Consider the following 265,290-nt stretch of genomic DNA (forward strand, 5'->3'; position numbering starts at 1 on the left):
AAAATAAAATCGTAGGGTAAGGTTAAAGTATTAAGGTTAAGGTATTTTGCTTAAATAGTACTTTTCTCGAAATATTCGCGAAAATACACGTCTTTATCATAAATTATAGATTCCTGTTTTAAATATAAGCCCAAAGATATCTGTCTGGTGCTAAAAATCTGTAAATTTCCTTAAAACTCGATTTCAATTTTCGTGGAAAGGTTCAGTGCCCAAAATTAATGGGTAAGGTTCAGTGCATTACAAACACATCATTGTAGGGATTCATAATTTCACATTTCAGGAGGTAACTGGAATTTACGATTCGAATCCTGTCACCAACATTCCGAGAAAACTACAACAGCTTTTGCTTATCAACAAAGACTGGTGTTAACTGTTTATTGCAGAAGTAATAATATTTTAACTTAAATTTTTTTATTATACTACGTGTTTTCTTGTTATCAATTAGTCCTTTCGCACAATTGTAAAAGAAACTTTCTACACCGTGACGTATAACAACTTTTAAGAGACAAATAAATGAAAAAATACAAAACTGATCAATGTAAGCTAGGATGAAGGAATGGTTATAAGAAAGAAAATATAGCTTAGAAGCTTATTAAATGTGAAATTATCAGCAAACTCCACTAAGGTTAGAAATACAATTGGCAGTACAGCTAGACTATTCAAAATATATTATTTCACCATTAAAATTCAGATCAAAATGTTAGAAAACTCAAAAATGAACTTTGCACAAAGTGACTGCGAAGAACCAAGCATATTATAGTATAGATGAAGACTGTAGACTTATCTTATATGCTGATGACAGCACAATCTTGTTTAGTCATAAAGATCCCGATTTTATATCTGTCAAACTTGGTCAAGTACTGGAAAATTGCTCAGACTGGTTAGTAGACAATAAGTTATCCCTGCACCTAGGTAAAACATAATACATTCTATTTGGTCCAAAGCTAAGTAAGCTTGGCTCAGCGTCTGTAAACTGCAATGGTCATAGTATAAATAGTTCTGGACAGGTTGAATACCTAGGATTATCAATAGACAGTTTTTTTTATCAGTGACTCAATTGCATACAACACAATATTATATCAAAGGTCAATGGAAAACTTAAATGCTTATATAGACAAAATAGATGTCTGGATTTTAACACAAGGAAACTTTTATGTTTTGCACTATTACGATGTCATTTTAATTATTTTTGTTCTTCCTGGTATGAAGGTCTGACCTTAAACGTCAATAAATAAATAAATAAATAAATAGATAAATAAATAAATAAATAAATAAATAAATAAATAAATAAATAAATAAATAAATAAATAAATAAATAAATAAATAAATAAATATGTGTTCACCACCTGACAATAAAGTAAGAGTCTCTTTATATTTTCTCAACAAAAATTAGCATCTCGGTTCAATATACGACATGCTTAATCTGTGTTTATCGTATGAAAAATAGGTAAATGATATAACCTATGGTTGTGTAATATACACAGATGCAGATCTACATCTTTCACCCAACCGTCGATTTCCGACTATCACTGGGCGTTTTCTTATTTTGCTGAAGTAATTGTTGTCATCAGATGTAAAACATTAAAACATTTAGAGTGGTCCGCATTTTAGACTTATTCGGAATACTTGATGCATGGTCCCGTTTCGTACATTTCGTCGCGTTTCGCATATTACAAAGCATTTGTTCCCAATAGTTTAGCGAGACTAGACTAACGGAGAAAACCGACGCCATTGAGAACGCAACGTTGCGAAATTTTATTGTCAAATTTTATTTAGTAAAAACTTCATAATGCCACCAACAGACAATAGAATATATGTTGGTAATCTTCCTCCAGACATTAGAGCCCGTGATATTGAAGACTTGTTTTATAAATTTGGCAAAATCACTTTTGTTGACCTCAAAACTCGCAGGGGGCCGCCTTTTGCATTTGTTGAATTTGAAGATCATAGGTAAGCCACCACACTGTGTTCATGTGAATTTATAGTATGATTATATTGGATATTTGAAGCAAATCCGTTAAGCATTCCATCCACCGTACATTGGTTAGGTGTTGTTTTTTTACCTATCCCCAGCACATTTTACTTCCCAAGGACAGATAACTGTTGACAGGGCGCCAGATAAGCATCGTTTTATCGTTGAAATGAAATTTTTATCATCAAAAACGAATTAAATTCCAAAACCAGTCTTTCAAAAACGAATTATAATTTTCAATTTCAGTCGTTCCAAAAACCCTTGAAATCGACTAAAATGCCAAGAAACCATCTGCCGAATGTTATGATTTACACTGATATATTTTGTATATATAAGCCCGCCCGCTTAGCTCGGTAGGTAGAGCGTTGGTCTACGGACCGCGGGGTCGTGAGTTCGATCCTCGGGCGGAGCATATGTTCTCCGTGACTATTTGATAAACGACATTGTGTCTGAAACCATTAGTCTTCCACCTCTGATTCATGTGGGGAAGTTGGCAGTTACTTGCGGAGAACAGGCTTGTACTGGTACATAGGGTTGGATATCGTTAAGGACGAAGCGGTCCGATACCGATACCAACGAAACGATACGGTATTTTTAACGATACCGATACCGATACCAAGCTTTGAAGTACATCACGTAAGCAATGATTTGGTTAGTATTAAATACACCGTTTTAAGTAGTTATACAGGAAAATTTGCTTTGATATATAAACATTTTAAGTCTGTTAATTTGATGTTGTACTAAAATTATGAAAGAGTAAACAGGGCTAGACACTAACTTTTTTCCAGTGGTGGTCCGAAGGACCAGCAGCTTTTGCAAACTGATGGTCCGACAGAATTTCAGGTGGTCCTACCTAGATGGATGTTTTTTTTAAGTTCACGCAATCAGTAACTTATGAGACCCCCTCATCTTTCATGGAGTACTTTTTACAAACACTGCAAAACATGTGATTTTTATATTATTATTTTGATAAACATCTGCCATTTAATTATTGAAAATAATTTTGAAAATCAAATTTAAAGTAAAGATGTCAATAAAGATGATTTTTTCAGCAATTCATATTTTAAGTGGGTGGGGTTTGGTGTCTCTTCTCGAAAAATGCTTCAATATAAGAGCTTTTTTTTTGCAACAGCTGTCATTTTTTCTTAAATACAGACTTTTTATTGACTTTTCATTAAGATTGCACTAGAAAATCTCATTAAAAATGTCCGAAAATCACGGCCGTGAAAATGGGTGACAAATATAGAAAACAAAAGTAACATTACATTCTTGATAAAATTCGTGTTATATTTTTTTTTCATTATACCTATTGAATACTTATAATTTCTGCTTATTAAAAGCATTTTTATTTGTTTTTGCCCAAACTAAGCCTCGGTAATGATAATAAATTAAATAAAATGCTATAGATCGTAACGGCCGATCGGCTTATATAAACGTGTCAAGCACATAAAATAAATGAATTTCGTTATCCAATTTGTTGTTCAGTAATAATCGGCAATACAGCAGAAGCTGTATACCGCTAATTAACAAGTTGTACAAATGCTTTTCGCATTGTTTATCAATTATCTTCTAACTTTTTGATCAATAAACACTTTTGATAATGACGGGCACTTAATACAAACCGCGAGATGACAACGTGTCAGTCGGCGCGTGGCGTAATTGACATATGTCAGTAGCTAATTAATATACGACGCTCCGCCTACTGCCATACTTCCGCTTATGGCGGCAAACAATATTTAAATTCACTGGGATTTTGATTGGCACAGGGGCAGAACTTTCGAACTCGAGACGAATCAAAGAAAATTTCTGCGGGTCACGCCGACGCATGGGGCATTATCTGTGCGAGTCAGAATCGAGTTTTTCTCGATTTTCGCGAGTGAAGATCCGGAACCTCGGGTCTACCGGACGCTAGATACTGTACTGATACCTCAGTAGTTCGTAAATGAATACTTCAAGCAGATAGATAAGTTACCGTGTTCCGTTCCCGGGTTTTAGTACCAGCGTTACATCCGGGCATTCCAAATTTGAAGAAAAAACCAAATTCTATTTTTAAACTGCAGTACCGTGAACAATTCAATGTTTATTAATTTATTTTAAATATGACTTGCTTGTAATTTTCGGTGGTCCGTCGGACCACACAGGTTCGAGAAGTTAGTGGTCCTCCCTGAAATCCACTGGTCTCGGACCAGCGGACCAGCGTTAGTGTCGAGCCCTGGTAAATAAAATAAACATATTTTACAAACTAGAGTTTTCCAAAATAAAAAAAAAGAGTAGATACGTCGCTCACTGTGCAATTTAAATCTAGGACTCGCTGACTGTGTTAATGCTTGCTCTGCACTGACGAGAACTGTGAAATTCAACACTTACTAGCTTTCAAATTAACCCATTTAACAAGTCAGACTCGTTGTCTCTCATGATAAATCTTCAACCAGGTTAACTAGTAATGTATTTAAATTGCAACATTTTTTCCAACACAATTTTCATTGAAAAATAACCCTCAAAACGCTTGAAACAACCAGCAATAACGTATTTCTATTAGTTCGCGAAAACCGATGACTTGTTTACGTAGGTTACAGCTTAGTTTCGTAACTTTTTATTAAAATAATTTTTTTTTCATTTGTTTTGATAGAATATGACAAAGAGCAAAAAAATGTCGTATATTTTGCAATTAAGTATGATTCACGTAGTTTAAAACGACGGGAAAAGAAGTTTTTTTATAATAATATTTAGCATACGAAATTATTCGCAAGGCCAGCTCTCCATGTTACTCGGAGCGGTGTCACAGTAAACAATGTCGATCGCGTTATAACTGTGTTTCAAATACTATTTGCTTATTTTCTGCTTTCTTTTGCCGCGGATTTGGTAATTATTTTGTTTATTTACTTTTATGGAAATACCGGAATCGGAACCGGTTCTTTACGAAACGGTATATACCGGTACTTTACGAAGTGATTATTCGGTACGGTACCGATACCGGGAACCGGTATCCAACCCTACTGGTACAGAATCCAGGAACACTGGTTAGGTTAACTGCCCGCCGTTACATGACTGAAATACTGTTGAAAAACGGCGTTAATCCCAAAACAAACAAACAAAATATTTTGTCAGGGTGTTAAATTACGATTAGACTGCTAATGCAAGTCGGCGATAAAATCCGAATTGTGCCGTTGGCATGCCAGAATGACCTCCCCTTCTAAGGAATTGCGAACATGGCGTCGGCAGTAAGAAAGCGAGGATGAGCAAAAACTTGCAAACTGACAGCGCATTTCCTTTTATGATTAATTTTGTGACAAGAACGGAAAAATCTAATTAAGAAATCACACATGGAATTGTGTCGGAGATCATAAAAAATATCGTCGTTTCTGGTCGGAAAAAGCCAGTGAAACATAGTGGACTAAATGTAATACTAATAGAAAAATTACTTCAGTCATGGAAAACGGCATGTTGGTAAATCAAGCTTTACTGAATGAACGATAAACATGCTCCCTCCAGTAACCAGGTTTAACTTTTTGCAATGAAAAACTAATTGAAAATTTAAAATAAACTAGTTGAATTTAAAATTTGGTAGTGAAAAAACTAATTGCGAAAAAAATCAAGAAGTGAAAAACTAATTGCATGAAAAATTATCTGGAGCCCTGTGTTGATCTTTGTTTCTTGCATGATTGTCCTAAGTTTGAAGAAATTCGAAAAATTTCGCCCATCACATATTCAGACTTGCGTACGCCTTTGGAAACTGGCTGATTCGGACCATGGCTGATTCTGACCAAAGATTTTGGCTGATTAGGATCACATACTTTGATTAAAAGTAGATAATGACCATATAGTTTAGCTGATTTGGACCACAAACTTTTATTTAAGAGGCAATAATGACCATATATTTTGGATGATTAAGCAATGTTCAGGAAATAATGTTGATTATAGGCATTTAACTTGAAGTAACGCCATAAAATAAACACCGTACAAGCAGGTAATAAGTTTTGACAAGCTAAAATGCATCATTTATGATTTTTAAATCGGCGCTTTAATTACTCTTTGCATCAGAAATTAAACTTGGAAGCCATCCAGCTGGCTTACGGAAGGTCGGTGGTTCTACCCAGGTGCCCGCTCAGGATGAAATAATGCACGGAGGGGCACGTGGCGTCTTCCTCCACCATCAAGTGAGTGAGTTTGGTTTTACAGCGAATCAACACAAAATGGTCATATATCGCAGAGTCCTCCACCATCAAAGCTGGAAAGTAGCCATATGACCTATAATTGTGCCGTGCGACGTTAAACCCAACAAAAAAAAAAACAACTTAATACTCATAAATGTTATTTTTACTCTGGATATTAGTGGTGAGAAAATTTAAACAATTTGGGCCAATTATAGCCAAGTCAGGGTTGTCATTAGGAGGCGGACGGCTGCTGATTTAACCGCTTTGTCAAAGGTGTTAAATCGGCCGAATTTATTCAGGATGTTTGTGCAAGTCGTTAATAAACTGACAATGTAGTCCAACTAATTTGACGCGATCCTATGAAATATTGAGATATTTTTTTCATATGGACAATGGTGTAGACAACAAAGTTGTGAAATGCAGTGTCCACCGAGTAAGATGATTGGTTTATGGATCATTATTAGCGGCATCTCCGATCGTGTTTATTACAATCTGCGGGATTGAAAGCATTTTTCAGCAAATTCATATTCAAATAAACGGAACAGAATGTAGATTCTATGCAAAAACACGGAAAATTGTAATAGGAATTTTAAAGGGATTGATTTGTGCATATACCCAAATAAACAGAATATTCTAATAATGAGTGGAATTGACTAGTAGTATATATCGAGTTGTATGCTTAGTATAAGTTCAAATCTTTGTCCACCACATTTGTTGCATAATTTTGTTACAACTATCGTTGAATTATTTTTCATATTATCTTGAATTCACAGGGATGCAGTTGATGCTGTTAGAGACAGAGACGGATACAACTATGATGGTTACACCCTTAGAGTAGAGTTTCCGCGTGGCTCCGGCCCAGGAGGTCCAGGTGGAGATCGTGACTATGGTGGCGGCGGCGGTGGTGGTGGTGGTGGTGGTGGATTCAGAGGAGGACGAGGTGGATATGGTGGTGGAGGCTTTGGTGGTAGAGGTGGAGGCGGTGGCAGAGGTGGTCCGCCGTCACGTAGATCAGAGTATAGAGTGCTAGTTTCAGGTAAGAACTGTTATAACCTCTGTGAATTAGAAATGTAGTGTAAGTATTTTTGTGAATTTATGGAATCAAGCAGGGAAAAGACGAAAAGATAACAGTTCAAAATGCACAAACATACCAGTGGGAATTATGATTTTAACTGCCTCTGTAGCCTAGTGGTAGAGTGTCAGCTTCGAGTGCGAGAGGTCGTGGGTTCGATCCCCGGCCGCGTCATACCGAAGACGTAAAAATGTTACTAGCAGCTTCCTCGCTTGGCGCTCAGCATTAAGGGGATAGTGCTAGGACTGGTCAGCCCAGTGTCAGTATAATGTGACTGGGTGGGGTATTATGCCACGTGTCTACGGCGTGATATTTCAGTGAGGCATCACTATAAAGTTGGGCATTGTGCTCACTGCTACAAGTAGACACCGTTGTTTATATGACTGAAAAAATGTTGAAAAAGACGTTCAACCCGAACACACACAGAGGTAGAAATTCACTCAGTTTATATGATGAATATATTTAGTCTTGCATCAGAATCCACTTCTAAGGAAGGACAGATTTAAACTATCCCTCTGTTTTCCTTTTCATATGTATACACTATTACCTGTAATTTGATTTAAAGAATGTGAACAATCATTAATTTCATAGAAATGCTTTAATCGTTACTTGTAACCAGAGTTGAATACTATTGTAGCATGAATGATCCAGACTCTTTCAATTTGTTTTCTGTAAATCAGACATACTCACATTGTTACCAAAACCATTTTGAAATTGAGTATTTGAAATTATAATACTAGCTGGCATGATCATATTTCAGGTTTACCTCCTACTGGTAGTTGGCAGGACTTGAAGGATCACATGCGTGAGGCAGGAGATGTTTGTTATGCTGATGTTTATAAAGATGGCACTGGTGTTTGTGAGTTCCTGCGCAAAGACGACATGAAGTATGCATGCAGAAAACTTGATGATTCAAAATTTAGATCACACGAGGTATACACAATTAACAAAGTTAATTTTAAACAATGTAGTGTGTTTACTGAATGTACATACATTGTAACACTCCTGGGATTTATAAAAGTAGGATTCTACCATTAAATTTGAAAGTTCATAAATAATGGAAGTTTTGATCTAGGTGATTGATGCCATGATATCATTACATTAAAGTCTATCATTAATAGGAGAGATCGTGTTTGTATACAAATTCTATTTTTAGAACTGATAAGACAGTGATCGGGTGGGCAGAAGCCGACCGTCCATGTTTTTTGTAAACAGTGATGTTTTTCTAACGGTCTAAACTTTCTTAAAACACAAATTACATAAATAATTTTTTGATCAATGTAAAGGTTATAAAACAAGCAATTTATTGATTACTTTTAATTGTTATTTCGAAATAAAATGGATTAATTATGAACGCTTAACTTACACTGTTTTTCTAAAGGTTGTGAAAATCACTACGCCGCTTTTAAAATTATATGTCATTTAAAATGGTTATTCATTGAAAAAAGATACTTGGAAACAACAATATGAAGATTGTTAGTATTTCAAATCTTTCTGAATTTTGAAAATCCATAAATGAGCAAAAAAGTTATTAAAAATTCTGATTCAATACGCAAACGGTGTTAAAATCATTTGTTTTGCCAACCAACAGATAAACAGATGTTAACGCGTGACGTCACGGCGATCTCTCCTATAGAAATGGTGATTTATGATACAGAAAACATGCTAGGAAACTCATGAAAACCTCATGTCACCTTTACTAGGAATCTGTTGACCATATCTTGACCTTTAGCCAGCTAACCGCAAGTGATTTTGCCTTTGTGACCAGTGCAGACCAAGATCAGCCTGCACTGTTCACTATTTGGTCAGTAAATTTTCAGTGAACACCCCTTTGAATAATAAATAGTACTGCCCAAATTAATGATGGACAAGTCCATTTTAGAAATTTAGCAGGGTAAAGGTTATTGGAATTCTATTGTTTGATATGTTCAGTTAGCGTTTTTATCAAACTCTGTAAACAGAAATTACATCAGTATTGATCTGATTTTATGCTTCTCTTAAAAAAGATTTTTTAAAGCTGAAAGCAATCAGGGTTTATAGAGAAATTTTTGACTGCTTGAACATTTACTAGTCTCTCTCATGACGGATTCAAGTGCTGTCCACAGGGGAATAGAACAATGACTGTTTTACCTGATGCATTCATTACTTGGTACCCAGCAAACATCGAAGTGCAACTTTGGACACACTAGTGTATTTATTCCATAAATTTGCGAAGGATTTGCTACAATGCATCAAAACAAGTTATTCAAATGAAATGTATATTTTATTTGCTACATAAAATGTATCGATTGCTGATCTGTCTGTGTTTAATTTTACAGGGTGAAACATCATATATCAGGGTAAAAGAAGACTCTGGGGGTCGTTACAGTTACCAGTCAAGGTCACGAAGCAGAAGCATGTCTCCTCCGAGAAGATCGCGGGGCTCACCACGATACTCGCCTATGAGATCCCGCTCACGATCGCCATACTAATTCTTTAATCAAAACATAACATCCTCATTACACATTTCATACAGTTTTGAAATATACATATTTTCATTCATTCATGGACACAATTTTTTTCTCATAATGACATTATAATTCGACATGGCATCTTACCAATTAACAGTGTCTAGTTTGACCCTTTGAAAAAGGAATGATCTTTTCTCACAAGACTTAAATACTTCTGTTTCTGTCAGGAAACGTAATAAATGAATCTTAGAAATCAGATTAAGAGTTTTATGTAAACTCTCCATTGCAAATTTCAACATTACATTTGGGACACATTTTGACGAGAAAGATGCCATGGTGTAACATATTTACATGTGAAGTGACAATTAAGAAATAACATAATTTTCATTTTCCTCCATTTTCAGAGGATCTGATTAAAGAGTTAGTGTGAGCTATATATAGGTCAAAGGGCAGATAGAGCTTCAATGAGATGTGAACTGAAATAGACCGGAGTGAATTTATCGGTAATAACATCGTTTGTTGCCCAAACTGTTGATTGCTATACATGTTTGAACATTTATGCTGGTTGTATTACTGCATGTGTAGATGTTTACAAAATTTGCTCATACAGTTAGTTAATTACTTAAAAAACAGAACTGATACCTGGTGATCGGAAAGTGAAGATTTTTATCCTATATTGTACATACTGTGCTATTATCTGATTAAATTGATTAAAGTTGGGTGATTCCATTGACATAAAAATGCAAGTAATGCTGTTGCGGGGTAAAAGACCAGTAACAGAATACGAAAATTCTCTGTTCTTGTTTAGAAATCACTCGAGGTAATTTTATGTAAGATAAACTTTGATAGTTGCTTTACATTTTCTTTTTCTTCAAGTGTTTTCTGAACGTTAAAGGAATCACACAGCTTCACATGTTTAAATGAAATGAAATGAATTTTGTACATGTATAATGTAGTACTGTCTTATTTTAATAACCATGCACTGTTGTTTATATTAAAGGGCTCTTGGATTCAGGATAAGGATCCGTTCAGGAGCCAGCTCACTAGGAAAGGAGCTAATAGGAATTAGGGAGCTAAGGTTCGGCCTGCTTTAGGAAGGATAGAGGGAGCTAGGATCCATCTGGATTAGGATTATTTTTCAATGATTTTTCTCCCCTTCCCGTAAGGCCTGGATTAGAGATTTTTGCAGTCCTCTAAGGAGCCGAGCCTTTGGATTTGGAATATTCTTACGTTTATCTTGAAAATTCAATTTGCTGATTTGAAAGTAATTCTTCTGAAATAACTTCAGTAGTTTTAAGTTTGTTTACATTTGAAAAAAATCAAAATTTTATTTAGTCATGATTAGAAAGGTAAGTATCAGAGAAAGGTAGTTATTTTTTTAGGAATTTTTTTTTCAAAAATCAGTACTGCTGAAGTTAATCGCCAGTGGCTGAAGGAAAATTTAGACATAATTGTAACATAATCTGGAAAGGAAATGGAAAGGAATTTCACTGCCCTTGAGAATTTGGCGTCCCTTGAAATCTTCCGGAGGAGTCCCCATTTCAGGTCTGGATAAAAGTCATGGAAAAGAATCTGGATAAGGAATTTTTTGTTCGAATGGAAAGTTTCTGGAAAAAAGGAATAAAAGTATTGTTTCTGTCTGATTCCGGTCTTGGAACACTGCATCTATATTGGATAAAGGTGTTCTGTATGGAGGGATATTTTTGTAAATTCTATGGAGGGAATGTATTGGATTAAGGATAAAAACATAGTAAGTATGAGTCCAATGTAAATGCATAGGATGACGATTATTGGCCTGAGTATGAAGTCTGGTTTTGCATCTAAATTTGAGAAAATAATTGACTTATTTAATAAGAGAACAATAGGGATTTAATTGGTAAGTCCAATTTTTGAACCCAAGGAAGTATTTTTGTCAAGCGGGTCTTATTATTGAAGCCTAGTGAAATTTCAATGTTTTTTTGTAACAAAGAAAAATATTTTACAAGGCCTTGTGTATATTACAGTAGTCCATCGTTAACAACTGTTGGTGTTTTTGAAAATTGCGAATTGCATAATTTTTGGTAATGATCCAGTCCTCTTGTGCACTACAAAATGATTTTATTGAAATGTATATAGACAGATTTATAGTAAACTTACACCTTTTATTTTCAGCAGTGTAAATGACCTATTGTAATTAAATTCATGAACAGTATTTGCAGTCTTTGTCTTTCTGCATTTAAGGTTGTATAGTCCAAGAAATACAAGGATGTAACTTGATACCTTTTATGACCTTCACATTTTCAGAAACTGTATTGAAAGGAATTAACCTGAACATAAATTTATAATTGTGTGACTGTTTATTGAACCCCCCAAAAAAATTTCAGTAATAAAAAGGTCGCACATGTTACTACCCATTTGGTCAGTTTTAGAAATCTCGACAAGAAAAATGGATGTGTCCGACACATTTTTTACTTTTCGAAGAAAAGGGGAGCTATCGTACTCACCCCGGCGTCGGCATGAGCTTTTTTGGTTAAAATTTCCCAGCAACCTTTGTTTTTATGCCCCCGAAGGGAGGTATATAGTTTTTGAACCGTCGGTCTGGTCGGTCTGTCCGCATTTTTCGTGTCCGGTCCACATCTTTGTCATTTATGGATGGATTTTCAAATAACTTGGCATGATTGTGCACCATAGTAAGACGACATGTCGCGCGCAAGACCCAGGTCCATAGCTCAAAGGTCAAGGTCACACTTGGACATTAAGGGATAGTGCATTGATGGGCGTGTCCGGTCCATATTTTTGTCATCGATGGATGGATTTTCAAATAACTTGTACAGTGTCTGACAAATTTATAATTTCACTGGTAGCCCACTGGGCTACCAGATTTTTTTTCTGGTAGCCCAGCATTTTCTTATAGTTGCCCAGAAAATTAACCATGAAAGTACTAACTTGCTCTATCCGTACCCGGCTTACTGAGATGTGAGAATAAGATGGGTCTTTAACAATATTTTGTTAATAACAGAAATCTAAAAACACAAAGATAAACATTTCATTCTCTTTAATCATAATATAGAAGTACAAGTTGAAGTTAATACAACATCTTATTAAAGAAACATTTTTACACAAGTTTCTCTTAGTTTACAACTTAAAAGTCTTAAAATATTAAAATTGTAAATTTCTGTCAGTATTGAGATCAACTTGAGTACTTATACTTTCTATACCGGTAATCACAAATAATTTGTATTAGATGTTCACAAAATGTATTTAAATTGCAAGTCACTGTCAATCTTCACAGGTGGCAGTATCATTGATTGGTCACCCCTTCCCCACCCTAAGACCCCTGATACCACCCTGAAAAAAATTCTGACATTCTCAGGTGTTACTTAATATCCCCACCCTACAAGACCCCTGATACAATCATGAAAAAAAAATTCAACTATCAAAACAGTAGTTTGATAGTTGAAAAAAAAATTTCAGGGTTGTATCAGGGGTCTTGTAGGGTGGGGATATTAAGGAACACCTGAGAATGTCAGAATTTTTTTCAGGGTGGTATCAGGGGTCTTAGGGTGGGGAAGGGGTGACCAATCTGATTGGTGATTGGCAATCAATGATACTGCCACCTGTGTCAATATTGAGATCAACTTGAGTACTTGTACATTCTATAAACATTCTATAATCTCTAGTTAAATGTTCACATAATCATGAAACTTGGCATGAATGTGCATCACAGTAAAACGACGTGTCGCGCGCATGACCCAGGTCCGTACCTCAAAGGTCAAGGTCACACTTAGACATTAAGGGATAGTGCATTGATGGGCGAGTCCGGTCCATATCTTTGTCATCGATGGATGGATTTTTAAATAACTTGGCATGAATGTGTACCACAGTAAGACTACGTGTCCCGCGCAAGACCCAGGTCCGTAGCTCAAAGGTCAAGGTCACACTTAGACGTTGAAGGTCATTTATCATGAAAGTGCATTGATGGGCGTGTCCGGTCCATATCTTTGTCATTCATGCATGGATTTAAAAATAACTATGCATAAATGTGTGACACAGTAAGACGACGTGTCGCGCGCAAGACCCAGCTTCGTAGCTCAAAGGTCCTAAACTCTAACATTGGCCATAACCATTCATTTAAAGTGCCATTGGGGGCATGTGTCATCCTATGGAGACAGCTCTTGTTCTGTCATATCTTTGTTACTATTGCTTATACCTTGCTGTAATTTCACATAAACATTGTCCAGCATACAAACAAAGTATACATGTGCAGGGGCTGGGTCCATTTTACCCAAGGTCAAGCTCACCAAGTTGTTATACTTGGAATTATTTTCATGTTAAATTTTTTCGAAAGCTTCGTTTATAGACATATCTTTGGTACTTCTAAAGGTAATGACTTGAAATTAAAAATATTTCTTTGTTATCATCATCTGCATGTGTGGTTACAATCCCCATAACTTACGGACAGCTCTTGTTTGAAGCTGCATATTGTTTCTGGAAAAGTACATTTGTATAGGAAAGGTGTCGAAATTAGCAGATACAAACTCATTTAGACATTTACATTCAACTTCAGATGAGTACTGTTGGTATTTAAAAAAGCACATTAAGGTTAGGAACAGTTTCAGTGAGAAATCTGTATATCAGGATAAAGTTTAATGCTCACAGTCAGCTCACCTGAACACAAAAAGTGATCAAGGTGAGCAACTGAGACCAGCCTGTGTTGGTCCTCCGGCCTGGTGCCTCGTCAACAGTTGCCTTTTAACACTAGAGGTTACAGTTTTAACCCAATCTTAATGAAATTTGGTTAGAATATTTCAGCAAAATCTGTGAGTTTGTTGCCGGGTCAGCTGGGGTAAGAAAACTAGGTCAGTTAGAAGGAAAACCTTTACATTTTAGAGGCCACATTTTTTATCTCGCTTTTATGAAACTTTGTCTCTAGAAAATTTAGGTCAATCTTAAAACTGGATTACCTGAGGTAAAAGAACTAGGTGAAATTTGTCTAATACTTAAGATTGTTTGTCTCTATGAAATCTAGGTCAAGGTCAAAACTTGATTACCAGATGTTAAAAACCAGGACACTAGGTTTTTAAGTCGTAGAAAAACCTTTTCAACACACATTTTCTGGGGTACCCGAGGTCAAAAACTATGTCACTGTCAAAATCAATGAAAGATCTACCTGATTTACATTTAACATGGTAAAATGTTTGTCTATGAAATCTGGACGAGATTAGATACTAGGTTATCTGGGATAAGAACTACACGATACAGGGGTCATAAAGGCCATGAGCATGTGTTAAATATTTTGTATATGATTGAATTCCCCCCCAAATAAACATAAACTTTAGTTTAACAGTTTCAGCACCCAGAAGGATGCATTAAGAAATTGCCATGCCCAGTCCTTCATATGACGGGCAAAGTTCTGTAAGCCATCATTAGGCTTTACCCAGCTAAATGTCTATAATGGACATGTCCATCATTCAATTTGGGCAATAGTGCTTGCCATTTATTGCACTAGGCTGAAATCCTTGTAGATCGGGTAGAAAACGTGATAAGTACTAGGTTATCTGGGGGTAAGAACTAGGTCAGTTGAGCAATACTTAATTCAGAGAATTGTAAAACTATTCACAAAGTTTGTAATCGTGAATTATGCATTACCATACCTCTGGGTAATCTTGTATTATGTAGACTGCACTGCTTCTACAACCTTTGTAACAGTAAGAAGCTAGACTAGTACTATTGCCCAGCAATAAAAGTGATTACCCTACCATTAGGAGCATTTGTTAGATTTTCTGCCATACAAACCACATTTTAGCGGGTCTCCCTTTTAGCTATCCGCAACTGTACATATCTGGCTATCTGTGACATGGTAATACTAACCCTAACTTTTAGTAGTATGTTCTACATACTATACACGGATAGCTAGATATGTACGGTCACTGAAAGCTGAAAGGGAGATTTTATTTTAGCTGGACTGTTAAAAAACGGTGTGTTATTGTATTTGCCCTACCTTTTTAAACTACGGCGCCTCTGGCATGGAAAGGTCTTTGTAAAGGGCATACCTCTGAGCCCAATTCTGTAGTACTGTAGGTTAAATTTAATGATACACTCATATCCATCCCGAAAAAATGCAAATTTACATTCCTCACACTAACTTTGGTTTCGTATTGTTTCTTAGATTCCTTTGTACATCCAATGACCTTTCCCATAACATTTCTCTTACAAGCTTGTAATTTTCATCCTGCACAGTTGTTGTTGGCATGAATAGTTAAGGGCAAGGACGACAGCTTTTTTGCAGATTGAAACTAATTATAGAATCTGCATATTCTCCATTTTTAACCGGTATTCTTCTAATATCCTATATTCTAGGCTGTGTAACTAAAAATACAAACTTCAGGTAGGAACTATCTATTTTAGATATATGTGTAGTTAACTGCGTCAAAGTACGTAGACTGAAAAGAGTATTAAAATATCATTTTCTGAAAAAGAGTTATTTGAGCGGAAAAATGATCCCGGGTTAAATATTTGAAAACCAGAGGGCCATGAAGGCCCTGTATCGCTCACCTGACCTATTGACCTAAAGATCATCAAGATAGTTTCATTAAGATATGGTCATAAATGTGGCCACTAGAGTGTTAACAAGCTTTTCCTTTGATTTGACCTGGTGACATAGTTTTTGACCCCACATGACCCAGATTCGAACTTGCCCTAAAGATCATCAAGATTAACAATCTGACTAAGTTTCATGAAGATAGTCATAAATGTGGCATCTAGAGTGTTAACAAGCTTTTCCTTTGATTTGACCCGGTGACCTAGTTTTTGATCCCACCTTACCCAGATGAGAACATCACCATCAAGATTAACATTCTGACCCAAGTTTCATTAAGATATGGTCATAAATGTGGCCTCTAGAGTGTTGACTAGCTTTTCCTTTGATTTGACCTGGTGACCTATTTTTTGACCCTACATGACCCAGATTCAAACTGGACTTTGAGATCATCATGAGTAACAATCTGGCCAAGTTTCATGAAGATACAGTCATAAATGTGGCCTCTACAGTGTTAACAAGCTTTTCCTTTGATTAGATCTGGTGACCTAGTTTTTGATCCCAGATGACCCAATATCTAATTCATCCAAGATTTTATTGAGGGTAACATTCTGACCAAGTTTAATTAAGACTGGGCCAAAATTATGACCTCTAGAATGTTAACAAGTTTTTGCTTTGATTTGACCTGGTGACCTAGTTTTTAACCCCAGATGACCTAATATCGAAATTACCCAAGATTTTATTGAGAGTAACATTCTGACCAAGTTCCATTAAGATTGGGTCAAAATTGTGACCTCTAGAGTGTTAACAAGCTTTTCCCCTTGATTTGACCTGGTGACCTAGTTTCTGACCCCAGATGACCCAATATCGAACTCATCCAAGATTTTATTGAGGGTAACATTCTGACCAAGTTTCATTAAGATTGGGCCAAAATTGTGACCTCTAGAGTGTTTACAAGCTTTTCCTTTGATTTGACCTGGTGACCTAGTTTTTGAACTCGTCCAAGATTTTATTGAGGGTAACATTCTGACCAAGTTTCATTAAGATTAGGCCAAAATTGTGACCTCTAAGGTGTTAACAGTCAAATTGTTGACCACGGACACGGGGCGATCACAAAAGCTCACCTTTAGCACTTCGTGCTCAGGTGAGCTAAAAATGGAGACAACTCCACTAAGACTTTATGGTAGGCTTAGGTGGCCATTGAGGTAGAACCTCGTGCAAACTATGCACATTTTATCTCGAGGCAGGAAAAAAGCATGCATAATTGCCACATGGATTAGCAATCTGAATAGAAAACTATGTGAACATCAAATCAGTTAATGCTCTGGGGAAAGTGTGGCATTTTTAGCTCACCTGTCACATAGTGACAAGGTGAGCTTTTGTGATCACCCTTCGTCCGTCGTGTGTCTGTGCGTCCGTCCGTAAACAATTTCTTGTCTGCACGATAGTGGTTTCATTTATGATTTTATTTTAACCAAACTTGCACACAACTTGTATCACCATAAGATCTCGGTTCCTTTCTTGAACTGGCCAGATCCCATTATGGGTTCCAGAGTTATGGCCCCTGAAAGGGCCAAAATCAGCTATTTTGACCTTGTCTGCACAATAGCAGCTTTATTTATGATTTGATTTTTACCAAACTGGCACACAACTTGTATCACCATAAGATCTTGGTTCCTTTCTCGAACTGGCCAGATTCCATTATGGGTTCCAGAGTTATGGCCCCTGAAAGGACCAGAATTAGCTATTTTGCCCTTGTCTGCACAATAGCAGCTTCATTTATGATTTGAATTGAATCAAACTTGCACAAAACTTGTGTTGCCATAAGATCTTAGTTTCTTTGCTGAACCGGGCAGATCCCCTAATGGGTTCCGAGTTATGGCCCCTGAAAGCTCCAAAATTAGCTATTTTGACCTTGTCTTCACAATAGCAACTTCATTTATGATCTGATTTTAACCAAACTTGCACACAACTTGTATCACCAAAGATCTTGGTTCCTTTCTTAAACTGGCCAGATTCCATCGTGGGTTCCAGAGTTATGGCCCCTTAAATGTCCAAAATTGGTTATTTTGGCTTTTAGAGACACCATTTATGGTTTTATTTGATACAAACTTCCAAAATATTTTCAACAACAATAAATCTTGGATTCCATGACAAATCAGATCCAATCGTAGTTTCCAGAGTTATTTTATATCTGATTACCTCCCCTGATTGTAGTCAAAATGGATTTATATCAGTAAGTACTTACAGGACTTATTTGAAATTTCATTATTGTCATTAGTTGGACCGAGCCAATCAGGGTAGATAACCATGGACTACTTTTATGTCAAATTACCTCCCTTTATTTCAAATTAAAATGGGTATATCTCCGTAACTAATGAAGATACTGATCTGAAATTTCATTTATGTCAACAGATTTATTTGGCAGATCCTTCTTTTGTTAACTTACAATAATTTTCTTTTGAATTACTTCCCTTTTACTTTACTATAAATAGGCTATTTTTATTAACTTTTTTATTATTGGTCGTAGGGAAAAACCGAGACCACTTTTCTGTGGTACAAAATGGATGGTACCTCCAATTTTTAGGTGTATTTTGACATATCTGTACCTTGTAAGAATTTTGTTTTTCTTTTTGGTTAAATTTCTTTCCTTTGTTGTTCTTGTCCTTTGGACTTAGATATTTTTTCTGAGGACCTTCTTGTCCTCGAGTGCAATGATAACAGGTGAGCGATATAGAGCCATCATGGCCCTCTTGTCTGTGGTGAAATTTGTCGAGAGACAATTTTTTGAAAACAGAATTTCACAAGGTGAAATATGTTGAAAAGGCTACTGTTGGAAAGAGAACAATCTCTACTACCCATATATAAGCGTCAAAGTATGGGGAAAATATCTAGAAATATGAGAAAATCAAAGAAATCAATTTCAGGACTGTGAGATGCATGACTGTGTTATTATGCATAGCATTTAACATAGATAGGTTACTTTTCCTTTGCACTGATAGAGCAAGGACAGGATTAGGATTAACAAACGGTGTTCACTCGACAGTTTCACTATATAAACAGATTTTTCCCTTGTGTAAAGAAGGCTTAGGGTAAGTCTCTATATATTCTGTAACTCTTGTTCTTCGAAAGTTGAAAACGGGATCTTTAATCACTGACGATGGAAAGTCTGTATATTCCAAGTATTTGCTTTCTATGTCCAATGTTTCATGAAAAAATCTGCAAAAAAAGTTTGAAATGACGTGCCAATTGTTTTAAATCTATTAAAGTTCATGAAGAAATCTCTTGTACTTTTTGTCCTTGCAAAATCCACATTTTTGTCATTTAACTATATGTGACCACAACAATGTAAGAGGTCGTGCATGTTCTCCATACTGCCATATATCCGTATATCAATATTAATAACGTATTTTTTTTATAGGACCAGTTTTGATGACGGACGTACGGACACACGAAGGGAAATCGCAAGTCCCTCCTTCGAAAAATAGTAGGGATAACAAGCCTTCCTCATTTTTTGGAATGTTACCACCATTGTGCCCGTTTTAAGTCCATGAAGCTAGGTCTGAAACTTTAAAGATCTTGAGTCATACATTGTATAAAATCTGTCAGATTAACAGCTACAGCTAGCATTGCGAAATTTCATCAGTTAAAATTAGCTATAAAAGTTACGGCTGATTGATTATTTACCTATATTGAGCCTTTAGATTTGAGTCATCGGGTCATCATGTGAAGAAGCCAACCAGCTGGGCGGTGGTTCTATCCCGTGTCTAGTCCAACTAATTTACGCCGGTCGCGATAATTTTTATTTGGCACAGGTCAATATCTTTCCTCCACAGAGCAAACGTACAGTAAATGTCAGTCTGTAAAATCGGTCTGCCTTGCAGTCGAAAAATTTGAGACTACCCTGTGTCTGAAATACTGTCTGGCTGGGAAATCGCGGTATGCGTGTTTTTGAGACCACAGAACAAAATGTGTAGTTTGAGCACAGGCGCTGGAAACTCTATCAATAAATATATGCATTACCATATCCCGCCCACCTAATATACTATGAAATAGTACAGATCTATTATCTCTTCAAGAGATCTAACTTGCACATGTATACTTATCCATATAGGTATACCAGAAACGAACATATTTTTATCTTTTTCTAATCTCAAAATTTCATCCTAGTTAAAAAGGGATATCTGACCATCATACTCTCCATATGGACAACGCAAGACCATCTTTCCTTGTACTCTGATTCAAATCGTTCAAAATGCGACGCATAGAAAGATTGTGTACTTGGTCAGATTGCTTCGGAAGCATAAGATTAAGTACTCGCAATTCTGCAGCAAAAAATATCACTCGTCAATGAGAGCACATCGACCCAGTACAAAACAAATGAAACTGAAAATATACTGGTATACATAATCCAAAGATATGTTTACTGCAGAAAAAGAAACACCTTCAGTAACTCGAAATAAAGTAAAAAAAATGTGCGATGGACTTGTTATGAAAACCAAGTTCCTACAAAGTAAACAAAACATCGCGGACAAAGCTAATAAAGCAATGTTTTCTTTGTTGAGAAAAATAAAAGCCATTTCTCTGTCTTAAGAAAAAACAACACTGTGGGGCACCAACCACGACAAACAAACCGACACACAAGCAGGAAAAACAACAGTTGCGCACCGCCTAAGGACGGCCGGCGGACAAGTTTACGATGGGCACTATAACTTACTTATGGTAAAATGAGAGAGAGGCAGCAAATGCAAGGAAAGGGATGGGATAGGGTGGCGAGGGGGTAATAGGGGTAGTGAGGAAAAGAGGAAAGAAACGCTAACAACAAAGAAGACAACATACACAACAAGTTGAAAATAGGGACACCGCCTTTAGACTCTTCCACGCGTTTCTACTACCTAAATTTATTATTATTAACGACTGTTGTAACCCAAGAACTATGACACGCCAGGTATAAAATTTGTGAAAGATAGTAATCGCTGATTTGCTGAGTGTATATATCGATGTAAACGTCACGCAGAGCTTTTTATTTTAGATTTTTTTTTTCGTCGGCTGCTATAGCTAGGAGTAGTATGCGATGGAATTCACAAAAACATTAGAGATTTCTGTAAAAAAAAGTATGCATTGTTTTACATTAATAAAAAAAGAAACACAAGGTACAGTTTCCTTGAACCAAAACAAGTTGAATGTGTTAGAAAAATAATTGATGGAGATACAATATATAATTTTACCCACTGGAAAGTCATCAATTTATAGAGTTGTGCAGGCGATTTCAATTAGTTATACTTAATTACAGTGCTATTATATCAATACAAGATACCTGCGTAGATTAAGAATGATTTATATTAAGTTACCAGTAGATTGCTTATTGACCTTTATAGTTGTAGGTTCAACATGTTACGTTTCTTAAGGATGTACGAGCGGTTTGTTTTTTTCAGGATATCCGCCATTTTGAAAAATGTTTCATCGAATATTGCTTTCTAACAAAAGTTTTGCCAAAAATCAATGCTAAATAATTAAAATATGGCTAATAATGTACCGTTTAACCAAATATATTCTACTTTTTGCGAAAAAAAATTTTTACCCTTATTTTTGGCTGGCATTTGCCTAAAATTGACGTAAGATTTATAATGGGGTAGGGGTAGGTAATTTCAAATACCTATTAAAGTAGATCAGGTTTGGTTTTGATATTTTCATGACTGATACATATAATGATAAGCTATAATTGAAATAAAAGTTTTCAAGATAGCACTTTATATTATCTAGAAAATATATATTAAAACAAAAAGAACAAAAAATATCAATATTCACCAGTTTTTAACAGTTTTTTCTTAATAAATCTCTTAGATGCACGGTGATCCCAACTTTTTCTTCTTTCCATTTTGAATCATTTTTGTGTGTCAAAGCTGCAAAATATTTTGAAAATCCTAACGTTAGAATTTTTTTAGATCTCAATACGTTTTTTCCATTGAAAATAAAGTGGGTGGGGTAATTATGTCAACATGTAAAAATGAAATAGATTTGTTAGTGACATTTATGCTTATATAATACTGTGATCATCTTACATTATATTAACCTGTAAGACCTGAAATCCCTATAACATTATGTGGGATATTATATGTTTGATAAAGTATCACCATTTTTTTCAATTTTACAAAATTTCAGAAATGCGTAAACAGTGGGTGAAGAAAATGCCTCATAAAATTAAAACGAGTTCGGTGACCTGTGTTGTTTCTTCTCTTGTTTGTCTTGGAGACTAATGTTCTTCAAGCTCACAGATTATGAAAAAAATCTTAGCGTTAGAAAAAAAAATCGTTTAATTGACGATACGCAAGTTAAAATTCTTTACCTTTGAGGATTAATACAATTTTATTTAAGCATTAAATACCAAGGTTTATATTATGCTACATTTCACTTAGGGAAAGCCTGACTATTTTTAGATTAGCATTCGCGCGGTGGAGTAGGCTATTGATACAGAAATCTATATGCTTGTAAGTTGGCTTGTTACTGACTCTGTATTGCTAGACAGATCAGTGCAAAGAAGTATAAAATATTTTTATAGCTCTTTGATCAGTGTAACAGACTACACCGCCTTGGAACAGTCAGTAACCTATAAAAAAGGAAAGTGGGGGTTTAAACGCGTTTAGGGCATGCCAACTAGCTTTTAGAAGATTGACCTTATAAGTACAATGTGCTTTCGTCAATATTCTTTGCATGCAAAATGGTTACTGTACTATTGTTATTTATGAAATTCATGCAATAAATATGTTTAAACTAACTAGCTTGCACTTATCCTATTTTCAACAAGTTAGACAAGACAGTGTAAATGAAATCACTCCGCGCTGAGAAAGGCTCTAGTTTATACCCTGCGTTTTGTGCAATCCGTTTCGTAAATATCTGTCCGTTTCGCGAAACGGAAAGCTTTAAAAAAAAAAAAATAGTTTCGTGATACCATAACAGCATCTTTGTACTTCCGGTTCCGGTATCTGCAATATTAGGCAAAATAATAAAAAAATATCTAGATACCGCTGTTTCAAGCATATCGCAATGGCAAGTGTTTTACGACAGCCAGTGTTGGCACTCACATCTAAATTCTTACAAATATCCCCAAAGACTGTTGTAGTGCCAGTTTTTAAAGCATTGACTGCACCTCAAATTGCCGCACGTGGTTTGAGTCAAACTTTGACATTGAACAGACACCTTTGGTGTGCAACATCCACAAGCAGTATATTCAACAAAACCACACATGCAAACAAGCAAGGAAAGCTATGCAGTTGCTGTTCACTACACACAGAAGGTAAACAGGTGTAAGACTTCATATGGAGTGAGAGACATTTGGTGGATCTTAGCCTTATTTTTTCGGTTAAGGCATACAGACTGGCACAAAAAAAATAGTAGTCGCATAATGGCAGATTCAAATAGTCGTCAGTTTTGCTCTGTAGAGCTTTTTTTCCTTATCTTTGCATTTTTTTTGCTGAAATAAGACAGATAGATCTAAGCTAGTCAGAGGTCTTTGATGATGAAATGAGCAGACATCCAAACTTTTTCTGAATGCCAAGTGGGAGTTTTTGCTTTCCAAAGTGGGAGATTGAGGTGTTCAAGTGGGAGATTTTATACCGCGGTAATTATGTTCATGATCAGTGTACGAAATTCAGATTTGAATCCAATAGCCCGTTCGGGCTACCAGATTAAAAAATTTCCAAGCCCGGCACCAATTTCACTAGCCCAAACTTTAACACCTTAACATACATAATTTTTGCACCATATAACATTTTGTTTTACAGACATCTCTATATGCATGTTTGAAGTAATAAAAAAGACATACAGCCAGTACATGTTTGCCATGTTTTTGAAAAATTTTAACTCGAAATACTCCAGTCCAGATCAGCATCGTCAGAGTCCAAAAGCATCGGACATGACACTCCTTGCCAAAACAAAATCTAAACTGTTATGCCCGATTTTTTAGGACCCGCACTCGCCAATTACTGCAACTCGGACTGTTGACAATTTTAAAGATGTAATACCGAGTGCTGAATACACATTACACACACGCTGATAGCATAATTTAAGCTCCACCTACTGCAGGTACTTGTGAGATTTTCGCGAGAAGTGTGAAAGCTAATCAAATTATCCGTTACGCTAGAGATGATTGTATTCAGCCAATTAGCGCTGCGGTTACGTCTTTGACACTGTGTTTGATTGTCAACCGCAAGAGTGCAAAAACCAATAATTCCATAAGCGTTTCTCAGTCTGGAAAATCACGATGCAGTACTCGTTTAATTAGCATGTTTTTTTTTAAACAAATGAGAAAAATTCGGTAGCCCAGTCGGGCTTGTACCTGTGGAAAATCGGTAGCCCGAGCTGAAATTTGGTAGCCACGGGCTGTCGGACTACCGTGAATTTCGAACACTGCATGATAACGAAGCTTTTGATAAATCTAATGATAATATAAACTTATTTGCCCTTATAAAATCACTAGTCTTAAAAAAATTCACTTGTCTATATCTTAATATGAAATTAGGCGCTGCCTATCTGACGGGAAAACCTAGTGATAGTGATATGGATTCTTTCTCTTTCTGCATTAAATTGTTCTTTTACTGACGATAAAATAGAGAAAAGTGGAAACTTCACATGTCGCTCAACACGACAAAAACGAAACTGTTGCATAAACCCGGACAGATAACGAGGGATTTTTTACCTGTCACTTTCTTATTTCTGCAAATTGTTATCATTTATTGTTATCAAAATAATGCTTTTACTGAAAACTTTACATAATTCAAATTTATATTGAGTAAGCTAATTTTAACTCGCACGAAGTGAGCACCGGAAAGGGATATGTAAAATGGGGGCTGTACGAACATTGATAAATTCGAACACTTTGTCATTTACAAAATTTTCCTCATAGTATTAAATATGGTGCAACAGTCATTCAGAAGTGACCCAGTATCAGGCCTTTATGTGTTGTCAGTGAGCATGCGTAAAACACACTCTTCCTCAGTAGTTTTGGAGAAATATTTTAATGCAAGTCATTTAATATTACCATTTTTGTTTCTGTTTACAACGATCATGCCTTTGCTACCAATTTGTTTCTCTGATAAAAATTTCTGAATCCGGGAATGCACATATTCTTTTCAGTTTAATTGTTACAAACAAATAAGTTTCTAAAAACGACAACAAAACAATCCAAAAAATAAAACAAAACAATTTACACATTATGCCAGCCCCTGTGTAACATCACATTCAATATCATTTTGTTCTGATATTCTTTTGTAGTATAGATACCGGAACTTACATAATCCTGCTATTCTAAACACGGACTATTTTAATTCTTTTAAATGCCATTATTGTCAAATGACACTCTTTTAGGACAAATTGTGTCCCACTAATACAGCTATGGTAAAACTCGTGTATGTGAGAATGACAAACAACCATTTACTTGTAAAATTCTTATTTCAAATTCATTGTAAAAAGTTCTTGACCAGAATTTTATATATAACACAAACACTCTTGGCCAAAATTCAATTTAATTTACCTAACTGCTAACAGTCTGGGACCTTTTTTTGAATATGATTAAGGTTAATTTCTTAGCTTGATAGGGATCGTAATGAGCCTCTCAAGTTTATAGCCAACATTCTTTTCCAAGTGTAATTTTACTAAAACTCTAGTCAATGAATTGACTTTTAGAAAGTAGTTGCAATGTATGTGAAAGATTGTGGAAGGGACGGTAGATAAGCAATATGGATATAATTATGCTTTTCCATGCCTTCGAATATTTTGTTCAAAATTTACAGACAGAACATTGGTTAACTACAGACAGAACATTGGTTAACTATACTTATTATTGATTTGTGTTCCAGTAATTAAAAAAAGTGTGATAAATATCAGGAAAAAAAATCAAATTGGGCCTTAGCTAAAAAAAAAAAATTCAAGGAATCTACGAGATTCGAACGCGGACCTCGCGCATGGAAAATATGTGCGCTAACCACTGAACCACAGAGACTTTTGACATAAACAGGCGATAAAATTACGTATATAAATAAATTTTGTTAGGACAGCGTGTCTATATTCGTTTTACATTGACCTTTTTGATATTATTATCCTTTCTACAATCAAAGAAATAAATAAACAACGGTTTTGTTATTCAAACAGTGCAGTAATGTAGCTTACACCATAATTCATTATTGGAAACAAAAAGCAGGCCGCTTGAATCATCCATAAAATCGTTTCATGAAGAAACCCGAGTAACACCGATTTCTATTGATACCGCGAATTTTCAACTCAATAGAATTATTGTTTTAATAATGCGGCGTCCGATAGTTTATAAGAAATTTTATTTTATCAAATGTCGTCCTGAAAATTATTTATTGCGCAAGCACGGCAGCAGGTCCGGTAGAATTATGGGAGAACAACAACAACAAAACCGGTGAAGGAATAGAACTTATTCCCAAGTTGAACGGTATATAGGTTTACTTTGACGTATATACACGTACACATTATCTTCGGTTTTCCCGTATTATTTATGCATTTTTAATGTTTTGGAACAATAATACATGAAGCCTTCTGTGCAAAATTAAATAGTTATGGCACTTTAAGCACTATGTCTAAATTCAAAACACCACTGAGAATTAAACCTGCACATTTTATTTCTTTTGTTGGAAAGAAGACCCCAGGTGAATTTTACATGACAAACAGTCAGCTGTTAGAGCTGTAAAAACAAAATGTATATAGCTAAAAGAATAGAAGTTCAAGCAATAGAAAATTTACTGTTTGATTTTCATCCCTGTCAACCAGTATTTAAAACCCCTAGCACAAATACTTTTACTGATCAAAATCCTGTTATCCAAAATTGAATGTCTGGGTATTGTTACACTTTCATAGACATTTGCCTAAATCTCCAGTTAAAAGGATGTGTTTGACAAATTGTGATGATGCAAAGACAGTTTAACAGCATTTGATAGTAAGTGATATTAAAATTTACCATGACATTTCCTCTTATCAAAATGATTTTAAGAGAAATGTTTTTTAAAACCTAGCAGGTTGACTCGGCGACCATCTACTTCCGATTTCAAAAAGTTACAGAAAAAGGTAAAGCCAGTATAATTTCTAATCTAAATTTGATTGAATTTAATTAAATATCTAATGTCTGGATTTTAATTTCAATTGTGACACATTAATCAACACCTGGCTTTTGTTAAATCATGTAATAAACAATAATCAGCAAGGGTAAAATAAGGTGCGAAAATATCCGAAAGCTGTTGTTTACAGACTTGTCAGTAGTGATACAGTATCAGATAGGTGCCAAGAAGTGGATTATTTCATAATTTTTGTTTTTTTGTTGTTTATGTTGTTTTTTTTTTTGTTTTTTTTGGGGGGAGATTGAGACTTCTGATCGGGGTGGTCGGGTTTTACAACGAGAATCGGGAGAAACCCGATCGGATCGGGAGAGTTGGGATGTCTGAATGAGCATTACATACATCGTCCTTGGTGGTTTGCAAAACTATCCCCACGACATACATTTTCGACGGTCAGTATGTCCGGTTAATTTGCATGTCAGGTGGTGATCACGTAGTATTTTGTAGAATAAACAAAGTTCTACACTTGTCCTCATTTCAAATAAGAGACATAAATCTATGAAAATATGATGTGACAGGTGCGAGGAGATATCTACCTTGACACTGGTTTCAAGAACAGCAGAGTGCCGATATGACACTAAATTACAGAAATAAAACAAAATATGCATTCATAAAATGTCAGCGAGGCAAGTTTATGCTTTAATGTCAACATAAATTCATAATCAGAGATGTAACCATTACAAATACTTTGTACATCAGAAAACGTTCCCAATGAATTTTAATTGGGGATTTCCTAACAGAAATATGCAGAATAAGTTTGGACGTGACGGAGACAGCGACAGTCAAAAGTTATCACACTGTCCTGAAATGTCCTATTATGTGGACTAATGAAAATGTTTCTGATAAATGTTTTTGTACTTGATACATTGCAGGTGATGAAAAATTAGCAACATTTCTGGAGAAGGAGATTAAAGATGAACAAAGAACTGTACAGACTGCCACAACAGTTGAAGGCTGGGATGTGAAGACAGATGGAACTGGTGTTATACTTACAAAAAAATTTAATGACGAGATGTAAGTATGAGTGAAGTCTGTTTAGAGTGTAAGATCAAAAGTAAGTACAAGATGTTGACAAAACAGAATGCAAGACATTGTGTTAAAAGTCTTGAAGACAATACTACAAATATTTGAATGGTGGGTTAGCTGTGTGCAGCCGAACAGAGCAGATAGCATGACACCCCCACACACCATACTTTATTTTAAGAAAAGTACCAACAATTTTGGTCAGGATGTATCAGCCAACACTATCAGGTATGCTTTCCTTTGTAGAACCTGAGATTTGAAAGTTCACATTTATAACTTGTTTTGTAATATGTGTTCTTGTTTCAGAATCAAGGTAGAGTTTGATGTAAATGATAGTGTAGATAGTGAGCAACCTATTTATGAAGAAGAACAAGCGGAAGTCCCAGAAGTAAGTACATTTTTTTCTGTATTATAAATTTATTGAAATAATGTATGTTACATCTCAGTGTAAAAGTGTGTGGATTACTGTAGGGGCCTCCATGACTAAGTGGTTTAAAGTTTGCTGATTTTGAATATCTTGTCCCTCACCGCTGTAGGTTGAGGACCTGGCTTGGGGTGTAGAAATCTTCATGTGATCTAGCTAGCCTTTGGAAGGTCAGTGGTTCTGCCTCATGCTTGAAATAACACCTTGGGTCTTCCTCCACAATGAAAGCTTGAAAGTTGCCCTAAATTATGTCATGTAGTGACATTAAACCATCACCACTGCCCCTCCCTGCTCCAGTAAAAGAGCTTGTGGAACCTTTGCATATTGATTGAAGCATATTTTGCTATTTTGGTGCAGATTGAAGAAATTCTGCCTTTTGCAGATTTATTATGCCCCCTTCAAAGGAATTTTGGGTATATTGTTTTGCAGATGTTGGTCGGTCCGTAGACTAATCCGATTCCAGATGATTACTCAAGAATGCTTAGGCGTAGGATCTGTCATCATGAAAGTTAATAGGGAGGTTGGTCATGACTAGCAGATGACCCCTATTGATTTTGAGGTCAGTATGTCAAAGGTCAAGGTCACAGTGACCCGGAACAGTTAAGCATTTTCCGGTTGATAACTCAATGCTTTGGTCTAGAATAATGAAGGTTGATAGGGATGTTGGTCATGACCAGCAGATGACCCCTATCGATTTTAAGGTCAGAAGGTCACAGTGACCTGGAACAGTTTAACGGTTTCCGGATAATAACTCAAGAACGCTTGGGTCTAGGATCATGAAGGTTGGTCATGACCAGCAGAGAACTCCTATTGATTTTGAGGTCAGTAGATCAAAGGTCAAGGTTAAAGTGACTCTGAACAGTAAAATAGTTTCCGTACAACAACTTGATAACATTTGGACCTAGGATCATGAAACTTAATAGGGAAGTTGGTCATGACCAGCAGATGACCCGTATTGATATTGAGTCAGTAGGTCAAAGGTCAGAGTCACAGTGGATTCTTCCCAGACTCCCAAATACATGTACTGTGAAACTTTCACATTCTACTTCAGTAATTAGTGAAATCCTTGACTTAAAAGAGTTGTTAAGGAAAGTGAGAAACTTGTTCATTGCTGGTAAAAGATTTTGAAAAATTTCCTACCTAATAAAACTAAACATCTTCCCTAAGTATTTAAGGTTTCGATGGAGGCTTTGAGAAACAAAAATCAAACAACACCAAATCATAGAAAGAAAGAGTTGTTTGACATGAAAATTGAACAGCATGTAAAACATGTATATTACTTTACGAAACAAGTGTCAGTATACTAATATAAACATTGAATTCCGGAAAAGGGCTGCCTAAAGGGACTCCACTTCCGGACAGTTAAACGCCTTTAAAAACTCACCATTTTCAAAGAACTGTTACACATGTTTGTTTTGATGCATTTGCAATAGCGTGCGAGTGGTGAAATTTCACGTAACAAGGTGGAACATAGTTTTCAGCAATTGTTTATCTTTTTTTCTTTACAAATGGCATTCATTTTCAAAGGGAGACAACTTTTTCTCAAAGATTACTTAAAATAATCGAAAAAAGTTGTTTCCCTTTGAAAATGAATGCCATTTGTACTTAAAATAATCGGGAACAGTTGTCTCCCTTTGAAAATGAATTCCATATGTAAAGAAATAATGATAAACAATTGCTGAAAACTGTGTTCCAGGTTGTTATGCGAAATTTCACCACTCGCACGCTATTGCAAATGCATCAAAATGAACATGTGTAACTGTTCTTTGAAAATGGTGAGTTTTTAAAGCCGTTTAACTGTCCGGAAGTGGAGCCCCTTTAGGCAGCCCTTTTCCGGAATTCAATGTTTATATCAGTATACTGACACTTGTTTCGTAAAGTAATATACATGTTTTACATGCTGTTCAATTTTCATGTCAAACAACTCTTTCTTTCTATGATTTGGTGATGTTTGATTTTTGTTTCTCAAGGCCTCCATCGAAACCTTAACAATCTTTTCAGAGCTAAGTCACCTTGTATACATAGCTCCTGTGTAGGTTTTTTTAGTCATTAGTAGTCTGGTTGGTTACCTTGTCGACAAAGTGCTGAATATGAATGCAGTTTCACCTTTACCTTTCTATTTCAGCTTGTATCAAAGCCACAATTTGAAGTTGAGATAGAAAAGAAATCTGGGAGAAAACTGAGATTTTTCTGTCAGTTTTCATCACCAGAACCTCAGTTTGCTGATGACCAGGGAACTGCTCCACAGGAAAATATTGGTAAATGTTTCTTTTAGGGAGAAAAAAGTAATTGTTTGTTGCGGTAACGTGACCCAAGGATTTTTTGTGTGGGTAGGTAGGTAGGGATTTTTTTTTTGCATAAATCATATAAGGAAATAAAAATTCATCATTTCACTGGTAGGTTGTGTTACCACAAACAAATGTTTTTTTAATGACAACCTAACTTGTAACTTTTACACATATTTTGATCACGTAGATACAGTTATCATGGCAGTACTGTCATAATTTGATCACCTCAGAAATTCAAGTTTGTTGCTGAAAGAAAAATCCATTTCAAACTGGCCTAATTTAATAGGTGCAATGTTGTTGGCCACATGTAATGCAAGATGTGGAGAATGTTTATTTGGTTAGAATGGAGGATTTTAGGTTGGTGCTGTTGATAATATGTAAATTCCCAAGCTTACACCGGCTTAGATTATTTCAGAAAGTTTCAAAGTGCTAAAATATCCTTTGGGTATTAAAAGAAATTAACATTCAGCATTGTATTGAAATTATATGAAAAGTTAATGATAGTACTATTATCGATAGAATAGCTACACCGATTCCACTCTCCACCGCAGTTGTTGAATTTATTACCAGTGTCAATGTAAAATCTACTTACGTTTTCAGTTTACCTTTCATGAAATGGTAGCAAAGGCTCTGTTGGTTGGTTATAGCACAGCCTTACCTTGTTTGTTTTTTCCCTGTCTCTGAATGTTTTCATGATAATGTATTGTGTGTAAAATATGTTTCAGAGGATCAGTTCAGCATAGTTGAAGTGCGGCTTGGAGATGATGTCAAATCAGGAGACGTTGACAAATTTTATGCCCACAGTGCTGATGTCATGGATGGGGTAAAGAATTTTATGTATAAAATTTATAGAGTAAAAGTACAAATATTTCTGATCTGATTAGATTTTATACAAAACTTGTACAGATTAAACATAGAAATTTTAGTAATGAACATTTTGTTAAGTTTGACCTTTTGGTCTGACAAATAATTCGGACATACTGTAAAAAGTAGCGCCAAAGCGATAAGAAACACTGTTATTAAGAATTTTCCAGTGGTTTTCAACTGTTGTGTCCCCTTTTGGAAGATGAGGGAGTATGTTGTTTTGCTTTATGTCATTCGGTTGACACATTGTTTCCAATCACTGACGGTGAATACTTTGGACTACAGCGATCAGTCTTCAAAGTATGATTTTTTGTGGTCAGTACATCACCGAGGTAATTTTGGGTGTCAGTAAGTGAATGGTCAAGGTCACAGTGACTTTAAGACTGAAAACTGTTTTCATTTAACTGGATTTGGCTTGGGACAGGATGATTACATGTGGTCCCTAGATAACTGTTAAAGCTGTTTGAGGTTGGTAGATCAACAGGACTCTTATAAGTTGTTTGAAAGCAAGTACCGGTAGTCCTGCTACAGCATAGAATTTTTAACAGTCAATTACTACTTGTACAATATTAGTGGACAAGTGGAAGAACGTTTTGGCCTAGGTCTTTTCAAGTTTTGTAGGATTGCCCGTGATCAATAGGTGACCGCTGCAGCTGTTTTTTTGGTCAGAATGTTAAGGGTCAGGGTCCGGGTCACACTGATATTTAAACTAAAAATGATTTCTGTTCACCAACTGGTGAATACTTGGTCGCATGCTCATCAAGCTTCTTTTTCTATGGTCAGTAGATTTCCTCAGTGTTTTCATCAGGTCAAATGTCAGTTCCATATAGAGTGGTTTAGACATTTTCAACTTGAGAATGCATTGGCCTTTGGCCATCAAAAACCGCTAAATTCAGTAAATGACCCATATTGGTTTTGGAGTCAAGGTCACATCATACATTTATGCAAGTACATGTATAATTTGTTAAGTTTACTTTTTGAAATTATTTTTCCTTTTTCAGACACTGTACGACTTGTTGATGGATATGCTAGATGAACGTGGTGTTGACGACGATTTTATCAACAACATGGTCGCTTTTGCTACAGCCTACGAGTACAAGCTCTACCTTAAATTCCTTGAAGATTTGAAATCGGTCATCAGCGAAAAATAAAGCATTTTTTCTCTAGAGACATGCTGTTAAAACTAAGTTTAGATTATGTGAAGTTATTCCTAGCATCACGGAGGTCAGAGACTCTATGACACTTCAGAAACAGGAACAAAGGAATTCCAGTTTGGTTCAGAGAGTCGACTCAGTTTATAGAGGAGTATAAAAACTTGAATGTCTGATTGGTTGTTTCTGATAAAAAAAATTGTAACTGACCAATAGCATGGTCTTCGAACTACATTTATAATTTTGTATCCCAAAGTTGAAGTATATCTATAGAAAGTGTGTATTACCGGTAATAGAATTTTTAATGAAACAATCTTTTAATTTTCAGGTAAACTGTTTCTGAAAGAAAATGTTAGTTTATAAATGTCTGAGAAAACAGTTTATCTGATGTTCTTTGCTACAGGTCATGGTGTATATATTATGTACCTTAAATCTGCAGAAATGTGAAGTTTTGCTGGATGATGGAAATGTTTAATTTTCTATGGAAACCCAGTCATGTAAAAAAATAGCTGTCTTTGTGCACGAGATCTGACTTGCAATGGTGATCATTACATTTAATGTAAGATGCATTTACTATAGTAATATACACCATGCTTCAAATATGTATCAATGGTTTCATTATTATTTTCTGTAGTATGAGGCATTAAATGTTCCCTTAATTAACTTCCGTTAAATGTATTATTAGGGGAAATGCACTGACAGTGTCCTGTCCATCTGTATGTCGCAAAATCTATGTCTCATTCCACAACTGCTGGCCAGATTTTGATAAAACTTCACACCTTTGATTGGTATGAAGTGTAGGGTTGTATATTGTCAGCATGTTCTACACTGATGAATGTGAACTTCTTCAGATTTATGGGCACAAGATTTCTTGGTTTTGCATGGAGATGAAATTTCACAAAATTCAGTGTTATAAAATAAAACAGATTGGGATTGATGTCGTCACAAATATTAGTCCCCTTCAAATACTAGTGATTTCAGTTTTGGCCCCTTATATGTCATTTTAATGCTGCCAGTCTGCTTTGCAAATGTCGGATTGTTGATCAGTATGTCGATGTCTGCCGGTAGAGTGAACAAGTTCAGCTTAATAACTTGAGAACCACTTGATCCTGAACATTTAAACTTTAAAGCATGCTTGGGCTCATGAAGTAGAGGACTCGTATTGTTTTGGGGATCACGAAGTCAAAGGTCAAGGTCCAGTTTTAAAATAATTTTACTCAAATGTTTCTTTGATGATCGTTTACAGATTGTTGAAATCATTCCGATATCTCAATGAACATAGACCTCGGGGGGCATGGTCACTTTTCCCCCATTTGTAATTGGTTAGAAACTTTAATCTGTGCACATCATAAGGCAACAAGTTCATGCCATATATATTTATAAACCCCATTACCGGATGAATTATGGTCTTGACTATCTCTGTGACCTTGACTATTTGGACTTTATGCGCAACGTAGCTATGTTATTGATATTAATTGCCGTTGACTGGCAATATAACCCTTTTTATACACCCAAAGGGACGTTTTATGTTATACCACAGGTGGCCGTCTGTTAGCAATCCCTTGAAAGATTTCGAGGAAACTTGACACAAATGCTCACCACATCGAGACAACATGCAGAGCACATGTTCTGGATGGCCTGCGTCAAGGTCACACTGTCTTAGGGGTCCGCTCTGTAACTCTAACTGCTTTAAGGATTTTAAAGAAACTTGGCACAAATGTTCACCACATCAAGACGACGAGTAGAGCGCATTTTTTGATTGCGCGCATCAACGTCACACTTGGGGGTCAAATGTCATACCTGAATCCCTTGAAGGATTTCGAAGAAACTTAACACAAATGTTCACCACATCAAGACAACATGCAGAGTGCATGTTCTGTTTGGCTCACTTCAAGGTCAATGTCACACTTAGGGGTTAAAGATCATATGACTATTTTGTGTCTGCTCTGTAACTCTTGAACTTCTTTAAGATTAAAAAAAAACAACTTTGCGCATGAGACGACGTGCAGAGCGCATGTTCTGGATGGCTCGCTTCAAGGTCAAGGTCACACTTTTGGTCAAAGGTCATGACTGTTTTGTGTCTGCTCTGTAACTCTTGAACTGCTTTAAGATTTAAAAAAAAAAAAAAACTGCACACGAGACGACGTGCAGAGCGCATGTTCTGGATGGCTCGCTTCAAGGTCAAGGTCACACTAACGGGTGAAACGTCATACCTTCGAGCGTATATTGCTTTGCATTGCAGTGCTTTTGTTTTAACATTTTTCAGAACACAAACTTGAGATTCTACATTAAAAAAAAGAGTACAAAAAAACTAGAATTTAGGTAAATATATATTTAATCAAGATATACATTGTTGATCAAAAACAAGCAATGCATACATGTTCTGAACCAAAACAGGACATTACGTACTCTATGAACACATTGTCAAACAGTGCAGTAACTTGGCATTAACCTGCAATTGTATCCCTTCTGACAAAACTATAATATAGACACACTCATGAAAGCAGTGTGGTAACATGTAAACAAACTCATGAACACATTTTGGCAACTGGTAAACTCATGAACACTTTGTGGTAGTTACTCGGGAACACATTGTGATAGTTGGTAAACAAACTCGTGAACACATTGAGGTAGCTGGTAATCAAGCTCATGAACATGCTGGTAGCTGGTAAATAAATTTATGAACACAGTTTCGTAATGGGCAAACAAACTCCTTAACACATTGTGGTAGCTCGTTGACAAACTCATGAATACATTGTGTAAACAAACACCTGAACACATTGTGATAGTTGGTAAACAAACTTGTGAATGAATACATTGTGGCAGCTGGTCTACAAACTGTCAAGACTAGTCTTACACATTTATGTGTACAGGGTGGTTATCAATTTTCAATGAAAAAAAACAGAAGGTTAAAGTACATTTTCCAGAAGCACAGAGCATCCCAAACACAGCCAGAGCCATGCATCACAAAGTAGGCCCACAACAAAAAGAATGTAGTGGAAAGATGTTCAGACAGGTTACTTAACAAGAGCTGTCACAGGAGACTGCAATTATTTCGATGCTGGATAGTGAAACTGGGCACATATGAGGAAACGAGCTGTCACTGGTGTGTTTAATAACTCCAATGGTGGATGAAGATATTGCACAACAGCTTGAGTCCGTGTCAAAAATATTAAGTAATATGAGAGATAAAGATAAAGTGTATCAAAACACTATATAAGTATAATTCTAAGCAAAAAGGGGGCATAATTCATAAAATATTGGTGCAAGAGTAATGCACCTTGTGTCATATGATGTGGAACAACTACTTCAAGTTTGAATCAAATGCATTTTGTAATAACTGCAATATTGTGAAAATGCATCAAAATTAACCTTAAATTCTAAGTAAAAAGGGGCATAATTCATGAATTATTGGTGCCAGAGTTATGCACCTTCTGTCATATGATGTGGGTGATAAGATGGAACAACTATTTGAAGTTTGAACCAAATCCATTTAGTAATAACTGAGATAGAGTGAAAGTGTATCAAAACTTTAACCTGAAATTCTAATTGAAAAGGGGGGATAATTCATGAAATATTGGTGCAAGAGTTATGGCCCTTGTGTCACATGATGTGGGAGATGATGTGGAACAACTACTTTCAGTTGGAATTAAAGCCATTTAGGAATAACTGAGATAGAGTGAAAGTGCATAAAAACTTTAACCTGAAATTCTAAGTAAAAGGGGGAATAATTCATTAAATATTGGTACCAGAGTTATGGGCCTTGTGTCATATGATGTGGAACAACTACTTTCAGTTTTCATTTAGGAATAATTGAGATAGAGTGAAAGTGCATAAAAAACTTTAACCCGAAATTTTAAGAAAGAAGAGTCAAGATTTGAACAAATTTTGTAGAGGTCCACTATGTCAAATATGTAAACTCTAGGCCTTCTGGGTTTTTTTTTTTTTTTTTTTTTTTTTTTTTTTTATAGAAAATTTTGAAGATTTTTCTGTGTACAATCAAGTAACCCCATGGGGCGGAGCCAATTTTACCCCGGGGGTCATGATTTGAACAAATTTTGTAGAAGTCTACTAGGCAATGCTACATGTCAAATATCTAAGATCTAGGCCTTCTGGTTTATTTTTAGAAAAATTTTGAAGATTTTCATACATAAAATCAAGTGACCCCTGGGACGGGGTCAATTTTGACCCCGGGGGTCATGATTTGAACAAATGTTGTAGAGGTCCACTAGGCCATGCTACATGTAAAATATCTAAGCTCTAGGCCTTCTGATTTATTTTTAGAAATTTTTTGAAGATTTTCATATGTAAAATCAAGTGACCCCGGCGGCAGGGCCAATTTTGACCCCGAGGGTCATGATTTAAACAAATTTTGTAGAGGTCCAATAGGCAATGCTTCATGTGAAATATCTAAGCCCTAGGCCTTCTGGTTTATTTTTAGAAATTTTTTGAAGACTTTCATAAAGTAAAATCAAGTGACCCCTGGGGCGGGGTCAATTTTGACCCCGGGGTCATGATTTGAACAATTTTAGTAGAGGTCCACTAGGCAATGCTCCAGGGCTTGTGCTTTTTGAGAAGATTTTCCTATGAAAAATCAAGTAACCCCTGGGGCAGGGTCAATTTTGACCCCGGGGTCATGATTTGAACAAACTTGGTAGAGGTCCACTAGGCAATGCTTCACACCATATATCTAAGCTCTAGGTCTTCTGGTTTTTGAGAAGAAGATTTTTAAGATTTTCCTATGTAAAATCAAGTGATTCCTGGGGCGGGGTCAATTTTGACCCCTGGGGTCATGATTTAAACAAATTTTGTAGAGGTCCACTAGGCAATGCTACATGTCAAATATCTAAGCTCTAGGCCTTCTGGTTTATTTTTAGAATTTTTTTGAAGATTTTCATATGTAAAATCAATTGACCCCTGGGTGGGGTCAATTTTGACCCGGAGGTCATGATTTGAACAACTTTAGTAGAGGTCCACTAGGCTATGCTACATGTCAAACATCTAAGCTCTAGGGCTTCTGCTTTTTGAGAAGAAGATTTTTTAAGATTTTCCTATGTAAAATCAAGTGACCCCTTGGGCGGGGTCAATTTTGACCCTGGGGTCATGATTTGAACAAATTTGGTAGAGGTCAACTAGGCATTCCTTGACACCAAATATCTAAGCTCTAGGGCTTCTGGTTCTTGAGAAGAAGATTTTTAAAGTTTTTCCTTTCGGTTGCCATGGCAACCAGAGTTCTCCATGGAATTCAATTCTTTGAACAATTCTGAAAGGGGGCCACCCAAGGATCATTCCTGTGAAGTTTGGTGTAGTTCTGCCCAGTGGTTTTCAAGAAGATTTTTTTTTACAAATTGTTGACGCACGACGGACATCAAGCGGTCACAAAAGCTCACCTTGTCACTTCGTGACAGGTGAGCTAAAAAGGGGGGATAATTCATGAAATAATGGTGTGAAAGTTATGGCCCTTGTGCCATATGATGGGGGTGATGATGAGGAATAACTATTTTAAGTTTAAAGCAAATCCATCAAGTAATTACAGAGATAAGGAAAAAAAAGAAAGTGTTAAAAAAAAACAACTTTAACCAAGATGGGGACACAAAAGACGCAGACGCCGATGCCCCTGAGTGAGTAGGATAGCTCTCCATATACTTCATATAGTCAAGTTAAAAATCCAACAACAAGTACATATCAATTATATGCAAAATACAACAAACTGTCTGATGACAGCAAGCTTGATTATTTGAAGCCCTTCCACATACTAGCTTACATACAAAAGCTTTTAACAACATTTTCTAAGTTGCAAAAGATGTGTGGAACTTGTCATATGAGGTCAAATCAAGATGTCAAAGATGCCTGTAGAATCATAAAACATTTGCTCAAGTAATTCATGAGGAACGTGCTTACATCCAAAAACTGTCCCAAAATATCTATGTTAAAAAGGGGCATAATTTTGAAATAATGAAAGTTGAGAGTTATGAACCTCGAAACATGTGACCATCTCATGATGCCAAAGTCTTGTGAAGTTTAAAAGCATTTGTCATAGTAGTTTTTGCAAAACCTGCTTACATGCACAACTTTTACCTGAAATTCTTTAGTTAAAATTGACAAAATATACACTAGAGTTCTAACTTGTCCAATGAGGTCATCTCGTGATGCCAAAGATATATGTGAAGTTTAAAAGCATTTGGCCCGGAAGTTTCCGAGAAACCTGCATGCGTGCAAAAACTTTAATCTGAAATTCCAAGTTAAAAAGAGTAACGGAACTTGTCTTTGGAGGTAACTCATGATGACAAAGAAACAAATGAAGTTTGAAAACATTTGGCCTAGTAGTTTCTGAGAAACCTGCTTATACGCCAAACTTTAAACTGTACTTTTGTGATGCAGACAAATGGGTGATTACAAAGTACTACTATCTGAAAAATTTCAAATAGTCAAACTTAAAATGGATAATGGGTAGATAAAGGAATGGGGTGTTGGGGGGAAGTGGAAAAAGCATTGATGAAAATTCAACATGGAAAACCAAGCTTTAAAACACAGTCTCCTTACATGGCAAATTACAGCCGCGCAAACACAGCCGTGCAAGAGACAAACACATGCACATACAAAGCAAACAGAAAAGCAGAAACAAGAGGGACATAGTATCCCAAGTCGCTCACCTAACCTGGACTTATGACACACTGAATCATGAATGGTAATATCTGTGTTTGATATCATAAAAACACATCAGGTGCCCCCATTCTAACAAATTTGTGGAAGGACATTAAAATGATTCTATATACTTACTTTGATGGAAATCCATCAACTGGTTCATAAGAAGCTGTTGTTGGTAGGTTATTATATTTTTAGCTCTAATGGCTAGTGCCCCCATTTGAACAAAATTCAGAGAGGACCTTACAATGATGCAACAGACCAAATATGATGAGGATCCTTCTAGCAGTTCATGAGAAGTTGTTAAAAGGCTTTTCTAAATATAACTTTTAGGGGCCGCTAACTACCCCTATTTATACAAAATTGGGAGAGGACCTTAAAGGGTAAGGAAAGCCTGAAGATAAGTTAATTTTATATGAAAGCCATCATCAAACCTTTCATAACACTAGAAGAATTTTTAAAATCGGAAAACTATTGAAAAAGATATGGCAGTTTGAAATTTAAGAAAATGGCTGATAATAGAGGCAGCTATTTTAGTGTGTTTATGATGTCATTTACACACTGCTGAATACTTTATTTAGCAAATAACCTTTTAAAAAACTAATTTTCAGATGTTTCTTAAGTGTAAGGTGTAAAATATGAAAATTTCTTTCATTATAGCTGGAAAAAGTAGAAAAACAATTTTACAGTAATAAGTAAATGCAGTTCAAATGTGTATCTAAAAATTTGATAAATCTGCCATTTTGTTTTTTGTTGCCATGAAAACAAAATGGCCACCAATTTGACCAAATATTTAAATGCTCATAACTTTCTCATTTTTACTCTGATTTTGAAAATTCTTTCACTTCTTTAAATGATTTAAGAAATCCCAGCTGACAAAATTAACGTTTGAACAACGTTGCCTTTCCCTTTAAAGAATCTACAGACCAGGTTTGAAGAAGATCCAGCAAGCCATTCATGAGCAGAAGTTGTCTAAAGGTATACTTATTTTTAGCTCTAGTGGTCCCTGAAATGGGTCAAGCACTCTCATTTGAAATTTTTTTTTGAGAGGAACATTCCAAAACTGATAGAGATCCATCAAGCAATTTGTGAGGAAGTCATTTAAAGGTTTTTTCTATTTACAACTCAAGCGGCTCTAAAAGAAGCCAAGTGCCCTCATTTGAATAAAATTGTGAGAGGAATTTACTATGTTTTTACAAAACAAGTTTAATGAAGACCTTGCACTTACGATATTTTCAACAAGTTAGGCAAGACAGTGTCACTAACATAACTCCCTGCTGAGGAAGGGTCTAACATTAGTGACAAAATACCAGATTATGTAAAGTCAAACATATAATTAGGGTCAATCTGAGGTATAATTACACTAGTGTACTCAACAAATTGAAGTCAGAGCACCAAGAGCCTAACTTTTAAGAGCATGACTAAGAAAGCTGTGAGACAAAATTCCACTCCCCTGTCCTTTGCAAAAGTTGTCATAAAACAAGTAAAAAAAATTTTTGTCTGAACACATTTTTATCTTGCACATAAACACACAAATAGACAAATTATTTTGCTATCAAAATCTTTATAAAGAGTTGGTCAGAGCAAGCCGGGAATACTCCTTTCATACAGTCATGAGCAAAACGCAGTTTTTTTGGAACAAAAAGGGGTTTTTAATTTTGTATTGTTACAAAGAGTGGTAAACAAGTTTTTCATTCGATAAATGTTATTTCTGACATAGTGGTGCATGATCTGCATTTTTTGAATGTATTGTTGAATTATGTTGATATTTCTTTCCTTTTCCCAGTTTTTGGTCTCTCCTTTGCTTAAGTTTGCGCGAACCCCATCGATGGTTTTGCGTTCGGGTGGCAAATATCTCCAATGTTTGCAGTACACACGCTTCCCTTTTTCAAAAAGCTTTTTTGACAGTAGATTCTAAAAAAAGCAGAAATTTACATCAAAAATTTTTGCATTCTATTTTTCTTTTTTTAGATCTAAAATATTACTAAAGCAAGTCATCAAATCTTGTTTTCGAAATTTGTTGAAAGCACTTTTTTGTAATCTCCAATAACCTTTTTTAAAAACACCCCGGGAATCGTTAAACAGAAGCACTCCAGGTACACACCTGTAAGCTTTCCCCGGAATAAGTGAACGTAAGCACTCCTGGTAATACCTGTAAGGCATTCCCCTGGAATCATTGAACGTAAGCTACCCATGGTCACTACTGAAAGCTTTCCCTGGAATACAGTTAAACATAAGTACCCAATGGTACATCCCTTTTAACTTCCCCTGGAATACAGTTGAACAGTAAGGTACCCCCATGGTCGATCCCTGTAAAAGTTTCCCCTGGAATACTTTAAAACATAAGGTCTCCGGTACATCCCGTAAAGCATCCTGGAATAAGTTAAACGAAAGGTCTCCATGGAAACTACTTGTAAGGCTTTCCCTGGAATACTTTTGAACATAAGTACTCCATGGACTCCCTGTAAAGCATTCCCGGGAAATACAGAAAAAAAGTAATTCCCTGGAATCAGTAAACGAAAAGGACTCCGGGTTTACACACCTGTAAGGCACTCCCTGGAGTACAGTTGAACAGTAAGTACTCTACCTGTAAAGCATTCCCTGGAATACAGTTAAACAGTAAGCTACTCCATGGTACACTACCTGTAAAGCATTCCCTGGAATACAGTTAAACAGTAAGCTACCCTGGCCCCTTAAAGCATTCCCGGGAAACTTTAAAAAAATAGCTACTCCAGGTACACACCTGTAAAGTTTCCCGGGAATCAGAAAAACCGGCTACCCATGTACATATGAAAAAGCATTCCGGGAAAATACAGTTAACAGTAAGTTTTCCATGGTAATACCGAAAAGCATTCCGGAATACATAAAAGTAAGCTACCCATGGTACACTCGAAGGTTTCCCGGGGAATCAGTAAACGAAAGCTACCCCATAAAAATACCTGTAAGGCTCCCGGGAAATACAGAAAACAGAAAGGACTCCGGTCATATTGTAAAGCTTTCCCTGGAATAAAAAATAAACATAAGGTACCCCATGTACACTACGTAAAGATTCCCTGGAATACAGAAAAACGTAAGCTACTCCTGGCACTATGTAAGGATTCCCTGGAATACATTAAACAGAAAGGACTCCATGGTAATACCTGTAAGGCATTCACGGAAACGTTAAACAGAAAGGTACCCCCAGGGGACACTACTGAAAGCACCCCGGATACTTTAAAAAAGAAAGGTACTCCTGGTCCTCCCTGTAAACCCCCGGGAATACGTTGAACTAAGGTACTCCAGGTACACTACCTTAAGGGGTTCCCTGGAAAACTTTTTAAACCAGTAGCACTCCGGTACTTAGTAAGGCATTCCGGAATACAGTTGAACAGAATTTTTACTCCATGGTCCTCCCTGAAAAGGCTTTCCCCTGGAAACGTTAAACAGTAAGGGGACCCCTTGTCACATGTAAGGCATTCCGGGAAAATCGTTGAAATTGGTACTCCTTGGTACCTCCCTGAAAGGGCCCCCCGGAATACGTTGAACAGAAAGGTACTCCATGGTACACAAATGTAAAGCACCCCCGGAAAAAGTTGAACAGAAAACTCCATGGTACATACCGTAAGCCTCCGGGAAATACGTTGAACGTAAGGTTCCCCAGGTACACTCGGAAATTCATTTAAAACAGTAAGGCCCCACGGTAACTACCTGTAAGGCCCCCCTGGAATCAGTTGAACAGTAAGGTACTCCAGTACATCCCTGTAAGGCACTCCCTGGAATACAGTTGAACAGAAGGTACTCCCGGGACACTCGAAGGCATTCCCTGGAAACAGTTGCGAAGGTTCATGGACACTACCGTAAGGCACCCCGGAATACATTTAAACAGAAAGGTATCCCGTAACTACCTGTAAGGCCTCCCGGGAATCTTTTTTTAAACAGAAAGGGTCTCCAGGTACACTACTGAAAGGGCCTCCCTGGAAATGTTGAACAAAAAAGGTACTCCCGGTACACTACGTAAGGCATTCCCGGGAATCGTTGAACAGAAAGGTTCCGGGGGTCCCCTCCCTGTAAGGCCTCCCTAATAATTTAAAAAAGTGAGCTACTCCAAGGGGTACAAACCGTAAGGCACTCCCTGGAATACAGTTGAACAGTAAGGTACTCCAGGGGACACTACTTAAGGCATTCCGGAAATACAGAAAAACAGTAAGGTACTCCATGGTACATACCTGTAAGGCACCCCGGAAATCGTTAAAAGGGGGGTACTCATGGACACCCCTGTAAGGCACCCCTGGAATACGTTAAACAGTGAGCACTCCTGTACATACCTGTAAGGCACCCCTGGTTTCATTTAAACATGAGTAACCCCATGGTACCTACCTGAAAGGGCATCCCGGAATCATTTTTAAAAACAGAAGCTACTCCATGGTACACTACCTGAAAAGGTTTTTCCCGGGAATACAGTTAAACGAAGCACTCCATGGAAACTACGAAGGGCTTTCCCCGGGAAATACTTTAAACAAAAGCTATCAAGGTACTCTACTGTAAAGATTCCGGAATACAGTTAAACGAAAAAGTTCCAGGTACTCCCTTAAAAGCTTCCCTGGAATACAGTTAAACAGTAAGTATCCATGGTTATTTACCTGTAAAGATCCCGGAATACATTAACAGAAAGTATTCTAGGTACACTCCTGAAAGCATTCCCGGAATACAGTTAAACAGTAAGGACTGCATGGTCCCTTCCTGTAAACATTCCTGGAAACGTTAAACATAAGGTCTGCAGGGTACTTCCCTGAAAAGCTTTCCCGGAATCATTTAAACAAAAAGCTACTCCTGGCTACCCCATGGTACACTAATGTAAAGATTCCCGGAATACAGTTAAAACAGTAAGGTACCCATGGACTCTCTGTAAGTTCCCTGGAATCGTTAAAACAGTAAAGCTACGCATGGTCTCTCCCCAAAAAGGTTCCCGGAATCATTTTAAAAACAGTAAGCTCTCCTGGTCTCTACCGTAAAGCGTCCCTGGAATACAGTTGAACAAAGTTACTCCATGGCCCCTTTACCTGTAAAGCATTCCGGATACAGTTGAACAGTAAGGTACGCATGGTACACACCTGTAAAGCATTCCGGGAATACAGTGAACGAAAGCAACCCAGGAAAACTCTACCTGTAAAGCTTTCCCCGGGAATACAGTTAAACATAATACTCCATGGTACACTACCTGAAAGCATTCCTGGAATACAGTTGAACGTAAGCTACTCCAGGGTACTCTACCTGTAAGCTTCCCTGGAATACGTTAACATGCACCCAGGTACTCACCCTCATGGTCACTACGTAAAGCTTTCCCGGAATACATTTAAACAGTAAGCTACTCCTGTACTCTCCCTGTAAGCGTTCCCTGGAATACAGTTAAACAGTAAACTACTCCATGGTACTCTACCTGTAAAGCGTTCCCTGGAATACAGTTAAACAGTAAGCTACTCCATGGTACTCCCTGTAAAGCTTTCCCCGGAATACATTTTAAACAGTAAGCTACTCCTTGGTCTTACTGAAAAGCTTTCCCTGGAATCTTTTAAAACAGTAAGTACCCCATGGTAATACCTAAAAAGCTTTCCCCTGGAATACATTTAAAACAGAAGCTACTCCATGGTACCTCCCTTTTGGGTTCCCCGGGAAAAATTTAAAAACAGTAACCCTCCATGGTACTCTCCTGAAAAAGCTTTCCCCTGGAATACAGTTAAACAGTAGCATCCGGTACACTCCGTAAAGCATTGCCGGAATACATTTAAACTTTAAAACTACCATGGTACTCACCTTAAAGCATTGCCTGGAATCAGTTAAACATTTAAGCTACTCCATGTACTCTACCGAAAGCACCCCGGGAATACATTAAAACAGTAAGCACCCGGACATACAAAAAGATTCCTGGAAAACTTTTAAAACGTAAGGTACTCCAGGACCTACCTGAAAAAATTTCCCCTGGAATCTTTGACATTTAAGGTCTCATGGTACACTTCTGTAAGCTTCCCGGAATCATTTTAACGTAAGGTACTCCTGGTAAAACACCTGAAAAGCATTCCCGGGAAAAAACAGTTGACATTTAAGCTACTCCATGGTACACTCCCTTAAAAGCATCCCTTTGATACAGTTAAACAGTAAGGATCCATGTACACTACTGTAAAGCACCCCTGGAATACAGTTAAACAGAAAGCTATCCGGGTAAACTATGAAACTTTCCCCGGAAATACTTTTTAAACAGAAGCTACCCAGGGTTAAACTACCGAAACGATTCCCGGGAAATTTTAAATTTAAAAAGAAAGCTACCCCTGGTCATTCCTGTAGGCACCCATGGAATACAGTTAAACAGTAAGCTCCCCCAGGGTTTCATACTGTAAAGCTTTCCCTGAATACATTTAAAACAGTAAGCTACTAAGGGTACACTACTTAAAGCCCCCCTTTAATTTAAAAGAAGGCCCCATGGTTACTGTAAGGCACCCCCGACTACTGTAAAAAGAGATAAGATGGAAAAACCTATCAGAATTAAAACCACCCAGAGGCCTAGATTGACCAGCAAAAGAAAGCGGGCACACAACTAGGGAAAATTTTTGGGCTTAATGTTTTTAAAAATCCTTTAGAGTGTTTTTAAGATAAAATCTGACAACAAAGGATGACGGCTTAAAAAACAAACTCTCCCCTCCCCAAAAAAAATCGGGAAAAGAAAAAAACAAATTTTTTTAGTTAAGAAATCTGCATGGCAACACAAAATTTGTACATACTGTACAAAAAGGCCATAGAATTCAAAATTACATCCATTTTGGAAACTATGTAAGCAAAAACTAAAAAAGCCAGAGAAGATGCATTAGGCCTATTTTGGGTTTCCTGATCTACTTAGTTAAAACCCTCCCCTATTTGCCCAGCTCTCCACCCCTCCCCCACACCCAGACCAGGTAGCAAAATTTGAAGTTAAAAAAAGGGATTTTTAAAGGGGAACAAGGAGCTGCATTCAATAAACGTTTGAGCCCCCGTGGCCCCTTTTGTGATACAAAGCAACCTAAGTAAAAAACGAGGCAGGTAAATGAGGTCAAGTGATGTTTGAAGATGGGGAATGGTCACGGGTTTTAATCTTTTTTAGTATCAATTCATTCTTGAAAGTGGATTAATGCTAGAAAAAACGGCCCATTTGGTTAACAAGGATGGGTCATATAAAGAAACCTAAGTCCAAAATGAGGTCAAGGTAAACAGAGGTCAGGATGTTGAAGAGGGGAAATGGTCACAGGTTATATCTGTTTTTGTATAAATTCATTCTTGTAATGGTATTAATGCTAGCGAAAGGGTCCCATTTGGTTAAACCGAGATCCCCCATAAACAACCCAAGCCCAAAAGAGGTCAAGGCAGGTCAAACGAGGTCGGTGTTGTTTGAGATGAGGAAGGGTCAAGGTTATTCTGATTAGTACAATTTTTCTTGAAGGGTACTGGCTAAACGAAACGGTCCCTTTTGGGGAACCAAGAATGGCCCCAAAAAAAGCAACCTAAGCCCAAAAAATGGGTCTGGTAAGGAAAAACTGGGTCAGGTGATGTCTAAAAAGATGGGAAGGGTCAAGGTTACATTGCATATAAAAGTCATTCTAGTAAGGGTTTATTGATGCTAGATGAAAGGGTCCCTTTGGTTAACCCGTACGGACAGACGGGACGATCCATATCCCTCCCGATCATAGAGCCGGGCAAATAAAAGTTAATGGACACTTGTGTGTCTTACCAATCTTTTTGACCTTTTTAACAATGACTTTCCCTTTAGAAACCCAAAAATTTTGGGAATGCAACTAAAAAGGGGCAACGGGGGAAAGGCAAAAGGGAAAGTAAAAAAATTGTCCTTTAAGTCACATTTTAACGAAAAAACTTAACATTTTCAGTAAGGGTGTACTTTTCAATTAAAAAAAACGCAGTTTATAACCCATTTTTGAGTTATTGCTTAACTTAAAAACGTTTCATTTTATATAAAATATTACAAAAACCCTCCGTCCAAAACCATTTTGAATGAGACTATTCAATTATTTCCTGAAACCTTTTTACCTTTTTCTTTTCAGCTTGCAGAAAGATTTTTACGCAAGGCGATAAAATTTTGCGCAAAGGTTTTAAAGAAAAAAATCTTACATCCCCTTATGTTATCAGGTCATGATCAGGCTAAAAGAGAATTTTATTTTCTACAGTTGCTACTAATTTCACTTTAAAAGGGCCTGTGAGAACACAAAAAAACTTTTTTTGAATAATTACCCGAGTTAAATAATTTTTTTTAACTAATAAGGTTATAAAATTTGAAAAAAGTACTGAAATGGTTTCATAACTAAAACATTACACCCTGACTGTTTTTTAAAACCCTAAACTTCCACAATGGATGAAATGTAAAAACTCCAAGCATACCTGCCAGCTTCGACCAATTCATTGTATCTGATCTGCTCAGTCTCTGGTAAACTTTCAAACCCTGAAGAGAGATAATCAGATTATACATGTCATGGGCTAAGACAAGGAAATAAACTTAGATACAAGACATCATACAATCATGACACTTCATATACTGCTCTTTTTATATGCCTATTTCTCTTCGATTCATACCATCTTTTTTCTTACCAAATGTAGAAAATTTGGGGAGCACATTATTTTTTCAGAAAACATATGCATCAGCTGGGTCAAGAATACCCCCGTACACCCAAATTGCCAGTTTTATGAAGTTTCAGTTGGGCTTGTTGATCTCACATCAATTCAGTACACTGTGGGACATGCCAAATGGTCTGATCGAAACATGGTGCATTTTGGTGTACCAATCACGTGATCGGGACAGCCCAGTTTTGTACGAATCAAGCCCACCATTTTATATCAAACAGTGTCCTTTAAGCAAAAAAGTACGAGTAGCGAAACAATCAGGGGAGGGGTGAAAAGTTGTCTGCTTTAATCAAATCAGGAAAAGAATGGTGGAAAAAAAAAATTTTTTTTTATTTCTTAACAGATGACCACGGGGATTTTGTCATGTGTTGTTCTACATAAGCAATGGCTTTTAAGCCCGGAAAAAATTTAGTGGTTACAAACTTTTTACAAAAAAATGTACTTTCCAGAGGGTCTAAAAGGTCAGGGGAAAAAACCGACCAATCAGAAGGGACAAAAAGATGAGAAAGACCAAACAACTTTTATAAACATTTTATGTAAACTTTGCACATACATGTTTAGGGGTTTTGAATGTTTTTTTCAGTAAAGTTGAGAGTTACTGTGTCAGTAACTGACAAAAATTCAATGAATAAATTCTGCTGATTGATCATGTGCCAATTTAACCATAAATCCACAAGATAGCATCATACACATCTGTATCTGTATATAAGTTGGAACCTATCATGTTTTCCAAATTAATAGAATGCCTGACAAAACATTTTTTTAAGTTTTATGGGTAAAAGCTGTAACATGTCCTCCAATTTAAGAAAAGAAAAAAGGGGAAATTTTTTTCCTAGTGACCCCCAAAAAAAGAGGTCATTGCTGAAAAATGACAATCAGGGCCAAACTTTGTGGCCCCTTGGCCCCGGGTTCCCGCTATTTGTTGAAACCAGTTTTTGTCAAAAAAAAGATTAGGCCTTGACCTACTTCCCCATCATCTGTAACCACAGGCAACCCTCCCCTGAAGTTTTAGACTGCACATTAAGCATTTTTCCAGTTTTGTTTTGAAAACATTTTCATGACCTTTTGTTTATTTAAATATTTTCAACTGCTTTATGAATTTTCAGGGCAGAGGCCCAAGTATTCCCATTTTAAATATTAAAGGTTTTAACTTTGACCTCAAAATAGAAAAATTGTCTTTGACCCTTCCTAAAAAATTAACAAGATTCTCCAGACAGTTCTCTATGTCAAGTCAATGAGCCTTTAACTTTTGACATTCCCAAACCCCCAAATAGTATGGGTCATTACAGACAAGACAATCATTTATGGTATGGGCCACCTTAGGGCCAAACCTTGTCCAGTTATCTTAGAACAATTTCAACCAGAATTCACCTGACATTCTAAACGTAGGGTTCATTGCTGAACAATGTCAACAGCCCGATTAAGTTGACGTTGTAAACGAGTTTTCTGGAAAGACAAAAAAAGTTTCCAAAATTTTGGGCCGAAGAAAAAATTTTCCCGGAAAAAACACTTCATTTTTATGCCACCCCGAGGGAAACCCATTTAGAACAGAGTTTGATCCACAATTAGTTTAATGTTTGATGTGAGGACAAATTGCAAATAGGTCAAGTAATCCCCCAAATTTAGACCATGTTTGGAAACGAGTTCTTGCAGAACTGAAATGAAACCCGGAACACTGGGAAGGTAAATACACTATTACAAAAATTAATTCTTTGAAAAAAAAAAGGCTAAACCACATAAAACAAATTATTGATAGTTTTACCTTCAACTTCCTCCTTTCTTCTCTTTTATAAAACTTTTATCATTTTAACATCATCCCCCCCTTCTTATCACCCTCATCAATGACCATCACAGGGCACCCTCCTTAGTAAAACACCATTTTTTTCATCAAATCATCATTTTCATACTTCCCCTTTCAGGGTTTATAGATTTCTCTTATTTTTGCCGTCAAAAATTTTCCTTTTTAACCCTAAATGATTCTTTTTAACATCATATCTTTAGACATTTTCTCTCATCCCCTTCATTTTCAGCATAAAGGGTTTTTTCATGATTATCATTACACATTCCCGTGTCTGCAAGATTGCCCCCTCGGCCGTACCTTCCTCCTCATTCTCAGAAAGTCTATGTTTTCCCTTTTTGTCTGTGTCACCCCCAGCATTTTTATAAGATGTTCCAGTTTTGATTTATGGGCTCTCAAAGAAAACCCTATCGGTAAACTGTTATTTTTATCCCTATCATTTTTTATCATTACTTGTCTTAAGGGGGCTTTTTTAAAACACTTTTTTCGAAAAATGTAGACTTCCTTTCGATTTTTTACCCAGGACTTCCGTCAAAATTTACTACAGGTTACACAAACTTTTCTGCAAAAATTTTTAATTCAGTACTGAAATTACAGGTTCTATGTTTTCTTTTTCTTCACCTTCTGACATCAACAGAATCGTAATTTTCACAGCATCGTCGCAGTTTCCTCCAAATTTACGAATTGGCATCATTTTTCTGAAGCTTATTTTTCAGAAACGTCTAGTTTACCCGAGTGGAAAAAGAGTATCAGGAGAATCGCCCCGGGCTTGAAATGGTTTCTGAAGGGGAATTCGGGAGACATTTTTCGTGAACACGGGGGTGTTCCAGAGCTGTTTTTGAATTTCCCTTGATGGGTTTTTGATATCTGGGCTGTCAACAGCTCAAATTGGGCGAGTTAAATTTGGTTGAAAGTGCTTGCATTTACTAAACTGGCCAGGCTAAGTTTGGGGGTACTAGGGGTCGTGTTTGATCAATGGTTTAAAAAGCATGGTGATTAAAAAATCTCTTCATGTATAATACTTTTATCTGTTTTTAAGACTTTTTTGTGGCTTGAAAATTTACTTTTGGGGTACCCGCCTTTTTTGGGGTAGTATTTTTATCGACAATCTCCTTGGTTGCTTTAGCTTTCAATTTATGGCAGTGAGCAGTACGTTTTGGTGTTCCATTTCCATGGTCATTTTCTAATTTGCAAATGGGGGGGGAAAAGCAAACTTTTTCCTGGAGAAATCATTCCGTGTCCTTGGGTCCTCTTTAAAGATCTGTTCTATTTTGGAGTTCTTGTCAAATCCCTTTTATTAATCCACTACAAAAAAAAGGAGAAGAAAAAAATAGGGGGCCCAAATATACATCAATGAGTTTATATCAAAGGTTTTGGGGCCAATTGTCATTTGAAAAGTTTTATATGCAGAGGCACAAGTATTTTTTTTTTGTTGTTTTTTTACCTGACACATTTAAACAGAAACCTTACCCAAAATTTCCACAATTAATGTCAATTTTTTTTTAACTGACAAAGCATTTCTTTAAGCCTGTAATGTTACAAAAAAAAAAAGAACTTTTCGAAAACATTTAAACCTTTTAGTTTTAACTGGGGGAAAAAAGGAAGCAAATAGGAATTGTTATTTGTCAAAAGTCAAAAAAGTTTCAAAAATGTGTTGACCCTTTTAAAACAACCATTATTGCAAATGTAAATTCAAGGGTCTATAAACTTGACCTCGAAATGTAAACCCGACTTTCAGATCTACATTTTGTTTTTCTTGGTGCATTTGTCAAATTCAAAAAACCCTTTTTTCTGACTGAATAGGCCAAAAAAGGTAAATAAAATTTTGGGGAGACACCTTTGGGTACGGGGGAAAACTTCGTGAAAAATATTTTGGGCTTTTAGTAAAATTTGTGCAAATCTACTAAAAATGCCCGGGGGATAACAGCATGACCACTCTTGAAGGCTCCAGGAACTACAGACACTGTAGCCAAGACATTTCTAATTACACTGATCAACAATGAGACCATGTTGACTCAAAAACCATTGACCTCTTAACGTGACCTTTATACAAGCAAGCTCAACAAAAACACTTAGGCTGTAAATTAATATAGGACAAAAACCCCTCTGCTCAATTTAACGGAAGTGGACAAAATCCCCCTATGATTTGTTGAATAAAAAAAAATAGCCTAAGACACCAAATCGCTATTGAATTATTGTCCCCAAAACAGAAAAAAAATTTCCCTAAAGTTTAAAATACTACAGAAATTTTTAACCATATTTGCATTATTTTTGGGAAAAGTAACTTGCATGCAAAAACTTTAACCAGAAGGTTTTAAGTCAAAAGGGGGCATAATTTTTACCAAAAAGTAGGTCAGAGTTTTGGGGTTTTATGCAATCAACTGTTTTAAACCCTGATGGCCATGTGGAGTTTCAGTTAATATCTGCATCGCAAAAATTTAAACCAGAATTTTCTAAAATCCAAAAGGGGGGCATAATTTGCCCCAAAAACAGTCAGGTATGGGACTTGACCCCCGTGAAGTTTGGGAATTGATCTAAAAAAAAAAAAAATAAATTTCAATCTATACGCTTTAAATAATAGCGGCTTGCATGCAAACTTTAACCAGGATTTTTAAGTCCCAAAAAGGGGCAAATTTGGCCAAAAGGGACTGCTGGGTTATAGCCTAACTAAACTAAAAACCCGCGTGGGACCATCTGGTCTAGTCCGGGAATGGCTTTCCCGGTATTTTAACACTAATTTTTCACTTTGGCAGGCAACGAGGGCTAAATTTTAGGCTGTTTTTTTTTAAATTTATTTGTTGGGGTTTTGGGACTTTTTTGGGAGGAAAAATGGAAAAGCAGGTTGTATTTGGTGAAGTCAAATCAATTTTATATGAGTAGTATTCCGGTCCGCTTGTGTTTTTTATTAGTTACATAAGTAAAGGATCAGAGTATCTCTTTAGAAGAAATGACCCCACTTTTTTCTATTTTTATCAGTTTACATAACTCTTACAATGAGAAGGGGTTGTTCTCTGAAAGGGTCGTTTGTTTGGTGCTCTTTGAAAAAGGCATTTTACATAAATATATAAGGAAAAAATTTTTGGGTTTGTGACCTATAATCAACTGTTTTATAAACCCCAAAAAACACAGACGGAAGATTCAATTCAATATTCTTTAGTTTTGGGGATAGTAACTTGCTGTCAAAAATTAAACAGGATTTCCAAGCCCCAAAAGGGGGAAAAAATTGCCCCAAAGGACGTCTTTGGATGGGACTTGACCAGTGAGGTTGGTTTAATTTACCAGGAAAAAAAAAAAATAAGTTTCAAACTATATGCCTTTAAGGCACCATTTTGTACTTTTCAGCAAACTTTTAAAGTGTAGAATAGCTAGATATTCTTAGAAGGGGTTTTTAAATTTACAAGTTAATTTTTACTTTTTTCATTTCTTAGGGGGCCATTTTTTTTGTTTTTTTTTTCACTTCATAAATCGGTCTGAAAAGTCAAAAATCTGTCCAAAACTGACAAACCTGCTAATTTCAGGAGCCCTGTTCTTTTACATATTTATTGATGTATATCTATTGGCATACTTTAAAAGGCATGAAATGTATGACGATACAGGCATAATAACAGAACAGTCATTTACTGTGAAATTGTTTTTATTCGCGAAGGACTAATTTTCGCGTATTTCGCCCTAGGACCAATGCGAGAATTTAAGACCGTGCTATTATTATTTTTTTCATTTTATTCCTTCGTTTCTAAAATTTAAAATGCACGAATTAAAGCCCCAGGAAACAGTCCTTTTTCACGTTTGTGCAAAATTTCATGCCAGCGAACTTAAGTGATTTCACAGTAATTTCATTGCCACAAAATTTTAATGTTATAGGAAGACCATAAACCTAGTGGCTTCTTTGTTCCCTTAAAACAGTGCTACATTGTAACATGTACAAACCATTTTATCATGTTTAACATCCTGTATAACAACAGGTGAGGTAAGATCTATAGTCTCAGTTTCTGCACGCAGGTCAACTCGTATATTTCTCTTTGGTGACTCAGTGATGTGTGCTGTCTCACTATGTTCTAAAGATTTATTGCTATCCTCCTCATGTTCTTCCTCTTCTGAAATATCATCGTAAAATTGATTACAGCTATCAATTAAAACTTCTACTTTTGTTTTCAGTTTACCTCGAAATGACCAAAAACGTTTTTGCCAGGATTTCGGGCTTAAACTGGGGATTTGCATTATACATGGGTGCGCATTGTACAAAGGTATCTACAGTAGACAAAAATTACTCAACTTCAGTGCATACCGCCGGCAGGATCATATTTGCAATTAAAGTGAAAAACAGCCTGTTTGAGAAAAGATAGCTCAAGCACCGTGGCTAACTAAAGCAATTCACATGATCCCGATCCATTCTATGTTGGAACTACTCAAAATCCTGGAAAACTCGAGCATATTGATCATCCACTAGCAACTCCCAGTGATCAGTTTTTTACTGTCATTCATTTTCACAAATATTTGCAATCGATGTGACTCAAAAATGAGAAATGGGTGAAATATTTTTGAAGACATATGCAAAACAAACTTTTAAGCACCGAGTTTATTTTTCACTAAATCAAGGGCCAGAAGTCTGGTCAATCTTGATGAAATCCCAGCGCACCTGGTGCACAACTTCACATGCTACATAACAATCCTACAATGTTTTATGATTCTTAAGTCAAATACGTTTTGTGATAAAATCGACACAAACTTGTATGCTATTTTTGCATATTTTTGACTGACTATAGGGCCATAAATCTCATCTGACAGACAGAAATCCCCAGGTACACAACTTCACGTGCTGAATAATACTATTATCTTTTATGACCCTCGGTCAAGTATGTTTTAAGACATGTGTGACACAAACTTTTATGAATTTTTATGCATATCTTTTACTAAGTCAAGAGCTCTTGTCTGCTTGAATAAAATCTCTTACAAAACACAAGGTGCATAACTTCACAACTGAATAACATTCCTGTAATGTTTCATAATCCTGGGTCAAACACTTTTTGAGATACGTGCACAACCTATGCCTTTTTGTGCATATTTTTGACTGAGTCAAGGGTTATAACTCTGGTATGGTTGTGTGAGATCCCAATTCGAACACCAGGTGTACAACTTCACATGCTGAACAACAAACATGTGAGGTTTGATGACTCTGGGACAAACACAACAAATTCAGATGGACTGACAAGGCAGACAAGTGCAACTCTAGGTGTACTCCTACCCCATCCCGATATTTCCTTTCTGTAAAATTACCTTCAACATTTTAAAACATTCTCCCATCTACAACATTTCAAATATGATTAAGAATGAAGGTAAATAAGGTCAGTGGAGCATATAAGATCCATGAGGAGCATTTATACTTGTATAATACCTAGACTTTCCTCCTCCTGTGAGGCACCAGGTTTTGGGAAGTCCCAGTTTGTGAACTGGTTCCTGATCCAACTGCCACCGCTACCCCCCTCACCACTACCAGATGGCTGAGTTGACTTGCCAAGCCTCTCTTCAAGTGTACTTGGCTGGCTCGATTCCATTTCAATAATTTCGCGCGCTTTCTGTACCTGAAAATAGTCAAGACTTAGAGAATGGTGTCAATAACAAAGCATACAAATGCTAGATTCAGTGTCAAAAAGCTTATCAGATTTTTTGTTTAAAATTTCTGTTTGCTAAAATTGTTAAAGAATCACTCATCCAATATGTGACAACATAATGATTTCAAATTTCTGACTTTTTTGATTATCATATAGTAATACACTGTATATTGAATTAAATGCTTCAAAACTTATTTCTCAAACAAGCAACACAATGATCCTGCATACAAGTTAGTGACAAATTGTTATCTTTAATGAAAGAATTGCTTGTAGATTATTTAATACAAACCAGCATACAAATATTTTTCATCTTTAAATTTTAAATTCACTATTTATGTCCTTAAAAGAATAATAATTAAATTATAGTCATTTCCAGGTTCTGCTACATTGTGACCTAGATACATACCCTATGCAGGATATAGTCATTTTCAGGATCTGCTACATTGTGACCTAGATACTTACCATATGCAGGATATAGTCATTTTCAGGATCTGCTACATTGTGACCTAGATACATACCCTATGCAGGATATAGTCATTTTCAGGATCTGCTACATTGTGACCTAGATACTTACCATATGCAGGATATAGTCATTTTCAGGGTCTGCTAAATTGTGACCTAAATACCTACCCTATGCAGGATATAGTAATTTTAAAGATCTGCTCCACTGTGACCCAGATGCATGGAACAGTAATTTTCAGGGTCTGTTCCATTCTGACCTTGATACCTACCCTGTGCAGGATAAAGTAATTTTCAGGGTCTCCTCCATAGTGACCTAGATACCTACCCTATGCAGGATAAAGTAATTTTAAGGGTCTGCTCCATAGTGACCTAGATACATACCCTATGCAGGATATAGTTATTTTCAGGGTCTGCTACATTGTGACCTAGATACCTACCTTATGCAGGCTAAAGTCAATTTCAGGGTCTGCTTCATTGTGACCCAGATACCTACCCTGTGCAGGATATAGTCATTTTCATGGTCTGCTCCATAGTGACCTAGATACGTACCCTATTCAGGATAAAGTAATTTTCAGGGTGTGCTCCACAGTGACCTAGATACATAGCCTATGCAGGATATAGTCATTTTCAGGGCCTCCTCCATTGTGACCAAGATACCTACCCTATGCAGGATAAAGTCAATTTTAGGGTCTGCTCCATTGTGACCCAGATACCTACCCTGTGCAGGATATAGTCATTTTCAGGGTCTGCTTCATTGTGACCTAGATACCTACCCTGTGCAGGATAAAGTCAATTTCAGGGTCTGCTCCACTGTGACCCAGATATCTACCCTGTGCAGGATAAAATCATTTTCAGGGTCTGCTCCATTGTGACATAGATACCTACCCTGTGCAGGATATAGTCATTTTCAGGGTCTGCTTCATTGTGACCTAGATACCTACCCTGTGCAGGATATAGTCATTTTCAGGGTCTCCTCCATTGTGACCTAGATACCTACCCTGTGCAGGATATAGTCATTTTCAGGGTCTGCTCCATTGTGACCTAGATTGTAAGATATAGTCATTTTCAGGGTCTGCTCAGTTCTGACCTAGATACCTACCCTGTACAGGATATAGTCATTTTCAGGGTCTGCTCCACTGTGACCTAGATACCTACCCTGTGCAGGATATAGTCATTTTCAGGGTCTGCTCCACTGTGACCCAGATACCTACCCTATGCATGAGATTGTCATTTTCAGGGTCTGCTCCATGGTGACCCAGATACCTACCCTGTGCAGGATATAGTCATTTTCAGGGTCTGCTCCATGGTGACCTAGATACCTACCCTATGCAGGATATAGTCATTTTCAGGGTCTTCTCCATTTTCATCATCCTGCTCATCTCCAGCTTCATCGCCATGGGAGAACATCAGGTCATGGTCACTCAAGCCAAACATATCTGAAAGCCGCAAAACAGAAACTTAGAACTTTGATTTTGTTTCTGTTGGATTTAATGCCAAACCGACACAGTTATTGGTCATATGGCAATTTTCCAGCCTTTTATGGTTGATAAAGACCCCAGGTGCCCCTCCGGGCATTATTTCATCACTGGCAGGCAACTGGGTAGAACCATCGACCTTCTGCAAGCCAGCCAGATGGTTTTCTATTAAAACAAGGAATAGGTAAAACCAACTGATGCTCCCTGTTGCATGTGCTTGTCCCATTGAACATGGGGAATATCGTATTAGAAACCAAAACAAATAGTGACAAGAAATGCGGCAATGCCACGAAACCAGGTTTTCAACACTTTTCATAAGAATAAACAAGAGTGCCAGAATGTCACAATATACGCTCGTCACAGCAAATTTCTTTACTCTAGCACCTGTATTTGCAGATGTAATTTTAATTTTGTGGTTGTTTAGTAATCACTGTAATTCTTTTGTTTTTCTAAGTCCACAAAAAAAACTCCTTACCAGGTAGAGATAACTTAAAATACACCTAAAATTAGAAAGTAACAACTATGTTGTACCACATAAAAGTGGTCTTGGTTTTTCCCTACGGTCAATTATAAAAAAGTTACAATATAAGTTATTTATAGTAACAACTAAGGGAAGTTAATCTTAAAAAAAAAAAAAAAAAAAAAAATACAAAAAAAAATTGTAAGTCCACACAGAAATCCTTGCCAGGTAGAGATTGGTCAAAGTACACCTCAAAATTGGATGTAACATGCATGTTGTACTACAGAAAAGTGGTCTCGATTTTTCCCTACGTCTAGTAATGAAAAAGTTACAATATAAGCTATTTATAGTAACAAAAAAGGGAAGTAATTCTAAAGAAGGGAACTGCGCAAGACACTTCATCTCATGATGGTGTATAATTGTGCCAAGTTACATCAAAATCCCTCCATGCATGAAGAAGATCTGCTCCGGACAAAGTTTTCATTCTTATATCCTTTGACCTCTAAGTGTGACCTTGACCTTAGACCTAGGGACCTGGTTCTTGTGCATGACATTCCGTCTCATGATGGTGAACAATTGTGCCAACTTTCATCAAAATCCCTCCATGCATGTAGAAGATATGCTAACCCTAACCCTAACCTAACCCTAACCCTATTTTTAGTAACAATGACCTTGACCTTGATCCCAGAAACCCCAAAATCAATCCCAAGCTACAACTTTATATGAGTTTTCTATACACCAAGTTTCATCATGATAGCTCATTCCTAAGTTAAGTTATTGACCGGAAACCCTTTTTCTATTTTAAGTAACAGTGACCTTGACCTTGACCCCAGAGACCCCAAAATCAATCCCTGCCTTTGTCTTGATATAAGCTACATACATACCAAGTTTTATTCAAATATCTTTACCGAAACAAAAGTTATTGACCGGAAACCCTTTTTCTATTTTAAGTAACAGTGACCTTGACCTTGACCCCAGAAACCCCAAAATCAATCCCAGCCTTTGTCTTGATATAAGCTACATACATACCAAGTTTTATTCAAATATCTTTACCGAAACAAAAGTTATTGACCGTAAACACCAGTTTGAAGCTGCCGCCACCCGCCCGCCCGACCATCTACCCCAATCTCATAACTCATTAAAAGAGGAAAATTCAATAAAGGGAGATAGTTCAAAAACTAGTTTTGGTAGAATTATGGTTCTTTCTTTGACACTGCAGTTCCTGTCAATGGCCTCTTATCATTTTGTGATGTTTCAATGAAATGCCATTAGTACTTTTCAAGTAATGCTCCGGACAAGCCTTATTTTGTATAATAAAGGGAGATAATTCGAAAACTAGGTAGAGTTATGGTTCTTTGACACTGCACTTCCTGTCAATGGCCTCTATCATTTTGTGAAGTTTCAATGAATTTGTTTATTTGGGTATTACTTTGTCTCAATGGCCTCTATGATTATGTGAAGTTTCAATCAAATGCCATCAATACTTTAAAAGTTATACCCCGGACAAGCCTTATTTTGTATAATAAAGGGAGATAAAGGGAGATAATTCAACAACTAGGTAAGGTAGATATTATTTTTTAACACTGCACTTTGTCTCAATGGCCTCTATGATTGAGTGAAGTTTCAATCAAATGCCATCAATACTTTTCAAGTTATACTCCGGACAAGCCTTATTTTGTATAACAGAAGGAGATAATTCAAAACTAGGTAGAGTTATGCTTCTTAAACACTGCACTTCCATTCAATGGCCTTTATCATTTTGTGAAGTTTGAATGAAATGCAATTAACATTTTCAAGTAATGCTCCAAACAAGCCTTAGTTTGTATAATAAAGGGAGATAATTCAACAACTAGGTAAGGTAGATATTATTCTTTTACACTGCACTTTGTCTCAATGGCCTCTATGATCGAGTGAAGTTTCAATCAAATGTCATCAATACTTGTCAAGTTATACTCTGGACAAGCCTTTTCTTGCATACCAGACGGGGATTTCCAGTATTTTTATCGGTGATGGAAAAATCCATTTTACACCCCGGGGTGTAAGATGACTCGTGCTGTAAATGACGTATTACGAACTACATAATTATATGTAGCAATTTACATTTTATTTCATACAATGGAGTAAAAATCCGATACCTTGACAGTTCCTCTTGTTTCCTGATAGCATATTTCTCGATTCAAAAAACCTTATTTTATCAAAAATTCATAACATTATGCTGCAACTGATAAAACAAAACCGGAACTAAACATTGTTATTTGTCTCTGAAACGTCATGACATCTTTCCTGTTTATAGTTGTTGGTTTTCCTGCGCTTTGTTTAAATACGCTGCTAGAAGAAATAGTTCTAACTAGAACTGTCACAGGAGTGACTCATACCCCCACCATACAGTCTTGTCACAGAAGAATGGCAACCATAAGAAATCTTAAAAATACTTAGTCTTTGGAGTACTTCATCCTGGGCTTCCACATGTAAGTAATACTAGTATAATACTAGCATAGTAATACTAGTAAATAAATTAAATCTCTAATATTAGAGATACACTAAAAGTGAATACAAAAAATTGTCTTACCGACCCATGTTACCACAGAAAAATGTATTTACTTTTTACATAGGACTTATAATAAAAAAGTTAGAAAAATACCTAAAATATTGAAAATCTAAAAATAGGATTTCTAAAAATAGACTAATTCCTGGAATTTAAGGTGAAGAAACTCCATACAAAAGTTCAAAAAAGGTTACTTCCCTTTGGCTCTAAGCCAATCAGAATGAGATATAGTGAAAATACATCAAAATTAACCTTAAATTCTAGGTAAAAGGGGACACAATTCAAGAAAAATTGGTGTCAGAGTTATGCACCTTGTGTCACATGATGTGGGTGATGAGGTGGAACATCTATTTTAAGTTTGAATCAAATCCATTTTGTAATAACTGAGATATAGTGAAAATACATCAAAATCAACCTTAAATTTAAAGTAAAAGGGGACATAATTCATAAAAAATTTATGTCAGAGTTGAGCACCTTATGTCACATGATGTAGGTGGTGAGGTGGAACAACTATTTAAGTTTGAATCAAATCCATTTAGTAATAACTGAGATATAGTGAAAATACAACAAAATTAACCTTAAATTCTAAGTAAAAGGGACATAATTCATGAAAACTTGGTGTCAGAGTTATGCACCTTGTGTCACATGATGTGGGCACATGATGTGGGTGATGAGGTGGAACATCTATTTTAAGTTTGAATCAAATCCATTCAGTAGTAACTGAGATATAGTGAAAATACATCAAAATCAACCTTAAATTCTAAGTAAAAAGGGGCATAATTCATAAAAAAATTGGTGTCATAGTTATGCACCTTGTGTCACATGATGTGGGTGATGAGGTGGAACATCTATTTTAAGTTTGAATCAAATCCATTTAGTAATAACTGAGATAGAGTGAAAATACAGCAAAATTAACCCTAAATTCTAAGTAAAAGGGGACATAATTCATGAAAACTTGGTGTCAAGAGTTATGCACCTTGTGTCACATGATGTGGGTGATAAGGTGGAACATGTATTTTAAGTTTGAATCAAATCCATTTGGTAATAACTGAGATAATAGATTTCGGGACGGGACGGACGCGACAAAACTGACTCCTATATACCCCCCTCAAACATGTTTGGTGGGGGTATAAAAAGAAAACCGTTCTATTGATTTTATTTGTATTTTTATTTCTTTAATATGGTATGCAAGAAAAAGATTCTGTCACTGGTTGTAGGTGCAGATGGGAATATCCGGCTCTCGGGTAACTGTTTACACGTTTACTCGGCTGGAGCATCGTAACCGCCTAAACAGTTACCCTCGAGGCCGGAAATTCCCATCTGCACCTACAACCAATGAAAGAATCTTATAATTTTGTATACTAAAAGGAGATAATTCAAAAACTAGGTACAGTTATGGTTCTTTAACACTGCACTTCTTGTCAATGGCCTCTATCATTTTGTGAAGTTTCAATGAAATGCAGTTAATAGTTTTCACGTAATGCTCCCGACAAGCCTTATTTGATAAAGGGAGACAATTAAAAAACTAGATGAGGTGAAGTTATGATTTTTTGACACTGCACTTTGTCTCAATGGCTTCTATCATTATGTGAAGTTTCAATCAAATCCCATTAATACTTTTCAAGTTATACTCCGGAAAAAAGTGTGACGGACGGAAGGACGGACAAAAAGGCAACTATATGCTCCCTGAAGGTGTTTAAATCTAATGAAGATTGACAAGAAATGCAGAACCTGAAATACTAAGTGCATAAACAAGAGGGCCATGATGGCCCTATATCGCTCACCTGTTATCATTGCACTTGAGGACAAGAAGGTCCTCAGAAAAAATATCTAAGTCCAAAGGACAGGAACAACAAAGGGAAGAAATTTAACCAAAAAGAAAAAACAATTCTTACAAGGTACACATATACCAAAATGCACCTAAAAATTGGAGGTACCATCCATGTTGTACCACAGAAAAGTGGTCTTGGTTTTTCCCTACGGCCAATAATAAAAAAGTTACTAAAAATAAGCTATTTATAGTAACGTAAAAGGGAAGTAATTAAAAAAATATATTGTAAGTGAACAAAAGAAGGCTCTGCCAAATAAATCTGTTGACATAAATGAAATTTCAGATCAGTATCTTCATTAGTTACAAAGATATACCCATTTTAATTTGAAATAAAGGGAGGTAATTTGACATAAAATCAGTCCATAGTTATTTACCCTGATTGTCTCAGTCCAACTAATGACAATAATGAAATTTCAAATAAGTCCTATAAGTACTTACTGATATAAATCCATTTTGATTACAATCAGGGGAGGTAATCAGATATAAAATAACTCTGGAACCTACAATTGGATCTAATTTGTCATGGAATCTAAGATTTATTGTTGTTGAAGATATTTTGGAAGTTTGTATCAAATAAAACCATAAATGAAGTCTCTATATGGCTGCAAAAGCCAAAATAGCCAATTTTGGACCTTTAAGGGGCCATACCTCTGGAACCCATGACGGAATTTGGCCAGTTCAAGAAAGGAATCAAGACCTTGTGGTGATACAAGTTGTGTGCAAGTTTGGTTAAAATCAAATTATAAATGAAGCTGCTATTGTGCAGACAAGGTCAAAATAGCTAATTTTGGCCCTTTCAGGGGCCATAACTCTGGAACCCATTATGGGATCTAGCCGGTTCAAGAAAGGAACTGAGATCTTATGGTGACACAAGTTTTGTGCAAGTTTGATTAAATTCAAATCATAAATGAAGCTGCTATTGTGCAGACAAGGTCAAAATAGCTAATTTTGGCCCTTTCAGGGCCCATAACTCTAGAATCCATAAAGGAATCTCGCCAGTTCAAGAAAGGAACCAAGATCTTATGGTGATACAAGTTGTGTGCAAGTTTGGTTAAAATAAAATCATAAATGAAGCTGCTATTGTGCAGACAAGGTCAAAATAGCTAATTCTGGCCCTTTCAGGGGCCATAACTCTGGAACCCATAACGGAATCTGGCCAGTTCAAGAATGGAACCAAGATCTTATGGTGATACAAGTTGTGTGCCAGTTTGGTAAAAATCAAATCATAAATAAAGCTGCTTTTGCGCAGACAAGGTCAAAATAGCTAATTTTGGCCCTTTCAGGGGCCATAACTTTGAAACCCATAATGGGATCTGGCCAGTTCAAGAAAGGAACCCAGATCTTATGGTGATACAAGTTGTGTGCAAGTTTGGTTAAAAAAAATCAAAAATGAAACCACTATCGTGCAGACAAGAAATTGTTGACGGACGGACGCACAAACGGCGGACGACGGACGAAGGGTGATCACAAAAGCTCACCTTGTCACTATGTGACAGGTGAGCTAAAAACAGTACTTTAACACATTCAAGGGCAACAACTCTGGTGCTATCACAGCAAGCGAACTTTCCTAATATGGTACTTTGAGATCATAATGTACATTCTGGGTTTGTTTCATGAACTGTGTCCTCTTTTGTTTAATGTGTAATAAAACAATTTTGACAATGTCAATGGTCTGTAACTCTGACATTATTGAAGCATTCTATGCTTTGTTTTTTGTTGAGTTTAATGTCACATCAACACAATTATAGGTCATATGGTGGCTTTCCAGCTTTTGATGATGGAGTAAGACCCCAGGTGTCCCTCCATGAATTATTTCATCATAAGTGGGCACATGGGTAGAACCACTAACCTCCCATAAGCCAACTGAATGGCTTTCTCACATAAAGAATTCAATGCCGCAAGCGATGCTCAAACCCACATCAGTGAGGGGTAAGTAATTAGAAGCCAATGACCTTCACCACTCGGCGACGTAGGCCCCTGTGTTTATAATGTGCATAGAACATTTTTTACTATGTAAATGGCCAACAAACTGGTTTTCCTAGAGAAAATTTGCCCATTACTTAGCTTGCCCAGGATCTTTAAGCTATACAAATTATTTATAAGTTCCATGAAGATCCCTTAAGAAATGTTAATGACCTTCAGAATGTAACAGGCAAGTAACCTATGTGTAAAATACAACCAGGATGTAATTGTTGGTGTGGTCTTCATTTCCAGTAAGTTTTATTAGGTATATCAACTCTGGAAAAATTCTGCCTCTGATTTTGTTAATTATCTAGATTATGTCCATAGGGCACTGGTGCCCAAACTTCAATTCAAAATCATATGCTGAGTAATATTCCTACATGGTTTAATGACTCTAGGTGCTCATTTTCACATGATGCATAATACTTTGTTAAATACTTTTTGAGATATGCATGACACAAATTCAGACAGATGGACCTGGGTAAATTGAAGTGCTCCCTCATCCCCTTCCCATCTCCCCACCTCCAAGTTCTGAGATACATGCAAAATAAATTTTCATGCCATTTATGCATATTTCTTACTAAGTCAAAGTCTGACTGAGTAAAATCGCAAACAAAAAATCAGGTGCAAAAATTCACATGCTGTTAAATAATTCCCTAATGTTTCATGATTCTTGTTCATCTACTTTCTGCAATACATGTGACACAAAATGAATTTTTAATTAAGTAATGGGCCGTAACTCTGGTCTTACTGTGTGAAATTCCAAACAAAACCCCACATGCACAACTTTACATGCTGAAATTTGATGAATCTAAGCCAAATATATATGCATGACACAATCTTATACAGACTGCAAATCTAAGTGCACCCTTGCACTCTCCCCCCCCCCCCTCAAAACCAACACAACGTTTGCTGGCAGACAATCGTAAAATATATAATGTATAACCATATCAATGACCCTTGTATAACTAATCACCATAAAATAAACATTTATTTTACAATTCATGGCAACATTTTTTATTTCAAATTTTGATTTTTAACAAATGCTGATTTTGAGAAAAAGACATTTTATTGAAACACAGCCTTATTTCTTCTGCAGAAGAAGTCTGTAACACAGCATGAAATCTGGTAGTTTCCTAATCAGTTGTAGGACACTTGCCCCCAATGAAAAAATGGACTGCTTGACATTTGCCCCCGCCCACGCCTTTCTACCATTTCTGGTAGATAAGACATTAAATGACCCCTGCTGCTTATTTTTGGAAAGGACATTTGCCCCCTAATGTTTTTGTCCTATAGGAGAGATCGTGTTTGTATACAAATTCTATTTTTAGAACTGATAAGACAATGATCGGGTGGGCAGAAGCCGACCGTCCATGTTTTTTTGTAAACAGTGATGTTTTTCTAACGGTCTAAACTTTCTTAAAACACAAATTACATAAATAATTTTTTGATCAATGGAAAGGTTATAAAACAAGCAATTTATTGATTACTTTTAATTGTTATTTCGAAATAAAATGGATTAATTATGAACGCTTAACTTACACTGTTTTTCTAAAGGTTGTGAAAATCACTACGCCGCTTTTAAAATTATATGTCATTTAAAACGGTTATTCATTGAAAAAAGATATTTGGATACAAAAATATGAAGATTGTTAGTATTTCAAATCTTTTTGAATTTTGAAAATCCATAAATGAGCAAAAAAGTTATTAAAAATTAAAAATTCTGATTCAATACGCAAACGGTGTTAAAATCATTTGTTTTGCCAACCACCAGATAAACAGATGTTAACGCGTGACGTCACGGCGATCTCTCCTATATGCCAGTAGCTATATCCGTGTTCTTTGTTGTCTAATTACCAAAATTACTCTAAAAGGCATTTTTCAGTCTAAAAAAATCTGTTTTTAAATTATTGATAAAAAATTGATAATATGCAAATATCCAGGTCATTTCATTAATCATGAATAAGCTCATCACTTCCTAATTTGTGAAACATTACTGCCAAATTACAATTAAATAGGAAATGGCCTAACCCTTACCATGCTGGACACGATTGAATCTGCCTTTGCGACAAGTGTAGATCATGATCAGCCGACACATCTGTGCAGTCTGATCACAATTTGCACTGTTTGATATTAATATTAAGTTTGTATCTTTTAAGTCAGCAGCCCTTTAAACATTTAATGGTACTGTCAAAACTGGAAGATAGACAAAAATCCATTATAGAAATGTAATAATAATAATAATAATAATAATAACGACTTTATTTATAGTGGATAACATATTTGGCTAAGTCAATTTACAATATGGTCCACATACACATGGCTATATACAAACATGAATAAAATTATGACAAAATAAAACACACAAAGTTATATGTTATCAGAAAAATAATATGAGAATGAAAGATTATATACAATACAGGACACTAAATTTAATAATTGGAGTAACTATTAACAATGAAAATGGAGAGAGATGGTAGAGACAGTATTTCCAGACATTTAATTGCAATTATGACTTATTGTACTGTCAGAGTATTGCCACCGAAGGTACGATCTTTTAAATTTCTCCAGGGTGTCTGAAGAACGTATGTGTTTAGGTATATTATTCCAGATAACTGTTCCAGAGTAGTGCAAAGATTTGCGAAAAAATTCCTTTTTTGGCATAGGTACTACTAGTTCATCATTTTCTCTAGATCTAAGTTCACAATCGGATGTTTGCTTTTGAGCAGAATAAGGGTTAATATAAGGATGAAAAGCCTTGCTGTATTGTGATAATTACTGCATTTATGCATCATGCTTTTATTAAACTATTAAATTAGGTCACATACTTTAACGCTTCAACTATCCTCTTAATAAGTAAAATTTGGGCACCTGTCACATAATTGACATATCTTTAAGAACTCCTTTGGTACATTTCAGGAATTTTGCTGTTTTTATTTTCAAATAACTTATGTACACAAACCTGTTTTTTTCTATAGATCTTGACATTTTTGGCATAGTTATGACATGTACATGTGACTTGATAGTGACTCTGCATGTATACACGATAGATTCCAATAAAAACAACATGTTTTATCTGATAATCTTACACAGAAGCCCCAAAATCTCCACTAATCCTATATCCTTGATTATGTGAGAGGGTTGTTTAATTGATAAAATGCTGGATTATCTCCCTGAGAAGGGATTAGTGGATTAACTAATCCAAGCATCACAGAGCTACTGTTGTTACAGAAATACGTTGTTAAAACCAGCTTGGATTAACAGGTCTTACCTAAAGCAGAATTATACAAGTTGCAACTGATAATTGTTAAGAATTATTTCTCTAAATTACTGTATCAGCAATGCTATTATAATGGTCAATTTTTCTCCAACAATTTCTCCCTCTCGGCTGTTGTAATTCTTAAACTGAGTTCGTTTTCTTGGACAGCTTGGTGCTGCTTTAGTTATTTTACCATGATAATTTCTATTAAGAACTTGTCTATCTTCCAATTTTGACTGTACCATTAATTGTTATAAGAGGTGTTTACAAAAAAGATACTGGCTGAACAGCAAACAGTGCAGATCATGATCAGACTGCATGGGTGTGCAGACTGATCATAATCTACAGTCGCAAATGCAAAACCAATTGTGTCCAGCATTGTAAGGGTTAAACTGACTTCCCCATAACAATAAATCCTAGTGCCTTATTCATTAACATTTTAACTTTTAGCATGCTAGATAAATTGTCGACTGCTGGAAATGTCGTCTGCTAAAATTGTAAAGTTCATTCAATTTGCTCCAAAATTGGAAGAAATATTGTCAGAGTGGCAAACAGCTTGGAACCTGATCAGACGCCGATTTAATCGGCGTCTGATCTGGTTCCAAGCTGTTTGCAAAGGCTGTTAAATTCGCCTGCAGCAGGCTAAGGGTTAAGTCTGAAATAAGACTGTTTTAACCTTTTTCACCATCACTGTTAATTTAGCAAAGAGTATAATGAAACTTTGTATGAATGTACCTCCTCCAGCCAAAGACAGTTTTGCAAAACTTCAGCAGTATAATTTTACTGTATACTAAGCGATTGCAAATTGAATATTGAGTATTCTTCAATCAGAACTCTATTTAGAATTAAATGTAAATGAAGAAGGACCCAAGATTGGCTATCACAAATATGAGGCAAGATTGTGACCACACTGAAGTTCAAATCCTAAGTCTGGGTCGAGTGGGTGACATTTAAATGATTTTTATACTTGTTTGCTTTCCCTTAACTAAATTTTTGTGTGTAAGTCCAACAAATGTTAAACATAAAGGAATAAAAATTATTTTTTCAAGTTTTACCTAATGAGTATAGATATGCGATATGTTCGTCAAGAGACGGATCTGTCAATCTTTTCCCACTATACATCTGTTCCAGCAGTTGCTGAGTCGTTGACGAATGTGGATCATCTAATATAAACAACTCACGCAGTTCGTATCTACTGAAGTACCTAGAAAAGAAAATGCGAAATTACACAATACGTACTAATCAATTTAAAATTTGGTGTGGATGGGGGGCGAATATTAACAATATCAAAGAGTGCCATCTCTTGTCTGTAAGTGCTGGACAATATGTAAGAAAAGAGTTATAGTTCAGATTTTCTAAGTACAAAAAGGGTCATAATTCTGACAAAATGCAGGTTAGTTATGGTTCTTCAACTACATAGTCCCTATTGATGACAAACTAGTATGCAAAGTTTCACAGCTGTAGCTCTAATGGTTTTTGAAAAAAAAGGTGGACATAAACAAAAATTTTAACCAACGCTGACAATCAAGTCACGACAATACCTCGTACAATTTTTTTCAAAAATCAGACGAGTTAAATATAACTATTTTCAGGTGATAATTAAACATTTGCGGACAGAATGAATTGAAAATTACAATATAACTGAAAAAATCACAGGGGAACTTTGTCTGCTTTGTTCAAACTCTGTTTTCCATTTTTAGAGGACATACTGTAATTATTGCAAAAAGAAAATAAAAGAAAAATGACACAGAAATTTTACCATCTTCTTTGTAGGCCACAATCTTCTATCAATAAAGCACATTTAACTGCCTAAAAACTGCAAGATGTTATTAGTCTCAATGCAACCATTTCAACTGGTAAGGGTAGAGGGTAGACTGTCTAAGTCTGGATCCCGAGTGACCTTTACGAGAATGTTGGACAAAATCTCTTTCCATCTTTCACAATATGACCAAGATGGACAAACAACTCCCACTGATTTAATTAAATAAATAACAATCTAATAAATATTAACATATATTGAAAATAAACCCCTTTTAAGGTGATGACTATCATTTTATAATAGCAGGAATTAAAAATTATATTAAAACTGGAAAAAAAATCAAACATGGGATTTGTCACCCTGGTCAAGTTTAGCGGGATACAAGATATACACTCGTTTTTCTTTTATGTTAAATCTGTATAATAGATAGACACAAATATTCTTTATTTCAAACAAATTCAGATATAAAACCAGAGCAGACCACCTCATGAGCAATATACATGTCACAGTGTGACACAAGTCACTGACAGTCTACATAATCCAATTAACAGACCACCAGATACTAATTAACATGCCATGTTTCCCTTACTGGTATAGGGGGGAGATAAATCTGTTGCTAAGATAAAATCAGTAAAATGCTAGATTCTATATAAAGCTTTAGGAAGAAATATTTCTGTGAAGTTTTTATGGATTTCTTATGTATATGTTATTATTCTTTTACAAGCTTGTGACAACTTTGGTATATCTATAGTCTAAATAACATTTATGACTGAATTTGTTTTTGTCTATTCCTTTATTTTGTGTGTTTAGGGGGTTTAGAAAAGTATAGTTTAATTTTGACGATTGAGAGTTCAATTTATAGACTCATTTGCCGATTAAGGAAATTGACATGACTTTACTTTTACTTCGCCTTATTTAGGTAAGAACCACCGTTGTACCGATAACATTTACCTTAAAACAGATCATTCCATTATTAAATGTGGCAAAATTATAAACAGTAGCAAACTGGATAATTGTTTATAATAAATGACATTTTATTTTGTTTATCACAGAGAGTTCTGTCCAAATAATACATATCATATTTACTTCATGTACCAATCATCTAAGTCATACCATGGCCATACCCAATAGAGCGTGAAAAGCAAACAGACAACATAATTGCTTCTAGGGAATGTCATTCTCAAAAGAAAGTCAACAATAACAACAAATAGTGTGAAAAATTCTTTACATACTTTCTTTTTAAGTAAGAAGTGGTATTCACCAAGGCAACCAACTGCTACCTGTGTTGTTCATAATACATTGTTTACATTCTGATTCTCTTTGATAAAAGTAAGCATATTTTAAATCCCTTCAGGGCTACAAGTCTGAATGTTTATACTTTTTTATTGTAAACACAACAAAAGCAGTTCCTACAACATTTTTTATATCCTGCAAACAACTAAAATATATCATCATCTCCATTTATGATCACCTCTCCCAGAAAAAGTATTCTGACCATTGCACTTAAAAAAAAAATTCTGGGCATTCTAAAAAAAATCAGATAATATTAATGCAGTAATCTATTAAAGATCTCTTTTGCATACAGATGAGATCTTGTTTGTATACAAATCCATTGTACTTTCTGATAAGACAGGGATCGGGTGGGCAGTTGTGGAACATCCATGTTTTTTTTCTAAACAGTGATGTTTCTCTAACGGCCTAAACTTTCAAATTTTTTTATCAATGGAAAGGTTATAAAACAAGCAATTTATTAATTACTTTTAATCATTATTTCGAAACAAAAATAGATTAATTATGAACGCTTAACTTACAGTGTTTTTCTAAAAGTTTTGAACATCACTAAGCCGCTATTTAAATTATATGTCATTTAAAACTGTTATTCATATAAAAAAGATATTTGAATATGAAAATATGAAAATTGTAAATATTTCAAAACTTTTTGAATTCTGAAAATCCATCAATGAGTGAAAAGTTATTAGACATTAAAAATTCCGACCCATATACAAACAATGTAAAATCATTTGTTTTGCCCTCCACCAGATAAACAAATGATAATGCGTGACGTCATGGCGATCTCTCCTATTCTTATAGAAATAACTGAGAAGCTTGAAATTAATTCTGGGTTATTAATTGAAATACATTTTAAAATCTGAAGTAGAATATTTCTGTCAATTTTTATGACTAAAAAAGTAATGTCTCTTTAGTTAGTTGCACTGACTGAAAAGCATGGAGATGGTGAATCTTAGTGAATGATAATTTTAGGTGATCAGTTGCTGAAAAGTGTTAAAGGCCTAGATTTCGGCAGTGGGCCAAGGGATTTTTGTCTTCACCAGCACAGTTGGGGGCTAATGACCATCACAGTATGACTCCAATAAACAAGGGTCATTGTTTATTGGAGAGTCAGTCTACCTTACAAGTGTATCTATTAGTGAGAATGGGAAAAGATGTAATTTATTTTAAATTAATGAATAATTGATTACTTTTAAAGTTATACTAGATTTTTTTGGCATTCTATGTAAAGAAAAATATTTGTTGATCAAACACAATAATAAAATAATCAGAAACTTATTTTCACAATAATGAAATAATGAGAAACTTACTTAAAGAAACATGCAAGTTTTATTTTTTCAAATTCTGTCTGGAGAATTGTGATATTTCTGAAAAATGTGACTTTCACTCATCTAAAGCTTGCAGAATACTGTAAATAACATTTGAATAAATTGAAAACAGAATGTGAATTTCAAAGTTGCAAAGCAAAGCATGATAAAAGTCCCTTTAGGCAACATACTGAAAATGAAATTTGAGTATAGATGGAACACAATTTTATATTCAAATAATATTGATTACATGAATACATGAAAATCAATTTCCAAATCGAAAAATATTGTTTGTCAGCACAAAGAACTCAGGAAGTTTTCACCGTACTTGTGTTTTATTATCATTATTATTTTCAATATTATTACTGTATCTTTTATCATCCTATATGTAATATGATAATAATAATAATAATATACTAATGATAATATAATAATAATAATTATTATTATTATGATTATGATTATTTCTATTATTATTATTTTCATTATTATAACATTAAAGTGATAGTTATTATCATCTACAAAATATCAAAATAATAATTATTATAATTATTATGAAGAAAAATTAACTTCTTTCAACTCCACTGCACACATCTTCATGGTCTAGTTAGGGTCCCTGCTGTGCTAATTGCCCTCTAATCAGTTGCTATTACATAATCGCTGATAAGCAGCAGATAAGATGGGAGTTGTATATTGGATTTGGGGGGGGGACACTTATATAGTAGTGAATCTAGGCCTTTATGGCCATGCAAGGATGTTCTTAACATGAAGTATAACATACATTAACAATAAAGGACTAAAAGCAAATTACAAGAAAGGCAACTCAAATTATTTACACATGATTTTCTTTTCAATAACATGTCATACCTAATATTTTGTTTTATTTTTCTTTAATATATTTTGTTTACATAGCATTTTCCCTATAAGATATGATAAACAAAAATATTTATGGCATTTGCATCTGTCACATATGGCTTTCGAATTTGTCCAATCAAATTGCCTGTCACTATGGCAACAAGATCACATGATCACCACCCTGCTAATCAGATTACAGTGGGTGTCAACCTGTGACACTAATACTTATCTCCCATTGGTCAATTTTGCCCAAGGGTAACTATGATATGGCTTTGATCATTTTCTGATTATTTGATACTTGATAGAAGAAGAATGAAAACAATACATGTTTTTCAGAAAAGGTCAATCAATTATGAAATAATGGCTTTTCATTTAAATTCTATGACTTCAAAAAAAGTTGCTTAAGATCAAAGTGACTTGGAAAAAGTTGTGATTTACACCTGAGAGTTGGCTCACAGGAAGTGGCATTTGGAGAATGGATAGGGCAGGGACAGGAAGTACTTCAATGGTGAGTGTTACTTAATTAATAATAAATATTACATAAAATTACTTAGTTTAATTTACTTAAAAAATGCACTATTTTTTTTGTTCAAATTAATAATGTGAGTCCAGAATAAAGTTTTATATGAAATATCTAAAGCACTGAATGAACTTTCAGACAGCATTCTTCAAAAATAGAAAACTTATTTCTTCAACATGTTTAATATTTTTCTTGAAATAAAAATCTTGTATATTCTCAAATGTTTCTAAAAGGAAAATAATTGTCTCCTACATTCTTAACTTATATAAATGTATTATGATTTCGGTGTATATATATTGTTTAAATTGCATGTTATAATTATTTTACAATAATAATTTATACACATTTACTTATGATTCGACTTTGGGGTACTTCTGCATGTTCATATGTACAAGGTAGAATTTCAGTACATCATGACTTATAAAAGCATGAGAATAACTAAGAACATTCAGCTGAAAAATGTACAAGGTTTTGTTGGGGTTTTATTTTTGCTACATTTTTTGAAAATTCTAGACCTCAAATTTAAAGGGGTGGGAACATGAAACTTTTGATGATAATTTTGCTTACTAAAACATCTAACATGTTCTCACAGCCCTGGCCACATATGGTTTAACTATTTCGGTTGAAGAAAATTTATTGATCCTTTATTTGTGGGACAGTTACCCGTGTTTAAAAAGGTCCGTTAATTTCGAGCACTTTTCATGACAAAATTAGGATCTTTTTTTCATGAGTTCTGCTTATATCTAATTTTAAGAAAATTGGAAACGTTGCTTTTAATAATTAACACAAACATTTCCGTTTATTTGTGGTTTGATTTATTTTTCTGTATGTTGCATCCAATCCAGATTTTATTCTTTATTTCATGGATAAATGTTGCAATAAAAATCATAGGTCACCGGTATTGAAAAAGAGTTATCTGCACTTGAAAACGTCATTTTTGGGGGAAATGCCGTTTTCAAGGGCAGATAGCTCTTTTTCGATACGGGTGACCTATGATTTTTATTGCATTTTTTTGTTTCTTAGATAATTGTCCTTCAATATCCAAAGTTTGAAGAAATTCTGTTATTGGGAAAATTTTCGCACCAAATTCTAGCATACGTCCTTAAAATAGAAATGCATTTAATTACAGAGAAAACAATATATTTCAGAAGGTAGTAATAGGGATTTTGTTCAAGGGGATTTGATATACACTTGTAACCCATTGCAATTCGTTTCAAATAATGCAGAAATTTACATTCTTTTGGCATTTTTACCAATAATATATCTAACTTTTTCATTGTCATATAAACATTCAATACAAAACTCGGTGGAAACAAACATGCTGTAAAAATTTAACACAAAATATGGGATTTAATATAAATTTTTTATTTTGTTCAATTTTATAATTATGGCTGTAAGAAAATTTTCATGGACTTGAAACAATTCGCAAGCCTGCATGTTCATTTCATCAGTATATTTTACCAGGATCAGTATAAATCAGGCGTGTATAAACTTAGATACTTTTTTTACAAAAATATAAAAAGAGAAATGGGGTGGTGGGCGCAAGTGTCCAGATCCCCTTTAAAAATACACATGTTTTGCTACATATGGCATCTATCTATGTTTATATTTATGAAAGCTGTTTTTGGAAACCCTGTAAGGTGAACTGATTACATAATATTGACAAAGCCACTAAGCAAAAGCTGTCCTAAGGCTATTGACTGGTGCAGAATGTTAATAACATTTACCTGCTATTAGTAATTAGCACTTATTGTAGTGTGCACCTTTGAAGTGCATTTCATCAATAGGTTATATTATGCAACACTAATCTGCAGGAATTTAGCAGCTTTTTATAGTCATTCATGTTTATGTACATAAGCTCCCATACCTAAAGAGTTCTACTATGACTTAATATTAAAAACACTCAAACTTGTAGATCATGATGTAATACCCCTTACCCTGCTAAATTTCTATAATGAACTTATCCATCTTTCAGTTTGGACAGTACCATAAACTGTTGAAAGGGGTGCATTCCAAAAATATACTGACTGAATGGCGGACATTGTACATCTGTGCAGTGCAGGTCATGATCAGACTGTACAGATGTGCAGGCTGATCATGATCTGCACTAGTCGCCAAGGCAGAATCAATCATGTTCAGCATGATAACGGATAATATATTTTTTCTTGTGATAAAAAATGTGTAGTCAGAGAAATATATGTAATTTGCCATAAATAGAAAATGTTAAAATCAGGGGTACCCTGGCCTAATAATGATCTTTTTTTCCTGAATAATAAAGTTTGCTAGTCTATATAAACATAAGTTTTGTGCAATACTTTCAAGTTCATTACAGAAGACTGTCTAATTTCAAGCAAATTTACAGTAAATTGTCTTTACCAGCACTTTAGTAAATATATACATGTCAGATTATATCATGCATGTAACAACAGTCTAGATGCATTGTAGATCCTTCATCTACCAAAATGTGCCTTCTTTGAAAACAATTCAACTGATCTTAGGGAAATATCATCTAAGAAGAAATTATCATTTCATTTATAAAGCATCCATTTCTATTTCTTGCTTAGAAAAAAATTCATTCTGACATACGAATGCAAGAGATCTTAGAATACATTTATCTTTCTTTCTAACTTTATACTTCAAAGATGCTAATTTAAATGTACACAATAAACAAATGAAAAGGATGTATTTTTCTACAAAAGTCTAGAAATTTTAGTTTTCTTATTATATTTAGCTTATCAGTATATGCCATATTACTACAACAAGAGTAAGAATAGAAATTATCAATACAAAATCAGACATAAGAAAAAATCTTCTTTTTTTTATGTTTCAGGGGAGACAAAAACCCGCTGGAGAGGAAGAGTTACTGGACCTGGATATATCATATACTGGTTGCCTGGATCGTCTTGTGTGCTGGGAAGGACATCCACCTGCACCAAAATGATGCCAGGTGATCATTATATGTTTCATCAACCCCACATTCACTGGATAACATTCATACATCTTGTATGAAATCAGGAAAACACAAATGTACCAGGTCAAAATATGTACACACTCATTATAAAAAGAGACAAGCAATTCATCCTTTGTTTTGACAATTTATTCAAAACCTTATTTATTATTAAGTTCACTACTGGGAAAATAAGCTTCTAGGTATTTTTTTTAAATATGAGTTAAATATCCATTGAAAAAATCTGATTTAATTGGGGTTGTTCCTTTTAAAAATGCTCATCAAAATCTCATTTCTAAGAAATTTTCTTTTGCAAATCACTGAATTTGAAAGATACATTTATATAATGGAGTCATATTGAAAAATTATCACTCTTTTTGTAAAATTCTTTGACTCTTTTCTAAGATTATTTTGATCTGAAATCAATATTTTTTAACTGAAAACTTGTCCAAAATTTGTCATTAAATGCAAAATTGTACCAAAAAGAACAATATCATTTCAATATTTAAAACAGTACTTTTAAAAATTAATTTTTTTCTAAGCAAATACTAGCACTATTTTCTAGAAATCATTCTTCTTTTTTGACATGTTATAACAATACACAAGCACAATGACACTTTGTGGCATTTTGTCTTTGACACTTTCAGTGTTTATTCTATGCCAAGAAATTTTAATTGAGACATCATATTTGACATTCCTCTGTCATGTTTATTGTTTTGACAACATGTAATATTTTGATTGACAGGTATGCAAATTAGGCTTGATAATAATCTGAAATTTTTATGATTAGATCATTAGACAAAAACATCTGCATGCCTGAAGGTGGTAATTTTATTTCTTTATATATTTATTTCATTTTTTTGGAAGATGAAATTGATTGTAAATTATATTTTGAGAAATCTTCCAGCTATTAGAGAACATGAATTTGAAATACTAACTTGATTTTTTAGTTCTAATGAGATAAGCATATATTAAAATACAAATGCACAATATTTATCTATTTATAATGTACATATATATTTTTGTTTTAACTGTCAGTTTATTTATTATTTATTCATTATTTCATATATAATTTAAAAATGGAATTCAATTTAATAACTTTAAAAATTAAATTAAATTAAATTAAATTAAATTAAATTAAATTAAATTAAATTAAATTGTTACTGATTTTTATTGCTTGTTATATCTTTATTTAAAAGTGTAAATGAGTTAATAATAAAAAAATATGCCATTTAAAATGAAGATGGTAGATAAATAAATATAATACATTTGAATTTTAGAATCTGCTTATTTTTTCTAAAGGGACAAATATTTGCAGGCAAAACTTAGATGGGCTTAGTTTTGTATCCTGTCATTAAATCTAGTGCAGGTAGAAATATTTCTTGCACCAATTTAATGCCAGGTGTACAATTCTAACACTGATCAGCAGAGGGAAAAAAATGGACACAGATCAGGGACACGGAAAAATAGGAATATACAGATAACCTTCCCTCGTATTTTTAATGTGCTCGCATGGTAACTGAGCAAGCACTTATAAATGCTGGGGGGAGGTAACTGATGTTACTTTTAGAGGAGTTGTAACCATCTTACTGATGCAAGAAAAGGGAGATAACTGATCAAACTGCTACAGGATACGGAAATACCTAAATAATGCAAGGAAAGGGAGGTAACTTATCAAAGTGCTACAGGATATGGAAATACCTAAGTGATGCAAGGAAAGGGAGATAACTGATCAGGCTGCATCAGGATATGGAACCACCTCAATGATGATATGAGACTTTGCTTTAATATCCACAGCAAGATTAACCTATAGGACTGATGTGTATGAAGCGGATAGATGAACATGCGGCAAGTCGACAATGTAACAACAGGAATATTTTACTATAGACTTAATAATTTATAAAGCTGAAGATATGTCCTTGTATTTCCAATGTGCTTGCCTGACTAGCGCTGCTAGCACTTAGAAATGCTAGGGGCACACCTTTATGCTGTCACTAACCTTGACAAAACAGAATGATGGAGAAATCCAACATCCAACTTTTATACTAATCTACAGTTCCCCTGTATTTTCAAGTGCAAGTGTGAAATGATAACTAGCACTTCAAAATGCTGGGGGGATATATAGATTTTTTTCTATGATGATTTTATAAAAGAATACAATCAAGGTGGCTATCATGTTTGTACAGCTGTTCAATTTGTCAAATGTTTGATGTGACAAGTATTTTTGAGAAGTTTTACATGATGGCAACTAAAATGAGGAATAGAACCAGTGAAATAGGAAACTTTTGTAAGAAATTAAAGAAGTTAAATTTAGACAATGACAGCACAGTGAGTGGTTGTTGTTTCTCTCAGTATTCAAAAGTGCCAGTGATAACTGACAACTAGCACTTATGTATGCTGGGGGAAAATGTATACCAATTCAGCATATCATACATATGAAGAAAGTGGATTGAAATGAAAACTTTTTTATCAAAGGCTATAATTGTGTTTGTCATCTCCTGGTATTCACAAGTGCAGGTGTATAAACTTGACTAGCACTTATGTATGCTGGGGGAGGTACAAACACCTCACGTCAAAAGAAGACATAGTATGGACAAGGAGTTGTTAAAAGAAGACATTGCACATAGCAGACTCTGAAGTATGTAAGCTAATCTCATTTACTGCGACAAGGATCACACTTGGAACTTTGCACAACAACCTACATAGAAATCACAATACTCTGGATACAGACACCTCTGTTGGTCTAGGTCTCCTCGTATTTCCGAGTGCATGTATTCACAATAGACAAGCACTTGTAAATGCTGGGGGGACTTTTCAACATGAAACATCTTAACCCTTAGCCTGCTGCAGGCGAATTTAACAGCCTTTGCAAACAGCTTGGAACCAGATCAGACGCCGATTAAATCGGCGTCTGATCAGGTTCCAAGCTGTTTGCTACTCTGACAATATTTCTTCCAGTTTTGGAGCAAATTGAATGAACTTTACAATTTTAGCAGACGACATTTCCAGCAGACGACAATTTATCTAGCATCCTAAAGGTTAAGGAATGGAACATCAAAACGGATGTTTGTACAGTTGCCAGGGATGTTATGTTCCAGATCAAATGGTTTGAAAGACACATTTTTGTGAAATTCAAATGAGGTTTTCAAGGAGGCAAGGGTTCTCCCTACTATGTCTTCAAGAAAGTTCCTGCAGTTTCCTGGTATTTCTAAGTGCATGTGTCCTGATTTAACAAGCACTTACGAATGCTGGGGGAGTGACAAGGGAAAATATCTGCTTAATAGATCATTAGTATCTACTATCTAGAAGTCATCTACTAAACTCGACAAGACCAGCTTAATATGGAAAAATTGTGAAGATCAAAAACTCATGCATTGAAATTCACTAGGTAAAAACAGACTTATTCTTCTTTCTCCTAGTATTTTCAAGTGCAAGTCTCTTATTGTTCACTAGCACTTATGAATGCTGGGGGAAATAGGGAATATCACCAGCTCCAAGTTTTACCATTTAATCATGATTTTAAACAGAGATTTTGATGGAAACTTGAATATTGATGGAGACCAATCAACTGGAGACAGCAACATTTCTGAAGACAAAAATATTGATGGAGACAGTAATATGAATGTACACAGCAATATGAACAAAGATGGAAAAGTATTTTTCCTGTGTCATCTCCTGGTATTCATAAGTGCAGGTGTATAAATTCTAACTAGCACTTATGTATGCCGGGGGAAGGAACAGGATTCAAACAACAAAATATGGACACACAAGAAATTACAACCATAACTGCAATGACATTTACATCTGACAAACTCCCAATGTTTTCCTAGTATTTTCAAGTGCAAGCGTTACATCTTGGCTAGCACTTATGAATGCTGGGTGAGTTAATGGGATAGATCAACTATTTGCCACAGGTTCCAATTTATATTTTTGAACACAAGTGTTATTCTGCTAAACATCAATCACCAGATGACAGACCTGCATAATAACACAATGAATTACAGAAAGCATTTTTTCAAAGGCACATACTGTATTTTTGTTCCAGGTATGAACATAAAACTTAGTATCATTGCTTCATTTCTAATACTCCAACAAATTATAAAAGGATTAGATGTTCATTAAAAGCTCCCTTCCAAGGTCTGTTTTTGTGTTACTATTCAAATATATTATGAGCTTTTTTCTGTCAGCATAAATTTGAAAATCTTTCTTTTTGGAAATACGAAAATCAAGAACAGGCCTTTAACATTACCTGTAAGGATTTTTTGCATTGCCAGTGGTCTGTCGTGTAATGGAGTCCTTGAAGATTTGTCGTCTATAGATTTTTTCCTCTACAGTACCACAAGTAATGAGGCGATATATAACCACATTCTTGTCCTGTCCTATACGAAATACTCTGTCTACAGCCTGAGCATCTGTGGCCGGGTTCCAGCTCGGATCAACTATCAGATACAGAAATAAAAGTTTATATAAAACCCATGCTTTCTTAAAAAATATAACACGTAAATCTCAAAAAAAAAAGATTTTCTCAAGACAAAATTAGACTGAATACGCAAATAATAAAAAAAATTTCAAAGGAAATTGATGACACATTAGGATTAGTTTAAAACTATCTGGCTAGTGCACAACCCCATAGGGCGAATGCACAAGCAATGCCCAAGGGATTCTGCAGATGTTTTTACATGAAACTAATGCATGTTATCACTATTTTGCATAAAACACTAACACTCAAACATGGTTGGGTGAGATCTACAAATAAATTGAGAAATATTATCTGGATTTAAATTGATATAAATAGAGAAAATATTTTCTTTAAATGCTATTTGTCTATTATCTTCAAGAAATTAAATTGCTATGTAGAAAACACACTTAATAATACGAAACATCAATACAGGTGCATATCAAGCGAATAAGCATTAATTACAGGTAAATGATATTTCAGTGAAATGACAGATTAAAATATTTCATGTCTCGGGCCATACAGCTCTGGTTAAAACTGTTTAGGGAACCCAAAAGTGCACATCAAAAAAAGTTCACCAATAGCACCCTCTCACAAGAATTTCCTTGTTTGCAAAGTTTTTTCGTCATACAGTTGTGCATATCCAAGCTCATCAAACAGAAGTTTTATGGAAGACTGTAGAGAAAGTTCTCTCAACTTTAGTAACTATACTTGAGATAGTTTCCTTAAATTCTGTGCTTTGACATGGAAATGTGAATATTGATGTAAAAACTTGTGATTCAAATTCATGATCTCAGGATAAGAAGTTTGACACTTTTCTGTTGCACCAGAGTGCTTTTCACTTGCACCAGAGTGCCTCCTAATATATGGTTTACTTACAAATAACCACTCTATCAGCTGCTGTCAGTGTCAGACCCACACCTCCTACCTGCAATATATGCAAAATGGCTGTACGAGGTGGCAGAAAATTAAGTTCCTGGACTGCTGATTTCAGTGTATGAAAAACTTTGGCATGTTAAATTAATATCATCTGAATAACTAGCATACCTTATCTCTTTTGTATTGAAATAGTAAATTCCAAATAGTTACTTTGGCAACATCGCTAAAGGATCACAGAGTACATCATTTGAGCCGCGCCATGGGAAAACCAACATAGTGGCTTTGCGACCAGCATGGATCCAGACCAGCCTGCGCATCCGCACAGTCTGGTCTGGATCCATGTTTTTTGCTAACTATTTCTCTGATTGCAATAGGCTTTGAAAGCGAACAGCATGGATCCTGACCAGACTGCGCGGATGCGCAGGCTGGTCTGGATCCATGCTGTTCGCAAAGCCAATATGTTGGTTTTCTCGTGGCGCGACTCATTTATTTTTGCCATTTAATCATGGTAGTTGTTATTTTCTTCATCTGATGTAAACTCTGCTAAATATTTCATATATGTTGACCTCTAACCAAAATTTTGACATCATGCATAGAACAAGATGCTGTGTTTTCAAAACGTATAATCATGTTCTCTGGTTTAAGACCGAAGATGTTGTTTTTTGAGGTTTCATGGTGAAGATCATATGTACGTCAAGGTAATCTATATATAGGTCACTTTGTAGGTCTTGCCACAAGGTTTGTTGGGCGTGAATATGGCTCATTAATGTGGAGTGTAGGACCAAAATGTTGTTTATTAAGGTTTTAAGTTTAAATGTATTCTTTTTTTTTTAGGTCCAGGTCATCCATATAAGGTCAGTTTGTAGGTCTTGCCACAAAGTTTAATGTGTGTAAGGAATTACTTAATTGGTTCATTTATGGAGGCTGTAGGACCATAAAATGTTGTTTTATAAGAGGTTTTAATTTTGAAGGTGAAGGTCATATGTGGGCAAGACCATCTATATATAGGTAATTTTGTAGGTCTTGCCACAAGGATTTTTGAGTGCAAGTTTGAACTAAATCGGTCCATTAATGTGGGCTGTAGGTGAAACCTTGAAATGGTTTGTACAGACAAACTAACGGACGGAAAGTTCAATTGCCCAGGAACAATAAAACAGTTAAGTATTAAGCAATGAAACTTAGCAAGAACTTATTCAAAACATGCCGCCAGTGTAACAGCATTATGTTCTGTCCATGCCATGGGCCTATGGAACTTGTTATTTTTCTTAGACCGGATTTAATATAGCACCAAGACATTATAATATTTTCTGCTCTGTTTTGATGTGTATGTGAAACAGTCCAAGTCTTAAATTTCATAACTTGTTTGACAACTCTAGCAGAGAATCTGCCTATACGAATTTTCTTATTCATCATTTACTCCCAGATACTGAAACACACAGATTTTTACTTAGCCTGAACCAGACAGTAATTTGAGAAGTACATGTTATACACATATGAATTAGTCAAGTTTCGAAAGCAGTATTCATATTAAGTAATTTGGAATGTTCTGCTATTCTTTAAAGATAAGAGATGCATACAATAGGATAAACAGTTGAAATAGTACAAACCTGTGTTGTGAGGAGGAATACACTGTACGAGGGATCAGTCTGAAACTTCTGTATTCTCTGTTCCCTCTCGTATACTTGTGCTATAGTTCCATCAAGCCGCATCACCTTGTGACCCTACATAGTAACATATACTGTCTAAAAGACATCATTTCATGCCAGTATGTATTAAAATCTTCTCTTCCCTTATAATACATTTTTGCTAATGACTTGGCAAAAAAAGAAACCTCCCTTTTCTCTTTCCTTTATGAATATCAAGATTAATGGGTGACATTAAGTACAGCAGTTGTAAATCATGGCTTACGTATGGCACGGCTTGGCCTTAAGGACTTCCCTATAGCAAGAGCAAGAGCAAGGTAAAAGGGGAGTGTGGGCAAGTAAAAAATCATACAATGTACTCAGTTTCTGCCTAAAATGTGTTGGTTAGTCCCTTAAATATGTAACATCTATATTACCACAATACCCACTTTCACGTCTGTCTTACCCTGTTAGTAATGACTTTTTGCATTATATCTAACATTTTCCTGGACTGTGAGAACACAAGGCATCTGTGTGACTCCACCTTCAATCTGTCAAGAAGTTCCACTAGAAACAGAAGTTTTCCCGACTCGTTGATGAGGATGTTGTCTGCTACATGTTGGATACGAGTGACAGCTGAAAGATTTCCTTCCTCAGTTTCCAAGATTTCATCATCCAAACTGAAAACAAAAATATACAGTGGATTACATGTTAACCCTTATCATGCTGTACACTATTGATTCTGCCTTTTCGACCAGTGTAGATCATGATCAGACTGTAACACTGTGACCTTGATCTTTGACCTACTGACCTCAAAGTCGTACTTGACCTGTAATTTATGATGTTAAACCTCTGTACCAAAATTTATGATCCTAGGCCCAAGCGTTTTCAAGTGTACTAAAAATTATTTAAATCTGTCAAGCGTTTCTTTTGTCTGAAAACCATGAAAACCAACGTACCGACCGACCGCCTGAATGTGGTAAATTCATTCATATTATTAACACTGTATATCATTCTTCAATACTGATTTCGCCCTACAATTTTAAGGAATCAGAATTGTTTAATTTACTTGGATTATCTCCTACAATATCTATATAGGTATAATAGGTAATTTATCTATATGGGGACAGCTTTCATACAAATTTTCATAATACTTTTTTCCTTTTTTTCCTTTTTTTTTTTGAAAGTATAAAATGTGTTTCATATTAGTACACTCAATATCATTTTTAGCAAACAATTTATTCAATTGTTTTATTTGTGAAATTTCTATTTTTGACACTGAAAAATAACTTGATGGTTTTCGTCCTAAACCTAAACCCTCATATATATCATTACTCCTTAATTTTTTTTCCTTACGGTTTCTAATTTGTTGCACAAGCAGCCAAATAACATTGTCTCCTGTTTGAAAATTATCATTGATTTGCTTCATTAACTCTTTGATATCTATATCCTATCTACCTCTCTCTTTTGCACTCGTCTCTTTTGGTACTTATTGAGATACATGTAAATTCGGACAAGGGATAAGGACAAGGGCAACTGTAAGTGCCCAACGCCCACTGCAAAAATGGGGTCACATGAAATTCTCAATAATATGTGCATGGATACCAAGTTCCATTGGAATTGGATTTTTAGTAATGAGTAGATTCAGATTTAAACTTTATTCTTTAAGAACAGAGTAACATTTATCATTCAAAATTTGCAATTTTATAACTGTTGTACAATTTTTATTTATTTTTTTTAAACAAAATTGAGTACAGACATTCTGGTTTAAAAAGAGTCCATTTTATGCTATGTACTACCTATGGTATAACAACAAATGCATCTCTGCCCACTACTGAAAATGTTTACATTCTTTTTTTTACATTTTGTAAAGAGCTGTCATAACACAAAGGTGAAGTGAACCTTGATTGACTCTTTTGTTTCATAATACTATCTTTAACTTCTTTTGTGTAAATTTAAACCGTTCTGTTTCATACAGTGGCTATGCATACAATAACTTTAATACATGAATGAGTCTCAGAAATATTCACAATGGGATGTTCTGGCTCTGTGAGTAAACTATATTCTTATTGTATTAGACTTTCATCAAGAAACCATCAAAATACTGTTTTATAATCATACTGTCCTAAATTTTGAGTAGATATGATATTTTTCTTGTGTAAAATGTCTCCATTTCTGGCCTTTATAGTATATTAAACTACATTACTACAATCAGTATTGTATAAAAAGCAACTGTCAACCATTTGAAACAAATTTCACTTTGGTTTCCATGAAAAAAAATCTGTTTTTATTTTATTCATTTTTTTTTCTCAACTTTTCATACATTTAATTTTCATTTCCTCTTCCTATTGCTATTCTTTTTTTTTTTTTTTTGGTTAAATCTTGTAAAAAGAAAAAAACACTGGCCTTAACGAGATTATTCTTTCTTTTTTTTAAACTGTCTTAGTTTATACTAATTTGTTTTAGCTTGATCTGCTTGACTCTGTCGCATGTGGCCAGTAACCAGTAGAAAAGTCAGCAAAAAGCACTATAAAGGTCACTCAATCTAGTATGTGATGAAAAAACAAGATGCTATTGTCCATATGAACTGCTATTAACAAAGTCCTAAATAAAGTCAAGACTGAAGACAGGACTTCAATGCTATCTTTAAGGTAACAAATGTTTGTGCTTCTTCTTTCTTGGCCTATTTACATATCTAAAACAGAGTTACAAAGTTCCAAGGTTATAGCTCTTACAGTATTAAACAAAAGCTGAGCTAAGCACAAAATTCTAAGCACAAAATTTTAACAAGAAATACATTTTTTCAAAGGGCCATAATACAAATGTAGTTACATTATGCCAGCGAGAGTTACAGCTCTCCTTACTCCTACATACCAGGTAAAAGTTTTCAAGAAAAGCTATAAATAGGTACATAACAAGAGCTGTCAGAGCAGACATCAAACTTGACAAGTTTGATACTTAACAGTGACACAGGCATATCTGAGGCAACTACGGCTATCACTGGAGTGATTACAGAGATAGAGCTAGTAAATATATATCAAAATTTTAATTTCATATTCTACATTCTACATAAAAAGGGGCACAAATCATGAAACATTAATAAATAGTTGTCACCCTTCTGTCATCTGATGTGGGTGATGATGAGTAACAAGAGCTAACTACCTAAAGTTTGTAACAAATAGATATAGCAGTAACAAAGATAAAATGAAAACTTTCACTGAAATTTTAAGTATAAACAAGCAAATTCGGTGAATTGGAATCCCCCGCTGAAAGAGTCAGAGTTGAGGAACAGCAAAAAAATATATCCAGCAAAAAGTTAAGAATGTTACCAAGAAGCAAATAATTTCATTAGTCAAAATCAAATTAAAAGAAAATGAATGGTTTGTTTGGGTGGGGCTGGGGGGGGGGTGGGGTGAGGATACAACAGTTTACATGTTGATTATAAATATTGATAGAAAATGAAAAATGAAAAAAAAAAAAAAAAAAAAAAAAATTGGGGGGGGGGGGGGGGGGGGGGGACCAGGTGTAGGTACCTAACATCACATGTTTATAATAAATGTTCATGGAAAAGAATGAAAGAAGTTTAATGAAATTCTTCCAATTGGTTGGTTTGTTATGTACAGATCTGTGGATTTTTAAACAATTAAAGGGCAATAACTATATGGAAAATTGACCAATCGAAAAAAAACTTGAAGGGCATCGTCGCAGTATCTTGGTTCATGTCTGTTTCAAGTTTGATGAAATTCTACCTGCTAGTTACTGAGAAATGGCTGCAGACAGACATTTTTCATTATATCAAGGGCAATAACTCTGACGGAAATTGACCTATCAAAAAAAAAAAACTTGACGGGCATCAGCACAGTATCTTGGTTCATGTCTATTTCAAATTTGATGAAATTCTACCTGTTAGTTACTGAGAAATATCTGCAGACAGACATTTTTCATTAAATCAAGGGCAATAACTCTGAGGGAAATTGACCAATAAAAAAAAAAACTTCACGGCCATAATCGCAGTATGTTGGTTCATGTTTATTTCAAGTTTCATGAAATTCTACCAAGTAGTTACTGAGAAATGGCTGCGGACGGACGGACTGACTGACGGACTGACAACGCCATTTCAATACCCCCCTCCCGATTTCATCGACGGGGGATAAGAATACAACGTACCTTATGGTATATGATACAGTGAATGTGTATTTTAGTCTGAATCAAATCTACTTAGTAATTACAGATGTAGAGTGGAGCTGCATCAAAACTTAACATGAAATTTTCACCTTGTTGCGTTTAATGTTGCAGCAATGCTTTTATAGGCCATATGGCAACTTTCCTGCTTTTGATGGTGTGGAAAATCCCAAGTGCTCCTCTAGATAATAGTGCAGGTACATGAGTAGATCCGTCGACATTTTAAAGGGCAAAGAAAGCCTGATAAGTTATTTCATATGAAAGCCATCCTCGAACCTTTCATAACGCTGAAAGAATTTTTAAAATCGGACCACTATTGACAAAGATGATGGCAACTTGAAATTTAAGAAAATGGCTGGTCATGGAGGCTGCCATTTTAGTGTGTTTATGATGTCATTTACACACTGCTGATTTTTTTATAAGCAAATACCTTTTAAATAGATTAATTTCATATATTTCTTGAGTGTAAGATGTTAACCATGGTAATTTCTTTCATAATAACTGGAACAAGAGCTGTCTCCATAGGATGACATATGCCCCCGATGGCACTTTGATTGAGTATTTATGGCCGATGTTAGAGTTTAGGACCTTTGAGCTACGGACCTGGGTCTTGCGCATGACACGTCGTCTTACTGTGGTACACATTCATGCCAAGTTATTTGAAAATCCATCCATGGATGACAAAGATATGGACCGGACACGCCCATCAATGCACTATCCTTTAACGTCTAAGTGTGACCTTGACCTTTGAGCTACGGACCTGAGTCTTGCGCGCGACACGTCGTCTTACTGTGGTACATATTCATGCCAAGTTATTTGAAAATCCATCCATGGTTGACAAAGATATGGACCGGACACGCCCATCAATGCACTATCCTTTAAAGTCTAAGTGTGACCTTGACCTTTGAGCTACGGACCTGGGTCTTGCGCGCGACACGTCGTCTTACTGTGGTACACATTCATGCCAAGTTATTTGAAAATCCCTCCATCGATGACAAAGATATGGACCGGACACGCCCATCAATGCACTATCCTTTAATGTCTAAGTGTGACCTTGACCTTTGAGCTACGGACCTGGGTCTTGCGCACGACACGTCGTCTTACTGTGGTACACATTCATGCCAAGTTATTTGAAAATCCATCCATCGATGACAAAGATATGGACCGGACACGCCCATCAATGCACTATCCTTTAATGTCTAAGTGTGACCTTGACCTTTGAGCTACGGACCTGGGTCTTGCGTGCGACACGTCGTCTTACTGTGGTACACATTCATGCCAAGTTATTTGAAAATCCATCCATCGATGACAAAGATATGGACCGGACACAAAAATTGCGGACAGACTGACAGACCGACAGACGGACAGACGGTTCAAAAACTATATGCCTCCCTTCGGGGGCATAAAAAGTAGAGAAATTATTTTACAGAAATAAGTAAATATAGTTCAAATACGTATCTAAAGTTTTAATAAATCGGCCGTGTTGTTCTTTCTTGCCATGGAAACAAAATGGCCGCCATTGTGATCAAATACCGAAATGCTCATAACTTTCTCATTTTTAAGCCGATTTTGAAAATTCTTTCACTCCTTTAAATGATTTAAGAAATCCTAAAAGATGAAATTAACTTCAGCAAGGCATTGCCAGCTGACTGGCTACCACGCATCAAAGAATACAACTACCGAAGTGAGGTTTCAAACCCACAGCAATGAAGGGCAGGTGATTTAAAGTTGACAACCTTAACAACTCGGCCACAGAGTCCCCTGAAATGCTAAATAAAAGTGGAACAAAACGAAATATTGATATTGAATAATTATAAGAAAAAAAAAACACCAAACTACATGTACTGTAGTTCATATCTTTTTCAAAATGAAACAAGAGCTGTCACTAATGGTGACAAATGCCCCGCAGCGCCTTGAACTTTGACCTGGTGACCCCAAAGTCAATAGGGGTCATGTACTCAAAAAGTACTATTAGCATGTGAAGTTTGAAGTCCTGGGTGCAGTGGTTCGCCAGTAAAATGCCTTCATGCAAAAAGTTAACGTTGCAAAGTTAACATTGTGATGAACTAACGGACGGACAGTTGAAAACTAATATACCTCCCTTCGGGGGCATAAAAATGAAATTCGCCTAGTCATTGTGATGATTAATGTCTTCCGAAAGAGACCTTTGAAAGTTGCAATAATATTGACAAGAAATCAAACTATGCTGATACAAGTATGAAACATTTTTTCATCATAGTATTCTCCAGGTTTTACCTCTAAGCAACTACTATGTTGAAAATTCCAATAATAAGTACATGACAGTGAGGGTCCTTTGCTCATGATGGAACTTCTATTTTACGTCTGAAGCAATCCATTAAATAATAACAGAGGTACTCTAGTATGCTGAAAGTGCATCGGAACTCAGTGCTGTTATATTTTCTGGTCCTTTGGGATTATGGAGTAATTCAATATTTTTGCAACAGAATTCTGCATAAGCTATTGCTAGGGGGTGTGCAGGGTGTTGTATTAGCCATTACCTATCAATCAAACAGTCTGTTATTATTGTCCTTGGTTGCATTCTGTGCTTCAAAAGGATCTTCATATATTAAATGTTTTTAGTCAAGATGTGGACTCAGATGCCAGCTTGTGTAGGACAGCTCTCCATATGCTTTGTACAGTTGAGCTAAAAATTACTTATCAAGAATTCAAAACATTAACAAGAACACTTTCTGCTCCAATATTTTCAGTCTGCAGTCAAAAAAGACAAAGATACCCAACTTGCCCAACTGCACCAGAGTACAGCTCTACAGTGTGAAATAAAACCTCACTATTTTGTTTTGGAGATTGGCTTTGGAAAAGGACAAGGTCTAGAGGAAGCACTGAAGCATCTCCAAGGTAATCTATGCAACTTCCTCTTAAACACTTGACTTGAATATAGTTATCGGTTTATCGAAACTGATTATATACAGTGGCTATTGCTCGAACTTAACAGGACTAGCAAAATTTGTTCAAGTTATCGCTTGTTTGAGTCATAGAAAATTATACATAATGGGGATTTTGCAGGGACCTGGTGATGAGTTCGAGCAAAGAGTGGCGTTTGAGTAAACGAAGTTCCAACTGTGTGCCTGGGTAAGAACAGTCTTCAGAATCAGGTATTCTGAATTCAAGAAGGCATAGCAATCACACTGGCCCCTGACTATGGGGCAATCTCCCAATGAACATTACAGAAGCCAAAACACTAAAAATATTTTTTATAAGTCTTTTTTTCCGCAACCTGATTTGAGTATTCTTGTCTGTTTACATCTAAATCTGTAGGTCTTGTTTGGATTTATGACATTCATTTTCAGTTACAATTTTATTTTCTGCTGAAAAGCTCTTAAAATGTACATACAAGAAAATGTGGTCTAACAATAATCATCTAACAAATATACACTTAACATTATACAGGTGAATTCATGTGTCATATCTTCAGGCCTGGGATTCCGTTTTAAATGACAAGCCTGAAAACATAAATTTTAAAACCTGCAATATCAATTTTCAATAGAGTTACATAACGAAATTCTGGCAGTCAAAGGCTTGAAATTGGGGCCACTCCTGAAAAATCCTAGGCCAGTAGCTTACAGCTGCACAGTAAACATAGGTGCATAGCGTGTGCTATATTATCTAACTCCTAATCCTTGACTACAAACTAGGTAATATTCGACTGCAAACTCTGAAAGTTCAGCTCCCAAACTGGGAAGACTCCCTAGAAAACACTATTAGGTATGTCTATTTCCCTATAACAAGATTTATTTTTAAAAAAATAATGAAAAATAGATGGATCTAAAACTTAACTCATTACAGGTGGATCTGGAAGAGTAATTGGTACAGAAACATCACAGAAATTACTGGATGAAGTGACTAAAAAGCTAAAAGACGATATTGCTACTGGAACTCTTGAACTTGACCTTTGTTTACCGGAAACATTAACCTACATAAATAGTATGTTTGACTGTGTATACAACGTGAACGGATTCTTCTACTGGGAAGATATCAACACCACAGTGCAGGAAATCTATCGCATTCTACGAGCAGGATGCCTTTTTCTTACATGTGTTCACAAAAAAAAAAACGAACTGACGTTAAAAGAACAGCAAGAACTGAAGAATCCAGATTTTACTATACAACAGTACGCTGATATGTTAAAGGAACATGGTTTTGTGAAAATCAAAATCCAAGAGCACAGAAATGCTCATTCAGGATTTAAATATCAAACTGTGCAAGCTTTTGCTAGAAGGAGAAAGTAATTAATTATCAAAAAGAAAGTAAAGCCAATTTTTTATCTAAAATCATAACCACAGTGACCATGTTAAAATGAAAACAGATACAAATACCAGGAAAACAGCACTAATAATTATTAGCACTAAACAGATATTCAAAAGAGATAAACATGTTTTTCCTTCACAAAATAGATCCAAGATGTATGCGTACTAATTCACTTAGCAGAAACTAGATTTTTGTCCCTCGGGCACTGTTGCCTCCTGTCACTGTATGGTCATATAGTACTGCCTGACAAAGGCTGTGGGACAGTGGATAGGGGGAGGGAAATGATTAACATAAACAAGCAAATTCGATGAATTGGTATTCCTTGCCGAAAGGGCTTGTGGTGAGGAATGGCAAAAAAATATTATTATTATACCAGATTTATATAGCGCCCTTTTCATGATAAACACGTTCAAAGGCGCTTTACAGCAACTGCAGCCACACAGGGCGCGAAATCATCCTCTACTAGTACAGACACAGAGCGATCTGACCAGAGGGACAGAGTGAGACAAAGCCCCCACAGGGAGATCAGAAATCAGATACAGGCTTGTCCGGCTAACTTAGCCTAGCTCGTTGCGAATAGACAACCTGGTTCTTTAACGTGCCCAGTGTATAGCACTGATACACGCAAGGATTGCCTGGGTTCCTGACCAGTACACCTCTAGCTGGGTGGGAAACACTGAAAAGCGTTTCGGAAAATTCCCGAGTAGCTGCCGGGGAACGAACCCCGACCTCAGGATTGGAAGGCCAGTGTGCAAACCACTGAGCTATCCGTCCACCCATAATATCCGGCAAAAAGTTAAGGATGTTATTATTCTAGGACTCAATTGATAAATACAGTCGAACTTCGATGGCTCGAACTCGAGGGTCCCGTGGAAATTAGTTCGAGTTTTCCGTTGTTCGAGCCATCCAGATGGCGGCCATTTTGAATTTGGGAATTCGAGGGCATGATGTGTTACAAACCTCACATCGTAATATATTGTCATATTGTTCCTAAATGTGTGTATGATACGATGATAAATAAAAAACGAACGCTGAAATATGCTTTATTTATTTTCAAACATGACATAGATACAAAAAAACAAACAGATAAACCACTAATATAATTATAAGAATTTGGTGAAGACAGCATCAAATAGAAAGACATGAATAGCAAACCTTTATGAATCATAGTCCAGTACAAATATTATCAAATATATTGCTTTCAAGTAGCCGACATAGCTATTCCACCGTTTCCGGGTCCTTTACTAAATTGTTCAGCCATGCTAAAGCATTATGGAAGTTGACATCGGATCTCCCGTTTTAATGCAGAAAAATAAAAACAGACATTGCTCAATTATTTTAAATAATTTTATTCGTATAAATCAAAGCCCTTTAAAGCATTGCAGTAACGAAAGTCACTTTGTTTAATTTGTTTGTCGTATACCGACGCTAATTACATAAGCGTGTGAAAATTACGCACGCGCCGTTTAAAGGGGAAGCTTGGCGAATGTCAGGCTGAGGTGTGAAAAACTTTGTAAACACAAGCCATTCCGGCGACAAATTGTCTGTTCGACTGAATAGGTGTAATTATCACTGTAATTAAGCCGAGGGGACCACCAAATGAGTTCGAGAGTTCAAATTTTCGAAGTTCGAGCGATCCGAGGTAGAACTATATAGAATAAAGAAGGAATAAATTCGGGACCGGGCGAAGAGTTCGAGCGACCCCGTGTGTTCGAAAGATCCGAGTTCGAGCCATTGAAGTTCAACTGTACCAATAACACAATGACATGTGATAGTTCATATTTCTATTGACGATTATCAATATTGCATTGCCACATATAAATAATTCCATCAAGTTTACTTTTTAAAAGTATTTCCAAGAACATAATTGAAAATATGAATGGCGGATATGGTCGTGACGGACGTGAAATAAACCTCATCAGACGACACTAATGAAGTTCGTTCGATCCATAGATTATAACTATGGAAAGACATACGCATAGGAGCGTCCAAGAGCGGACTTTACAAGAAACCCTGGGAAGCCCCCATTCCTGTTGCACCAATAACGCCGCTCGGTGTCATATAGATCTGTAATAAATCTGCATCGCATAGGCACCGCCGGATACAAAGCATTACTAATGCTACTCTCGCTGATTTAACCCTGTTTATCCAACAACCAGTGCAATCATGCTGCTATACTGCTTTGCTACTCATTGACACGGCGCTAGATAGAACTGCAAAGCATTACTAATGCTACTTTCGCTGCTGCTCGGCGACTGATATAACTGCAAGGTACACCGCAGTAACTATTAATCCAACGACGAGTGCAACATGAAACTATACTGCTTTGCTACAAATGGCCTAACAAAATGGGAGCTATTAAAGACCGCTTTAGTCAAAGCTAATCTAGCAAGTACTTTAAAGCTCATTTAACCCAAAGATAATTTTAGAACCCAGAAAACAATTTTTTGAACCCTATAAACTGTTATCCACCTACAGACGACACTCTAGGCAAATTAAATTTATAGGGGGTAAAACAAATGTATCTATTATGTGAAATCCTGGCCGCCCCTATGCGTAAGAATTTTCCGCCACAAAATATAAATTTTTAATGCACTTCTTTTCTTTAAAAACTTTTATTTCCCCAAAATTCTTACGATTTTAAAATATTCAAAAGCATATATCGCGAAGAGAATCTAAATACATTCCAAGTTCTGCGTCAGATCTTCTCTACTTTTTCAAAATTACCGCTCTTTAATACTAAACATATGCGCCAATTTTCAATATTATTATCTTCTGGTAGTTAGCAATCATACTCTATTACGCAATTGCATAGGTAAAACAACTAGCGACATTTTAACCAAACACAGTTATTATTTTGAATTACTACTGCTCAAAATGAAGCTATAAAGAGCAGATCTAAGATTATTGCTTGATAATTTTTACGTTCTCGTCTCACAACTTTTCAAATTTCCTTGTTCGCCATTTTCTAAAACTTCAAAGTTTAATAAAACAGCTTATTTCAATGTAATGTATTTTAAGATAATATATTCAATGCCTGCCATTATTGTATGTAAATCATCTCTAAGAAGCGGAACTATTTTAGTTAATTCTATCGTTCCAATCCTTTTCCTTATGTGTGTAGTCTAAATGTCAGTTGTCATGCATAAATGTACATTACGAAATAAATATGTTGAAACTAAAGAGGTGCACACCATGCCATTAAAGAAACCATCGGGAATTTGAGCAACACGTGTCTATGAAGTAAAGACTATAGATTTCAACCTGTCTATTTTCAAATAATCATGATATCCAAATCGGACCCACCATCATAGCTAACTGTCACGTAACAAACTGTATTTTTAACAAGAGCTGTCCGTAAGACAGCCAAGCTCGACTATTCGAAATATTGTCACAGAAGCAGGAAATTATTACCCTAAATGTTAAATATCAAAAGAGTTTAAGTTCGAAAGGGGACATAATTTGACCAAAATACATATCAGAGTTATGGGACTTGATGCTATCAACTAGTTTTATAACCCCGAAGAAACATTTTAGGTTTAAATTCAATATCTGCATTAGTTTTGGAGATAGTAACTTGCATGTAAACTTTAACCAGAATTTTCTAAGTCCAAAAGGGGGCATAATTTGTTCAAAATACATGTTAAGAGTTATGGAACTTGACCTAGTGAGGCTGGTAATTGACCTAGAAAAGGAATAAATAAGATTCAAAGCTATATGCCTTTTAGTAATAGCTGTATGTACTTGCACGCAAAACTTTAACCAGAATTTTCTAAGTCTAAAAGGGGGCATAATTTGGCCAAAATGAAGGTCAGAGTTATGGGACTTGGTGCTATCAACTAGTTTTATAACCCCAAAGACACATGTGAAGTTTCAATTCAATATCTGCATTAGTTTTGGAGATAGTAACTTGCATGTAAAACTTTAACCAAAATTTTCTAAGTCCAAAAGGGGGCATAATTTGCTCAAAATACATGTTAGAGTTCTGGAACTTGACCCAGTGAGGTTGGTAATTGACCTAGAAAAAGAATAAATAAGTTTCAAAGCTATAAGCCTTTAAATGATAGCTGTATGTACTTGCATGCAAAAACTTTACCAAGGTGTGACGCCGACGCCAACGCCGACGCCAGGGTGAGTAGAATAGCTAGACTATTCTTCGAATAGTCGAGCTAAAAATGGATAAAGAAGCTGCCCACCGACGTTTTGGCGACAGCAGAGGTAACACTGGACACAAGTGTTATTTTCACATGGCATTTTAATAATGATAGGGGTTGTTTTTGTTTTATTCATTCTTATTTGATTACGTTACTATAATAATTGTGCCGTTAATCAATCGTAGTAGGTCCAGCAAAACGGGCCAATGCCTGGATATTTCCAAATCGCACAGTTCGATTACTAGGTCATACCTGTTTACACGTTTTCAAACCGAAATTTCTCTACTTGCAAAATGACCTTTCTACTTTTTTATTATGTTTTGTTTTAGTCCGAGTTCACGTTTTTCATATACAAGACACACTAAAATATGGAACCCTGAGTTAAGGTAACAAAATGCAATCTTTAATGTTTACAAACATGATGTTTACGAAAACGAATTGTATGTGGTATACTATATATAAAAGGGAACCTTAAAGCCCTGCTCCATGACTATTCGAATTCTATTGTATGCACGCAACCAAAGACCACAACAGGTAACATAAAGACCCACCACGACCTGGCGACCTACTTTTTTCAACCACAAAAACTTTATGAAAGTCATTCTTAAAATACAGGTAATATATAACTATACTACAAGTTTTCAGGTGGACAATTTAGGACTTTCCTGAACAAATGTATTTTGACAACTTCATCTGCAAACTTATTCGGTCAATCTCTTTTAGGCATAGTTTCAAAACTATTGATGAATTACTATCTTACTTTAAAGAAACAAAATGTGATTGAAATTGAAATACACTGATTTCTGTACATATTGCTACAGTAATTCAACAAGAGGGCCATGATGGCCCTATATCGCTCACCTGTTATCATTGCACTTGAGGACAAGAAGGTCCTCAAAAAAAATATCTAAATCAAAAGGACAGGAACAACAAAGGGAAGAAATTTAACCAAAAAGAAGAAAAAAATTCTTACAAGGTATAGATATGTCAAAAAACACCTAAAAATTGGAGGTACCATCCATGTTGTACCACAGAAAAATAGTCTCGGTTTTTCCCTATGGCCAATAATACAAGAGGACCATGATGGTCCTGAATCGCTCACCTCTTCCCAAATGACCCAGTTTTGAGTATGACGTCGTTTTTTCTATTATTTGACATAGTGACCTAGTTTTTGAGCTCATGTGACCCAGTTTTGAACTTGACCTAGATATTATCAAGATAAAAATGCTGACCAATTTTCATGAAGATCCATTGAAAAATATGGTCTCTAGAGAGGTCACAAGGTTTTTCTATTATTTGACCTATTGACCTAGTTTTCGAAGGTACGTGACCCTGTTTTGAATTTTACCTAGATATCATCAAGGTGAACATTCTCACTAATTTTCATGAAGATCTCATGAAAACTAGAACTGTCACAGGAGTGACTCATACCCCCACCATACGGTCTTGTCACAGAAGAATGGCAAACATAAGGAATCTTAAAAATACTTTGGAGTACTTCATCCTGGGCTTCCACATATAAGTAATACTAGTATAATACTAGTATAGTAATACTAGTAAATATATTAAATCTCTAATATTAGAGATACACTAAAAGTAAATACAAAAAAGTGTCTTACCGACCCATGTTACCACGGAAAAATGTTTTTACTTTTTACATAGGACTTATAATAAAAAAGTTAGAAAAATACCTAAAATATTGAAAATCTAAAAATAAGATTTCTAAAAATAGACTAATTCCTGGAATTTAAGGGGAAGAAACTCAGTACAAAGGTTAAAAAAAGGTTACTTCCCTTTGGCTCTAAGCCAATCAGAATGAGATATAGTGAAAATACATCAAAATTAACCTTAAATTCTAGGTAAAAGAGGACACAATTCAAGAAAAATAGTGTCAGAGTTATGCACCTTGTGTCACATGGTGTGGGTGATGAGGTGGAACATCTATTTTAAGTCTGAATCGAATCCATTCAGTAGTAATTGAGATATAGTGAAAATACATCAGAATTAACCTTAAATTCTAAGTAAAAAGGGGCATAATTCATGAAAAATTGGTGTCAGAGTTATGCACCTTGTGTCACATGATGTGGGTGATGAGGTGGAACATCTATTTTAAGTTTGAATCAAATCCATTTTGTAATAATTGAGATATAGTGAAAATACATCAAAATCAACCTTAAATTTAAAGTAAAAGGGGACATAATTCATGAAAAATTTATGTCAGAGTTAAGCACTTTATGTCACATCAGCTGGGTGATGAGGTGGAACAATTATTTTAAGTTTGAATCAAATCCATTTAGTAATAACTGAGATATAGTGAAAATACAACAAAATTAACCTTAAATTCTAAGTAAAAGGGGACATAATTCATGAAAACTTGGTGTCAGAGTTATGCACCTTGTGTCACATGATGTGGGCACATGATGTGGGTGATGAGGTGGAACATCTATTTTAAGTTTGAATCAAATCCATTCAGTAGTAACTGAGATAAAGTGAAAAAACATCAAAATCAACCTTAAATTCTAAGTAAAAAGGGGCATAATTCAGAGTTAAGCACTTTATGTCACATCATCTGGGTGATGAGGTGGAACAATTATTTTAAGTTTGAATCAAATCCATTTAGTAGTAACTGAGATATAGTGAAAATACAACAAAATTAAACTTAAATTCTAAGTAAAAGGGGACATAATTCATGAAAACTTGGTGTCAAGAGTTATGCACCTTGTGTCACATGATGTGGGTGATAAGGTGGAACATGTATTTTAAGTTTGAATCAAATCCATTTGGTAATAACTGAGATAATAGATTTCGGGACGCGACGGGACGGGACGGGACGCGACGCGACGGGACGCGACAAAACTGACTCCTATATACCCCCCTCAAACATGTTTGGCGGGGGTATAAATATGGCCTCTAGAGAGGTCACAAGCTTTTTCTATTTTTATACCTACTGGCCTAGTTTTTGACTGCACGTGACCCAGTTTCTAAACTGACCTAGATATCATCAAGGTGAACATTCAGATCAATTTTTATGAAGATCCATTGAAAAATATGGCCTCTAGAGAGGTCAAAAGATTTTTCTAATTTTAGACCTACTGACCTAGTTTTTGACAGCAGTTGACCCAATTTCAAACTTGACCCAGATATCATCAAGATGAACATTCAGACCAACTTTCATACAGATCCCATGAAAAGTATGGCCTCTAGAGAGGTCACAAGGTTTTTCTATTATTTGACCTACTGACCTAGTTTTTTAAGGCACGTGACCCATTTCAAACTTGACCTATATATCATCAAGGTGAACATTCTGACTAATTTTCATGAAGATCCATTCAAGGGTATGGCCTCTAGAGAGGTCACAAGGTTTTTCTATTTCAAGACCTACTGACCTAGTTTTTGATCACAGTTGACCCAGTTTCAAACCTGACCTATATATCATCAAGATCAACATTCAGACCGACTTTTATACAGATCCCATGAAAAATATGGCCTCTAGAGAGGTCACAACGTTTTTTCGTTATTTGACCTACTGACCTACTTTTAGACGGCACGTAACCCACTTTCAAACTTGACCTAGATATCATCAAGATGAACATTCTGATCAATTTTTATGGAGATCCATTCACAAGTATGGCCTCTAGAGAGGTCACAAGGTTTTTCTATTATTTGACCTACTGACCTAGTTTTTGATGGCACGTGACCCACTTTCGAACCTGACCTAGATAAAATCAAGGTGAACATTCTGACCAATTTTCATGAAGATCTCATGAAATATATGGCCTCTAGAGAGGTCACAAAGTTTTTCTATTTTTAGACCTACTGACCTAGTTTTTGAGGCTACGTGACCCAGTTTCGAACTTGACCTAGATATCATCAAGATGAATATTCAGACCAACTTTCATACAGATCCCATGAAAAATATGGCCTTTAGAGAGGTCACAAGGTTTTTCTATTATTTGACCTACTGACCTAGTTTTTGACGGCACGTGACCCAGTTTCGAACTTAACCTAGATATCATCAAGGTGAACGTTCTGACCAATTTTCATGAAGATCTTGTGAAATATATGGCTTCTAGAGAGGTCGCAAGGTTTTTCTATTTTTAGACCTACTGACCTAGTTTTTGAAGCCACTTGACCCAGTTTCAAACTTGACCTAGATATCATCAAGGTGAACATTCTGACCAATTTTCAGGAAGATCTTGTGAAATATATGGCCTCTAGAGAGGTCACAAGGTTTTTCTATTTTTAGACCTACTGACCTAGTTTTTGACGGCACGTAACCCAGTTTCGAACTTGACCTAGATATCATCAAGATGAACATTCTGACCAACTTTCATAAAGATCCCACAAAAAATGTGACCTCTAGAGTGGTCACAAGCAAAAGTTTACGGACGCACGGACTGACTGACGGACGGACGACGGACACCGCGCGATCACAAAAGCTCACTTTGTCACTTTGTGACAGGTGAGCTAAAAAAAGTTACTAAAAATAAGCTATTTAAATTAACGTAAAAGGGCAATAATTAAAAAAAATATATTGTAAGTGAACAAAAGAAGGATCTGCCAAATAAATATGTTGGCATAAATGGAATTTCAGATCAGTATCTTCATTAGTTACGGAGATATACCCATTTTAATTTGAAATAAAGGGAGGTAATTTGACATAAAATCACTCCATAGTTATATACCCTGATTGTTTCAGTCCAACTAATAACAATAATGAAATTTCAAATAAGTCCTATAAGTACTTATTGATATAAATCCATTTTGATTACAATCAGGGGAGGTAATCAGATATAAAATAACACTGGAACCTACGACTGGTTCTGATTTGTCATGGAATCCAAGATTTATTGTTGTTGAAGATATTTTGGAAGTTTGTATCAAATAAAACCATAAATGAAGTGTCTATATGGCTGCAAAAGCCAAAATAGCCAATTTTGGACCTTTAAGGGGCCATAACTCTGGAACACATGAAGGAATCTGGCCAGTTCGAGAAAGGAAGCAAGATCTTGTGGTGATACAAGTTGTGTGCAAGTTTGGTTAAAATCAAATCATAAATGAAGCTGCTATTGTACAAACAAGGTCAAAATAGCTAATTTTGGCCCATTCAGGGGCCATAACTCTGGACCCCATTATGGGATCTGGCCGGTTCAAGAAAGGAACTGAGATCTTATGGTGACACAAGTTTTGTGCAAGTTTGATTTAATTCAAATCATAAATGAAGCTGCTATTGTGCAGACAAGGTCAAAATAGCTAATTCTGGCCATAACTCTGGAACCCATAATGTAATCTCGGCAGTTCAAGAAAGGAACCAAGATCTTATGGTGATATAAGTTGTGTGCAAGTTTGGTTAAAATAAAATCATAAATGAAGCTGCTATTATGCAGACAAGGTCAAAATAGCTAAATCTGGCCCTTTCAGGGGCCATAACTCTGAAACCCATAATGGGATCTGGCTAGTTCAAGAAAGGAACCAAGATCTTATGGTGTCACAAGTTTTGTGCAAGTTTGGTTAAAATCAAATCATAAATGAAGCTGCTATTGTGCAGACAAGGTCAAAATAGCTATTTTTGGAACTTTCAGGGGCAATAACTCTGGAACCCATAACGGGATCTGGCCAGTTCAAGAAAGGAACCGAGATCTTATGGTGATACAAGTTGTGTGCAAGTTTGGTTAAATTAAAATCAATAATGAAACCACTATCGTGCAGACAAGAAATTGTTGACAGATGCACGCACCGACGCTCGCACGCACAGACAACGGACGACGGACAAAGGGTGATCACAAAAGCTCACTTTGTCACTATGTGACTATGTGACAGGTGAGCTAATAAAATGTTAAGCCATTACACACATTACACACATTGTCTTGGCCAAATATATGTCACTGTCAATTTGTAACTTGAGACTTGTTATTTCTCATTTGCTTCATGCAAAGCATGTAAAATTACCATCATGGCAATACAAAATACAGATATTTTGTGGTGCCTCTTTAACGGCCACGCGTTTTTTTTTTAAATCCGCATAAACCATGTACGTCCGTATGTCACGTGTAGTTTGATTTCCAATATATAGACTCGTCCACCAATTAGGGAAAACAGCATGATTTACCTTGCCCTTTTAATGTAAAAACCGCATTATACTGAATAACACTTCTACCCAAATAACGGACCATTCCATTATCAATACACACATTCTATTTATAAGCCAAATGGGTCACTAAGAATTTCATGACAGTAATTTAACTCTATATTTTTAAATTGCTGCCGTCTTTTTATTAATATATATTTTTTTATTATGTTTTTTGTATTTTCTGGCCGAAAATCTGAATTTTGTGCCCGTAGTGTTTTAAATGTATTTATGATAAAAACGAAATAGCTATTTATGATCGCGCTGTATAAAAATTTACAGGTAATTTATAAAACAATCGGCTATTTTTGTATAAATTTGCTTAACATTCTTCCAATATCTTATTAGGATTGGTATAGACTTCAGGTTAATTGTATTCTCTAGCGGTGCTGAAAGTTTGGGGCGATAATATTAAATAATAAATGCACTACGCCTTTTTTATGTGAGGCCTAAATTTTGCGATGGCACGATAAACTAAAAAATTAGCTTTTTTTTTTTCTGCATATTATACACCTTCATCGTGCCGTCATCTGGTACTAGTTTTGATTTTATCAAACTTTTTACTAATTTTATCAAATCTAACCAATGTTTTTGGTCTATGTAATCATTATTAAATAGACAAACCCTCGGGATATGAAAATTAAAGAATAACTCAATATATGACCTATGATATGGTCGGGTTCTTTGGAATGAACTACGTGTTTGTCCAGGAAAAACCTAATTCAGATCCTTTTGACTGAAAATAAAATTGAACCGGAACTGTGTCAGGCACCACGCTACTAATGTTTTGTAAATGAGGTAATGTGTTCAACCCGGGTGTGCAACTGGTTATTGAGTGACCCTTGTTACAGTTGAAGCAAGTGTGCATAAACTTGCAATTCGACCATTTGCACTGACCTTTGTCAAAGTCAATACAGACATTTTTTGGTTTTGACACGCTTGTAAATGTATTCATAACGCAAAGGCATGCAACGTAGCCTCCAATCCTGATTGATTACCGACCACGATGAGGGAATTAAGCTTGCTTTCACCTAAATTGTTGGTCATAATTTTTCCGAAATGTACCCCCGTGAATTACTGCACCCTTTCTAATAATAAAAAAATAATTCCATAGTTCGTGAAGTTCGACATATATTATAAAAGCATTAGACCATTTTTCTGTAGAGCCTATATCATCTTTACACTCTTTTCGACGGCACTCAATTTTACTGTTACTAAACAGAGACAAAACACTACCGTTCTCATAATCGGTCAGCTCCACCGCACCCTTTTACAACAAAACTGTACAAATGCGTTGCTTTAAAGAGGATGGTACATGCATGGTTATGTCATAACATGTCTGCCTTAGCAGATTATCAATATATGGTAAAAATCAACTCGTTTTCGCTAATATTATTGCTATTGCTAGTAGAATTAGCTACAAAAGTCGCCAGATTCGACCCGCCATTTACATTTTCGTTATTTGTGTCTATTATCTTAGAACCTATCTACACTTTTCGTGTTTCCAGCAGGACAGTTATTCGTGACCTTGGTAGAAGGATCAACCACGTGAGCACTACGTGGCATTATATCGAACACCCGTAAAATTTCCTCAAAATCAATAATCGAAGCGTTCATACCTCTATCATCGGCTGAATTATATTTGTATATTTGTCAAATAACTATCTCTGGCCCTTGTTTCTCTCCTGCTGAGGCGTCGTCCCTTCTCCGCCTTCCTCTCCGTGATCCTCGACCATGTGCAGACATAACTAATACAATGTTTATCCACTTCGATTTACGGTATTGAAAGAGGACAGAAGACAGTGTTGCTTACATTTATACCTATATGTCACATGACTTGCATGCATCGTCAAGGTTTATGGACAGCAGACGACAAATTAGGACAAGCTTAATAATAAATAGTTGACCAGTTCAATTAAGCCATAAAAAATGAGATTAATATGAAAAATTAATCTTTACTAATAAGCAAATAATTTCTTTAATCAAAATGATTTTAACAGAAAATGATTTTTTTTTTGGGGGGAAAATTAAAAATGATGAAAAAAAAAAAATAAAAAATGGGTGGGGGATGGGGATGCATGATCGGGGTGGTGGGCAAGACAGTGGATATTGAGGTGGGAAACGGTAAAACTTTGCATGCTGATAAATAATCATGGAAGGTTTGAAAAGAAATAAATAAAAAGGAATGTTTTTTTGTTGTTTTTTTTGGTGTGTGGGGGGAGTGGGGGGGGTGTGACCAAGGCAAGGTGGTGACCAGGTGCAGGTACAAAACTTCACATGTTTATAATAAATGTTCATGGAAAAGAATGAAAGAAGTTTAATGAAATTCTACCAATTGGTTGGTTTGTTATGTACAAATCTGTAGATTTTTAAACAATTAAAGGGCAATAACTCTAATTGACCAATTGAAAAAATAAAATGACAGACATCATCGAAGTATGTTGGTCCATATTTATTTCAAGTTTCATGAAATTCTGTCAGTTTATTACTGAGAAATGGCTACAGACATGGATTTTTCATTAAATCAAGGGCAATAACTCTAAGGGAAATTGACCAATCCAAAAAAAAACTTGACGGGCATCATTGCAGTATGTTGGTGCATGTTTATTTCAGGTTTTATGAAATTCTACCTAATAGTTACTGAGAAATGGCTGCAGACGGACAATTTTGGGCATTTTTCATTAAATCAAGGGCAGTAACTCTAGGGAAATTGACCAATCCAAAAAAAATTTGACAGGCATTATCGCAGTATGTTGCTTCATGTTTATTTCAAGTTTCATGAAACTCTACCTCATAGTTACTGAGAAATGGCTGCGGACGGACGGACGCCATTTCAATACCCCCCTCCCGATTTCATCGGTGGGGGATACTTAAAAGAAACTGAAAGAAAAACATTTTCTTTCTTTTGAGAGGAGAGGGAGTTGTCAATCACCAAAAAGGAACGCGGCAACGCTACAAAATCAAAACTGGCAGAAATCATTTTCTATTTTAGTACCAGTGATGCTGACCTTGACTTCTGTACCCTAAATGCTCATGCCGACAGCATTATAACTTTGCATGCTCACTATCTACAGCTTCTACCTACAGATAGTTCTTAAGGTTAATCTTGATAGTCCCTGTATGACCTGAAATGATGTGATGTGACTTTTAAAACCTCACAAGCACACAAACAAGCTAACTCAGTTCCAGGCCTTACCCTTCGTCACCCTGTATCCCAAGCTGAGCACAAGCTCTTGTGGACAATAATCGTGGATGATCACAGATCTTCTTCAGTACATTCAGGGCTACAAGTGGAGACTTGGTAGTCATCAACAGCTGAAAATAATTCAAAAATACATGTGAAAAGAGAAGTTATCATTTGTATATACTGTGCTCCTCCTGGATTTTTTCATAGACTGCAGACTAGAATAAATCTTATAAAAATTAAAATCTAATCTAAATTGTAAATGGAAACAAGAGCTGTCAGTGGACAGCGCGCTCGGCTATTCTCAGTGCTTGATAATATAATATAAGCAATGAGTAAAACTTGAACATTACAATAAGCATATTCTAAGTCGAAAAGGGGCCATAATTCAGTAAAAATGCTTGAAAGAGTTGCCTCCTCCTTTTTACAGACTGGGGTCATGATGGTAAACAAGTATGCAAAATATGAAAGCAATATTTCAATGGACTTTGAAAATATTTGGGGTGGTACGCAAACTTTAACATTTGTGTGACGCTCAGGCCGATGCCGGGCGAGTAGGATAGCTCCCCTATTCTTCAAATAGTCGAGCTAAAAATCAATTACGTCTTGTAAATCTTACTACATTTATACATAATCACAATCAAAATGTAGGAGGCAGAGCTCCAGATAAGATGCGTATTTGCGTAAATACGTTTTGAAATTTACAAAAAACGCATTTAAAATCAAACCTACGCGTACTGATACGCATTGAAAAAACGGGCTACGTATTTTACTCGATTAAAGTGCGTAATCCAATTTTATCATAAATCAAGCACATCCTTTTTGTAATCGAGTACAACAAACAAAAATGCATCTCATAAAAGCAAACGCAAACGATATCATAAAATAATGTTATTTTCTTCTTCAAGTATATTAAAGCGCAGGGCTCCGGAAATTTTGATAACTCAATCGGTCCGAAACGAAAATCCTGACATCGGCGCTACCCCACCCACCGCATTCCCAATATTACATATTTTGTAAAACGTGATAGGGTAAAGAAATAAGCATGTCATGCATTAAAACTGAGTTTCCAGTCACCGCGCGTTACCATACAATGAAGACAGTTATTCAGTGTTATGTGTGATCGTTACTTTGTTTAAAATTCGATGTTTTTCCGAGATAATACGAGGCATTGACACCGTGTGCGTAACTAGTCTAAAAGCCAACGCACGTGACTTCGATACCGTATACACGGCAGATACTTTGTGATGTTTCCTCATTCTTTGACGGAATTCTATAAAATACAATGCGTCAAAGTGAGTTACACGACACATATTCTCTGCTAAACAGCCTCAGTATTTAAAAAATATTCTGCCGCGGACTGAATGTGTACGTTATTTGAACGCTGAGATCGAATTTCCCGCATGTATAGTACCAAAACGTCACGCGGGTTGGCCACGGATATTTAATTTCACTTACGTTGTACTTCAATAAGCAACTACATTTTATAAAGTTATATGTTCTCTTCTGATGTAAACAAAATTTCATTTTGAAACGTTTTTTAAAAGACCGATTTGATAAACAGTGCCACTCCGGTTTTCTTTATCATTCGTGGTTGCCCGTCCATTTTTTTCTTTTTTGTACAGTCGGGTTGCAAAGACAATTTTCTGCATTTGTATCAACTGGAGCCCCAACAAATGAATCATGTAATTTTTTCAAATCAAGTAATTATAAAAATTATTTTTATCGGTTTTCCGTGTGATGTCTCATTAAATCAAAGACCTATAATGTACAATTATTATTATAGCTCTTTGATTAAATGCAGCGACCATTTGTTTGTTACCGTGATCAAAGAGCCTTTTGAAATAAACCATCCGTCGGATTCTAAATAAAAGAAGTGGATCCCTGTCGAAATGATTTGGATCCAGTCAGAAACGTTAGGAAACCAGTCAAAAATGTTTAATACACCGCAGTCGGCTGTCTGCAAACATTAAAGGATGTGCCGCGCGAGCACTGATTGCATCACGCGCTAATTACGGACCGATTATCAGAGTGACACGTTTATTGATTATCTGAAGGTGCGACCAACAATTTCCTACTTGGCAGGTGATCGTGTATTGAGATATCAGACCGAAATTTATACTTTTCTCCATTTTTACGGGACCGATTTTTTTCGTTTTTTCACTTCACGAATCGGTCTGAAAAGTCAAAAATCGGTCCAAAACCGACAAACCGGCAAATTTCCGAAGCCCTGTTAAAGCGTGTGACAAGAGATGACTTGGACAATGATCTATGATATATTATGGGTAACTGTTGAAGAAGCAGAAGCACCATACATGTGGGTGTTTCTGAAAAAAACAAACATTGACAGTCAAAGTATCACTGGCTGTTGATATATCGCAGTGGTCAGTAACTTAAATTAAGATGTAGTGTAAGATGTAATGTATGCAGTAAACAAAATGTTAAAACTATCTGAATGAAGGCTCAAAAAATATTCAGGAAAACAGCATTGGTCGACAAAGGCACTTCAGCGGAGCACATGAATATCAGAAAATTATACAAACAAACAGTTATTATTATTACCCTTTTAAATAATTTCTAATTCTGAAAAACCATTTAGAATTCTAAAATACCCTTTTGAAAAAATATGTAGGAGTAAAATACTCTTTGAAAAAAAAAACTAGGGGGTAAAATACCCTTTAACCTAAAATCTTATCTGGAGCTCTAAGGAGGTGAGCAAGTTCATATCATGATAAAGACTCATGCAAGGTTTTATCAATATATATCAACTACCTTTTTTAGCTAGGTAAGTCACAAGGTGAAAATGTGCATTTTTGACTATTGGAAATAGGGGGCGGATCCAGAGGAAAAATAGGTGCACAATTTCATATCATGATAAAGACTTGTGCAAGGTTTCATCAACTGATATCAAATACTTTTTGAGGTACGCGCGTCACAAAGTTATTGACGCACAGACAAGACCAAATCTGTATGCCCCAGAGTGCTGGAGCAACAACAAAACTGGTTTTCTGAATTTCACTTTAATAATATCAATATTATACAACATAAATATACAATGTCTATCACCTCTTTCACAGAATCTAGAGACAGGAAGTCCTGGTAGATCTTAAGTTGTGTCTCACGCAGAAATGTCCATACAATCAGATCATTCTTCCTGGTCATTGTCGGCATACTGTAACAACAACAAAATAATATGTATCTATATCATCCAAATATATAACATATAGAACAGTTGTTATTATTAATGGACAAATGCCCCAAAGTGTAGTGCCCAAACCTGTGACCTTGATATAACATGCCATCTCGTCATGTATATGAAACGTAACAACAATATGAGGTACAAAACACCAAGATGTTATATCAATTTATTTTCGGTCAACTGTGAGGCAAGTACTACAACTTAAATCAATCACTCTCCAGATGGAATGCATTGCCGCAAAGGTATGAGAGAAAAGAAGCCAGTTTTTCTTTTAATGCCACTGGTACCAGTTTATACATCAGCTGTTGATCGAACCCATGATCTCCTGCACTTGAAGCTAACACTGTACCACTAATCTACTGAAGTGGTTGATAACATACAACTGCAATTCCACTTATCACCTACTTATAGATCTTGTTTTATCATCAACTAGGTGTTTTTGAACCCTTATAGTCTAGTCGTTTGGTATGACTCAGTAAAACCCGATAACTAGGTTGATAAATACATCTGGTCCATGATGATTCAAGATCTTGTAACAAATTATTCAATAAAGAATACATTTTCAATGGAAAATGTATAGGTAACTTATACGCAAAAATATTACACAACGTGGTATAACACAAGAAGTTAGACCTGTACCATGTGAATAAAGTATTGCCATGCAATACAAAGTCCCCTACTGTAAGGTAATATATAACCTAATGGTCCGATATCTGTCAATGATGTATAAACAATAATTATAATGACAGACGGACAGTCAAGAGACGGACAGTCAAGAGCCGCCCTATTGTCCCATAGACTGGTTTTTAACCAGCAGCAGTCTAATAATTACTAATACTTACACGGCATGTTTGACTCCAGAATCTGTCTGATCTTTCTCCTTCTCCATTTTCTCTCTCTCCTTCACCTCGGCCTTTGTTCTCCTCAGGAAATATGGTTCTATAATCTTCTTGAGGCTCTCAGCCATTTCCATACCCAGCTTCTTCTCACCTATTGTAGCATCTTTCTCCCTTGCCTGCAGGAATCAGAGCATTGTATCAATGGTAATGACTGAAATGTTAGCAACTGATCAACAAAGAGGAATATAGGAAGGTTAAGTGGCAGACTTATTACAATGGATTCACAGTTGGAAGCATGCTTGAGTCTTCTAGTCCTTTTCTTTTTTACTTTTGTGTACTTGTCAGTCAATTAAGTTAGACAGGTGCAGCACAAGAGCTCCAATCAGTAAACTGTCAGCTTGTATCCATGGCAGAGCAAATGAAAAACTGTGATAACCCACTGAATTTTAACCACAGCTTACAAGTTTCCCAATAAACACCAAGAATCTTTTCCACGAAAATTGACTGAATGCAATTTGTCTTGAGTCAGCCATCTTCCGCCTTTGATTCATACCAGGTAAACTGTCAGTTCTTTGTTGGGAACAGGTTAATATTGGTAAGCAATCCAGGAACACTGGTTAGATCAAGCGATAGCCATATATAACTAGTGGTGTAACGATACATGGAAATATTGATGCATTGCGACACTGAGTGTCCCGATAGTATGCATCGATAGAAAAGTCACGATCCAATAACAATCGCCGATAGTTCCTTCAACAATCGATAGTTTTGAAATTTTAGTAAATACAGAAATAATTAATAATTCATAAACCAAGAAACCAAGCCAGCTCTCATTTGCGCCTCGGAAAATGTTTACGTCTCCATTACAATAATTACCCTCATGGAATTAAACTACCTAAAGGACTGAGAAGTCTGGGAGATAATCAATAAATTTAATTTTTTTTTTTAGAAACTTTGATTAAATATATTTAAATAATCTTAAATGAGAAAAAGTACTTTGGACATGGAGAAAGTAGGCTACTTGTATGATATAGCAAACTGTTCGGTAGGGCCATTCATTTAGTGCTGGTACACCTTAGTCCGATCCGTCAATTTTCGTCTTTTTCGATGCTTTGGGTTATTAAACACGTTGACATTTGCAACAAAATGGCCGTTTCGTTTGAGTATACCTTCCATAGGTTTATTGTTTTACTTATTGTTTCAAAGCCAAGGAAGGCAAGAAATAGAAACAAGAGGACCATGATGGTCCTGAATCGCTCACCTATCCCCACATGACCCAGTGTTGAACTGAGTATGACGTCGTTATTTCTATTATTTGACATAGTGACCTAGTTTTTGAGCATATGTAACCTAGATATCATCAAGATAAAAAAATTCTGACCAATTTTCATGAAGATCCATTGAAAAATATGACCTCTAGAGAGGTCACAAGGTTTTTCTATTATTTGACCTAATGACCTAGTTTTTGAAGGCACGTGACCCACTTCTAAACTTGACCTAGATATCATCAAGGTGAACAATCTCACCAATTTTCATGAAGATCTCGTGAAAAATATGGCCTCTAGAGAGGTCACAAGGTTTTTCTATTTCTCGACCTACTGACCTAGTTTATGACCGCAAATGACCCAGTTACGAACTTGAGCTAGATATCATCAAGCTGAACATTCTCATTAATTTTCATGAAGATCCATTGAGAAATATGGCCTCTAGAGACATCACAAGGTTTTTCTATTTTCAGACCTACTGACCTAGTTTTTGACCGCATGTGACCCAGCTTCGAACTTGAACTAGATATTATCAAGGTGAACATTCTGACCAATTTTCATGAAGATCTCTTGAAATTTATGGCCTCTAAAGAGGTCACAAGGTTTTTCTATTTTTAGATCTACTGACCTAGTTATTGACCGAACATGACCCAGTTTCAAACCTGACCTAGATATCACCAAGGTGAACATTCTGACCAATTTTCATAAAGATCCAATGAAAAATATGGCCTCTAGAGAGGTCACAAGGTTTTTCTATTTTCAGACCTACTGACCTAGTTTTTGACCGCACATGACCCAGTTTCAAACTTGATCTAGAGATCATCAAGGTGAACATTCTGACCAATTTTTATGAAGATTCATTGAGAAATATGGCCTCTAGAGAGGTCACAAGGTTTTTCTATTTTTAGACCTACTGACCTAGTTTTTGACGGCACTTGACCCAGTTTCGAACTTGACCTAGATATCATCAAGGTGAACATTCTGACCAATATTCATGAAGATCTCTTGAAAAATATGGCCTCTAGAGAGGTCACAAGGTTTTTCTATTTTTAGATCTACTGACCTAGTTTTTGACCCCATGTGACCCAGTTTCGAACTTGACCTAGATATCATCAAGATAAACATTCTGAACAATTTTCATGAAGACCCATTGAGAAATATGGCCTCTAGAGAGGTCACAAGGTTTTTCTATTTTTAGACCTACTGACCTAGTTTTTGACCCCACGTGACCCAGTTTCGAACTTGACCTAGATATCATCAAGGTGAACATTCTGACCAATATTCATGAAGATCTCTTGAAAAATATTGCCTCTAGAGAGGTCACAAGGTTTTTCTATTTTTAGATCTACTGACCTAGTTTTTGACCCCACGTGACCCAGTTTCGAACTTGACCTAGATATCAGCAAGATGAACATTCTGACCAATTTTCATGAAGATCCATTGAGAAATATGGCCTCTAGAGAGGTCACAAGGTTTTTCTATTTTTAGACCTACTGACCTAGTTTTTGACCCCACGTGACCCAGTTTTGAACTTGACCTAGATATCATCAAGGTGAACATTCTGACTAATTTTCATGAAGATCTCATGAAAAATATGGCCTCTAGAGAGGTCACAAGGTTTTTCTATTTTTAGATCTACTGACCTAGTTTTTGAACGCACGTGACCCAGTTTCGAACTTGACCTAGATATCATCAAGATGAACATTCTGACCAACTTTCATAAAGATCCCATGAAAAATGTGACCTCTAGAGTGGTCACAAGCAAAAGTTTACGGACGGACGCACGGACGGACGACGGACGCCACGCGATCACAAAAGCTCACCTTGTCACTTTGTGACAGGTGAGCTAAAAATGTTAAAAATATTTAATGTTAGATTTATATCTGTCCATTTCAGTTATACAAACTTCTCAATGTGTATTATTAACTTTATTAACAGCAATTATAAACGGTGTTGTGTCTTACACTGTGTAATAATGCCAGTTGGTAGTTTTACTGTATAAAACATGGTGGACGATAACTATTGCAATAGTATCACAATAGTAACCTGCAATAGAATAGTATTGCAATAGTTTTTCAGCAATATCAATAGTATTGCAATAGTCAAAATTGGCCTCAATACTCACCCCTATATATAATTGACAACAAGAGCTGTATTAATGCAGCCCATGATGGGTTGTCCTATTTTAAGTCCTGTGATCACTATGACTTTTACCTTTTACCTACTAATCCCCAAAAAGAACAGGAGTCACCTACTTCTTAACCCATACTATCAAGTTTGAAGATACTGGATCAAGTTGTTCTAAAGTCACTGAGCAGAAACAGTTTTCAAGCTTCAAGCCCCAATGACCTTACCTCTCGACCAAAAAAAAGCGATAGGGGTCTTTTACTTCATTTAGTCTAATCTAATTACCGTGCAGAAATATTTTTCAATATTCAGGTCCCTGTATCCTTAACCTTGACCTATTGATCTAAAAACAATAGGGATCATCTTCTACACAAGCCGAATTATGCTTCCAAGTTTGAAGGTTCTGGGTCAAATGGTTCTCAAGTTATAAGGCGGAAGCCATTTTCAAGGTGCAGGCTAAACCCACCAAAGCAAACTAGTCATCAAGAGGGTCATGATGACCCTGGATTGCTCACCTCAGTAATATGAGCCACATGTTTCAAATGGCAAACTGATGCTAAAATATAAAGAAGGTAGGTCAGTAGGTCACATTCATGGTAACTTAAAGTCAGTTTTAAGATCGGTGTGCAAAACTGTACATGTCATCCAAATTTCAAGGCTGTATCTTAAAAAAAAACAAGAAAGTAGGTCAGTAGGTCAAGGTCACAGTCAAGTGATCCCTAATCTCTTGGGGTCATCAGGTAATTATAATTAAACAGTCTAGGAAATATGATCTGATAATTTCTGAATTATTTTTTCCTATATAACTCAAAATTATAACTAGTGACCCCCATGATGGGGCCTCTTTTCACTCTAGGGGCATAATTTAAACAAACTTGTTAGAGATCCATCAGGCAATGCTACAAACCAAATATCAAAGGCCTAGGCTTTGCAGTTTCAGACAAGATTTTTTTTTTTAAATTTCCTATACAAGTCTAGGTAAAACATGAGACCCCCCTGGGCAGGGCCTCTTTTCACCCCAGGGGCATAATTTGAACAATTTTGGTAGAAGACCACAAGGCAATGCTACATACAAAATATCAAAAGCCTAGGTCTTGTGGTTTTAAACAAGAAGATTTTTAAAGTTTTTTACTATATAAGTCTATGTAAAACTTGTGACCCCCAGGCACAACTTGAACAATCTTGATAGAGGACCATAAGATGATGTCACATGCCAAATATCAAGACTCTACGCCTTGCAGTTTTGGCCAAGAAGATTTTAAAGGTTTTTCCTTTCAGTTGCCATGGCATCCAGAGTTCTGCATGGAATTAACTTCTTTGAACAAATTTGAAAGGGGACCACCCAAGGATCATTCCTGTGAAGTTTGGTGTAATTCTGCCCAGTGGTTTTCAAGCAGATCTTTTTAGAAAATGTTGACGGATGCATGACACATGTCACAGGACGGACACTGAGCAGTCACAAAAGCTCACCATGAGCCTTTGGCTCAGGTGAGCTAAAAAGCAAAAAAGCTGTCATACACTGTGCTTAAGATAATTTGCCTTTCACTAGAATGTTATAATTTATAGCTATTCAGGAGATTTTGATTACAAAAATATTAAACATAATCATTCTGTACCAAACCTTGATACTCGGTTGTACATTTCAATATACATACTCTCGTTATAGGATTTTCAAATTCCATCTTGAAGGTTTTCTGTATACCCAGCAGAGAACCTTGATGAACGAAGTCAAAGAGGGACCAGAGCTCCTGCAAATAAACAAGAGGGCCATGATGGCCCTATATTGCTCACCTGAGTTTAATTGCTTTCTTGAAAAAAATTCTTTGCTAAAGCTAAACAAATAACCCCATGGGGTGGGGTCAATTTGACCCCGGAGGTAATGATTTGAACAAATTTTGTAGAAGTCTACTAGGCAATGCTACATGTCAAATATCTAAGATCTAAGCCTTTTGGTTTATTTTTAGAAATTTTTTGAAGATTTTCCTATGTAAAATCAAGTGACCCCTGGGGTGGGGTCAATTTTAACCCCGGGGGTCATGATTTGAACAAATTTTGTAGAGGTCCACTAGGCAATGCTACATATGAAATATCTAAGCTCTAGGCCTTCTGGTTTATTTTGAAGATTTTTCTATGTACAATCAAGTTATCCCATGGGGCGGGGTCAATTTGACCCCGGGGTCATGATTTGAATAAATTTTGTAGAAGTCTACTAGGCAATGCTACATGTCAAATATCTAAGACCTAGGCCTTCTGGTTTATTTTTAGAAAATTTTTGAAGATTTTCCTATGTAAAATCAAGTGACCCCTGGGGTGGGGTCAATTTTGACCCGGGGGTAATGATTTGAACAAATTTTGTAGAGGTCCACTAGGCAATGCTACATGTCAAATATCTAAGCTCTAAGCCTTCTGGTTTATTTTTAGAAATTTTTTGAAGATTTTCCTATGTAAAATCAAGTGACCCCTGGGGCGAGGTCAATTTTGACCCCGGGGTCATGATTTGAACAATTTTAGTAGAGGTCCACTAGGCAATGCTACAAGTCAAATATCTAAGCTCTAGGGCTTCTGGTTTTTGAGAAGAAGATTTTTTAAGATTTTCCTATGTAAAATCAAGTGACCCCCGGGGCGGGGTCAATTTTGACCCTGGGGTCATGATTTGAACAAACTTGGTAGAGGTCCACTAGGCAATGCTTCACACCAAATATCTAAGCTCTAAGTTTTTACTTTTGGTTGCCATGGCAACCAGAATTCTGTATGGAATTCAATTCTTTGAACAATTTTTAAAGAAGACCATCCAAGGAACAACCCTGTGAAGTTTCATCAAAATTGGCCTGTTGGTTTAGGAGGAGATGTTGTTTAAAGGAAAGTGTGGACGGACGGACGGACGGACGACGGACGGACGGACGGACGGACGCCGGACGGTGAGTGATCACAATACCTCACCCTGAGCACTTTGTGCTCAGGTGAGCTAAAAATACAACACAGCACTTTAAAATAACATACTTTAAAATGATTAAATTTCGTGGGCATTAAATTTCTAGGTTCTGTCAAAGACTAACATTTCATGAGGTCATGAATACTTGGATTTCAACTTTTAAAACATGAGATAACTAGAAAATTAGCCTTTATGCTGCAATTTTTGTGGTCTATCACAACCATGAAATCCACAAAATCTAGTTCCCATGAATATCAATGTCAAAATGTGTTTAAATCAAAATGAACTAGAATGTGTCTGTAGGACACAGGGTGTGCCCCCCACTGGTACATTTGTCACAAATAAGTGGCAATAATTCAAATGTTTGCAGTCTTAATGGGGTATAGCCTCAACAAACATTTTATGAAAAGGATTCATTATTCTAGGCGCTATTCTTTTTGCGCTATGAGCATCAAAAACAAAAAATCCACTATTTTGGCTATTTCAAGGGCCATAACTCTGAAATAAAGAGCTAAGATTCTCAAGAAGAATGCCAAGTGTGCAAGGTCACATCACGATAAAGACTCCAGCAAGGTTTCCTGAATTTACACCAAATACTTTTTGAGCTAGGTATATAATTAGGTGAAAAAGTGCATTTTTTTACTATTTCAGGGGCCATAATTTTAACAAGAGGACCATGATGGTCCTGAATCGCTCACCTCTTTCCACATGACCCAGTTTTGAGTATGACGTCGTTTTTTCTATTATTTGACATAGTGACCTAGTTTTTGAGCTCATGTGACCCAGTTTTGAACTTGACCTAGATATTATCAAGATAAAAATTCTGACCAATTTTCATGAAGATCCATTGAAAAATATGGTCTCTAGAGAGGTCGAAAGATTTTAATAATTTTAGACCTACTGACCTAGTTTTTGACCGCAGTTGACCCAGTTTCAAACTTGATCTAGATATCATCAAGATGAACATTCAGACCAACTTTCATACAGATCCCATGAAAAGTATGGCCTCTAGAGAGGTCACAAGGTTTTTTTTATTATTTGACCTACTGACCTAGTTTTTTAAGGCACGTGACCCAGTTCTAACTTGACCTAGATATCATCAAGGTGAACATTCTGACCAATTTCTATGGAGATCCATTCACAAGTATGGTCTCTAGAGAGTCACAAGGTTTTTCTATTTTTAGACCTAATGACATAGTTTTTGACAGCACATGACCCTGTTTCGAACTTGACCTAGATATCATCAAGATGAACATTCAGACCAATTTTCATACAGATCCCATGAAAAATATGGCCTTTAGAGAGGTCACAAGGTTTTTCTATTATTTGACCTACTGACCTAGTTTTTGATGGCATGTGACCCACTTTCAAATTTGACCTAGATATCATCAAGATGAACATTCAGACCAATTTTCATACAGATCCCATGAAAAATATGGCCTCTAGAGAGGTCACAAGGTTTTTCTATTATTTGACCTACTGACCTAGTTTTTAACCGCACGTGACCCACTTTCGAACTTGACCTAGATATCATCAAGGTGAACATTCTGACCAATTTTCATGAAGATCTCATGAAATATATGGCCTCTAGAGAGGTCACAAGGTTTTTCTATTTTTAGACCTACTGACCTAGTTTTTGACCGCACATGACCCAGTTTCGAACTTGACCTAGATATCATCAAGATGAACACTCATACCAACTTTCATACAGATCCCATGAAAAATATGGCCTCTAGAGAGGTCACAAGGTTTTTCTATTATTTGACCTACTGACCTAGTTTTTGAAGGCACGTGACCCAGTTTCAAACTTGATCTAGATATTATCAAGTTGAACATTCTGACCAATTTTCATGAAGATCTTGTGAAATATATGGCCTCTAGAGAGGTCACAAGGTTTTTCTATTTTTAGACCTACTGACCTAATTTTTGATGGCACGTGACCCAGTTTCGAACTTGACCTAGATATCATCAAGGTGAACATTCTGACCAAGTTTCATGAAGATCTTATGAAATATATGACCTCTAGAGAGGTCACAAGGTTTTTCTATTTTTAGACCTACTGACCTAGTTTTTGACGGCACGTAACCCAGTTTCGAACTTGACCTAGATATCATCAAGATGAACATTCTGACCAACTTTCATAAAGATCCCATGATAAATGTGACCTCTAGAGTGGTCACAAGCAAAAGTTTACGGACGGACGCACGCACGGACGCACGCACGGACGACGGACACCGCGCGATCACAAAAGCTCACCTTGTCACTTTGTGACAGGTGAGCTAAAAATAAGGGGTGGAGCCAGCCAAAAAATTAGAGGTGTGCAAGTTTATATCATGATAAAGACTTATGCGAGTTTTCAACCATTTATATTAAATACTTTTTGAGCTAGGTGTGTCACAAGGTGAAAATGTATATTTCAGAGCTCCAGATAAGCTGCGTATTTGCGTATTTACGCAATTAAAATTGCAGAAAACCCAATTGAATTCATACAGTGTGCGTACTGAAACGCAATTAAAATTCCTAATACCCAATTCGTAAAAAATAGCTTGCGTATCGCATTTTCCTTATAACTAGAACGGGTACGAGACTTTAACGCTAGATTTGACTGACTGGTTATACGTTACTGCAGAACAGGTTGCAATTTATCGGAAAAATAACAGGACCATTCAGTCGGCTGAACGGTGTTATTTGGAAGCTTTGTAAACAATTTTACGCCGATAAAATGTAAAGAGGTTGCAGGAAAAAACATTGTTGCAGCACAAACAAACAAATTAGTGGGTTATTTTGCTGTTCAACAATGACAGTTATCTGTTTGTGACGATGTAGTGTCACCAATACTGGATGACATCTTTTGGGAGAATGCATATTGCGGTGACCACATCGTTCGGGATATTGTGGATGAACTGATCTCAGACTGCATTAAAAGTGAAAAAGAAAACAACAGTATGAAACATTCATTACAATTTTAAATACATTTTTGTATTAAACATTGAAGGGCGCCATTAAAATACTTAGTCAGTCCTGTTTAATGATATATACCATGTATACTGTAAGCAAAAAAATACTCAATTGTTAGTGCGAGATTGGTAAAATACCCAATTGGTTTTAGCAAATACCCAATTACTTCTGAAAAGGCTGGGTAATGATATTATTTTTACCCAATTCAAATTTCCAATACCCAATTCAGACAAAAAGTGATGGGTAAATACCCAATTGCACCAAAAGCTTATCTGGAGCTCTGTATATTTTTGACAATTTCAGGGGCCATAACTCTAAAAATAGGGGGCGGACCCAAATAAAAAATAGGAAGTGCACAAGTTCATATCATGATTAAGACTCATGCAAGGTTTCATGAATCTATATCAAATACTGTTTGAGCTAGGCATGTCACAATGTGAAAATGTGCATTTTTGACTACTTCAGGGGCCATAACTCTGAAAATTGGGGGCAGACCCAAATGAAAAATAGGAGGTGCGCAAGTTCATATCATGATTAAGACTCCTGCAAGGTTTCATGAATCTATATCAAATACTTTTTGAGCTAGGCGTGTCACAAGGTGAAAATGTGTATTTTTGACTATTTCATGGGCCATAACTCTGAAAATAGGGGGTGGAGCCAGATGAAAAATAGTAGGTGCCCAAGTTCATATCATGATTAAGACTCATGCAAGGTTTCATGAATCTAAATCAAATACTTTTTGAGCTAGGCATGTCACAAGGTGAAAATGTGCATTTTTGACTATTTCAGGGGCAATAACTCTAAAAATAGAGGGCGGAGCCAGATGAAAAATAGGAGCTGCGCAAATTCATATCATGATTAAGACTCATGCAAGGTTTCATGAATCTATATCAAATACTTTTTGAGCTAGGCATGTCACAAGGTCAAAATGTACATTTTTGACTATTTCAGGGGCCATAACTCTAAAATAGGGGGTGGAGCCAGACGAAAAATAGGAGGTGCGCAAGTTCTTATCACGATAAAGACTCATGCAAGGTTTCATCAATTTATATCAAATACTTTTCGAGCTAGGCGCGTCACGAACTTCGGACGGACGCACGGATGCACGGACAAGACCAAATCTATATGCCCCCACAACTCATGGGGGATGGGGGGGGGCGGGGCACAAATACTAAACAGAAAGTCTTCATCTAGGTGACAATTCAAGATATATGAAACATTTTCTGAACACAATAAATTCAAAATAACTTGTGTATTATTATCAAAATTTAAAGGTTTGAAAACCAGAATTGTTTTTGGTAAAGTATTTCCAGGCTGCAGATATTTGAACATACTTTCAAAATACATCATACAAAGTCATAAGGCGTATACCTTGAGATTATTCTGGACAGGTGTTCCAGTCAGAATGATCCTGTTATGTGCAGGTATAGCATGTACACCTTTAGTTGTCTTTGTCGGGTTCTTGATCTTATGTCCTTCATCAAGAATCATGTAATCCTGCAAAAAAATTGTGAGTTACAGATAAATTTCGTTTCTTTTTTGGACCGTTTCCTTCAATTTGATTGGCTAACAGAATTTTTTTACAAGTGTGTAAAACAAATTTATTCGGATAACTTTTGTGCTGCTCCCGATGTTGGACTACTTTTTTTCACTTTTTACTTATACTGCCAGTACTTAAAAATGATTGAATTGAAAACATTGATTATAAAAAGAAACAAGGTGGAAATTCTGACCAATTTTCATGAAGATCCATTCAAAAGTATGGCCTCTAGAGAGGTCACAAAGTTTTTCTATTTTTAGACCTACTGACCTAGTTTTTGATTGCAGTTAACCCAGTTTCAAACTTGACCTAGATATCATCAAGATGAACATTTAGACCAATTTTCATACAGATCCCATGAAAAAAATGGCCTCTAGAGAGATCACAAGGTTTTTTCATTATTTGACCTACTGACCTAGTTTTTGAACGCACATGACCCAGTTACGAACCTGACCTAGATATCATCATGCTGAACATTCTCACCAATTTTCATGAAGATCCATTGAGAAATATGGCCTCTAGAGACATCACAAGGTTTTTCTATTTTTAGACCTACTGACCTAGTTTTTGATCGCAGTTGACCCAGATTCGAACTTAACCTAGATATCATCAAGATGAACATTCTCACAAATTTTCATGAAAATCTCTTGAAAAATATGGCCTCTAGAGAGGTCACAAGGTTTTTCTATTTTTAGACCTACTGACCTAGTTATTGACCACACATGACCCAGTTTCAAACTTGACCTAGATATCATAAAGGTGAACATTCTGACCAATTTTCATAAACATCCCATGAAAAATATGGCCTCTAGAGAAGTCACAAAGTTTTTTTATTTTAAGACTTACTGACCTAGTTTTGACTGCACGTGACCCAGTTTCAAACTTGACCTAGATATCATCAAGGAGAACATTCTGACCAATTTTCATGAAGATCCATTGAAAAATATGACCTCTAGAGAGGTCACAAGGTTTTTCTATTTTTAGACCTACTGACCTAGTTTTTGACCCCACGTGACCCAGTTTAGAATTTAACCTAGATATCATCAAGGTGAACATTCTGACCAATTTTCATGAAGATCTCATGAAAAATATGGCCTCTAGAGAGGTCACAAGGTTTTTCTATTTTTAAATCTACTGACCTAGTTTTTGACCCCACGTGGCCCAGTTTCGAACTTGACCTAGATATCATCAAGATGAACATTCTGACCAATTTTCATGAAAATTCATTAAGAAATATGGCCTCTAGAGAGGTCACAAGGTTTTTCTTTTTTTAGACCTACTGACCTAGTTTTTGACCGCACGTGACCCAGTTTCGAACTTGACCTAGATATCATCAAGGTGAACATTCTGACCAATTTTCATGAAGATCTCATGAAAAATATGGCCTCTAGAGAGGTCACAAGGTTTTTCTATTTTTAGATCTACTGACCTAGTTTTTGACCGCGCGTGACCCAGTTCAAGGTCAAGGCACGTTTTGAAGGCACGTGACCCAGTTTCGAACTTGACCTAGATATCATCAAGATGAACATTCAGACCAACTTTCATACAGATCCCATGAAAAATATGGCCTTTAGAGAGGTCACAAGGTTTTTCTATTATTTGACCTACTGACCTAGTTTTTGAAGGCACGTGACCCAGTTCCGAACTTGACCTAGATATCATCAAGATGAACATTCAGACCAACTTTCATACAGATCCCATGAGAAATATGGCCTTTAGAGAGGTCACAAAGTTTTTCTATTATTTGACCTACTGACCTAGTTTTTGATGGCATGTGACCCAGTTTCAAACCTGACCTAGATATCATCAAGGTGAACATTCTGACCAATTTTCATGAAGATCTCATGAAATATATGGCCTCTAGAGAGGTCACAAGGTTTTTCTATTTTTAGACCTACTGACCTAGTTTTTGATGGCACATTACCCAGTTTCGAACTTGACCTAGATATCATCAAGGTGAACATTCTGACCAATTTTCATGAAGATCCTGTGAAATATATGGCCTCTAGAGAGGTCACAAGGTTTTTCTATTTTTAGAACAACTGACCTAGTTTTTGATGGCACGTGACCCAGTTTCGAACTTGACCTAGATATCATCAAGATGAACATTCTGACCAACTTCCATAAAGATCCCACAAAAAATGTGACCTCTAAATGATGTCACAAGGAAAAGTTTACGCACGGACGGACGAACGGACGCACGTACGCACGGACGACGGACGCTGCGTGATCACAAAAGCTCACCTTGTCACTATGTGACAGGTGAGCTAAAAATATGACATTCATTCCGGCCATTATCGTAGATATGTGCACGAGGTTTCGGGTTTTACAAGTGTGTAAAACAAAAAATATGACATTCATTCCTTTAATAGTTTCCACTGCTGACCTGTCGAACAGGAAGTTCAAACCTCAGTATTATATCATTCCAGCCAACTTTCTATTTATTAACTAAGATTTATATAAGGAAAAACAACATCCACAGCGAAAACTAATTTCTTACTTACAATTCTGCTTTAAAAAGAATAGCTTGTAAACTGTCTCACTGTACCAACTGTCCCACATAATTCTTATCTACTACTTCTAAGATACAGATTTTCAACTGCCTCATACCAACACACTACTCCTAAAATGTACTATTAGTCTGCTCATTCACTCAATAGGAAGAGCACAGATCTACAGATCACAGGATTTTGAGTTTGATACCCAGGTGAGGTGTACGTTCTCTGTGATAAATAATTTGTCTTTCACCTCTGATTCACATGTTGAAGTTGGCAGTTCATTGCAGGAAACAACCTTTTGTAAAATAGAGACTGTTGTCTGCTTTACATATTCCACCACTCTTCAAATAGACAAATACTGCTTGTAAACTGTGCCGGTTATCTCTCTACCACTTGCTTGTGAACTTTTCAACACAAATGCTGTACCAGATAACAGCTTGTCAGGTACACCCAACTTCTATTAATACAAAGTAGAGCACTTTCCATATTAACTTACCCACACAAATTCTCGCCCATCCTGCTGTCCCAGCTGTTCCCAGCTTGTTACTACCAGACCATAGGTTGTAAGGCATACCCCACCACGTCTCTGAACACGTGCTAAAGCCCTTTCCTTCTCCCTCTTACTGTTACCATGGTACGCAACAACCTTCATACCAGGTGCCCTGTAATCATAACAGCTAGTATCATCAAAGACACAATATACTGGCCTCCGACATTAAACACTGCATGGTGAATTTCCCCAGTCAAACCCATCCAACACTGCTAACTGGAGCCCCAGACAAGCCCAAATTCACAATTCAATAATTATTTTTGTGGACAAAAGTAACAAGAGCAAGTGTTTACACCAATGTAGCATACCGGTAATATGCCTATATAACATCCTTGGGCAAAAGTTTCTCACTTGAGGAGGACCTTGACCTTTATGCCTTGCTTCTGCCCTAGTTTGGTGAACATTCATTAAAAGTTAGTTTAAGTTTTTTGTTTTTTTTTAAACTGAATATATCATGACCAAAAAAATGTATATGAAGGAAGTCCAAATATCACTATTGATGCAACACTGCAGTGCCTTGACCTTTGACCTGGTGACCCCAAAGTCAGTAGGGGTCGTGTACTCAGCATGTGAAGTTTGAAGGTCCTGGGTGCAGTGGTTCGCGAGTAAAGTGCCTTCATGCAAAAGGTTAACGTTGTGACGAACGAACTAACGAACGGACGGACAGTTGAAAACTAATATGCCTCCCTTTGGGGGCATAAAAAGACTATGTTATATTTACCATTTCTGGAACTCCTTTTCCCAATTGACCATGACTGCCACAGGTAAGACTATGAGAACTGATCTAACCTTCTGCATATCAAACATCCCTGACAGGAAACCAATCACCTGTATAGTCTTACCTAACCTGAAATATACATTCACCCGCTATCTTTTTTATTTGCCAAATTATTTTAGAAATACTTTCTGAAGTTTTGAAAAATTTGGACTTAGCTGAATTCAACAAAACAGAAAAAGTTTTGTTCCAAGTACTTACATACAAGTTGATACCTTAGTTTGTAGGTCAATTTCTATCATTTAGGAAACATTATAAAAATAAGCTAGTGATTTCTTTAACTCTGCTAAATTTCTTAAATGGACTGGTCTATCATTCAATTTCAGCAGTACCATTTATCATTTGGAATGGAGTTCATTGAAAATTTACTGACTAAATAGCAAACAGTACAGACCAAGAACAGACTACATGGATGTGCAGGCTGATCTTGGTCTGCACTAATCGCAAAGACAGAATTACTTGCCGCCAGCAGGCTTAAGGTTAAAATCTTTACTAATCACAGGATACAAGGCAGTCTAAAAGACAGCTATATCCCCGGCCACTGTTATCGATAGTGAAAGGTTTGATGGTATTGGGTAATAGCATTGACGTTGTTAATTAACTCACATTGTCTTGATAAGGGGAATATTACAGCCAAATCATACTAAAATCCTTCAAGGGGTTTAGGAGATAGTGTGGACACAAAATGGAAGGCTAAACTTTTGACCTTGAGTTGTGATCTTGACCTTCAGTCGACATGGCTGACTCATTAGTTCTGCACATTGTCTTGATGAGGGGATCATCTGATCCAAGTTTCATGGGTTTAGGAGATACAGAGTGGACACAAAATGGAAGGCTCAAACCTTTGACCTTGAGTTGTGACCTTGACCTTGAGCCGACATGAAGACTCTTAAGTTCTGCACATCGTCTTGATGAGGTGATCATTGGATCCAAGTTTCATGAAAATCCTTCAAGGGGTTTAAGTTATATGAAACAGACACAAATGTTACGGACGGACGGAAACCATTCCTATAACCCCCCACCACTCGTGGTTGGATTAAAAATATATATACTGACAAAAAAAACAACAAAGAACAAAGATACATACCCCATGTCATCTGCTAGTATCCCACCTTTTTTCTTCCGAAACAAGGTCCACAACCAGAGAACACCTTCCTGCTGGTGTGCATACAGACTGTTATACAACTCTTTATAAAGGTAAAAACCTTTACCCAAGTGAATCATACCATCGACATCATCACCATCGGAGTCATCAGCATGTGCTTTCAGATAATCCTGCATAAATCATTTCATTGTAATCAACAGACAAAATATACTTTCCATTTGAAGCAACACTACTAATCAGACCTTACACAAAACTAGTTTAAAGCTGTTTTAAACAATATTTCATGTATACAATGGTGGTCACTTTAATACCACCATTCCTGGATTCTGTATAAATACAGACCTACACTTGAGAAATCAAAAATGTTGTCTTTTGCCAAGGTTCAAACACGAAACCTTGGGATCTACCTACTGCACTACATACACAAACAGCAATTACCATAGAATTATACACCATGTGATATATCTAATTTCAGTTTCAATCAACAACTTTTCAGCTGGTACTGTTTACCGGTAGTTCCTTATTAACCCTTACCATGCTGGACATGACTGATTCTGCCTTTGCGACCAGTTAGATCATGATCAGCCTGCACTGTTCGCTATTCAGCCAGTATCTTTTTGGTAAGCATCCCCCTTTAACAGTTAATGGTACTGTCCAAATTGGTAGATGGAAAAGTTCACTATAGAAATTTAGCAAAGTAAGGGTTAAGCCTGAAATGCAAACCTACATAAGAAGATGACTGAAACCTGGCATCATCATTCACAATCTCTATACAAAGTCTGACATTACACATACATGTATATATAAACTCTCTGATACATTGTATTCAAAAGGTCAAAATTGTTCTTTATGTTAAACTGCTTTTTTACTAAGTATGCACCTAATAGTTGCGTCCTATTTGTTTGTCTGTTTTGGGTTTTACGCCATTTTTCAACAGTATTTCAGTTATGTAACTGCGGGCAGTTAACCTAACCTGACTGTTCTTGGATTCTGTACCAGTACATACCTGTTCTCCGCAAGTAACTGCCAACTTCCCCACATGTATGAATCAGAGGTGGAGGATGAATGATTTCAGACTCAATGTCTTTTATGAAATCGTCACAGAGAACATTCGCCATGCCCTGCACATGTTTTATATTTATGTATTTTGGCAACGAGTATTCAATATCAATCATACAAAAGACAGTGTAATAGACTACCCTAGCTCTGTAAGTTCTACTGGAACAAGAGCTGTCCTTAAGACAGCACGCTTGACTTTTCTTCTCAGTTCTTGACTCTGAATTAGAGCTTTGCCAGTAAAAACTTTATAAAACTTAAACCCAAAAATTCTAAGTTAAAAAGGGGCATAACCCTGTCAAATTTAAATCAGAATTTAGGGATTGTTTCTCCTGGTGTAGACTTTGATAGTAAATAACTATTTTAAGTTTCAAGTCAAAAGCTTTTGATAGTAAAAGAGATAATTGACTTTATTAAAAACTTTAACCAAAAAATTCTAAGTTAAAAAGGGGCATAACTCTGCCAAAATTCAAATCAGAGACACCAGGGCGAGTGCAATAGCTCATCTTTTTCTTCCAAAAGTCGAGCTAAGACAAAAACTTTTCTACTAACCTCCATTTTTCTGATCTTCTTAGCCAGTTTCTCAGTGTAACAGATTCTCAAAGCTTTCTTGTTCAGTTTTAATGCTTCCTCAATTCTGCCTTCTCCTATCAGCTTCTTTCCTTTCATCACTAATTCATTAAACCGTTGTTGGTCAAACTCAGTAGGTTCATCATTCTCTTTATTATCATCTAGAAAACGAACAAGACAACTGGTGATTTAGTCTGTATCAGTATATGGGACTCTGTTGCTGAGTGGGTAAGCTTGCAGACTTAAAATCACTAGCCACACTGCTATGGGTCTGAAACCCCTTCGAGGCGCTTCCATGGATGAGTGGTTATTGTTGTTGACTTAGAATCACTGACCCCTTACTGATAACTGATGTGGGTTCAAGCCTTGCTTTGGGCATAGAATTTTTCATGTGAGGAAACCAGTCAGCTTGCTTACAGAGGTCAGTGTTTCAACCCAGGTGCCTACCTGTAATAAAAGAATGACGGAAGAGGCACCTAGGGTCTTCTTCCACCATCAAAAGCTGGAAAGTCACAGTATGGCAAAAAATTAAGTTGATGCGCCGTTACACTCCATAAAAACAAAAAAATTGAAACCCCATTAGACTGCAGAAATGTGTGGCTTTCTCTCGTCTGGAAGGTTGGTATTTCTAACCACATGCCAACCATGGCCTAAAATGAATGTCTCAAACCAGTGGTCTTCTTCAGAGAAGCTGAAAACTTGTGACAGGGATCTACTAGAGTCAGAGTGTCTAAAACCAAACCCAACAATCAAACAATGTATACATCAAGAAACAGGAACAAGTGAGGTTTAAATATAAACGTATTATAAAAGTAAACTTTCGTTTATAATACTAGATATTTTTATAGATGACAAATATTTACCTAAATTCTTGGACAGGTGTATGTCCGACATTCTCTTGCTTGCTGTATCTATATCCATTGTCCTGTCTTAATTTCTGTATTTATACTGTTAATTCTTTTCTCCTCAATTTACAAACTGAAAATACAACAAATAACATTTTGTAATTAAACACAGCTGCAGTGTCAAGTTGACCTTTAGCTGCACAAGTTAAAACTCAGCCACAGGAAACTGCAGAAGGCTTTCACAAAGTAAATACTATAAACTGAATATTTAAGAGCAATCACTAATTAATAATGTGAAGGGCATTCATCGTCTTGGATCAAACTTTTCTTGAGAAATCTGAGTCATTAATAAACAAGTTAGTAGTACATCTACTGATCTGGTTCAGTCATTTCAGTTTTCCCCATAATTTTAGCACTTCTTGATCCTTTGGATGGCAGTTGGGTAGGGGAATCTACTGATCTTAAGTTCAAAAGGAATATTTTTAGCCAAACTGATATTGACACGAAAATGTCCCCCACCACTTCACATGCACATTGTAAAATGCCACAAGTGAAGGGCCATAACTCCAGTGAAAAATCTGAAACTTAACATTCTGACACAACTTGTCTCAGCACTAATACAATGTAACTCTTGTGTAAATTTGGTGGAAATCTTCTCAATGTAAGAGAAGCTGAAAAATATTTTATAGCTATTTATTTAAACAAGGAGCTGTGTTCAATAAACGCTTGATGCCCACTGTGGCACCCTTGTCGATAGATTTTGCCCCCAAGTCCAAAATGAGGTCAAGGTCAAGATCAAACTGAGGTCAGGTGATGTTTGAAGATGAGGAATGGTGACAGTTTACATCTGTATTAGTATCAATACATTCTTGTAAGGGGAATTGATGCTAGACGAAACGGTCCCATTTGGTTAACCAAGAGATGGCCCATATAAAGCAAGTCCAAAATGAGGTCAAGGTCAAACTGAGGTCAGGTGATGTCTGAAGATGAGGAATGGTCAGAGGTTACATCTGCATTAGTATCAAGTCATTCTTGTAAGGGGTATTGATGCTAGACGAAACGGTCCCATTTGTTTAACCTTGTATGGACAGATGGACGAACAGACGGACAGGACAATCACTATATGCCTCCCGCATCAGTAGATGCTGGGGCATAAAAATAAAGGGCCATAACTCCACTGAAAATCACTGAACGCCTACAGCATGTATAAGAGCACCGCAATGCGGAGCAATATACGCCTTTGAAGGTATGACCTTTGACCCCCAAGTGTGAAATTGACCTGAAATGAGCCAGCCGAAACATGCGCTCTGCAAGCCTTCTCGTTGTGGTGAACATTTGTGCCAAGTTTCTTCAAAATCCTTCAAGCAGTTCAAGACTTACAGAGCCTATACAAAACAAACTCATATGACCTTTGACCCCTAAGATTCAGTAGAAATCTGCCCAATAATATAAGAAAAGCAACCAAAAACACGAATCTAAGGCCATAACTCCATTTATAAGTCACCAAACCGGAACATGCCAACGATAGGATAAGTCTTAACTAGGCTTGGCAATGATCACTTTTGTGAAGTTTGGTATAAATTCGCTAGGAGGTGCTGTACAAACTTTGTGACATTCAGAAAGATGGACAGCACTAAATCATAATTAATGTCTCCCTCACTAAATGTAGGAGACATGATGATGTCAATATTGTATCTTCTACCTTTACAGGAAAAATTGAAAAAGCCATATAGACTGTTGTAAAGAAATCAAAGGAAATTGGGCCAATATTTATTTATTTATTTGGATTTTACAGCGCACCAACACAGTATAGAAGGGTCAGGAAAATGTGTTAGTGATTAAAAGATAAAAACAGGTGAAAAGTCAGTTAAATGTGAAGCATGTTCAATGTTGCAAAAGTTAACAACATTGAACTGCTCAAAGGTAGGAAGGAAGGGAATGTCAGATGGGAAACCATTCCATAGAACTATAGTCCTAGGGAAAACTGACTTATTTATATAAGAGAGTCATGAAGACCCTGGATCACTCCCCTGAGTAATTTGAGTTACATGGGCAAGTGAAAGAGATTGGGTAAGAAAGTCAAATATAAGTTAGCATTGAAATCTTTTCCCAGTTGTGTGAACATGTTTCAAATGTCAAACTGATGCTAAAATATTAAGAAAGTAGGTCAGCAGGTCACACTCATGGTCACAGAAAGTCAGTTTTAAGATCGGTGTGCAAAACTGTATGTGTCATCAAAATTTCAAGGCTGTATCTTAAACAAGAGGACCATGATGGTCCTGAATCGCTCACCTCTTCCCACATGACCCAGTTTTGAGTATGACGTTGTTTTTTCTATTATTTGACATAGTGACCTAGCTTTTGAGCTCATGTGACCCAGTTTTGAACTTGACCTAGATATTATCAAGATAAAAATTCTGACCAATTTTCATGAAAATCCATTGAAAAATATGGTCTCTAGAGAGGTCACAAGGTTTTTCTATTATTTGACCTATTGACCTAGTTTTCAAAGGTACATGATCCTGTTTTGAACTTTATCTAGATATCATCAAGGTGAACATTCTCACTAATTTTCATGAAGATCTCATGAAAAATATGGCCTCTAGGGGGATCACAAGGTTTTTCTATTATTTGACCTACTGACCTAGTTTTTGATGATACATGACCCACTTTCATACTTGACATAGATATCATCAAGATGAACATTCAGACCAACTTTCATACAGATCCCATGAAAAATATGGCCTCTAGAGAGGTCAAAAGGTTTTTCTATTATTTGACCTACTGACCTAGTTTTTGATGGCATGTGACCCACTTTCGAAGTTGACCTTGATATCATCAAGGTGAACATTCTGACCAATTTTCATGAAGATCTCATGAAATATTTGGCCTCTAGAGAGGTCACAAGGTTTTTCTATTTTTAGACCTACTGACCTAGTTTTTGATGGCACGTGACCCAGTTTCAATCCTGACCTAGATATCATCAAGTTGAACATTCTGACCAATTTTCATGAAGATCTTGTGAAATATATGGCCTCTAGAGAGGTCACAAGGTTTTTCTATTTTTAGACCTACTGACCTAGTTTTTGACCGCACATGACCCAGTTTCGAACTTGACCTAGATATCATCAAGATGAACATTCAAACCAACTTTCATACAGATCCCATGAAAAATATGGCCTTTAGAGAGGTCACAAGGTTTTTCTATTATTTGACCTACTGACCTAGATTTTCATGGCACTTGACCCAGTTTCGAACTTGACCTAGATATCATCAAGGTGAACGTTCTGACCAATTTTCATGAAGATCTTGTGAAATATATGGCCTCTAGAGAGGTCAAAAGGTTTTTCTATTTTTAGACCTATTGACCTAGTTTTAGAAGGCACGTGACCCAGTTTCGAAAATGACCTAGATATCATCAAGGAGAACGTTCTGACCAATTTTCATGAAGATCTTGTGAAATATATGGCCTCTAGAGAGGTCACAAGGTTTTTCTATTTTTAGACCTACTGACCTACTTTTTGAAGGCACGTGACCCAGTTTCGAACTTGACCTAGATATCATCAAGATGAACATTCTGACCAACTTTCATAAAGACCTCATGAAAAATGTGACCTCTAGAGTGGTCACAAGCAAAAGTTTACGGACGCACGCACGGACGGACGGACGACGGACACCGTGCGATCACAAAAGCTCACCTTGTCACTTTGTGACAGGTGAGCTAAAAACAAGTAGGTCAGTAGGTCAAGGTCATGGTCAAGTGACCCGAATTACTTGAGGTCATCAGGTAATTATAATTAAACGGTCTAGGAGATATGATCAGGCCTAAATTAAAATTAAGTTTGTTTGACCTTTACCGACCCAGTATTTTTACAGTGGGTAGGTAGGTAGGTAAATAATTTTAATATATTTTACATGTTTTAGTTTTTTAAATGTTTGTTCACTCAGTAATAAAGTCTATTTATTAATACCTATTGCTCTCTGAAGATGCTCTGTTAAATGTATGCTTGCAATATATAAACCCCTAGCTCTATTCATGCACACACAATATGGGCACAGACTTAATTTTCACATCAGGCAAAGTTCACCAAGTCTTTGAGTATCTTTCATGTCTACACTTTTTCTTTATAATTTTATTTATTTTATATATATCAAGTCTTTTCATGATAGTTTTCACTACATCTGCGCTTAAATGTACAAGCCCCATGTGGTTCTGGGACGATCTGTGTAGGAAAAGAATTGGAACCACTGCCTTACCCTTGCATGATCGTAAGAGGCGACTAATAGGGTCTTAACACTTGGTTTTGCAGTAACTCTGTGATTCCACCAGGTATGCAAATTTTGATTCCATACCTCATGTTTTTATTTCGATGTAAATGAGATGTGGAACCAAAATTTGTAGTCCTGTTTGGCGCCATATAACCTATACTGTGTTGGTGCGCCGTAAAACCCAAATAAATAAATTAATTAAAAGTAAACAAGAGGACCATGATGGTCCTGAATCGCTCACCTTTTCCACATGACCCAATTTTCATGAAGATCCATTGAAAAATATGGCTTCTAGAGAGGTCACAAGGTTTTTCTTTTATTTGACCTAATGACCTAGTTTTTGAAGGCACATGATCCAGTTTTGAACTTGACCTAGATATTATCAAGGTGAACATTCTCACCAATTTTCATGAAGATCTCATGAAGAGTATGGCCTCTAGAGAGGTCACAAGGTTTTTTTATTTTTATACCTACTGACCTAGTTTTGACCACACGTGACCCAGTTTCAAATTTTATCTAGATATCATCAAGGTGAACATTCAGACAAATTTTCATGAAGATCCATTGAAAAATATGGCCTCTAAAGTGGTCAAAAGGTTTTTCTATTTTTAGACCTACTGACCTAGTTTTTGACCGCAGTTGACCCAGTTTCGAACTTGACCTAGATATCATCAAGATGAATATTAAGACCAAATTTCATACAGATCCCATGAAAAATATGGCCTCTTGAGAGGTCACAATGTTTTTTTATCATTTGACCGACTGACCTAGTTTATGATTACTAATGACCCAGTTTCAAACTTGACCTAGATATCATCAAGATGAACATTCTGACCAATTTTCATGACGATTCATTGAAAAATATGGCCTCTAGAGAGGTCACAAGGTTTTTCTATTTTTAGACCTACTGACCTTGTTTTTGACTGCAGTTGACCCAGTTTTGAACTTGACCTAGATATCATCAAGATGAACATTCAGACCAACTTTCATACAGATCCCATGAAAAATATGGCCTCTAGAGAGGTCACAAGGTTTTTCTATTATTTGATCTACTGACCTAGTTTTGACAGCACGTGACCCAGTTTCGAACCTGACATAGATATCATCAAGGTGAACATTCTGACCAATTTTCATGAAGATCCATTGAAAAGTTTGGCCTCTAGAGAGGTCACAAGGTTTTTCTATTTTTAGACCTACTGACCTAGTTTTTGACCGCAGTTGACCCAGTTTCGAACTTGACCTAGATATCATCAAGATGAACATTCAAACAAACTTTCATACAGATCCCATGAAAAATATGGCCTCTAGAGAGGTCACAAGGTTTTTCTATTATTTGACCTACTGACCTAGTTTTTGACCGCAGTTTACCCAGTTTCGAACTTGACCTATATATCATCAAGATGAACATTCAGACCAACTTTCATACAGATCCCATGAAAAATATGGCCTCTAGAGAGGTCACAAGGTTTTTCTTTTATTTGACCTACTGACCTAGTTTTTCAAGGCACATGACCCAGTATCGAACTTGACCTAGATATCATCAAGGTGAACATTCTGACCAATTTTTATGAAGATCCATTGAAAAGTACGGCCTCTAGAGAGGTCACAAGGTTTTTCTATTTTTAGACCTACTGACCTAGTTTTTGATGGCACGTGACCCACTTTCGAACTTGACCTAGATATCATCAAGTTGAACGTTCTGACCAATTTTCATGAAGATCTTGTGTAATATATGGCCTCTAGAGAGGTCACAAGGTTTTTCTATTTTTAGACCTACTGACCTAGTTTTTGATATCATGTGACCCAGTTTCGAACTTGACCTAGATATCATCAAGGTGAACATTCTGACCAATTATCATGAAGATCTTGTGAAATATATGGCCTATAGAGAGGTCACAAGGTTTTTCTATTTTTAGACCTACTGACCTAGTTTTTGAAGGCACGTAACCCACTTTCGAACTTGACCTAGATATCATCAAGGTGAACATTCTGACCAACTTTCATAAAGATCCCATGAAAATTGTGACCTCTAGAGTGGTCACAAGCAAAAGTTTACGCATGGACGGACGGACGACGGACGCCGCACGATCACAAAAGCACACCTTGTCACTTTGTGACAGGTGAGCTAAAAACAATATAGTCGCGAAAATACGCGATATTTGGCATCTAAACACACTATTGAATTACAGCTTATTTTCAACAAGTGTTTGATGTTTAATTCAATAGATAATAACTTTTTATGAGTTTTAGAAGGTTTTTACAATGGTTATGGCAGTATGCAAGCAAAAGTGATGATTTTTTAGCCTCAAGCTACTTGCACGTATTGGTCATGTTACTAAGAACAGAAACAAGATTGGGTTTTCCGACATCAGACATTTATTATGCCATTGTCCTGGCAAAAGAAGTATAAGATTTTTATAGCTCTTTGTTCTGGCGCAACAAAATTAAAGTATTTTAACTATCTAGCCTGTAATATTTCAACACATTTACGCTCTTGTCAATTTCTTGAAATTCGAAAACTGAGATTTTCTCACTTCGAACAAATGCATTTCAAAACGATATCTGATTAAAGACATTTTGAAATCAACAATTAAGTCAGTTTATAATATATTTTCACAGATAATTAAATTTTCCACCACTCGCCTGTCAATTGCCGCAATACTGTCACTGTTATGAAAGCAGTATTATGTATAAGCAGATTTCAAATATAATTTAACACATAGTAGACAAATAATATTCTCATGTACACTATGTTTCCTTTGTAATCAATCATATTTGTTCTTCTTAAATTTCCTTTTCACAGCAGACATTTTTTTTCACTGTATTTTTGTAATCACCACCATCTAGTTGCTCTCCATAATGACTGCATCGATAGTACTATTAATCAAAGTCTAGCCCCTACAATATTTTCCAAAAGTGTTAGGACTAGTTATTTTCACTTTCTCAAGACTTATTTCCCGAAAAATGATTATTTTGTAAAGTGTCCCAAAAATATGGACACAATAATCATAATCCACCCAATGTTGAAAGCGAAATAAAAAGCGTAAACGATTATCGGTAATTATTCTGTTGATAAACTTAGTCATTGTCCTTGTTTTCATCATCAATTAACACCCCCTTCAAAGAGCTAAGAGAAGTGTGTCGGTATCATGGCATCTGAAGTGGAGATCAATGCGGTATAGTTGCCCGAGATTGTCATGGAATTACGTCATGTTTTCGCGCCATATGACACATCACTGTTTGATCCTACCGCCTCGGTTCTTTAAATTAATCAATAAAAAAGTTTCTTCTTTAATTTGTTAAAGCGAATTCAATATCCTGTATAAATTGACAGGTAAATGTGTCAAACGATAATTGTGGATATCCTACCTCTGTGAGTTATTTTGCCGCACTAACATAAATCTGTTTGCTAAAAATTGTTTTACGCCATGTATTTAAATTGCTGACCCTTTTTCATTATTTACGATTTTTTTATTCTGCTTTTTGTACTTTCTGGTCAAAAGTCTGAACTTTATGCCCATAGAATTTATCATTTATTTACCCTTAGAAATAAATAAATAATTATGATCGCACTGTTTGAAATTTTACAAAGAACTAAATTTAAATTTGACCGTTTTCATAGAATTTTGCCTACATTCCTGTCGATATCTTATTAAAATCGTTATAGAATTCAGACTGTATTACTTCTTAAGAGGTGCTAAATATATTGATGCGATAATAACAAAAAATGAATGCACTACGCGCGTTTTTTGTGTATGTGTAAACAAAAGTAACGTCGAGCGATGGAAATTAGATATTACGATAGGTCGCACGTGCTTGTGGAATGGAAAATTACCGGCATGACGTTTTGGTATACTTTACATTTCACGGGTAAATTATATACTAGATTTGTAAAATTATGTCCTTTTGTCAGATTGCCTTCCAGTTATAAGCAGTTTGATAGTCGTCTGCATCCTATGGCCTTAGGCAACGTTATTGGCAAAGTTGACACGTTTTCGGAATACACGAGGTAATAAACAGTCCGCTTTATCGATTTCCTTCTAGCTGACTGCAGGTTACTTTCTCACTTGCCATAATTATTTATGCATTTGTTAAATAAAATAATCGCCAGTTTCAAGCACCAAAATCAGTTTTTCCCTCTAATAAGAAAATAAAAATAATTTTTTTCTCTGGAATGCAATAAAATTATTTGAGTCATGGCAATTTTATCGGGTCGGTAGGTAAAGGTCAAACAAACTTAATTTTATTTTAAGCCTTACCAGTTACGTGACCTCTTGAACATAAATAGAAATGTGGTTTTAAAATAAAGTGATATGATGTCGTTGCAGTTTTTGGTAAGTTTTAACTTAATCTTTGTACATGTATTTTATGACACGATTCTTTTTAAACAATGAGGGTAAATAGGTCACAGAGGTAGGATATCCACTATTATCGTTTAACACATTTACCTGTCAGTTTATACGGGATATTGCATTCGCTTTAACAAATTAAAGAAGAAACTTCTGTATTAATTTCTGCTTCTCAGTAATTTAAAGAACCGAGGCGGTACGATCACACAGTGACAACTATACCGCTTTGATCTCCACTTCAGATTTTATTACTTCATTAATTTTGGCAAGCTGAAATTGCTGGGATAAATGAAACATTTCATCCCTTGAGACTTGTGGCATAATTTTTAAGCAATTTATGAGGTCACTCTTGTATTCAGGGAAGCCTTAAAATGTTTCAAAAGTGTGATCATGCATGTAGAGGCTGCAAGTGTATAAACTCCGATTTTGGCACGTTCTACAAGTATGGGGAGTAACTTCCCGTAGTGTTAAGCACTCTTACTTCACCTTCTCAATGTATTTGATACTAAAAGTAAATCCTGGGAGAGAAAATACCAAGGTCCCGACTGGGGCTCAAACATAGGACCTTGTGATCTGTAGGCAGACACTTAAACCACGTCGCTGAACATGCTGAAGGGTTAAGGCTGTTGGAAGCGGTCTCATCAAAATATTTCAACGTTTAGATTGTTTTATATTTCTGACAGACAATCTAAACGTCAAAACTTCTAAGGACCAAAATAATGGGAGGATAAATCAGAGTACACCGTCATGTAAAGTTATTGCCAATGGTTTTATTGCTTGCGCATATAGCGTGTAGACACGGTAAACGTTAATCGTGTACTGTACATACATAGGTTTAAATCACCAGAAAACTTGAATTTTTGGAAATTATTTGATAATTTTTAAAAAAATTAATGAGGAATTGAATCTCCTTTTGATGCGGACCTTGTGATTTTGGTCTACACCTCGATTTTTTTCATTTGACTAACATAGCGACAAAACATCTGTGTGAAAAAAGAGATTTTTATCAAAAAGAGGATACACTAGACCAGTGTTTGGGCCCGACTAGCCACTCCCTTTTTGAAGCCATAAAATTATGTTTTGTTTTGTACCTGCAATATGTCACCATATTTTCTATCATGAGCAGACTTGCTTACCAACAAATGCACATGCATGCCATTTTTTAAATTGTGTTTTACCTTTTATAATTGAGTTTAATGGTAAAATTTAGAAAAACCAAAACCATGAAAATAGTCAAATTCTGCGCCACAAAAAACGGTGTCACAGTATAAAAGTAAACTGTGAACAATGCCATAAAAATATGGAGGTTACATTATACTAATTAAGTTCCTTTTTTATGCCATATAAACAATTAAATCTTGAGACCTTATTTTCAGTACTCTAGAGAATTTCAGTGATATGAAAACATTAGTACAACATGTCTTCTTACAAAAAAAAAATGAAAAGATAAGATATTATAAAGAAAAATAATCCGAATGTGTAACCAAACCCTTGATCAAGATAACATGTAGCTGAATTCATACGGACTAAAGGAAGATAGAAGCTTATATTTGTAAATCCTTGAATAATTCGCGGCATCTGCAGAAACTCCTTCATCCCAAAAGGGTAGGACAACAGCCAACAAGGATACTGCATCTGCAATGTAACACTGTTGTTCAGCGCACATATAAGCCTAGATACTTCTGTTTTGAAAGTTGAAAACTGAATACAAAGTTAGGAAACACAAAAATGCCAAATATTTGATAATTTTGGTAAAACAGCTACAGCCCGATATAAGAAATAGAAATTGGTCAAAAAAATACACACGTGCATATTGTGCGTATCAGTAAATACGCCCTTGTCAGATAAAACCGGATTGGTCATTACAAAAATATTTATCATTACTAAAATGAAAGGAATCAATCTTTTTTTACAGATGCATTATCAATATCATCAGCAGCAGTAGACAAAAGGGTGACATTTTTGCTTTGTAGCAACGAAATAATCAAAATATTTCGCTTATTCAGGAAATAGGCCGGCAGACCTGGTCAATTATACACAAATCTGTCTAATTAGAAATCATATTAGGTAATCATTTCTACTTAAAAGTGGTGATTATGCAAAAAAAAACAAAAAAAAAACACTTATATATCACCAGATTTAGCATGTTTTATGCTTCGCCATGCTCCTATTGATGTTTCCCTTGGAGAAGCCATTTAGTACATCATATCAGCATCGCATCATGCAGTTACATTTTCGCATTGTGTTATGGCATTATCTTCCCTTCGACTGAAAGGGGAAATTATGACAGTAAGATAGTGCGATGTTAATATTGCACTGTGCATACGCATCGTATTTTTCTATCACATTATCGCACTATTGTTTCAGAGGGTAATAATACGAAAGCATGACAACGTGCCGTTACGTAGGAGCTTGTGGTGGGACAGGGGTTCCCTAACATCGGGAGTGGAGAGTCCAACAGTTCAATCTTACTCCATCCTATCCCGACATTTGTCAGCATTATTGTCAAAGGAGAGAAGTTTTTAAAAAGATCAGATTAACCTTATTCGATGAGCAGACAGGCCAAATGATAGGCACACACACACACACACACGCACGCACGCACGCACGCACGCACACACATATACACAAGCGCACGCACGTACATATGCACGACGCACGCATGCACGCACGGGCACTTTTAAAACGAGCTTATTTTTAATAGCTATGTGTTATTTCCGTTTTGTCCTGTTTAGTCAATGTCCAAATTATTGATTTTTTTTGGGTAAAATTCAGTCGTGGAAAACATTCATTGATTGATTGATCATCTTTTAAAACAGGTTTATTGATCTTTAATTTACTGTAAGTTATCGAGAAGCGTTGCGACAGTGAAAACGTTATCTAAAATTAATTGAATTACAAAAGATATAATATATGACTGACATTACTGCACAATAGACCATAACATTAGGCTAAAGATATATCTATTTTACGTAAGGTAATGATAGAGGACCTTAACTATAGATCACATTTCAGTTACATGTGTATATGCATTTATTTATTTTATTTTTGCTTATTCAACGGTTTGTTTAATTGAAATGTTCAGCATATCTATGGCGATATAAAACATCTCAGAAGTCAGCGTGACTGTGCACGGAAATGTGCACTGCACGAGTAACGTCAGGCCAGAATTTTACCATTCCATACAGGATTTCTAAAAGAAGGAGGATATCATTCTATATTGTATGTTTAACTATTTCGTTCTTCCTGCAAGTGGTAGGTTTTGTGATACCAGGTTGGGGACATTTGAAGGGTGATGTACTGACGTTTCATGTGGGACTCTGGTATAGAGTAACGTGTAAGAAAGGCGACGTGTGCCAAACAGCACCCATGGTCAGCAGTAAAGATAACGGTGAGTAATTGTGGTTTATAGTATCATCAACAAAGTAAATTTCTTGTTAAAATCCGACTTATTCTACAGATTGTCAATGGCTGATCATTAATTTGCACAAAGCCTGCTAGATAAATTCAAAGAAATGTAAAATAATTAAACTTAGATCGCGGTGTCGTCTGCTGACGATTCACATGATGCATCAAGCTCTTCTTAGATTCTGTATATCTAGAAGTATTTCGTGGCTTATAACAAAACTGTGAATTGTTGTTTTCGAATAAAAAGGTAGTTTCAAAATTCCAGCCTCCGGTTTATTGTTTGTAATCACGACTTCTGACTGAATTAAAAAAAAAGAAATTTTGACTCTGATCACTCCCTTCACAACGCACAGAAGTATAAAATACATTTTTATAGCTCTTTGCACAACGTTACTTTTTTTCGGAATTGCAGATATGACGGAATATCAGATAGAAACAAGCATGTCGTTGGTGGCTTGCATTATGGCAATTGTTTCTCTGTTTATCTACATGCGATATATGAAGAACAGTATGATAACTGTCGTAATTATAGGGATGTTGGCAAGTATGTTGTCTGGTAAGTATTGAACTAACACTTTTCCAAATTCTAATCATGCAAACTCGAAAATTTCCCAAGCTACGGCAAATGAAATCGTATTTTTATAAGGCGACTGTCTTACTTGGATATTTAGTGATACGAAAACGATATTGTATTAACAGTATTATCTTAATACCATATAAAACAACCAAGAACCTACCATTATGCAAATTATAACTTACCAACGTGTACGAGTGCTTACAAAAAACGAGGGACGAGAGCGAACGAAATCTATCTGTTTATTACGAAAGACCCGTGATGACATTTCAACTTCATTATTTCACGATTTCTGCTTCCTGATTTCACGATTTCCACTTCATGAATTCACGATTTCACGATTTCCACTTCATGAATTCACGATTTCACGAATTCACGATTTCACGAAAAAACTTCACGATTTCTTGATTTCACGATTTCTTGATTTCACGATTTCCACTTCATGAATTCACGAATTCACGATTTCTGCGTCCTGATTTCACGATTTCCACTTCATGAATTCACGATTTCACGAATTCACGATTTCACGAAAAAACTTCACGATTTCTTGATTTCACGATTTCATGATTTCACGATTTCTTGATTTCACGATTTCCACTTCACGAATTCACAATTTCACGATTTCCACTTCATGAATTCACGATTTCCAATTCACGAATTCACGATTTCACAATTTCCACTTCATGAATTCACGATTTCCACTTCACGAATTCTCGATTTCACAATTTCCACTTCATGAATTCACGATTTCACGATTTCCACTTCACGAATTCACGATTTCCACTTCACGAATTCACGATTTCACAATTTTCACTTCATGAATTCACGATTTCACGATTTCCACTTCACGATTTCACGATTTCCACTTCACGAATTCACGATTTCACAATTTCAACTTCATGAATTCACGATTTCATCATTGTGAAATCGTGAATTCGTGAAGTGGAAATCGTGAAATCGTGAATTCGTGAAGTGGAAATTGTGAAATCGAGAATTCGTGAAGTGGAAATCGTGAATTCTTGAAGTGGAAATCGTGAATTCATGAAGTGGAAATCGTGAATTCAGGAAGCAGAAATCGTGAAATCGTGAATTCATGAAGTGGAAATCGTGAAATCATGAAATCAAGAAATCGTGAAGTTTTTTTCGTGAAATCGTGAATTCGTGAAATCGTGAATTCATGAAGTGGAAATCGTGAAATCGTGAATTCATGAAGTGGAAATCGTGAAATCAGGAAGCAGAAATCGTGAATTCGTGAATTCATGAAGTGGAAATCGTGAAAACAGGAAGCAGAACTCGTGAAATAATGAAGTTGAAATGTCACCACGGGTCTTTCGTATTTTCTTTAATACATGTCTCTCGCTCTTCTTTCGCTCTAACTTCTCAAATGCTTGCAAGAAAACAAAACTAGGAATAAATGCGAAAGAAATATATCTGTTTCTTTATTTAGATGCACTTACATATCTTTCACCTTAATCTGAAAAAAAACGAGGGATGAAAGCTGAATAAATCTATTTGTTTCTTTAAATACACTTCTACTTCTTTCCCTCCCGCTTCTAAAAAACTCCATTTTTTGTTGTCTTAGTTTTAGCAATTATAAAAGGATATAGCTGAAATGTTTCTGTTGGTGAATTTTGGTGACATCATTAAAACTTTACTATATTTCAGGAGTTCTTGCTCTGTTGGCGTCTGGGAAAATGGGGAATAAATATCAACAGCTGCATAACGAACAGATGGATGCGTACGGTAAAAGTGTTTACAAGTCACCATATTCTCTGTTCCTGACCGGCACAGGTGGGCTTGTTACATGTCTTGTTTTCTTGGCTTTGTTGGTTGAAATACATATATTTTTAAAGGGCAGCTTGTTACAGAATTCTACCATTGATATATCTGTGCGATCCGAACAAACAATGGTTGCTGTTGTAGCCACGGATACATACTCTACAGAGCCACCGAACGAGCACCAAGGCCATAATATGACCACATATATATCAACGTCTGCATCCACTGATGAATCTGGAACCCTTCCTCCAGCCTACGAAACAGCATTCAATGCTAGAGGCATGTACGCCAGACCTAAGATAAAAGCTAAATCCTGCCAAAATACATCTGCGAATCCAAGTGATGGAGTTAATGTAGCTAATAATACTGAGAAATCAGATGTCGATCATGCAGAACCAGTGTACGGAAATGTTGTCTTAGCTAGTGGACAACATATTGTCATAAATGATATTTATAACATGTAGTCAAAATAAAGTCTGAAAAAAGGATTCACACTATTCTCTGATTCTTTTTCTCGTTTGGATTTAATTACATAAATACGGGCACCCAGTTCTCAGCAAGCAAGTATCAAGTACGAAGATTATGAAGCTTTTGGGAACTCCAGCAGGCCCAAATTTTGAATCCGAAATTTTCATTCCCGAAAACTTGGAACGCTTTTATTTCTTAAGTTATGGAATGTCCTCGTTGCACTTTATAATTGTTTAGGCTCTACCTCTGATAGTACAAATTTTCAGTTATCTGTCTTTCATATTAAAAAGATAATTGATGTACTTAACCATAACTGTTGTCCAGTGTGTGTTATGAGGCAAACCGTCCAGTAGAGGCATACATTAAAATGTATTTCAGGAATTACATACAACATATTCAAACAAACGTACGTGTTGCGTCTGAGCGACAGTGAAATGCTATCTTAACTTCAGTGATTATAAAGTCACTATTTCTGAGATTCGTGACTGAATAAATCGTGTCTGTTTCAAATAAAAAGCTGTTTTACATGAAATGATTGAATGTAATCGAAACCTGATCACCTCATTCGGCAAACGCCATTGTGAAAATCGATTATGGCGGACAAAATTGACACTCAAACATCAATTACCATGCAATTATTTTGATTGATGTTACGGCACTGTATTTCTAGCAAGTTTCATATCATTTTTTTCTTTCGTTCAGGTCCTATGCCGTAGGATACAGATCGAGTCAGACCAAGACTTCCCGACTTTCACTTTCCAGTCCACTAGCGGCAGTAAAAGCCTCCAAGTCAGTTCATTGCAAATTGATCGCGTCGTGAAAAAAATAAAATAATCGTCACTGCCCATGTGTGATATCCTATGAACGCAACCAAGGAAATTCGTGGGCAATGTGTGTGGGTGGGTGGGTAGGGGGCGGGGGTGCAATGGGCTGAGAAATAAGCGCCATACCGACGTTTGACAGGGCGACGTTTAGGAGGGCAGACATTTGGATTGGCGACGTTCAGCGGGCGCCATAACGATGTTTGTCGTTGTGCCGCTGCGACAGAACAAAATAACGAAATGGAATAAATCAGCCAGCATACAAAATACACAAGAAACCACCATTTAATACAGGTTTATATTTCTAAATTTTCATAAGCGTCCAAGTATGAGGAGACATTTTATGGTGAAATACGTCTATTCAAGACTGGTGTTTTGAAAACAACATTACCTAGCTTTTCTTTCTCTCTTAGAAAACGCCAAATCCACACGTAGGTATACTTCATACACTTCAAAGAAATATGTATCTTCAGTCATTATAGCATTTACTTTTCTTGAACATATTTTTCTTGGAGAATGCGAAAGTATTTTCGCTTGCGTTAATAATGCAAAAATAACAAATAAAGACGCAGATGACAGTAAGAAATATTTGTTTGTAAAAAGAGTATTGACTGTACAGCAATAGCTTTATCCATATACTATATAGCAAGCAAAAAGCATTTTTCAAGTTTTTTTTTAATCATCAAGTTTATCTTCCCTTTTTCTTCAAAACTGACAAGACTTCTCTAGAACTCTATTCATATTTTAACAGCGATAAATTTCCTTAAGTGCCCGAACGGCGTTGGTAGGTCATGGACTCCTTTCTTCTTGCTAGACCTCAACGTAGACGTAAGAACTATACAACTTTGGCACGACGTGACAGCTTTACAACTTCATTTCAAAGTTAACTTGAAATGCGGCAATGGCCTGTGTCTAAAGTGTTCCACTAGTTTAAGGATCGTACCCTGAAATAGAAACAGCCATATTTATGTTGAAAATCTAAATGAAATTTTAACTGTTAATTAAAAATGTTAAAGTCGACCAATCACATTTTAGCTGCATTTCGTGACATTTTTCATTCTTTTAGAGATTTTTAGAGATTTTTCAATGAACAAACAGATATATAGATTTAGATCCCAGTAAGAAATGCACATTTTATTATTGTTATGAAGTTTTGCAATTACTCCTCTTTAATATTAGTATAGTATCCAAACAGTCTTATATCTGCAGGCATATTTCAACAATATCCACTCAAAAGCAAATTTTAAGACAGGGTGTAGCTTACAAATGCATTTGTTCCCAATCTATCCAGGTTGCGCAAGCAAAGTAGGTAAACAGGGGTACTTATAACTTAACAATGAATTTTTACTAAATATATCCTTGACAAATACGATACAACAGTTCTTATATTCATCATATTGCTTAGTATGTGTATGCTAAAACAACCCTATCTTGGTTGAGCCACTAAGATACTACTGCCGCCAGTTAAATTCTAATAATTTTAATAACTCAGTCAACAAGTGAAATAATTTAAGTGTCAATAATCATTTGTAAAAATGCGATACTTGATCAAAATTTAAGAATGACATTTGAAAGGAGAAAAATAAATGTATAGTACATTCATATAGTAATTCAAACTTTTCGATAGTTATTTAATTTGTTACCCTTTGAAAAAAAATCCGTATTATGCATGTTACTTTCATGAATATTTTGTTCTGTTACCTTTTTTGTACTGAACAACTCGTACTTCTTTTTCCTATAGTCTGTAATTCTCTTTATAGGTATACGTGTAATTTTTCCTCTGTGTTTGAGTAAAAGTGTGAAGGGAAAATGGTAATTTTCTTCAATATTTTCTGAAATCACAGCAAAGCTTCCGTCCTACAATTGAATGAATCCTATGTTAAAGTCAGATAGGCAAAGCCAGCGTCGTATATATTACTTATTCAGTGTTATTTTAAAGTAGCATAAGTTTCATCGGTATCTTATTTTTTTTTTCAATAAGCGCTCTTCAATTGATTTTAAAACAATTTCACAAAATCATATTGCTAGGGTAAAAAGTCCATAAGAAGATGCTTTGGAGGCATAAAACGCAAGAAAAATAACAGCTTACTCGGTTATCTGTCTGTTTATCAGAGCAAAAACCAATCACGTCCCTATGCACTAGTCTGGCTACCGACTAGATATGTTTTATATATTTTAAATTATTTCTCTTATATATTCTGACCGATCTTTCTTAGCTCTGATTATCTAGTGTTTGGACATATATGATATAAAATTTGAACAGCCTCAGGAGTTATCTCCTGGGTTTGAACACAGACTACTGTAGCACCGATTTTTGCGCAGTAAAATTGAATGGACCCCATGACCCCAATAGAACAACACGGAGTCCAAGCAAGAATTGAAAAATACGAATATATGTTATCATTATGCAGCCAAGGTGTTTGTAAACCGTGCAAATGTAATTTCGGTGTAGACAGCAAATAAAAACTTATGATCACTGTTACATGAAACTTTACACTTGTAGAAAAAAGTCCATAATGAAAGAAAAAATCCTTTCAAACATTAGTATTTACCGCCTTTTCACTGTTAGAAAGGTCTGTTTGTGCTTTATGACCTTCTTTGTAACTATAAAACCAGTCTTGGGTCCCTGACAAACCTTCCTGTAAAACAAACTGAAAACTAAATTCTAAAAAATACAAATACAAAACATGGCTACTTAACAAACTACTTTTAAGTCTTTATATATTAAGTTTTCAACATTCCAAGTTATTGACCCAATTATTTCTGGTGATATATTGCACAGTATTTGGTATTTGTAACAAAATCATCATGTATAGGCGTCGATCACTACGTTACCACAGAAGCGAATTGGCTGCCATTTTTTATCAAATGTTGAACTGTTGGCAACTCTTTCTTTTTGAAGTTAGTTTTGGATATTCCTTTACTGCCTTTGATAATTTAAGAATCAGAATAAATATTATTAACTGCATTTTCGAAAGGATAAGAGCTTACCACTTCAGTCGTTAAATGAGTGTCGGAAGAATATACGTCATGATCTGGAACTTAAAATATAATCAAAGAATTGAATTAACACAAAAGTCAGTTATCTGCATTTAGGTTAGCGCGCTGGTCAGGTAATATGTATTAGTTCACTGTGTAAAGATTGTCTTTGTAACAGGGAATGGATGCTCTAACATTATAATGTATAGAATGTGAGAAACAGGCCATGTTAGAGTTACCTGCTGTGTCATTTCCCGAAATTTGCGATTAGTAATCCTCTTTGTTTTGTATCTCATCTAAATTGTGCTCCCGACTTTGAGCTTGTTCTGAACTATGTATTTTAACGTTTCTATCTGAAAAGAGAAAAGGATTGTAAATTAATTCTTCAGAACAATTGTCAAAAATTGTAATCGAATCTGTGAGAAGATCTTTGGAAGCATAGAATACAACCAAGCAAAATGACAGCAGGCTCGATTTGACCGAGTCCGTTCATGAGAGGTAGTGATATAATGAACACACGCACCACCAAGTGGAACTATCATTCAATCCCTTTGACTGGACTTCATGAATCCAAAAGACCTGGCAGAGTCAAAGAACGGGACCGCCACCACATGATATATACAGAAAGATGTTGTGAAAAAGGTGAAAACAAGAATTATATGCTTGTTAATTGATATAGTTCTCCCAGACCTGCTTATTACGTCGTCGAAGTGTAATGCCACAACATAGAGAATGATTCGTACTGAATTTAGACATGTTTCACATACTTTTATTATCAGCCACTGGTTCAATAGACGCCACGAATTCATAATTCGCTTCCTGGTCCTCAGTCGTTGAATTATTCTGAAAATATATAATTAATGATACAAAGGTTTTGTATGAAGACATTCATTTTGTTCAGTGACAAATACGGGGTCAGGATAACATGGCACATATGCAACAAAGTTTGATTAGGTCTAAAACAAAAACAACACTTACAATAAAATCTGTTTGACGACCTCATGGTTCAGTAGAACCTGATCAAATTTATATTACAACTAACATGTCAATAGTGAATACGAAAGAGATCTAAGTGCATATTAATAAATGAGCTAATAAATGCCTCCACTGTTATTTTCTACGTAAAAAAGCAAAAACAATGTATATATAACAAGTCTTGTTAGACTACCCTTGTCTTGAAGATCTGTCTTGAGGCAATTGAAAAACAACAAAAAATGGGGTTGACAATAATGAAACCATGTTCACGTGACTGCGACACGTGATGAATACAATAGACATCAGGAAATACCTATAGTTTTACCCAGCAGCTTCTACTTTAGCTTTGAAGTATATAACGTAGCTTAAAACCATCTACAGACATTTCTCTTTTCAATTAAGCTCCAATAAAGCTTATATCTGGCAGGAAAATTGCCTTTACCAGACGGGGAAATGGCACTGTATACTGATATGAACTACATTCGAGTGGAAAATAGCCGGCGAATTACTACCTTCGTACCTGCAGCGGTGAGAAGCAAGTGATTCAAAGCAACACGTGGCCATAAACACTCAGTAACGGCCTGGGGGGACCCATAGTCACAAATAACGTACACACTGAATATCGCCCGGTATATTGTTGCCAAACTCTCTATCATGAAGTTGTTAAGTTTGGTGATAAATGCTGTATCGCTATCAATTAACAGCTAGCTGTTTCCTTACTACATGTAGTAACATATACCTTACTAGACTGACCGGCGTCGGATACATTTACTTCTGTGCAAAACGCTTTCGGAGGTCTCCTTTGTGGAAGTTCAAAAACATCTTCTGTTTCTACTCCAATGCTTTTCATGGCGTCAGATACATTGACTTCTGTGCCATACGTTTTCGGAGGTCTCCTTGGTGGAAGTTCAAAAACATCTTCTGTTTCTACTCCAATGCTTTTCATGGCGTCAGATACATTGACTTCTGTGCGATACGTTTTCGGAGGTCTCCTTGGTGGAAGTTCAAAAACATCTTCTGTTTCTACTCCAATGCTTTTCATGGCGTCAGATACATTGACTTCTGTGCGATACGTTTTCGGAGGTCTCCTTGGTGGAAGTTCAAAAACATCTGTTTCTACTCCAATGCTTTTCATAGAGTTTTCTACCGGTTCCTTACCAGTATCAGTGGGTTCTTTGTTAATTAGCTCTGCTATCTCGTAGTGTGCAGGCGGAACAAGACGGACTGAAAACAAATAGAAATGTTTATCAGAACTAGAAATTATTATAATTGCTATGAGTGAACAGGTGACTTTATAGACAAGTTTGATCGACCATGAGAAGGTCTTGATTAAATCATGTTCCATTTAAGCCTAAGCTACCTCTGGATATTAGCATACAGAGTAAGCAGACCAGAAGTATTTCTTAGAAGAATTCATTGGATTAATGCAATGATATTAATAATAATGAAAACATGACAAACTTGATTAAAACAATAATAGTAGCATAAAAATATCTTGACCATTAACAATTAGCGAAAATACAGCCTGTGTATTAGGATTCGTCGCGACGGCCATCTGGCCTAGCAATATTATAGGATAATATATGTTTTCGCTTTGGATTGTAATATATGTTTATTTTTCCTGGAGAGGGCGATCGCTATTGTTATGAAATATGGGCCCAACCCTTTTGCGTTTTAACTGTATCGTAAATGTTTGTTTTTGTCTTTACATGTATATACAAGCTAAATAAAAAGATTAAACTTAACAGCATTCGATGCAATTCTGCAGTGAACAAATGTGGCATAAAAATATTTGACATCTTCTTTTCGACTAGTCTTAAAAATAATTAAATTAACATTTTATACAATACTTTGTTCAGACATTATGTATTTTTGCAATATGTAACATTTAGTGTTTCTAGGCCTCATCAATTCTCTTCTTTGTAGACAATACTGTAGAACTGCGTTACAAATGTATTTTGTCCGTTTAGTTTTTAACTGATTATCAAATTAAATATTGACAGCAGTAAAGTAATTCAGATACTTTGATAATTCAGTTTCGTGCAACGAACGCGTATGTGTAAACCAAAAATAGCTAAAGGTTAACAATGGATACACGTGTAAGGAATATTTACAAACCTGAGCGAAGGTATTGCGCAAAAACAGAAAAGTTTCTGACTTAGAATGGAATAAACGGCTTGGTCATCGCTTGAAAGAGGTAAGTTCTAACGTTGTTTTTTTTTGTGAACGTTTTATATTGTACTGCTCAAACAATTGTGACTTTGAGTATTTTGGTCTAACTTGATGTAGCTGTGTCAGTGTGTATTGACTCAATATTGTATCCTTTAGCGATCCTTTTCATAAATTCGGATTATTGAACAGGTCAACATATTTTCTTTCGTTTGTGTGTATTCTTTCCTTTCATCTACACAAATCTGGTTAAATTTATTATCTTAAGCTTTTTATTCTAACTGTTAAATAATGACCTTTGTTTTGAAAGTATTGTTCCTCTGAAAATGAAGTGCCTACAAATACTCCTTGTTTCCCAAGCAAATAGTTTGAGAACCAGTATACTAGTAATACATTTCCAGAAAAACCATATTGTTTAAGTTTAAAGATAAGACCTTTATGCCATACCCTGTCGAATGCTTTGCTTATGTCGCAGAATATTATACATATCGGTTTCCTATTGTCAAAAGCCTTACAAATCTGATCATAGATATCAATAATGTATAATATTCTCAAAGCTCAATGAGTGGCCCGGGAGAAATCCAGCTTGATATTTATATATACAATGTAAGCTTATTTTTATGTAAAAAGTTGTATGAATACTTAAACTTTATCCATACCATTACTTTTTCAAGACAACTTATTGGTGATACAGGTCTGTAGTTCGATGAGATTGATTTTTCACCCTTTTTAAATAATGGCATCACATTTGAGTCTTTCCAAATACTTGGATACTCATGAAGTTGAATAGACATATTGAAAAGAACAGTTAAGGGTTCACAAATTGTATAACAAGTTTCCTTTAACAGTCTGTGACTAATTTCGTCAGGTCCACTGGCTTTTTAATAATACATCCGTAACATCTTGCTCTGAAATAGTGATGTCCTCTAAAACTGTGTTTATTTTCAGCGAAAAGTTTGGCAAATTAGAGTAAAATTATCAACTGTTGAAATTGAAACATCTGTTCAGTACGACATGTCGCTTCGTCGTGTAGAGTTGTTGATTTGCATTCTCAAGATCTTGCGTTTGTGCCAACCTCACGATACACGACAATGTGATGCGACATTGTGAAAATATTGCTTCGTATTATAGTATATCGCCGGGAAAAGCGCAGAGCAAGAAGCACAACAGTGCGATACATTGTGACAGTGCGAAGTGACATTGCTACAATGCAATACGATGCACGGCAGCGCTAAGTGACATTGCATTGATGTAATAATCATTGCTGTTGACGTGCGGCAATATCACAAAACGACATTATCCCGTCACACTGATGTCCGTCGTATCGCATTGTCGACTCGTGTCATCGGATTGTATTATTGATTCTACCAAATTAATTTAGACGATTCCACCATATGAATGATTCTGGACATGTTCTCTAACCCTCTTAATTAACAGTCTATATAGAACTATTGTTAATTTATTTAGCCTGAAATTGAACTTAAAGACTTCTGTTACCTGTTTTGTGACGTGTTTTCTTGTGCCTGTGACGTCTTGAAGTAGTTGATGTCTGTACAAGATCAGCTACATTGAGGCGGATGTTGATACTTAGTGTTTTCAGCCCCGATAGTTTTGAATGTACCTTCACGTCCTCTAAAATAGACAGATTTGATAATTATAGGCTATTAACTTTGTATGTGGATATATGCACAAGTTTTGCAGTGGTAATATTGCGCGACTTTAGGAGCGCAATATTATCCGCGAAAGAACGAATGTTGATAACCTTTTTATTACATACCCACTATCAAATAATTAATTAATGTCTAAATTATCGTTCTGTAACGAAAGACAGGAAAAATACGAACAGGTTTTCTCCGAAAATGTAATTAACAAATCAAACTGACGCGCAATAATATTTTCCGCGAAAATGACGTCAACTTGTTGTCGCAACGTGCGCGTGGACTCCATGGACGTCACGCGATTCTTTCCATTACAACGTTAAGTAAACATTCCACGTCAGATATGAAAACTTTCCACGTCAATACGGAAAAATATTGCACGATCGCGGTCCATTTAAACTCAATGGAAAATAACTTTAGGTATGTAATAATATATCTTATTACAAGAAATAGCGAGTTTTCGTCCCACGACCCCGCCATTAATTTTAACTTGTTAATTCTCGTGTTTTCGCTCGGCGGGGTCGCGGGGCGAAAACGCGAAATGGCAGAAATCAGCCACTATAATAATGCTTTGTTTTTTATATCCATCCATGAATAACAGTTACAGACCGGACAGGAAATCCAGATAGGAGATAATTCAAAAAGTAAGAGAGATTGAATTAAGGTGCAATGTGTTTCTCGAAATTCATCCAAAAACAACAAAGTTACAGACTGGACACGAAATTTAATAAAAGGTGATAATTCAAAACGTAAGAAGGATAGTTGTATGGTTCTTGCACGCGACACATCTTCTTATCATACTGATCATTTATGCCAAGTCTATTTGAAATCCAAAGTTACAGACAGAATGAACGATCGAACTAACGAACGGACGGACGCTTCAAATACTTTATGTCTTCCACAAGGGGATAACACTATTTGTGTGATTTTTTTACCATTTGAGTTTTCACTACCACTGCTGTTAGACTCGCAGGAAGAATCGTTTTTGTCCTCGCTATCTACATCAGCGTCCTTGGCCTTTACGTGGCAATAATCACTGCCCGGTGTATAGACAACTTCCGGTCTTAAAAAATGCAATAGATATATCTTTTATTCCACAAAAAGATGAGAAACATACAATTCACATTATAATAAAGAAATTATATGAATGTATAATACATAGAGAACACATCTGAGAACTGAGAAATGATAAAGTGTATTTTAAGCACTTTACATAGGGATAAATGGCAATCTATAAATGCTAATACGTTTTGAATGTTCAAGAGCTAGTCTATGACATTATTTTATACTTCTTTGAGAAAGAAAGAAAAAAAAGCACATTATTTAATATTTTTAAACTTCCGTATTAGAAGCAAATATATAAATATTGATATATAAAGGTATAATGATATTCCACTTTGTTTCCTCGAAGTGTATTTAGTTCAAATTCAATATTTTGTAATTTTTTATTTCTTTCCTTCCCTTGCGAGAATTTAGCAACATAAAAACAATATACAAATATAAGCAACAATAGTAGTGTAAAACATAATATATAATTATTTATCTATAGAGAGATTTACACTTGGCGAGATCCTTAGCAACGTAAGTAAAATAAATTCCGCGCATGCGCATTCTACGTAGGGCAAAAGAATTACTGACCTTTAACCTATAAGAGCTGAATTAAGACTATTCTCGAAACACATCGCAATTAGTCTTTATAGCCATAAATCGGTTGTATATGATATAAAAGAGTGTTTCCAATGCAAAATAATAATGAAATTTGAAAAATTTTGAATTTTGACCTTATTTTATGTAGATGCGCCTATTTCAGCAGCGATTTCTTGGATTAAAAAGCCAATACTTTGTCTCCAGAATGTCAGAAAATGCACAAAATGCATCCTTCTGGGTCTTATTCATGACGGAATGAATGATATTTCAGAATCCCAGTGAAAAATGATGCAAAAAAGTGAAACTTTTACCGAAATGTACAATAAAAGGTCCATAAGGCCAAAATTTAGCCCTGTAAATGGGTAGGGGTTGACTTCTATTAAATGTCTATATTTCTCTAAAATCTCGAAATTTCACAATGAAACTTGGCAATATGTTTGGTATTACATCTTTCTTGGAAATAGAGATGAAAATGATGTGAAATTTGATAAGAAACATTTCTTATAAACTACGTTTAAGTTATATCACATTTCAGTCTATTAGATCAATATGAATTTGTAATATAATAAATTACCACTGCAGGACAAAGGAAAATATATGTAAATCTTTGCATATCCACGACTGCCTTGCTCAAAATGAGATACTTCAACTTATGCGCATTTTAACTGATGATTAGGGATTCATTATGAACAGACAATTAATTATTTTTCAGCAATATTGATCTTTCATCTCAACAACCTTAGGTTAAAGAAAAATGAGAAATTGATATTTCAGTCATTTTAAAATCTTACGTTTGTATGGACCTTTCTTAACATGATCTAATAGAACTTACAACCTGACATGATAATATCATTAAAAGTCGAAGAAATGAAGATAGGGTCATAAATATGGCCTCTAGAATGTTAACAAGATTTTCCTTTTGGCTGACTTGGTGGCCTAGATTTTAATTCCACATAACCCAGTTTCGATCTTGGCCCAGGAATTGTCACGATAAAGATTCTGACCAAGTTTCATGAAGATAGGATCATAAATGTGGCCTCCAAAGTGATAACAAGCTTTTCCTTTGATATGACTGGGTGACCTAGTTTTTGATCCCATATGACCAGTTTTAAACATGACATAAAAATCATCAAGATATACATTCTGACCAAGTTTCATGAAGATGGGATCTTAATTGTGGCCTCTAGGGTGTTAACAATCTTTTCCTTTGATTTGACCTGGTGTCCTAGTTTTTGACCCCTCATGACCCAGTTTCTATCTGGGCCTAGAGATCATCAAGATAAACATTATGTGCAAGTTTGTATCAAACCAAAGCATAACCTATATGGCTGAAAGGGCCTAAATAGAAACTTTTGCCTCTTTCAGGGACAATAAGTCTGGAACCCATGAAGGAATCTAGCCGGGTTTTGAAATGAACCGATGTCTTATTGTGACTTGAGTTGTGTGTAAATGATTTTCTTGCTCTTTCAGGGGACGATCAGGGGCCGTAACTCCGGGACCTGTGATTGGATTTTATGGATTTATCATGGAATCCAAGATCTATTGTTGTTAAAGATAATTTGCAAGTTTGTATCAAATCAAACTATAAATGAAGTCCCTATATGGCCGCAAAAGCCAAAATAGCAACTCTGGAACCAGTGATGGGTTCTATCCAGATTTCGAAAGGAACCAAGATATTATGACAATGCAAGTTGTGTGCAAGTTTAATTAAAATCGGTTGCAAAATGTGGTCTCTTTTATGTTCATAAGAAATTGTGGATGGACAACGCCGACGAGCTAAAAACGATGATTTTCAGTGTTTTAAACAGCTTATTATGCAATAGTTATATCGTCACAGGTTTTCTCATGGATCGGCCCATAAATATAGTAAATATGTTGTTAAATAGAAGGATATAGACAGGGATAAATATTTTAACAGTGGACTCAGCAATAGAAAAGGGATTTATATCTTGCAATATAAAAAGATAAGTGTAACTAGGTCATATCAGTGTTTTGAGAAGGAAAGGGTTATAATTATACAAAATTTAAATAGACTCAGGAGTCCTTTGAATAAATCGATGAACCATCAGTCTCGTATAAATGTTTTGTGTGATAAGATGAAGGCAATTTCCGTGTGCGTCACTATCAGATATACTAAAGTATGTTTTCCGTAATCTGTCACAGGCAGTTTTGATATTGTAATGTGTATCCGTGTATGTGTTGAACACCACTCCTAGATGAGAATAAATTTCCGTCTCCTTGACTTAATCGGGACCTAGACATTTGTACTTTCTAGCTTCATATAGATCATAATGAACATGTTAACAAACGCATGTTTCATGCATTAATTAATACGCATGTCCACCAACAAAACACAAAAAGCGTAACAATTTGTTACATATCTGCCATTTGGAATTTATTTCGGGATTTGCTAAGTTAAAATATCAATTACCACGTAACCAGTAGTATGGTTCCAAGAAATATATATAGTTTTATAGTACCTTTGTATGGACAAATTTTCCCCGTCAAAATAATACCATCCCTGTGTCGACAACATCTGTGTATCAGCATTAATCGCTAAACAACCTGTTAGAAACAAGAGGACCATGATGGTCCTGAATCGCTCACCTTTCCCCACATGACTCAGTTTTGAACTGAGTATGACGTCGTTTTTTCTATTGTTTGACATAATGACCTAGTTTTTGAGCTCATGTGACCCAGTTTTGAACCTGACCTAGATATCATCAAGATAAAAATTCTGACCAAGTTTCATGAAGATCCATTGAAAAATATGACCCCTAGAGCGGTCCCAAGGTTTTTTATTATTTCACCTACTGACCTAGTTATTGTCGACACGTGACCCAGCTTCGAATTTGACCTAGATATCATCAAGATGAACATTCTGACCAATTTTCATGAAGATCCATTCAAAAGTATGGCCTCTAGAGAGGTCACGTGGTTTTTCTATTTTTAGACCTACTGACCTAGTTTTTGATTGCAGTCGACCCAGTTTCAAACGTGACCTAGATATCATCAAGATGAACATTCAGACCAACTTTCATACAGATCCCATGAAAAATATGGCCTCTAGAGAGGTCACAGGTTTTTTTTTTATTATTTGACCTGCTGACCTAGTTATTGATTGCACATGGCCCAGTTTGATCATGACTTAGATATCATCAAGGTGAACATTCTAACCAAATTCCATTAAGATCCATTCAAAATTATGGCCTCTAGAGAGGTCAAAAGGTTTTTCTATTTTTAGATCTACTGACCTAGTTTTTGACCGCAGTTGACCCAGTTTCGAAACTTACCTAGATATCATCAAGATGAACATTCACACTAACTTTCATGCAGATCCATTGAAAAATATGGCCTCTAGAGAGGTCACAAGGATTTTTTATTATTTAAACTACTGATCTAGTTATTAGTGCCACGTGACCCAATTTCGAACTTGACCTAGATATCATCAAGGTTAACATTCTGATCAATTTTTATGAAGATCAATTTACAAGTATGGCCTCTAGAAAGGTCACAATTTTTTTCATTTTTTTAGACGTACTGACCTAGTTTTTTACCGCACTTGACCCAGTTTCGAACTTGACCTAGATATCATCAAGATAAACATTCAGACCAACTTTCATACAGATTCCATGAAAAATATGGCCTTTAGAGAGGTCACAAGGTTTTTCTATTATTTAACCTACTGACCTAGTTTTTGACGGCAAGTGACCCAGTTTCGAACTGACCTAGATATCATTAAGATAAATTCGACAAATTTCATGAGATCCATTGAAAAATATGGCCTCTAGAGAGGTCACAAGTTTTTTATTATTAACTACTGATCTAGTTATTTCCGTACCCAATTCGATGACCTCACAGTTAACATTTGACTTAGAGAAACAGTAGCCAAAAGGTCAAATTTTTTTTTTTTTTAGACGTACTGACCTAGTTTTTGACCGCACTTGACCCTGTTTCCACTTGACCTAGATATCACCAAGATGAACATTCTGACCAACTTTCATAAGATTCCATGAAAAGTATGGACCTTAGAGAGGTCACAAGGTTTTTCTATTTTTGACTACTGACCTAGTTTTTGACGGCACGTAACCAGTTTCGAACTTGCCCTAGATATCATCAAGTGAAATTCTGACCAATTTCATAAAGATCTTTGAAAAATTGGCCTCTAGAGTGGTCACAAAGCAAATTTACGGACTACGACGACGACGCACGTGACCCAGATACAACTACCTTGTCACAAGTTTTTTTATATCTTTATAACGGACGACCTAAGGTTTATGCTCATACCGAGTTCCATTTTTGGACCTAGATATCAGCAAGAGAAACCATTTGACCATACTTTCATTTATGTGAAACAGTGGCTTAGAGAGTCACATAAGTTTTTCTTTTTAGATATATGCCTAGTTTTCGAACAAGTAACCTTTCAATTATGACTAAGTACAACAAGGTGAACAATACTGGACCAACTTTCGAAAGATCACATGAAAATGTGTACTCTATATTCACAACAAAAGTTAGGGACGCAGGGCGGACGACAGTACGAGAAGCCGCTGCGATATACAAAAGCTTCAACCTTGTCATTTTGTGCAAACGGCAATTAATTATCATTTGGGAATCCGCAAAACGGAAATTAATATTTAACAGAAAAAGTTAGGTTCCCGAGAACGCACGCAGTCCCATCAAACCTCAACCCTGTAGCAGTGTATGTATTGATGTATACGCATAAACGTATGTACACAATACTTATAGACAAACGAGAGCAAAGTGAACTATGAAAGGAAAACAGTCGGGCACCGTCTTGTAACTTTCATGGGCAAACACAACACTGGTTAATTTAAACAGGTTTATGCAACGCTTGTAACCTTATTCTTGGCCCCACCATGGTTGCAAAGTCAACACTTTAAAGCCAAGTTGATTCATTGACTTTAATATACCGGTAGCCTGGGCTTGCATACAATTATAAATAAGCAGTGATAAGTAAAAGCTCAGTATACCGTGTTTAGAAAAATATCCTAAGGACAATAAAATTGCTTACAATGTGTATGTTGTAGGGGGTGCAAACAAGCAAATATTGCAGAGCAATACAAAACTTCCTACTGGTTAGGAACATTGCAAACAAAATTGATGTACATTTGTGTACTATAAAGAGTAGTAACCAGAAACAGAGGAACTAACAACAGCTGACACAGGAGACAGCGCGCTCGACTATTTCGATGCTGGATAGTGAAGCTGGGCGCATCTGAGGAAACTGGAGCTTGTGGATGAGGCCAAAAAATAATAGGTCCGTTTCCTGTCTCCTGTCAAAAAAGTAATTAAAGAGATACGGAGAAAAAAGAGAAAGTGTAAACTTTAATCAAGGTGGGACGCCGACGCCGGGGTGAGTAGGATAGCTCTCCAAATACTTCGTATAATCGAGCTAAAAAGGAAGAAGATATCCTACGTTGCCAAATTAATACCCCGTTTATGAATAAATTCTTGGTTTATACTTTTGAATTTTGGTAACGAGTTTGCATATCTTGACAGTAAACGTTAATATATCTTTATAAAGAAGCTTACTTCTTTTACTCATTATTTTTATAACGATATTTTACTATTTTGAAGAAAAAAATAGGGACCTATATAATATCAGATAAATTATAAAGGTAACAAACAGAAAATCTATATTTCGATATGCAATCCCCTATATTATCTATAAACATTAAACAGGTTGAAAAGACGTACGTTTTTTATCAAGATCTAGTAAATGATTGTGAATTTGAATGCCAAAGAAATAAATTCCTATAAATATACTCATATTTGGTTAATTAAAGGGTCCCTATTAAATTTGTATATAAAATTTTTACCCATCAATCAGTTTTAACTTTTAATCAAAGAGACCCACTTATCGGTTTCTAACACATTAGGTTAGTCTCATAGGGCTAACCCCCTAGAACATTTGGGAAGTGGGTGCCAAAAGCCCCACTTTTCCACTTCGTGACCCGACAATCGACTTCCGAATTAATACCTATAATTAACCAAGTTTGAAACTATATAATATAAATTTTATTATATAAACGTGACTGCAGTACGGCTTTTATCATGAGTCGCAAATAGCCTAATATAGAACACGTTGGCTGATCTTTGTGACTTTCGATTTGTGGTAATAATAGTCTTGCGAACGAGTTCGCCAGCCTAAAAACAGTCTCTTTGTGTTAATATTCATGTATTGCAACAAATGGTTCTCAGCTTGCCAGTGCATTTGTAATTGCACACACAGAAAGCCAGGAAAAAAAGCCTCCATGAGATTCGAAAGCTTCGGTCTTTTTCGTTATTTTTAAACAAAAATCTTATCGTCATTCCGAAGTCGAGACGGATTGAATAAACGTAGAATTACTTAGAGGCAGACAAAGTTAATATTTGAACTTGAGGAATATACAAATGATTTGTATTTACCTTTTCTTTCCAAGGTCTCCTGACTGTGCTGTGTCTTTGGTTTCGGTGCAATAGGTTGTAGTTTTGTACGGGACATTGTTTCAACAACTTCAGTACTGCCGGCTGGTTTACTTCCTTTGTCACTTGACTCTTCACGCCGATGCTGGCCATCCTCTGTCTCATCTTCTTTCGTGACTGTGCTGTCGTAGTGAACTTCTTCCTGATCCGCCATTTATATCATTCGTGATGTTCGTATCGTATCACCAAAAGCCCTGTTTAATTTGATTAAAGTCGGAGGATATGCCTATGGAATTATAAGATATGTTTCATAAAAAAGAAAACTTTAAAATACATACAAAAGTATATAATTATTTAAACTGTATGTAGCTTATCAGCAGTAAACCATAATTCTTAAATGATAATGGTCTTTCTGGATGGAGCCATCCAGCTGGCTTACGGAAGGTCGGTGGTTCTACCCAGGTACCCGCTCTTGATGAAATAATGCACGAAGGGGCACCTGGAGTCTTCCTCCAGTATCAAAACTATACAGTGACCTATACATTAATTGTGTCGGTGCGATGTTAATCCAAACAAAATAAATGAATAATTCTAGCTCGACAACTCACAATATGCCAATGATATTTTACGTAAAGATGATTTGTTTACCTCCAGTAGCCATAGTCTTACAGACTCTCGTCATTTCAAGCATGTGAAGTGCTTTATCTTTTATGATATAACATCGATATACAATATCTTACTTAAAATACCATTTTAGTCAGATATAAATAAAAACAAATAGATACGATTGCTTAAGTCAAAATTAAGGTTAACATATGATTTAACAAAAATAAACTAAAGTCATCATGCCAGAATTGAATACTAGTATCCAAACATTTGTAAAGGTTAATCCTCAACAAAACTATTTCCTATTTCAAGTGTTTTAAGGCGGTAGTTTTGTGGAATGGTACTAAAAGAAATTTGTAAGAATACTGAAATATATATGTATAATTCAACGACAACTATCGCTATCCTTGGCGATTTGTTATGAGTTGATCTTTACTTATAATATACTGTTTTAGTTAAGTGATTCATGTCGGTCAATTAAATAGGAAGTAGATATATCTAACGCTACTTGTACTGTATTGATGAAGAACAAACACTTGAAAAAAAAACATCCTTGCATAGTTATGAGTTATACTTCTCAACTTGTCTGACTCAAAATTAATTACTTACCACTTATGTAAAATATAGATTTATTTTTATTTATAAACTCAAAAGTAACCCACTGCATCTAACATGTTCTCTGTTTACTATTTTTCAGCTGAAGTTGATCGTGTACTTTTACCTTGGTACAACTCACGAGTTACAGTTCACAGTACCCATTTTTTTTTGTTGGGTTTAACGTCGCACCGACACAGTTTAAGGTCATATGGCGACTTACAGTTCACAGTAACAGTTCATTCACAGTTACAAAGTAAATATAAAATGTATAAGATTATGCAAAGACCTATAAAAATAAATAATATTTTATACTTCTTTGGATTATGTCATCAGAATACATTTTTTTAGAATGAGATAAATATATATCAAAAAGATTAATACGTTGAAATTATTATGAATGATGTGTACTAGTTTTTGGTACATTAAAGGCACTGGCCTCCAGATCGTCCTACAACAACAAAAAAAAAAAGATACTTTTTATATATCTGGAAATTAATGCTATATTTCTTAAGAATGCTTTGAAATTTAATAACTGACAGACTGTATGTTATGAAAACACATGAGAATTAGTTGTTTTTACTACTTTTGGCGATGAAAATCGAAAAGTGTTTTAACGGTTTACCTGAGGTAAACTGCCTCGATTATAAATATTTATATTTAACGCGCATTGAACACTAAATACTCCATAGCGTTATTGGTAACGAAAGCGGATGCCACGGCGGTGCGGGTTCGATTCCTGATGAGGTCATCTTTTTTCTTGATTTTACATTTTTAAAATAGTTTAGAACAAAAACTCATATTCTAATGTTCATAATATGACCAAACTTCAATTTGAAAGAGAGATAATTTTTATCCAAAATCTGGAGGTCAGTGCCTTTAAGTTTATACAATTGAATTTCAGCCAAGTTCTCATATTTTAAGATCCAACAAGATTCATGCTGGTACTTAATTTCAGTCGGATGGACTCTTGCATTTAAACAGAGACCTTATTATAGGGTCTCTGATTTAAATTCTTGTTTATGATGTCTTGCCCAAGGACAAACATCATTTTGCCAGACGTATATAGTGTCGAACCAAGATTCTCTTGGTGGTAACATGAAGGCCCAAACCACTAGTCTAATGAAATCATTTACATGTACATGAAAAAAAACTGTTAGTAAATATTTTAAACAATAGTAACTACAAAACATGTATGTGTATTTATGGAAAATGATTGTGATTTTTTATGAACTCGTGCAGTTACGGTTTCAGATAAAATAGGATGTGGTGATCGATGTACCGTAGGAGGGTGTAATAATGACCGAAGGAAAAAGGATTCTCTTGTTGTTCATTCTCATGTCACTGAGCTAAAGTTCAACAAAATGCAACGTAATGAAAAAAATAGAGTGAATTGGAGTAAAAGTATATCTAAAGAAAGAGCTAACTTTGTTCTATCTGGCAACATAGTTGTACGCTAAAATCATTTTGTAGATAGTTATCCGACATACAATAACCCTGTACCAACTTTGTATATGACGGACAATGACTCGGTTCATCAAAAAACAAAAACGTCGACGAGTCATATTTAAACAGGAACCAACATGCCTGCCAGTACAGAGGAAATTAATTGATGATTCCTCTGATAGTATTAGTATTTGTTCTGAATATAAGTTGAATTTGTCTTTCAAATTTACCCAAATTACACGAGATTATGATGTGTGCATTTTTATACTGGGCTGCAAAATGCAGAATTGTTTTGTGTAAGTTTTGAAAATTTGAAGTCCAAGTCAGCCAATATGCAATACTGGAAAGGCGACAAGCAAACAGTAGTTGAAACACTAACAAGATATGGTGATCAGTCACTCGGGCACTGCAAGCCTGGTCCTGACAGGAAACTCTCTCTCTTGAGGAAGAGTTTCTCCTTGTCATGATCAGGCTTAGGTTAGATCTACTGACGCGTGACCTTGCCATGCGGTTTGGTATCAGTGATGGCAGTGTCAGTTCCATTTTCTTCACCTGGCTAAGATTAATGAGGCTGGAATTGTCATCACTGATAATTTGGTCTAAACGGGAATTAGTGAGGGAGTACCTGCCTGTCTGCTTCCAAACATTTTATCCGAAAGTAAGATGTATAATTTACTGCACAAAGGTCTTTGTGGAGAAGCCATCAAGCCTTGATATTCAGGCCCAATATTATTCAGAGTATAAACAACAAACAACGGTGAAAGTTCTTGTGGCCAGGTTGTGTCGGCTATCCTTTTTAAAACATGTAATTTGGCTGTCAGAGCGATTTTGGCTTCAAAATTACTTATTTTATAAACTGTATTATATATGGGTAGTTTTTTTTATCAACTTTTCTGACGGCTTAAATTGCAACCCTCATGATGTGATGATCAGTATTGATCGAAGTCATTAAAGGAAGAAAGAAAGAAAGACCATAACTCCAAACGGCTTGATCTTTTGTGCCCAAGTGTTATGATGGCCGAGCATCTGATAAACATATTGTTAGAGACTGTGGCCTTTATAATTTGATAGAGACCAGGTAATGTCAGGTCGTAGCTTTAAGTTCAGGGAAGATCTACTTCTGCATCAAGCTAAATTAGCTATACCACCAAGCACTGTCAACTCCTTACCTATGCTAGCTGGTGATGTCAAGCAGACAAGTAGAATTGCCAATGTGCGCATTTATGTTGAGCAAGCAACTGGTCGAGTCAAAACATTTAGATGTTTAAAAAATGAATTGCCGGTCAACTGTTACCACTCATATATGATGTTATGGTAGTCTGCTGTGCATTGAACAATCTGCTTGATCCTCTCTGTGTATACAGTGCAATCATTCCGAGGCAGCAGCATAAACTATTACCCTAAGTTTCTAAAATGGACTATTCCATCTTTCAGTTTGGACATTACCATTTATAGTTCATCGAAAATTTACTGACTGAATAGCGAACAGTGCAGATCAAGATCAGACTGATCACAAAGGCAGATACAATTGCCGCTAGCATGCTAAGAGTTAAGATTCTTGTTACGTTAAAAAGAAGACATTTTTTGCATAATATCAAAGTAACTACATGTGTCTTTACACTAGATCTAAATTGATAAGATTTGGTAAAACATAATAAGTAAACATACTTTGGAGAAAATGCTTGGAAGTAGAACAGGGTGAGGGAGGTAACTGTATTTATATCTTTATGTAATTAACTCCTCTTTATTACAGTTTCAGCGGATTATATGAGCCGTGCCATGGGAAAACCAACATAGTGGGTGTGCGACCAGCACGGATCCAGACCAGCCTGCGCATCCGCGCAGTCTGGTCAGGATCCATGCTGTTCGCTAACAGTTTCTCCAATTCCAATAGGCTTTAAAAGCGAACAGCATGGAGCCTGACCAGACTGCGCGGATGCGCAGGCTGGTCTGGATCCATGCTGGTCGTAAAGCCACTATGTTGGTTTTCCCATGGCGCGGCTCATATATAGAATAATCCAGCTGGTCGACTCAGAAGTCTAAGTGTAACTGGGCCCAGAAAGAAACTTATACATAGAGCTTACACATCATTGGAACAGAAAATCAAAATTAAATTTAGTGAAAAGGAACAAATCATTAAACTTCTTGAAGAATATGAAAACAGATTGAAAACCCATAATATTACAGATCCACTGTTGATATCTAGTGACCAATTAGTAGATGATTGTTCTCTATGGCCAGTTATGGATGTTGGGAAAATATTTCAATTTTTGTATAAAAATGATGACCAAGATCTTCAATTTGTTAAAAAATATAAAACACATAAAGCTTTTTCGTACTTTTTTTGCACGCACGCACATGTACTTTTAAAACGACCTTCTTCTAATGGCTAGGTGTTATTTACGTTTATTGTCACAGAAGAGAAAAGTTTTTAAAAATGACAAGATTAAGCCTAATTGAAGAGCAGACGGACCAAATCCTATGCCCACACACACACGCACACGCACACATGCATGGTGCACGCACACACAGTTACTTTTAAAACGATCTTATTTTTAATGGCTAGGTGTTATTTCCGTTTTTGATCTGTTCAGTCAATGTCAAGACTCAAAAGTATTGATTTTTTTTGTACAATTCAGCAGTGGAAAGCACTATTGATTGATGGTCTTTATAAAAATCATTCATCTTTAATTATTGTAAGCGAGAAGCGTTGCGACAGTGAAAACGTATATAAAATTAATTGAATTACAAAACAGCTAATTTACAATATATATATGACCGACATTAGATTTACTACACGATAGACCATAACATGAGGCTAAGATATATCTATTTTACGCATGGTCATGATAGAGGACCACATTTAAGTTACATGTGTATATTTCATTTTTGCTTATGCAACGGTTTAATTGAAATATTCAGTATGTCTGGTGGATATAAGACACCTGAAATCTCAGGAGAGACAACCGTCCAGTCAGTGTGACTGTGCACGGAAATGTGCACTGCACGAGTGACGTCGGGCCAGAATTTTGCCATTCCGTACAGGATTTCTAAAAGAAGGAGGATATTATTTTATATTGTATGTTTGATTATTTCGTTCTTCCTGCAAGTGGTAGGTTTTGTGATACCTGGCTGGGGACATTTGAAGGGTGATGTAGTGACGTTTCATGTGGGACTCTGGTACAGAGTAACGTGTAAGAAAGGCGACGTGTGCCAAACAGCACCCATGGTCAGCAGCAAAGATAACGGTGAGTAAATGTGGTTTATAGTATCATCAACAAAGTAAATTTCTTGTTAAAATGTAAAAGAAATGTAAAATAATCAAACTTAGATCGCGGTGTCGTCTGCTCACGATTCCAACGATGCATGGATTCTGTATATCTAGAAGTATTTCGTGGCTTATAAAACTGAAATATTCTACGTGTGAATTGTTGTTTTCGAATAAAAGGGTAGTTTCAAAATTCCTACCTCCGGTTTATTGTTTGTAGTCACGGCTTCTTATCTAATCACTTCCTTAACAACGTTATTTTTTTCGGAATTGCAGATATGACGGAATATCAGATAGAAACAAGCATGTCGTTGGCGGCTTGCATTATGGCAATTGTTTCTCTGTTTATCTACATGCGATATATGAAGAACAGTATGATAACTGTCGTAATTATAGGGATGTTGGCAAGTATGTTATCTGGTAAGTCGTCCGTTCCATTATATTGAACTAATTCTTTCCTAATTCTAAAAAAAATCATGCAAACTCGAAAATCTCACAAACTGTAAAGGATTTACGGCGAATGAAATTGTAATTTTCATAAGGCGACATTCCTACTTGGGTTTTCAGGGATACGAAAACAGTTTTTTTCATAAAAACAACCATAACCTAAACTCATCTTGATTTTACTAAAACGAGGGATGAGAGCGAAAGAAATCCTATCTGTTTCTTTAATATATATGTGCTTACACTTCTCTCACTCTTCTTTCGCTTTAACTTCCCAAATGCTTACAAGAATCACCTGAATTTAAAACAAAACTAGGGATTTATTAAATGCGAAAGAAATCTACCTGTTCATTTATTTAACTGCATTATCTCTTTCGCTCTAACTTCTCAAATGCATACAAGAATCACCTTAATCTGAAACAACGAGGGATGAAAGCTGAACAAATCTATTTGTTTCTTTAAATACAATTCTACTTCTTTCCCTTCCGCTTCTAAAAAACTCCATTTTCGTTGTCTTAGTTATAGCAATTATAAAAGGATATAGCTGAATTGTTTCTGTTGGTGAATTTTGGTGACGTCATTAGCGTAAACATTGTACTGTATTTCAGGAGTTCTGGCTCTGTTGGCGTCTGGTAAAATGGGGAATAAATATCAACAGCTGCATAACGAACAGATGGATGCCTACGGTAAAAGTGTTTACAAGTCACCATATTCTCTGTTTCTTACCGGCACAGGTGGGCTTGTTGCATGTCTTGTTTTCTTGGTTTTGTTGGTTGAAATACATATATGTTTAAAGGGCAGCTTGCCACAGAATTCTACCACTGATAAATCTGTGAGGTCCGAACAAACAATGGTTGCTGTTGTAGCCACGGAGACATACCCTACAGAGCCACCGAACGGGCGCCAAAGCCATAATATGACCACATATATATCAACGTCTGCACCCACTGATGAATCTGGAACCCTTCCTCCAGCCTACGAAACAGCATTCAATGCTAGAGGCATGTACGCCAGACCTAAGATAAAAGCCAAATCCTGCCAAAATACATCTGCGAATCCAAGTGATGGAGTTGATATAGCTAATAATACTGAGAAATCAGAAGTCGAACATGCAGAACCTGTGTACGGAAATGTTGTCTTAGCTAGTGGACAACATATTGTCATAAATGATATCTATAACATGTAGTCAAAATAAAGTCTGAAAATCAAGGATTCATACTATTCTTTTATTCTTTTTCTCGTTCGGGTTTACTATATAAATACACTGTTCTCAGCATTTAGGTATCAAGTACCAATCAAGGTTATTAAACTTCAGTGAGCTCAGCCAAGCACAGTTTTCGAATCAGAGATTTTCATTGCCGAAAACTTGGAGCACGTTCATTTCTTGGATTAAGGAATTTCCTCGTTGCACTTTATATTTGTTTAGGCTCTACCTTTGATAGTACGAATTTTCAATTTTATTGAAGTTTATCAAATTAAACAAGTTAATTGATGTACATATAGACTGGTGTTCCAATGTATTGCTTTTGATCGACAGCGAAATGATGTCTTAACTTAAGTGTATTTCCGTGAGAATCGTGACTGAATAAATCGTGTCTGTTTCAAATAAAAAATGTGTTACATGAAATGATTGAATGTAATCGAAACCTGATCACTTCGTTAAACAAACGCCATTGTGAAAATCGATTACAGTGGGGGAAAAATTGACACTCAAACATCAATTACCATACAATTATTTTGACTTGATGTTACGGCACTGTATTTCTAGCAAGTTTAATACCATTATTTTTTCTTTCGTTCAGGTCCTTCGCTATAGCTGGAGTCAGATAAATTTGTGTTAACAAGACTTTCCGACTTTCACTTTCCAGTCAACCAGTGGTAGTAAAAGCCTCCAAGACAGTTAATTGCAAATTGATCGTGCAATAACTAAAATAATCGTCACTGCCCATATGTAATATCCTACCTTTATAATGTACTGAACACAACCAAGCAAATTCGTGGGCAGTGGGTTGGGGTGCAGTGGGTTGGAGTGCAGTGAACTGAGAAATCGGCGCCATAACGACGTTTGGCAGGGTGAAGTTCGGAGGGGCGATATTTGGATTGGCGACGTCCGGCGGGGCGCCAACAGAACAATATATCGAAATGGCATAAATCAGCCACCATACAAAATACACCAGAACCACCATTTAATATAAGTCTATATTTCTATATTTTTACAAGCGTACAATAAATAGGTCTGTTAAAGACATGTGTTTTCACAATAACATGACATAGCTTTTCTTTCTTCCTTTAAACACCAAATCCACACGCAGGTATTCTTACACATGTCAAAGAACTATAACTTTAAGCTTTATAATATCCATTTCCCTTGAGCTTTTCTCTGAGAATGATGAACTATTTCCCCTGTGTTTATAACGCAAAAATAAATAAACATGCACATGGCAGTGATAAATATCGGTTTGAAATAAGACTATTGGCTGTATATCTATAGCTTTATCCAGATACTATAGCAAGCAAAATGCAACTTCTTCAAGTTTCTTTAATTTTCAAGTTTTTCTTCGTTTTTTTTTTCTTCAAAACGGACTAGACTTCTCTAGAACTATAGCGATAAATTTCCGAATGAGCTTGCCAGACCTCTACGTAGACGTATAGAACTGTACAATTTTGGCACTATGTGGCAGCTATACAATTTCATCTTAAAGTTAACTTGAAATGCGGCAAGGGCTTGAGTCTAAAATGTTCCACTAGTTTAAGAATTGTATCCTGAAATATAAACAACCATATTTACATTGAAAATCTAAAGGAAATTTTAAGTGTTAATTAAAAATGTTAAAGTCGATCAATCGCATTTAAGCAACATTTTATGACAATCTTCATTTTTAGTATATACATGTATTTCCAGAGATTATTCAATGAACAAATCCATTATATCTATTTAAATCCCTATAAGAAATGTACGTTTGATCATTTTTATGAAATTACTCCCCTTTAATTAATTTAGTAATTTGCTATCCTTTGAAAAAAATTCATAGTATGCACGTTACTTTAATGAAAATATGTTCTGTTACCTTTTTTGTATTAAACAACTCGTATTTCTTTCTCCTAAAATCTGTGATTCTCTTTATAGGCGTTCGTGTAATTTTTCCTCTGTGTTTGAGTAATAGAGTGAAGGGAAAATGATGATTTTCTTCAATATTTTCGGAAATCACGGCAAAGCTTCCGTCCTACAATTGAATGAATCCTGTGTGAAAGTAGGCAACGCAAAGAGAAAAAGCCCACACTTAGATCCTTTGGCGGCATTAAAATACAAACAAGAAAAATAACAGCATTGAGTCTGTTTACCAGAGCAACAACCCATCACGCGCCCCCCCTTGCGCCGATCTATCACAGTAAAACTGAATGAATCCCGTGATTCCAAAGCACCAGAAAGTAGAACAACACCGAATTCAAGCGGGAAGTCAATGGAAAAAAAAACAACGGATACTCTTCATAATTATGCAGTGAAGTTGTTTGTAAACCGTGCAACTGTAATTTCGGTGTTGACAGCAAATACAAACTTATGATTACTGTAAAAGATACACTTGGAGAAAAAAGTCCATAATGAAAGAAAAATGCTTCAAGACATTGTGATTTACCGCCTTTTCATCCTTAGAAAGGTTAGTTTCTGCTTTATGACGTTCTTTGTAAGTATAAAACCATTCTTGAGTCCCTGACAGATCTTTCTGTAAAACAAATTGAACTACTATACAGAAATACCAAACATAGCTACATAACGAACTACCTTCAATTTTTAAAATCAAATTATTAATATTCCAAGTTATTAACCCTATTATTTCTAGTAATATATCAAACAGTGTCTGATATTTGTAACAAAATCATCAAGTAAATGCATCATCACTTTAAATGGCTGTCATTTTTTATTAAATGTTGAACTGTTTACAACTCTCTCGTTTTTAATTTGGTTCAGTTGGATATTCTTTCACTGCCTTGAATAATCTAAGAAGGAAGATCTAATGATAAGAATGCACATTGCTATTTCCTTTAATAAAATTGCATTTTCGAAAAAAAAAACCTTACCACTTCAGTCTTTATCTGAGTGTCGGAAGAGTATACGTCACTATCTGGAACATAAATTATAATTGACAAAAGTCAGTTACTTGCATATTTTGGTTCGCGCGATGGTAATATGAAATAGTTCACTGTGTAAAGATTGTCTTTTAAACAGGAAATGGATGCTCTAACGTTATATTGTACAGAAGGTAAGAATCAAACCATGCTTGAGATACCTGGTGCGTTGAGTCCCGAAATTTGCGAATAGTAATCCTCTTTGTAACCGTATATCTCCTCTGAACTGTGCGCATGCGCCGAACTGAGAGCTGGTTCTGAACTGTGTCTTTTAACGTTTCTATCTAAGGAGAGAAAAGGTTTGTAATTATTTCATCAGAACAATTATTGTAATCGAATCTTTGAGAAAATCTTTAGAAGCATAGAATAAAAGAAAGCAAAATGACAGTAGACTCGATTTGACCGAGTTCGTTCATCCTGAGAGGTAATGATATGTTAAACACACACACGCCACCAAGCGGAACTCTATTATTCAATCGCTTTGACTGGACTTCATGATTCCAAAAGACCTGACAGAGTCAAAGAACATGACCGCCACCACATGATATATATATAGAAAGATGTTGTTAAAAATGTGAATACAATATTAATTTGCTTGTCAATTGAAATAGTTGTCCAAGACCTGCTTATGACGACGTTGATGAGTAATACTATCACATACTGCATTTAGTCATCACAGTGTAGAAACGATTGAACAAGTCGACCAAAACGGAAATAGCGATGTGATTTCAACCATTTGTTGAAATATGATAGACGTGGTCTTTGCTTTTGATTACGGTAACATAACGACGTTATTAACACACTTACTGATGAAATCTAAGACGAATTATCTCTTCAATATATAAACTATTGATTACTTACAGATAAAGACCAAGTCAAATGGTTTATCGCGGCCAGAAATTTGTACAAACCGGACAGAAGTTGCGGAATTGTCATTTGTGCGAGAAAGAAGCGTTTACCGTACTGTCCAGTACTGGACAGGTATAGTGACCATGCACGGACACAGCCAATTTTCTCAGAGGGGGGCCAATCCCCTGCCCCCCCCCCCCCCCCCCCCGCCATTGTGAAATTTAGCACTTCATTTTTTGCTTTTTTAAAGATTTTCCAGAGGGGGTCCGGACCCCCGGTAGGCCTACCACCCTCTGGATCCGCGCATGGTGACATATCATGCTTTCTGTTTATGCAGGTAAACTTGTGTTTGGTTAAATTTCAACAGAGCACAATTGTCTGAACAGTGTACAAACTCATTACTGTTTTTTCGGGCAAGGGTGAAAAAAAAAGTGGTAAACAATGAAAGCAGTAACAGTTTTATTAAAAAAATAAACAATGAGACAAACATTTCCAACATCTTTGGACGGTTCAAAAATCCCATGTTAAACATACGATAAAGCCCGAAACGCGTGAAAATGTTCCGAATGTAAATCGGGTGAAATAGACGCTCGTATAGTTAGATTATGCGTCTAGATTGATTAAGGTATGAAGGTATTAAATGCACCCGCTACTATTTTCTATATAAAATTAACAACTTGTAACATATTTTTATCAAATTTCTAGCCTTTCACTTCCTGCGAGACTACCCTTGTCTTGAAGGTCTGTCTTTAGGCAATCAAAATATACCCAAAAAATATGGGGTTGACCATAATGCAGTGAAACCATGGTCACGTGACTGAGACACGTGATGAAAACGTTAATATTGCGTAGGTAGACATCAGGAAATACCTACTTTCACTTTCATTTTACAAGGCAGCTTCCAATCAACTTTTGAAGCATATAACGTAGCTTAAAACCATCTGCGGACATTCCTTTTTACAATCAAGCATAAATAAACCTTATATCTGGCATGAAAATGGCCTTTACTAGGCGGGAAAATTGCACTATATATTGATATGGACTACATTCGAGTGGACCACGGAAGCATATCCGGCTAATTGCCCCCTTCATGCCTATAAGAAATACCAAAGTTTTCAAAATCGTTCTGTTGCAGTCAATTATTGTACGTAAGTCAACTGTCAACAATTTTGCCAACTTTCAGTTTGAAAGAAAGGCAACTGTTGGAATTATGCCCCATTCAGACAGACAGTCCACACCTGCAAAAAAACGTCTCACGGGCATAGATAATGCCAATTTTTCATTAAATATGGTATCATACGGCCTTACTTATCTTATTTCTATTATTCCTTTGCAAGAAACAGCTAGAAGTACAAGAAAAAAAATCGATTTCTGTCATTCTTACCTAAAATGGTGTCGCTGATGCAAAACTGAGATGTGGGGAAGCACCTTAAAAATCAGAATTTTGCCTACTTTCCGAAAAAATCTCAAATTTGCCCAAAATATGCAAATAATATGCCATGTTTGTCTTACAATGGTGCTTATTGCTCAATTCTGATCAGAAAGTACCAGTTTTACATCGGTTGAAGCAATTTTCACGAAGTGCGAATTTTTCATTTTAGGTATGAAGGTATTAAATGCACCCGCTACTATTTCTATATAAAATTAACAACTTGTAACATATTTTTATCAAGATTTCTAGCCTTTCACTTCCTGCGAGACTACCCTTGTCTTGAAGGTCTGTCTTTAGGCAATCAAAATATACCCAAAAAATATGGGGTTGACCATAATGCAGTGAAACCATGGTCACGTGACTGAGACACGTGATGAAAACATTAATATTGCGTAGGTAGACATCAGGAAATACCTGCTTTCACTTTCATTTTACAAGGCAGCTTCCAATCAACTTTTGAAGCATATAACGTAGCTTAAAACCATCTGCGGACATTCCTTTTTACAATCAAGCATAAATAAACCTTATATCTGGCATGAAAATGGCTTTTACTAGGCGGGAAAATTGCACTATATATTGATATGGACTACATTCGAGTGGACCACGGAAGCATATCCGGCTAATTGCCCCCTTCATGCCTTAAACTGGGCGAGTCTACTTACTTATTACTTGAGGATGAAAAAAAAACGTGTTTTTTAAATGTTGCTCTTAAACAAGGGTGGCGGTTGAACTACTAAAAGTACAACAACAGTTAATTCACAACAAATCATACGGTATGTTTTTATAATCAGTAGAAGCTAGTCGTATTTACGCTTATGAGACCTGTTTCACCCATAAGTAAAGAATTCACAGGTCCATCATGAAATATTTATCCCAGCGTGCAAATACTTGTCCTATTCAATATGATCGCGGCCTCAATAACGGTAAATATAAATGAAAATAACAGCGGCGTGTAAACCCAGATATTGTGTATGTCGTATAATCACATCGCTATTTCCGTTTTGGTTGTTCACTGTTTCTACACTGTGGTCATGTCAGTTTTACATACTTTTATTAGCAGCTGCTGGTTCAACAGACGCCATGAATTCATAATTCTCCTCCTCAACCGTGGAATCATTCTGAAAATATATAATTGATGATATGTACAAAGATTTTGTTTGGAGACATTCAATTTGTTCAGCAACTAATACGGGGTCAGTATAAACATGGTGTATATGCAATTGCCTCTGTAACAAAGAGCAACACATTTTGATTAGGCCTTAGGCAAAAAAAAGGCACCTATAGTAAAATCGGTATGACCTCATGGTTCGGTAGACCCTGATCAATTAATACTACAAGTAATATACAAGGAAATTCATTGATGCAAGCATCAAAGACGCCGCCAAGTGTTGTGTCTGAAGTACATTTATTGCAATATGAGAAATCACCTAATTATTAGTTTGATTATTCTGACTGGTTACAAATTATCAACATTAGCACATAATACAACTGTTAAAAGCTTGAAGAATAAGCATGTTAGAAAAGCATTACCATGCAATACAAATCCTCTACCTGCAATGACACTGACATTGCGAGTAGGGGGTCCCTTTACATACAAAATTAGAGTAAATATTTCACCAACTAAGGTCAGCACCTGTGAAAAGTTCTTAAATGCAGGAGCATGTGTATGAAGTTTCACAGAAATGCCGCGAGTTTGTTGGGAAATGAGGAAATGATGATAGATAATTATTTCAAAGTTGTGGTTCACAGAAACCATTATCTTTATTATCATATAATGTAATGAGTGTTTTCTATTCACTGATAAAGTTTCATGGACCTTAGTCACCTACATTATAGATTTCAGAATGCAGATTATACAGTTTCCGATGCCAAAACAACCAAAAATGTTGTCCAAGAAAAGAATGATATAACATGAATAATCTCTAAATTGCCCCTATTCACAAAGCAAATGTCATGAATCTTTCTTATATACTTTTGGAATATCATAGAATTCTTTCTTCTTTTTTTTTTTTTTTTTGGACGAACGGTAAACTTGAAATCCTCGTTGAACCGTAATGTTACTAGGAATATGTCAGTGTCTAGATTCAAATCTAATATTACAAGAAATTTAGCAAGCATAATAACCCACTGCCAAAGTGTAGAAAACGTTTTAATGAAAATCTTTTTTTTTAAGTTAGATGGGAATGGACAGATACAAAAACAAACTATCTATAAAAGTAAGACAAGAAAAAAAAGAAACAAGTAACAAGACATCATACAACCAGAACAACTGTCTAGTCATATAAAATTAATGAAAATATAAATTTAACAAGGAAATCTATTTGAAAGTCACTGATGCTTTGATTAGTTATGGTCCCATGGCTTTTGAAATTTCGGTCTAACCATATTTTAAAGAAGTATTAACCTGTCACTGACAAATTCAGCCAAATGATGGCCCTTTATTGCGCACCTTAGTTGCCAGTGAATATCTGTAAACAATAAGTATTTGACACATAAGCAAAAAAAAAGTCAAAGGTTAGAATCAAGATGAGTTTATAAAATATTTAGAAATTTTCTGACCAGTCGTACATGTGGACACAAATGGGAAACTCTATGCTTCAAAGTTAAGGTAACCATAACAATTATATAAATATACAACTGCAAAAGGAATCTGTAAAAATGTGCTCATTCTGAAATTACATCTCTGAACCTATAGACAAAAAATTAAAATAAGTTAACAGCGGCACTTCCTACGTTCATTTCAACATATTAAATAGATTCTCTATATGCTTATTGATTCCTTTATTTATTTTGTTAATACTTTTTCTTCAAGGAATTTTATGCAGGCAAAGTGTAATTTTCCGTATTTTTATTTTTTAATATTCTCTTCAAAGTTTACTTATTGTAAAATACATGAACGCTAGACCTCACGCGTTGCAGTATGGTATATCTGCGGTGTGTTTTATTTATAGAAAATTAGATAGGTAAGTAGGTCATGCTAAGGTCAGAAATAGAAAACTTGACTTACAGAGTAACCTCCCTTATCAATAAATCGGATCAACATTTTGACGAAATTATAGATAAAAAACTATTTTCTGCTCTACAAATAAAGAGAGAAAAGACAGATAACATTGTTTTATATCACATAATAAGTTGCATTACATACATTTCTTATGTTTTTTTGCCATTTCTTTTTGTTTATTCACTAAAATCTATTGTGCAATATCGTGGGTCATTTTATAAACTATTCAGTGTTCAGTTTATCATTCCGAAAATATTCATTACCATCTTTACAGGTTCCAAAATAAAAGTGTATCCCATATACTCGGCACCGCCTTCTGGCGGCGTCGAATCAAGGGTGAATGATTCAATGCGAAACAGATCTAAGTCCATGAATAAATAAGCAAATAGACTTCTTTCGCATTCGCCCCTTGATATGGCTGTTTCTATATCACTAACTTAGCTTAAAAACACATTTTCATCATCATTTCATTCAAAGTGTTTAAAACCGCATTCACACTACACCCTTTTACATTCCAATAATAAATGGCAACCGGCACGCGCTATACAGTGTCTACTTTTATTGTTGTTGTTGTTGACAACTTACCTACGTGCCAGACATTTTTTTCAGACAGGATGCCTTAATTGCAGGTAAGAAGGTACTAATTAAATGCCTCTCTCGGATTATTTTCTATGTAAAAACAACAATATATAAGAATTAAGTCTTTATTAGCATTTGCAGCCTTTCACTTCTTGTTAGACTACCCTTGTCTTGAAGATCTGTCTTTAGACAATTGAAAAACAACAAAAAAGGGTTGACCGTAATGAAAAGATGGTCACACGACTGAGACATCTGATGAAAATGATAATATTGTATAGGCAAAGACATTAGGAAATACTTACATTCACTTACATTTTACTCAGCAGCTACTACTTCAATTTTGAAGCATATAACATAGCTTAAAACCATCCGTAGACATCTCTTTATAATTAAGCGTCAATAAAGCTTATATCTGGCATGAAAATTGCCTTTAGGCCTAACTATAGTAAAGGAACCAGCGCGGGAGCCATCTGGTAATGGCGGACAGGTTTTTGAACACTAATTTTTTACTTGGCATGGCCACAGAGGTCTAAATTAAAGCTGGTTTCTGTTTAAATTTCATTGTGGATGTATTTTTGACATTTTGGTAGGAAAAATGGGAGATGAAGTGGTATTTGGCGGAGTGAAACTCAATTTTAGTATGAATAGTACTTCCAGGTCACAGCAGTGTGATTTGTTTGTGATTTTACAGTAAGCAAATGTGACAAGAGAAATCTCTCTTAGAAAATATATGACCCTTACTTTTCTCTTCATTTTTTATCAGTTTTATCATAACTCTTTAAAATGAGGTAAGGATTTGTTCTCTGAAATTTGTTCTCTAGCTATGTTTGGTAGCTCTTTAAAAATGTCAGTTTTATATAGAATATATAGGGAAAACTATTTACTGGTGTGTGACCTTTACTAAAAGGGAAAATGGTACTGTATTGTATGTTGACATTGGATGCATATGGCCGGCGAATTACTACCTTCATACCTACAGAGGTGAGGAGCAAGTGATTCAAAACATGACCATAACCACTCAGCCACGGGGATCCGGGGTCACAAATGACTTATACATTGAATATCGCCCGTTATATTGTTTCCAAAATCTCTATTATGAAGTTGTTAAGTTTGGTGATAGGCCTACTATCAATTAATATCTAGCTGGTTTCCTTCTTAGTAATATACCTTACTAGACTGACCGGCGTCAGATTCATTGACTTCTGTGCGATACGTTTTCGGAGGTCTCCTTGGTGGAAGTTCAAAAACATCTGTTTCTACTCCAATGCTTTTCATAGAGTTTTCTACCGGTTCCTTACCAGTATCAGTGGATTCATTGTTGATATTTACTATCTCGTAGTTTGTTGGCGGAACACGACGAACTGAAAACAGATCAGAACTGGAAGTTATTATACAACCGATCATGAGAGGATCTTAAGTCATATCAAGCCTAAGGTACTTCTGGGTAATAGCATACATAGTACGCAAACCTGGAGTAATTCTACTTGAAGAAGAATTCATCTAAATAAATGCGATGATATCAATAATGATGTAAACACGACAAAATTGATTAAAACAACAACAATAGCACGGAAATTTCTTGACCATTAACAATTCGCAAACATATCGAACTTTCTGTACTAAACGCGACTGCCGATAAGCCTTGTTTGAAAAATCGATAATCTTGTAGCTTTGATCGTTATCTTCCGTAAATTCACGTCAATCTCCGAAATTTAGCGGGGACCAATAAAACATATTTTCAATAAAATCGATATTTAAACTGCCTTAAGCTATATTTAATTAATGGCTCAATGGACAATCTTGTTTTTACTATGAAATGCTAATGGTGGTAGGAAAACGTTAGTAATTATCTAGGCAAAAAGATCTATAATATTAATTTGCGATGAGCATTTTTTTCTTTTGAGTACAGCCTATGTATAATGGATTCGTCGCGACTGCCATTCAGCCTAGCAAGGTTATAGGACAATATGTTTTCGCTTTGGGTAGCAATATATGTTGTTTTTTTTTTCTTGAAGAGGGTAGATCACTACTGTTATAAAAAAGATATGGGCCCAACTCTTTTGCTTTTTAACTGTACCATAAATGTTTTGTTTTTGTCTTGACATATATATAAGAAATTAAATTACAATGACTGCATGATGAAACTAAACAGCATTCGACACAATTCTGAAGTGAACAGATGTGACATAAAAATATTTGACATCTTCTTTTCGGCTATCCTTAAAAATAAATTAAAGCTTTGTACTATGAACCAAAGAAGTATAAAATAAAATTTATTTTTATAGCTTTGTATGAACACTGTGCATTTTCTTTTGCGGTATGTAGCATTTAATGTATCCAGGCCTCATCAATTCTTTTCTTTGTAGAAAATACTGTCTATAAAAATAAGCTTAGGCCTAATGAAACTAGAATGTGTCTGTAGGACACAGGGTGTGCCCCCCCCCCCCCCTCTACCCCCACTGGTACATTTGTCACAAATAAGGGGCAATTATTCAAATGTTTGCAGTCTTAATGGGGTATAGCCTCAACAAACATTTTATGAAAAGGATTCATTATTCTAGGCCATATAGTTTTTGAGCTATGAGCATCACAAACAAAAATCCACTATTTTGGATATTTCAAGGGCCATAACTCTGTAATAAGAGCTAAGATTCTCAAGAAGAATGCCAAGTGTGCAAGGTCACATCACGATAAAGACTCCAGCAAGGTTTCCTGAATTTACATCTAATACTTTTTGAGCTAGGCACATAATTAGATGAAAAAGTGCATTTTTTTACTATTTCAGGGGCCATAACTTTAAAAGCAGGGGGTGGAGCCAGCCAAAAAATTAGTGGTGTGCAAGTTGATATCATGATTAAGACTTTTGTAAGTTTTCAACCATTTATATTAACCATTTATATTAAATACTTTTTGAGCTAGGTGCGTCACAAGGTGAAACTGTACATTTTTGACTACATTGAATTTCAGAGGCCATAACTCTAAAAATAGGGGGCGGACCCAAATGAAAAATAGGAGGTGCGCAAGTTCATATCATGATTAAGACTCATGCAAGGTTTCATGAATCTATATCAAATACTTTTTGAGCTAGGCGTGTCACAAGGTGAAAATGTGCATTTTTTACTATTTCAGGGGCCATAACTCTGAAAATAAGGGGCGGAGCCAGACGAAAAATAGGAGGTGCGCAAGTTCATATCATGATTAAGACTCATGCTAGGTTTCATGAATCTATATCAAATACTTTTTGAGCTAGGCGTGTCACAAGGTGAAAATTTGCATTTTGACTATTCAGGGGCCATAACTCTGAAAATAGGGGGCGGACCCAGATGAAAAATAGGAGATGCGCAAGTTCATATCATGATTAAGACTCATGCAAGGTTTCATGAATCTATATCAAATACTTTTTGAGCTAGGCGTGTCACAAGGTAAAAATGTGCATTTTTGACTATTTCAGGGGCCATAACTCTGAAAATAGGGGGCGGAGCCAGACGAAAAATTGGAGGTGCGCAAGTTCATATCATGATAAAGACTCATGCAAGGTTTCATCAATTTATATCAAATACTTTTCAAGCTAGGCGCGTCACGAACTTCGGACGGACGGACGGACGGACGGACAGACGCACGGATGCACGGACAAGACCAAATCTATATGCCCCCATCACTCATGGGGGGGGGGGCACAAAAACGCGTTACAATTGTATTTTGTCTGTTTCCGTAGATGTGTGGTTTGTTTACCGGCAGCAGTAAAGTAATTCAGATACTTTGATAATACAATTTCCGGCAAAGTCCGATTATAATACGGACTTAACCGAACGCGTATGTGTAAACCAAAAATAGCATATGACGCGAAAGGTAAACAATGAATACACGTGTAAGGAATGTTTACAAACCTGAGCGGAGGTAATGCGCAAAAACAGAGTAGTTACTCACTTAGCATGGAATAAAAGGCTTTGATCATCGCTTGAAAGGGGTAAGTTATAATGTGTTTTTGTGAACGTTTTTAGTTTGTATTGCAATTGTCACTTTGTACATTTTGCTGTATTACTGTAAGTGTAACTTAATGTAGTGGTGTCAGTGTGTATTGACCCAATAGTGTATGGGAAGCGACCCATTTAGCGACCCTTTTCGTAAGTTCTGATTATTGAACATGTCTACATATCTAACTTTAGTTTGTGTGTATCCTTTCTTATTATGTATTTTGGTACATAAATCAGAATTTATTGTTTTAAGATTTTTATTTTAAGTGTAAATAATGACGCAGTTTCCTTTGTTTTAAAGTAGGCAGAACTAGGTCGAACAGTTAAAATTAAACTGGTAACGCTGAAGCAAAAGATATTAGGTTGTTTGTTTGTATATGTAACACATTGAACCAGAGATATCAATAACTTTGGGCCATAACTTTTTTGCATATAGATATCAATAACTGATAACGTACATATGCGATTATATTTCTTCATCTCGCAAGGTCAGATTCGTGACCAGGTAGCGGGCGTAGCAGCTTGGGCGTTAGGGTGAATTTAGCCTTACTCATTTTGATTATCGGGATGGCTTATTTTATGATCTGATATTTTACAGAACTTTGCCGTGGAAGTATTTGGACTAGGATTAGACTAGCCATTAAACTGATTCACAAAATTTCAACTTTTGTATTTTTTTCTCTTATTTTATGTGATAGTGACAAATGCAAGTCTATTTTAGACAGATTTTCGCAGAGAACTGGTTGTAAGATATTGGACATAGGATATAGACTGGCTACAGTCACATGTTTAAAAATATTTTTTTTATATATATCGTAGTCTAGGAGCTAGTCTAGATTAGGATGAATTGCTTCGTTAAACAACAGAGGAGTGTCGATTGCAGAGCTTATGCTTTGGCATTTTACGGGGCTCAGAAAACAGTTCAACATTTCATTTTTTTTTTACTTTCGTCGTCAGTTTAAAAAAAAAATCACTTTTACTTTATGGAATGTTAAAATTTGTCAGAGTTCGAAAATGATCACCAAGGAAAAGAACATAAATAAACACAGTCAGGCCTTTTTTATGCTGATTTTAGGGCCGAAATTCGGCCCCATTCCCCAATCTAAAAAGTATACTTTTTTCCCCACCTTGGCCAAAAATTCCCCATGCAAAAAAAAATGAAATTAGTTTTGATTTTCAGTCCTGATTTTAACAACTTTTCAGCAAATATATTCCTCCAAACAATGATTTCGCGACGTAAATTTCCCCTCCAAAAGGGTCCTGGTACCCTTCCCCAAATTTACAAAAAAAGGGCTGACAGTACACTTAACCAAACTGAACTGAAACCAGACGACATACTGAATAATAATAATAATGATAATGATGATGATAATAATAAAAATAATAATGATGATGATTATAATAATGATGAGGATTATAATAATAATAATAAAACAAACAAACATTAATCATAAGTGGCTTATATGACAGGTCACAGCTGTCAGCCATTAAACATGTTACTATTTATTTGAACTATTTTGTGACCTGATATATCCTAAAATCATTTCCTGATATATCCTAAATTAATTTTATGATAGCATCGAATGAATTCTGTGATATTTTGAAATACCGTGGGTGTATTTAGTAATATTTTAATTGTAATGAGAGATATCATTGAATGTATTTTATGAGACGCTAAAATAATTTAAATTGTTAGTCATGTTGGGTTTAACGTCACACCGACACATGTATAGGTCATATGGCGACTTTCCAGCTTTGATGGTGGAGGAAGACCCCCAAATTGCCCCTCCGTGCATAATTTCATCAAGAGCGGGCACCTGGGAAGAACCACCGACCTCCCGTAAGCCAGCTGGATGGCTTCCTCACACGAAGAATTCAACGGCCGGAGAGAGGCTAGAACCCACATTGGTTAGGGGCAAGTGATTTTAAGTCGGCGACCTGAACCACTAGGCTACGGAGGCCCCAAAATGATTTAAAGGTATCATAAATGATCTAAGAATAGCACATTTATAGGTTATTAGCTTTGTATCGGGAAATATGCACGAGTTCTGCAGCGGAAACATTGGGCGACTTTAGGAGCGCAGTATGTAATAGTTATAGTATGTGTGAGAGTGTGTTACCAGGATATATCAGAGCTAGGGGTACATCGAGGGTATTTTTCTCTGCACATATCGTCGAGGCCGGTAGGCCGAGACAGATATGTGAAGAGAAAAATAACGAGATGTACCCCTAGCTCTGATATATATCCTGGTAACACACGAGCACTACATATTATAACTGTTTTATCGCATAGTTTATCATTAAAATTTATATATCATTTTCATTTAAATTTGTTTATTATTATTTTTACTATTTTGATTCCCTTTCTGCGCCTCGCTGACTGAAACACTAAAACTTCTGTTTTAGAAAATGTGTTCCCCAGATAAAAGTACCCAACAAATTTCTGCATTGGTTTTAAATCTTTGCATTTCATTGGCCAGACATATTGTAAAACTTGTTGTTTTGTTTGTAAAAAAAAAATCAAAGAAAAAGAAACATTTGAGAAATCTCAGAATTTCATATATTTTATGTATTTCTGAATTTGGCAATAACTATCAAGTTTTTGAAATATTCTAGTTTATTTATTCTTTTACTTTATAAATGTAGGTGTTTGTGACAATTCTTTCTCTGTGAACTGTAAATTGGAGCTAAAATCATCTTTTCTTTGAAAGGAAAAAGTTATACTCCCTTGATAGGGCCTCAATAGAGAAAAAGTGTTCCAATATATATCGGAACAGTTTTACTGTGCTGATATATATCGGAACACTTTTTTTCTTATGAAACTCCATAGAGATTTCCGTGTTGATATATATCGCAACAGTTTTGTAAGATATCAGCACAGTTTTGTAGTAATAATGTGTGTTACTATGTATAACATGCTGCAAAGATCAAAGGAAAATTGCCGCACTATGCGATAATCTTCCGCTAAAGAACGAGTGCATATTTCCCGATGCAAAGATAATAACCTTTTCATTACATACGTATCTACACGTGTAAATATTATAAATTTGTTCAATAGCCTGAATAAAATTGACAATACTGAACTAAGTAAAAGAATTAATGCAACGACTCTTATTAAATGATATGAAATTCAGGCGTCAGTGCATAGAAAAATATTTACGTTTCCGGTACGATTGTAACTCAATGGAACGAGTATGTAATAAAAGAGAATATTGGATATCTCTAAATACGACTAGACTTTCTATATTCCAAAATTCATTAAAAGAAATCATGAAATACATGTAATGGTATTAATAAATCACTTTAGAATATCTCATAATAAATTTGATGTTACAATGCCGTATGTAAGTCAATAATTCATACTCGGTAGCTTTATGGTTCGGTTTTAACTTATTTAATGACGTCACGAAATCGATTTTAAGTTATCAAAAATAGTCTTTATAATTTGATACGCTGTCAAATAAAATACTCATTTTCTTAAAAAATCTTCTTAAAAAAATCAACATTGGACTACTTGGATTATCATCACAAGATCACATGCTTTATAATGAATCCGCTTAAATCGATACTCGCGACGGAATGCCATTTTGTGATCGATTGCAGGACGTTGCAGACAACATATAAGTTTCTGCTGTTGTGTAATGCATGGAAAATCTAAGAAATGTCTGCATTATGTTGTATTTTAATAATACGAAAATATGAAATGGAGTTGTAACTTTGTGCCTGTGGTTTTAAGGGTTCTCGGTAAGAATACTGTAGTGATTGTGTCTTTTTCAGTTTCCTTAAAAGTGTTTAGAATTTATGTAGATCTTATCATACATTTTATATGTAATCATGAACAGGGGCGGGGCATGAGAACCATAGGGACGCGCACACGGGCAGCTTTAACATTTATCATTCTGTTATTGCAGAAAGGATGCATTGCAAACACACGAATCCGTTTTCGATCGCAAACTGGGGATTTTGCTTTAAAAAGACAACAAAGTCAGAACACAGGGATCTGTGTCAGACTCCCACTTTCCCCTAAAAAACACACACAAAAGTTTGATACTGGCCCCTGTGAAGCAGACAGTTGCTTTGTACATTATTTCAGCAGTGTAAGGGTCATAGCATCCCGTTTTCAATGATGTTCCTTTCTGTTTCCTGTAAGATTTTTGTGTGTTTTTTTTTTTCTCTATCAGATTTCTTTAAAGTAAACATGGATGTTGATGACTGGCGGGCAGGGAAGAACGAACTGCCGGACCGCTACATGCACATGTTCGAAAACCAGATAGGGTGCGACGTGACGTTCTCTTTAGGAGAAGACAAGAAGATAGCCGCCCATAAGTTTATCCTTATAAGCAGAAGTGCCGTGTTCGAGACCATGTTCTGTGGATCCCTTGCCGAGAAAACTACCAAGGTTATAAAGTAAGTCTCTTAAAACCCTTACACTGCTAAATTTCTAAAATAGACTGGTCCATCTTTGAATTTGGGCAGTACCACTTGTTTATAAGAAGGGTGTTCACTGAAAATTTACTGATTAAACAGCGAACAGTTCAGACCATGATCAGCAGGCTGATCTTGGTCAGGCAAAATCACTTGCCGCCAGCAGGCTAAAGGTTAAAGGCATTTAGATTAGATGTGTGCGTCTCTTGTATATTATGTTCATGTCATCTATTCTCCCATTTGTACATTTTATTTGCTAGTATTACATTGGATTATTTTTATGCCCGACTTCGAAGAAGGAGGGGTATATTGTTTTGCAGATGTCGGTCGGTCTGTCTGTCGGTCGGTATGTAGACTAATCCGTTTCCGGATGATAACTCAAGAATGCTTGGGCCTAGGATCATGATAGTTGATAGGGAGGTTGTTCATAAACAGCAGATGACCCTTATTGAGGTCAGTAAGTCAAATGTCAAGGTCACAGTGACCCGGAACAGTTAAACGGTTTCCGGATGATAACTCAAGAATGCTTGGGCCTAGGATCATGATAGTTGATAGGGAGGTTGTTCATAAACAGCAGATGACCCTTATTGAGGTCAGTAAGTCAGATGTCAAGGTCACAGTGACCCGGAACAGTTAAACGGTTTCCGGATGATAACTCAAGAATGCTTGGGCCTAGGATCATGAAAGTTGATAGGGAGTTTGATCATGACCAGCAAATGACCCCTATTAATTTTGAGGTCAGTAGGTCAAAGGTCAAGGTCACAGTGATCCGGAACAGTTAAACGGTTTCCGGATGATAACTCAAGAACCCTTGGGCTTAGGATCATGAAAGTTGATAGGGAGGTTGGTCATGACCAGCAGATGACCCCTATTGATTTTGAGATCAGTAGGTCAGAGATCAAGGTCACAGTGATCCGGAACAGTTAAACGGTTTCCGAACGATAACTCAAGAATGCTTGGGTCTAGGATCATGAGTATTGATAGGGAGGTTCATCACGACCAGCAGATGACTCCTATTGATTTTGAGGTCAGTAGGTCAAAGGTCAAGGTCACATTGACCCAGAACAGTAGAACTTTTGTATACAGTGACCAAATAATTTCTGTTTCTGGATGATAACTTGAGAACGCTTGGGCCTAGGATCACGAGACCTGATAGGGAAGTTGATCATGATTTTGATGTCAGTAGGCCAACGGTAAAGGTCGCAGTGACCCGGGACAATTAAATGGTTTCCAGACGATAACTCAAGAATGCTTGTGCCTAGGATCATGAAAGTTAATAGGGAGGTTGATCATGACCAGCAGATGACCCCTATTGATTTTAAGGTCAGTAGGTCAAAGGTCAAGGTCACATTGACCCAGAACAGTAGAACTTTTGTATACAGTGACCAAATAATTTCTGTTCTTTGTGCAATTACTGAATGCATCAAGGGGGGCATTTCGTGTTCTACGAGCTCTTGTTCTAAGAAAGATTTCTTATTCTGACTGCCCCTAAAGAGTCGGTGGTTGTCACTGAGGCGCCATGCGACATGCAATTTTGAGTAACCGACACCATTGTCCGTCGGTCTCATAAATTCTACTCGCATTATAAATCCATTTTTTTCCGTTGAAAAGTTGAAATATCTTAATTCTTGGTGACAGAAATAAATAATTTTTACTGTTTATTTTTACAGGATTCCAGACATTGAGGTTGAGATATTTATGGCGTTCCTGAAGTTCATGTACATGTCAGAGATAGATCTCAATGATCAGAATACCCTACCAATCTTATACGTGGCCCGGAAGTACTGTGTCGAGGATTTGGTGAAGATCTGCGCGGATGTTTTACGTGCGAAAATGACGCCGGAAACAGTTTGTGAAATTTTGGAGCAAGCCCACACTTACGACATAAACGACCTGAAGAATATGTGTTTGCAGTTCATATTTGAGAACGGAAACTCCGTTCTTATGTCTGCTGGTTTTAAAGAATTGTGTTTCGACTGTGTGCAGCAGATAATCAAATCGAACGACCTGTTTGTGGAGGAAAGTGATGTCTACATGGCTCTCACTTCCTGGGCAACTAAAGAATGCGCCCGAAGAAACCTTGAGACACACGGGACCAACAAACGTGCTGTTCTCGGTAGTCTGCTTTTCAAAGTACGGTTTCCAACAATGGACCGCATTTTTTTCACTGATGTTGTGTCAGCAGACGACATTCTAACAGACTCCGAGAAGATCGCATTGTTTCAGCACATGTTTGGGTCATTTAGCAAGCAAGATCTCGTATTTCCTGACGTGAAACGAGAAGCACGACTTATCAAGTGCATGCGGTTTCCGAAGAATGAACACGGTGGCATATGCTGTGAACCTGGCTTCAAGAACTCGAACTTCGGCATTGACGTACGTTCGTCAGAAGACATAATGTTACAAGGACTGATTCTATTTGGTGCATGCTCTAGTTCCACCGGGTCTAACCAGTCAGATTCCGTTTTCAAAGGAATGTCTCCTGCTAACCCAGTAGAAGACCAGCATGTGAAAATTGTCATTTCCGGTGTTCCACAGCACCAGTCAGAAACGCTGACGTTTGAATACGACAACGTCGATGTCCCGTTACAAGAAGTATACCACCTGTTCCTTAAGGAACCGGTACTGCTGAAGAAATGTCGCTTGTATGCAATCCAGGTCAAACTGGATTTGTTTCTTCCATATCAGACATACAGCGGAGTAAATGGGCTTTCAGAGGTCGACAGCGGATCAATCAGATTCAACTTCCATACCCACCAGTCTTTGATAGCTACGACAGTAGAAAAAGGTCAAATAGCCGGACTACTTTTCTGTAAGGTTCCGGACCCAGAGCGCAATGAAACTTCACTGTCTCCACGTGGCTCGCCGGTGAAACGGGACATGAGAGAAGATTTTCGCTCTTGTTTTACCAAGAAGGAACTTTTTCCATCAAGCTCTTATTAGACCAGGAATCTAGAATTTCGCAGAAGTAGTCACGAGTTCATCAGTGTGATAGTAAATCAGATAATTCGTACACACGTGCGTATAATATGTATTGAAGGCTTTTTGTGTAAAATTGCATTTACCGCTTTTTAATATTTTGTATATACATATATATCATAATACAAAACTGAAAGACAGATTAATTAGTACTAGTGCATATAATAATCAGAATCTATCCCAAGCTTTTTGATGCTGCTGTATTATGTATCACCATTGGATTCATATCTACTTCTGAGTGCCTATTTATGAAAGACAAAATGACATTTTTCGGAAGGGAGACATTAATGTAACGTGCATGAATGTGGACATATTCAAGAGTTACTTCTCTTCCATATGTTTTGTATATAAGCAGATGATAATACCATTCGTTATGTTTGTTAACCGTCTATAAACACTTAAGATGCTATATAGTATTATTTTCCTCACTATGTGGGGCCATATTTATTTCTGTCAGGGCGTCCGTTCCGTCCTTTTGCCCGTCACAATATCGTTACCGCTGTACGTTGATATCAGTTATCAGGTAGTCACTACTTTAAGCCTTCTCCATTATCTTCTTAGCCTCTGAATGGTTTTCAGATGAAATGGTCAATAATGTTAACACGAAATGAAAAGAACAACTTTCGGCCACTTTATTTTCATTCTCATCCATCAGATGTTCGTCAAAATCCCGAGACCGGGGAACCACGGTAGACCTCTGGTATGCGAGAATGCTTTATTTTAAGATCAAAGTCAAACACTACAGATACGTCAAAGGTCAAATAAATCGAACAGTTGCTCAATATTTTGTAAAATCTTTAAAGATATTTTTTGTTTCTTGGCTGAACTGTGAGACGTGCAGAATGCAGCTTTTGGTCAAGGTCAGTGTCACAAAGGCTATTTCCATGTCTGCGAAGTATATTAAGCTCCTAAAATGTTTAAAAATGAGATCAAAGGTCAGTTGTGTTTAACCAGTTAAATCAGTATTATCGGTATTACCAGGCACTTACTGTAAACATGCGAAGACACCTTAAAGTTATGTCAGTTTAAGGTCAAGGTCATCTGTTCGTGCTTTAGCCAGATATTGTGTGTAAATTCACCCGTCCATTTAGTGTACTATAGGGAGACATTTGCTTCTTTTCTAGAAGAATCTGGTCTGAGTGTGTTAACTGCTTCATCCATTGTATGTACATCTCCCGTCAGTTTTATTTTTCATATAATCAAAATTAGTACTTGATTAGAGGCCGTCTTCAGCAGTTCTTTTTCATCCGAAAACGGCCGCAAGATTTTCATATGTAGATTTCCTCATAATTACTCTAAAGTTTATGGAGCTATTTCATGTTATTTGTGATATGTCTTGTAATAGATATCATTTCTTCCCTGTTGTTAGAAGCGCCGTTTATTGCTTATATCTTTATCAGCGATTTTATTGCATTACAATAAATACATCGTACCAAAGTATGTTTTTCTGTTGATACTGTTTGGCAAGCGGTTTCAGATTGTTTTTTTTTCCTAATTAGTAAATAGCCAGTTTTTCATTTAGTTGGTAGACATATGGCGAAAGATAGAAGTAACCTTTGTCCAATTAGTAGGTAGTAGGTGAATTAGTAGGTATGGTCAAAGGTGAAAAGTTTCGATTGGCCTTATTTCCGACAGTTGATGTAAGCTGGAGCGCTGCACGAATGAGGCTAAAATGCGCAATCCTATTCATGCCAGTTGTAATGTCAGACAGCGGCGGCATACACTTTATTTGTGGAATCGAATGAGATACATATTCCGTTCCATTTCATTCAAGTATCTCATTCCATTGCATTCCATTCCAAAACTTACTGATTTGTTTACATTTTTAGGTCATATCTCATTGCCCTTTGTAACAGATTGCCAAACAAAAGTTCAACTTCGGATAGACTGAATTGGTTCATTGAACTGTTAGACAATCTCCAGGGATATGATTTGCAGAAATTTATCTCACAGTTATGTTATTGTTAAATTTGAAGTTACTCAGATGGCTATGTTAGTGGGTTTTTTTACAGGAATATCAAGGTCATTAGATTCCTTTTGGGTCTGATTTTATTTCATTAAGGAGGAAGAGGGCGGGGAGGGGAGGGGGCCGGGGGGAAGGGAGTGATATCAGAATGGATTATTTGTTTTGCTTTGAAACATTGAAACATAGGGCCAGCTTATTTATTCTGACATTAATTTGGAGTGCTGGTCCCTCATGCGGGGGGCCTGGGTTCGATCCCGAATCCGGGTCGGAGCATTTCCCATGGGTTTGGTCAGGGAGTTTCTTCTATGGCCATCACCCCCTATCTCTGTTCCAATGAGGGAAATTGTTACTTCATATGGGAAATTGTGTACCAAGTACTGGTAAACTGCGGTAGCTTGCCCAGAAAGGCATTCGACAAAATATGGAGTGGAGTCTTGGAGTGGAGATTTTGGAGTGACCTTGGAGTGGAGTCATGGGGTGAGATTTTTAGCTCGACAATTCGAAGAATAGTCTAGCTATTCTACTCACCCTGGCGTCGGCGTCGGCGTCGGCGTCGGCGTCGGCGTCACACATTGGTTAAGTTTTTGCATGCAAGTACATACAGCCATCAATTAAAGGCATATAGCTTTGAAACTTATTTTTTCTTTTTCTAGGTCAATTACCAACCTCTCTGGGTCAAGTCCCATAACTCTGACATGTATTTTGAGCAAATTATGCCCCCTTTTAGATTTAGAAAATTTTGGTTAAAGTTTTACATGCAAGTTATTATCTCCAAAACTAATGCAGATATTGATTTGAAACTTCACATGTGTCTTCGGGGTTATAAAACTAGTTGATAGCAGCAAGTCCCATAACTCTGACCTTCATTTTGGCCAAATTATGCCCCCTTTTGGACTTAGAAAATTCTGGTTAAAGTTTTGCGTGCAAGTACATACAGCTATTTCTAAAAGGCGTATAGATTTGAAACTTATTTTTTCTTTTTCTAGATCAATTACCAACCTCACTGGGCCAAGACCCATAACTCTGACATGTATTTTGAGCAAATTATGCCCCCTTTTAGACTTAGAAAATTTTGGTTAAAGTTTTACATGCAAGTTATTATCTCCAAAACTAATGCAGATATTGATTTGAAACTTCACATGTGTCTTCGGGGTTATAAAACTAGTTGATAGCAGCAAGTCCCATAACTCTGACCTTCATTTTGGCCAAATTATGCCCCCTTTTGGACTTAGAAAATTCTGGTTAAAGTTTTGCGTGCAAGTACATACAGCTATTTCTAAAAGGCATATAGATTTGAAACTTATTTTTTCTTTTTCTAGATCAATTACCAACCTCACTGGGTCAAGTTCCATAACTCTGACATGTTTTTTGAGCAAATTATGCCCCCTTTTAGACTTAGAAAATTTTGGTTAAAGTTTTACATGCAAGTTATTATCTCCAAAACTAATGCAGATATTGACTTGAAACTTCACATGTGTCTTCGGGGTTATAAAACTAGTTGATAGCAGCAAGTCCCATAACTCTGACCTTCATTTTGGCCAAATTATGCCCCCTTTTGGACTTAGCAAATTCTGGTTAAAGTTTTGCGTGCAAGTACATACAGCTATTACTAAAAGGCATATAGATTTGAAACTTATTTTTTCTTTTTCTAGATCAATTACTAACCTCACTGGATCAAGTTCCATAACTCTGGCATGTATTTTGGGCAAATTATGCCCCCTTTTGGACTTTGAAAATTCTGGTTAAAGTTTTACATGCGAGTTTCTATCTCCAAAACTAATGCATATATTGAATTGAAACTTCACATGTGCCTTAGGGGTTATAAAACTAGTTGATAGCAGCAAGTCCCATAACTGATATGCATTTTGGTCAAATTATTCCCCCTTTGCACTTAAAACTCTTTTGATATTTAACCTTTTTAGGTAATATTTTCCTGCCTCTGGGACAATATTTCGAATAGTCGAGCTTGGCTGTCTTACGGACAGCTCTTGTTTGAGTCAGAATCATGTTTCGCCGTGTTCCATAACAGATATATTGATTACATAATGAAGGTCAAAAAGAAGGAAAGTGGTGGAACAAGAATGTTGTTGGAAATAGCGAAGCTACTGATGATGATGATGATAGATTTTTTCAGCGTTTTTCTTCAGCTCACCTGAGCACGAAGTGCTCAAGGTGAGCTTTTGTGATCGTACAGTGTCCGTCGTCTGTTCGTCGTCAACAATTTGACTGTTAACACTCTAGAGTCACAATTTTGGCCTAATCTTAATAAAACGTGGTCAGAATGTTACCCTCAATAAAATCTTGGACGAGTTTGATATTGGGTCATCTGGGGTCAAAAACTAGGTCACCAGGTCAAATCAAAGGAAAATATTGTTAACATTCTAGAGGTCACAATTTTGGCCCAATCTTAATGAAACTAGGTCAGAATATTACCCTCAGTAAAATCTTGGACGAATTTAACATTGGGTCATCTGGGGTCAAAAACTAGGTCACCAGGTCAAATCAAAGGAAAAGCTTGTTAACAATCTAGAGGTCACAATTTTGGCCCAATCTTAATGAAACTTGGTCAGAATGTTACCCTCAGTAAAACACTGTTAACACTGTAGAAGCCACATTTGTGACTATATCTTATGAAACTTGGTCAGAATGTTAATCTTGATGATCTTCAGGTCAAGTTCAAGTCTAGGTCAGGTGGGATCAAAAACTAGGTCACTAGGGCAAATCAAAGGAAACGCTTGTTAACACTCTAGAGGCCACCTTTATGACTGTATCTTCATGAAACTTGGTCAGAATGTTAATCTTGATGATCTTTAGGTCAAGATCGAATCTGGGTCATGTGGGGTCAAAAACTAGGTCATCGGGTCAAATCATAGGAAAAGCTAGTTAACACTTTAGAGGCCACATTTATGACCATATCTAAATGAAACTTGGTCAGAATGTTAATCTTGATGATCTTTAGGCCAATAGGTCAGGTGAGCGATACAAGGCCTTCATGGCCCTCTTGTTTTTATAATGAAGTTCATGCGAAGAATGCTGATATTACTTTGTCAATATTTTTTAACGCTGATGATGAAAGTGGAACTGATGATGTTAATAGCACTGATGATGATGATGTTGTTATTTTTTAATTGAGAAAGTGGGGGGTGAGAAAGACATGTAGTTATGCCGCTTCTTTCTGATGATTGTGTTTTTTGATTGCTGCTGCTGTTGTCGATGATGATAATGATGACGATGACGACGATGATAAATTTTATGACAGGATGTTTTGCTGATAATGTTGGTAGTGATGAAGACATTTTCATTACAATGTTGTCAGTGAAATAAGAATGGCATGTATATGGTAATAATGATGATTTATATTGTTGTTATTGATGAAAATCATTTATGTCTGTGATGATGAAAGTGTAATTAAAACATTTGTTTTGAAGTGATGCTTCAATTAAATGTAATAACTGTATATTAGGTTTTAATTTTTAAATCATCATAATCATCATTAATAACAGCAACAGAAAATGGTATTCTTACCAATATTGAACTGGAAAGTTCATGATTGTAACTTTTTAAATTTTCTAATAATTTTATTTGAATTTCTCAACCACAAAAAAAGAAAAAGAAAAAAAAACATACTGCCAGTTTGGACGCATGTTTCACATATGTTATAATTCCATTCCATTCCATTCCAAAATGAATGAATGTTTGGAATGGAATGAGATACTGGAATGGAATGGAACAAGTATCTCATTCCATTCCACAAATAAGTGTATGCCGACAGCGGCTCGGGATAATGTGAAGTGGCATCGCGACAATGCAGTTCGATGACCTGACCGTGCTCGACATCATGACATGGACGGCAATGCGATGCGATAATGTTGGTGTCATGTGGTTTTGTCGCGTGTTAATTAATTAATAGCTTGACACTTCGCGTCGTCACGCGTTGTGCTCCGCTTTTTTTTTTTGCGTACTCCGACACACAACAACGCCATAAGACGCAAACAATATGATACGGCACAATTGTCGATAATCATAATGCGATGTGGCATTTTCTCAATGTATCGCACTATTAAACATGTGTAAAGAGCCCGACGCACGATAATACGATGTCGATAGGGCACTCGACAAATGAGGCGAAGCTCAATAATATGATGTGACAGTTTCGCAGTATCGTATCGTATTGTCGTGTGACTGCCGGCGATATGTTAAAATGTTACTGTTTGGCCGTCTGCCGGTGCGGTTACTTTTAAATATGCTATTCTATATTTTCACTGTGATTGAATAGGAAGTTTGTTCTTGCCACTTGTAATGTCGTCCGTCGCGGTTAAAGGGTCACACACGAAAATTCGGCATGGCAACCGACGACGCTGTATGACAATGCGACGCAACATCAATTCGATACGATATGTAGGCTAAAACTGTCATTTAGTATTATCGAGCTTCGCTTCGCGTTCTCAATGTATTGCATTGCGTCTATGCGTTATTCACGACAATAAGATGCGACATTGTGAAAATGTTGTTTCGTATTATCTAGTTTCGCCAGCAAAAGCGTAGAGCACGACGCACAACAACGAGATATGACATCGGGACTATGCTCGACAGCGCGAAGTGACATTGCGACTTATTACATACTCGTTTCTATCCCCCGTTAAGTTACACTGGTACAGGAAACGTCAATATTTTTGCATACACTGACGCCTGAATTTCATATCGGGTGCGTGACGTAATGCACTCGTTCTTCAGCGGAAGAATATTGCGCTCCTAAAGCCGCGCAATATTTCCGCTGAAGAACTCGTGCATATTTCCCGATACAAAGCTAATAACCTATAAATATTGTGCTACTGACGCGCGAGAATACGATATGAATCTCATCAAATTGATGCCCGTCGTGTCGCTGATGGTTGTCAAACGTCGTTTTGAATTGTCGACTCGTGTGTCGTATCACATTTCAATGTCATTTCACACTGTTGTATGTAACGGACGACACTACAATGATTCCGTATTAAAATATCCCGCTCGAATCTCCTGGTACTGACCATTTGATATAAACATCGGACTATATTATTAATTCCACCAAATTAATCAGACGATTCCACCAAATGAATGATTCTGGACATGTTCCCTACCCTCTTAACATTCTGTATAGAACTATTGTCAATTTATTTAGCTTGAAAATGAACTTAAAGACTTCTGTTACCTGTTTTGTGACGTGTTCTCTTGTGCCTGTGACGTCTTGAAGAAGCTGATGTCTGTACAAGATCAGCTACATTGAGGCGGATGTTGATATTTAGTGTCTTCAGACCCGACAGTTTTGAACGCACCTGCACGTCCTCTGAAATAGACAACAGGCAAATATCGTCATATTTTATTACAAGAAATGCAATTTGCCATGCACAAGTTTAATATGTAATTGTATGCCAGTTAACGGTGACACAATAATTTCAACGGGGATGTGAAGGTAGTTTCAGTTAGATCAAGTATCATATTAAAACATAAGTTTTTTTACAATGCTTTTTCAACGACTTGACCTCTTGACTGTTTTTTCTTCTAGAAATAATTTACAGTCAGAATTTACTTTGAAACTGGGTGAAATGGTCATATCGGTTTTAAAAATGAAGATTGTAATAAATGTGGGTAATTCCATCTTGCCATGAAATGTAAGAGAATTACTTAATTCGATTTCATTCACACAGTAAAGTTAAATAAAATAATGTGATTGCGTATTTTGATTTTACTGAATAGTTGAAAAGAAGTACTGTACACAAAGATAAGCTTGTTTGGAAATATACATTTTGTACACCGGCTGTCTACGTTCTCGAAAATATTATACTCAGTATCATATATATCTAGGTACTCCCGGTAATGACAGTAAAGGTTAACATATATTTTTTGAAAAATAGCAGTATTTTGTAATTTCGTCAACTCTATCTACACTTTCATTTAGCAGTTTTTTCCATTTTTGTAAATGTACAACATCGATGTAACTGAAGAATTACGTTAGGCACGCAATGATTATCGACATAATGACAGAATAATTTTGAGAAAAAAAAAGAAGTTCGATATTTTCCACAAAACAGAATATCCATGCAGGGGCGTACCTGGGCATACGCCAATACGCCTGTGCGTAAAATTAAATTCGACGCCGGGAAAATGAAAAAGCAATAAAATGTAAAGCCTAAAGGGAGTTAAGCGGCTATTTCAAGTTCTTATAGTTTAACAATATCATCTGCATGAGATTGATTAAGTTCGTTTTTGAAATAGATTGATTTGTTCCTGTAATAATCTTGGAAAAGGTAAGGGTAGATTCCTTGCAAGCATAAGGCCCGGCAAATACAGCCAGAGCCACACATCGCCAAATAGGCCCGCTTTAATAATAAAGACAGACGCTCACATGTACGCACACGCACACAGACAGCGATGAGAAAAAGAACACTGTTGGCACCGCCGGGAACGGGAAATGGTAACACCTTCGATATTTTTCTTCATTCTTAATTATATATTGTTTACAAAGATAAAAGCTGGTCTTATTGACAGTATTTCATTTAGTTTTATTCCCCAGGTGCTCCTCCTTGCATTATTTTATCATGGGCGGACATCCGGGTAGAACCAACGACCTTCCGTAAGGCAGCTGGATGGTTTCTTCTTATAAAGAATTCAACGCTTCGAGTGAGGCTCAAAGCCACATAGGTGAGGTGCAAGTGATTCGAAGTTAGCGACATTAACGACTCGGCCATAGAGGCCCCAGGTAAAACATTGGTATTCAAGCAGGCAAAGGAAGAACATAAATGCTTGAGTCATCCGAGGTATCAAGTGAAAATAAAAGCTTGAGCATAATATAACATTTAACGTCAATATCAATGTGCATTTCAATCTACAGTCTACATCCAGATCAGGGTACCGAAATATCAAAACAATTTACGCAGTTTGAATTTTCGTTTGCAAAAAAAATAGATGTCGTTTACGATTTCTATAAAATGTTTACTTTCGTGTGAGAAAGATATATCAATGATTATTTGATGAAACCTGACACATTTGGGTAGACACATTTGTCAAAAGCCTGTCAAAATGTGGATACAGAATTCATGCATGAAATTTAAACATTATGATGATTCCAAAAACGATAATATCAAAACCTAGAATACCCTTACACAATCCAATCGAGACTCTCTCTCTCTCTCTCTCTCTCTCTCTCTCCTGTCCCATACTCGCAGCATCGGTGTATTGCTCATAGTTATGCAGCTCGTCTATCTGGCGTAAAAATTCAAAAACATTCAGGTACGTCCTTGCCATGGACAGTCGAAGTACATGTGATATGTGACAAATTGTGTTGTTCCGAACAGAATAACATGTGGCGGACGGCTCCACTTCTCGTTCTGAACAGATTGTCATACTTTTTCTTTTGAGCAAGAAAGGCATATTACGCGTAAAAACTTAAAACAAAAATTCACCCGAGGGGAGGACAAGAACCTTAACGAGTTTATGCACTGACCTCATAAATTATCATCTTCATGCTTCAAAGTCTTCCTATTAATGTGCAGAAGAGACAAGAAACAAGAGACTACGAAGTGCATGTGCACTGACGGAAGTGGTAAGTGATATGTATTACCTGGGTAAATGTTGTTTTTTTTCATTTTTAGCTCGACTATACGAAGTATATGGAGAGCTATCCTACTCATCCCGGCGTCGGCGTCTTTCCGCGTCCCCACCTTGGTTAATTTTTTTTTCACTTTCTCTCTTTTTTTCCTTATCTCTGTAATTACTCGATGGATTTGTTTAAAATTTAAAATAGTTATTCCTCATCATCACCCACATCATATGGCACAAGGGCCATAACTCTCACACCAATATTTCATGAATTATCCCCCCTTTTAACTTAGAATTTCAGGTTAAAGTATCGATCAATGCACATTAACTCTATCTCAGTTATTCCTAAATGGATTTGATTCAAACTGAAAGTAGTTGTTCAACATCTCCCGCATCTCCTACATTATATGACACAAGGCCCATAACTCTGGTACCAGTATTTAATGAATTATCCCCTTTTTACTTAGAATATCAGGTTAAAGTTTTAATGCACTTTCACTATATCTCAGTTATTACTAAATGAATGGATTTGATTCAAACTTGAAATAGTTGTTCAACATCATCACTCACACCATATGACACAAGGGCCATAATATTTCATGAATTTCCCCCCACCCCCCACTTTTTACTTAGAATTTCAGGTTATAGTTTTGATACATTTTCACTCTATCTCAGTTATTACTAAATGGATTTGATTCAAACTTAAAATAGTTTTTTTCACCTTATCATCCACATCATATGACACAAGGTTCATAATTCTGGCACCAATTTTTCATAGTGATGCCATTTTTACTTAGAATTTAACGTTAATTTTGATGCATTTTCACTATATCTCAGTTATTACGAAATGCATTTGATTCAAACTTGAAGTAGTTGTTCCACGTCATCACCCACATCATATGACACAATGCGCATAACTCTTGCGCCAATTGTTTATGAATTATGCCCCTTTTTGGCTTAGAATTATACTTTTTTAGTGTTTTGGTACACTTTATCTTTACATCTCTTTAATACTTATTCTAGCATGACTCGGTTTGATTTCCAGTTAAACAAAGGAGGAAATCAAGCTCTGTATGTTCTGCGATAAACGACGTTTGATGCGCGGACCGGTAAGAGAGCATTATGACGTCAATTATGACGTCAAATTGTCGCCTGACGTCCGATACATTACTCCTCGGGTAAATGAAGTCCAGCATATTATTTATTAAAATATTTCAATGAGCATGCCAGAATGAAAACAATCAAGGCCTTCTTATGATTTATCGTCTTATTTACCAAGGTTCATCGTTCAGATGCTTCAGTATTTAACCACTCGGGCTAACGCCTTCGTGGTTTAATTCCTACGCATCTGAACTCTGAACCGTTGTAAATCAGACGATAAACCACTCGAAGGCCTTGATTATTTGTTAAATATTTTTGACACAGACTCAAGCTATTGTGCAATATCTTCATCCACCATTGGAGTCATTAAACACTCCAGTGACAGCTCCAGTTTCCTCAGATGTGCCGTTTCACTATCCAGCATCGAAATAGTCGAGCGCGCTGTCTCCTGTGAAGCTCTTGTTTTGGTATCGTATTACTTTACATAAAGGTTATTAATAGTTACATTGCTTGTGAAAATTTAATCTTAGACCCATAATGAAAACCACATACACCTGTGCAAATCTACAATTAAAGCCGCACGATGAGAAAACCAATATAGTGCATTTGCGACCAGCATGGATCCAGACCAGCCTGCGCATCCGCGCAGTCTGGTCAGGATCCATAATGTTCGCTAACGGTTTTTCTAATTGCAACAGGCTATGAAAGCGAACAACTTGGATCCTGACCAGACTGCGCGGATGCGCAGGCTGGTCTGAATCCATGCTGGTCGCAAAGCCACTATGTTGGTTTTCTCACGGCGCGGCTCATATATAAACTCAAAAGTAACCCACTGCATCTAACATGTTCTCTGTTTACTATATTTCAGCTGAAGTTGATCGTGTACTTTTACCTACTGGAAATTAACGGTACAACTCACGAGTTACAGAGTTCATTCACAGTTACAAAGTAAATATAAAATGTATAAGATTATGTCATCAGAATACATTTTTTAGAATGAGATAAATATTTATCAAAAAGATAAATACGTTGAAATCATTATGAATGATGTGTACTAGTTTTTGGTACATTAAAGGCACTGGCCTCCAGATCGTCCGACAACCACAAAAAAAGGATATTTTTATATATCTGGAAATTAATGCTATATTTCTTAAAAATACGTTGAAATTTAATAACTGACAGAGTGTATGTTATAGAAAGACATGCACGATGTTAGTTTTCTCATGGTGCAGCTCATATCTCAACTGCATAATTATTACTAGTCAGGCCCGTAGCTACACTGAGGCACAGGGAGGCCGGTGCCTCCCTGTTTTTCTGCCAAAATTATGAGAAAAAAGGATATGTTTTGAGTCACCATCTTAAAAGGCAAAACCGAACTTAGGCACTATTATTTCATTTTATTTTGTCAAACTATTTTCCGCTATTTTTTTTTTTAATATCACGAATAATTACACTATACATGGTCGTAGCGAGAGACTAAATTTTACCGAGGCAAACGAGTATGTGCGTTTGTTCGTGGTTATTCGGTAAATTTGAATGGTGAAGTCAAAGCCCCGACGGGCATTAATTTGGAAGGTTGTGTCCCAAACTCCTCCATATGGGATATATGATATGAAAAACACACTTTGTTGCCCTGTTTTTATATTAAAGAGAAAAATTACCCTTTCACTCCCCAATCTACCCCGGGTACTAATACCGATTTATGGTTTGTAATGTGTCGCTTTTGCGATGGAGGTCTCGGATGCAACACGGGACTTACCTTTTGGGAGATGTATGTCTATAATATTCTTCTTGATGGAGCCGCTGATTTATCTTATACGAGTAAAATTAAATGTAAAAATGTTGAAACAATTTTCCCTAAAATCAAAGTTCCGTCTAATGTTGCTCTCATGCAGAAAAGGTTTTCTATAAAAAAAGTTCTTCTTTCATACAATGACAAGGATGTTGCTACAAAGACTGGATATCCAGAGGTAAGAGAAAAATGCGTTTTAACAAATTGTTTGAAGGGTGAAATTAAAATAAAAAGGTTGAAAAGACATTCAAATCCATACCAGTTAATGATTACAGCATAAATGGAGTTTCATCAATTGATCACAATAATCCATGTTCTACCTATCGTCTGCTTCAACAAGAATTTCGCGCTTAATATTCTTCAAAATAAATGAAATTCTAACACGACCAGCGAAAAACCTACATACATGTAGAGAAAAATCTATCTCGGGGTATTCATCAATAAACCACCCTTGAACTGTGCTGCACGCGCTTCGTGTTTTGGCTATTCCAGCTATACACTGCGTGTTAAGTTTTATGAATGAATCTGCAACTTTTAAGTTTTGTGGGAGGAAATTTCAACAGCCAAATCCAGGTGCGTAGCACGAAGTGTAGTTCAGAGCGTAAAAAGTAGTTTCCATTTTTTTCTAACACTGTTGTTTCAAGTATGTCGTGTTAGAATCGAAATAACAAGCTCCAATGTGTGATTTATCGTAGAATAACCCGTGTTTTTCGTTCTTATGCGGCCTTCGTGATATATTCTTACGTATAAGAACTCAAAACACGTGTTATTCTACGAAAAACCACACTTGGGAACTTGATATAAGTCTGATAATTCTTCAAACATGTAGGAGTAGGAGACCGAAAAAGATGCAATCTAAATAATTTGCGCAAATGATTTATAACAGTTTTTATGAAGGGGAGGAGGTGGAGGAATGTGGTGTTTAAGACCAGAAAAATCAACCTGGCTACGGTCCTGTATATACGGAAATACAAATCTACAAAAATACAGTTTACTGATATATGCGCAAACATTGACACAAGCCTCATACCTTCGCCTGATATGTTTTATTGCTTCTTTCGATATTTGATAGAATTAAGCCCAGCTCTAGCTGAGAAAAGTCGATCGTGCTGTCTTTGCTGTCTTACGGACAGCTCTTGTTTTTATTGAGCTTTAATGTAATTTTAGGTCGTAAGATATATCAGTTGATTAGCACCTTTTACACCATCTTGGTTTTAACACTGTAATTACATGTACATGTGAGAGGTAGTCATAGTGTAGTATACAAAATTGTCTTATATTTCTAATGTATTTAATGACTGTGTACAGATGTTTAAATTAGGACTGGGACGATTACTCGGTTAATCGGATCCGGTTCGATTACTATGTGAAACCGGTTTCAATTTTGCAAAACCGCTAATCGCTATAAATAAATATCACGAATCGTACTTTATCTTTATATATTTCTAATTTCTTTGACCAGCACATTGACCCACAGTATATTTCCGCTAAAACACATCAATCAATATAATCATTAGTCTTGGATTTGCCCGCCGTAAAATATTCAAATTGAAATACACAAAATATGACTAATTTAAATTAATCATAAAACTGCTTGCAAACGATGAAGTCCGTAAGTTCCTAATGAAGTCAGCTGCTGGAAGTACCTTGATACGGTCATCAGGAAAGAAAAGAGCATTTTCAATATGGCGGCCGATTAACCGGTTCGATTCGATTTCATACAAATGATTAACTGGTTTCAAATTTTGAAATCGTCCCGGCCCTAGTTTAAATATGCTAATTCTTTTATGTATCTGTAATGAGGCTACAATAAAGACTAAATATTCGATATTTTACCCTTTTTATTTTTAGGCTTTGTCATAGTTTCAAAGCCATATGTAAAACAGTTTACACTACATATGAACTGGTACGGAAAACTTAACCAAGATTTTACGTTAAAAGGGGCCATAATTCGGTCAAAATCCTTGACAGAGTTGTTTACTCTAGCCTAAAACTTGACATGGTAAAGGTACACAAGTGTTGAAAGTTTCAAAGCTATATGACAAAAGGATTTGTCAAAATGTGAATTGATACGAAAAACTTAACCAAGGTGTGACGACGACACCGTTGTGAGTAGGATAGCTCTCCTTATTCTTTGAATAGTCGAGCTAAAATGAAATTTAAGGGAGACATTTTGCACACATTTGATAAAAATATAATCTATTAAACTGTAATAGAGTTATAGAGTAAATCCTGCCTTCGCGATCAAATGTATTAAGTAGCTAATCAACAGCAGGACTTAAGCAGCCGTCTTTCTTAAGCAGTCACGCTGAGTCGCTCCCTTTGATGGCTGTTTAAGATAGGTTTGCTATAGTCCCACTCGACTTTGTTTGCTAAAAGAGTAAGAACGCAGAAACTATTGTTTTGAATGGAAAGTACTTCAACATTGTTTTGTTATATGGGCAACACCCTCATCCTTGGCCCTGATACTACAATTTGGGAGCTTATTTGAAAATGAAAGGGGAAGATCAAAGTTTGAATTTGGTATCTGCAATGAATTACTTAATTTGTTTGACACAAATATTATGGATATATTTAAAGCTATGAAAACTAAAAGTGCAAAAGTTTGAGGCTGCTGTCTGTTTCTATTATTCGAACGGAGTTATCAGGTGCTTTTTATTCCTATTTTATTTCACAAATTCAATGACACTGCAACTTATGCCCATATTACCAAGTAATGAGATCCAACCAACTAACAACTAAAACGGCATAAAAAGTAACTTTGCGGCATTCATTACGCTTCATACATTTTAAGATCATTTTTTCCACGGTATTGTATATATTGTTTCATTTAGCGTGTTTATATTACGATGCAAATGTAACTTAATATGTAACATCCTTAACTCCAAAACTTGATTTAGTATTACCGGCTACATTTGGTAAATCGTTTGAAGATTATTTAAATTTCTTTTCTTTACTTGCGTGTCTGAATCATGAAATGATATCTTAAAATGTCAACCTGACATCAGTTTACTGTTGTTGTTGTAAAATCATTGGTTGAAAATCTTTCACTGTATAAATTAAACTTCAGTAAAGAATGTGAGTGGGATAGTTTTTCTTGTTTTTATATATGATATATGATATGGTTCGAATAACATTATACCAAGCAAGCAAACATGACCATATGCCTTTAAATTGGCGTTTTAGAGTGACAATAATCGCAAATAGGTTGGCTGTTTCAAAAAGTAACAAAAATATGTTTGAAATGCAGAAACACGCACGAAATGGCATCCTAAAAAAATCCCAAGGGAGCATGCCCCTGGACCCCCTACCAAATGCCTCCCTATTTTTTTTACCTCTGGCTACGGGCCTGCTAGTGTCACTGCCCACAAGTAGTCTGTGGAAACATTTGTTTTGGAGGGGGTGGGGTCTGTGAAAACAATCACATATTTTATAAGTAATAAACTATGATTTTATAGATGAAAGAGAATGTATATTTACACCTTGTTAGGATGCTTCTTTATTTATTTTCAATACACCAGCTGAACTGCCGAATCAACTGAACCTGAGAATTACGGCCGTGTCCAATATTTGCTTTTAATTTTTTTTTCAATTTATTGTCCACATATGTCACACCAGTATTTAAATCTGAGACATCTTCATTTTTATTGCAAAAAAAAAAAATCCGTTCAACTGTGAACCATACTCTCTTTTATTCATTATCGTAATTGCTTGCCTTTTTATTGTCACAGTATGTTGTACAATGCTTAATACATGTACTTTACTTGTTGTAAAACAAATTCACATCAATTAAACTCTGATTCATCTGCATCAGGCTTCAACAGTGTTGCATCCGCCAGTAGTGCCAATAAAGGGAGATAGCTGACAAAATAATTATGGTCGAGTTATGGTCCAAGTACATTTAACTTCCTCTAAACGTACTTTATCATTGTCTGAAATGAGCATACACTCCCCTACAGTAGTTTTAGACATTTAGACAAGAACATTCAATAAAAAGGAGATAACTCAAACAGAAAGAAGGTTAGAGTTATGGTTCTTGCACATGACAAATCATCGTGTTATGCTAATCATTGATGTCATGTTTTTCGAAATTCATCCATGAACGACAAAGTTACAGATCGGACAAGAAATCCAGATGGACATTTAACAAAAGGAGATAATTCAAAAAGTAAGAAGAAAAGAGTTATGGTTCTTGCACGCGACGCATCTTCATATCATACTTGATCATTTGTGCCAAGTCTGTTTGAAATCCAAAGTTACAGACAGGACGGACAATCGAACTAACGAACGAACGCTATATGCCGTCCCCATGTGGGTGGATGGGTAAAAATATTTGTGCTCTTTTTACCGTTTGCGTTTTCACTGCCGCTGCTGTCAGACTCCAAGGAAGAATCGCTATTATCGCTATCGTCATCAGCGTTCTTGGCCATCAACACGTGACAGTAATCACTGCCCGGTGTATAGACAGCTTCCGGTCTGAAAAAAAAATGCATATATTTGTATTTCTTAACTGCATATCTTTTCATATCAGATCAAAATGAACGCATTTCTCATGCATTAATTCATATACACGTCTGTAAAACATCAACAAAACACTAAAAGCATAACAATTGTTTACATATTTGGAATTTGTTCCCGGATTTGCTAAGTTAAAATATCCATTACCTTGAAACCACAAGTCTGGTTCCAAGTAATAAAAAAAATATATTTTTATCGTACCTTTGTATGGATAAATTTTTCCCGTCAAAATAATACCATCCTGGTGTCGACAACATCTGTGAATCGGCATTAATCGCTGAACAACCTGTCAGAAAAAAAAAACATCCACTTGATACATAGGTACACATAGGCCTTTCAGGCCTCATATCCAAGTATCTTCTTCTTAAAGTAGCCTACGGGCTAGGCAGGGAACATAACTCTTGAAATTACGGTTTATTTTTATTTTGAACGATTTAAAGTAATATCTTATACAAGGTTAGCTTTTGTAAAAGCCAGTCAGCTGTCAGTGTATTATGCTCATGTCCAACGTAACTGAAACTGAAAGCATCGAGCTGTTTATGCAAAAAGGAACCAACTTTCATTTGAAAGAGTTCCTTTTGGTTAAAATACATATATTGCAAAAGCTGGTTCTCATTTTGCCAGTGCATTTGTAAATGCACGTACAGAAAGCCAGGTAAAAAAAACCTCCTTGAGATTCGAAAGCTTCGGTCTTTTTCGTTATTTTTAAATCTTATCGTCGGTCTTTTTCGTTATTTTTAAACAAAAATCTTATCGTCATTCCGACTCGCCCAGACGGACTGAATAAGAGTTGAATTGGTAGAGATAATCATATAGTTAATAGTTGGTCATGAGGAGTATACAAAAGAGTTGCATTTACCTTTTCTGTCCAAGGTCTCCTGAATGTGCTTTGGTTTTGGTGCAACTGGTGGTGGTTTTGTTCGGGGCATTGTCTCAACAACTTCAGTACTTCCGGCTGGTTTACTTCCTGTGTCACTTGACTGTTCACGCCGGTGTTGGTCATCTTTTGTATCATCTTCCGTGAGTGTGTCGTCGTAGACAACTTCTTCTTGGTCCGCCATTTATATCCAGTGAAGTTCGTATTGTATCACAAAGAACCCCTGTATAATTTGATCACAAAAGAACATAATTATGCCTTTGGAATTTAGTTTCGGTGATTTTGAAACCGCTTTTGCAAATAAAACAAGAAAGAAAACCATTAAATGGTTCAGTGATTTCTCGGCAGCTCATCCTGAAAAGCACACGTATAGCCTTGTTAATTTGTACATGTTGTCAGGATCTAGGTATCCCTTAAGGAGTTACTTTACGGTCAAGGTCAAAGTGACCCTTATTACTTAAAATAGTCTCCAATCAATAACTGGATGTATCTTTGGCAATTGACTATCAAATTGAATTCAAATGGATGATTCAGTTCGTTTTTTGTTTTGTTTTGTTTTTTGTTTTGGGTTTAACGTCGCATCGACACAATTATAGGTCATATGGCGACTTTCCAACTTTTGATGGTGGAGGAAGACCCCAGGTGCCCCTCCGTGCGTTATTTCATCACGAGCGGGCACCTGGGTAGAACCACCGACCTTCCGTAAGCCAGCTGGATGGCTGCCTCAAATGAAGAATTCGACGCCCCGAGTGAGGCTCGAACCCACTTCGATGAGGGGCAAGTGATTTGAAGTCAGCGACCTTAACCACTCGGCCACGGAGGCCCCCTGATTCAGTTCGTGGATGACCGCTTTGGTGTTTAGGGTCAAATGTCAAATTTACGACTGCCATACGTTTTTAGAAGGTTTCATATCAATAAGCTAGATATATTTCATTAATATTTAAAAAAAAGGAAAGCTTTAAAATATATACAAAAGTATACAATTATTTAAACTGCATGTAGCTTATGAGCAATAAACCATAATTCGTAAATGATGTTCTTTCTAGCTCGACAACTCAAAATATGCCAATGATATTTTATGTTAAGATGTTTTGTTTACCACCAGTAGCCATAGTCTTGCCGACGCGCGTTATTTCAAGTATGTATATAGCAGATTATATATTTTATAATTATATATCTTCAATATACAATGTTTTTACTTAACATACCATTACAGAGAGATATCATAGAAAAATACCATATAGATACGATTGCTTAAAAGTCAAACTTAAGGTTAATCTATGATTAAAAAATAGAAATTACAGTCATCATACCTGAATTGAATATCCAAACATGTAAATGTTAAGCCCTAACAAATCTACTTCCTATTTCAAGTATTTTAATACTTATTTTGTCTGACCTATTTTGTTCAATAGCAGTTGTCTGGTATAATATTATTTGTATAAATTGTTGAAAGACCGCTATCAAGTTTAACCGGAAGACTGTAACTATCAATGTTATTTTTTATGCATGGTTCTTAACTTCCTTAATTTATTTCACCATTGATTATGTCAAACAACACTTAAAAAATACGAAATGAAAGATGTTGCTTTAGACAAGAAGCATTTAATGAACGCCACGGTGTCTGGCAAATAAAAATAGTTACATCGAGCATAAGCATGAGGCACCTACGGAATTCCGTTAAGGCCATCGCCTTTGAATGTGTTGATCTGAAACGCGATACTCGATAGTACGATGATGTAAACGCGAAATCACGAAACTACGATAACGAAAACGCGACTACACGATGATGATAACGTGATACTACGATAACGAAAACGCGATAATACGATAGTACGATGATGATAATGCGATATACTATCGCGTTTTCACCATCGTACTGTCGCATTTTCACCATCGTACTATCGTATTATCGCGTTTTCGTTATCGTAGTATCGTGATTTCGCAATATCATTATCGTACTATCACGTTATCACCATCGTACTGTCGCGTTATCACCATCGTACTGTCGCGTTATCATTATCGCACCATCGCCTTCCGGTGCGCATGTGCATGCTAAAAATGAGAAGTTTAGAAGTTATGCTTTTAGAACTACAGCTCCAGTAAAATCATAAATAAAATGTCTGAGTTTTCATTTTAATGCATTAAAGTCTGGCAATTTTCTGCAAAAAAATAAAAATAAAAAGTAAATCGGTTTACAACTAAAAGTGACAGAGTTAACACCCCTTTACTCAGACATTTTATTTATGATTTTACAGGAATGAGAAATGCAGTAAAATTATATCTGCGAAAACGTGACCGTACTATCGTACTATACTACTATCGTAGTATCGCGTTTTCGTTATCGTAGTATCGCGTTATCAGCATCGTGTTGTCGCGTTTTCGTTATCGTAGTTTCGTGATTTCGCGTTTTCATCATCGTACTATCGAGTATCGCGTTTCAGATCAACACATTCAAAGGCGATGACCCTAACGGAATTCCGTAGAAAACGCGATAGTATATCGCATTATCATCATCATACTATCGTATTATCGCGTTTTCATTATCGTATCATATTATCGCGTTATCATCATCGTGTGTTCGCGTTTTCGTTATCGTAGTTTCGTGATTTCGTGTTTTCATCATCGTACTATCTAGTATCGCGTTTCAGATCAACACATTCAACGGCGATGGCCCTAACGGAATTCCGTAGAATTCCGTAGGCACCTAATACAAAAAAATAAACAATCGCATAAGTTACATGTGATCCAACATATTCACGGCTGAACCGTCTTCTTTTTCCTCAAGCCGTATTCGAAAGACACATGGGCGGAATGAGGTCAGTAATTCGGTCAAAAAGTGTTCTTCCATGGTCTATCAAAAAGTCCATAGTAGATCCTATTTTTTCGTCTATTGCGCATTTTCGTGTAGAAGTGTAGAACAGGTGCCTTAATTACACTTTTCCATTGTTCGAATGTATTCTGCATGAAATGAGACGCTTTTCAAGTTTTTACTAAAACATTTGGAAGTTTTGCAGAACGAATGCGAAAGTGGCGGTTTATTGCAAATGAGTGTTTTTAAGGTAGAAGACCACCACTAACCCGCATTTTACTTAAAACTATTCAACTCCCTATTTTCTTCATTAAGTCAATTTATGATAGACTTTTCATAAAAAGTAGGTGGAGGAAAAGCGATGTTCTGTAAAGGTATGTAAATCAGAACTGAATTGGTTGTTTTTAATGAGGAAACAAGACTTATATATACCAGATGTACATCTACACAAGAATAAGAAAAAGTATTCGGCCCTGCAACAGCTTTTCAAAAAACTCATGTATTAATAGCACGTGAATGTTTTTTTTATACACGATTCTTCTCCCGTTAATACATGCAGCAGATCCAATGGTAGTTATATTGCAAGAATTTATTTAAAAAAAATAGATTTGAAAATATAGAACACAGCCCAGCAAACTAATATTCAGTTGTTTGTAGATACAGAATGATTTCGGGTTTTTTTTTTCGGCATTTCCTTTCTATCCTTTATCCCCAGTATTGCAAAGGTTACTGTGTTGCATGTCGTCTGTTTTATTGCTTAGTGTAATTAAAAATAAAAAATAAATTAAGTAATATACATACATGTATATGTAAATTTATCAATTACAAAGCGCGCATTACTGCATGTATTATACTAAATCGTGGAAATAATTATATAACCAGTAATTAATTGCGGCAAATAAGTTACTGATTACTATGATGAAGGTATGGACACGTTGACAGACAGGGCCACGGGCAATCATTAGATCAACAGCCGAACATAAATACATATGGAACGTTCGTATTGTCTTAACGGCCTAACTCGATTTATTACAGGGTTTGACATAATTCACTTTGTGTCTATTTCGCTTTTTGTATGTTTTATCGACGTATCACGTGACACAATAAAAAACGTCGCGCATCATTGTTTAACGCGTATAAATACTGAAAATAAAAAAGATTGATTGCTCTTTAGATTTACAATCCTTGTTTCGGCTGGAAGAAATATTTTTTACAAGTGTGATATTATTTATTAAGATTGTACATGAAGACAAAAATGGAGAAACTTGTAATTGCTTTGTTTGGAATTGTATTTCTTTCGGGTGAGTTGGTTACAAATATTTGTTTTTATTTTAACATATGCAATATTTTCTAGCATTTTTGGATAGATATGCTGTGATTTTTGGAATGGTAACTTTAAAACAACAAAATGACCTTATTTTGCTGATAATATTAGTATTAAAACCTTTAACCGCAATGGGCTGTTTTTGAAAGAAAGTGCTTTTATAATATCAAGGTAAATTTTCCTCGCATGAGAAACAGTTTAAATGTATATAAGTTATGTTTAAATGTATATAAGTTATGAAGAAGAAAAGCTTTAAAAAAAATAAAAAAACATATGCTCTTTTTTAGTTAGATCTTTTGTTTTACATGTAACTGTTACTGTATCAATATATATATTAATATTTTTCAGTATTGTCAGATGCCCAGGACATCGGTCGCATACGGAGACTAAGTAAGTTTGTTTCGGTATTTTATGTATGCGATATCAGGCAAGTTTTTGGCTCCATTATGGTTTATCTTGTACAGTTTCATGCATTTTGCTGCGATCTATCCTTTGTACAAACATGACAGACTTCATACAAAAATTATGTTTCAGGCAGGAAATAAACCTAACTTATACCGATGTTAAAAATGACTTGCCCAACGCCAAGTCATTTTCTTCTCCAAGCAAGTCTGCAGAGGGCGTTGTTATTCCAGATTTTGATCCGTAGTAATAGCAAAACGTTTTGCCTCCGTTTTGCAATTTCATACGACTTTCACCAAAAGATCAATTGTGAGCTGTTAAACCAGTTAGTGTGCCAATCGACTCACAGGTGCTTGGCGCGTTGCCTTGTCGCACCCATCCCTCTCCCCTTCCGCTCCCCACAATGAAACCTTGTCAAAAATATATTATTCTGACAAGGGAAACATTTTCTGGGGAAACAGTTTTGCTTGTTTTAGTACAAGTGTGAACGGAACTGGTCGATAATTGAATAGTCGATAAACTTTTAAAGAAGATATGCATTTTAGAATGGTCAAGAAAAACACATTTACAACGAATCAAAGTGTTGTTGTTGTTTGTTTTTTGTTTTTTTGTCGGAATAATGAATTTTGACAATGTTCAAGGTACTTATAGACCTATGATTGTGTTCTCTGGTAAATGGGGGTTGTAAATGAGGGAACGGGGATGTGGGAGTGGCAACAAGGCAACGCGCCCGGCACTTGTGAATCGACTATGACACGGGGCATATATTTTTCGCACTTGGCAGAAAAGACAAATAACTGATTTGAATTTTTACGAAAGCAGTAAATACATAAATAACGTAAATAACATGGTGTCTGAGGAACAATAAATTAGAAATGGCTCTCTTCGTTAACAACAAAACCTGACAGTAAAAAAATGATGTTAACATCATAACATGAAAAACATTCTTATTAAAGTTCAAACATGTTTTGTTTGATTAATTAAACTTGTACAAGAATTGAAACGCATGTTTTATATCGCTTGTCTTTATAAAATCTCTTAACTCTGTTTAAATATTTTGATAAATAAGGCCATTAATGTATTTAAATACAAGATAAAAACATACTGTTTCTTGAAAGATGCAACTACAACGGTTGAATCTCAGTATCCGGAATTCCAAGGGATGGAACGTTTTACTTCGAGTTAGCCGAATTTCGACTTAAAGTTATATTTATGCACATGTTTGCGGGATTCTTCGAGATAGCCGGTATTTTGAGATAAGCGAGCTCAAGATATCGAGTTTCAGCTGCATTTGTGTGTATATGTTACATAGAAATCGTAGTTTTTTTAATTGGCTAGTAATGTTCAGCTTTTGATACGTTGGTCAGTATTTAAATGTTATATTATGATAATACATAAGCAGTTAATGTCACACTAAATGTTGAACAGCGTAAACTTCTTTCGATGTTTACGGTATATAATTATAATTATATATATAATTATATATATAAATTACACAATCATTTTCTTGACTTGTATAATCACAACATTCGTTATACCATGTAAAACTATCAATGTGTGCTCATGTTTTTTTATTACAAAGGTGTCAGATTTATTGCTGTATATTGTCGACGTAACATCAGGAGTGAGTGACCAAGGTCACAGAATGTATGTAAATAAGAAAGGGCGGACTGCAGTGCCCATTGGTCAATGTTAAAACACCTGGACACAAGGAAGAGAAAACATAATTCTTCACCTCGGCACAAAGAAGTGAAAATGAAAATATCTTTCGTGCCAATGCGGTTATCCATTGTTGCGCTGAGGTCACGATACCATTGTTTAATGCCACTTAATATTGATTCAGTTTCTATTTATTTTTTTTTTACTTTTGTCTTTTAGTTCTTTTCCCGTGTAGTCCCTTGTTTATACAGTACATGCATTACCTTAATATGTTTTCTAATGCCAACGCAAATTATTTCGTAAGTTGTCCATGAAGACAGCTGCCAATGAAAATGACTTGTGCCTCGCTCGAAACTAATAAAAAATGTTATCTCCTTTCGCGCAAATGCAAAAGCAAAGGAAGAGGGTCTGTGGATTTGAGAATATTATGGTATAATCTGTTTAAAGGCGACCATTCACATTTAAGCAACATTTTACAACACATTCAAACTTTGAAATATTCTGTTAAGGGTATATTTGTGGAATAAAAAGGTTCATTACATAGTATTAGACCCCTCTTTATTGTTTTCTGTAGCACTATGTAATTATCCCCCTTTAATAAGAAAATACTTGAAAAAAGTGTGTAATTCTTTTAACTTAGATATAGGTTCTAGGTTTAAATTTCCAACATATTTTAAATATATGTTCCAAAAGTCAGGCTTTAATACTGTATGTAGCTTTTCAAATCAATGTTGGTTACACAACCGCAACAGGCAAAAGGGAGGTAATAATAATTACTGAATATGCAGTTTTCAATGTAACTTGTTCTTGTATCAATATTATTCCTTAGGCAAAATATGTTTATTTAATTTATACATGTATATGCTGAAATAACTATATTAGTTGGGCAAACAGGATAGGAAAATCAAATTTTAAAAATACTTAAGTGAAAATCTCACATGTTTTAAGCGCCCAGTGAACATAAATAACTTATGAAGGTGTAAATGATCAGACGTGAATGTTTTGAACAAATCCATTACTTGACCAGTATTCGATCAACCGTCCTTAATTAAGACGAAGCATACGTGCATGCAATGTTACGGTCATTTACCTTGATTAAGTAAATGTTACACGTAAATAAAAGTATAAAAAAATAATGTGTATAAATATTATAATGAATGTACATGTACCTTTGTTTCAGTGTTACTGCGGCAAAGAGAACTAGCGCTCCGCCGAGGTATGAATAAGTTTTTCAAGGCTTTATACTTCCAGTCTCTTTTTTCAAATATTTGTATTTATAACGCTGTTTCCCTTACATATTTTTACCTTTGTAATGAAACTACATTTTATGAAAGCTGCTTTTCGATCATTTTCATCGTGTTCTACATCTTGTTTTGCCGCTTTTTTTTTCAAATGCTCCAATTTTTTTTTCTTCAGCAGCTTTCCCATTTGGAGTAAGAGGAATAGGGGGTGAGTAACTTTGTCAATATCCAGACAATGCCTTTCTATTTTTATTCTACTATTTCTTTCTTTATTTATTTCATTTATTTTTTTTTGATGATTTTGAAACAAGCAATGGGTCCCTGATCTGAAACAGACAAGAGATGATAGAAAAACATGTCCCAACTTCAGTCATATAATCACGTGTGAGAACCAATTCATGTCTGTTAACATTGAGGTGTTGAAAAAATAATGAGTGAACATGAAGTTAAATGTAAACTTCACTTATAGCCTGAGATAGGAACCGTAACTATACACAGCAAAATTTTGACTTCTTTCCTCTTGCCGAAATCAGACAATTTAACGTGCACGTGACGTCAATTAGGACACGTTTATTTATGTCGGGATACACCTTCGGATATTAGGAATGTCATTAAAGTGTCAATTCATTAATGACTTGTATTATTAATTATATTAGCTCACAATAACATGTCAATGTTGTATAAGAAATTTCATATATTACATGACACAGTAATAAGAAATATTCAGTAGACAGTAAATATATATTAAAACATGTCAATTAGTGTATAAACATTTATACTTGAACTAATTCAATTATATTCCTTACTCATATACTAGTATAACAAAAATGTGTTCTTTAATAAACATTCCTTCTTATAAAAACAGTGTTACCACATATGTTTCAAATAAATGTAAACTGTGTGCGCATATTATCATAAGAAAAGATATAATGTAAATTGTCAGAATATTTTACAAAAAAAAAAAAAAAAAAAAAAAAAATTATATACTAAATCATTGTTACTTTCTGTTCTAGGACCAGGCATTCCACCTCCTGGTAAGTATTAACATTGTTTCACGAATTTACAACAACAATTCAGAAAGGAGACACTGTTTTTTTGTTGTTTTTTTGTTGTTTTTTTTTTTTTTCCAAAATACTTTTCCTAAAGGAATCATTGATGTGTAAGAATAGAATTATGTTTCTTGGATGCCAGATAGGATTTTCTCAGTTTTTGCTGGTACTAGAAAAACTCGTCTTAAACTCCGGGTGTAAGATGACTCACGTGCTGCAATTTATGAATGAATGTGTAAATTCATACGCTACTATAATAAAATAGTGCTCAAAAGAAAAGCAGTCGTTTTACTTCATTTCTTCTATTAATTAAAGAATACGACATGCAAGAAAGAGAATGTATCACTAGTTGAAGGTGCGGATGGATCAGTATATCTGGCTCTCAGGTAGCTGTTTTGCGGTGACTCGGCAGAGCCCCGTTACCGCCTAAAGAGTTATTCGAGCCAAATATTTCCATCCGCACCTTTAGCCAGTATCTCCTGTTTTAGGGGTATTATATGTCCCATAGACACTATTGACATTTTAGAAATACAAAAGATCATCGAATAAATGACTGTCACTAACGCCGATATCTGATTTACCATAAAAAGAACATAACATAATAAAAAAAAATCTTTCTTCCAGTTGCAGCAAGACTTGCGCTTATTCAAAGACAAAGAGGTAAAACAATCTTTACAGGTTCATGTACATGTTTCAATTTTTGTGACATTCGTCAAAATTACGGAAACTTGCATTTGCCACGGTGCGGCATGATTAAAGTTTGAAAAGCGCGTCAAAAATGGAACTATTGCAAAATTCAGATTTCAAAATTTCGAATACATTACGATTTTTTTAAGTACCTTAGTGCACGAATTAATTATATTTCCCGGTTAAAACTTAATATGGTCTCGAACGCTTTCCCGGAAATGTATTAAGGTTTAAGGTGCAATTGCAGGAAAAAAGGGTAAAATCATTTTCATTTATTGTTTTATATCGGGAATATCACCAGAATATAAGACACCCATGTTTAATGGAAGTACTTCCGTTACAAAATTTCCATGAATCATAATATCACATTTACTTGAAACATACAATTTTTACATTCTGGGCTGAGATTTCTGCATTTTTTTGTAAAGTTTAATTGTTCATCGCACATTTTTCTTCTTTCACAAACAGCTCTAAGCAGTCCATTTTTACGTTCATCGCTTGGACCCTTGGGCACCCCATTCTCTCCATTTGCTCCCGGGGCAGTATTTGAACTTGAAAGCCCATTTGGGCCAAGGTTTTCTTTACCCGGACCCACTGATATGAGTCGTTTTGATGTTTCGACATTGGGTTTTCCAACTGGAGCAACTTTTGGGGGTCCAGATGGTCTTCCAGTCATCGGCACCGACGGCCTCACTACCGTCGGGGATAGTGGCATTACCACAATTGGATCTGAAGGCCCGACCGATGCGACAGGGCGGCAAGGTATCGAACATGTAGAGATGCCTGCCTAGTATAGAAATCTAGACAAAATCTATGATAAAAATGCATGAGTAGTGACCCTTCACTAAAGACAGTGGTTTGTATGGGATATATAGATGTAGCCAAAATACTAAATACCTGAAAATGATTTATTTTGCGTGTTTGTTTAACAATTTTACTTTACAGATCAGCGATATGTTGACCTTGGCATTATGTATTTATGTGAAATGTGGCCAAACTAATATTTAACACGAAGCATGTCTAGACTGATTTTGTTATTAGTTGTATACTCGGTTCTTTAACCAAGAAATTTATACCCTTTTTCAGTGCATAGGGCATAACATTCTAGACCATGTGTGCATGCGCCAAGCAAATACATGTATATCAAAGTAGCTCTGTTTAATAGATGGAAACGTTGGTCCGTATGCACATGTAGAATTAAGTGCTAGCTATAATTGACTGTTTTCTATTTTTAAATGCACGAGGATACAAAATATTACGAAGTATTAAACAGAAACATTAAGCCACTTAGAATTTTCCAGTATAACATTGGTCCGAATGAAACACGCTGGAGTGTACGATAGATCTGTCTGGTAAGTTTTAGTCAGACAAGAAGTGGAGGCAACTTCATTTAAGACAAAATTATCTAAAGTTTTTAGGCTAGGAAGACAGAATTGCGTCGTAGGTTTTTGTCAGAAAGCAACTTCATTTAAGCCAGATTTATCTGGGGTGGGTAGCTGAAGCAATTTCATTAAAGACAAAACTGTGCGGGAAAGTAGGTTTTGCAGGCAGAGAAATATGACGAAATATGTAGTACGCTTTGGTTGGAGAGGAAGTGGAAGATCTGTTAGGTTTTAGTCAGACAAGGAGTAGAAACAACTCCATTCAAGACGGAACTATCTAGTAGCCCTTATGAGACATGGAATGGAAGCAAATTCATTTAAGACGGAACTATTTAGCAGGTTTTGGTCAGGCAGGGAGTGGAAGCAATTTTGTTCAAGACGGATATATCTAGAAGGTTTTTATGAGGCATATAATGAAAGACGGGTAAATCTAGTAGGTTTTTATTAGACAGAGAATAGAAGCAAAAATTCCTTTAAGACGGAACTATGTAGTAAGTTTTGGTCCGGCTTTATCAAGATTATTTCCATCTTAAAAATATCAAAAGGTTAATTGAAGACCTCTCTTCACGAAAATATTTTTACTGTTTCAGGCGGAAGTGGCAACATATTTGGTCAACAGCCAACCCAAGGTAAGGGAAACCAGTTGTACAGACTATATATTTTAAAAAATTGATGGATTAATTTTATTTCAACTGTTTTGATAATTTGATATTCTACATATGGATAGAATTCATTTCCGGATGAGATGCAGAGATACTTTTTGTAAGAAAACAAATCTATTTTGGTGCATCTTTTATAACGATTACCATTAAATGTGTTCCGATACACGTAAATATCATGTAAATATAAAAAACTTTACGCACCTGCCTGTGGTAGTTGTATAACTAAACTTCCATGTACTAACAATAACATTACACGATCTTTAATAATCAGCTACTAGTGTTTAAAGAATTCAGACATACAACTTTATTATAGTGAAGTATACTTCATTCTAACTTTTTTCAATAACGACACCATTAGCAGTAGTTAACTAACATCATTAAAACATGTCAAAAACTAATGCTTGGACAGTGGTGTGATAGACATGTATAGTTCATTAGAATTAGGCTACATGTACAATGTACATATTTGACAATATTTTCGTATTGCTTGTATGCTATGCTTGCGTGTTCTGCTTGTAGCTGAGGAATTTTTAGAAACAAACAGGGGAACTGTTGAGCCGAGGTCTAGATCAAATGCTAATGGAAGAGCACCAGGTCAGCCGCCTATAACAGGTTTCCGGTCTCAAAATGCTGATTCCCCTGGTCCTAGGGCTGAAGGGCAAAGAATGCAAAGACCGGCAGACGGGCCTCCAGCCGGAGGCAGCCGAACACCTGAGGATATGTTTTCTCTTCCTATACCCCCACCGCTGCCTGTGCTTCCTCACGGTCCACCACAGCTTGGAGAGCTAATATTTCCACCACCCCTACAACCTATAGTACCATTAGATCCTCGAAGAATGCCACCCCGGTCTCCAGGGCGAAGTGGGCGTTTTGAAGGACCAAATCAGCAGCGCAGCAGACGAGTGCGGCGTCAGAGGCGAGGGCGAAGGTCACGTGGGCCAAGAGGTTACCAATATTGCATGATTAGTTGCTAATACAGTATTCATCTAGATACATATAGCTAGTTTTAACTTAGTTTAGAACTACACTAAAAGTAGATTTTGCCACCCATATAATAAATCACCAAATACACCAAATTATGGCCTTGTATAAGTACATATAATATCATTTGAATAAAACGAATATTATAAAAAGTAGCGTTTCATACTGACTCGTACCAGTAGCTGCATGCGTAATACTGTAAAATCATTGATATTCGTGGTGAACGTATTTTCGTGAATTTCGTGGTGGTGTCGATTCATGAAATTTAATTCAAACGGACAAGCAAAACTCCCATTCATTTTATCTTCATAAGTGGAAATCCTCGAATTCATGTCCTTTCAAAATAACCTTTCTGGACAAAACCACGAAATTTCATGCCCACGAAATAAAATGGTTTCACGGTAATTTGGATCGTACGTTTACCATTCCAAGCCATGCGGTAACGTTTTAACGTTGTTATCTTTCAGTTTTTCCAAATGTTCCTGATGTTGTCCAGATACCTTCTGGTAAGTCAAGAAATTTATTTTATTTTCAGCTGTGTAAGGAGTTATTTTCAAAACAATTATTATATAAGCTTGCTGAATTTTGACTCTTTTTCCAAATAAGAAAAAATCGTTTACTCATAGCGAATATTTATTTATTACTTGCATTTGTCAATATTACAGTGACTCCAACTGCGCAAGGACAACCCGGTGGTGGCCAGACCGGACTGACCCAGGCAGGTGCAGGCCAGATGGGCGGTCAAATGAATGTTCAAACAGGTGGTCAAGCGGGTGGTCAGATAGGTGCTGGACAGTTTGGAGGACAAGCAACAGGATCTATGGGAGGCTCTATGACTGGAACAATGGGAGGGCCAACTGGAGGGCCAATGGGAGGTCCAGTTTCTGGACCGATAGGAGGAACAATGGGAGGTCCAATATCTGGGCCGATTGGCGGATCAATGGGAGGGCCAATGGGAGGTCCAGTATCTGGGCAGATGGGCGGATCAATGGGAGGGCCAATGGGAGGTCGAGTATCTGGGCAGATGGGCGGATCAATGGGAGGGCCAATGGGAGGTCGAGTATCTGGGCCGATGGGCGGATCAATGGGAGGGCCAATGGGAGGTCGAGTATCTGGGCCGATGCGCGGATCAATGGGTGGACCAATGGGAGGACCAATTTCTGGGCCGATAGGAGGAACTATGAGCAGACCAATGGGAGGATCTGCAGTAGGCCAGTTTGGAGGGCAGATGGGAGGTCCGTTTGGACGTCAAGTCAGTGGTCCGTTTGGAGGCCGGATGACAGGTCCAACCTTCTCTTTTGGCCAGCCATCGAGTGGTCAGTTTTCAGCTGGAACCCAGACCCAAGGTGGTCAAGGTATGTGTCCATCCCTGACAGAGAGAAAAAGTACGAATGTTTATTTAAATAGCAATTAACGAATGCTTTTACTCTTGTAGACTTTGTTTCATTGTTTTGGTTTCTAATGAAAGTATGCATTTATAGTTGACTTCTATAAAGTAAAAAGACTATTATTCCCTGCATAGACATCGCTGTTGTTTTCTTTTCTGCAGGTTCCGCAATATTCCCCTCACAAGCCACACAAGGCCCCATCATAAGACAGCGTGGTCCAGGTTTCACCCCTGACAGCAGTTTTTCTACAGGTTTAGATTTAAGCGGATCATCTACTGTGGTTCCGGGGTTCCCAAACGGACCAGCACTCCAGTTCCCCGACGGCGCGCGAGCCTTCGGCCAAAGTGATCAACTTCTTTTCCCGAGAGGTGGATTTTCACCAGAAGCTCTTTCAACAACAGGCTTACAGTCCTCAGGATTTCAAGGTTTTCCCAGAGGATCATTTGGACAGAGCTTTGGGGGAGCAGCTACCGGTGGACAAGGATTCCGTCCTGCAACTTTCGGACCAAGCTTTGCTGCAACACCTACCTCCGGACAAATAATAAGTCAAACGTCAGGAGGAAGTGAAGGCCAGAGCCAGGCCACATCAAATTTTGGCTTTGTCAGGCCATCAGATAGCGCTGCAGGTCCCGCCTTTAACACTGGTACGCAGCCGAGACAAAACTTCAACATTCAGTTCCAACCGCTGCAACCAGGACCTCAAGTTCCACAGATTCCTGAGCAACAGCCTACCCAAGGCCAGATGGGACTTGGAACTTCCGGACAAGCAAACACTGGCTTGAACAATGGTTTCTCTAGCCAAGGTAATATTCAGTTCGGAAGTTCGGGCCAAGTAGGCGGTTCTAGTCAAAGTGGACTTCAGTTCGGTGGTTCTGGTCAAACTGGAATTCAGACTGGGGGCACCGATCAGAACAGCAAATTTACAAACTCCGGAAGCACGACAGTGGTTGAAACAAATACAGAACAGCAGAGTGGTACTATTTCTTTCGGTTCAAATAGGCAGGGTTCAAACAGTGCAGCTACCACGATATCGGAGCGTACGGTAGAAGCCATGGCACCTGTTGGAAACGCCGAAGCAAGTACAGAGTTTCGTCTTGTCGAAGTGGGAAATATCCTCGGAGATAAAGGCTTTGTAAACAATGATGCTACAAGCGGATCAGCCGTGGCCATTGAAACCACTAGCGGACAACAAGGTTCGGCCTTCCAGCCCGCTGGTGATATAACTACAGCTTTTCGCTCGTTTGAAGCAGGTAATATTTCCTTATTATGCCACATCTGTTTTATGTTTGATTATGTATGTTGATATACAAGCTAAATGGAAAGTTACCTCAAGATGTTATGTGTATAAAGTAAGGTAATTTTAGATCTTGCAGTTCACTCTTTGCCGAAACGATAATTGGTTGTTAAATGCATGGTGAAGACAGTTTAAGGGTCAATATGTTACAAGCCCATAATATAAAAGTCGCATAGATCTAGGTTTTTTGTGTGTATTATTAACGCTTGAAAGAGAAAGTTCATTTCCTTGCACATGTACAATGCTTTGAGAGTATGTCTGTGCGTTCATCATTAACTAAGACGTTATAAAAATCTTTAAGATTCTAAATATGCAAAACATGAAAAGGTATTCCGTTTGATTTTATCTAGAAATGCATATTACAAAGATATCTGCCTAATTTTCTTCCAGTTGACGGCTCGCAGAATTTTGTTGATTTAAGTTTAGAGCCGACAGTTACTATGACAACAGCTGGCTCCACCGTCTCCAAAACAGACACCACCGGAAGCGTCACAGTAACAAATACATCAGAAACTAAAACTGTCATGTCAGTCCAAGATGGACCATTTGCAAGATCGATAAACCAGGATTTCTCCTTTTTCATGGATGAAAGCAACCAAGCGCCTAATGGTAATGCTACTTTAACACTTACCCTGCTATATTTCTGTAATGGACTGATCCATCTTTCAATTTGGACAGTACCACTTATTACTCAAAGGGGTTTTCACTGAAAATTTACTGACTGAATAGCGAACAGTGCAGACCATGATCAGACTGTACGGATGTGCAGGCTGATCTTGGTCTGCACTGGTCGCAAAGGCAGAATCATCTGCCGCCAGCAGGCTAAGGGTTAACAGCACGGTCGTCTGTCTGTCTTCAGGCGCTCTGTTTCAAGTTAAGATCACTTGCCACTCAGCCCTGCAGATTCGAGCCCAGTTCGAGTTGTTATGAGAGGAAGCCTACGAGCTGGCTTACATACGGTCGATGGTTCTGCTTGAGTGCCCACCATTGTCTAAAATGCACGGAGGAGTATTACTGTACCGTTAAAAATGGAAATCCGCCAGTATAAACCCAGTTCAACAAACATTCACACATATATGTTAAGCTTGATTTGACGCGTATGTCCATTAAAGTTCTATGTGTATTGTTGTGTTTGTAAACGAAAGACAGTTGTGAGGTGTGTGAGCCAATGAAGAAAATACAAATATAGTACCAATTAAAATGGCGACGTCGGCGTGTTCCCGACCGATAGTTCGATGTTGTATCCACAAATACATTTTTACCACCATAGACGGTATATTGCTTACTATAGTGATTTTTTTTTATTTTCAGAAATGCCACCAATCACATTCAATGCACCGGAACCGCCTGCCGTCGGCTCTGGAGGTATGTACGTCTAAGGGTTGAATATCTTTATACGCGATATATACATGTACCGGTATTTTTCTTTAAAAAATGTGTACATATGTATGGTAAATCATTAAAATATTATAGAAGAATACAATAAAAACCAGGATATGTTTTCAGTTGTACATAATTAATTTCGGTAACGCGGAGTTTCTCGGACATATGCTTGTTTGATTGCTGATATTTATGATTTATAGGAACGCAGGTTCTTACCTTCCCGGTTCAAGGAACGGGTAGTACAGGAGCTGCAACGTCAAATACTTCACAAGGATTTAGTTTGAGTACGAACTCAGTCACATCAGGTGAGTTCAAAATGCGTATATTGATTGAAATCTCTGACCTGTTTGGTAGAGTGATATAGACCATTGACACTCGGTTCACTTGCAAATGGACAGTATTTACAGTAAATTGGGTCCATTGTTTGTATACCATGTTGAAAAGTCATTGGTTTATTTACCGAACTTTAAGCATTTATAAACGATACATTTTTTAAGTTACACTTTATTACCGATTTACTCTGTCTTTTCATCAGGTAAATGTTCGTTTTTAGTGGGTAAAATCATTTTTGTTCAATTTTTATCAGGTAAAACAGTAACTGGACCTGTTCAACCTGACACAACAACTATTGCCAGTGATACAACAGTCGGTGGTTTATTGTGAAAATTACACGCGGGGGTTGTGTGACAGGTATATTATTTCTCCTTTTCCCATTTACATTACCCGAATTAAAAAAGTCCACTTCTTCTGTTGTAGAATAGGTTATAATTCATTCTCTGTTTTCAAGTATTTGTTAGTTGGGAATTATGTGCATTAATAATCCCGTAGTAAATCTCAAGAAGGAACCTGGTGTGTAATTAAATAACAATTTTTCTTCTATTTTTCAGGGTAAACGATGTTCGCATGCGAGACAAGTGCCGTGAGAGAATGGACGTCTGTGATAGCATTGTGTAAATAGAATTGAATTTCGTAATATTTACGACATCTAAGCCATTCATAACTTCACTGCTTACAACGTGTCTGTGCGTGGATATGAAAATGTTGACTTTCAGTTAACTTCGTTTTAAAATGTGGTTACTGTATTGATTTATTGTTCAATTAAATTTTAATGTTAACTTACTCGTGTTATTATACTGCTCCTGTACTATAAATGAATGATAGTAAAGAATTGCCTACTTTATATAGTGCTGCCTGTTAAGTTTTATCCTAATAAAATGTCCATTTTTATCTTCTTTTACGTCTTAAAATCAAGGGTTCTTTCTGAAAATCCCAGTCCATCGGGTAGTAAATCATTCTGCTAATTGATACCAGAAAATAGTCGTTTTCCAAGTTGGCAAACGAACGACATACCTGACATGCACGATAACATCATAATACCAACTTATATCTTACCAAAGCAAAACTTGAATGGTCATCATTTAGAGTCTTTTAAAGTCATAATTCGAGTAGACAAGTTTCTTAAATTGTCATTTCTACGGCGTAACCTTATGCTTATGAAACGTCTAGTCCAAGTTTGGTCACAGGGCGAAATATTTTGCTAGACAATGGGTAATGGCAATGGCGGTTCAAGATACAGAATGCACGACAAGGGTGTGTTCACTACCTCCTTTGTAAGAAAGGGGTTCAAGCTCAATTTATTACCTAGAAGTGTTCTTTGCCAAACGAAAGCTTTGAATATGGGTTTGATTTTTTCAACAATACTTGTATGTATGTGATTTATGTACATGATATATTTGAGCCGCGCCATGGGAAAACCAACATAGTGGGTTTGCGACCAGCATGGATCCAGACCAGCCTCCGCATCCGCGCAGTCTGGTCAGGATCCATGCTGTTCGCTATCAATACCTATTACAATTAGAGAAACGGTTAGCGAACAGCATGGATCCTGACCAGACTGCGCGGACGTGCAGGCTGGTCTGGATCCATGCTGGCCGCAAACCCACTATGTTGGTTTTCTCATGGCACGGCTCATTTAATAAATACTGTTTAAACTAACAGTACTTACAAAATAAACAGCATTGTATTCAGAACCAGTACTCTGCAAGGTACTGGCATCGGTCACACATGAATTAGAAGATTGGTGTCAAATGACTAGACATATTGAACTACAATTTGCACTAATTCATTTTCGGTCGATTGTCACTCTCGGCATCTCATTCATAGCGGTATCTGTAGCTATGAGGGGTACGAGAGAAGATAATCCAGTTTCCAGTTTAATGCCGATTCGTACCAGTTTTAACGTCTTTGGCTTAACGAATTCTCATCCATCAGGGGTTCGTCACTATCCCGAGAACTAGAAAACCATAGTAGAACTCTGATATGCGAGAATGTCTTAACGCGACAGTGGATCGAACCCACGACCTCCTGCTCTTCAAGCGAATACGCTGCCAATAAGATAAGGAGACTACAGGGCTCTCGTTTGACAGTATGGAGTTCTCAGTACGGTTTTACACAGTTAAACTTGAATCAAATTCAAAACAAAATCATGTCTAATAAAATTTTAATATCCCAATTAATTGACAATCTGTAAAAATCAACAACACAGTCAAGCCAAACATATTCATCTATGCACCTATCAACATACAAATGTAGTCAGTTATGCAACAACACAAACATTGCTGTGAAAATAAACATTTGGTTAATCAGTATGACTGGACAGATGAAAGCTGATAGAAATAAACTTGTAAACAAAAAAATTAGAGGTAAATGTAATTTACACACCTTACAATAGTTAGTTACAGGAATGTATCACTTTTATAAACAGTGATGAAATGAGACAAGACAAGTATTTCAATCATTAAGCATACACCATTTTTGTAACTTTTGATTTTCTTAAATTTTGAGATTTTTTTTTGCACAAAAGCACCCTTCAGAACGCATGACATATTAAAGGAAAACAAAACAATGAAGTTTTAGTGAAGAAACATAAAAAAACTTCTATGTCATCATTCACTGAAAATATGCATGTTTCTTCTTGCAGTTTTAAGTATGGTTATTCATTGAAAATTAACAAAAGTACCAAGGACTTATTGTCTTTCCTATTCAGCCTATGTAGGTAAGAAGATCCCATGTAGGTAAGAAGATCCTTTGAAAGTACAGAATGTCAGAATAGAACCAAAGAAGATAATATCAGACTTAGTTTGATTCTGGTCAAGAGCCCACCTTAGCCTAAAAATCAGTAGCTTGTTGAAAGGTGAAGGTCTTTTATATCATTATTTTAACTAGACCTGCATGCTGACTGACTAAAATACTTTTTCTTTTTTGTAATAAGACAGAATATAAAATTCAGCAAAAAGAGCTCTTGAGAGAAAGGACTTCCTGTCTACTCCCTCCTATTTTTGTCTAAACAAATAATTATATAATTAATGATTACAATTGCACAATCAAATGATTTTGTGTTTCTGAAAATCATGTCATAATTACATGCTACATTTAAGCAACAAAATTCAAACATTTCATGAACAGTCTTCATACAATCTCCTGTACATTACTGTATATACAAACAATTACAATCAAGTTACCTGAACTTTGATATGCAGATGGCGCCACTGGAGCAGTTAAACACACTTTTAATGCTGCATTAATAAAACATTTCAGCTGTAATTTTACGCATGGTACTGAACTTGGTGTCTATACAACAAAAATAGCATATTTTTACATGCCAATATTTGATTCATTTTCTAAAATGCCTTGTACAAGACTTTTGAGCTTCACAAATGTAGTATATTCTCACTATGCCAATATTTGATTCCCGAAATCTGAAATGCCCTGTTTCAGACTGTTTGATTCTCATTTAGTATAGATACATGTACAGAGTGTTTTCCTTTGTAATAGGATCAATTATTTATAAATATATGTAAATTGTGTCACTACTTGAGTAATTTACCCAGTATAATGCAATGTTATAGTCAGCCAATTTATGATACTGACTCATCTCTCAATTTCGCATTGTTAAATTAACATAGACTGTAATGAAATTTTACATGAAAGTTGATAGTGCAAAGAACAAAGTTATGGCAAACTAAATATTTGCCATTCTTGAGTCTGTTTATTATGGCAAACTGAATATTCGCCATTCTTACATCTATTTATTATGGCAAATTGAATATTTGCCAGTCTTATGTCTAAGTTACAAATTTAAAATGCTGACAAACATAGTGCACTGGTCATACAAAGGACACAAAAATACCCTAGATTATGTTTCAATATTCAGTTCCAGTTTTCAAACTAAAATATTATTCAAAGGAATTTATAATGCAAACTCCTACTCCACCACAGTGTTGAGTAAATTAGGCTGAAATATAGCAACATCAAGAAAAGCTTCACTCATTCCCCACTAGTGCTTAGTAAATTCAACCCAAGTACAGCAAAATTATAATAACAACTTCTCCCCTTATACCCCACTTAAGTGTGACTTAATGAACAGACTCAATCAAACCGAGTCTGCAATTTTCACTGTTTGCCTTGTTGTCAGTGCATCCAAGGGATCTACTTTCCAGATTTTAGTAAATTCTACCCAACAACAGCACAAATAACAGCAGTTCCTCATAACCGACTACATTGCTGAGTAAATTCTACCAATGTATAGCAAAATTAACAACTTTTCCCCTTATGACCCACTGAAGCATTATTAAAGTCTGTCCAAATACAGCAAAATTAACAACAGCTCCCCTCATAACCCACAACAGTGCTGAGTAATTTCTACCAATGTACAGCAAGAATACAGTGATGTATATTTTCTACCCAAGTACATGTACAGCAAAATTAACAACAGCTCCCCTTATAGCCAACTTAAGTGTTAATAAATTCCACCCAAATACATAAAAAACAAGAGGACCATGATGGTCCTGAATCGCTCACCTCTTCCCACATGACCCAATTTTGAGTATGACGTCGTTTTTTTCTATTATTTGACATAGTGACCTAGTTTTTGAGCTCATGTGACCCAGTTTTGAACTTGACCTAGATATTATCAAGATAAAAATTCTGACCAATTTTCATGAAGATCCATTGAAAAATATGGTCTCTAGAGAGGTCACAAGGTTTTTCTATTATTTGACCTGTTGACCTAGTTTTCGAAGGTACGTGACCCTGTTTTGAATTTTAACTAGATATCATCAAGGTGAATATTCTCACTAATTTTCATGAAGATCTCATGAAAAATATGGCCTCTAGAGAGGTCACAAGGTTTTTCTAATTTTATACCTACTGGCCTAGTTTTTGACCGCACGTGACCCAGTTTCGAAACTGACCTAGATATCATCAAGGTGAACATTCAGATCAATTTTCATGAACATCCATTGAAAAATATGGCCTCTAGAGAGGTTAAAAGATTTTAATAATTTTAGACCTACTGACCTAGTTTTTAACCGCAGTTGACCCAGTTTCAAATTTGACCCAGATATCAAGATGAACATTCAGACCAACTTTCATACAGATCCCATGAAAAGTATGGCCTCTAGAGAGGTCACAATGTTTTTTTATTATTTGACCTACTGACCTAGTTTTTTATGGCACGTGACCCAGTTTCAAACTTGACCTAGATATCATCAAGGTGAACATTCTGACCAATTTCTATGGAGATCCATTCAAAAGTATGGCCTCTAGAGACCTACTGACCTAGTTTTTGACCGCCACATGACCCTGTTTCAAACTTGACCTAACATCATCAAGATGAACATTCAGACTAATTTCATACAGATCCCATGAAAAATATGGCCTTAGAGAGGTCACAAGTTTTTTATTATTTGACCTACTGACCTAGTTTTTGAGGCATGTGACCACGTTTCGAAACTTGACCTAGATATCATCAAGGTGAACATTCGACCAACTTTCTATCAGATCCATGAAATTGGTCTTAAAGTACAAGGTTTTCTATTATTGACCTACTGACCTAGTTTTTGATGGCATGTGACCACTTTCGAACCTGACCTAGATATCATCAAGGTGAACATTTGACCAATTTTCATGAAGATCTCATGAAATATATGGCCTCTAGAGAGGTCACAAGGTTTTCCTATTTTTGACCTACTGACCTAGTTTTTGACCGCATGTGACCCATTTCGAACTTGGCCTAGATATCACAAGATGAACATTCAGACCAACTTTCATACAGATCCCATGAAAAATTGTGGCCTTTAGAGAGGTCACAAGGTTTTTCTATTATTTGACCTACTGACCTAGATTTTTGAGGCAATGACCCAGTTTCGAACTGACCTAGATATCATCAAGGTGAACGTTGTGACCAATTTTCATGAAGATCTTGTGAAATATATAGCCTCAAGAGCGGTCACAAGGTTTTTGTATTTTTAGACCTACTGAACTAGTTTTTGAAGCACGTGACCCAGTTTGAACTTGACCTAGATATCAATCAAGTGAACATTCTGACCAATTTCATGAAGATCCATGAAAAATGGCCTTAGAGAAGTCACAAGGTTTTTTCTATTTTTGAACCTACTGACCTAGTTTTGAGGCACGTGACCCAGTTTCGAACTTGACCTAGATATCATCAAGATAAACATTCTGACCAACTTTCCTTAAGATCCCATGAAAAATGTGACCTCTAGAGTGGTCACAAGCAAAAGTTTACGGACGCACGTACGCACGGACGGACGATGGACGACGGACACCGCACGATCACAAAAGCTCACCTTGTCACTTTGTGACAGGTGAGCTAAAAACAGCAGCTGCTCCTTTTAAACCATGTTATAGTGATAGTTAATTCAACCCAAATACAGCAAAATTAACAACAGCCCCCACCCCTCCTCTCCCCCACCCCCTCATAAGAATAACTAAATGAAGTCTGCTTGATTAGCACTAGGAAAGTTGGATCATCGTGTTCAACACATTCTTATGCATGAAAATGTCAGAATGTAAAAATTAAAATTTGTCAACATACATTACAGTACTCTTTAAGGATGTTATCTGGCAACATTACTCTAAAATGATAAAATATGATGCATTTAAATATGCTCAAAACACAGTTACATGCTAGACTGATTTTCAACCGGGATTTTATCTTTCTCTGAGTAGTAAGTGTATACAAATATTTCAAATAACAATGCAAAATAAACAAAAAACATCTACCTGATTCACAAAATAACTTGCACACTGGTGAAATGAAAGTGAAAACACAGCAAATTGTCAAAGAATTTCATGAGTAAGTTTACAAATGGATAAATAATAATATGTCATATGTAAATTGATGGTCTACAGCCTATATGGCAGTAAGTATTAGCACAGTATTACCTCATTGCAAAACACTCAGCACCACTAATGGTAAATTGTTCATGTATACAATAAAGTCTGTCATGAGATAAAAAAAATTCATTTAGTTTTTTTTACCCTTCAATTTTCTCAAGTGTTAAAATTACAATGGTGGTACATAATTGGATGTACAGAAATCCAGATTACTGTCAGTGAATATGATTGACTTGAAAAAAAAAGCTAAAAATTTTTAATGTAGAATTAAATGAGCCGTGCCATGGGAAAACCAACATAGTGGCTTTGCGACCAGCATGGATCCAGACCAGCCTGCGCATTCGCGCAGTCTGGTCAGGATCCATGCTGTTCGCTAACAGTTTCTCCAATTCCAATAGGCTTTAAAAGCGAACAGCATGGAGCCTGACCAGACTGCGCGGATGCGCAGGCTGGTCTGGATCCATGCTGGTCGCAAACCCACTATGTTGGTTTTCTCATGGCACGGCTCAAATAGTAATTTATTTCATATGCTTGCAAAGTAAAAATATAAAACTTCCTAACAATAACAGAGGAGAACAAAAAATGTAAATTTTACTGCTTTAATCCTTATCATGCTGGGCACAATTGATTCTGCCTTTGTGACCAGTGCGGATCATGATCAGCCTGCACATTCATGCAGTCTCATCATGACCTGCACTGTTTACGATTCAGTCTGTATCATTTTGGTATTCACCGATTATAACAATTAATGGTACTGTCCGAACTGAAAGATGGACAAACTCATTTTAGAAGTTTAGCAATTTAGAAATATTGTCACTTCACATTCTGTACAAGAACATGATATCCTGCTTTATAATTGATCAGACTAAATCATAATGAAGTTTGTCAATGATTTATTCATAAGTGCAATATTTTGTTTTTAAAATATGAAAAGGAAATCAAAGTCTGTATGAATAAAGCATTGTCCTAGTGTCAAACCAGTTACAAAATTCAATAGAATAATTCACAACGTATTTCCTTAACTGTTATTTTCGATAGTCGTTTTGTCTATAAACAGCAGGTATTGTCTATTTCATGCTGTAGGTAAAGATTTTTTCGGTATTCTGAAATTTACCTGGCAGGAGGGATTAGGAGTGGACTGAAGGAGAGAAAAGATGGTGGGGGAGGCAGCTCAAACTCATTACCCCTGTTTTTTTTCCGTCAGACAGAGTTCCAGTCTGGCCACTGCATCCCCTTTACGGACACAAATGAAGCAGAGACGCAAGATAAACTCTTGTTTTTGTTGTTAAGATGGTTACACAAAAAATCCACACTCCTCTTGCATTAAACTAAATATTTGCTGACTGCTATTAAACTAAATATTTGCTGACTTCTATTAAACTAAATACTTGCTGCCTTGCTGAGTACACAGCCATGGACAGCTCATCGGATTGTTCCATAACACCATCCATCAAATTATCCTCAAAAGTCAAGGAAAAGAAATTCTTAACATTGTGAAAATACTATTTTTGAGTGACTTATTTTCATAATTTTCATGGCTGTATCAAATCTACAATCTCATATTCCCACAAAACCACTGTTTTGTCCAATACCATGAAATTGGATGCCTATTAAATCAAAATTTAATGGTTTCATGGTATTGCAATCTTGCAGTTTACTCCTTCACCCCACGCCAATAGTCTATGTTTGTTTGTTTTGTTGGGTTTAACATTGCACCAACACAATTATAGGTCATATGGCGACTTTCCAGCTTTGATGGTGGAGGAAGACCCCAGGTGCCCCTCCGAATCTATGTTTGTATACAAGAAAATATATACAGCAACAGACCAATAACTTTAAGCCTTCTGGCAGTGATTCTGCCTTTGCAACAAGTCACTTAGTGCAGACCAAGATATAATAAGCATGCACATCTGTGCAAGCTGATCTTGGTATGCTCTGTTTGCTATTCAGTCAGTAAATTTTCAGCAAACAGCCCTTCAAATAATAAATGGTACTGCTCAAACTGAATGACAGACCAGTCCATTTCATAAATTTAGCAGGATAAAAGATAACTAAATTATAATAATTTTCACAATCAAACTAAGGCCATCAGTTAAACTATATGACGATGAATCATTTCATAATGATATACAGTAGCTGGGTGTCTTCTTGACACCTTATGGCCTTTTAACAGCCAGGTCATTAATTTCATTAACATTCTACTGATTACCATAGCCGCTGTCTTATGTGTTATCACTAGTCATCTGAATATATCATCTACATTGTCACCAGATAATGTAAATAATTGAACATTTCAATAAATTTCAATAACAAGAGCTGTCTTTAAGACCGCAGGCTTGACTTTTCTCAGTACTTGACTCAATTAGAGTTTTGCCAATAAAATCTTTATAAAACTTTTAAAAAAAATTCTAAGTTAAAAAGGGGCATTACTAAGTCACAATTAAAATCAAGGTTATGGGGATTGTTTCTCCTGGTGTAGACTTTGATAGTAAATAAATATTATAAGTTTCAAGTCAATAGCTTTGAGTATTTGACTTTATAAAAAGCTTTAACCAAAAAATTTAATTATAAGTTCAAAGGGGCATAACTCTGTCAAAATTCATAACAGAGTTATGGAAATTGTTTTTCCTAGTGTAGTCTTTGATAGTAAATAACTATTTTAAGTTTCAAGTCAATAGCTTTGATAGTAACAGAGATATTTGACTTTATCAAATACTTTAACAAACGGCGATGCTGGGGCGAGTGCAATAGCTCTACTGTTTCTTCGGAGAGTCGAGCTAAAAAGTGACAGATTCCACAACTGATTGAATATGACTTTGTGAGCACATAGAAAATTATCTCCAAGTTACATTTTTCCAAAATTCCATTGTTTTTTTTCTAATTTCAAAACTAACAGATTCTTTTTTATGAATTATGCATTCAATACACATTAACTACCTTTAAGTGGAAAAAGAAATAAAAAAAATGAAAAAATATACAACACTTGCACTGTTAACTGACTCTTAAAAAAGCTGTTTGTAAACAAAACATCATGCTGCTAGATGGTACATTTTAACATGGCAGCACATATATTCGATAACACCATATTCACGGGACATATCGACTTATTTATACAAAGTACTAAATTTCAGTTTCATACACAAATCAATTCACCACGGTAACCATTCAGTCATACTAAATTTCATATATACTATAAATAATTCTAAAATAAGAAAACATTTCCCACTTATAGTAAAAAAAAAAAACCACTAGCAAACTACAGTAATGGCAAAAAATAAACCTGACACATACACGTTATCTAGACAAAATTAAACACATATGAAAAGCTCAGTATTATGAATACCTTCGAATGCAGATTAGTGATTCTCATGACAATAGGAAAATACAAAAACTACATAGCACAATATTTGTGTCTAAATATACAATAACAAAATTAAATCTTATCTAAATCTACAACTCTGACCCAGTTATTGTGTAAAAAATAGAACTTCCTTTACTACATTATTTTTAAACCCAGCTTTCCTTTAATGAAAAAAAGCACAACAGTATAAAAATGAAGAACATACACCTTAAACAAGAGTGCCAGACTGTCACAAAATACGCCCGTCATCTAACTTGGCCTTATTCAAGGGGCATAATCCAAGAGTGTCTGGGGCAATTTGGCTGGTTATCGTACTTGGCCGAGATATTATGCTCACAAACGTTGTCAGCAAGTTTGTTGAAGATCGAATGAAAACTGTCTGACTTGACATTGCAGACAAGGCTAAATTCTCAGTTTTTCGAGAAATCCAAGAGTGCCTGGGCGATTTGGCTGGTTATCGAACTTGGCCGAGATATTATGCCCACAAACATTGTCGACCAGTTTGGTGAAGATCGGATGAAAACTGTTAGATGTAGCGAGTGGACAAGGCTAAATTCGCAGTTTTTCGAGTAATTAAAGGGCCATAATCCAAGAGTGCCCACAAACATTGTCAGCAAGTTTGGTGAAGATCGGATGAAAACTGTCTGACTTAGAGAGCGGACATTCTTTGGATGCCGACTGCCCGCCCGCAACCATGGGTATTCACATAATACGCCCCGCTCTTTCAGAGACGGGCGTATAAAAACAGTAAAATTTATCTTAAAACATACACCAGGGTTGATTGAGAAGTAATTCCACTAACCTCACAAAAATGTGTATAATAAAGAAACAGCCATAGAAGTTCATACCCAATAACCTTAATATATCGTCAACACTTCTTTAAAAAAAAATATATAATGAATAACAGGTATTTCTCAAAAAGTTTTTTTCCTACATTTTGACCTAATGACCTACTTGATACCAGGTGACCCAGTTTCAAACCTGGCATAGATTACATAAAGGTAGGTAGACAATGTGGCCAGTAGTCTACTTTTTGACATTAGAAAACCCAGTTCCAAATCTGACCTTGACTTCATAAAGACAATCATTCTATAGATCAAACAGATAGTATAATAAAATAAATTCCTCTGAATTGTTTTATTTTATTTCGTTAACTAGGTTTAACGTTGCACCAACACAGTTATTGGTAATATGGTGACTTTCAAGCTTTGATGGTGGAAGACCCCAGGTGCCCCTCCATGCATTTTTTCATAACGAGTGGGCACCCGGGTAGAACCACCTGCCTTCCGTTAGCCAGCTATATGGCTTGCTTCCTCACTTCTCTGATTTTATCTAGTCACCTACTTTTTGATCATTGATAACAAAGTTCCTAAAAAACAAAGACAAATATCAAACAGGGAATGCCACGCACCAAAAACGCAGACTCCCGAAAACGAAACCTACAGCACGCAGACGTGCACACCACCCGCACACACACACACATACACGCGCTTAACTTAACTTAAAATTCTTAAAGACAAGTGTTCTGACCGGAGTTTTATATAGACCAGGCAGAAAAGATGCTGTATACTGTTAACAAAGTTTTTTTCTGTAATTTTGCCTGATGCCCTAGTTTTTGACCCAAGATGACATAATTTCAAACATACATATTATGATTTCATAAGAGCAAATATTCTCACTAATTTTATATAGATCAGGTAAGAAGTATGGCCATGGCCTGTACAGTTTTAACAAAGTTTTCCTATGATTTTCACCTTGTAGCCTCGTTATTGTCCCTGGATGATTCAGCTTTGAACTTGATCTAGCTTTTATAAAAACAAACATTCTCAACTAGGTTTAATATGAATCTAGTTTGAAAATATGGCTTCTAGACTGTTATTCATGATTTAACTGATGACCTAGATTCGAGATCAGATGACCCATTTTCAAACCTGTCAGAGCTTTTATTAAGACAAACATTCAGACCAAGTTTAATTAAAATTGGGAGAAACTGTCACCTCTATAGTGCTAAATTGTTGACAACAGGCTATGGCAACAGGGGTATCACAATACCTCATTTTGAACACTCTGTGCTCAGGTGAGTCAAAAATGAAGAAAAGAAAGAACCATGTTTAGATCAAGACATATGTATTGAAAGAATGACTAGCTGGAAATACTGTCTGACAGCATTTCAAGTTTTGATTACAAGAGTAATAATGCTTTGAGTTCCACTGGTATATGTAATTAGCAAAGATAGATCAAGCCTCAACATTTACATGAACTGGAAAAAAGTTGCTTTCTTAAACTTTAGTTTTAAAATGTACAAAAACGTTTATATCAATCCAAACTCACTAACGTACATCACTAACACTAAATGTAAACATGAATCCAGGTTTGTCTATCACTTTAAAGCTTGAATTATTACTTACTGGAATCTGCCCAAGTAATTGTCCTTAATGAGTGAAATGACGAAGTGAGTTAGCTTTAATGAAGAATCTTATTCAAAACTGATTTAGGAAGAATTGTGAAAAGCATATTAAGAAAATAAAAAAAGTTGACTATTTGGCTTCAACACGTGGACCTTAATTTGACATAAAGTTAATGTCATCTTGATGAATGTACCCACTCGCTACAATGATTATTATAAAAAAATCCTCAAGAAAATTTAAAAAAATATGGGTGGAAACAATGAATTAATTTATTAAAATTTACATCCTTTATTGATCCTACTTTGAACGTAAACCCGGTCAGTGCTATCAGCATGATATCTTGACAGATGTTATATTGTCATTGAGTACTGTGTTTTTTAGAAATTTTCCAGTGCATTTGAGTGTATGAAGTGGAAGCAACAAAATTAATTTTTAATTTGGAGTATCGATGCGTGACCCTCTGACATTTAGAACTAATGTGATTTACAGGCATGTGTATGATGATAGATATATATGTAATATTTGTGCAATTACTTTCAAAATCTCCACTGAAACAAAATTTGTTATTTGATGATTGGACCTTCTTACCTAGATCAGTAAGATATGGAACCAAACAGAAGATTTGTGACAAAAACCAAATTGCACCAATAGCCCCAAAAACTTTAAATAAAGTATACTTACAAAAACTGGAACAAGTTGTACAAACCTTAATATTTGAGCCTTGCCGTGGGAAAACCAACATAGTGGGTTTGCGACCAGCATAGATCCAGACCAGCCTGTGCATCGCGCAGTCTGGTCAGGATCCATGCTGTTCGCTAACAGTTTCTCTAATTGCCGTAGGCTTTAAAAGCGAACAGCATGGATCCTGACCAGACTGCGGGGATGCGCAGGCTGGTCTGGATCCATGCTGGTCGCAAACCCACTATGTTGATTTTCTCATGGCGCGGCTCATTTATGTAAAATGAGACAATTGCTATTTACCTCAACATTTAAGTAAACTGGAAATTAAAATAAGTCATGGGACTTTTAACAATTATGTGAATTAAATAACTATTTTAATTTTTTGTTAAATCTTACTTTAAATAACTATTCTCTGATACACTTGTCAAAGTCTTGAATATCCGTTTTTTTTATTACCTCCCTTTAAGATATAAGATCGTGTGTAATATTTAAAGAAATGCTTTCTAACTATGTTATTATGCATACTCTCTCTTTGGACTGCAAAAACGCTATCTTCCAACATGTTACTCTGTATTAATAATTAAAGTAGTGTAACATGTTGGGAGACAGTGTTTATCTTTGATAGAGAATCTTGATAAGTGCTATATCAATACAAACCTCTACTGCTGAAAAACTCAATATCTATAACACCTTGATTGTAAAATCAACAAAACATTTCTCATTTACAGCACTGACAAAATCTATACATTTAAAACAAACACCTGGTTTTACTTACTACGTATTGGCCATAAGAACAACTGATTTTAGTTACTATATAATGATCACAATAACATAAGAAGGACTGCGGGGATGCGCAGGCTGGTCTGGATCCATGCTGGTCGCAAACCCACTATTTGTTTATTAACCCTTACCCTGCTAAATTTCTATAAATTTCTATAATGAACTAGTCTATCTTCCAATTTGGACAGTATCATTAACTGTTAAATGGGGTGCTTACCAAAAGGATACTGGCTGAATAGCAAACAGTGCAGATCATGATCAGACTGCACAGATGTGCAGGCCGATTATGTTCTACACTGGTTGCAAAGGCAAAATCAAACGTGTCCAGCATGGTAAGAGTTCAAGTTAAAGAGCTAGACAATGAGTACATAGTTTTCCAAACAGTGATTTTGCCATTGCGAGTGACCAGTGCAGACCAAGATCAGGCTGTTCATGGTCTGCACTGTTCGCTATTCAGTCAATAAATTTTCAGTGAACACCCCTTGGAATAATCAATGGTACTGCCCAAACTGAATGATAGACCAGTCCATTTAGAAATTTAGCAGGCTAAAGGTAAAAGTTACACTTATCTAGAGCTATCACTTAAGGTGATCTAATCCTCAACTGAAAACTACTAATTTCACTATGCTCTACAATTTTCTCCATTATCATTGTCAATATTAGGGCATATCTGCTAGTTTTTTAACAGAAATGGTTCAAACACTCTTATTTTAGTCTTAACATGTTTGTGACATTATTCTTGAATGGCCGAGTCCTGTAGAAGCTGATAATGTTAATTAAAAAGCAAATTAAACTAACTTATTGATAACCCTGAGAAAATGTTTAAATTGTCAAGACAACGGAAAATCTAACATAACATCATGAGCAAAATCTGTTTCCTGTTAGTCACAATGAAATGGAATTTTTAACATATCTAAGACAGCCAGTACAATGAAACCAAAGATAACGCAAATCACACAGACACAGGTATGAACCAACTGAAATTTTGCAATAGTAAATTAGTCTTATAGCAAAACACAACAATTACAATAACTATGGAATTCCCACAAGTATTCTTATCAACAGAATTTTAGGATCAAAAAGATGCAAACACATAAACGAATCACTAAAACAATTAAAATCAAAAATGAAAAGGTGAAAATTGAAATAAATGTAAGTTTTCCAAGTATACAATTGTTAAACATTCAAAGTCTAGTGTGGCTTAAAACTACAATTTGCATAAACAGAACAGTAATGGAATAAATGCACCGACAGCAACAAAAACGGGCAAGAGCATTGTGCTAGTATCATCAGTAGAGTAAGGGTCCTTAACTTTTGGTCCAGATGGACGGATGTTCTGTTTCTGTTTTGAATCATTGACTATTTCTTCTTCTTCCTCCTCCTCTTCTTCCACATTTCCATCAAGTCCTTGTAATGGTGCGAGTTTTGGTACATCTGGAAAACAACCATACCTGTTACTTTACACGGTTTATATGTACACACCATAGATATTTCTTATTTCTTTAGCAACAGAAAGTATAATGTTAAAACAATCTAATACAAAACATATATTTATTGATCAGTGTGTGTAACAATTCAGGTTCATTCTGACTTTTGCAATACATGTTGGTATCACTAGATGTACATGATTATGTACTACTGCAATACTGTTGATATCACTAACAGTCCTTTTGCAATACTGTGAATACTGTTGATATCACTAAAAGTCCTTTTGCAATACTGTGAATACTGTTGATATCACTAACAGACTAACAGTCCTTTTGGATTACTGTGAATACTGTTGATATTACTAACAGTCCTTTTGCAATTTACTGTGAATACTGTTGATATCACTAACAGTCCTTTTGCAATTTACCGAATACTGTCGATATCACTAACAGTCCTTTTGCAATACTGTACGATATCACTAACAGTCCTTTTGCATTACTGTGGATACTGTTGATATCAATAACAGTTCTTTTGCAATACTGTGAATACTGTTGATATCACCAACAGTCCTTTTGCAATACTCTGAATACTGTTGATATTACTAACAAGAGCTGTCTCCATAGGATGACACATGCCCCCGATGGCACTTTGAATGAATAGTTATGGCCGATGTTAGAGTTTAAGACCTTTGACCTACGGACCTGGGTCTTGTGCACGACACATCGTCTTACTGTGCCACACATTCATGCGTAGTTATTTTAAAATCCATGCATGAATGACAAAGATATGGACCGGACACGCCCATCAATGCACTATCATGAAATATGACCTTTAATGTCTAAGTGTGACCTTGACCTTTGAGCTACAGACCTGGGTCTTGCGCACGACATGCCATCTTACTGTGGTACACATTCATGCCCAATAATTTTAAAATCCATGCATGAATGACAAAGATATGGACCGGACACGCCCAACTATCATGAAAAATGACCTTTAACGTCTAAGTGTGACCTTGACCTTTGAGCTACAGACCTGGGTCTTGCGCGCGACACGTCGTCTTACTGTGGTACACATTCATGCCAAGTTATTTGAAAATCCATCCATGGATGACAAAGATATGGACCGGACGCGCCCAACTATCATGAAAAATGACCTTTAACCTCTGTGACCTTGACCTTTGAGCTACGGACCTGGGTCTTGCGCGCGACGCGTCGTCTTACTGTGGTACACATTCATGCCAAGTTATTTGAAAATCCATCCATCGATGACAAAGATATGGACCGGACACGAAAATTGCGGACAGACTGACAGACCGACAGACGGTTCAAAAACTATATGCCTCCCTTCGGGGGCATAAAAATCCAATTGCAATGCTGTTGATGTCCCTAACAACCCTATTACAAAACTGTTGATATCACTGACAGTTATATTGTGATACAGTCAATATATCAGTGAAACAACTTTTGCAATACTATTTATATCACTGAAAAAGCTAATATCTCTCAATGTTCTTTGATATCACTTAAAGTTCTATTGTTAGTGTTACTTACTTAAAATGTTCTATTGACGGTATCTAATGAAACTGCACAGTTGTTAAGAAAATATATCACACCATGAACTAGTATTTACAAATAGGTATGACCATAAGTAAAGCCAACAAAAGAAAACTTGGCACTTCTTCCAGACACAAAATGTATAGTACTGCCTGATTTACACCATGTTAAAATATAATGTTCAGCAAAATAGTGACAGTACTACCTGCATAAATAATTATAACCAGTACTACATCTGGTACTTAAAGACATTTCAAATGAAAAAATTTCACATCTAAATATTTAACTCAGAAACCTACCATCTACTGTTCCTCGCATTACATACATCGCATTAATCTTGGGGTTGTCATAGTCAGCCTGAAATATCATAAACAGAACATAAAAATGAGCCGTGCCATGAGAAAACCAACATAGTGGGTATGCGACCAGCATGGATCCAGACCAGCCTGCGCATACACGCATTCTGGTCAGGATCCATGCTGTTCGCTTTTAAAGCCTATTGGAATTGGAGAAACTGTTAGCGAACAGCATGGATCCTGACCAGACTGCGCGGATGCGCAGGCTGGTCTGGATCCATGCTGGTCGCACACCCACTATGTTGGTTTTCCCATGGCATGGCTCAATTTTGTATCATTATACAGTAATTAAACTTGAAGTTCATACATTCAAGTTTTTCCCTTTACACTTGGAAAACATCACACACATGTATATTATGTAACAAGCACCAAATCAGCAAAGAGTGTTGACTGTAGACTTGTAGTTGTTATATATAGCATAATGGAGACAGCATCTTCACTGATAAACAAGATCTCATTCATATAGCAAGATTTTGATGTATATTCTTAAGATCAGATTCTTTTTTACAGGTCTTAGGTCCAATCTCTGCTTTTGTGACTTTCAGATGTTTCCTCAGCTCAAAACTTTGGAGAAGAATCTATCATCATAACTATATAACTAAAGATGTAATATATACCAGTAACTTTTCCCAAATTTTGTGGGCATAAAGCTTCGTTGTTTCAGGAAACATGACAAATTTGCAGGTACCTGAATTCTTGGATTTCAAGTTTTAAAGATACAACAAATGGAAAATTTTCTAATTTGTTTCACTTTATTTTCATTGTTTGATGCCACTGTCTAAAATTTAATGATTCAACACAACTTTCTTTTCCCCTCTAGAATACATAACACTCTCTTAACCTTTAACCTGCATACGTCTAGTAATTTTACCTTTGTCACCAGTGCAGCCCAAGACTGTGCAGACTGGTCTTGGTCAGCATTGTTAGCTATTAATCAGTCAGTAAATTTTCAATGAACACTCCATGGAATACAGTGAGGCTTTTTTTCTTCTATAATAGGGGCCATTAACAGGCCCCTTCCCCTGAGAATAATTTATTTTAAATCATGCAGTTTTCCCCAAAACTTCACTTTACATCAAGTTTTTTTTCCTCCTTTGCCCAAATACTGTGCTGTTTTTTTTCCCCAATTCACAGGCCTGGGCCCCTTATTAAAACAAGAGGGCCAAAATGGCACTATATCGCTCACCTGTTATCACTGCACTTAAGGACAAGGTCAAATAATGACCTAGTTTTTGAAGGCATGTGACCCAGTTTTGTACTTGACTTAGATATCATCAAGGTGAACATTCTCACCAATTTTCATGAAGATCTCATGAAAAATATGGCCTTCAGAGAGGTCACAAGGATTTTCTATTTTTACACCTACTGACCTACTTTTTGACCGCACATGACCCAGTTTCGAACTTGACCTAGATATCATCAAGGTAAACATTCTCACCAATTTTCATGAAGATCCATTGAAAAATATGGCCTCTAGAGAGGTCAAAATGTTTTTCTATGTTTAGACCTAGTGACCTAGTATTTGACCGCAGTTGACCCGGTTTCAAGCTTGACCTAGATATCATCAAGATGAACATTCAGACCAACTTTCATACAGATCCCATGAAAAATATGGCCTCTAGAGTGGTCACAAGGTTTTTCTATTATTTGACCTACTGACCTAGTTTTTGACCGCATGTGACCCAGTTTCGAACTTCGCCTAGATATCATCAAGATAAACATTCTGACCAATTTTCATGCAGATCCCATGAAAAATATGGCCTCTACAGAGGTCACAAGGTTTTTCTATTATTTGACCTACTGACCTAGTTTTTGACCGCACATGACCTAGTTTCGAACTTGACCTAGATATCATCGAAATGAACATTCAGACCAATTTTCATACAGATCCCATGAAAAATATGACCTCTAGAGAGGTGACAAGGTTTTTGTATTATTTGACCTAATGACCTACTTTTAGACCGCACATAAACCAGTTTCAAACTTGACTTAGATATCGTCAAGGTGAACATTCTGACCAATTTTCATGAAGACACATTGAAAAATATGGCCTCTAGGGAGGTCACAAGGATTTTCTATTTTTAGACCTACTGACCTAGTTTTGGACCGCAGTTGACCCAGTTTCGAACTTCACCTAGATATCATCAAGATGAACATTCTGACCAATTTTCATGCAGATCCCATGAAAAATACGGCCTCTACAGAGGTCACAAGGTTTTTCTATTATTTGACCTACTGGCCTAGTTTTGGACTGGACATGACCCAGTTTCGAACTTGACCTAGGTATCATCCAGATGAACATTCTCACCAATTTTCATGAAGATCTTGTGAAAAATATGGCCTCTACAGAGGTCACAAGGTTTTTCTATTATTTGACCTACTGACCTAGTTTTTGACCGCAGTTGACCCAGTTTCCAACTTAACCTAGATATCATCAAGATGAACATTCTGACCAATTTTCATGCAGATCCCATGAAAAATATGGCCTCTACAGAGGTCACAAGGTTTTTCTATTATTTGACCTACTGACCTAGTTTTGGACCGGATGTGACCCAGTTTCAAACTCGACCTAGATATCATCAAGATGAACATTCTGACCAATTTTCATAAAGATCTTATGAAATATATGGCCTCTAGAGAGGTCACAAGGTTTTTCTTTTTTTAGACCTACTGACCTAGTTTTTGACCGCACGTGACCCAGTTTCGAATTTGACCTAGATATCATCAAGGTGAACATTCTGACTAATTTTCATAAAGATCCCATGAAAACTGTGTCCTCTAGAGTGGTCACAAGCAAAAGTTTACGCACGGACGCATGCACGGACGGACGGTTGGACGACGGACGCTGCGTGATCACAAAAGCTCACCTTGTCACTTTGTGACAGATGAGCTAAAAAAAACAACAACCTGGAATAATAAAGTCCATTTCAAAACTTTAGCAGGGAGAAGCTTAAATCAAAAAGTCCTTTGCCAAAGATAATCATGAATGAATGCAAGACCAGGTGAAGTCCTTACTGCATTTCATACACTAATGAGTCTCAGTGTGTTACATGCATGAACATCCAAAATATCAGTATGAAACAAAAAAGCTGTACAGCTTGAAAGAAACACCATGTAAGACAATATCTTAATTAGAAATGAACAGAGAATCAATAATAATTTGTCAGAAACAGTAGATAGCTTCTATTAACTGAAAGATTGCATATCAGTCGAAACCAACCTTAACGAATTCTACACTGATTTTCCCATCACTGATATCCGAAGTTTCCCCATTAACTTTCAGCTTTCCGCCTCGTATTTGGAAAGGCACTATTTCATCGTGAGCAACTCCTCTTCCGACTTTCGCATAAATATCTAAATCGTGACTTATTGTATGTTGCCCATTCAGCATCACATCAAAAACCTGAAAATACAAGTATATTACAAAATAATAATTCTTTTAAATAAACTAGTACCGTCATCCTACGAATATAAGACGCACATTTTTTTACGAGATTCTGGTCTCGAAGGACCGATGCGTCCTATATATGAGGATAGAAAAAGTAGTTTCGATTTTAAATTTGTATAATATTCAAAATAGTATTTACATGGCATGCCTCAGGCAGACTCTGTGGACTATTTGTTTGATACCAATAGTTTTAATTTCAATTTTGGATAAACAAAATAGTATTTATATTGCATGCCTCAGGCAGCCCCTGTGCACTATTTGCTGTGGTAAGTGCAGTAAGTTTATAAATCTATTTATAGTTTTAGTAAGTCAAAAACTTTAAGTAACTTGATACTGTATAGCCTGGCATGATAAACCATTCTCATAAAGTGTCAAAAATCTTTAAAATCTCACTGTGCTTTGTTAATGCAAAACTTACCTTCAATGATAACCTATACTACTGATACATGAACTAACAATAATATAATTAATTTCAGCTAAAGATATAAATTGCCATTGCAAATTTTGGACAATTATAATACAATAATTTTTGCTTGTGTATTCAAATTTTTCCAGCAATATAATTATGTTTACTGATCTATACTTATGCTTAATTAACTTCTTTGGTTGGGCAACTAGGATAGAAAAATCAAATTTTATATTAAAACGGCAACTAGGATAGGAAAATTTGTACCAAAATCTGATCTTCTACTTTTTAAACAGGTTTTTTTTTTGTATACTATTCACCATCAATGAAACATAAACACTTAACAACAAGAAAATTGCTACAGAATCGAGAAATAAAGATGATACTAACAAATCCAAATCTACACAAACACAGACAGACCAGACAGACTGCCTACACAGGTTACTGGTGTAGAAGAATTAAGCCTTTACTGTCTGTTTGCAAAAAGCCAACAAATTTCTGCTTGTGGATGAAAGTTTATAACAATATTTATACAGAAATTTTAGAGGGAATGTCAAGCACACATTTTACAATCATATCATAATTACAGATCACTGCAGTTCCGGGAAATTATCTGGTATTTATTCTGTTACCAGAGAATACCAATGTACTGCTTGCTGAGAGTATGAACATATTACAACAAAAAAATTACTGGAAACAGAACATGGTAATTTAATGTATTGCACTGCTAGTTTGCGAGTTTGTTTATATAAAAGGTCATTTACTGTCCCTACTGGTAACTCATACAGATGAATACAAGAAACAAAAGACACGCCAACTCCAGAAGCTTCTCTGGCTCATAGCGCACTAAAGTAAAGTATTAGAACAGTGTACTCTTATTCAATGTTAGGTTATTTAAGTTGGAGGAGAGGAATATCAAACTCACAAACCCTGTTTTTGTAGTCAGACATTGTTACCTCTGGATCTGAATCCCCTCTTAAAAAATGGACATTTTTTACAACAAATGCAGGATTCTGACAATAATTCTGCATATAGTATTGTTCAGTTATTACAAGACTCAAACATTTGGAAATAACAGGACTATGATTTTTTGACACTGTTTCTGACCAAAAATTACTGGAAACAGAACATGGTAATTCAATGTACTGCACATGCTAGTTTGCGAGTTTGTTTATATAAAAGGTCATTTATTGTCGCTACTGGTAACTCATACAGATGAATGCAAGAAACAAAAGACACACCTAACTCCAGAAGCTTCTCTGGCTCTTAGCACACTAGGTGAAAAGTATTAGTACAGTGTACTCTTATTCAATGCTAGGTTATTTAAGTTAGAAGAGAGGAATATCAAACTCACAAACCCTGTTTTTGTAGTCAGACATTGTTACCTCTGGATCTGAATCCCCTCTTAAACAAATGGACATTTTTTACAACAAATGCAGGATTCTGACAATAATTCCACATTTAGTATTGTTCAGTTATTACAAGATTCAAACATTTGAAAATAACAGGACTATGATTTTTTGACACTGTTTCTGACCAAGTTTGGTGAATTATCATATAAAACTTTTTTCTACTTTTTTTGCTGCTATGGCCTCAAAGTATAACCATTTTATCAAACCCGAGAGATGTCCAAACATGGGTGCTACAGAGCAGTTTTGGTGATGATCTATCAACTGATTAGTTAGGGTACCACAGGACAAATTTGTACTGATCCCTAAGGCAGGTCATGAGAAGTCATTTAAAGGTTTTCTTCCTTATACATGTACATGTAGTTCTGAAGCATAACTTTGTAAAAATGCAAAGAAGAGATATGAATGCTTTGCAGTGCATGTCAGCTCATCAAAGTGAAGAGATGTGTGAAGTTTCAATCCATTCCTATTAGTGGGTACTGAGCTACCAGCTTACATACAAAAACTTAACCAAACAAGAGCACGGCCTTGCGGGTGCTGACGCTCATCTGATTTTTTTTGTGTCTAAAAAGGGCCATCATTCTTGCAAAAAGCAGAATAAAGTTATGTTTCTTGATGTACAGTGTCCACTTATGATGGTGAAAAACTATTGCAAGTTTTAAAGCAATAGCTTTGATAGTTTATGAGAAAAGTTGACCTCAACATAATACTCAACCAAGAAAATGATTTTCTAAGTCCAAAAGGGGCAATAATTATTGCAAAAAGCAGGATGGAGTTATGTTGCTTGCTGTGCAGGGTTAGCTTATGATGGTGAACAAGTGTTGCAAGTTTCAAAGCAATAGCTTAGATAGTTTAAGAGAAAAAGTTGACCTAAACATAAAACTTAACCAAGAAATCTGATATTTTCTAAGTCCAAAAGGGGCCATAAATCTTGCAAAAAGCAGGATGGAGTTATGGTTCTTGCTGTACAGGGTCAACTTATGATGGTGAACAAGTGTTGCAAGTTTTAAAGCAATAGCTTTGATAGTTTAGGATAAAAGCTGACCTAAACATAAAACTTAACCAAGAAAACTGATTTTCTAAGTCCAAAAGGGGCAATAAATCTTGCAAAAAGCAAGATGGAGTTATGTTTCTTGATGTACAGGGTCTGCTTATGATGGTGAACAAGTATTCCAAGTTTCGAAGCAATAGCTTTGATAGTTTAGGAGAAAAGTTGACCTAAACATAAAACTTAACCAAGAAATCTGATATTTTCTAAGTACAAAAGGGGCCATAAATCTTGCAAAAAGCAAGATGGAGTTATGTTTCTTGCTATACAGGGTAAGCTTATGATGGTGAACAAGTATTCCAAGTTTCAAAGCAATAGCTTTGATAGTTTAGGAGAAAAGCTGACCTAAACATAAAACTTAACCAGGCAACGCCGACGCCGACGCCGACAACCGCTCAAGTGATGACAATAACTCATCATTTTTTTTCAAAAAATCAGATGAGCTAAAAATGCTAAAGCCAAAAGAATAGTTGGCAAAAACATGGGAAATACTCATTTAAGGCAGGACAGTGGGAAATACTGCCTTTATCTGGGAAATACTGCCTTTTTCCGGGAAATACTCAGTGAAATTTAGTACCTTGCAATAACAAGAGCTGTCCGTAAGACAGTGCACTCGACTTTTCTCAGTGCTTGACTCAAAATTAGAGCTTTGCCAGTAAAATTTTTATAAAACTTTAAACATACATTTTAAGTTAAAAAGGGGCATAACTCTGATTACATTCAAACCAAAGTTATGTGGTTTGTTTCTCCCAAGTGTACACTTTGATAGTCAATAACTATTTTAAGTTTCAAGTCAATAGCTTTGATAGTAACAGAGATATTTGACTTTATCAGAAACTTAAACAAAAAAATTCTAAGTCAAAAAGGGGCATAACTCCATCAAAATTCAAACAGAGTTATGGGGATTGTTTCTCCTGATGCAGACTTTGATAATGAATAACTATTTTAAGTTCTAAGTCAATAGTTTTGATAGTAACAGAGATATTTGACTTTATCAAAAACTTTAATCAAATATTCTAAGTTAAAAAGGGGCATAACTCTGTCAAAATTCAAATCACAGTTATAGAGATTGTTTCTTCTGGTGTAGACTTTGATAGTAGATAACTGTTTTAAGTTTCAAGTCAATAGCTTTGATAGTAACAGAGACATTTAACTTCATCAAAAACTTTAACCGAAAATTCTATGTTAAAAAGGGGCATAACTCTGTCAAAATGCAAATCAGACTTATGGGGATTGTTTCTCCTGGTGTAGACTTTCACGGTAAATAACTATTTTAAGTTTCAAGTCAATAGCTTTGAAAGTAACAGAAATATTGACTTAATCAAAAACTTTAACCAAAAATTCAAAGTTAAAAAAGCGCATTACCCTGTCAAAATTCAAATCAGAGTTGTGGGGATTGTTTCTCCTGGTATAGACTTCGACAGTAAATAACTATTTTAAGTTTCAAAGTCAATATCTTTGACAGTAACGGTGATATTTGACTTTATCAAAAACTTTAACCAACAGCGACGCTGACGCCAACACTGACGCCAACACCAGGGCGAGTGCAATAGCTCTACTTTTTCTTCGAAAAGTCGAGCTAAAAAGGTTTTAAAAACATAATTAAATCATTTTTTTTATCATTGTCCATTGAATCTTTTACATTTTTAACAGTAACTGATTCACTGACAAAAAGTAATAAAGTAAAAAAAAATTTTTCATGGAGTATTTTGAAGATGAAATTACAAGAAAATAGTAAATTGCAGCACTCAGCCCACTGCATTTCAGTACTTTAACATGTTAAGTGTATATGTGTTAAGAGTATACTGGTAATTAAGCCTAACCACATAGTGGTTTACAATGATTATATAATGTATTGTTGTTGTAACAATGATAAACAACAAGGAGCTAAAATATATGAAAGGATGTCATAATGATCAAACAGATTCAGTGTGTTAAGTTTGCAACCAAAAATCAATTGTTGTCAAATTAATATGTCTCAGCTGTTTTCTAGCTGTTAACTGTAATTTCGCCTTGCTTAGGGATTTGACCATGCTGTACAATGTACAATAATTATTACAGCCTTTTGTATCAAAACTCTTGAACTATTTCTAGAGTTGTGGTGTGCTCCCCTTTGCTATAGGTAGGTATCAAGTTTCATGTGCTATTGCTTTCATGAACAATTTGTCTATAAATATCATTTTATTATAATGTTACTCTATATTTTAGCCAGTATTTCCCACTTTTGCTGTTTTGGGGGAAATACCAGTGGGAAATACTTTGCCAACCCTGCCAAAAAGGGGTATTATTTTTTATTAAAAAGAAAAACAGAGTTATGGTTACTGAGATACCAGCTTAACCAAAAATTGCTATGTCCAAAAAGGGGCATACTTTTATAAAAATCCATTGCCACAAGTGGGTACTGAGATACCAGCTTACAATAATTTCAACTTACATACAAAGTTAAACCAAATGCTACAAATGTAAGCCCAAAAAGGGGCATCATTTTGTAAACAAGAGGGCCATGATGGCCCTGTGTCGCTCACCTGAGTACTATTGCTCAAAATGATATGATCGTTTCAAACCAATCTCAATAGAAGCTGCTAATGTGTATTCATTTAGATAAATAATAAAGGAGGTAATCTGTCATAAATTCAGTCAATATGTATCTTCACTGATTGTCCAAGTCCATCTGTTGACATAAATGAAATTTCAGATCAGTATCTTCATTAGTTACGGAGATATACCCATTTTAATTTGAAATAAAGGGAGGTAATTTGACATAAAATCAGTCCATAGTTATCTACCCTGATTGTCTCAGTCCAACTAATGACAATAATGAAATTTCAAATAAGTCCTATAAGTACTTACTGATATAAATCCATTTTGATTACAATAAGGGGAGGTAATAAGATATAAAATAACTCTGGAACCTACAATTGGATCTGACAGGTTCATCATGGAATCCAAGATTTATTGTTGTTGAAGATATTTTGGAAGTTTGTATCAAATCAAACCATAAATGAAGTCTCTATGTGGCTGCAAAAGCCAAAATAGCTAATTTTGGACATTTAAGGGGCTATAACTCTGGAACCCATGACGGAATCTGGCCAGTTCAAGAAAGGAACAAAGATCTTGTGGTGATACAAGTTGTGTGCAAGTTTGGTTAAAATCAAATCATAAATAAAGCTGCTATTATGCAGACAAGGTCAAAATAGCTAATTTTGGCCCTTTCAGGGGCCATAACTCTGGAACCAATAATGGAATCTGGCCAGTTCAAGACAGGAACAAAGATCTTATGGTGACACAAGTTGTGTGCAAGATTGATTAAATTCAAATCATAAATGAAGCTGCTATTGTGCAGACAAGGTCAAAATAGCTAATTCTGGCCCTTTCAGGGGCCATAACTCTGGAACTCATAAAGGAATCTGGCCAGTTCAAGACAGGAACCAAGATCTTATGGTGATACAAGTTGTGTGCAAGTTTGGTTAAAATAAAATTATAAATGAAGCTGCTGTTGTGCAGACAAGGTCAAAATAGCTAATTTTAGCCCTTTCAGGGGCCATAACTCTGGAACCCATAACGGGATCTGGCCAGTTCAAGAAAGGAACCAAGATCTTATGGTGACACAAGTTTTGTGCAGGTTTGATTAAATTCAAATCATAAATGAAGCTGCTATTGTGCAGACAAGGTCAAAATAGCTAATTCTGGCCCTTTCAGGGGCCATAACTCTGGAACCCATGATGGAATCTGGCCAGTTCAAGAAAGGAACCAAGATCTTACGGTGATACAAGTTGTGTGCAAGTTTGGTAAAAATCAAATCATAAATAAAGCTGCTATTGTGCAGACAAGGTCAAAATAGCTAATTTTGGCCCTTTCAGGGGCCATTACTCTGGAACCCATAATGGGATCTGGCCAGTTCAAGAAAAGAACCGAGATCTTATGGTGATACAAGTTGTGTGCAAGTTTGGTTAAAATAAAATCATAAATGAAACCACTATCGTGCAGACAAGAAATTGTTGACGGACGCACAGACGGACGCACGCACAGACGACTGGTGATCACAAAAGCTCACCTTGTCACTATGTGACAGGTGAACTAAAAAGAAAAACAGAGTTATGGAGCCTGTGCATTGTAAGTCAGTTTATCAAAGTGAATAAGTGTGTAAAGTTTCAATCCATTGCCAAAAGTGGTTACTGAGATACCGGCTTACATACAAAATCTAAGCCAATGCCGATGCGGACTCTTGTGTGAGTCCAATAGCTTTACTTATTTTTCGAATTATTTGATCCAATAAATTGACAGAGGTTCATATAAGGATGCTACACAGTCCAAGTTTGGGAAGATTGAATGGTTCACGAGAAGAAGTCTATTCAAAGTTTTTCTATTATTTTCAGCTCAATGGGAATGGATCAAAACTCCACACACCTTTTCACTCTTGATGTACTGACATGCATAACTTTTCTTTGAATTTTTACAAAATGGGTCAGGCAGACCCATTGTAACAAAACTGAGGAAGGACCATACAATACAAGGATCCTACAGACCAAGTTTGGTGAAGATCCATCAAGAGGTTAACAAGAAGTAATTTATTATTTCAGCTCTAACAAACCCTAAATAGGGTAAAGTGGAACAATTAAAACAAATGTAAGCAAGAAGCTACATTTATTTGGAAGGTTGGTATAGTTCTGACAGGGTGTCCGCTGGGATTTTAAAAGTTGGAGCCACCAGTTTAGCCACTTTCAAAATTTTGGAGCCACTTTGGAGCCAATCCATTTTTTTGAAGCCGTGGTCTGTTTTGTAAGCATAAATGATGGGATATGTATATAAAATAAACAACATAACACTTGTTACACTTACTATCTATTTAATGTCAAATCTTTTGTTTTTATGTTTTCTTGGCGGTAGGTATAGAAGATAGAGGGTCCAGGATTTTTTTTTTTAACTTCTCGGGCCACTAGGGGCAAGGGAGCATAGGCCATCCAACACCTCCACCCCTTTGAATCCAGGTCTGTATAGACGAAGGTGACTTTGACCAGCTATGGAGCTTCTCATGCTTATTTTTTTAGTCTCTGTTTAGTGAAAATTAAGGCTTGAAAGCTGAAAGGCTTCACTTTTAAACACAAGCTGAAGTATGTGTATGCATGTCATGATTTAGTTCCTTAAAGTAAGGAAAAAGAAATGAAGTTCACAGCACTTTAAACTGCAAATCCATAAATCATCTCAGTCCTTTTCAATCAAAAGCGTATTAGGTAATACACAAATTGTACAAATCTTGTAGAATTAGGTCAAATTACATCACATACAGACTTAGGTCAAATTACATCACATACATCACAATATTTAGCTGTCAAACAGGGCTGTCTTTCATCCTACATCAAAGGCCAAACGCCGATCGGCACTTTTCCTCAACTTCAGCCGCCATGTGCCTGTGTTTATTTCAAGATATTGATGCAATTTTGTCACCAAATATGTCAGATGATACTCGATCCTGGGATTTAAAAGTTAAATTGTGATTGAAAATACAGGAATAATAGGATTTACAAAAAAAATCTCGGTAAGTGGCTTTATTTGTGTTCGAAAAAGGTCTTACAGCAATACACATCAATGTGAATGGTTATCACTCAAGTTGCCGATTATTTTGTTGCATGATCAAAAATTTTGATGGCTGTTTTCATCTATAAACTTTTAAACAGAAAATTAGAATAAATTTTTAGACCATAGTCATGTTGACTGGCTCATGGACCAGGTCCGTGGCATGATGTCAGATGACATTGTTTATTAGAAAATTGTTTATCAAATACACATCGGTCACAATTACCGTAAATATTATCTGATTAAGTTAATCTCGTAAACAGAACCGAAAAATCGTCAAGAAATCAGCGTGAAAAACAGCTATTTAAAACAAATGGGTTGCCGCTCTTTGATTAACAAAATTGGTTGGGTCATCGATAATTGGATCAATTAAAATAAACAGTAGCGGATACTTCAAACATTTCCATTGAAAACGTGCTTTCTTTAGTAACTGATCGCATCTGTCTCCTCTACTCTCTTCCAATTGACTTGCATGCCCTTGTCACAACAGTATGCAATATACACACAGGGATCAGCCTACAAGGCGATTTGAGCGATATCGTCGCTTTAAAGTCGGCCACTTCGCCTAATTATCGCCTCCGGGCGAAATCCAAATCGCCGAGTTTTTCAGCGAGTTATTATCTGTTTACTTAAAGTTGCAAAACTTGATGCATATTCTAGATTAAATTATCGATAAATCCATAGTCAACCCCGCCTACTCGCCTGTCAAACTTCAGCCAATCGTAGCGTTAATATCTAACAGTGTCAATCGATAATATTGTAAGCCGCCGCCATTTTGAAAATTTTCAATCGGCGTGTAAAAAGCCGATAAACTTAACGAGAGCATGATTTTATGCAACAATTGTATATTATTCTTTCATTTTATTAAAGGTTACTTCAAAAATTATTTCAATTACCATAATTACGGTCAATTTCTGTAAATGAACGTCTCGGGTACTGTGGATAAAAAATGATTTCGCGGACGTCAGAACTGCCGTACAAAATATTGTAAAAAGATCGCCATTAACTACGAGTTTGGTATTATTTTCGAAAAAAATAATAAATGAATAAATTAAATGTATAAATCTGAACAAATTGGTGCAAAAATCGGGCATTATAAAAGTACGAGAATCGAAACATTAATAAAATTTTTCACGCCGTTTTGATCGTGCACCTGTTAAAATTACGAATTTCGGACATGTAAATTTCGGATAAAAATTTAAAGGCGACTTTTTCATAGCTAAGTTTATACTTTATTTAGAAATTCATGAAAATGATAATGCAAGAATCAATTTCCTTAAATAATTACTGTTTATAAGTTACAGCTAGACCCACAGAAAGTGGATATATATAGGCAAGAAACTGAATGCTATGTCGATTCTTCTCCTTAAATTTCTCAACTTCTCCCTAAATTCTGTGGAGGGAGAAGTCACTTCTCCCTAAAATTTTGACTTAGGCTGATCCCTGACACACCGTCAAAACATCCGTCAGCGCATCAGCCGATTACTTGCTATTGATTTTTTCTACGCGGGAGAAAACCCAGGATGCGCGAAACGGGAACCATGCTTCTGATACAAACCGCGGGGAAAATGAAAATATATATATATGGAGCCATAATGTTTCGCCACTCGAGATTTTTTTGAGCCATTTTAGCCAAAGTTTGAGCCAGTGGCTCCAAATGCGATAGGTAGCGGACGCCCTGTCTGAAATAGCTTTCAGGAAGTTGTTTAAGTAACAAGAGCACAGCCTGCGGGTGGCAACACTCATGCGGGTGGCAACACTCGTCTGTAAGTGCCTGATGTCAGCCAGTATCATGCAAGAAAAGAGTTATGGTTCTTGACCTTCTTACTCACATATTGATGACTAAAGATATTCAAAGTTTCAAAGCTAAAGTATTCAAGCCAAAAGAACCTGAACCAAAAAAATAACCAAGAAATTCCCAATTTTTAGGTTAGAAAGGGCAGTACATATAACTCTGGTTAAATGCAAGAGAGACTGATGGTTCTTTACCTACTTTCTTACTATGTGATGACAAAATAGTGTACAAAGTTTCAAAGCTATATCTCTTGAATTATACATGATAAAATGTGCATCTGAGATATGATTTTTGGTCTTCTTACTCATATTTGCAAAGTTTCAAAGGTATTGCTCTTACAAGTTACAGTATTCCTTGAATCCAGTAAAGTGACCTAAACAAAAGTTTTAACCAACAAATTATAATTTTCTAAGAACAAAAAGGGCAATAATTACAATAAAATGCAAACAAGAGTCATGGTTCTTGACCAACATACTAAACTAAGAATAATAAACAAGTCTATAAAATTTCAAAAATCTAGCTCTTATAGTTTTTGAGAAAAGGTCAACCTAAATAAAAATTTTAACCAAAAATTTCAACACAAAGAGGGCCTCTGGTCTCAAAGTGTGACCTGGAACCTAGGTTGTGCACTCTGAACTTCATCTTGATGAGATAAATATTTGATGTTAGTTTTATAAAAATCTTCCAAGCACTTAGGAAAATATGAAGTGCCTGTGGATACTTTTTTTCCATTTTGGGAAATGGTTCGGGCGTTGGTATATTTGCAAAACTGCAGAGTTTATCAATGCCCTCTTCTACATGTAGGGTTAAGTGACGCTTGAACCCAGCATAGGCGTCTGGTCACTAAACAACTAGACACTTTCTTCTTTTTAAAGACAATAATAATTATTGTTGGAAGAAATTAGAACAGTTTATCCCTAGTTATGTCCGTAACAGAAATACACATATATAGCAAATGACATCACAATGGCATAGGCTCCCTAATCAAGTTGCAAATTATGATATTTTCTCAAACAGGTATGTTAACATTTTTGAAAAAGTAAATTTACTAATTGGTGAGTTAACTTTTCTGCATGTGTAATCTCGCCAATTCATAATAAAATTCAGCAGACACTTTATTCCTTAAAATTTCAAGTGTATGCTGTGTTCTCGTAATTCCGTGGCTCTTAATTGCCAAAATTGCACATGCGCATTTGATGTTAGGTATTCACATGTTGTTTTTTAACCAAAAGTAGCTGCAACCTTTCAATATAACCATGCTAAGGCCTCACCAAATTAAAAAGTTGTTCATCGGATTTGCCGCTCGTATATTTTCAGAAACACAAAAAAAATATTTTTTTTTGTTTTTGGCTTGCGCTCGCCCCATTGAAAAAAATCAATCCAAAATTTTTTGGTGCGCTACTTTTTACGGACGTAAAAGTGTATAAATGCTTATAATTTCAGTCCTAGATTGTTCTCAAATGGATTTTAATCAAAATAAATACATACTACGCACACATCGTCTATAATAAATCATAACACTTATGCACCTGTCAATATTTTGCCCGCCCGGGGGAGCGGCGGGCATACACGGGACTTTAGACAGAAGGCCATTCCCGACAGGCGGGAATTAGACAAACATTTGATGTACCAACAAGGCTCTAGGGTGGGATTTAGACAAAAAAGGTTGTCTCTAGGGGGGGGATTTAGACAACCAATTTTTTGAAATGTCAAATTCCCCTGGGTCAGCCCGCCGCCCCTCTTGGCGGGCAAAATATTGACAGGTGCATATTTAGTTGCATTAAAGTTGTTTCCCCTTTATGCAATTACGCCATTTTCTTCAAATGTTTACCAAATTACATGCTACAAAAAATCGATTTATTTCATTGAAAACTGGACGAAGAAAAACATACTAATTTATTTGATAACATCTACATTATCTTGGTAAGGGTAAATACTTATTGATGCATGTCACTTATCTGTTTTCTGTTTTTCCTTGCCAAATGATCAGCATTTGCATACGAAAGTTGGTGGGGTAAGGAATTTACATTATGAGTTGTTTTCAGAACAGTTTCGATTTTCAGATTTTCCAGTCATTTAGTAGACTAATGTTAATGCACGTTAATCTCCATTTCAGACTTTAATTGAGACTTTGTTTCAACAAATTTAATATGTTATGAAAGTTTAAAGTTAGAAAAAGAGCTGTACATAAGACATCATGCTCGACTTTTCTGAATCAGAGCTTTGCCAGTAAAAGGGGCATAATAGTCAGAAGCTTTGAAAGTACAGAGCTATTGGTCATTATATAAAACTTAATTAAAAATATTCTATGTTAAAAAGGGGCATAACTCTGTCTAGATTCAGACTTAAGAATATTGTTTCTCCAGGTGTAGACTTTGACAGTAAATAACTGTTCTAAGTTTCAAATCAGAAGCTTTAATAGATCTAGTAACACTCGCATAGATATTTGATGTATCAAAAACTTTGTAAAGTCAGCTAAGAATGCTACATCAAGTCACATATGTGTGATAAGTATGGTGTAAGGTTATGCATTGTTGTTTATTACATATTTTCAAACAGCATTTTCAAAAGCATGCATTATTTGATTACAGTGTACTGTATGACAATGTTATTACCTTTTTTTCACGAGTTCGCTTTGTTGTGCGTCTGCTGGTCAGATTTTCTCAATCCCTGGGGACTTACTTTTTAATTTAAAAGGGCTATACATTCTATTTTAAGGTTTTTATTAGTCAGTCGAGAGCCAAATGAAGACAAATATATTTCTTCGCTCTTCGCTCGCTCCAGATTTTCTCAAAAACCTAAAAAAATATTTAAATTATTTTTTCGCTCGCCGCCTCAATTTTTTCAGAAAAAAATCCGATGAACAACTTATCAATTTGGTGTGGCCTAAGTCAAAAAATCAACAAGATATGACAGAAGATGAAAAATCTCACCTCATGTATGTTGACCTACATTGGTCTGGATCAGCTGGCAGCTTCTCGTTGAATCCGTGGCTCTGACTGGCTAATTGATGGTCGCTATGGTTAAGGGTACCTTGACAAATCACACTGCTTAGAATTTAGTTAGGGGACTGCTTAATGTGTTGCTACAATTTTGTCATAATCGGTTTGCATGTTTGTATTTTAATATAAGTTTTAGTATGCCACCATCTTTTTCCTTAGCACTGAAAGGTTTTTTTTCAACATTTCCATATTTTTAAGTAATGAAGCTATACTAACCTGTTTATTGCGCATTTTAGACGCTCACAAATCTTTGTTTACTTTTCTGAGAAACTTGCATGAACTTTGGACATGCGCGGTAGTGGCACAAGTGTAATTTTGAGAGCCACGGATTGAACGAGAAACCATGGAATATCGAGAATTAGGTATATGCATGCATGACACCACTGTTAATATGCAACTTATAACATGTTATAAAATATGTCCTTTTTCTAAATACAACTTTAGTGGAATCATCTGAAATGCAACAAGCTAAAGAATGTTAAATTTACAGAAATATGGTAATATTTACATGGATGAGTAAAATATATATACTGCGATTTAGTGTTGTAGAGACCGTACCATAGCTCTTCGCATACTTTGATTTTTCAAACTAAACTGATTTTTACAAGTGCACCGGTTACGATAAAAATGTAAACAACGGACTCTGTCTATGAAACTTTGAAATGAATGAATGACAGTCAATCTTAGTCATAATACTGACTGACAGTGAATGCTAATGACTCCATGTGTTGCAGAAAGGTATTTAGTTTGTAACTGTAATTTCCCATCAATTGAAATCCTCTCAAAACTGGTAAAATAATTACATATATTTGGACAAAACTCACCGTCTTTGCCGTTCGACAGCTGCAAAAGGGCAAATATAAAAGGTTCAGTGTAAGTAATATTTCACTGGTACTACCAGTTAGTAAGTTCATACTCTGAACAACACGTCAGAGAAATTTGGGCAGATTTGACCGATTATGACGTTGGCAGCATTAGATTATATTTTTTCTTTACACAAAAATTGCCGATAGGTAACAAAGCGAATACGCCAATAGTCCGGAGTTCACCGATTATTGTTCCAGTTCACGCAATGTAATCCAGCAATTAAACTGCATAGCTATTAGCTTCTGCTGTTATAGGGAAGTGGGAGAGTGTCTGTCTTAGGTGTGAGAGGTCCTTGGTTCGAGTCCCAGTTAGAGCTTAACTATTTAGATTCTGCTAAAGCATAGTTTTGCTGTTAATACACTGTTCCAGATGTTCTAAATTTTTAGCACACAGTATCATGGATCATTATTAAGCAATCCAGATCAAAGTTGAATCAGTGTTGTATCCAGGATGTAAAAAGGGCATGGGGCAGTGGAAAAGGGGCATGGGGCTAGGGGGGTCCGGGGGCATGCTCCCCGGAAAATTTTTAAATCATGCGCGTCATTTCGTGCAATTTGGAGGCATTCTGTGTGTATTTGTGTGATGATGTACCATTGTATTTCCCTCTGATATTGCATATTTATGCATCTATTATATTAAAACATATATTGAAAACACCTGTTTATGTCTTTCTTAACACGAGCAGTTGACTCAAAAGTCCTTGGAATCTCAGTGAGATTAATGGTTCTCACATGCAAACATAACATTCCTCAAATTGCGTATTCTTGCGATATCTTATAACTCTTTACCCAGTTTCTGTTTTAAACCACAGTGAATGAAATATTAAACAATATATAACACAATATATTTTTATTTATTATTCTCTTCTATGACTATGGGAAACTGTCAGTACATTTCCATCAAGGCAAACAGAAAAACTAAAACAATAAATTACTAAATACATTGTAAAACACATACTTATACTGTATTATACATGTACCATGAAACCTTCAATACAAAAATACAGTTATTGACTTCGATTTAATATGACTTCAGTATACTAATTTCCTTAAAGAACAGGCTTGAAAAAATAGTTGTGTGTTTATCACCATGTTGATATTCCAATTCTGTAAGGCTTTGCCTTCAGCCATCTCTCAAGTTAAACAGTAAAATACTGAATACATTGTAAAATACACAAGAAACACAATAAAACACTGTCTTCAAAGAATATAACTCAGTCAGAAATAATAGATCTAGTGACATTTTGTTATTTTGAAGTAAGTTCATTTTAATTAAAAAAATATTTATCTGGAATTACTTCTTATTATTTCTCAAAAATCTTTTCTACATTGTAGTGAAGTAGTGTAGCAGATTTATACTGAAAAAGACTTCAAAACTTATACTGTATTATACATGTACCACAAAACCTTCAATACAAAAATACAGTTATGAACTTATTTTCCAATTCAGTATGACTTCAGTATATACTAACTTCCTTAAATACAGGCTTGAAAAAATAGTCCTGTGTTTATTATCATGTTAATATATATTCAAATTCTGCGAGGCTTTGCCTTCAGCCATCTCTTAACCACTGCTTGGTAATTGATGTATTGGTCATTTTTTATCACATGCAGAAGTTTATTTGTGTTTTCCACACTTAACCTATTTCTTAAGTCTGTCACAATTCTATTTACACTTGAGAATACACGCTCAACCTCAGCAGTGCTGACGGGGAGAACAGCGGCTGCTGAACATAATTTTGTCACAACAGGATAGGTGTTACCGGTAGTGGGGGAAACTGTCATAAGTGTCTTTAGGAGGGCTGAGGGACTGTTTTTCACCACTGGATCAAGTTCAGCTACACAGTCTTTGAGTGAATCCCACTCATACAAAGCAGAGTCTACATCCTCACTGAAGTGTTCAGCCAACAGTTCAATTTCATCATTTCCATCAAAAGACCCTTTCCCTGACATGTTAAATATGCTCATTGCGTCAATAATATCACTATTCTCTAGCCGACTCTCTATGTTGTCTATAAGATTGTCAATGAATTTGTTTTCAGCTGCATGTACAACACTTCTTTTTTGTTCGGTGGGACTTATTTCGAAGTCATCCATTAGCTTTGATGCCTTGCGCAAGCTAACTCCTGGCGATGTTTTCAACTTTTTTAACGCAGAGACTGTGGAATCCATCTTTGGTTTTATCACTGACAAGTCAATGTTATTTGTCTCGAAAGTCAGAGCCAATTGAGTCAATGGCTTCAGTGCGTCACAGAGGAAGTGAATGATATGGACTGTTTGGTACGATTTAAGTTTCTTGGCAAGACCACTTGCTGATGGCCCAGACCCTATTCTAACTTTATCATTCCCTGATTCTACAGCGTTCTCAAGATCCATTATTACTGCAGCATATGTATCTTTCAGAGATGTCACCGCGTTGTAATGAGAAAGCCAGCGCGTATGTGCAACTTGTTTCACACGTTTTGTGTCACAATCTTCAAGGACATTTTGAAGTTTTTCTAGTGAGGTTGTTCGGTTTGATGATGACTTGTAGTACTTATGTACACTGGAAAGAACTTCGTCAGTTTCTTGAAACTCTTTTAGTGATTGAAAACTGTCTTTTGCTGCTAAGGCTAGTCTGTGATTATGGCAGTGTACTGTAACTAGTTCTGGTTTAACTTCCTTCAGTCTCGTTGTCACACCACTTTTTTTCCCTATCATGGTATTACACCCATCACTTCCGAATGCTACAAAGTTGTCAACCCTTATTTCATCTTGGACTAATTCCACAGTTTCCTTGAATATTGTCTCAGCCTTGCCGTTATCAACTCTTACATCTTTGATGAAGTCAACCTTTATTTCACCTGCTTCGTCGACATACTTTGCACAGAAAGCTAGATGTTTTTTATTGGAGATGTCTGTGGCTTCATCTGTCATAATAGCATAGGCTGGACTTTTCTTCACTCTCTGTTTAAGTGTCTCTTCGATATCTTCAGACATTGCTGTGAGCAGTTCTGTGGCAGTTGTACGGCTTTTGTATGTAGCATTTTTACCTTTGGAAAGATTAGCGAGAATGGGGCTTTGGAGGTCATTGATGGCAAAGTTAATAAAGTCTTCATAGACAGTTGTTACTGGTATGTTGTGTTTAACCAAGAAATGTACACATTTTGTGGCACACAGTACTGCTTCAAACTCCTTCTCACTTAGTGGTGTTTTTTTCTGCGAAAAACAACAATTATCCCAATCAATTTCGATGACAAACACTCGCCGCATATACATTTATGTAATCGACTCGATAAACTTGCACCCTGTTTAATGTACACGGATCAATACACACAGACACGCGACCTTGATTACATGACATAACTAGCGATAGCGAGAAACGGCCGATTGATGCTTTAATTGCTTGTCAATCAATCGCAGTTTCGGCGCGTGATTAGTGGAATAGGGCGGGGCTTCACAAAGGGCATTTAGAGTGGCGCAGTTACACATCGAATGGCGCTAAATACGGGCAGGAGGGCGCAAGAAAAAAAGGGCGGGGCGCTCCGCCATTCTAAATCTCTCTGGATACAACACTATGAATGTTAAATCAAATGCACCCAATTAGAAAATATTGACTATATTATGTCCCTTTGATGTTTATGCTCTCCATGTTCAAGAAGAGTTACATTTTCTTGATCACAAAAAATTTGTTTACATGAAAATATTAAATGCTCATAACTCCACACTTCTGGTTAAAATATTGTCTAGATATTTCTGTTTTTGAGAAATATATGGACATTTGTATTCATTTCAAAGCTTTTTAACTTCAAACCTATGATTTGAAAAATTTAGGTATACTGGGTATACCAATTACCGTGAGTCTTACATTCAGTGGACTCTATTTATAACAAAATGATTGTATGAAAAGATAAATTTTATTCTGTTTAATTAATTTATATTTTAGCTTTAGACTTTTGGCCAAAAAATAGTCAAAACCTCAGGTAAAAGTTCCACTATTGTCATTCAAAGAACAGAGGTGGGGAATTTTAGCATTTTCTTGCATATACCTATTACCGTGAATTTCAACTTTTAATCTAAAGAAGTTGTTAAATTGATCTAAGACAAAGAAAGCATTTCTATTTTACAATGGGCCAAACTAAATATGAAACAGATATGGCAGAAATAAGCAATGTCATTGAAAATTTGCAGAGAAAACTTGCAAAGATTAACCATAATGACCAGTCACTTAGCTAAATTCCTTAATTTCTGGGATCAGTGAGAAATAAAAAGAAAGACACTCCAATTTTCAAAAATAGTTTTGCTAAAAATCTAAGCACATTGAGCATGAATAATGAAAAAAAAATTGTAAAGCAATTTTCATGTTAAGTGTCAAAACGGGACATTCACGGTAATATGTATATCCCGGTAATTGGTATACCCAGTATACTATCTCTAAGTGTTGAGGTTATCTTGACATCCTGTAATATTAGTTTCTAATGAAGTTTCACATACATGTATACTTTTGAGGTTTTGTCACAATCTGCATTAGAATATATGCATAATTCTATTGTTATGAGAAATATACGCAAATATAACAAGATATACCTTTTGACCTGGAGAAGTAAACCACACTTCAGAAAATTTTAGAACAAGCACATAATTTCCATCCTTGGACAGCGGAAAGGTGTATCCGAAAGTATTCATGTTATATCGTTCAGTTTGGTACAGAATTTGATCTTGTGGCACAATTCTACGAATCTCCAATGATTTTCCATAATCGGATGATATCCCAACTTTCAATTTATCTTCCTGATACCTAATGCCATGAATGTCAGTGTGGGCCTCACCCCCACAGTTGACAGCCCAAATAACTTCCCCAATGCCCATGCAATTGGTAAAAAGCGATAGTGAGAGTAAAAGTGAAAGTAAACTGTTGAATTTTAGCGATGAACGCTGCACAGTTCTGTAAAAATTTCCAACTATTGATAATAAAATCATCGTGTCAAATTTGTTGATACCGGTGAAGCTAAACCAGGAAGTGACGTTTAGTTTAACTGAACAGAAAGAAACATTTTGTTTAGACGAAATATTTTAGTGTAGCTCCTTTCGTGTTATCTCATCTTGTTTTAAGGGCCCTTTGAAATGTTTGGTATTAATTTACAAAGATTTTGCAGGTGCCATTAATGAAAACTAACGGGATTTTAAAGTAATTTTGTTAAAAAAATAAATAATGGAAATTGTGAAAAATTCTGCTGAATCTCACGGCACACAAAGACATAAAATTACAATAATTTTAAGTTGCCAAATATTTTTTTTATCTATTGTCTGGTTATAATTATGATGTGATTCTGGAGTGTATTTAGTGTCAATAATTATAAGTCATAAATATTTAATATCAAACTTTTTAAAATGACTAACAAATGAGTGTAGACTATGACAATGAGAATTAGGGACAATACGGCCGAACGAACAACGACGTAGAGGGTCTCAACCGCCGTGCTTATAAGGGCAAACTTCCATTCTATCTGCTGGTAGACCTTCTCTTCAGAGAATCGAAGGACATTCCCATTCAAGTGAAGTTGGTGAGGGAAAACAAGTTACGACGCCACCAAAAGAAGGCAAGTCTTACCTAGCAGGGAAAGTTAATGACTTTGTGGGCCGAATACTCAAGAAATGAACGGTCAACGCGCAGCCTTTTAGATGCGTGTGCATCTATGTACGGACCTGTTTAAAAGTGTGTGTAAACTATTTTAGTGAAATCGGTGATGTTGCTTATTTGCAGTTTGAATGTAAACCATTTAGATAAGATATAGTTTTAATGAAACTGATCTAGAAGATTTTATTACACATTACATTAAAGATAAGATATACTTCATGTGATATTAAGTGTATTAAGCACTCTTTATCAGCTGCAGTGTTACTTGACGTGAGTTTTCTTTTGCCGTGTATTAAGGGAAAATGTGAATGGATTATTTATATTTGTTCATGTATTATATAATGTAATATATTGTTATGTTGTATTATGTGCTGCTTGAACTATTAATAAATCTTTAAATAAAAACTTTGCATCGTTTTCTTTTTCAGTCACAAATAACTATTTCAAATTAAGATAATAGATAAATATAACCCTTAAATACTATTGGTTAGGTTTTTTACGACGCAAAGTGATTTAAGCTATTTTCATTACTTTAAAATCTGAAATAAATGAATTTAAATAATTTAATTTAAACTATCGATCGTGCAATTAAAGATCATCAATAATATTTAATGACTGTTTAAGATCAATAGAACTGCCGGCAATCATTTTCTTACTTACGACAATTTTGATTAATGACAAACTGTAAACTAAACTGAACTGTAATCAGGCATTGACATTATCACAGCTTTTATGCAAAACAAAACAATTTCACTAACACAATCGGCAAACAATATTCTTTTCACTTAATTTACATATTTAGGATTAAACGGTGATTTTAGGGAATATTCATTTTAAATATAATAAAAATTAATAAAATTGTTATAAATTATGCTGAATCTTAAAAGAGACACGTATCGTAACTTTACAAAAGGTTTTAATTGGACTAAACTTTTTTGGTATTTTTTTTTAAATTTATAATCAGAAAAGATTACATTTTAAAGGTTTATAGTTCTATAAAACAATATGTTCTTTTTTTCATTATCAAGCATTAAAGACACGCACACACATGTACATAATATCAAACACAATTAAGAAATAAAGTTTTTAAAAAGCAATGCAATCCAATTTTACAAGAAATAGTTAAGCATTTGTATCTAACTTCAGCAATAAATAGTTTCCATAAGAAGTGGAAAAAAATGCAATGCGCCTTTGAAGTCGCGGTCAAACTCCGCATTCGGTATTCGAAATCGCGACCTTAAGATCAAAAGTCTAACAAGTATACAAAAAGTACATACCCTTTCATATTGTATACATATACGTAATTACAAGTAACAAAAGTCGCAGTCAAACTCCACTTTCGGGATTCGAAACCGCGACCTTATAAGATTAGAAGTCTAATAATTTATATTACAACATACAACAAAAGTACACGAAAATGCACACGCCCTCCCACACTGTATACATACAAGTAATTACGATAATTTCATTCACAAGATTACAAGTAAATTACAGAATAACATATAACATGAGCAACTGATTTCAGTTTTTGTTGCGACTTCAGGATAGTCGACAAAGCGATATCGTGTTTCGCTCTGTATTCTTCTTTCTAGTTAGGTATTTATAATTGTACAAGAATGCACACTTTGAATGCACAAGTGTGCAGTATAACACATATATCAGGAGCACCAGATTAAAAAAATATCGACTTCAGAGCGCCGTCTACGACGCAGGATAGTCGGAAAAGCAATATCACGTTTCACTCATCTGTCTTCTTCCCAATTTTTGAATTATTACCATTTAAATTTTGTGTAAGTGCCGGATAGTTATGGGTAGATAATAATGAATTTGCGGACACGTAACAGAATAATATACTGTACAGCAATGTACTTAATATAAACAATTAATTTTAACAAGCAACAAAAGTCTAAAATATACATGATGTTCAATTCTTGAAAACATGAATCGATAAAATCTACCGTAGAGATCCCTGAAATCAATCGGGAGCACTTCCCTAAAAGCTATTGTGAACTTAATCAACCTCAAGGGCACCGGGAATTTTCCTGACCCCAAACAATAATGAAGTGAAAGCGGTAGAGGTTATAATCCATGTTTCCAAGATATTTTGATTTAACGGCGCTTCCCTACGAGGCAGGATAGCTGCAAAAGCGATATCATGTTTCCCTCCTCCATACATTTTCTATTATACGAAGCAGTAAAAGTATTCATACAATTCAATTGTGCAAAAATGCAAAAGTATGCAATATAATAGGAGAACATATTTCGAAATGTTTGCGATTTCAGAGCGCCGCCTTACGGGGCACGATACTCACAAAAGCGATATCGTATTTCACTCATCTATTTTCTATTTTGTGTGCTATTTAGCTGGTATCTTGTTCGCCGACTGGGTTTCTTAGCTAGTTTTGGGCTTCTGCTAACAGAGAATGTGCCATCTGATGATTTTTTTTTCAGTTGGCTTTCCCACTCTTTGTAGTTTTTCAAATAACCTTGACTTTTCTTCCTCGGTTTTTGTATCCCATGCAATTCTTCTAACCTTTAAATAGGCATATTTGCCAGTCAAAACGGAATGGCCTGTTCCACACAAAGGCCGCCTCGTATCGACCATTTGAACTTTTACCAAATCATATATGTTCTCAATGCGCGCGTCCGTTTTCTTAGGTTCCCCAGTTTATTTGTATTTTCAAAGCGGTAGAGATAACAATCCATGTTTCCAAGCTTATCTTGAATATATTGTTCAGAATAACCAAGTAATTCCTCCTGACTGACCTTTATCAATTAGAGTCTGTTTCAGAACAATATTTCTTTCGTCAAATATTGCTGAATCATCTGCTGACGCCACACCGCTTTCCCCAAATATTAAGTTTATCACTTCATGTCTTTCTTTTTCAGTTTCAGCCATTTTTTGTGGTCATTTGCCAAATCAAATTATCTTTAATATGCCTTGTACAAAGTTTTCTCTTTGTACCTGGAAAGGCATGAATTATAGCATTTGTCATTGCTTTTTCATTACCAGTACCCGTGATTATTTCTGCATTTGTTAATTCAGTACCTAATATGCCTCTCAGATGAGCGAAAAATCTAAAGTAACCTTCTTGTTTCCCATCTCAAAGTAATATTAAAGGGCCAAGAAATATTGTAGGTTCCCCGGTGCCTTTTCGGACAACTTTGTGTGATTTGTAGACAGTTGTCATTACAAAACATTTTCAAAGAGAAAATATTCTGTACTCTGCAACCACGCCTTCTTTATTGCCTATGACTTAAAGACAGCGATCTGATCTCCCCTATAACATATATATTATGGACGGGAGATCATTGCCGTGAGAGTAAAGGAGCTCAGCGATAAACGGAAGTTTGTCATTTAACATCTGAAATACATTCAAAATTTCATCTGCTATATTTGCCTTAGGTTTAGAACCAGGCTGTTCATTCAATCCAGGTTTGTAATTCTGACACTGCTTTAAATCCC

General features: G+C 35.9%; 11 protein-coding genes across 23 annotated transcripts; 7 read left to right on the plus strand and 4 right to left on the minus strand.

Moving 5' to 3' along the window:
• The first annotated feature begins 1,697 nt into the window (after positions 1-1,697).
• LOC123533640 (serine/arginine-rich splicing factor 1-like) lies at positions 1,698-11,839 on the plus strand. 2 transcript variants are annotated; one of them, XR_006682851.2, is made up of 5 exons: positions 1,698-1,950; positions 6,900-7,162; positions 7,959-8,131; positions 9,517-10,151; positions 10,649-11,839. XR_006682851.2 is itself a non-coding variant. In XM_045315369.2 (4 exons), exons 1-4 carry the CDS (start codon positions 1,790-1,792, stop codon positions 9,667-9,669), a joined length of 750 nt encoding a protein of 249 aa, XP_045171304.1. In that variant the 5' UTR covers positions 1,698-1,789; the 3' UTR covers positions 9,670-11,839. The 2 variants fall into 2 exon arrangements, 1 of the variants encoding a protein (XP_045171304.1); XM_045315369.2 differs by having other exon boundaries at positions 9,517-11,839.
• Positions 11,840-23,119: 11,280 nt separating this feature from the next.
• LOC123534113 (complement component 1 Q subcomponent-binding protein, mitochondrial-like) lies at positions 23,120-33,648 on the plus strand. Its single transcript, XM_045316194.2, has 6 exons — positions 23,120-23,459; positions 28,167-28,308; positions 28,624-28,705; positions 30,867-30,999; positions 31,755-31,852; positions 32,895-33,648. Exons 1-6 carry the CDS (start codon positions 23,210-23,212, stop codon positions 33,042-33,044), a joined length of 855 nt encoding a protein of 284 aa, XP_045172129.2. The 5' UTR covers positions 23,120-23,209; the 3' UTR covers positions 33,045-33,648.
• An 8,228-nt stretch (positions 33,649-41,876) lies between these two features.
• On the minus strand, positions 41,877-137,741 carry LOC123534093 (DNA excision repair protein ERCC-6-like). Its single transcript, XM_053520529.1, has 25 exons — positions 137,349-137,741; positions 127,571-127,685; positions 126,690-126,868; positions 125,064-125,251; positions 123,923-124,048; positions 123,148-123,313; positions 119,985-120,110; positions 114,379-114,471; positions 109,335-109,507; positions 108,360-108,465; positions 105,306-105,424; positions 83,826-84,039; positions 83,345-83,458; positions 81,738-81,786; positions 80,652-80,841; positions 68,780-68,928; positions 57,516-57,628; positions 55,514-55,700; positions 54,045-54,215; positions 48,084-48,144; positions 44,985-45,063; positions 44,309-44,420; positions 42,616-42,690; positions 42,232-42,290; positions 41,877-42,062 (listed from the first exon to the last, which is right to left on the minus strand). The coding sequence occupies exons 2-25, from the start codon at positions 127,626-127,628 to the stop codon at positions 41,877-41,879; spliced, it is 3,093 nt and encodes a 1,030-aa protein (XP_053376504.1). The 5' UTR covers positions 127,629-127,685; positions 137,349-137,741.
• LOC123534095 (uncharacterized) lies at positions 85,280-92,911 on the plus strand. Its single transcript, XM_045316148.2, has 3 exons — positions 85,280-85,408; positions 90,271-90,418; positions 91,367-92,911. Exons 1-3 carry the CDS (start codon positions 85,391-85,393, stop codon positions 91,807-91,809), a joined length of 609 nt encoding a protein of 202 aa, XP_045172083.2. The 5' UTR covers positions 85,280-85,390; the 3' UTR covers positions 91,810-92,911.
• Positions 137,742-139,107: 1,366 nt separating the features above from the next.
• Positions 139,108-142,822, plus strand: LOC123535119 (uncharacterized). Its single transcript, XM_045317665.2, has 3 exons — positions 139,108-139,561; positions 139,991-140,134; positions 141,818-142,822. Exons 1-3 carry the CDS (start codon positions 139,309-139,311, stop codon positions 142,393-142,395), a joined length of 975 nt encoding a protein of 324 aa, XP_045173600.2. The 5' UTR covers positions 139,108-139,308; the 3' UTR covers positions 142,396-142,822.
• A 665-nt stretch (positions 142,823-143,487) lies between these two features.
• Positions 143,488-160,543, minus strand: LOC123534712 (uncharacterized). Of its 5 annotated transcripts, none has more exons than XM_053519801.1 (11): positions 159,726-160,541; positions 159,081-159,331; positions 155,129-155,213; positions 151,937-152,064; positions 150,841-150,975; positions 147,914-148,398; positions 146,967-147,042; positions 146,212-146,261; positions 145,773-145,859; positions 144,922-145,077; positions 143,488-144,164 (listed from the first exon to the last, which is right to left on the minus strand). In XM_053519801.1, exons 2-11 carry the CDS (start codon positions 159,289-159,291, stop codon positions 144,093-144,095), a joined length of 1,485 nt encoding a protein of 494 aa, XP_053375776.1. In that variant the 5' UTR covers positions 159,292-159,331; positions 159,726-160,541; the 3' UTR covers positions 143,488-144,092. The 5 variants fall into 5 exon arrangements, 4 of the variants coding, with proteins under 4 accessions (XP_053375776.1, XP_053375775.1, XP_053375777.1 ...); XM_053519800.1 differs by having other exon boundaries at positions 159,081-159,363; positions 159,726-160,540; XR_008366466.1 differs by lacking the exons at positions 143,488-144,164; positions 144,922-145,077 and adding an exon at positions 146,439-146,552 and having other exon boundaries at positions 145,772-145,859; positions 159,081-159,363; positions 159,726-160,543.
• LOC123534715 (uncharacterized) lies at positions 148,969-166,645 on the plus strand. 3 transcript variants are annotated; one of them, XM_053519806.1, is made up of 5 exons: positions 148,969-149,371; positions 160,381-160,533; positions 164,834-164,971; positions 165,268-165,411; positions 166,044-166,645. In XM_053519806.1, coding segments are annotated over exons 2-5 (861 nt in total). In that variant the 5' UTR covers positions 148,969-149,371; positions 160,381-160,532; the 3' UTR covers positions 166,622-166,645. The 3 variants fall into 3 exon arrangements, with proteins under 3 accessions (XP_053375781.1, XP_045173015.2, XP_053375780.1); XM_045317080.2 differs by lacking the exon at positions 160,381-160,533; XM_053519805.1 differs by lacking the exons at positions 148,969-149,371; positions 160,381-160,533 and having other exon boundaries at positions 163,743-164,971.
• Positions 166,646-167,620: 975 nt separating this feature from the next.
• Positions 167,621-206,097, minus strand: LOC123534713 (uncharacterized). The gene is made up of 12 exons (XM_045317078.2): positions 205,942-206,097; positions 204,611-204,851; positions 203,953-204,037; positions 203,582-203,709; positions 193,954-194,088; positions 176,589-176,782; positions 172,890-172,959; positions 169,722-169,844; positions 169,513-169,556; positions 169,071-169,157; positions 168,504-168,659; positions 167,621-168,198 (listed from the first exon to the last, which is right to left on the minus strand). The coding sequence occupies exons 2-12, from the start codon at positions 204,810-204,812 to the stop codon at positions 168,127-168,129; spliced, it is 1,296 nt and encodes a 431-aa protein (XP_045173013.2). The 5' UTR covers positions 204,813-204,851; positions 205,942-206,097; the 3' UTR covers positions 167,621-168,126.
• LOC123534716 (BTB/POZ domain-containing protein 6-B-like) lies at positions 179,233-188,237 on the plus strand. 2 transcript variants are annotated; one of them, XM_045317083.2, is made up of 3 exons: positions 179,233-179,388; positions 183,577-183,802; positions 185,491-188,237. In XM_045317083.2, the coding sequence occupies exons 2-3, from the start codon at positions 183,594-183,596 to the stop codon at positions 186,761-186,763; spliced, it is 1,482 nt and encodes a 493-aa protein (XP_045173018.2). In that variant the 5' UTR covers positions 179,233-179,388; positions 183,577-183,593; the 3' UTR covers positions 186,764-188,237. The 2 variants fall into 2 exon arrangements, with proteins under 2 accessions (XP_045173018.2, XP_045173017.2); XM_045317082.2 differs by lacking the exon at positions 179,233-179,388 and adding an exon at positions 183,025-183,139.
• A 2,459-nt stretch (positions 206,098-208,556) lies between the features above and the next one.
• LOC123534990 (collagen alpha-1(III) chain-like) lies at positions 208,557-222,007 on the plus strand. 5 transcript variants are annotated; one of them, XM_053519796.1, is made up of 15 exons: positions 208,557-208,741; positions 209,113-209,154; positions 212,006-212,041; positions 212,245-212,274; positions 213,080-213,100; positions 213,740-213,775; positions 215,775-215,813; positions 217,295-217,333; positions 217,493-218,182; positions 218,377-219,465; positions 219,900-220,118; positions 220,821-220,874; positions 221,093-221,197; positions 221,479-221,582; positions 221,780-222,007. In XM_053519796.1, the coding sequence occupies exons 1-14, from the start codon at positions 208,684-208,686 to the stop codon at positions 221,553-221,555; spliced, it is 2,535 nt and encodes an 844-aa protein (XP_053375771.1). In that variant the 5' UTR covers positions 208,557-208,683; the 3' UTR covers positions 221,556-221,582; positions 221,780-222,007. The 5 variants fall into 5 exon arrangements, with proteins under 5 accessions (XP_053375771.1, XP_053375770.1, XP_053375772.1 ...); XM_053519795.1 differs by having other exon boundaries at positions 208,558-208,741; positions 212,242-212,274; XM_053519797.1 differs by lacking the exon at positions 213,740-213,775 and having other exon boundaries at positions 208,558-208,741; positions 212,242-212,274.
• Positions 222,008-235,474: 13,467 nt separating this feature from the next.
• LOC123534028 (malectin-A-like) lies at positions 235,475-261,199 on the minus strand. The gene is made up of 4 exons (XM_045316061.2): positions 260,774-261,199; positions 241,880-242,062; positions 238,603-238,660; positions 235,475-236,756 (listed from the first exon to the last, which is right to left on the minus strand). Exons 1-4 carry the CDS (start codon positions 261,164-261,166, stop codon positions 236,530-236,532), a joined length of 861 nt encoding a protein of 286 aa, XP_045171996.1. The 5' UTR covers positions 261,167-261,199; the 3' UTR covers positions 235,475-236,529.
• Between the last annotated feature and the right edge of the window lie 4,091 nt (positions 261,200-265,290).

The sequence above is a fragment of the Mercenaria mercenaria genome, chromosome 12, assembly GCF_021730395.1.
Source record: "Mercenaria mercenaria strain notata chromosome 12, MADL_Memer_1, whole genome shotgun sequence".
NCBI classification, from domain to species: domain Eukaryota; kingdom Metazoa; phylum Mollusca; class Bivalvia; order Venerida; family Veneridae; genus Mercenaria; species Mercenaria mercenaria.

Excerpts from the sequence above, each read along its gene's own strand:
- LOC123534712 (XM_053519801.1), bottom strand. The coding sequence starts at position 159,291 with ATGGCGGATCAGGAAGAAGTTCACTACGACAGCACAGTCACGAAAGAA. Across the intron at positions 152,065-155,128 it reads GAAAATTTGTCCATACAAAG|ACCGGAAGTTGTCTATACAC; the intron begins GTACTATAAAAC and ends GCATTTTTTAAG. Across the intron at positions 144,165-144,921 it reads AGTTGTTCAGTACAAAAAAG|GGTACGATCCTTAAACTAGT; the intron begins GTAACAGAACAA and ends TTTCTATTTCAG.
- LOC123534093 (XM_053520529.1), bottom strand. The coding sequence starts at position 127,628 with ATGGATATAGATACAGCAAGCAAGAGAATGTCGGACATACACCTGTCC. Across the intron at positions 126,869-127,570 it reads ACACCTGTCCAAGAATTTAG|ATGATAATAAAGAGAATGAT; the intron begins GTAAATATTTGT and ends TTCGTTTTCTAG. Across the intron at positions 42,063-42,231 it reads CTCCAGGGAGTGCCTTACAG|GATGCTTTACGGGATGTACC; the intron begins GTGTGTAAACCC and ends AACTTATTCCAG.
- LOC123534990 (XM_053519794.1), top strand. The coding sequence starts at position 216,338 with ATGCTATGCTTGCGTGTTCTGCTTGTAGCTGAGGAATTTTTAGAAACA. Across the intron at positions 216,792-217,294 it reads AAGGTCACGTGGGCCAAGAG|TTTTTCCAAATGTTCCTGAT; the intron begins GTTACCAATATT and ends GTTATCTTTCAG. Across the intron at positions 220,119-220,820 it reads AAGCAACCAAGCGCCTAATG|AAATGCCACCAATCACATTC; the intron begins GTAATGCTACTT and ends TTTTATTTTCAG.
- LOC123534713 (XM_045317078.2), bottom strand. The coding sequence starts at position 204,812 with ATGGCGGACCAAGAAGAAGTTGTCTACGACGACACACTCACGGAAGAT. Across the intron at positions 204,038-204,610 it reads GGAGACCTTGGACAGAAAAG|GTTGTTCAGCGATTAATGCC; the intron begins GTAAATGCAACT and ends TTTTTCTGACAG. Across the intron at positions 194,089-203,581 it reads CGGCAGTGAAAACGCAAACG|AGGACGTGCAGGTGCGTTCA; the intron begins GTAAAAAGAGCA and ends TGTCTATTTCAG.
- LOC123534716 (XM_045317082.2), top strand. The coding sequence starts at position 183,094 with ATGAAATGGAGTTGTAACTTTGTGCCTGTGGTTTTAAGGGTTCTCG. Across the intron at positions 183,140-183,576 it reads TGTGGTTTTAAGGGTTCTCG|ATTTCTTTAAAGTAAACATG; the intron begins GTAAGAATACTG and ends TTTCTCTATCAG. Across the intron at positions 183,803-185,490 it reads AAAACTACCAAGGTTATAAA|GATTCCAGACATTGAGGTTG; the intron begins GTAAGTCTCTTA and ends TTATTTTTACAG.
- LOC123534028 (XM_045316061.2), bottom strand. The coding sequence starts at position 261,166 with ATGATTTTATTATCAATAGTTGGAAATTTTTACAGAACTGTGCAGCGT. Across the intron at positions 238,661-241,879 it reads TCAGTGTAGAATTCGTTAAG|GCTGACTATGACAACCCCAA; the intron begins GTTGGTTTCGAC and ends ATGATATTTCAG. Across the intron at positions 236,757-238,602 it reads AATGCGAGGAACAGTAGATG|ATGTACCAAAACTCGCACCA; the intron begins GTAGGTTTCTGA and ends GTTGTTTTCCAG.
- LOC123534113 (XM_045316194.2), top strand. The coding sequence starts at position 23,210 with ATGGCAAGTGTTTTACGACAGCCAGTGTTGGCACTCACATCTAAATTC. Across the intron at positions 28,706-30,866 it reads AACAAGCGGAAGTCCCAGAA|CTTGTATCAAAGCCACAATT; the intron begins GTAAGTACATTT and ends TTTCTATTTCAG. Across the intron at positions 31,853-32,894 it reads GTGCTGATGTCATGGATGGG|ACACTGTACGACTTGTTGAT; the intron begins GTAAAGAATTTT and ends TTCCTTTTTCAG.
- LOC123534715 (XM_053519805.1), top strand. The coding sequence starts at position 164,719 with ATGTGCACTGCACGAGTGACGTCGGGCCAGAATTTTGCCATTCCGTAC. Across the intron at positions 164,972-165,267 it reads GGTCAGCAGCAAAGATAACG|ATATGACGGAATATCAGATA; the intron begins GTGAGTAAATGT and ends TCGGAATTGCAG. Across the intron at positions 165,412-166,043 it reads GTTGGCAAGTATGTTATCTG|GAGTTCTGGCTCTGTTGGCG; the intron begins GTAAGTCGTCCG and ends ACTGTATTTCAG.
- LOC123535119 (XM_045317665.2), top strand. The coding sequence starts at position 139,309 with ATGTGCACTGCACGAGTAACGTCAGGCCAGAATTTTACCATTCCATAC. Across the intron at positions 139,562-139,990 it reads GGTCAGCAGTAAAGATAACG|ATATGACGGAATATCAGATA; the intron begins GTGAGTAATTGT and ends TCGGAATTGCAG. Across the intron at positions 140,135-141,817 it reads GTTGGCAAGTATGTTGTCTG|GAGTTCTTGCTCTGTTGGCG; the intron begins GTAAGTATTGAA and ends ACTATATTTCAG.
- LOC123534095 (XM_045316148.2), top strand. Across the intron at positions 90,419-91,366 it reads AGCACTGAAGCATCTCCAAG|GTGGATCTGGAAGAGTAATT; the intron begins GTAATCTATGCA and ends AACTCATTACAG.
- LOC123533640 (XM_045315369.2), top strand. The coding sequence starts at position 1,790 with ATGCCACCAACAGACAATAGAATATATGTTGGTAATCTTCCTCCAGAC. Across the intron at positions 7,163-7,958 it reads GTATAGAGTGCTAGTTTCAG|GTTTACCTCCTACTGGTAGT; the intron begins GTAAGAACTGTT and ends ATCATATTTCAG. Across the intron at positions 8,132-9,516 it reads CAAAATTTAGATCACACGAG|GGTGAAACATCATATATCAG; the intron begins GTATACACAATT and ends TTAATTTTACAG.